General features: G+C 37.9%; 12 protein-coding genes and 1 long non-coding RNA gene across 18 annotated transcripts; 7 read left to right on the forward strand and 6 right to left on the reverse strand.

Annotated features, from left to right (window-relative positions):
• Positions 1 to 8,614: 8,614 nt before the first annotated feature.
• On the forward strand, positions 8,615 to 56,140 carry septin7a (septin 7a). Of its 2 annotated transcripts, XM_065293404.1 has the most exons (13): positions 8,615 to 8,727; positions 17,309 to 17,415; positions 40,342 to 40,442; positions 40,559 to 40,693; positions 43,320 to 43,437; positions 44,998 to 45,090; positions 45,848 to 45,944; positions 48,550 to 48,601; positions 50,054 to 50,179; positions 50,559 to 50,579; positions 53,272 to 53,407; positions 53,812 to 53,957; positions 55,049 to 56,140. In XM_065293404.1, the coding sequence occupies exons 1-13, from the start codon at positions 8,718 to 8,720 to the stop codon at positions 55,083 to 55,085; spliced, it is 1,179 nt and encodes a 392-aa protein (XP_065149476.1). In that variant the 5' UTR covers positions 8,615 to 8,717; the 3' UTR covers positions 55,086 to 56,140. The 2 variants fall into 2 exon arrangements, with proteins under 2 accessions (XP_065149476.1, XP_065149486.1); XM_065293414.1 differs by lacking the exon at positions 50,559 to 50,579.
• A 3,522-nt stretch (positions 56,141 to 59,662) lies between these two features.
• eepd1 (endonuclease/exonuclease/phosphatase family domain containing 1) lies at positions 59,663 to 100,457 on the forward strand. The gene is made up of 7 exons (XM_065293438.1): positions 59,663 to 60,753; positions 85,358 to 85,409; positions 95,715 to 95,825; positions 98,458 to 98,592; positions 98,921 to 99,059; positions 99,421 to 99,615; positions 99,979 to 100,457. Exons 1-7 carry the CDS (start codon positions 59,921 to 59,923, stop codon positions 100,173 to 100,175), a joined length of 1,662 nt encoding a protein of 553 aa, XP_065149510.1. The 5' UTR covers positions 59,663 to 59,920; the 3' UTR covers positions 100,176 to 100,457.
• Positions 100,458 to 103,602: 3,145 nt separating this feature from the next.
• matcap2 (microtubule associated tyrosine carboxypeptidase 2) lies at positions 103,603 to 116,347 on the reverse strand. The gene is made up of 8 exons (XM_065293445.2): positions 116,144 to 116,347; positions 113,393 to 113,605; positions 112,368 to 113,017; positions 111,085 to 111,228; positions 109,355 to 109,487; positions 108,773 to 109,078; positions 107,919 to 108,016; positions 103,603 to 106,594 (listed from the first exon to the last, which is right to left on the reverse strand). The coding sequence occupies exons 3-8, from the start codon at positions 112,965 to 112,967 to the stop codon at positions 106,436 to 106,438; spliced, it is 1,440 nt and encodes a 479-aa protein (XP_065149517.1). The 5' UTR covers positions 112,968 to 113,017; positions 113,393 to 113,605; positions 116,144 to 116,347; the 3' UTR covers positions 103,603 to 106,435.
• Positions 116,348 to 117,034: 687 nt separating this feature from the next.
• On the reverse strand, positions 117,035 to 121,533 carry chtopa (chromatin target of PRMT1a). The gene is made up of 6 exons (XM_065293457.1): positions 121,252 to 121,533; positions 120,727 to 120,818; positions 119,525 to 119,675; positions 119,211 to 119,388; positions 118,345 to 118,479; positions 117,035 to 117,915 (listed from the first exon to the last, which is right to left on the reverse strand). Exons 2-6 carry the CDS (start codon positions 120,789 to 120,791, stop codon positions 117,716 to 117,718), a joined length of 729 nt encoding a protein of 242 aa, XP_065149529.1. The 5' UTR covers positions 120,792 to 120,818; positions 121,252 to 121,533; the 3' UTR covers positions 117,035 to 117,715.
• A 776-nt stretch (positions 121,534 to 122,309) lies between these two features.
• snapin (SNAP associated protein) lies at positions 122,310 to 124,005 on the forward strand. Its single transcript, XM_065282357.2, has 4 exons — positions 122,310 to 122,560; positions 122,772 to 122,818; positions 123,188 to 123,306; positions 123,402 to 124,005. Exons 1-4 carry the CDS (start codon positions 122,445 to 122,447, stop codon positions 123,507 to 123,509), a joined length of 390 nt encoding a protein of 129 aa, XP_065138429.1. The 5' UTR covers positions 122,310 to 122,444; the 3' UTR covers positions 123,510 to 124,005.
• Positions 124,006 to 127,001: 2,996 nt separating this feature from the next.
• smad10a (SMAD family member 10a) lies at positions 127,002 to 153,380 on the forward strand. 3 transcript variants are annotated; one of them, XM_065293465.1, is made up of 12 exons: positions 127,002 to 127,386; positions 130,801 to 131,046; positions 141,269 to 141,443; positions 141,639 to 141,662; positions 141,989 to 142,207; positions 142,302 to 142,502; positions 142,844 to 142,939; positions 143,047 to 143,100; positions 143,175 to 143,385; positions 144,938 to 145,106; positions 145,350 to 145,488; positions 145,599 to 153,380. In XM_065293465.1, exons 2-12 carry the CDS (start codon positions 130,810 to 130,812, stop codon positions 145,808 to 145,810), a joined length of 1,737 nt encoding a protein of 578 aa, XP_065149537.1. In that variant the 5' UTR covers positions 127,002 to 127,386; positions 130,801 to 130,809; the 3' UTR covers positions 145,811 to 153,380. The 3 variants fall into 3 exon arrangements, with proteins under 3 accessions (XP_065149537.1, XP_065149556.1, XP_065149546.1); XM_065293484.1 differs by having other exon boundaries at positions 143,202 to 143,385; XM_065293474.1 differs by having other exon boundaries at positions 130,806 to 131,046.
• A 561-nt stretch (positions 153,381 to 153,941) lies between these two features.
• Positions 153,942 to 184,658, forward strand: syt11a (synaptotagmin XIa). The gene is made up of 4 exons (XM_065293495.1): positions 153,942 to 154,162; positions 170,648 to 171,549; positions 180,173 to 180,293; positions 180,404 to 184,658. The coding sequence occupies exons 1-4, from the start codon at positions 154,129 to 154,131 to the stop codon at positions 180,712 to 180,714; spliced, it is 1,368 nt and encodes a 455-aa protein (XP_065149567.1). The 5' UTR covers positions 153,942 to 154,128; the 3' UTR covers positions 180,715 to 184,658.
• A 630-nt stretch (positions 184,659 to 185,288) lies between these two features.
• rit1 (Ras-like without CAAX 1) lies at positions 185,289 to 194,669 on the forward strand. Of its 2 annotated transcripts, XM_065293507.1 has the most exons (6): positions 185,289 to 185,447; positions 188,504 to 188,593; positions 189,324 to 189,380; positions 190,962 to 191,035; positions 191,820 to 192,011; positions 193,606 to 194,669. In XM_065293507.1, exons 1-6 carry the CDS (start codon positions 185,342 to 185,344, stop codon positions 193,834 to 193,836), a joined length of 750 nt encoding a protein of 249 aa, XP_065149579.1. In that variant the 5' UTR covers positions 185,289 to 185,341; the 3' UTR covers positions 193,837 to 194,669. The 2 variants fall into 2 exon arrangements, with proteins under 2 accessions (XP_065149579.1, XP_065149588.1); XM_065293516.2 differs by lacking the exon at positions 188,504 to 188,593 and having other exon boundaries at positions 185,299 to 185,447.
• A 4,966-nt stretch (positions 194,670 to 199,635) lies between these two features.
• pex11b (peroxisomal biogenesis factor 11 beta) lies at positions 199,636 to 202,435 on the forward strand. The gene is made up of 4 exons (XM_065293529.1): positions 199,636 to 199,923; positions 200,834 to 200,949; positions 201,063 to 201,264; positions 201,574 to 202,435. Exons 1-4 carry the CDS (start codon positions 199,865 to 199,867, stop codon positions 201,998 to 202,000), a joined length of 804 nt encoding a protein of 267 aa, XP_065149601.1. The 5' UTR covers positions 199,636 to 199,864; the 3' UTR covers positions 202,001 to 202,435.
• A 21,510-nt stretch (positions 202,436 to 223,945) lies between these two features.
• On the reverse strand, positions 223,946 to 225,619 carry LOC135772829 (ras-related and estrogen-regulated growth inhibitor-like protein). Its single transcript, XM_065282370.2, has 4 exons — positions 225,455 to 225,619; positions 225,294 to 225,347; positions 225,129 to 225,205; positions 223,946 to 225,035 (listed from the first exon to the last, which is right to left on the reverse strand). Exons 1-4 carry the CDS (start codon positions 225,567 to 225,569, stop codon positions 224,619 to 224,621), a joined length of 663 nt encoding a protein of 220 aa, XP_065138442.1. The 5' UTR covers positions 225,570 to 225,619; the 3' UTR covers positions 223,946 to 224,618.
• A 2,730-nt stretch (positions 225,620 to 228,349) lies between these two features.
• On the reverse strand, positions 228,350 to 242,711 carry thap7 (THAP domain containing 7). Of its 2 annotated transcripts, none has more exons than XM_065293925.2 (5): positions 242,541 to 242,711; positions 234,993 to 235,072; positions 230,369 to 230,524; positions 230,075 to 230,203; positions 228,350 to 229,917 (listed from the first exon to the last, which is right to left on the reverse strand). In XM_065293925.2, the coding sequence occupies exons 2-5, from the start codon at positions 235,070 to 235,072 to the stop codon at positions 228,573 to 228,575; spliced, it is 1,710 nt and encodes a 569-aa protein (XP_065149997.1). In that variant the 5' UTR covers positions 242,541 to 242,711; the 3' UTR covers positions 228,350 to 228,572. The 2 variants fall into 2 exon arrangements, with proteins under 2 accessions (XP_065149997.1, XP_065149988.1); XM_065293916.2 differs by lacking the exon at positions 242,541 to 242,711 and adding an exon at positions 235,517 to 235,587.
• Positions 242,712 to 242,919: 208 nt separating this feature from the next.
• LOC135772843 (uncharacterized) lies at positions 242,920 to 243,862 on the reverse strand. Its single transcript, XR_010543278.1, has 3 exons — positions 243,587 to 243,862; positions 243,326 to 243,347; positions 242,920 to 243,086 (listed from the first exon to the last, which is right to left on the reverse strand). It is a non-coding gene; the product is annotated as an uncharacterized lncRNA (long non-coding RNA).
• A 24,903-nt stretch (positions 243,863 to 268,765) lies between these two features.
• On the reverse strand, positions 268,766 to 270,833 carry LOC135772839 (perforin-1-like). The gene is made up of 3 exons (XM_065282379.1): positions 270,759 to 270,833; positions 270,151 to 270,668; positions 268,766 to 270,048 (listed from the first exon to the last, which is right to left on the reverse strand). Exons 1-3 carry the CDS (start codon positions 270,759 to 270,761, stop codon positions 268,842 to 268,844), a joined length of 1,728 nt encoding a protein of 575 aa, XP_065138451.1. The 5' UTR covers positions 270,762 to 270,833; the 3' UTR covers positions 268,766 to 268,841.
• Between the last annotated feature and the right edge of the window lie 17,525 nt (positions 270,834 to 288,358).

A 288,358-nucleotide genomic window follows, 5' to 3' on the forward strand; every position in this document is an offset into this window, starting at 1 on the left:
CCAAATGCCAGCAGTTTCTTCAGCTAAGCGCTTTGGATGCTGTGATACTTCTGCTTTGTTTATCGGTCGTTGTACGATGCGCCGGTAGGTTGTTGTGATATTTGTCCCGCCCCTCCTCCACTGTGATTGGATCGCCGTATGAGAACTGACATTGACCAGCTCAGCTTTTCACCCAAAGTTAAATATTTTTCAGCGCTGAGCGTGAAAAAAAGCGCAGAGTGCCGGCTTTCAGCGCAGAAGAAACGCTAGCTGCTGGCTTTTTTGAAAAATGCAGAGCTTCCATTGATAACAATTGAAAACATACGCAGCCGCGGAGGTAAAAGCTTTGGTGTGCATGCCCCCTTAGAAGCAGAAGTCTTTGCACCTGTAAAAAAAACCTACATTTTGTGCATGTAGCTTTAGGGGACAAATCATGAAAATCTGACTTTTTGCATGTTTAAGTGCTAAAATTGGGTTCCCGGTGCTTCTATCAACCTAGAAAATTTGAGAAAGAACAACCCAGTAACTTAGTTTTGGTAAACCATTCTCTGCAAGCACATGAAAAAATAGGTCATTAAAGTTTGGCTCCCCTTGTGATGTCAGAAAGGGATCTTATTATAACAATACTGCACTGTCTAACCACAGCACTGCCATTTAGTACAGAGATCATTTTGCATTTTAAAAGGCACACCCAAAAATGGCACATTTTGCTCACTCCTACAAAGTGTCATTTTTAACATGCTGTAATAAATTATCTATGTGGAATTTGAGCTAGAACTTCACAAATGTACTCTGGAGACACCAAAGATTTATTTGACATCTTAAAGTCTTGTGAAATGTTCCCTTTAAAGTTTATTGTTTATTCAATAGTCCCTGAATAAATAACACAGTTAATGTTGTTTCCAATTAAGTGATAAAAGCAGTTGCAGATGTTTTACAAAATGCATAACAATGTTTGCACCAATGAAATGTGCAAAACTTTCCGGTTTACTACTAAAATATGTACCGGTAATATAAATGTATTAACTTACAATTACAAGTTCCTGCGACATCTCGCAAGGTTTGGGCAAAAGTCTTATGATTTACATCCAGAACATGATGCATGATGGGATACACTTAGCGTTGAATTCCGCTCTGAAGCGTTTTTTTGAGATCGTGTGGTTTAAGGGCACTGCATTTGACCAGTTTTAGTACATGGGACAGTCTTGCGCACTTCCTGTCGTGTACACGCGCTCATGAGTGGCCAAGACTGCAGGTGTGGGTATTTGGACGCAGCCACAGTCACCATTTACTTTAAATGAGCATGCAATGTAATATAGTTAAGAGAGCGTAAGGGATATTTATGGCTGCAGTGTATTCATGGCAAAAAGATAATTTTGGCCGTGTCTGGCACTTCTCAGCCAGTCACATCCTGTAAAGCTCAGGCCTTTTCTTAAAAGGGATTTCAAAGCAGCTCAAACCATTTTTTTCAATCTGAATGCTTTCTCTCACACCTTTACTGTTTGAATGTTAGGCTACCACATCTCTTCCGTCTGTTAAGCCGCACACAAAAACATGTCACTGTTTCAGGATTGACACTGCAACAATACTCTAAGTTTCCCCTGCAGCTTTAGATCTCTACAAGGTAATGATTTTGGTTAGGTCCCATTTAAAAAGTTCCTTTAAAGGGTTAGTTCACCAAAAAAAGATTTTTTTTTTTACTGTTACTTGAATAAGATTTGAAGGTTATGTCATTGGGAAAGATATTCAGTGAATGACATTTTTATTTGTGTAGAAAAAAACAGGAGGATGAGCAAAGATGACAGAAGTTTCATTTTGAGGTTGAGTTTAACTATTATGGTTGTGGGTTGTATGAATTGAGCTCTGCTCCTGGGACGGTGCTAATGGACGGCATCCATTTATTTCATAATTACTACTTCAATGACCCTTAATCAATGTATATCACGTATTATAACACATTGTGATTTTAGTGTTGACGTGGCAAGGATTTCACACAACCAAAAATAAATGGGGAAATCCAATGTATCTTTGGGTTATTTCTTTGCTGGTGTGATGTAGTTTTACCAAGTATGTGGTTTTTCCAAATTTGTCTTTAGTTTTGTTTGCATGGGTCATTTAGAGTACTGTTTAAATTTGATGTTCCCCTTTAAGCATGCTGAGAGTCTTGAAGAAGGAACATTTGTGTCCTCCCAGTTTAGCCTGAATCAGAACAGACTTCCTCTGTATGTCCTCGACGGTTCTCATCTCACACCTGCCTTCTTGAAGAACAGCCAGCGGTAACATTAGCAGGAAGTGGTGAAGGATATTTGTAACAGACCTTCATTGGTAGTTTGAGAGCTTATTCTGTGAGGTTGGAGAAAATAGCTTTCTGACTTTCAGTTTTGACACACAAAGAATGATGCTTAATGTTAATATCCCCGTCTGGTGAAAATCAAGTTTTGTGGTGTTTTTAATATGCTTTAGGAGAAACCATGTGCATATTCAACACCATTACTGAGTATTGTCTCCATAAAATTGGAGTTTTCTAAGGTTTTCTCATTCCCGCAGTTTGAAATCGCATTGGTTTCATTATGTCACAAACATGTATCCAATCACATCATCGCAGTAGAATGAGCGGCTCAGTAATTTGAGCCATAGATATTTTTTATGGATGCCGCATAGGCTCGGCACTGAAACGATTGCAGCACAGTTGCTTTAGCTTTACATCTGTGATGTTCACACTTGCTTCTTACACATGCAGAGTGAGTGCTGTAACCTGTTAAGATCAGCGCTAAAAAATTTGTGATGCAAATGCGCAGTTCATGTGTGCATTGTAAAACCTTTTTTTGCAGTTATGTGTCTGAAACTGACGAATGTAGCATCTATTTACATATAGACCATTGTGCAAGATGTAAACAACACTGGTCACTGGAAGTGCTTCTGGACCAGTGTTGTTTACATCTTGCAAAATGGTCTATAGATCTATGGCCTAGTCCTAGCTTAATCTAAACCCTGTCTAGGAAATCGCCTCTATAGGGCTGGGCATTATGATGGTATATATTTTGTTACCGTGAAATAAAATGTCAGACCAATGTAAATAAGTGGGCGTGGTTAACTCTGCACTCCCACATGTTAGACTGACTTGTTCATTTGTTATGAGTGGATTTTTTTTTTGTGAGTTATTTGTGTACTTTCATAATCAGTCCTTCCAGAAAAAATGTTACGTGCAAAAATCCTTGATCTTGCGACACATTTTCTTAAAAAATGCGATGGGATATTTTTTTATGCGATGAAATTGCTAGAACATGCAAAAATTACGGGAACTTGCAAAAACTGTTTACAGCTTTTTCAGCTTTTCGTTGATGTTCACCTCACGTAATTGTCACTTCATAACGTTCCCATGGCAACAGCTGCGCTTGTGTGAAGTAAATTTTTTAACTTTCTGATAAGATATTAGGGATGCCACGAAATGAAAATTCTTGGCCGAAACCGAAAACCGAAAATGAGGAAACCAAGGCCGAAAAACCGAAAACGAAACACCGAAATAAATTATTATGCCAATTATTAGTACAAATGCATTTATGGCTATCACTGTGTGTTAACTTTACTAGGGGTGTGTGACAGATCACAAAACTCATGGTTCAGATCACATTACAGTTTTTGAGGCACGGATCGGATTATTTTTCAGGGGTGGGGAAAATCTAATAACAAATAAAGAAATTACAAACATTTATAAAAAAGAACAAAGCTGCACATTAATAAGGGCTAACATTAGCATTAGGTATAGAAATCGAATTAAATGAGTCATAACACTGTCTTTATTGTATAAATTAAATATATTATTATTTTTAGAGCTATTTGTCTCTTTGTTAGACTTAAGTAATGGAGGTGTCTCTTTAAATAAACAGAGACTGGTTTCTGACTGTAATCTATACATACACTTAAGACATAAACAAATGTTTTTATTAGAAAAAGAATACTTTGGAGATAATTTTGTTTATATGTGCCCTGTCAATAACAGAAAGATTTTACGTTCGCTTGTTTTGCGTCTCACTAGTGTGTGCACTATTGAGGGCACTTAAACGCACGCGCACACAGAGACCGAGGGCAAATCCTAAACAGCGCAGCATGAAAACGTTACGTTGTTTTTCATTGCTTTATTCAGCACATGTATGTTAATGGACTATACAGTATGAGACACATTTGCGCGACTCTCTCTAAAGTTTACACATCAAGAGTTCTGATCTTTGAAGGGCGTACTCACTGTGATGATCAGGTCTGGACTGGACACAACCGCATGTGCCTCTGTGCGTACTTTAGCGCCTTTTTGCGGTTAAATACATCCACGCCGCATACATGTTGCTTCAGACAAGCACGTGCAGGTCGCGGTTTCTGTTTGCGTCATCACAACATTTCGGCCGTATTGTTTCGGTGATAAAAGTGATAAAAATGCTCTTTTGCTCTTCGGCTCTTTCGAAAATTTTTGTTGGCCGAATATTCGGTGCACTGCATCCCTATAAGATATATGTGACACTTTGCTATGAATATTATGAAATATTATGAAATCATGCAAGCTGGATATTTTGCGCGCAGAAATCTGAAATTTATCCGTCGAAAGTGCAGCGTACTTAAAAAAAATATGCTGACTTTGGGTGATTAATGGAATCATGTAATTGCATAATCATGCTTTTCTGGAGGGACTGCATAATAAGCGCCAGTGAATCCACTGCGTGCCTCTCTTGCCAAATTAAGAAAGTTTTTCTCGCACACAATGCTGCTAATAGTATAATATTTTATATAATACTATGTCACGTGTTATATATTAGTGCTCTGCTGGAGCGATGTAGTTTGACACGCCATTTGCTTATAGTAAAACATCTTTGATCAGAAAGACGTGAAAGAGATGCAAAGGTTAAGGTCTTATAGAAAGTAAAGGGTGTCAAGACCTTAAAACAGACCTTATGGTCATCACCTCATAGCACCTGTCATATTTATAATATCTATATCTAGAGATCCGTCCTCATATACAGGTATTTATCCTGCCTGTAGGTTTGTGTACATATATTTATACCAGTTCATTTTACATATGGCCTATTTGTAATGTACTGTATGCATGCGTTAATAAAAAATACAATGAATGCATACTATATATTATCTTCAATGGTCTATAAAATTTATAACTCATTTAAAAACAAGATTCTGTCTATCAAGGCTTAATGTGTTGTTATCTTCTAAAAAACTAGCTTTAACTCATATTTTAAAACTGTGGTAAACATTTAGTAAAAACCAAATGAGTGGCAAATGTCTGCACATATTTTTATATTCCGAAAACAATATAAACTGAAAAACATGTATATCCTGAAATACACCGCTACCGTGAAATAAAATGGACTCATACGCTCCTATATTTTTCAATTTTATCATCATTAGTGGTTATCCGATATACGGATGAAGCCCGTATATTACAGTTGGGCATTGGTAAATACTTTTTCCACTTAGTCCATTTATGTTAAATAAAAAAATAAAAGTGTAATTTCCGCAAAACACTTCAGTTCATCCAGCTGGATCTAGGTTCCTCTATGCTGTCTTTCCAGTCAAATGAGTTGGGGTTTTACGTTCTGCATTCATAGATCAGCAATGTAGGAGATTTGCTGTTACAGTTAAAAGTATTTAAGGAAAGGCCTGATTTATTCACTAAAATGACTTGCCAAGTTATTAGCTTAACTGGAAGTGTCAGCACTGAAGCCCTATTTTTGACCTTCCTATAATGATGTTTGGAGAAGTGTTTTTGTTCAAGCAGACAATATATAGACAGTACAACTGGTGTTAATCAGGATAAAAATAGACAGAGGTTTTCTTCAGAGCAGATCAGGCACGTGCACACATAGACATCAAAGGGGGCTTGAGCACCTGCCCTTTTTATTCCTGGAGAAAAAGTGCCCTTTTTTCTGGGGTGCTTTAAAAAAAAAAAAATAATATGATCTTTATTCATATAACAACTGATGTCTGTCTGTTTCTTGTGTTTTTTACTTGTTGCTTATTTAATTTAACATGAATTTATTCAGAAATCATTTAAATGAGATTTAAACTCTTATATAAAGAAAAATAGCGCTTGTGGCACACAAACGGTTAAAAGATGAGTCCCGCCTCCAAAATTCAAATCGCTAATATGATTGGCTTTACCTCTCCTTAGTCCCGCCTCTCTAACATACTTCGCTTTATGATTGGTCTGTCTACACTCGTGCTGCATCATTCGCGCTTCAAGCGCCAAAGCTCAGCCTGCCCTGAACGAGACGCGATCATGTGCATGATTATGCAGGCAGCTACCGGTAAGTGTGTGAGGAAGAAAGCATTCTTATATTAACAGTTTTATGCACAAAATATGGGACACGTTGTTACACATAACGATTCAGGGACATTGTTTTCCATGGCAATCCCATATTAACCTGAAGAGTTGTAAACTTGTAACAGTGTAGTGTATGTAGTTTAAATAGACTGCTCATAAAATAATAAAGCACAAACAATAAAATAATTGCTAACTGCTGTTGTTAGCTTTTTTGTTTGCGTTTTTTGTAATGGCTGTTAAATAAGTATAATGTGTTATACTGGAGTGCTGGAGTAGATTGGGAAAAAATCTGATGGTTCAGTATTTTACTTGCCCAGTCTGAATTTTCACTGACATCACAAAAAAGTTAAATATAAAATACAAATAAAATAGGCCTAATCTATATTTGTTGTTTCTGACATGTGTAACCCTAATAAATATGAAACCTAAGATTAAAGGTGCCATAGGATGTGTTGTCATAATATGTTAAATTGTTCTTTGACAATTACATAGAAGGTATGTTGCTTTATTAAGTGCAAAAATTATCCAGAAACGTTTTTACATGTCAATTTACAACCCTAGAATTTGTCATTTGAATGAAATGGTCTATTTTTGCCCTATTTGAAAGGGTCATGAATAATAATGTTGAGCTCTGCTCTGATTGCTCTACTCTGAGGCTCATGCCAGAAGCTCACTTTAGTAAACAGACCTTATATTTTGAGCCCTTATCCGACAAAAATACATTTTGAGTAACAACTAATCAGCTAAACGCTAGCATATGATATAGCATTTATTGGCATGTAGCGCTAACTCAGCAGTCACAACTTTGTTTTTAGCATTTTAACAAATTTGTAATTAATGTGTAATTTAATGTTTTCAAAACATGCACATTGTGTAATGGCTTCCTTTGCTGCTCTATAAACCTAGACTACTAAGGAGACCATGGTGTCTGTGTGAACAACTGATTATTTTGTAGACATCTTTTGAAAATTAAACAATTGCGTGAGTTTGTGGAAGATAAAATTAATTAACCTTTTTTAATATTTTTTTAAAAAGGAAGTCAGAATTGCGTTAATATATATACTTTTTTACATAATTATGAGAAGTGCCCTTTATTTCACTTGAGCCCCTGCCCCTCAAAATGTCTGTGCACGTCCCTGGAGCAGATGTTTCATTCTCAAACACAATGGGTCCTATTTCAACGATTAACCGCAAGTTTACTAAGCACGTGTTCAAATCCACGTTTGCTATTTTAACGGCGGGAAAAATGATCGGCGCAGCCTGCGCATGGTCTAAAAGAATTGTTCCCATTTTCTTAATGTGTAATGGGTGTGGGCGTAACGTCCAGTAAACCAGTGAGAGTCTCATCTACCATCCCCTTTAAAAGCCAATTGCGTACTCAGTTGCTCTGTGTTTTATTTATTGTAATGGTTATTTTTGTAATTAAAGCTTTGGTTCTTTTTTGAAGTCGTCGTTATTTCTGGCATGGTATTTCGTTATTTGCTGATAAAGTATGATGCGTGATTTGGTTAACTTGGGCCAGGGTGCGGAGCACACTGTGTCAATACAAATGGGCTCCTGTGCTGACACAGCACTTTACTTCCTGATTTCTCCAAAACAATTGCATCCCAATGATGACGTGCTCGGATCGAAAAATACAGTGTGAGTGCAAGCATGTGAGGGGGTAACGATTGTGCTCGGGCATGGTTTAAGGCAATGTTGCCAAATGTGAGTGCGCCTTTGGTGGGCTGACTGTTGAATATGCAAAGGTATTTATAATTGGAGCGGTTGTCTCATTGTCTCTCTTTCTCTCTCTGCTTTTGTTTCTGGTTAAATCTGTTCCTGTCTGGTGGAATCTGATCATCTCTTCATCACTGCATCCATTCGTTTATTCATCGATCTGTTGAACAACATCATCTGAATGCTCTCCAAAGTAGCAGTAAGTATGCATGCAGTCATTTTAAACATTGTAAACATTTGTATTTATGTTTAGATTCCTAAAATCTTAAGTCGGATTAGCTAAGCAACCACAGAGCAATGTCTTTGTGTCAACCACACATGACAGCGATGACATTTGCAGTTAAAATATAAAATTGTAGTTTGCTTTCTGTCAATGTTAAAGTAATCTGTGCAGTAAAGTGTCCCCCTCTGGGACTCAAACCTATGACCAATTGAGCTAAGTTCTTTAGTGTAACCAGGTCGCTGAGCGTTCATTTTTAGTTGGGAGAAACCATGTGTAGTCGTGGAGCGCGGCCACTTACACATTCCTCATTTGTAGTGTTATGTTAGAGAGTGCTGCCGGCTGCTAAATCCATTGACTGTGTTTGCTTTCGGTCTACAGCAACAGAAGAACCTTGAGGGGTACGTGGGGTTTGCCAACCTTCCCAACCAAGTGTACAGAAAGTCTGTAAAGAGGGGCTTTGAGTTCACTCTCATGGTCGTCGGTGAGTACCTTCTGTCCTGTTTATGTCATTAATTTTTTTTTTTTTAAGTTATTTACCCTTAAAATGTTATTGGGAATGGAAAATAGGGGGGTCATGACCAAGTATGCAGCGGTATGTTGATCATACCCACTCATGTGTTTAGCAGTATACTGTTTCACGCGGGAAGCTTCATGGCAGCCGCTGGCAACTGTTAGCTGAAATGCATTAGTGATGGATTTCGCAGAACAGAACGAGAGAGCAGGGTTTGAAGAAACTCATTCAAAACAAATGTGCTTCCAATTCTCCGCTAGGGTTTTTCCCCTTCTGTGGAATGTGTGTGTGTGTTGCTAACCTAGTGGGTGGGAAGTTTCCTGTAATCTCATTCATTCGGCCTGGCTTGAAGACTCACATCTACCTTCACATTCACCCCGTGGTCTCCAAACATAACCCAAACCTGCCACTAGCTCCCACCTGGGGTCATCTCATCTAACTGCAGAGGGATTTCAGATCAGAAGTAGCAGTTTAAAGTCCTGGAACATCAGCATTCCAGAATTCCATCTCCACAGGGTTTGGGAGGAGTGTTTTAGTGGAGTTCCCCCTTCTGCTGCACGCTGGGCAGGAAACCGGCTTTTAGATTGCAATTTACTGTACAGCATGTAATTAGAATTGCAGAATAATTGAATAAGTGCAGCCACTGTCAAACCGATCCAACAGAATCTCTCTCATGTGGTGCTTTTGGCTGATAAAAGGAGAGTTCACACTGCTCCGAAAAACGGCAACATACGCCAACATCCAGCGGATGTAAGGTTTCGCTAGATCTGTTTGGTGTTTGTTGTCACCAGTTGAAGTCAAGATTAGCTTTGTTGTCAAGCTGTATGCAGACCAAAGTGTTACACAGGACAAGTGCTGCATAAGGGGACGTTCACATGTCGCGCCTAAAAAAAGATGGAAAACGTGCATATGTTCTTGTCACATGACCTGCGGTGCGCTTGCCGAATTCTAAAAAGTGGAAATGTTTTAACGAAAAAAGAGTGCATTCCATCGCGTGTGCATCTCTTCCATTAAGGGCGCGCATACTGAGCGTGCAAAAGACACGGTTAATCACCCCTAAGAAAACACGACACGTACTTAACCTTTTGTAATAACATTTTCTTACTGGCCTCTCTATCGCCATCTCTGTTTGAAACATAAAATTGTAGTTATAAGTTATTTTAGATACTTTAATTTACTAGGGCTGTGACGATTAATCGTGCAAATGTGCGTTTTCTCAATGAATGAATTTGTATGAATTACAGTGAAATGCTGCCACATCCAAAAGCCAGAGGGCGTTCTCATTGTAGAAATGCCATTTGTGCCACAGAAGAAGTAGCATTACAAACGCTATTCCAGGAAATGTCTAAAGGGATATTTATATCGCTGTTCTTCAGATAGTTTCAGGTATTTTGATGATAACAAAAATATTTTGAATGATTGTGTTTGACGAGTGCTGCTTTTTTAAATTCACATTATAAATGACTCAAACTCATAGTGATTTTAGATTGATAAGGACTTCCTACTGATCACAGAGCCGTAGTACATGCACAAGCTGTACATGAAACATAGAATGGGAGCCTTGCGATTCAGAGTCGATTTCAGGCAGGTATTTTTAATGGGGAAAGCGATGAATCGTCACAGCCTTATTATTTACATGTGTTCAAAAACAGAGCCGTTTTCCTGCAAAAAAAGTCACAATAGACTAGAAAAGTATAAAAAAAAAATGGATTAATACTAGAGCCGTTAAAGTAGTGGTTCAATGGTATTTCAATCATTCTGACTTATTAACACAGTTATAGAGTTGTTTCCTCATGCTAAACGCAGGCAAAGTGTCAAAAAAGCAGTTGGGCGTGTTACAGAGTATTTCTGTGCCGAATGCACCTTGCCAGGGTTCGTACAAGTCTCGGAAAGTTTTTTTTTCGATTACAGGTCCAGCTGACATTTCAGGGGTTTTCTATGCGTATCACTTCTTTATATGGGCACCTCCCCCGGAAAACCCCGCCCACCCATCATTCAGCGGAAGACGCTAGCAAACATCATATCACAGATCACGACACAGCTTTGTTTAATTTCAAAACTCAACAATGGCACGAAAGAAGAAGTGTGTTTTTGGATGTAAGGAGAGGAAAGCCAGCCTTATAAAAACAATGGATATAGTTTATTATCCGGGGTAGCAGCGGAGTTTTGCTTTTGTGTTTGATGCACTGGATTTTCCCAACCGGGTCATAAGTTGCATGCGGTAAGAAAGACGTCTGTTGGAAATAGTCGCGTGCATATTATATAAATGACACGAACATGTAGTGAATCATAAGTTATAAGTGTTGTATAGTGTTGCATGACTCATACTCACGGTAGTAACTCCTCCTTCTTCATTTTTTCATATGTTATCAGAAAGATTTGGTAAAGCTAATCTTTCTTTTATAAATCTGATTAAACTAAAGACTCTTCGGAGATATAAAGGATGTCATACTACTATATAGGTCCTCCAGATTAACATCAGAAATGCAGAAATGGCGTGTGTTACGTGAGCTTTAAATATTATCGTTTTTACAATGCATCGCGATGCTAATGTGAATAAAAACGATGCAAAGTTCTTTAGGATGTAAAGCACGTCACTCAATTAAGAATTTAAAGATGCCACATTGCATCTCAAAGCGATATGTGCCTTATCAATCAGTGCGTTTAAATGCACAGTCTTACTCCGATTATGTTTAAAGGCAGGGTATCTGATTTGATCCAGAAACATTTTTAGATATGCTGGTTGGAAGTCTCCTCACAAGTCATCCTCACATTCTTTTATCGAGGAAAGCCCATAAACGGCATAAGCAAAACGACTATTGAACGACTATATGTACTATAGGCGGTGACACCACTGCCTTGGAGAAACATGAAAAATATCCAAATCCCATGTATACGCAGATTTCTGCATAGCCGGTTTATTGATTTGCATGTAAATGCATAAAAAATAAGTTCCTGTAAGTTATCCGCTTATTCTGTGCAATGACACATTTAATGCGGTGCTTTGACAAGAAAGACAAGAAAGAGATGCAACAGTAAAAGTGTGGGAAAGACAGAGTTACCTGTGCAGTTATTGAGATATCGGATCATTGACACAATAATCGCAATGGAATGAGTTGTGAGACCAGTGGCGATTCACACCTCTAGTAAAATCTAAAACGAGAACTAAACATTATACTAAGCTAAACTAAACATAACACACAGACTTTACAAAACCATATGAACAGTTTACATGTTGATGTTCAGTCAGTATTTGTAAGGACTTGGAGTGTTTAAGCAGTTTACGATTTGTTACTTGTAAACCCGGAAGTAATCTGATTTAATCATGAACCATTATCATGGTGATGAAGAGTCACCTTACCACATCCATTGAAACACATGTGCAACTTGTCATAATTGCATGCCAGGTAAGCTATTAAGTTTTTTTTAATTGAAATTTTTGTGGATAAGACGTAAGTGGACAGGGGAAAGTCAAGTGACTAGTAAAAGTCCTTAATTATTAATAAGTAACTCATAACCCAGAGTTTGTAGGGATTGACTTAACAATGAGAATGCTTTGCCCGCAATAGCACCTGCAGCCGACTATCAAAAAGCAAAGCATTGGGTGCAATATAACTATAGCATGCTGGTCATTTAAATGAAGGGGGGTGCGAGTACATTCATATGTCCCACCTAAAAGTCCTGTTTTAATAGGAAATGCATCGACACAGGAAACTAAACTGTGTTCCCATAAGCAAATTTACAAAACCTGTAACCATTATGCCCATAGGAACCAAGGTGATGTAGCTCGATGTGTGACTGCATGGTGTTTACTGTTATACACCCAGGATTTTGCTTTTAACGTAGCTGTTTATACTGTACTGCTGTAGTTTGTCACGTTAAGCATTTCAATGTACAAATCATCACTGACATCTGTACGCTTAGCAAATAAAACTTGAAACTGAGAAGAGCCACTGTCCTGCGTTCTGCATGTCATCGGATTAGTTGTACGTTCTTTCCCTCCCAGTCCGATCTTTTCCTGCTTCCAAGCTCCCCAATTCCCCCGCCTCATCATGCGACAGGGAGTTCCTCTGGACTAAACCCCCCTGGTTTACACAGCTGTGGGATATTTCCTTTAAAGGAAACGTGCTGGACTCTCACTGATCCACTGCTGAGGTTTGGGCAGAAATGATCTGCCGTGCTGAACTGACAGTGATTCGCACCTAAAACCACTCTGGCTTTTCATGCCATGTAATGCCTCTTTTTCAATCGTAACACTTTACATACATTGCCGTGTTCAGAGCTGTTCTGTGATGACATGCATTTTGAAATAGGAGGTTGTATTGCTGTATTGCTTTTATCTGCTGTAGGCAGACCTGAAAGGATTGGACCACAAGCAATTTCATAATACACAGACAGGGCGGGGTACAGATAACATGGTTTTGCATTTTTTGGCAGCTGACAGGAAATTCACTAGGTATCATCATTGTACTGAAGACTTATAATTTATATCTGATGTTCGTGCACTCTTAATATTGGACCGAACACTCCGATGGGTTTTAAATGACCCAATGCTGGGTTGTTAAACCCAATTGCTGGATTGTTGTTACTCAACCATTGGTTGAAACCAACCAACACAATATTCAGTCATTTGCTCTTCGTCAATGTCATTGTTGTGGACTTACGTGATTTACTTTTCTCTCGAACACAAATGGAGATATTTAACTCTTAGCTGCAAATCCAATACAACAAAAGCATTGTCAAGACTTATCATAAAAGTCTATATAACTCATGCCCTTCTGCAGCCCTATGATAGCTTTGTATGACAACAGACTAACTATTTTATTAGCCGAATATCTATCCTCACGATTCCCACTTCCCCCCAAGTTCTCAAATCTCTTTTTCATATACACGTTTTATTATGCTGCATGAAGACATCAGGTTTGACATCAATGACACCCAACGCTATTGGTTGATGACTAACCATTTGCAATTCAGCATGTGGAAGTAGGAATGAGATTCGAAAGTCTTGAATATCAGCCTTTAATCTGTATCTTCAGATAAATGCAGTTTTTACCACTATCGGACATCAGCCAATTGATTAATAACAGCCGATGATCAGGGCAGATTATATCCTGGCAATCAAAGGGATGGAAAAATACATTAGAATTTAAATTATGAGATTATTTTGTATTTGTTGACAATGTCAACATAGTTGTAGATTGTATGCTCTGCACTTCTAGGATTTCACAGTGTAAATTGAAACAAGGGTTAAAAAGCAAAACTCCTTATGGTTATTCAGCATGGACTTAATTTAGCTTTCTATATAAATGGACTGGATTTATTTATATAGCGCTTTCAACAGACCCATGGCCAGCCAAAGCTCTTTACAAGTTGCCTCACATTCACTCATTCATACATCGACGGCAGTGTCAGCCATGCAAGGCGCTATCCAGCTCGTCTGGGGCAGCTTGGGTTAGGTGTCTTGCTCAAGGACAACTCGACACTTGGTCAGCTGGAGCCGGGGATTGAACCACCGACCTTCCAGTTGTGATAAAGCACTGAAGAATTGTGACTTCCTAAATATATTGCTTAAATTAAATTGCTTTAAAGACCTACCTCCATCCATCAAAGTGCTTATTAACACAGCAGTACAGTGAAAGCTCACACACTCACCTGGAGCAGTGGACAGTGGCTGCAACAGCCCCAGCGGGAGCAACTGGGAAGGCTGCCTTGTTCAAGTTAGCTAAACGATTGCTTGTTGCAGGGTTCCCACGTGTCCTTGAAATCCTTGAAAGTTTGTGAATCTGGGTGAAAAAATCAAGCCCCTGGGAAGTTTTTAAAATATACATACATAGATTATGCAGGTCATTGAAAGTGCTATTTTATGCCAGAAGTTTTCTGGAAATAAAATCCAGATTATTCCCTGTGTAGTGTAGGACAATATAATACAATTTCTAGCCTTTTAAGCACAAAGCTAAACTTTGCTTTAAATGCTTATATCTTTAATATGCCAATGTTGATTCATATGCCTTTTTGCATAGGTGTGTGTAGCACATGAACATGTCTTGGGTTTGGTATGTAACTGTTGTTCCCTGAGAAGGGAACGAGACGCTGCGTCTCCCTTGCCATACTTCCTGCGTTCCTGTAACGCCATCTTTGGCAATATTTCAGATAGCGATATACTTCCTGGCTCTCGCGTCACCCTGTCTTTGTCATTAAGCCTCACCATTGGTTGAATTTGATGTAGACATTCAGACACACTTACCCCTGGAGGCGTCCCCAAAGTGTTACCGCGGTGACGCAGCGCGAGTTCCCTCGAAAGGGAACTGTAACAATGTATCTTAAAAGGTAACACGATGTAACCTTGCTCTCACTAGAAATGTACCCCACATTTAGTGCTTGAATTTGAGGGTATTGGACCTGGAAAGTCCTTGAAAGGTCCTTGAATTTGAAGTTAACCAAGGTGTGGGAACCCTGTGCTAAGTTACATTCATTTTTTTATTGTTTTGCAATTTTTTTTTGTTGCATCGGATGAATTCATATGTGTCAGATACAGTGCAAGTGCAAGGTTTGTGTGCGTGACGAATTTGAAAGATAACGAATATGAAAAAACACATTTTGTGTGTAAAACATAATCTTAATACTGACCTAAATGGACATTTTAAAGGCGGTTTTGTTCTTTTGGGTAAAACATCATAATTTCATGGTATGGTTTACATTTGCGTGGAATGTAAATGCTCATGCAATTGCCATTTTTTTGGGGCTTGCACAAACCCCTTTCAGTTTAGACAATTAATTTCCCAGACATCTGCCATCTACAATGTTATAAAAACCGCATATATCTAGCAATGAAATTCTTTTTCTTTTGACGGACCTGTATTCAGGATCATATGTTTTACCGCATTTACTTGACCATATTGGCCGTTTCTATTGTCTCTACGCCACGCCGGTTCCCCTCCAGAGATGCAGCCAGCATGACTGTGCCTCTCCACTACTCACTGTCTGCTTTTACTGTTGCCCTAATTCAGAATGACATTTTAGAGAAGGCTATATTTCACCCCCTGTTTTCACAAGACCCCGGGCCTGTTTTCAAAGACCACATTTAGTGAGCAGCATAAATCCTGTTTTCTCTCGTTTTGCCGAAAGAAAGCAAATGGTTTTGTATCTCCCCAGGCTTAGAGTGGAAGACGTCTCTGTTGTGACATTGAGGTCAACGTTGCTGTGACCTTACGGAAAATATTTAGGATCTGAAAGAAAGTCGTCTTTGTTGAAAGGTTCCCTCCCAGTTTTAAGTGGCCAGAATCAGGTTCTTTGGTTGGCACTGGGTTGGGCACTTGGTAAAGGTCAGGAGAACAACCCAGCGTTGCTTTGTGCCAGCGTGCTGCCAACTTCTCCTACACTGTCCTCTTTGTTCTTGGCTTTTCAGGAAGCACGTTGCCACGCATCCAGTTGACGGAGCACTTTCGGATGGTTGGGAGAATTGTTCAGTAAAAAAAGTTATTTGTTGATGGAGACATGCATTGTGGGGGAGTGCTGGACATGTGTGGAAATCAAATGTCAGCACTGAATATTACCTTTTTGCAAACGCGTACTTCTTGCTCTCATGCCAGCCAGGCCTATATGTTCGCAAAGGGTGGCTGCTTGCTGTTAAAAGAGCGAAGCTTAAAATCTGTATGAAATTCCCTCATTTTCCCTCTAGTTTGTTCTTTATCCTGATCTGTACTTAAACATATTGAGTCTGAGTTTTGAACTATACGTCCAGCTAAATACTTGGACTCCCCTGTGGTTTATGGAATTCCACAATTTTTCAGATGCAGTCTATGATTCCCAGACACACAGAGCAACACCATATAAGCTTGTCAAAGCTGGTCGCGTTATGCCACTCCTCCAGATTGATTTCCTGTTTTTTAGATAAGCTAACTGAAATATCTCAGGCATTTCAAGCATTGAGAGTTCACAGAGTTTCAGTTGTGGCCTTGTAGATGTTCGGTAATGCTCAATGTCTAGAGTAAGCCAATGCAGAATGTACACCCTTTGGAATAAGTTTGCAAATCTGCAAAAGGTTTTTAAACATGTTAAGATGTGTTATAAAGAGTGCCACACATATTCTGGCAGCTGAACGCCTTGTCAAATTTTATTGAGAAGCATAATTAAGTATGGTAAAATGTGCACTTGTGCAGTATAATTCATTTTTTTTGCCGAATTGGACATGCCTGAATTTAAAGAGTCACCTACTCGCATACTTTGAAGTAAATTGATCAAATTTTTCTTATTTTACAGAAAACTTTGTGCTCCACAACTTATGTATATTTTTTATATTTATTATTATTATTATTATTATTATTTTTTATGATGAGGCAGGACCTGCCAGCGGCTCAGCAGAGTTTAAGTGGTTAAAAAATTGCATGTTTGGTTAGCAAAAATATTTTTAATAACCCATCCCAACATGCAAGGTGTCTATTGAATAAATTCTGGAGATTCCCTGCAGGTTTTGAGTCACAGAAAGAGCTGGTAAGTTTTTCGTGTTGTGAAATCTTTTTGATGTAATCTCTTCATCTCTTTCCTGCAGGGGAATCGGGTTTGGGAAAGTCAACGCTGATCAACTCCTTATTCCTGACAGATCTGTATTCTCCAGAGTATCCTGGACCTTCTCACAGAATCAAGAAGACTGTTCAGGTAAGATCAGCTTAACATATGGATGTTTGATCCCTTCATTATCAGAAGATTGCTTTAAGGCTAACAGCTGGATCACACATGCTTCGTATGAATATCTTGCCAAGTTGGCAGGATTGTAGTTTATCCCTTATATCACACTTGCTCTGAAGACCAGTGAAGATCAAGCTAAAGATTCCCAATTATCCATAGTGTCTGTAGTGACGGGTGGTGTCAGTCACTGTGAGGTGTGGCCCAGAATCCCTCATTAGGCTTTTATGGCATGTGGTTTGTCAAGTACCATAGACAATGTAATGGCCGTACTGGAGGGTTTTCATACAAGCTGCATTATAATTTTAATTTTGCAACAAAACTAATACTAATTTGTTTAGTAAGTGTTATTTTAAAGGTGTAGATTGCGAAATAGCAACCAACCTCAATTTCGAAACGCAATAAGAAGCTGCAGTAGCTGCCAAAGCACAAGCATGTTGTCGTCTGAGAAAACGTAAGGATGAAACGCACTCTGTAGAACAGGTTGTCCTTTTGGGGGTACTGTAGAAACATGACGGCAACTTCCATGTATAAGCAGACCCACAGTATATGTAAATAAAACAGCTCATGCAAGGTAATAAAAACAATACAGTTCATTATGTGAGATCTTTATTCACCACTTAAAATATAGTTATGTATATTATATTGCATTTCTGTCAAGAGATCCTTCTAAAAGTTTCACATTGCACCTTGAAGTCCTTAATACTGGTATTAAAGGGTCCCCTAGACCCTATAATTCCTAAATCTCCTAAAGTTAAACAGATTGAATTAACCAAAGAGTTTCATTTAAAACTTTACTCCTCTGTAGTTACATTGTGTACTAAGACCGACAGAAAATTAAAGTTGTGATTTTCTAGGCAGATATGGCAAGGAACTATACTCTTATTCTGGTGTAATAATCAAGGACTTTGCTGCTGTACCATGGCTGCAGCAGGCGCAGTGATATTACGTAGTGCCCGAAAATATTGTGTTATGCCAGTATGTAACAGTAGTATTAAAAAACATTAAGTAATTGAAAAAAAAACATTAAAATAGAAAACTATTGTATTAAACCATTGTGTTGTTTTCACCGTATAAAGTAAAAAATGTGTTTATACCAATTAACGCTGCTAAAGTTCCTAGACAAGAGCAGTGCTTGCTTTTCTATCTTTCATGTCAATATTGTTGCAATGCTGATTTTAGAACTTTGACATACATTCACCTCATGTGAGTGCTCTTTATATAGCATTCACACTTTGAAAAGCATGTCACTGCTAGTAAGTAGAAAGGTACTGCAGTCTGTCTGTTGGGGTATTCTGTACTTCTGATACTAGAAAGAAACACTGCTATCGTTTTGTTTTGACAAACTTGTCAGCATCTGCCTTTAAACATGCAAACAGTAAACAAAAAAGAACGTGTGTGTCTGTTTGTTTGTTATCATGTTTTTATATGAATAGGTTATTTTCATTGCCATTAAAGTGTAATTACTGAACATAAACAGGAGCTTAATAAAAATGATCATTTTAGAATTTCATATGGAACTTATCTGTGCAAATCAACTCTACATGTATTATAATACATGTTTCTTTAAAATCGAACTTTATTCTTTTATTTTTATTCATTCATTCTTTAGGAAGGATTTAAATAAAATACAATCCCGTTTTTATTTGAATGTATTTTCTACACATTAGTGAGGTGTCCGAATTTGTGTATAAATGCAAGACGTCCTTTCATTATGCTGTTCAGTTTGTTTAGTTGTGGGGAGATGATATGGAAATGAGCAGATGTGAACGTGCTGTTTGTATGGTTTAACTTACACTAGGTTTTGTCATCGCTTGCACAAGAGTGCATATGGCAAAAATAAAAACTCGGACAGTGTGTGAAATGACCAGTGTTCAAATAGACATTACTGACACTTACCACTTCAAGATGGCAGCTCGTTCAACAAATGCATCACATTATGAAACTATTCTTTTTGACCTCTTGGAGTGAAAACATAGACCAAACTTGAAGCCACGCATGATCTGCCTCCGATATCTCGCACAACGCACACGCGCCCTCATCTGCTTCTCCTATCATCTATGCGCGGTCGCGCGCGCTAAAAGGTGGTGCGCGGTAAAGGGTGACGCGGCTTGTCTCGCGAAACTTTCGAACACGCTCTATATATATATATATGAAGAGTTTGGTTCCAAAACGCAATAAACGCCATTTTTGAAAAAAATGAGTTACTGCCAAAATCAGTATTATATCAGGTCAGTAGTTAAAAGTAAATAATTAATTTTACGCAAAATCCAATACCCGCCGTGAAATTCTGTCATCTTTTCTCCCTTTGTTCCCAAAATGCGACAAACGCCACTCCTCCTTTTTTACAGAACGCAATAAATCCATTCCTGATATTACAGCGGACCATTCACGCAATGTAAACAAACATGGCGGCGCGCTGAGTACATGGAATCCTAATTTTCCTCATCTACTTTGTACTTCGTGATCAACAAACAAAACAAAATAATACTTTAATAGCATTGCTAAACCTGTGATGGTTTTCTGTGACGGGAAAGAAACGTAAGCCATCAACATCTAATAATTTCCGCGAGAGGCACTCGGCTGCTTGTTCTCCAGACAGCATCAAGCTTCTCATGCTAAAACATTGACCCCAGAGGATCTTATGAAAACTTTACATTATTTTACTCAAAGTCAACGAAAATCGAGCGGGACCAAAACATTTTACAGCTGATCGCTGTGAAAATGTAAAGAGACGACGTCAAATATAACCGCAGCAATGTGTTCTTAATATAACAAAGTAAGTGTTTTGGTTAATGCCATTAATGTTTATTTTTTAATCATTGTATACCACTAGTCAACTAAATAAATATAAAATGGTAAAGATGAATGCACATTTATACATTGATTTAATAGATTTATAGCATTTTGAAATAAAAAACTGTCATGGATTTATTGCATTTTGTGGAAAAAATAATTAGTTTTTATAATAAATCTTTGAAAATCAAGTTATGGATTTGAATTTCTTATGTTTTTATAACCTAAAGATGCTATGTGAAAGTTTGTAACAGAAAATAGTGGTTTTCATCTTGTCACTTTCTTGGTATAGAAAACACGTTTTTACCGAAATTTGTCAAAATGGATTTATTGCGTTTTGGAACCAAACTCTTCATATATAAGTAAATGTAATTCGTTACTATCTGTCACGTGTGCAGCTCGGTTATTCACGTAACCCTGCTGCGCAGGATTGACCTCTTCACCTTTTGAATCTCGCTCAGGCGCGATTGCGCTCACACCATAGTCTTCTGCACCTGAGCCCAAATGAACCACGCTCCAGCCCACCTCAGCAACCCGGCCGGGACATGATTAACCAACCGCGCCCGGACGCGGTACAGAGCGATCACACTTGTCAAACGAACAAGGCTTTGGGGGTCAAACGCGCCCGAGCGCGGTATGGTTTGGATAGTGTGAGCACACCCTTAGTCGCCTTTTTTCATCATTTGTTTTTGTTGTGTTTTTCAAATGCTCTTATGTTAATAGTCATTAACTCAATGTTTTTGGGACTTTGTAGGATGATTTGATTTATAAATGGACAGAATACATGGTAACAGTTTATAATAAGGGTATATAAATCATTGTTGACTAATACCTAAATTAATTCTTACTTAAATGTGAAGTAATGCTTGGTTAAGGCATGTACTAATCGTAGACTAATTAAGAGTCATCATTAACTACAATATGACTCAACACTGAATTCATTGTTATTTAATGCATTACATGTTCACTCTTTATTAGTTTATGATTGGTACATGCATTAACTCTAAAACGTATTAAAAAGTATGTCTTCGTTTAATATGATTCATTGCCCCTTATTATAAAGTGTAACCAAAAACACAAAACCACTTTAACAAGTTTGGTCGCTCACTACAGTGAAACTGTATTTATCAAATTATTACGTTTTTGCAAAAAACATTATATTTATTAGGGCTGGGTATCGATTCAGATGTTCCAGATTGATTCGATTTCGATTCACAAGCTATCAAATTGATTCGATTCCGATTCTCAATTAAATTTTCGATTCCGGTTCTCAGGTAGGTTTTTATACTCGATTCTCGATTCAACTCAATGAATATAGATTTAATACACATACTATATTAATAAAAAAGAACAGTGAACAGCAGTTTACAAGTGGGTAATTAATAAAAAGAAATTAAAAGCCACAACACGTCTTGCTTGCGAAATCTAAAATGCTTCCATTCCTCCGGTCAATGTTTGTGGAAATAAATATGAAAAAAAAATCGATTCTGCTCTTTGAGAATCGATTTTTAATCGACCACGTTTTAAAAAACGATTAATCGAAAAATCGATTTTTTGCCCAGCCCTAATATTTATATTACTTTATTACATACTTTATATTCGAAATAATCGACCAGTGCAAGAAATCAACTATGCAGATGTGTAGTTGGAGCAGTTTGATAAATGCAGATATCAGATTTATTGGCTTGGCTGATATAATGGTCTGTCACATGTGATGAATGTGCTATCATTTGCTATTTAGCATGAAAAGCAATGTATTGAGTTTACAGGTTGTGATGATGAAATACTTTGGGAATCTGAAGTCATTGCTGTCAGATTAAACCGATCATATCTCACTAGTTTCTGTTCTGTCTTGCACATAAACAATGACCTTGTGTCTGGTTGTCTCAGAGAATTCCGGGTAGGATCGGTTATAGTGGCATTTGTGAGTGAAAATGATAAAAGCGCTTCATCACAGAGATGTGTCAGACTGTGTTTGCATCACTCTTGTGAAACTAAAGATTGAAGGATTTGTTTATGCATGTGGGTTGTTGTTTGCGTAGGAGTGTGTATGTATGGACCGTGTGTGGGTTTATGATATACAGTATGACACATGCCAACCACCCACTCGATGGTCTGGCACCAGTATCTTGACCGTTTCACACTAGTGTGTGTGTGTGTGTGTGTGTGTTTGTGTTCATTCAGTAGTGCTTATTTTAAGTAATTATGCTGTTTATGCGAGTCCTTTGCAGTCGTCCTATAGCAGGTGGGTGATTGAGATATTGTGTATAGAGTATGACAGGTTTATGATAGGGGGGTGTGATTGTCTCTGACTGTCTGTCTTGTAATCCTTGAATACAACAGCTTGTCAGCTTGCATTGAAACTAAAACGGTATACCAATACTGCCAAGTTAGATTTTTCAGTGAATGAATGTGTCTTCGACTATGTTTGGAATTAAATACTAGTGTACTGCTTGCTTACTGCAGTATGCATACTATGCTGTAGACGCCCTTTTCCTAAGTATCACACAAGGCTGGTGAATGTTTTTGTGTGATGTAGGGATTACAGTATGGGGTACAGTAACTGTATTAAGCTTGTGTATACTATACATTTTGGTAATACTTATTACTGTATTTTGCGCTGTATATATCTGCATACAGTAGGAATGTTTCAGCCTGGATTTTCTACTAATCAAGGAACCGGCTTTACTGACCAGATGCGCATGATATCGCATGCAAATTATCGCACATCCCTAATGGCCGACCCAAGAAAAGAGTAGTTAAGGGCTGTGATGAGTCTTCTTGCAAGTCTTGTGAGTTTTTTGTTTTTATCTTCTGGCCTACTCCACCTTTTGACGCATTATTGGAGATGTCCATAGATAACTTAGCGACCTCAGTACTTCAGTCTGGTTTTATGAAACTTCTTGGCACTGTGGTTTGTTGTGTGAGCTCCCAGCAGTTTGTCTGCGTGCCAAGTGCTTGATCAAAAGATTAAAGCGCAAGAGTATTTAAGTTTAGCCTTTTTTACATCCCTAATAAATAATCCTGGTCTTATTGTGTGTTCATCATTGGATTTTACTGTAACATTTTTAAGAGATTAAGAGAAATAATAGATTAAAGATCACAATGAAAAAATCTCTGGTGGCTTTTCTTTCATGCTGATGTAACAAAGATATAGGTGGGGAAATAGTATTAACCTGTTAGATTGTTGTAGAGTTACTAGTGTTTTCTTGTGCAAGCTCCATGCCACAATGCTTTTTGTTGTGGGTTATATACTAAAGTCTTATATACTAAAGAGATTTTAAGTGCTTTGCCACAAGGCTGCTAGGCTGTTGTGGGTGTTTATTAGGACATTGCTGGTGGTCTGGGTCCAAAGAGTCCACCCAAGACTCTTCTCAACCCCAATCATATTGCTTTTCTAGGATTTTTTTGTTTGTTTTGCTTGTTTAGTATCTCTCATGCCAAAACTGTAAATCTGAAGCTTTAGCCTGGAGTATAGTCTGTTTTTTACGTGTATGAGAACGTACACGCACGGTCGAACGTGCAGCCTTGCAAAGCATAGTTTATTTGACTCCTAGGTATACACAGACGTTCATCACATGTGCATTAGGACAAAATGCAATGCATCTCCTGGGCCACATACTAGGGCTGCAACTAACGATTATTTTACTAATCGATTAATCTGTCGATTATTTTTTTCGATTAATCGATGAATCGGATAAAAAACAAGAAAAGCATTCATTTCCAACCCCTTATTAAAAACAGAACTTAAATCTTTAGAAATTGCACAAACATTTTGCTCCTTGAACATACCTGAGCTGTTATAATAAAATAAAATAAAATATGCTTTATGCTTTACATCTGCCAAATATATAGACTTTTTTTTATGATGCATTTCCCATCAAGAAGCCTCTCTTGATGGGATCGAAAAGATAGTTTATGAGTATACTCTCAGAAATAAAGGTACAAAAGTTATCACTGGGACAGTAGTACCCTTTCAAAAAGGTACACCTTTTTACCCAAAAAGGGCATATTAGTACTTCAAAAGTACATATTGGCAGTTCAAAGATACATGTTTGTACCTAAATGGTACATATTAGGACCTAAATGGTACATATTAGGACCTTTTATAAAGGGTACTGGCCCAGTTACAGCTTTGTACCTTTATATTTGACTTCATGTGTTTTCTCTGATTGGATAGCTATCTCATTTGTTAAAACCATTTACATTTGGCCACATAAATGCGTCTTGTGAAAACGGAAAATGTTTCTTCTACTCCCGCGCAAAATGCAAATACACCATTCATAACTTCACCTTAAAAAATTTAAGACAATGTTTATGCAAAAAAGGCGGCACTTACTGTATGTTGAACTGTATGTTGGGCTGGGCACGTGCGTCTCCTTGCTCGCCATGAGCTGGAGCGCGTAGTACAGGGCAGCAGGAGAGTGATGACGTGATGATTTAACGTACAGGTCCATGATGGGGAAAAGCCTTCATACAACTCTCTCTCAAAGTTTTATTTCTTTGTTTAATATAGTTGGAGTTTGTCACTGGATGTTTTTATTGGTTCTAGAAACTTTTTTACCCATTGTCGTCGCTCCAAAGCATAAGCGTGTCGTCTTTGTTTGTTTACATCTTTGCCGGCTAACTTCCAGGTGATGCGCTTACATTTGGGAGGAGCAAAACACTCACATGTGGTTTTCCCCTCCCTCCGGCCTGTCTATGAGGTGCCGAACTCTGCAAGCAACAGTGCGCGAGAGAGACCGAGTGTGTTTACTCCGCTTCGCGCTTAACTGAAGTTTTTCTTTTTTTTATAATTAAATGTCTCTGCGTCACGCGACACGACCAATCGATTATGAAATTCGTTGCCAACTCTTTTAGTAATCGATTTTTATCGATTTAATTGATTCGTGTTGCAGCCCTACCACATACTACATTATCTTATATGCGCATGCAAAACCTACACGTACAATGCGCCAAACAAAAATCCGGCGGTGCGTGTACAGTGCGCACATACTATTCTGATGATTAAAGAGTGCTGATGGTTCCTAATCTTCCCTTTTCAATCATCGGGCCAAAACTGTGGAATAGTCTCCCAGTGTCCCTCCAATTAGTTCCATCAGAATATGAAAAACGTACACAAGTTAAAAGCGTACCTTTTATCCAAAGGCTTATGATCGTCCTTAGTAAAATGGATCTCTTACTTTCAGTGGTTTTATACATCCTCTTTAGTGCATTTGTTGTCGAAACTCTTTATTTGTGTGACTTTTTAGCATGGTTTGTACAGCACAGTGGTCAACTACTGTTGTTTTTATTGTGCTTTATAAATACATTTTTATTTGATTTTGATGATGAAATTTGAATCACGCACAATCGCACATTTTACATGGACTCTCTCGTATGTGTAAAAACTGAACTATACTTAGTTTTAAAGTAACTACACGCCTCTTCTCAAGACACAGGATTTGTCCAAGAGTGCAAACAATGCACAGTCCGTTGCATGCTGAAATTTAAGTTGGGAAACTTAAACCTGAATATCAGCGATGCTTGTGTTATCATCAAGGCTAATATGTAACAGTCCAGTCTGACCTTTCATTTTCTTTTTTGAGTCGTCTACTAAATATGTTGTGAATGCTTTATCACGTCCCGATTAGCAACTTAAGATAACGCTCTGAAGTTGTTTGGCTATATACATTTACAGAGCATTATCTGGCAACCCATCATCTCAGTCATTCTACCAGACCATCTTACCTTTATACAGTGTGTCAGGTATTAACACTGCCAGCCGCTGGGCTATTTTTAGATTGCTGAGCTGTGAACCAGTGTTGATGGAAAAATAGTAACAAACGTATCAAAACCATTGAATCAGAGCTTGCTTTGGGTTCCCACACCACCTGCACCTGGCTCTTGTGTAGCGGGCGGCTGGAATTTACTACGGTTGTAATGCTCAACGGAAAGTGTGTGTTGCGTTGAATGACAGTTGTTGTTTTTATGGTGGTGTGGTTTAATTATCATGATCTCATTGATGTGGAATTGTTTAGTTGGGCGATCACACGCCCCACATTTCTTAATCTCTCATGTTTCGGATATCAGCAAGCCGCTTGTGCATTTGTTATCCCAGAGACTCCTCTGAAACAACAGGCGTCATGAAATGGAAATAAAACAATAGAGCTGAACGTGCTGTCATCCATCACGCAACATCACTCCAACACAAACATTTTGGTGCTTGCTTGAAGAATGGCACGCCAAACTAGTTTAAACTAGTCTAAATACCATTGCACATTGTTTTTGCAAAACAAAAAAAATGAGTATGCAACAGATTTGTTAGTGGTTTTCTGTAAAGCAGCTTTGCAACAATGCACATTGGGAAATTGAAGTAATGGTTGCTCAGGAAAGCTTTACTGTATCTGCTTTTCATTATTGGCCATTTAAACAATGCTCAAGATTGCATTTGATGCCTAAAAGATAATAAAAAAATTAACAATCACATGTAGCCCAAAAGTTGTGGAAATGGAGTTAAGTTATATTGGACATTTTTATAAAATTCCTAGTGAAGTTTGACTCTAAAAGCTTTACTCCAATCAAACCCTGGTTTGTGATGGTACAGTACATCTTCTGTTTTTAGCCGTTTACTAGTTTCTGTTGTTTCAGGCTAGCAGGTCTATAGACAAGCAGCTTTCAGAGGTGTGATAACACCATACACAGGAAGTGTGATAAGGAAGTACCATTGACTGTGCGAGTATTGCGGTTTCATGGCAAAGGCAGGTTATGACATAACATCTATGCAGTTATGTACAGACATTCTCTCTTTTGCTTTCCTAAATGCTGTTCATGTCTGAATTATAGTCACATGCAAACGTTGCGGATGTATAATTAAATCAGACAGCTCATATTTGAATTGTCTCACAGCACCTCGTATACCAGACTGAACGTCAAGCCAAATGTTTCTCAATAGTAGCCTCACTCATCTGTAAGTGGAGGAATCGGCGAGCTGAGGTCTGTCTTTCTGGTTTCTCAGCATACCCGGATAGCAGCGCCGCTTCTTCATTCGCATGTCACTGCATGCTCATATCTCAAGAGCCGTATCTTATACACTCAAAAAATGGGTTTTGTAGCACTGTTCATTATACACAAATATATTTAGTCACATTAACACATACACATTTATTTTTAAGACAAAATACAAGTGTAATGTGTTATGCTAAATCAATTTGTTATTCACTCTGGTTTACCTAACTACCTATCTTTAAACTAAAGTAATTGGTTTACTTTTGCGATAGAGATAGACCTATTATCAGGTTCATATTCCGGAACAGAGGGGGCGGTAATGCTCCATTAAGCTGGTTGCCAACCGCCGGTAAAAAAGAAAGAAGAAGAAGAAGAAGAATTTTTTTCAAACTAAAGGATGTGACGTCATTTTAACGACTTCCACGAAGACGGCGCGCAGGTGATGGTGTGGTAAGTAAACTAAATACGTTTATTCTTCAATCCATCTTAAAACATTGTTGAGGCAACTTTATTTTATGTTTAAGGCGATGGTGTTTGTTTTTGATGGTGATGATTTCACGTCATTTGTGCAGCAGTGAGGTAAATTGTGTGATTTGTGCGTTTCAAATGTAATGGAGTGCTTCACGCGATCTGTCGTGTGACGTGTTTAAACCGTATTAAACGTGATGTACTCGTGTTTAAACGGTATTAAACGTGTTGTTCAATTTCGGGCCATTATTAGTGTTTTATGATAGCAGCAGTGTTGTAAACTGCGTGATTTGTGCGTTTCAAAATGAACGGATTGCTTCACGTGTTCGTGGTGAGTTGAACTTCGATTTTCCGTCGTGTTCCGGTGGTAACGTTAGCCATTGAACTTGTTTTACTGGTGATAATAGTGCTTTTGAAACGTATTTTCCTGTGTTTAGTCAGAGCATTTTCTCAAGGGGTTCTTAAAGTTTATTTTTATTTGTTACTCTGAATGAATACTTAAAGTAAGTTATGTTGAAATGTAAAATTTGTGATCTAAATTACTAAAACATGAAAGACTGCTGCACGTGCGTTGTGGTGGTTATCATAGATATCATAGTACATATTCTAATTGATATATTCAAGACATGATTATATGCTCTACTTGTTCATTTAAGTAGGAATTATGCTACAGATGTAATATTGCATGACGACAAAGGCCCACTTTCACTTGTAATTTGTGTGCATGGCATGCAGTGCACTGTCATCAGAAAAAGAATACTTTGCTGACATAAACAGTCACTTAAAGAAGAGTAAAACGGTATTTTGCATGTTATCAGGTTGTGTTTTCCAATCAAATGTCAATGGGACTTCTATATCACACAAAAACAGAAAACACAACCAGTGAGTGATTTTAAGCCTGGTGTAGTTTCCATTGCTGAAGTATTACAGGAGGTCAAACGTTTTTATGGTGATGAGGCAAGTGATGCTTTTGTTCATGACTGAAGCCAGATGTGTTTTATTAAAACAGATTATTTAAACTAGAGCATATCACAATTTTTTTAGGTAAACTGCATTGTATGTTAAAGTCTGTCAGTGCCTATTTTAGTTAGCTAGCTGATGATTGATTATCCATTGCTTGAGTTATATGGTTGGTGCTTTGTTTGGTGACTTTGAAAAGACAAGTCCACGCATATTGTAAAATATGCTTTTATTTTGTTAAATGGACAATTCATAAGTTAATGTTTTTTTAAACCATACTTACAATTGATTTAAAAAAAATAATTAACTAAATTTTACTTGTTTTCCACAGTCATACCACAATGACTTCTCCAGTCTGGCTAAAAGTTACAAAAGGTGATCCTTCAGTATGCCATTCCTACTTCAGTGAGTCAAAGGACCTGTCAAAGGAAATAGAAAAACAATGTAATCTACAAGGACATTTAAGGCTGCAGTTCATGGATTCTGACTTGGGCAATTAGTTTTTAAATCTCATGTACACATCTGAAATTCAAGACAAAAGTACACTAAAGGTGGTATTCCTGACAACACCAAGTAATTGTGACAACTTGCCCCCACCACAACTGAACAGTTCTCAAAAGGAGTACCTGCTCATAACCAGCTCTTTCACTTTCATCCTGTGACACAGTATTTTGTCAACCCCATCTACATCATTAAGCTCTGACTGTGTTGCAAAAGTGTGTCTTGCCAAATATATAACAAAACTGAGAAAAATTGGCTGTAATGAAGTGAAATTAAATTTACTCAAGCCCAAACCAGCTGGAATTTCCAGTGCTGTTTACCATATATATATATATAAAAAAAACATGCAATGCTGAGGTGAACTACTGCCCTTACCATCCATAAACGGAGACATCCAAAACACTGGAAGAAGTCAGTTTAATACTTCTGTCTGAAATTAAAAAGAACAATGAGAAAACATTATGAATGCTGATGGACAAGACCTTTTCTATCAAGAGACATGAGGTTGTCAAGGAATCGCCTTCAATAGCAGATTTCAAAACTAGATGGCCTGCTCTTTTCAGAAGGGAAGAGGTGAGTGAAAAGTTTTTGAGTCATTTATGTTTAACTTTATTGGTTTTGTGGTAACAATAATTTATTTTGTTTTGTAGATTTGTGCAGAGTTTAAAAGAATCACAACAGCCCCATTGGTGTCTACATACTTGGCGAAGATGAATCCATATTCTGCAAAGCTTATAAGGATCTATGCAAAACGAGGAGTCGTCAATGGACAGAGAATTAAAAACCTGCTGGTCTCCACAACACGGGTATGATGAACTGCACTCATTAAAACCTTATAATAAAACTTCTTTTTGCACTGGTGAAATTGGAATTAGAAAGTTTCTGGAACTTGTAAAAAAGAAACATAGGTACAGTTTAAAGTGTCCCTTTTTGTTGTTGTTTTCCACTTACATGCTTTATTTTGCATAATAATCTAAAAATAAAGGTAAATGTTTACCTGATATTGTGAATGCTACAATTAATAAAATTTTGATATTTACATATTTAGACTGACAACATTGATCAGACTCGGATCTTTCTTTGTCTACCTGAATGAAGACCCGACCAGTCTAATTAAAGAGTATTTGGTAAGTATATGTGCATATATATACTTTGCTGTATTATCAAGGAATTGAAATGTTGTGGTATCCCAGGTGAAAAAGTAGTACACTTCCATATTGTACTTACAGTGCTCTATTTTAAACTAATTTATACTTGGTATACTAAAATTTATTCTTTAGTACTTTTTAAGATGTTCTTAAGATTATCTAAGTGTACTTATTTGTGCTGTTTTGAGACAACATAATTATGAACTAAAATGTGCTTTGAATATACTATCTCTGTATTAAAAATGTATTTAGTTAAAACTTGTAAACTTGAACCCAACTTTCATACAAAGATGGGTTCAAGTTTAGTACGAGTGGTACCTAAATACATTTTTAAAATAGATTTTTAGAACATTTTAGTTCATATTCATGGTGTCTCAATAATAGAACAGGGAAGTACAATTATACCTTGTTCACACTGTCAGTCTAAATATGATTTTGGTGCATATTCGAATCCATCAATTCCAATTCAATCACATTTAGAATGTGTGAACGGCCAAAAACCACATGAAATCAGTGTTTTTTCAAATCTTTTTCGGGCTACATCCATGGGTGGTTTAAAATCCTTTTCAAATCGCATTTCTGGAAATCCAAGTCAGTCTGACCGCTCTGATCGCATTTGTGTAGCTTTTCAGTTATGTCATGCTGTTGCATCACATAAAACGTAAACACGTCAGATGTTGAGGCAGATTGTCGTGCCAACGCAACGTCATTGCCATAGAAACATTGCAGATAATCCAGAAAACGGCAGAACGCTACAGGACGCACAGATGCAAAATGAGTTTGTCAAATCGGATATGCCCTAAAATCTGATTTAGACTGACATTGTGAACAATGTACAAGATGTTTAAGATTATCTTAAGTAGTACAAAAGAAGAATTTTTTGTATACTACGTACAGAATTAGTGCATGAAAATAGAGCACTTTAAGTACATTATGGACGTGTACTTTTTCACCTGGGATAACTTTTTATTTTATCTCATCTCCACTCATGGTATTTCAAACCTAGAAGTTTATTGCTAATGCAGAAAACAAGATATTTTAAATAATGTTGGTAAGCAAACAATACTTGCCCTCTTTGACTTTTTGGCTGTTGTACATTATGGAATATGAGACCGTTCTTAAAATACTTCAGTTTTACAGAATCAAGTGATGTGTTGGTTTTGAATAACATTAAATGGTAAATGAGATTTTTCTGACATTATTAATAAACATAAAATAATTTAATCATTTTCATTCTCACCTGCAGGATACAGATGCACCCAGTACCCAGGAGGCGATCCAGAAGATGGTGATGGGAGTGCTTGTTGTAAAAATGTATGGTTCAGACATCGAAGACAGCCCAGCAGATGTTGGAGTGTTATTAAAGGGATTAAGAGTTCTCGGACCTCAACAACAGTGTGTATGCGACAACCATGCTGATGGGACTGAAATATGAACTGAACTTGAGCTACTTTCCCGAATTCAGGTACACTTTTGAAGTATTGCAGTTGTTGTTTCTGGAGCTAGATGGGAAGTAACTATCTCATAAAGTTCAGACGCTGAAGACCAAGCCTTTTGCAGATGTTTTGAAAGATGAAATATTAAAACATTCCTATGTAAATGCCATGTTTTTGAAATGGCAGTACAATAACATTCAGGAAGTAAGCAGTGTCGTCAATTTATTTTGATAGTTTTGCAGTGTGTTTTTATTTAATTAGATTAATGTAGAGTTGTTTAAAGCTTTGGCTGTACGTAAATGGTCCTGCATCTAATTTGTCATGGAATGTTAACGTTTATAATGTTTTTACAGTACCATTTAACTTAAAATTATACCAAAGTTGTTGAAAAATCTTTGAAAGTCGCATGTGCCAGCTCTCTGAATGGAGAGCAACCTATTTTGTCAGTTAGCATTACAGTTGTGTAATACTGTTGTTTAATTATACGTATCCGGGGGCTTGAAAAAACTGCCTGAATGGTGCTTCGTGCATTTCATTTGTCAGTAAGTGTAAAAAATTGTAATGTTGTTATAAGGTTACATTGTAATATCCAAAGTCCTTGAAAAACTTTGCAAGTTTTTCAAGTTGATGAGTGCATCTCATTTGTCGGTATATCCTTTACGGTATCTGTAGTTTAAGTGCAATAAACATGGCTTGAAGAACTGGTGTCTGAGAATCTTTTATGAATAAAATGAATGTTATATAGAGTTTATTACAAAAAGTATATTTTTGTGTGTGATTTAACTTGAAATAGAAATTGTTGTGTTAAAGTAAATAAAAGTAATTGGATGGAACCACTGTCCACAATGTAAATGAGTTGTATGAATAAACTACTCTTGATTTGGACAAGCAAGAAATATTTGATTAGTTTGTACAAGTTAAACACATGTTCAGAAAACGTAACAATCTTAAGTTATGGATAAGTAACTAAAATAATTTTGTTGAACATTACCACTTCACATTAGTTATTTATTATTCAATTGTGTTGCTGCAACAAAAGAATTTGGCATTGACTGAAAACAACCCTTAAATGTTAATAAAAACTAACTGTGTTGTGTGGAACCACTGTCCACAATAAAATTGTGTTCGTTTAAAGTATCATTTTTTTGAGTGTATTTCAAGGTCTTTATTATTAACAAATTTGCTTTGATTCATCAGAACCCATCTGTAAGTTGCAGACAGAGGTGGAAAGAGTAAGAAAATATTGTACTCAAGTAAAAGTAAAGTTACTTTAATAATATTTTACTTAAGTAAAAGTAAAGTTACTTTGGCTGGTTGCATAAACCTTTTAAGTGTGTTACATAGAAAGGTAGATTGGTTTAATTTAAATACAAATAATAAGACTGATTAGCCCTAACTAATTGCTAGTTAGTCAGACTCAGTCTTTAGACGCAGTCTTAACGTCACTGCTATGTTTATGCAACTGGCCACAGGGGTTAAATCGGGGCAGAACAAACCGGAACGGTGTTCCTGCACCTATCATAGGAGAGGGAAAACAACCCAAAAATATATAATAAAAGGGAAAACCATAATAATGTCCACACGAAGCCGGTGCATTCCCTATCCAATCTTTTTTTTCCTTGCTCTAAAAAAATAATCCGTAAACACGAAACCACTGAAACCGACTGAAAGCGGTGTAGTATATATGCCGGACCAGTATGGGGCGCTGTAATTCTGCCACAGATATACACTATACACGGAGAAGAAGACTTTGAGCATGCGCATAACCAACGTATGGTGTTGTCCATTATCGCTTGTTGGTCACCACCACAATTGCATAGAAGCAATAGATTTTGCTGTAATAAAGCTAGTAGGCTTTAGTAGCTTCTGTAGCACGAACACAATCACGTAGTCCGCCGTTATTGTTGTTGCTGTTACGTGTGACGCTTCCGACACGTGATGTGATGACGTTTTCGCTTCACAAAATATACGGATTGGCTGTACAGACAAAACCGCAAGGGTGTCGGTTTCAGATTTATCCACTTTAGGGCCCGGTTTCAAATAATAGCGGATTCAGTCTCCCAAAACGCCGGATCCGTGTGGATGAAACGCCAATACGATAACAAATTTATACGTATGCAGTGATACGCGTCTCCGTGTGGACAGCCCCTAATACGCATCTTCAAAAAACATAAAGAACATTGTGTGTAAATATAACCTTGATATCTGTAATATTGACTAAGTTAGGCCATTTTAAAGATCGAAATCAATGGATTAGATTAAGACTTTAGCCTGGATTTTATAGAGAGTTTGCTTTTTTACATGGAAAAATAAAAGATGGACAATAATTTGGTTTAGATAACAGCTCATGGTTAGGTTAGTCTGTGGGTAAAATTGTAAGATTTGTAAGTCGTTTAGTAAATGCACCCCCTAGGTGTTTTCTGCCACAGTGCAAGAACGGTGCATGTGCGGTCATTGCTTTAACCAAAATATCAAGCCTCTGATAACATTGAGTCATGGTGCCAAATTGTAATGAGTGGCATGAAACCATTGTTGGAGAAGTGAACCTTTTTCAGAATGATGTACCAGGGGCTATTCAGAACTAAATTCAGGACCACAACTTCTTGTTTAACATTTACCTTTAGTGCTCTGGAAAGTGCATAACAGTACATTATGGCACATACAGAAGACACAGCTTCTGTTAAAGTATCAGTGCTATGAAATTTCACACTGGCAGTTTAATTTGAAATGGGGCACAGTTTGCATGAAAAACTTGAAAGTGGTCAGATACTTCATGAAGGAATTGGTCTAAACTTGGTTGCAATGGAGCTGTGGCATGATTTGTGTAAATGTGACAGTAGTGAACACATTTAATAGCAATTGCAAGCAAACCGTTGCACTTTACAGTCTTGTGGCAATTTTATGATAACCCACATTATTCTTTGCATGCCTCTGTGGAAATGCAAAGGGATTTTAGTTATATATTGTGGTTAATGCATTGCATGTTAGTTCAGGCGAACAGACGGTTGTAATGAAAATGAGTTGGATGTGTCTAGTGGAAACCAGTGTGGTCTGCTGTTCAGACGGAGGAAGTTGCAGAGTGTTTTATGGTTTTGTTACTGGGGTAAGGTGTCTCGTTTGGACCGTTTTGCAGGCAGGTGGTGAGCAGTGAATCATACGTTAAGTGCAGTGTGTATTTGCACTTGCCAATAAAAGCTCCTGTGTTTAAATATGGCAATCCAAACCTTACCCCAAATGTCTTGTGGTGTACCTCTGTGCGGGCCTGGTTTAATGCCTTGTCAGCACTCAAAACGTTTCCACTGTGCCTCTGGGAATTAATGGATGACTTAAATGTCCAGGTTCAGTCTTTACCTCACAGAATTACTCTCTACTTTCAAACAGGTTGGATTTTTCAATGACTGATGTTCTTATATAGACACCAGGATGGGTGATGGCTGATATAATACTGATTTTAAGCAATATAATGTTTCGTGATTACATCACATGTGAATAGGGGTGACCGGGTCACAAACCAACACGGGGTTAATTGTAACACAGCTATATTACATGGTTACACAGGGCCGAGCAATCTGTGGTTTTGATCTTTATCTCTCACTCTCAAAATCTCCTGCGTTTTAACTGTCCGATATAATGCTGATAAAAAGCTGATATTATGCTGACATATACACTACTATTTATTTTCTTGATTCCTTTTTTTTCCACTTGAAAAAGTAAACTCTGTTTATTGTTATTCTATGGAATAACACAAATGTTACGAGCATCCAAAATAAATCAAGCAAACTTTGTAGCATCTTCAAAGTAGTCACTCTTAGAATTTAGAAAATCGTACTGTTTGCTTTTCTCTACCCTAAGATGATTTTGAAACCTTATTAAAGAAGTTTCCATCTAATCTGGGGTGCTTTTTCTTCAGTGTGACCCTGAACCACAAAAACAGTCTTAAGTTGCATGGGTATATTTGTAGCAATAGCCAACAATACAGTGTATGAGTCAAAACTTTTTTTTGCCAAAAATCATTAGGGGATAAAGTAACGACCTTGTTCCATGAAGATATTTTGTAAATTTCCTACAGTAAATATATCAAAAATGTATTTATTATTAGTAATGTGTTGCTAAAGACTTCATTTGAAATGCAATTTTCTCAATATTGTTTCTTTTTTAGGTTTTAAATAGTTATCCTCAAATATTGTCCTATCCTAACAAACCATACATCAACTGAAAGCTTATTTATTTAGTTTTGTGGTCAAGGGACTGGTTTTGTGGTCAAGGGTCACATATTTGGTCCAAGTCATCCATTTAAAAAAAACATTTGCGTTTAGCTAAATAAAAGCTATTAACTCTTTCCCCACCATTGACGAGTTTTCTCATCAAATAAGAGAAAACGTTTCCCTGGCCATGACCAGTTTTTACGGCAATCCATGTTTCCGCTATTATCCACTAGGTGGTGCTCTTACCCAACTTATAAAACTCAGAAGCAACCCCTTAGGACGAACAGTAAAAACTCGGTGTATGTTTTGATCATTGCTCTGAACCTGATCTCTATCAAAAGTCCTTCACAAAAATGCAATTTCCCTCAGCTTTTTGCTCTAAATTATTTGAGAGGTGATAAAAAGAGAACAAATGAAGATAGGGTGAAACATTTTGTTTGTTTGTTTGTTTGTTTGAAGCAGAGGGATCTGTTCTTTCATTTGATATATTGTATATTGAAATTCAAATGAATTTTAATGAACTAGGGTGAAATACCGGCACATCCAAAAGCCAGAGAGCGCTCTTGTGCAGAAACTTCAATTGTGCCACAGAAGTACCAGCATTACAAACACTATTCCAGGAAATGTCTATAAGAATATTTATTTCGCCGTTCTTCAAATAGTTTCAGATATTTTTCATGATAATAAAGAATATTTTGAATGATTTTGTTTAAAGAATGTTGTTTTTTAAATGAATGTTATAAATGACTCCGACTCAAAATGATTTAGATAGATAAGGACTTCTCACTGACCATAACACCGTACTACACGCACAAGCTGCGCTTGAAACACAGAATCGCAGCCTTGCAAATCAGAATCGATTTCAGACAGGTCTTTTTAATGGGACACATGATTTATCGTCAAAGCCATAGCCGTTTATAGATCCTGGAACTGACACAAGTTAACAATTCTGTAAATCAGTCAAAGTGCTGCATGCCAAATATCTCACTGAATGTTGAGATAAAAGGCATTAATTTATGGTCTGTCATTACTTCAAATGGCTTTGTATAACCCAAACAAATCAGTTTGACCCTTATATTGGTCTGATTGAACAAGTGGTCTGCCGTATATATTTATCTTGCAATGTATTTAAAGATTGTAATATTGTATGATCTGTTCTAAGGAGCGGGTCTGTGCAGTATTACCAGTAGTTAATATTACATGTCATCGGTCATCAAAATGATTGATGTGTGATTGTAAATGATCGGAGGTCACAGGGTAACATGAGTGGAATGCTTACCAGAACAGGCAGTCTACGGACCCATAGTCGCCTGCTCAACGCAGACAGTAAAACACCCTGAAAAATCTGACACACCCACCCAGCAACAGGTGTGAGGCAGCAGGCGTCGTCACGCTCGCCTGGAAAACATTCTGTTTGCATTCCAGTGCCGACAGCATCTAGATTGAGCGATTTCTCCTTGTTGCTCCAAAATCATCTAATGCTCGTTTTTTCGCCATGTGTTTTTAGAGTCAGTAATTTGCTGAATGACAGATCTGTGCTTGACCGCACACATTCTTTCATTCGTCTTCTCGCTTGTGTTTCCAAAACATCCCTGTGGCACACCGTGACCACTTCTCGGCTAGTGCTAATGGTTTTGAAAACAACACCTTGTGTGAAAAGAAAGAACTGGAGTGAGAAATGGTTTAGAGTTTCGTTTTTCTTTATTGGGTTACTCTAATGACGTCTCAGAAAGCAAACGTATATCTATGTCAATTACTCACCCACTATACCCATATTATTTTCTTTCTTTCATTCATTCAACTCAAGAGATTATTTGTATCATCTGAACTATTTATTTATAATCAGTCAAACTGCACAAATGAGAAAAAATAAATAAAAGTAGTACTGACAGATTAATTTTGCTCTTCCCCTTATGCTTCTTCATCAAAGCTCTTAAAGGGATAGTTCACCCAAAAATGAAAATTGTATCATCATTTACTCACCTTCAGTTTGCCCTTTATGGGTTTCTTTATTCTGTTAAAGGCGCTCTAAGCGAATTGACACGTTTTAGACCATAAAAATTTTTTGTTACATACCGGAAACATCTCCTTACTGTCTGCTTGCTGCCTGTCCGCTGATCAAACTGTAAAAAACCGCGATCTCTGTAGACAGCCCAGGCTTCACAAACGGCAATATCAACATAGTGGCCAAACCTAGCACCACAAAACAAAACAAAGTGTTCCAGCCAATAAACGACAAAAATGATTTGGGGGTGGGGGTTGGGCGCGTTCATGAAAGCACGGAAGGGAGGGGGAGGAGTTAGCTAAGCTCCATCTGTTTAAAAACAATTCAAACGTCAACAATAACTAACGTCTCGCAGATTCGCTTAGAACGCCTTTAAACACAAAAGAAGATATTTTGATATAAATGATAGTGAGCACATAGTTTACAGTACCCATTTACTTCCATAGTAAAATAATAAAAAAGATCTTTATTGTTCAACAAAATAAATAAAGTCATACAGCTTTACAACGTTAAGGGTGAGTAAATGATGACACAGTTTTCATTTTTGTTTGAACTATCCCTTAAAATCTTAGTCGCTTTTTTGAAGAACTTTTTCCTTTTTCCACAGCAGACATTGAACAGATTTGGAAAGCCATAAATGCCACAAATTAAAATCATCTTGTTTTCTACACAATGACTAAGTCATCATTTTGAACATGCATGCCGTCTACACAGATGTATAAAAGGGGCCGTAGATTCTCCATCCCAGCTGTTTGGAATAAGATGTTGGCCAGATTTTTGGGTCTATTCTGGGCTGTATACTAATATAATGAGCTGGGTTTAGTAGTGTCCGCCTGAGCTGTGGAAAGCTGAGAGATGTTTAGACGGAAATCGTAAAATGCGTCCCGGAACAACCCAAACCCAAAAAAACCACAGTCTCAGACCACAAGTATACAACGCTGCAGTTTAAATGAAAGGTGTCAGCTGTGGTCTGTTTAGCTGAGGTTTTACACAAGAGCTTTTCCCTTAAAATGTAAAACCTCATCGTCAAGCTTCAACTATTAATAGGTGCATGGCATAGATGCACTGCCAGACATTTGTTGGCCATTCGGTCCTTGATGCACATGCATTTTAGTAAAGACCTACAGGGTCCACATAGCTTTCGGTCTCGAAGCAGAGAAGTCCAATTTATAATTCTGGGCATAGACGCATACCCTACACCGTAGAAGTATAATGAGCCCTTAAAGGGACACTCCAATTTTTTGGAAAATGGGCTCATTTTCCAGCTCCCCTGGAGTTAAACATTTTAATTTTTACCTTTTTGGAATCCATTCAGCTGATCTCCGGGTCTGGCGCTTGCACTTTTAGCATAGCTAAGCATAATCAATTGAATCTGATTAGACCATTAGCATCGTGCTAAAATGACCAAAGAGTTTCGATATTTTTCCTATTTAAAACTTGACTCTTCTGTAGTTACATCGTGTACTAAGACCGACAGAAAATTAAAAGTTGTGATTTTCTAGGCAGATATGACTAGGAACTATACTCTCATTCTGGCATAATAATCAAGGACTTTGCTGCCGTACCATAGCTGCAGCAGATGTAGTGATATTACGAAGTGCCCGAAAATAGTCCCATTGGTAACTTTCAATAGCTGGGAACTGTTTTTAGCACTGCGTAATATCATTTGCGCCTGCTGCAGCCATGTTGATTGTTACGCCAGAATGAGAGTATAGTTTCTAGCAATATCGGCCTAAAAAATGGCGAATTTTTTTTCGGTCAGTCTTAGCACATGTTGTAACTACAAAAGAGTCAAATTTTAAATAGGAAGAATATCGAACAATGCTAAGCTATGCTAAAAGTGCTAGCGCCAGACGCGGAGATCAGCTGAATGGATTCCAAAATGGTAAAACTCAAATGTTTAACTCCAGGGTAGCTGAAATGAGCATTTTTTTTATTATTATAAAATTGTATTGCAATAATCTAACGTTTTTCTGTAAGAAGTGGATAAAAGCTTGTCGACCAATAAGATATTAGGTATTAGATATTATCATGTGTCTGGAACTTGCAAGAAACATGTTGATATTGTTGGTCCTTAAAAAAGATAAATGGCTACAAAACTACCACACTTAAAGGTATTGCGGAGGATTTTTTTTTTCCAGGTGGATCATCAAGACTATTGGACCTCCTACTTGTCAATCAGGAGTGTTGCGCAATTGCATTTTTTTTTAAACTTGAGAAGGCGGTTCTTTCCTAAAATTCGAGAAAATCCTCCGCTATACCTTTAATGAAATTAGTTGCAACTGCTTACAATATATACAGTATATGTATGGTGTGAACAGGCCTTGTGTTGTCAATGCAGCTCGTCTTTTTTGCGACCATCTGACTTATTATGCATTGACATGCTTCTTCAGGTGGAGCAGTCCAAGGTACTGATAAAAGAAGGTGGAGTTCAGCTGCTTCTCACCATCGTAGACACGCCGGGGTTCGGAGATGCTGTGGATAACAGTAACTGGTAAGAAGTGCTACATAGTAGTGTTCTCATGAGAGGATTAATAATAAACAACTTGGTTGCTTTTATCATTTTTGCTCTTGCATGCTGACCCTGATTGACGGTTATGTGTTTCACAGCTGGCAGCCCGTCACCGATTACATCGATAGCAAGTTTGAGGATTACCTTAATGCAGAATCGCGCGTCAACAGACGCCAGATGCCCGACAGCAGAGTACAGTGCTGTCTTTACTTCATCGCCCCCTCTGGACACGGGTAAGAAGTGCATTCTCACCATTAAACACACACAAAGCATCTGTACTCCAGACATGGATGATGTTTTGCAGAGAGCTTTTAAGGAAGTTCTGTGAGATGCCAAGTGCATTAGGATTTATCACACCGTCAGCAGTTTTAGTGTAAGATGTCTTCAGATGACTTGCAGTATTGTTGTAAATTAAATCTAAGAGCTATGCTGCATTCTATACTAGAAACAGAGTTTGTATCTTTTGCTGTGTGAGTCTGTTTATGAGTTCCCAGCCCAAACCTCTCTCTTTCTCTCTCATTCATACTTTTTTCTGGCTTGATTTCAAATCTTAGCTGTCTTTATTACATCTAAGAAAGAACACAGATATGTCTGGAAAACATAAGTGTGGTTAGTGGTGTTTGCTAGATGAGGATAATTATACTATTTGTTATGAAACTTTTTAGATGAATTGGTCAAAATATGATACTAAGGACAAAACCAAAACAATTTTTCATTAAGCATTGTATGTACATGTCAGTCTTGTGTGATATGTTTAGGCTTTCGACCTAATGTTTATACTTTTTGGCTGTTTCTTCTTGAAATTTAGGTGCACGCCTAAAAAACCACATATGACAACTACCAAACACTTAATACTACTGTACTGAATTGTACAAAAACATGCAAATCATCTCATGCATAATTATTACGTATCCATCACCAGGTTAAAGGAAAGCAGGTTGTAGCCTGGTTTAATGCTGTGTTAGACATGCAACATTCATAGTTTACTTTGCTGCGCTGGGGTGCCCATAATCACTCATTCATGTCAGGGCAGCAACCATAAGTGAATTAAACCACACTGCAGACTTCTGACCTCTGTTGGACTTGGATTACATTGCATCAAATGAGTCATTTTGGACCAATTCCTAACTCAAACACATTGTGTTTAACATATTTATAAACTGCTTTGCGGGCCGGAAAGATGTGCCAGACGGACGGATGTGGCCTGAGAGTTACATTCAAGCTATTTTATGGCATTTTTAGACACAGGAAATGGTATTGAAATATGTCATTTAAATGATCACATATTTAGGGATAAAATCATAGAGTACAGGACGACCTTAAGGATGGGGTTTAAATGTTGCTTATGGCAAAATCATGAAATCGCAATAGATGTCATCATTATCCTCTCAAAGTGCAGAATTTTTAATGCATGTTCAAAAGTACTCAAAACACCACAGCAACACTTCAAAACCCCTATCAGCAGCATAACAACACAAAGTATTTGTGTATGTATGTGTTTATCAGTATATAAAGCCCTTTTTACACAGACATTCCGGAAAATACACAAAGAAAACCCATCCAGGATTTTTTCGGGAATCGTTTGAGATTTTTTTTGTTCATTCAGACTGCTAATGATTTGCCGGCATTTGCAAGGTCCTGGAAAGACACGTGACCTGTTTAAAGTCCTGCATTATCTTCTACGCAGCATAAGAAGTTTGCAAATAATTTATTATTTCTGTCTCAAGAAACCACTCGTGTGCATTTTTGTTTATGATAAGACTATAAAGGAGCGCGTGAACGCACAGTTCTGTGCTGGTGAATGATCTCAGCGTCAGGTTGGATATTTGACGAGCTTGCTGATTTCTGCTTTGATACAGTTTTCAGACATTTCTCATCCTGATTGTTTATATGCATTAAAAAAACCCGTTTTGCGGAGCTGAACGATATAACTTGTTGGAATGACACGCGTGCATTTTCGTTTATTATAGCTCAAATGAACACGTATCGCGATATTCTTTTATGCTGCTGAATGATCTCCGTTTCAACGCAGCAAGTGACGAGCTAACTTACCTGATATCTGCTTCAGTCCAGTTTGCTGACATTTCTCGTCTTGAATGTTGTATTGCATGTAAATCCCTCATTTTAAAGAGTTGAACTTCATGTTGCAATGACACGCGCATCCTCACTACGGCACGGGCGCTATTGTTTATGCCTCTCATTTATCATTTCCTGATAACTGCTTGTAGCTAGTTTGCGACATGTTGATATACATGCTGAACATAACTTTTGTTGTGATGGCGCGTGCGTCCTGACTATGACACGCCCATTACGGCATTGTTTCGGCTTCTTGTTCACACAGAGGGTTTTCCGTGTATCTTACCAGGTCCTCTTTCCGGCGACGAAACTAGATTCTTTGAAACACATTTGAAACGCATAATAAAACTTAGATTTGTCTTAATCAAGAGACCATAAAATCTTTTTCACCAGCTGATGAGAATTGTGTGTATTGATACCTTTTAGTTTGTGTGTGCTTGACAGCTAAATCACCTTAAACTTACACTTGTCTGTCTGTTAGTGGACACACACGTTTTTAAATTTCCTGCCATTTATTTATTGCTCTTCTTGCGGCACATGTGGCTTTACTACGAGTCGATCTACAGGTTCAGCCAAGCTGCTGTACAGCAGTGTGAACGTGATATCTCACCTCTGGGGTGTTTTTTTGGACTCGCGCTCAATGTTTAGTTTGAAACATTAATCTCTCTCTCTCTCTCTCTCTCTCTCTCTCTCTCTCTCTCTCTCTCTCTCTCTCTCTCTCTCTCTCTCTCTCTCTCTCTCTCTCTCTCTCTCTCTCTCTCTCTCTCTCTCTCTCTCTCTCAGACTCAAACCACTGGATATTGAGTTCATGAAACGGTTACATGAAAAAGTGAACATCATCCCACTCATTGCTAAAGCAGACACACTGACTCCAGAAGAGTGCCAACAGTTCAAGAAGCAGGTGAGATAACATGCCAATGTTGGTTTAAAAGGGCAAATTTGCCAAATAATTAGTCAAATAAATAATTTTTTTGGATTTTGGTACCATTCTTATCATTTTCTGATGGCTTATTTAACTTTAAAGGGCAAATATTATGCAAATGTGCCTTCTGGTCGGAGCCGATGGTGTAGTGGACAGTGCTCTGACATATGTTGCAAACACACTTCCAGCAACCCAAGTTCGATTCCCGACTCGAGGTCCTTTGCCGATTCCATGCCCCTCGCTTTCCTGTCGTCTCTTGATTACTGTCTATCAAATAAAGGCAAAAAAAAATAAAAAAATAAATGTCCCCTCTGGACACCACCACCAGTGTTGGGGAAAGTTACTTTTAAAAGTAATGCATAACAATATTAAGTTACTCACCGGAAAAAGTAACTAACTTAGTTACTTTTCATGGAAATTAATGCTTACGTTACTTTTAAGTTCCTTTTGCGTTATTTTTTTCTTACTTGGCTGAGGCTTCATCTCTTTCAGGCCTTGCAGATGTTTTTTATGACTGAGAAGTTGTGCATTCAGAAATTGCATATTTCCATTGCAAAAATGTCAAGCTGTTGCCTGGCATCTCTTTCTGACTCTGTTTCCCCTCAGGTCCGCACGCATAAAGTGCGTAATTCTACGTGATTCGGTACATAATTTTTTTTTAAATCGAATTAATTAAACTGAATACTAACTCGCATTACTTTTTTTAAAGTAACTCAAATATTAATGTGTACATTAAAAAGTAATGCGTTACTTTACTCGTTACTTCAGCAAAGTAATATTACGTAATGCACGTTACTTATAATGCAATACCCCCAACACTGACCACTACTGTATGTTACTGTGCTCATGGTTGTAGCGCCACTAGCTTAAAGAAACTTGACTCACAGTTGAATCTGAGAAAATTATGGATACTGCTAAGCTGCAGCGCAATAACACAGTCTAGGTTGGTGAACAATCTTAGCGGGCCCAAAGGTCCAGCGGGACCCCACGAAAATGTTTTCTTTTTATTTTTGTTAGGATAAGGGGTCTAGAACAATATACAGTAATTGGGAGCATGCCTATGATATCTAAAAATGATGTTTAAATAGCTAGGTTTCATGGTGTTAAATTCTTTATTTCACAAGAGCAAACAAAATCTGGATCTCATGATAGGACCCCTCGAAGTTAAATTAACTGCAAGTGTGAATGCATTAATAAACTTTTGGTCTGTATTTAATCATTAACATCGCCGATGAAAAGAGTCCTACACAAAGGAGTTGTGTCACACGGCACACCATTGTAAAAGTGTTAAACATCTCCAAAACAGCTGAAGTGACCGTACCACATGTGACGGTGTGAGAATGTTGGTGTAAACACATCATAACAGAGCACATATATCTCTCCACACATACTTTTGTTGCTCCTTTGAGACCTAAACTCAACTTGACATAAAAGCAGCAGACACTGAGAGAGCGCGCTGTGGGAGATACTAAGCTGTTTTATTGGTCTGTTTCATCAGTCAACACTGTATTCACTCTTTATTCTTCATGTCTGCACCAGATTATGAGAGAGATCCAGGAACACAAGATCAAAATCTATGAGTTCCCAGAGACGGATGATGAGGAGGAGAGCAAAATAGTAAAGAGGATTAAGGTTTGTGCGCATAGCTTGGTCACAAGTGAATGATTCACTCAAAATGGGGATTGTACAAAACAACGTCACATTAGACGATTACATCAAATACAGCTAGGTGTGGCACGGAAGAATAGACTGCTTTATCCTTTTAGTCTGAGTATTTGCTTTGAGACCGTGAATATATCAGTGTTTCTCTTAAAGCGATACTCCAACCAAATATGAAAATGACTTCATGATTTACTCACCCTCAAGTAATCAGAGAGACACATGTGCATCATCTTTCAGACAAACACATTTGGAGTTATTTTAGTAAATGTCAATGCTTTTTCAAGCTTATAATGGTAGAAGATTTTTTTTCTTACCCCTTTGGCAGTTTTTATAGCACAAATTCACTTAGATTTGATATTTTTTGTCTTAAAAACTAGACTTATTTTCTGCTCATCAAGAAAGTGTTAGGGTTCGGGAAATTTCCCATATTTTCAAGTCCCAATGTTGACACGTATAACATGGCCGCCTAGCGACACGACTTCCCTAAAGGGACTTTGCTAATGGCTATTGGAGAAACACGCTTGATGGTTTTTCAAAGCAGAAATGATACATTCAGAAAGCTCCAATTACCCAAATAATGGCTTTCTAACTAAATTGGGTCACACAAGAGACTCATTCAAACACAAACTATCATTGAGAGTCAATATCATTTGCATGATTCTGTGTCCTCTCGTTCCTTGTTTCTCTCACGTGTGTGTATACGTTCATGTTTGTTTGTGTTCTTCAGGACCGTTTGCCTCTGGCTGTGGTTGGCAGTAACACCATCATCGAGGTCAACGGGAAGCGGGTTCGGGGGAGGCAGTACCCCTGGGGCGTGGCGGAAGGTAAGGGGTGAAAGGTCAACATCCTTTGATGAACTTTGTGTTTGTAGAGTAGGGCAGACCCTTAGGGCGATGTACCACTTAAGTACGTAACTGATCTTTCCCATAATACACTGCTGCGCGGAGTCTAAGAGACCGTGTGTCAGTACAAAGCTAAAGTTGTTTGTTCAGTTAGTCAGGTGTAGCCCTTACAGAGCTTTAGACAGCTGACCAATGACTGCACACATGTGACATGTGACACATGTGATAACATCTAGCCTCGATTAATTTACATAACTTGACATTTGGATAAGATCTTTAGGCTTTAGCCTCAAATTTGGATTTTAGTCATTGATGAGCATACGATGATTGTCGTCGTGGGGCGCGCTCACGTTATACCAACCAAACCGCTGTATGATGAGTGTGTGCGCCCGTAGGTTGTTTAAAGGATTAGACCATTTTCTTTAAAAAAAATCCATATAATTTACTCACCACCATGTCATCCAAAATGTTGATGTCTTTCTTTGTTTAGTCGAGAAGAAATTATGTTTTTTGAGAAAAACATTTTAGGATTTTTTTCATTTTAATGGACTTTAATGGACCCCAACACTTAACAGTTTTAATGCAGTTTAAAATTGCAGTTTCAACTGAGTTTTAAAGGACTCTAAACGATCCCAAACAAGGCATAAGGGTCTTATCTAGCAAAACGATTGTCATTTTGACATGAAAAATACAACATATGCACTTTTAAACCATAACTTCTCGTCTATCTCCGGTCCTGTGACGTGCCAGCGCGACCTCACGCAATACGTCGTCACGGATGATGTATTGAAACTACGCCCCAGTGTTTACAAGTGTGTTGAAAGAGGACCGTTCAGACGTTGTTGTATGTGGAATGATAATAATTAATGTCTTTGTGTCAGTTTATTGTTTAAAATGGTCCGCAAATGTGCGTTTCATATATGTAACACGTGACCTTTCAATGTCATTACACAATAACGTGAGGTTGCGCTGGCGCATCACAGGACCGGAGATAGACGAGAAGTTGTGGTTTAAAAGTGCATATATTTTATTTTTCTTGGCAAAAATGACAATCATTTTGCTAGATAAGACCCTTATGCCTCGTTTGGGATCGTTTAGAGTCCTTTGAAACTGCAATTTTTACTGCATTAAAACTGTTAAGTGTTGGGGTCCATTAACGTCCATTAAAATGAGAAAATCCTGGAATGTTTTCCTCAAAAAACATAATTTTCTCAAACTTAGAAGTAAATAAAACATATTAAATGATACAGTGTAGTGCTGTTGGATAGTACCCTTAGGTTTAATGTATATTACTGTATTTTAAAAAAATGTCATAAAACTTGGGCCCCTCTGACACCATCTCCCACCGCCCAGTTTAAGAATCACTAGTTTAAGGGTGTGGAGACGGTTGGATGATAAGTGAAAGCCTGCAGATCTGCAAACAGGAAGTGCTGCATATCTTTTGATCTTTCGAAAGCTCCTGCTGGGCCTATCACGTGACACACTGTAAATATGCTGCGTGAGCCATGAAGATAAACATTTACTACGATTTCTAAGATCAGTCACTAGGAATATGAAAAAACTGATCATCAGCAGTTAACTGTGAACCAACAACGTGACAGCATTACAAAAGCCCAAGTCGTTAATAGTTAAACAGTAAAGAATATTATTAATCATTTAGTTACTGTTTTATTAACCCTGATTCCCATTATAGTTAAAGCTCTCAAATCATATTTGGGTGTCCTCTGAATATTGCTTTTGACCCCAGTGGTTTTACGAAACAATTATATGGAACTGATCCCAGGACAGACCTTCCTTTTTTTGTCATCTTCATCTGTACCGATTGATCTGTGTACCTGTGAGTGGTGTTATACAAATCCTCTCAAGTGACTTGAACCCTGCATTCGCTTTATTAGACCGATGTGAACCCAGACAGACAGATGGATAGATAGATAGACACGTCTAGTACAACAGAAAGGACATTGGGTTTGTTACTGTATTTGGATCTGTATTGAGTGGGTGAGTTTTGAATGCCTGGCATACTTTTGGCAACATGTAAGCACACAGATGGGATGTGGTTGGGAAGGAGGGAGAGGTCTCCTTCATTCATCTGATAGGTGACGCATACGCAGCAAGACACACAACCCAGTGCCAGATCTGTTGCCACCTGCTGGTCTGTTTTTGTATTGCAGAGCGAGGCTGAATGCCAATTCGTAGCGTGTACAGGCAATTATGAAATAATCCTGAGAATTAATTAAGCTAGTATTAACATGTACAAATAAAGTCATTGAGTTGCTAATTGAAGTACCATTACAAACTTGTACCATTATCTCAAAAGCAAGCTTGGATGGAGTGCAATACATGCACTTGCTTTGTTCGAAAACCTAACACTGTTTATACAAGATACAGACATGTTATAAAATATAGACATGAATGAGATTTCAAATCAAATATGCATTTGTATTTGAAGCTATTTACAGTGCTATTAAGTTTTGGAGTTACTAGGACCATGCTTTAGTGTATGACAAGTAAACATACAATTTGTTGTTGTTGAGTAAACCTGTGCTTTTGCATATTTCTAAACTTAATACTGTTTTTATTGTTTCAGTTGAGAACGGGGAGCACTGTGACTTTACAATCCTTCGAAACATGCTTATAAGGTAAACCAACTTCATTTCTTCACCAGGACTGGTCAGAATATCACATTAGACAGAGTGTGGTTAACTCTAATTCCGGTCTCTTAAATTATAATGTATTCAGCGACAGAAATATATTTAGTTGAACTATGCCCAGATTCAGAGAACACCTGGTGTGAAAATTACAGTAAGCACAAATATCATACTGAGAAAAGTGTCTTTAGTGTTAGTTTCGGTTTTAGAGTTGGTATACTGGTTTAGCTGTGTTTGAACTGACATACTATACACTGCATTTAAACTATGCAATATGTACTCAACCACCTAGTGAAGTGGTTTGAAATTTAGATGGGTATAATCTATCTCAGTCAGAACCCACCCCAATTTTTTTTATAGAAATATGCAGAAAAAAAAAGAAATTGCATAGAATAGTGCACTTTTTAACAGGCGTACAGAGTGATGCATTACGATAATCACGATTAATTTATAGCAGAATAAAAGTTTTTGTGTTTTATATGTGTGCTTGAACTGTGTATGATAATAATGTATATATAAATATGCACACATGCATGTATAATTTTAAGAAAAATAAAATTATATATTAATGGCACACCGCAGAACTTTTTGGCCACTAGGGGGTGCTAGACATGTATTTTTCAAAAAATAGTGTTCGGGCGGCAGACAGGACTTATATATGCAAGCAATAAAACATTACTTACTAGTCCAAAAGCATGACGGCCAAGTCAGCATCGGTCAGGACCCCCTCCTCCTCCTTTAGTTCAAGCCAGCCCAATATAATTGACCCTCGTCCTTCTTTTTATTCTGTCACTCTCCCATTTTCTCTTTCTGGTTCCTCCGACAAAACCTTGGGTTTCTTTTTCATAGTTTCTGCTTCGGCCATGACAAAAACATCATAAAAAGTTTAAAAGTACGAGTAAAAGCGATACAGACCCCGTCAGGCTAGTACGGTAGTAGTCGATGTACCATCACAAGGATCTTGAAAATATATTATGAAGGTTGAAAAACTACAAAGTGTCAATATAAATTATACATAAATATACAAATGTATATACACATGTAAACATTTCTAAAATATATACATGCTTGTGTGCACATTTATCTATACAAAGTTATTATACACAGTTTACACTCATATATGATGTAAACAAAAACTTTTATTCTGCTTTAGATTAATCCTTATTAATCGTTATGCATCAGAGGTGGGGTGCATGATTTTTGAAAAACACTTTGGAGTCGGGCCGAGTACCAAAAACACTTGTAGCGAATCAGCAGAATCATCATTGCCTGCGTTGTGTATGTATGGGGCGGGTCTATCAAAAGAAGGTCCAGATTCTATTGGGGTAGGGTTGTGTTTGTTTAGGTGATTTTAAATGTCAACATTGGCTTTCAGAGATCATGCACCCCGCCTTTAAATGCATGTCTCATCATATATGAATTTGGTTAATTGTTGGTTTACAGAACTCATATGCAGGACCTGAAGGACGTGACCAACAACGTCCATTACGAGAACTACAGGAGTAGAAAACTGGCTGCTGTCACTTACAATGGTGTGGACAACAACAAGAACAAAGGGCAACTCACAAAGTTAGTGTGCTTCCTGTACATAAACATAACCAGTCGGTTCTTTTCAGATGCAGATCGTACTGTACATTCACTGTGCATGAAGAAGATCAATGTGTTTTGATATGTGTGCTTGTTAATATGGATAATGATCCCTCACAGCAAAACTGAAGAAGAAAAGCCAAGCTTTCTAACAGCACAGAGCTGTCACTAACTTCAGTACACTGTAACACTCGCTTAACCAGCCAATCACGTTCATCCTCTCACATGTAACGCTTTATTTAATGAATCCCCATCTTAACCGGAGTGAAAAAGAATCAAATACATCCAGCTGCTAATGTTGTGTTTTGTCTAACACGTGAAAAAGTGTGAGCATGCTAAGTGTGTTTGTTTTTGATTTTAGATTTGACTCAGGTGACGGCATGTAAGTGTCATGCACACGTTCACATTCGCTTCATTCTTTCATGTGCTGTTGTCCTTCGTTTTCCTTATCTGTCCATGTTTGGAGTCCTGCACAGATTGGTGTCTGTAACTGCTGTTGTGCTGTACATTACCTGAGATGTCCTCCTTTATTTTGCTAATATAAAGAAGATTATCCCTACTCTCTGTTAGCTGCTACTTATTAAAGAGATTCTTAAAGGCGTAGTTCAAGCAAAAATAAAACCCTCATGTTGTTCAGAACCCGATGGCTTTTAAGGTTGTCACACTACAGAAAAATTTGTTATTTACCACCCAGCCTAATTTGATTGATTGAAAAACCAACAAGTGTATAAAATAAGTTATTAAAATCTTGGAAAGAAATGCAGGGAGTACTGCTCCCGAATGCTGGGGGCGTGTCTGCTGTCAGCACTAAAACCACGCCCACTCGTGGGAACGCTGCCATCTCTATTAACTTTTAAATGCTGCTACAATCTGAATGGATGCTTGCGATGTGTTAGGGGCGGGGCCATGCTCAGTGGCTCCAGTCCATCATCGTGCCACCGCTTTAGCCCTCGCTCAAAAAAATGAACTCAAAACTGAAGAAAATCTGTTTAATATTGTGTTTCAGCAATACATTTATTATGTGTTAAGCAGCGATTCTCTAAAATGACTTTACACAGACTTAAAAAAAAAAAATTGTTTTGTGTTCTTGTTTACAATGGGATTGGATTGTGACCACACCCCCCCTTCAAGCTTCAAAAGGATGCAAAAGCTTTATAAAGTAACTACACATGACTTGCACTGTGTGTTTTACTGTAAGTGTCCTGAAGGCATATGAACGAATTTGGTAAAAGCAAACTAAAATATAATCTATTATTTGAGGAATTTCTTGACCTGCTCCTATTTCTCTGTGTTGTTGTTTTTTTACGTACGGGACAACTACGATATCCATAACATAAGAGTTTACATCATAAAAAATTTGAGGCAACCAGGTAACTTACTTATTTAAGTTGAACTAACTTATTTTTAACAATATGTGCTGTTTTAGTACACATTGCACGAAGAGAAGAGGCGCAGGTCCAACTTTCATCAAATGAATATATTTTTGTTTGTTTTAACCGAAGCTGTTTGCATGTCTTCAAACTATATACAGGTCAGTTTCAAAAATACAGGTCAGAAAAATCTTTTTAAAAAAACTTGTTTTAAAAGCCTGCAACAGGTTTATTTCAATTCATATAGTGTATTTATGTTAATTTTTTGCAATTAAAAATTGCATTTGCACCATTTTTATGAAAGTAAAGACTGAATGGACCTGAAACTGGGAAATGGTGTAACCGCCAATTGCGCCAAAGAATGAGAAATATTAAATATTTTATAAACCTTGATGGCATGTAATCATAAAAAAAATCATTTTAAAATATTATTTTACTTCTAAATGTAAATTTTAATGCGTTTTTGTAATATTTGTCCTGACATATGCTAAAAACAGCTCTGTTTTCTAAATAATATTTGACAAATTATGTAAAAAATCATATTACTCTAAACTAGATGATTATATTTTATTCCACATTTTTTATGAATATATTTATATTTTGATTTAAAAAATTCTAGTTACACCAATTGACACAGACGGTTACACCACATTGACATTTTTGCAAAAATCCCCCAAAATATTCTTTCAAAATGAAAAAAACCCCAGAAATTATAGACTTTGTCCTCAAAAAAGAAAATGTATGCAAGTAATCTGCAAATTTATTTAGAAATTTTAACCCTTTTACATTTAATTGAACCATACGACACAAAATATTTAAGGTCACGTCATCGACCCATACAGGAAAGATTTAAGAAAGCTTTTGTGTCCTTTAAAGAAGCAGTCACAGTCCCCCACAAATGTATACAAAACCTACAACACCTTTTTAAAAATCTGTTTTGATTCCGAAAAACAAAGCCATCGGGGGTTTGAATGACATGATGGTGAGTAAATAATGACAAATTGAATATTTTTCCTGAACTATTCCTTTAAGTTGGTTGACGAATGTTATTAACAAGCTAGGAAACTCATATTTATGGGAATCTGAATTGGAGTAAAGGCCTTTTCACACCAAGTTCAAATTACAATGCATTTTGGGAAAATAAATCTCTGTAAATGCTTTCACAAAAGTCTATTTTTTTGCCTCGATATAGGGTTTAGTTGTCTCTTTTTTGCATTATTATTATTTTTTTTGTTTAGATAAGCATCTGTAAAACCTATACATTTATTTGCATACGTTTGCACATTTATTCGTGCTAACCTTGGTGTGTACAGGCGTTCACTCTTCCATAATCCAGTTTCTGGTCCGGTTTCTAGTTATCCATTTATCTTGACTAGTATGTAATCATTTAATCCATGTTCATTACTATATTTGTTGGATAAATCCTGGTTAATGAATCACTTCACAGTTTACGGGGTTGTATTTGAATCAGTGGGTCACTGTGCTATTTGGAGCAGCGTTAATCTTCCACCCGCACACTAACACAGCTGCGGTTCTGCTTACTAACAGTTTCACCTTTCTAAAGCCTTACACGCTAGGGTCCTGTCTTACCTCTCGTCTCTTCTCCTACATCACAGTTGTATTTGTGTTCATAAACCTCAGTCAATTGTCTGATGAAACTGTGTTTGTGCATCGCTTTGCGTTTGTGTACGTCTGGGGAAACAGGAGTCCTCTGGCACAGATGGAGGAGGAGAGGAGAGACCACGTGACTAAGATGAAGAAGATGGAAATGGAGATGGAGCAGGTGTTCGAGATGAAGGTTAAAGAGAAGATCCAGAAACTTAGAGACTCGGAGGCAGAGGTACTACCTCACACACACAACCTGTACCATATAAAACATATTGCAACGTTTGTATACATCTCAGGTTCTCCATTGAAAAGAATGCCACTATTAAACTTGACTAAACTGCAAGCCTTTGTTATCATAAATGGTATCTTAAAAGTATATATTTAGTATCTTTTATTTAGTTTGTGCCATTTCTTAAGGGGGAATTGTATCATTAAGGGACCATAAACTGAATCTGAGATGTTAGATGTTGAGTGTTACTTTTTTTTTACTCTTGTTCATAATTAAAACAGCATCCTGTTATTTGTCTTGGGTTCACAAAGGTCTTCAAGTGTTTCTGTTGGTATCTGTCAGTTCCTTTCGTTGGTCAATTGTAGTTGTATATATGGTTTGAGTTCCTGGTGTGTTTGTCTATCTAGCTCCAGCGACGTCATGAGCAGATGAAGAAGAATCTGGAGGCCCAGCACAAAGAGTTGGAGGAAAAAAGACGTCAGTTTGAGGACGAAAAGGTCAACTGGGAGACCCAACAACGCCTGCTGGAGCAGCAGAAACTGGACGCTTCCAGGTACACACACTTACTTCAGAAACCTCATAGAGTTACACACCAGCGCTCCTTTTCAAAACTCCAGGAATATTCCAGTTTAAGAAAAAAATTCAGATAATTTACTAATTTAACGAATATAGTAATATTAAATTTATAATCCAGGATTTTTCTCATTTTAATGGACTTTAATGGCCCCCAACACTTAACAGTAGTGATGCACCGATGTATCGGCTGCCGATATTAATCAGCCGATTTTTGATGAATTTGAAACCATCGGCATATCGGCAATAGCACGAGAAAGGCTGATACCGATTGTTTATTAATTAACTGCATAAAGAAATCCATTATATGTAAAAAAAATGAGTTAATGTTGTTAATAAAATAAATGCTGAATAGCAAAAACCACCTCTGAAGGTTGTCATGCTGTCTTATTATATTTGTTTTAGCTTAATTTGTGCCTCTCTTATTATGTTGGTCAGTTGAATGTTAATTAGATCCAATCCATGTTCAGTAAAAATAATTTGATGCAGAAATAAACTAGCTAATAGACCAACTGTATAGTATTGTATACAAGTGTTTAATATCGGTATCAACATCGGTATCGGCCAGTAGTTGTTTGTTTAAATCGGTATCGGCCCAAAAAATCCTATCCGTGCATCCCTGCTTAACAGTTTTAATGCAGTTTAAAATTGCAGTTTCAAAGGACTCTAAATTATCCCAAACGAGGCATAAGGGTCTTATCTAGCCAAACGATTGTAATGTTTGACAAGAAAAATAAAACATATGCCCTTTTAAACCACAACTTCTCATCTTCCTCCGTTCGTGTGACACACCAGCGTGACCTCATGTAATATGTTGTCATGTCAGGAGGTCACGGATGTGATTAGAGTCCTTTGAAACTGCAATTTTAAACGGCATTAAAACTGTTAAGGGGTCCAATAAAATGAGAAAAATCCTGGAATGTTTTCCTCAAAAAACGTAATTGTTGTACCAAGCCATACTACATCCATTAGCTACTATAAAATTATTTTACTATTGTATACTAAATCTGTTGACAAGGTTCCCAGTGTTGATTTCATCTAATTTCTCTCTTTATCATTTTATTTATTCAGGACCTTGGAGAAGAACAAAAAGAAAAAGATCTTTTAAACCACCCGGACCATCAACACATCCTAGTTGCCAATTGTACCAGCCTGGACCCTCAGTCGACCAAAAAAATACATTTATATACGTACAACCCCTTGCTTTTCTTTTGTTGTTTTTCACTGCTGGTGTTTGTGGATCAGACCCACTGACCTGGAAACACATCTGCCCATTCTGTTCTCTTTCCACATCTAAAAACATCTGACATTCATGCATCCATTAGGGCCGGACTGCACAGAAACCGAGAGATGTGTAGCTCGCGTAACATATGAATGAAACTTACAAACAACTTCTTGGAGATATGCAATATTGTTTCAAAGAACGTCCACTTAAAAAACTGTACGGTAACTTTTAATTCCCTTTCTGTGTCAGTTGTTTGCTAAATGTTTTTAGTTCCAGAGGTCAGTTCCTCTTAACTGCATATTGATTGACAGCATCAATAAGAACTAAAGGCTGAATCTTACCTCAGGCATTTGTTATCAGACAACTTTGAGGCTTTTTTGCCCTTTTCATAATTGTTAAGCTCTTCCAGTTTTGTGTAATTTAAATTATTTAGCCATTCATGCAACGTTTGACTAGTTACTGTTTTGTCATGTTCATTTTTGTTCTTTCATATATCGGCGCAGCTCTCTGTTAGTTTATATCTTAAGTGGAAGTCATTTACAGAGCCTTTATAAACGTCACATGATATGTTAACGGATCCTCCTGTTGTGTTAGGATTGTAATGTGATGATGCAAATGAGTCTATTCTGAGAGTTGTGTACTGTAGGAGGAGACATGACACATTGTGAGGCTTTAAAGTGATTTGTTAATGTCCAATGACCACTGGTTTGTTTTGTGTTTATTTCTTATATTAATTGATACAGTGAGCTGCCAGTCTTGGCCAGTTTTCCTTTTTTTTTTTTTTGCTCCATATAGGCACTGAGTTTCTTTCCAGAGCTGCTCCCATTTCCAATACCACAACTAGCTTTCTGTCATGTACTTTGCAGGTTCTTTTTTATAATTTGTCTCGCTTCATTTTTTATTAAGTCACAAATAAACTTGTGATGATGCCACTTGAATTGCTGTAGTTTGGCTTTAATGCAAAAATTTTGTCCAGACTGTTGACATTGATGTGGTGGAAATCCAGGGCTAAAGTACAATATACAGGTGCACTTTTAATGTAATCTTGTGAGGTAAACGTTTGAATTTTTTAAGCAACAACATGCCAGGATATCGATTGTCAACATTTGTGGGAAATCTAAACAATCTACTTCAAAACAAGCTGTATACGAGAAAGTTTACTGTTTACTGTATGTATCCCATAATGCAATAGCCTCACCTTTCATTCCTAGTGAAACTTTAATCATGAAATAATTTTGTTGTAATTTTTTTACATTTGCAAATGTAAAAAAGCTTAAACATGCATTTTAATCTGTGCCCTGTCCAGGAAACCGCCCCATTGAGTTCATATTAGTACCTTAAAAGGTACATATTGGTACCAAATTTATACATATCTGTAAACATTATCTAAATTGTACACTGTAAAACCTAAAAGTTAACTCAACTCAAACCATTTAAGTAAACCGGTTGCATTAGTTTTAAAACACAAACATTTGAGTACTGTGAACTTAAACAAATCGAGTCATATGCAGTAATGCACTTATATTTCAGTTCACACTACTTAATATATACATAATTGCACATGACTCAAGTTCACAGTACTTAAATTTATGTGTTTTAAAACTTAAATGGTCTAATGCAACCGGTTTACTTAAATGGTTTGAGTTAAGTTAACTGTTTACAGTGAGGACTTTTTTTCTGACAGTGTAATTTAAACATTATACACTATATAAGGGTCTGTATACATAAAATAACTTTATATTATTCAAACATTAATGTGACAGATTGGTTCCTTTTTATTATTTTTCTGACGGTGAAGCCTTTAAAACATTTTTGTGAAATAATGTCTACTCCTTCACTTAATCATAAAAAACGTGATGCAGTGTGTAATGTGCACAATTTAGGAAGGTTAACTTATGCAGTATGCAGATTTGACCAATAGGGGGCAGTGCATGTATTGTTTATATCCAAAAGCTTCTCAAACTTTGTCAAGTGATATTTGGGAAATTCTTAATCTTTTATTCATTAATATCTTGCAGGATTTTTTTCCCAGCATCTACCATTTAAAATAACTACATCTGTAGTTTTGGTTTATTTACTTGGGGCTTTATGTATTATTAAAGCTCGTATTGAAAGTAGACGATAAATCACTATTGAATAATTCAAACTGGCAAAGTTGAACGGTTCAAGCTAAGGTTTTTGCCAACAGCTGTCTCATAAATATAAAGGAAATACTTACAGTAATCCACTTACAATAAAAGACTTTGACACAAGGCAAAAATAAATAGTGTGCACAAGACTTAAACATGATACATCACATGATTACATAGTGTTATCAGATTTCTTACTATACGTGTCGATTTGTCAACTCTTTTTGATTGACCACATAAAGGAACTGTTTGCCCCCACACCTTCAAAAAAAATTTAATGAATAACCAGAGGTCCCACCGCTAAAATAACTTTAAAAAAAACACACGCACAAGTGCTTTAACAAAATAGGAGCATGATTTGAAGTCATTATAGTAATTTGTTCGGCACACAGAGGGACGAAATTGTTTTCTATGAAAATGTATTAATTCTAAAAAATGTAACAAATAATATTGGGTGGTTTCCCGGACAGGGATTAGACCAGTCCTAGACTAAAATAAATGTAAGAGCTGTCCAAATTGAATGTTTTTAGTAAGGCATGTTTGTTCAAACTAGTTATTTTACTAAGGTCTAATACTGGCTTAAGCTAAACACTCTCCAGAAAACCACCCATGTGAATTTAACTTAATATTTCTTTAGCTATAGCTATTACCCAGCAATGTTTAAAATACTGTCATGCGAAAACTATTGTAAGTTCATGAATGCCTTCTGTAAAAAGCAAATTCAGTGTTTTCTTTATGAGTCTCTGAACTGTGATCAGCTCCACTGATATTTCTGTGTGTTTGGCTTTTCCTATCATGTAACCTTTATCCCCTTTTAAGTTTAGCAAACATAAAAACCTTTAAACTAATAGAGACTTTTAGCAAGCTGTGGAGGGAGTAACATGCACCCACTGACAAAGACCCTTCCCTTATCAGGTGACTACTTGTTTCTGTGATTGGTCCACTGTTACCTCTGATCATCAAGCTAGATTCTGTTTCGGCCAATCAGTGCTAACTTACATTTTTCACATAATAGGGTTCAAACTAAATGTTTGTTGCAGGTATGTGGTAAGGATTTGAAAGGTAAATCAATGTTCCAAGGGTTCACAAAAAAATACTGATGCAGAAAATATATTCTGGAGTGTATAATAAATATCTTGTGAGATCTATATGATGCTTGAAAGGATGCACCAAAGGGACAAGAAATAGAGATGGTTCAGTTCAAAATCCTTTTTGGACCTTAATTTTAAAGAGTAGTCTGGAGATTGTTAATGAGATGTTGTTATTGCAGTCTCATAGCCGTCTGTGGCGTTCTGGCTGTACCCCATCCTGATCAAAGGATACTTTTATGTAACTAACACAAGCCCTTTACTTTATGCATGGGCCTTCTTGGTACCTCCTGCCAAAAACAAGCCTTTACGGTGACATCTTATTGAGGAGGAACAATAGCTTTTGGCTCTCACTGTAGTCTGGCCAGTCTTTCAGACCACTTAATGTCACGCTTTATTGGTGACCTCATTCCCATCAGCCTCTGCTCATGGGACGGGGCAACATAACTGGATGGCAAACAAATCTGCAGACCAATGAATCCTATTTATTTACTTTCTAAAGAAGGCAGGCACCTCCTTGCATGCACTAAAAATGCCAACTTTCAACTAATGAGAATGAAAAGCAGATGATGAGGTTAGTATTTGCATATAAACTCCATTATGCATAATTTCACGCCTACAGTATGTATTTTTAAGTCATTTCAACTTACTTTTATTCATCTTGACTAGAGATGAGATGGTACAACTTATAAAATGAAGTTGACTTCTTTCAACTATTTTATTATACATTTTTAACATCTCTAATCAAGATAAATAATAGTAAGTTAAAATGACTTGTAAATCCGAGTTGATTAAACTAAAAATGTATGAGAGTAATTGTGTGTCTCTGTTCTTTTGTAGCAGACGTGAGCTACAAATATTGACCTATAATGATGAAATCTAAACTTATCAGTCAAACAGACCACGCCCACTCGGCTTCTGAGTTGGATGAGTGGATTAAAAAGCCTTGGACGATTTGATTCATTTTAGAGAATCGGTTCGGTGAAATGATTAATTTTAATATGCTTTTTTCGCATTTTAATAATATTTGTGGTCATGCAGTGCCTGTATTTTTTGTATTAAATTTATGATAAAGTTATATACAGTATATTTATTTGAATTTACATTTTCAATATGCCTATTTGTTTCAGATTTTATTCTGCTGGTGTTGTCTGGTTTATGAATCGGTTCGATCGAATCAATAAAAACTCCGGTTCCACAGAACGACTCTGCGCGAGTCGGACAACATGACATTGAACGAGCTCTAAATTTCACTTCAGACCGCCTGGAGGAGCACCGACATGGACGCAGTTTTCAACGCTTCGAGACCGAGAAAGCGCGGCGAAGTCTACAGAAACTGACAGTTGGAGAGCACGCGTTTCTTCTGTCAAAAAAAAATCGCTGCTAAATAAACATTTTTATATTATGTTCCGCGCGCAGACTAGTTTATGACACCTGGATATTTAACGCTTACATATAGCGGTCTGGACTGGTTTTAGTTTAGGTCAAAATCCAGACACACATGGGTGGAAATCTCGGGTGCCACCGGTCCATCCCCAAGGACCCAACAGATTTGTGCCATGGCACGCGCAAGTTCAGCGCCGCGTGCAACTTCAGCCACATTCTTGTGAACCAGGAGCGGATAAACATAAACACGGCTACCGAGGAGGAGCTCATGACCTTACCGGGTGTGAACCGCGGGGTGGCCCAAAACATCGTGGAGTACCGAGAGTGCATCGGAGGCTTCAAGAAAGTCGAAGACCTCGCGCTGGTCAGCGGAATCGGCGCCACTAAACTCGAGGCTATTAAACTGGAAATCTGCGTGTCGAGCAAGTGCGGCTCGTCCAACCACTCACCGTCATCTCTGCGGAAAGAGCACGAGCACCTGCCGTGCACCGGCGTAAACATCAACACTGCCACGATGCCGCAGCTCATGAGCGTCCGCGGCATCACAGAGAAAATCGCCAAGAATATCGTGGACTTCCGAGCCGTCCACGGCCCGTTTAAAAGCATTGAAGACCTGGTTAAAGTTTCCAGCGTTAATTCATCGCTGTTGGACCGGATCCGGTTCCAGGTGTTCGTGGAGCGCTCCAGAACACCATCGACAAACACGAACGGGGGGTTGACGCACCCGAGCCCCACTTCCTTCAGCGTGTGCAGCGTGGATCTGGACGTTCCTCCTGGTGGACCGGCGTTTATCACTTCTGTCAGACCCTGCGTGGAGCCTCCCGCGGACACGCGCGATGGGAAGCCCGTGGTGCGAGTGGGCACGTGGAACCTGCAGCGCTGCTCAAGTGAGAAAGCCAACAACCCTGGGGTCAAGGAGGTCGTGTGTATGACCTTACTGGAAAACGAGTAAGTTCATTGCAAAGATGACAAAAAGTTTCATGTCACTTCTATGTTTTGATCACCATAGATCAGTCATATGGAAATGCCGTTGCGTGTGAATATGGTAATCTTTATGGTACTGCAGGTGACATGATTTCACAGCATCACTGTATCATGGTACCACCACAGTACTATTGGTAAGGGAATGCTTACCTCAGTGTATTACAACACCATCAGCTTCAACTCATTGTCACAACAGTGCATGTACAGTTTGTTACATTTACTGTAGTGCAGCTTTAAATTATCCTTTATAACCATTATTACAGTGCATTGAAAATGCGCTGTACTGTTCTTACTGGGCTTTTTATTACAGTGCATTGAAAATGCGCTGTACTGTTCTTACTGGGCTTTTTATTATTATTATTATTATTATTATTATTCCAACCAAATTTCGGCAATTAATACGGCTCGAACCGCTTAACTTAGAAACTTCATTCAAACTCTCAAACGTGCGGACTATTCGGGAATAGTGGGCTATGACTTTTATAAGCGATCGGGGGTACGGTCTTCGCCCCAGGGGCGAAAAAGCAGCCGAAAAATCCCATTGACTTAACATGGAGACAAACTTTGACGAGTCGTAGCTCAGACCTAGAATTTCACAGAAACTTGTGACTTGCCACATTTGAAGAGGCTGGCAGGCTCTGTAAGAACATACCTCACAATGGGGTGTAAGTTGTACCCCTGGGGTGTAAGAGGCCCCCAAATTTCCCCATAGACTTATAATGGGGCAGGAATCATGCCCATATAAGGAAATAAAAACGTCCCAGATGGGATATCTTTGCAGCGCAGTGTCGTAGAGACATGGGGGTGGGCTCATTTTACTCAGGCATCCAATCAGTCCCTTAGGATCCTTATTGAGCTATCAAGCCACGCCCCTAGCAACCATTTTGGGCACCCTAGCAACATCTCCCATAGACTGCCATTATAAAATGCCCAGATGGATATCTTTGCAGCACAGTGTCACAGAGACATGGGGGTGGGCTCATTTTACTCAGGCATCCAATCAGTCTCTCACCATCCTTATTGAGGTATTAAGCCACGCCCCTAGCAACCAAATATGAGCAGCCTAGCAACATAATAAACAAAGCCTTATATCTCTGGATCCGGACATCATAGAGACATGGGGGTTGGGTCTTTGGGTCATATTAGCTTCATGCTTGCTTCATGCTAAGTCATGCTAGCTTCGTGCTAGTTTCATGCTAGCTTTATGCTAATTTTATAATAAATCTTGCTAACTTAATGTTAAATCATGCTAGCTTCATGCTAAATCTTGTTAGCTTCATGCTAAATCATGCTAGCTTCATGCTAGTCATGCTAGCATCATCTTAATCATGCTAGCATCATGCTAATAATGCTAGGATCATGCTAATTTCATGCTAAATTCATGCTAACTTCATGGTAATCATGCTAGCATCATGCTAGCTTCATGCAAATTATGCTAGCTTCATGCTAATCATACTAACATCATGTTAGCTTTATGCTAATCATGATAACATCGTGCTAGCTTCATGCTAATCATACTAACATCGTGTTAGCTTCATGCTAATCATGATAACATCGTGCTAGCTTCATGCTAATCATACTAGCATCGTGCTAGCTTCATGCTAATAATGCTAGCATCGTGCTAGCTTCATGCTAATCATGCTAACATCGTGCTAGCTTCATGCTAATCATGCCAACATCGTGCTAGCTTCATGCTAATCATGCTAGCATCGTGCTAGCTTCATGCTAATCATGCTAGCATCGTGCTAGCTTCATGCTAATCATGCTAGCATCGTGCTAGCTTCATGCTAATCATGCTAGCATCGTGCTAGCTTCATGTTAATCATGCTAGCATCGTGCTAGCTTCATGCTAGTCATGCTAACATCGTGCTAGCTTCATGCTAGTCATGCTAGCATCATGCTAGCTTCATGCTAGTCATGCTAGCATCATGCTAGCTTCATGCTAATCATGCTAGCATCATGCTAGCTTCATGCTAGTCATGCTAGCTTCATGCTAGCTTCATGCTAATCATGCTAGCATCATGCTAACGTCATGCTAGCATCATGCTAGCATCATGCTAGCTTAATGCTAGTCATGCTAGCTTCGTGCTAGCTTCATGGTAATCATGCTAGCATCGTGTTATCTTCATGCTAATCATGCTAGCTTCGTGTTTATCATGATAACATTGTGCTAGCTTCATGCTAATCATGCTAGCATCGTGCTAGCTTCATGCTAATCATGCTAGCAACGTTCTAACTTCATGTTAATCATGCTAGCATCGTGCTAGCTTCATGCTAATCATGCTAGCATTGTGCTAGCTTCATGCTAATCATGCTAGCATCCTGCTAGCTTCATGCTAATCATGCTAGCATCCTGCTAGCTTCATGCTAGCATCGTGCTAGCTTCATGCTAGCATCATGCTAATCATGCTAGCAGCATGATAATCATGTTAGCATCATGCTAGCTTCATGCTAATCATGCTAACATCATGCTAGCTTCATGCTAATCATGCTAGCATCATGTTAGCTTCATGCTAATCATGCTAACATCATGTTAGCTTCATGCTAATCATGCTAGCATCATGCTAGCTTCATGCTAATCATGCTATCATCATGCTAGCTTCATGCTAATCATGCTAGCTTTATGCTAGCTTCATGCTAATCATGCTAGCATCATGCTAGCTTCATGCTAGTCATGCTAGCTTCATGCTAGCTTCATGCTAATCATGCTAGCATCATGCTAACATCATGCTGAATCATGCTAATCATGCTAGCATCATATTTCATCATGATAACTTTTTTAAATCATGCTAGCTTCACACTAAAACATGTCAACAGCCAGGTAAACTACTAGACTAAATTTCTTTTACATTTCTGGCAATCAACTTTTTGCATTTTCATGCACTGGTAATTCCTTGGGAATTGCATATCTAGTTATTATTATTAGTGGTGCTTGCATTTATGCAAGGCATCACTATTATTATTGCTCATACTTATTATATCTTATTCTTATGTCTGCACACTTTTTCGGCGCGTAACTCGTCCCGCACGTTTTGTTGTAGATACACTAAAGAGGGCTCAAATTGACCGGTTTATTGAGGAGAGGTGTGCTATGACTTTTATAAGCGATCGGGTGCAGGATTTTCGAAAGGGGGGCGAAAAACCACCCGAAAAATCCCATTGACTTAACATTGGGCCGAACTTTGACGGGTCATAGCTCCGCTTGAGGATTTTGTAGAAACATGTAGGTTACAACATTTGAAGAGGGTGATAGACTCTGTAAGAACATACATCACATTGGGGTGTAAGCTGTACCCCTGGGGTGTAAGAGGCACCCGAAAATTCCCATTGACTTATAATGGGGCAGGAAACATGCCCATATAAGGGAATAAAAAAGTTCCAGATGGGATATCTTCGCTTTACAATATCGTAGAGACATGGGGGTAGGCTCATTTTACTCAGACATCCAATCAATTTACCAGGATAGTCCCAGAGCTATTAAGCCACGCCCCTAGCAACCACTTTTAAGCACCCTAGCAACATAAAATTCAAACAGTTATATCTTGACATTAGAACATCGTAGAATCATGGGGGTTGGACCGTTTTACTCATGACACGGAGGGTAATCACTGGCCGCATCATTGGCCACGCCCAAGCCACGCCCCTAGCAACCAAATTGGAGCACCCTAGCAACAGAATAAACAAATCCTTATTTCTCCGCATCAGAACATCGTAGAGACACGGGGGTTGGACCATTTTACTTGTGACTCAGAGCGTAATAACTTGCGACATCATTGGCCACTCCCAAGCCACGCCCCTAGCAACCAAATTGGAGCACCCTAGTAACCGAATAAACAAATCCTTATTTCTCCGCATCAGAACATCGTAGAGACACGGGGGTTGGACCATTTTACTTGTGACTCAGAGCGTAATAACTTGCGACATCATTGGCCACTCTCAAGCCACGCCCCTAGCAACCAAATATGAGCACCCTAGCAACCGAATAAACAAAGCCTTATATCTCTGCATCAGAACATCATAGAATCACGGGGGTTGGACCGTTTTACTCGTGACTCGGAGGGTAATCACTGGCCGCATCATTGGCCACTCCCAAGCCACGCCCCTAGCAACCAAATTGGAGCACCCTAGCAACCGATAAACAAATCCTTATTTCTCCGCATCAGAACATCGTAGAGACACGGGGGTTGGACCATTTTACTTGTGACTCAGAGCGTAATAACTTGCGACATCATTGGCCACTCCCAAGCCACGCCCCTAGCAACCAAATATAGTACCCTAGCAACAGAGTAAGCAAAGCCTTATATCTCCGCATCAGAACATCGTAGAGACACAGGGTTTGGACCGTTTGACTCGTGACTCGGAGGGTAATCACTAGTGGATGCCATTTTTTTCCCTAGCAACCAAATACAGTACCCTAGCAACAGAGTAAACAAAGCCTTATATCTCAGCATCAGAACATCGTAGAGACACAGGGGTTGGACCATTTTACTTGTGACTCAGAGCGTAATAATTTGCGACATCATTGGCCACTCCCAAGCCACGCCCCTAGCAACTAAATATAGTACCCTAGCAACAGAGTAAACAAAGCCTTATATCTCCGCATCAGAACATCATAGAGACACGGGGTTTGGACCGTTTGACTCGTGACTCGGAGGGTAATCACTAGTGGATGCCATTTTTTTCCCTAGCAACCAAATACAGTACCCTAGCAACAGAGTAAACAAAGCCTTATATCTCTGCTTCAGAACATCGTAGAGACACGGGGGTTGGACCATTTTACTTGTGACTCGGCATGTAATCACTAGTGGGTGCCATTTTTTTCCCTAGCAACCAAATACAGTACCCTAGCAACAGAGTAAACAAAGCCTTATATCTCCACATCAGAACATCATAGAGACACAGGGTTTGGACCGTTTGACTCGTGACTCGGAGGGTAATCACTAGTGGATGCCATTTTTTCCCCTAGCAACCAAATACAGTACCCTAGCAACAGAGTAAACAAATCCTTATATCTCTGCTTCAGAACATCGTAGAGACACGGGGGTTGGACCATTTTACTTTTGGCTTGGAGTATAATCATAAATTGTCCCCTGAAATTTGCCACGGCAAGCACCACTCACATTTTCTTCAGGAAATGTACCTATCTAGTTATTATTATTATTCTTCCAACCAAATTTCGGCAATTAATACGGCTCGAACCGCTTAACTTAGAAACTTCATTCAAACTCTCAAACGTGCGGACTATTCGGGAATAGTGGGCTATGACTTTTATAAGCGATCGGGGGTACGGTCTTCGCCCCAGGGGCGAAAAAGCAGCCGAAAAATCCCATTGACTTAACATGGAGACAAACTTTGACGAGTCGTAGCTCAGACCTAGAATTTCACAGAAACTTGTGACTTGCCACATTTGAAGAGGCTGGCAGGCTCTGTAAGAACATACCTCACAATGGGGTGTAAGTTGTACCCCTGGGGTGTAAGAGGCCCCCAAATTTCCCCATAGACTTATAATGGGGCAGGAATCATGCCCATATAAGGAAATAAAAACGTCCCAGATGGGATATCTTTGCAGCGCAGTGTCGTAGAGACATGGGGGTGGGCTCATTTTACTCAGGCATCCAATCAGTCCCTTAGGATCCTTATTGAGCTATCAAGCCACGCCCCTAGCAACCATTTTGGGCACCCTAGCAACATCTCCCATAGACTGCCATTATAAAATGCCCAGATGGATATCTTTGCAGCACAGTGTCACAGAGACATGGGGGTGGGCTCATTTTACTCAGGCATCCAATCAGTCTCTCACCATCCTTATTGAGGTATTAAGCCACGCCCCTAGCAACCAAATATGAGCAGCCTAGCAACATAATAAACAAAGCCTTATATCTCTGGATCCGGACATCATAGAGACATGGGGGTTGGGTCTTTGGGTCATATTAGCTTCATGCTTGCTTCATGCTAAGTCATGCTAGCTTCGTGCTAGTTTCATGCTAGCTTTATGCTAATTTTATAATAAATCTTGCTAACTTAATGTTAAATCATGCTAGCTTCATGCTAAATCTTGTTAGCTTCATGCTAAATCATGCTAGCTTCATGCTAGTCATGCTAGCATCATCTTAATCATGCTAGCATCATGCTAATAATGCTAGGATCATGCTAATTTCATGCTAAATTCATGCTAACTTCATGGTAATCATGCTAGCATCATGCTAGCTTCATGCAAATTATGCTAGCTTCATGCTAATCATACTAACATCATGTTAGCTTTATGCTAATCATGATAACATCGTGCTAGCTTCATGCTAATCATACTAACATCGTGTTAGCTTCATGCTTATCATGATAACATCGTGCTAGCTTCATGCTAATCATACTAGCATCGTGCTAGCTTCATGCTAATAATGCTAGCATCGTGCTAGCTTCATGCTAATCATGCTAACATCGTGCTAGCTTCATGCTAATCATGCCAACATCGTGCTAGCTTCATGCTAATCATGCTAGCATCGTGCTAGCTTCATGCTAATCATGCTAGCATCGTGCTAGCTTCATGCTAATCATGCTAGCATCGTGCTAGCTTCATGCTAATCATGCTAGCATCGTGCTAGCTTCATGTTAATCATGCTAGCATCGTGCTAGCTTCATGCTAGTCATGCTAACATCGTGCTAGCTTCATGCTAGTCATGCTAGCATCATGCTAGCTTCATGCTAGTCATGCTAGCATCATGCTAGCTTCATGCTAATCATGCTAGCATCATGCTAGCTTCATGCTAGTCATGCTAGCTTCATGCTAGCTTCATGCTAATCATGCTAGCATCATGCTAACGTCATGCTAGCATCATGCTAGCATCATGCTAGCTTAATGCTAGTCATGCTAGCTTCGTGCTAGCTTCATGGTAATCATGCTAGCATCGTGTTATCTTCATGCTAATCATGCTAGCTTCGTGTTTATCATGATAACATTGTGCTAGCTTCATGCTAATCATGCTAGCATCGTGCTAGCTTCATGCTAATCATGCTAGCAACGTTCTAACTTCATGTTAATCATGCTAGCATCGTGCTAGCTTCATGCTAATCATGCTAGCATCGTGCTAGCTTCATGCTAATCATGCTAGCATCGTGCTAGCTTCATGCTAATCATGCTAGCATCCTGCTAGCTTCATGCTAATCATGCTAGCATCCTGCTAGCTTCATGCTAGCATCGTGCTAGCTTCATGCTAGCATCATGCTAATCATGCTAGCAGCATGATAATCATGTTAGCATCATGCTAGCTTCATGCTAATCATGCTAACATCATGCTAGCTTCATGCTAATCATGCTAGCATCATGCTAGCTTCATGTTAATCATGCTAACATCATGTTAGCTTCATGCTAATCATGCTAGCATCATGCTAGCTTCATGCTAATCATGCTATCATCATGCTAGCTTCATGCTAATCATGCTAGCTTTATGCTAGCTTCATGCTAATCATGCTAGCATCATGCTAGCTTCATGCTAGTCATGCTAGCTTCATGCTAGCTTCATGCTAATCATGCTAGCATCATGCTAACGTCATGCTGAATCATGCTAATCATGCTAGCATCATATTTCATCATGATAACTTTTTTAAATCATGCTAGCTTCACACTTAAACATGTCAACAGCCAGGTAAACTACTAGACTAAATTTCTTTTACATTTCTGGCAATCAACTTTTTGCATTTTCATGCACTGGTAATTCCTTGGGAATTGCATATCTAGTTAATCTTAAAATGGTCATTCAGGATTACTGCAATCCAAGACATGATAAAAAAAGTATTTTATTAATTTATAAATATTAAGGGATACTCCAGCCAAATATCAAATTATCCTATTCTCAAGCAATCCGAGATACATATCAATCATCTTATTTTAGTAAATGTCCTTGCTTTTCCAAACTTTTAATGTTCGAAAACAGGGATCAGATAAAAACTGACTTTAGACCTCAAAAAGTGCATCCATCCTGCACAGAAGTAATCCACATGGCTCTAATGGGTTAATAAATGTCTTCTGCGGGTAATCGATGCAATATTGTAAGAAAAATATCCATATTTCAAACTTTATAAACCATAAAAACTAGCTTCTGATAATGGATTGCGTGATTTAAAGATGACATCGTTACCAGACCGCTAGTTATTATAGTTCATAAAGTTTCAAGTATTGATATTTTTCTGAAAATATTGCATTGATTACCCAAAAAAAGACCTTGGAGCCGTGTGGATTACTTCTGTGATGGATGGATGCACTTTTTGGGCTTCAAATTCAGAACTTATTTCCTGATCCCTGTTTTCTCCCATTATAAGCTTGGAAGAGCAAGGACATTTACTAAATAAGATGGTCATTTGTATCTCAGATTGCTCGAGGGTGAGTAAATCATGGGGTAATTTTGATATTTGGCTGCAGTATCGCTTTAACATTTCAATAAAAACTGTAATGTAACAATAACTAATGGCATAAATAACTTTTAATTCTGTTTTTAGAAATGTTTTAACCAGTAGTCTTGCTCATTATTATTTCTTTAGCATTCTTTGGGATATGTTACGTATACATTTAGGCATTTATGTTATGTATTAATGCTATTATATAAAGCAACTTACAAAAGTGAGGGAAAACAGCAAGGCGAATTGTCATAGGGAAGCAATAATTATGAAAGTGTTACACAAAGTTACTTTTTAAGCTTATAGGGGCAGTTTCCCGGACAGTGATTAGACTAGTCCTAGACTAAAATAAATGTAAGAGCTGTCCAAACTGAAAACAAATTGCACTGACATATCTTAAAATACATTGTTTTGCCTCAAAATGCACACCAATAATGTTTTTAGTAAGGCATGTTTGTTAAAACTAGATATATTTCCTAATTAAACAAAGGCCTAGTCCTGGCTTAAGCCAATCCCTGTCTGGGAAACCACCCAATAAAGTTTCAGCACTCTGTAGAGACCTGAAGTTAAGATTTTTTTAATAATGCATTTTATACATGGTCACCACACTTTAATTTATGACTAAATATCTGATTGTATCATTTATTATTTAATCTACTTTTAATTTTTTGCAGTTTGAAAGATAATTTGTCACAATGCTGAACAAGCAAGAACAGACAGATTATATCGTAATGGTTACGGTAGACGTGTGCTTGATCATAGGTCAGAAGTCTATGGTGTTTAGTAGATGTTCATTTGAAAGCGCATTTGACTGTGTTATCTGATATCAGCAGAATTCCTGCCTGCGTTTACTGAGTCTGATTGATTCTGGAAGATAAATGCTTGTACTGTTGGCTGTTTTATGATCCTGAGAAACGCACGCGCACATAGGGACACGCGCACAGATAGACACACCGGCTTATGTAACAAACCTCCCCGAGCCATGATAAGAATGAGGGCACATAGTAGTTAGGCAACACCCCTTGTGTCTGTGTGTTGAAGGGGCTCAAAATAGTAGTAACCACTAACCAGAATCTCTCCATTGACAAAGAGACTATAAAGTAGTTACAAATTATATCAGAAATGAGTGCCATACACAAAACGTAATGTTTTGTGCAGAGTTTCCGCAAACACCTTTGCATATACAGTAAAGATCCCTTAGTAAAACAGACTTTCTCATTGATCATTAGCTCAGGTGTTTGTTTAACTGCTGTACTTGTTTCTGAGAACACACATGGGCTGATAAAGCAAATACATAACAATGTAATTGTTCCTAGCACATATTGAATTTGAACTAATAACAAAAGTTAGAAATCTTCTTGACACCTTAAATCAACTTTCTTCTTAGTTTATTACCTGAAATGGGGGGAAGAGGGGGTGCTGATTTTACAGGGTCATCTAATAGACCAGGGGTGGGCATTCCTGGTCTTGGAGGCCCACTGTCCCTCAAAGTTTAGTAAAAAATCCTGAAAATCCTAATTAAAGGCTACAGGATTACTTGGAAATGACATGCAGATGTGTTTGATTACGTTTGGAGCTAAACTTTGCAGGACAGTGGTCCTCCAGGAACAGAAATGCCCACCCCTGGTCTAATAGATGATTTTACAGGGTTAGCATCCCTCTTCCCCCCATTTCAAGTCCGTAGGTGCTGCAAGACAAAAGAGCAGTGAATAAAAAATCTCAAAGTGCCATTGTCTATTGATATGGACTGACTGACATATGACAAATCTAAACTAGAGAATCTTTTATGATGGTTTGGCCTGTTGGCTAAATAACCATTAAGATCTACTTTAATATTTCGTTAAAATTCAAGGGGGAATTTTTAGGAGGCATGCTAGATCAAGATTTTCAAGGAATCTAACTTAATTTCTAGAGAGTTACTGTTGATAAGAACGGTTTTCCCAAAATAGGCTTTTTGCTGCACCTTATATGAACAAACCAGAAAACAGGTCTTATCGCTTCCGCATGTTGAGAAAACATAAACAACAGCATAAACAGACGACAATATAAACTGTTATGGTATTCAGCTAAACTAGCTAGATGTTTTTATTTATTCTGTTTTAGTATCCAAATATCAGTGAGACGTAAAAAAAGAAACTTTATAATATAAATCTGTATGCAGTGGACATTTGTGCTTATCTTTGGTAGCTTTTTTGAAGGCATCTTGAGTAAAACCATAATGAAGCACATGCAAGACCTGAACCGGAAGAGATGCGAGAATATTAAGCAAAACAGGTCACATTTCTTGAAAGCACATGGATTACTATAGACCAGTGGTTCCCAAACTTTTTCAGCGGGTGGCCCCCCTTATGTACAGTGCATTCCTTCGCGGCCCCCCAAAGAAAATTTGTGACAAAAAACTGTTTTAAAACTCAACATTTTAATAAAAAAAAACAGTAAATTATACAAAAAAGTAGTGCTTTTGGTTAGTAGCCTTATTTTTTTAGGTTTAATTACACAGAATTCATGATAAATTAATGTATTTCATAAAATGTCATAAAACTGGGGCCCCCCTGGCATCATCTCGTGGCCCCCAGTTTGAAAACCACTGCTATAGACAATAATGATGCGTAACTTACGCAAACCCGCTATTGTCTATAATAATCCAGTGCATTGCTGACTAACATGTTTAAACAATAACGAAATCATTGTTAGATTTCAAATGTGCATATCGCAAGAAATAAGCAATTTAATTTTAATTCTTCAAAAAGTAATGCTTGGTCAAAGTTTTAGGTTTTAGTTTTTGTAAAATAACATGTTTTCATGTTTCGTGTGTAAAAAAAATCTGTATTTTCACAAATTTAACTTATCTCTATAGCGCTGTTTTCACTGTCTAAAAAACGGGCTGATGACTTCCTTGTTCTATGAAGTCCCTCCTTCAGAAAAACTTGATTGTGTAGCTTGTTTAGTGTGTTGTGATTCGATAGCAGCTTAGCTTAGCAGAGCCGTTTAAGCTAAAGCTAGCGACTGACGTATTCCTGTGGGCGGAGTTTAGTCAAAAACTTTATAATGACGTCATTCACAGGAAATAGAGAGCTGTAGTCCAAACCAGCGTTCGCTGTAGGCTTTGAAAGGTGACTTCTGTGAACTTTGAGCTTTAGCATTTTACAGGTATTATTTATGCTATTATAGCAACATTACACACTAACTAAAGTTTGAAAATGGGATCCAGAAAAATGGGACCTTTAAAAACTAAAATATTGACATTATTTATCGAGGAAGTAATTTGCTGCCATTTTCTTTGTGTAGTCCGTGAATTCCGTTAAAGAAAATATATTGCTTTGCATTGAACTTTGAGCTTTATAATTTTGCAAGCATTATGTATGCTCTTAACAGCAACATTACACAACCAACTAAAGTTTGAAAAATTATTTTTTTCTAAAAAAAATTCTTTATATTACAGTAACTAAAGTGGTGTGGTAACACCATAGCCATTTCTCAATGTCAAGGAAGGATCATCGGAAGACAGAATTTCGAGGATGCTACGTCATTGACATCCGTTGAAGGACTGTTCCAATGTCGAGGATCCTCGGAATTTCAACCGACGACTGAGTCCTTCATTCGAAAAATATCATATACAGGAAAGGCTATGTGTATCCTTCGCGCTCTTGCCGTGCTGAAATCACCCACAATCCTATGTGCGCGTCGACGAAGCACAACTTTTTATTGACGTAATGACACAGTAACGTGCACTTGCTAGCCTGTTCCATTTACGTGTTCTCCGAATGTTAATTAGGAGCCAGGCCTAGCCTCTGAAGGAAGTGACTTGTAAGGACCAGTTCTGCCAACGAAGTATCCTTGATATTGAGAAACGGCTCCTGTTTTTATTTGAATCAAGTGTGCCACACACGCCCTGAAAAGTGATGTCTTAATCGCCCCCCAATGAATGGTCCCAGTATAGGTCATAAACCCTGCCTCCCCTGTGTTATTCAATGGGACTTGAGACCAACTAAACAATTTAATTACACTTCAACTATCTTTTTTCCGAAGCTGGTTTCTGTCATTTACTGTAGTTTTTATCATGCTTATGTAATTTCAAGTGTTTGTTTTTAAAATAAGTTTGTTTTTAGTTAGTTATTTAATGCTATAAAAATGGTGGTGTGACATTATGATTGACAGCTGTGATATGCGCATTCTGCGAGAGCGGGGCCTTGAGTTCGCGGCTTTACTTCCTGCTCGCTACTGTGCAGGACTGGTTCCGAAATCGCTACTGCGCGGACTCAAGAGTCGAGACCCAAGATGTCCGCGCCGTATCGGGACACTGACGGCTTCACTTTTCACTAATGGGAGAGAGAGAACGGCCGTCGTCCATCTCTTTTTACAGTCTTTGATTTAAATGTTATGTGGTATTACCTGGGTGGCTCAGGGGGTAGTACTGTTACCTCAGTGGTAGCATGGCAAAAAGAAGATCTTTAGTTTCAGCCTTTCTGTGGAGTTTGCATGTTCTCTATGTTTTAGCGTGGAAGTTCTTGCCATGAATTAGATGCTGGAATGGCGTTAAGGAATAAACAACAAACAAACATGGTGGTGTTACGTTATCATTTTATTTTATATGGAAACTCTGTACTATGGTAAATCTAAGTGTAAATCAATCACTTTGTAATATGATACCCACATTACTTTATTATAAGCAACAGACTCCTTAGTTTTGTATCTGCTTGATTCTGAAAAAAAAAAGTTAAATATTGAATGGTTTGTTACTGAATGCAGTGTACACCTCACACTGTTTCCCTCTGGCTCTCATCCAGCAGTGCATGCTGGGAGACACTGCAGGTCATTCGAGTCCTCCTGTGTCCTGTCAGTCAGGAGGAGGCTGCATAACAACAAACTTTAGCTACTGACCTGGGCTCAGCTTTGGGGTATTTTGTAAATCAAACGCAGTCTTGTGGACATCTGATTTTTAATCTGTGTGAAAGACCACAGTGCTCAGGGTGATTGGTGAAAATGGCATAACGAATTTCGAATCTCTGAATTACGCAGGGCAGAGGAAGCACGCAGACGGCTGATCTGAGGTTACTGTGGTTCATTCTGAGTAAGACATGGCCTATAGTAACCTTGCCAAACACACACGCCAAGTCAAACAGCCTGACTCATTTCCATATCTATTAACTAAGATGACTTTCAGTCTTCTGTTGACATGGTACTGTACTGTAATAAAGCAAGTCATCTTAAAAACAAAAAAGTTTGACCTCAATTTCAATCTATTTTTTTCTTGTTTTCCATTAAATATCATAGATTAAAGGCGCCTGAGGTGCTTGTCTATGAAAAAGTCATTACAACTACAAGCATACAAGATGGTTGCTAACGTGTTGTTATATGGTTGCTAAGAAGTTCTGAGTGTTTTTAGCATAGGTTTTAGAGGGTTGTGGGTGGTTGCTGGGATCTGGTCAAGGGTTGTGTTTGTCAGGGTGTTGCTAGGATTTTCTTGGTGGTTGCTATGGTCTTGCTAGTATGTTGTTGTTTGGTTTTTGTTTACTGGCCCAAGTCACAAGAGGCTACCCTTGTGTCCAACAACCTTTATTTACTGATCTGGATTCAGCTTTGTTTTTTTTTTTGCTAAATAAAAAAATTCTAAAAGACATCTGATCTGTATGAGCTCCTGCACTTGAATTCACACAGCCTAAACTCCGCCATTTTGGCAGGCAATTATAGAGCGCATGATAGTGGTTGAGCAATAATTTTGTGGAAAATTCACACTGTCAGTCCATATCCGAATTGGTGCATATCCGAATTGACAGACTCACTGTCCATATTGTGTATCACGACAGTTCAGATCCGATCTGCGCATCCTGTAGCATTCTGCCATGTTCCGGATTATCTGCACTGTTTCTATGGCAATGACGTCACGTTGGCACAACGATATAGACGGTTTCAGTAGTAACAACATAAACGGCTGTCGTGGTCCGCACGTAACTTCCGGTAAACTCCGCTAAGAAAAATAACAACAAAGTTCTTTAAACATAGTTTATTTATATAACAAGCAAAAAAACAACACATAAATTACCTAGGAAACCAAAACATCAGTTTAGCAACTAGTCAGACCATTAAAGCAACACCAAAGAGTTTTTTTTACTTTAAAATAACGTTTCCAAAAAAGTTTCAGTTGTTCATCCACTCGAAACAGGGTGAACAGCATTTTCACATTCGCTTTGCAGCCCTCTATCGGCAAAAAAACGCACTAAAAAAGTTTCCGACCGCCGGGTCGCGGTCCTGTAGTTTGAGTGAAAACTACAAAAACTTGCTTTACGGCAGACCTACAATCCAATCAGAGCCAGCTTTGCTGCAGTATTTACGACAGTGGCTAATGGACAATTATGCTTCTAACCTGTAGGGGGAGCAAAGAGCAAAAACTCTTTAGTGTTGCTTTAAGAAATGAAACCGGAAGTAAAGTTCGAATCCAGACGTGTATTGCGTCAGTGCTAGGGATGTGCACGAGTACTCGATTGCTCGAGTACTCGAACGTAGCATCGATGATCGATCATGAAAACGATGATCATGTGGGTTTATTTATTTATTATAGATATGGCGGCATTTGTATGGCTGGTTAGCATTACACGCGCATCTGATAGTAAAGACTGGGTCTGGATATGCGTGTTTGACGTCGTGTCGAGCTACGCAGACCGGCGTATGACATCAGTTACGTTACCATGCGTGATTCAAAAACAAACGGCGCGGCAGCAACCCGCCGATCCGCGCAATGCGTGGCAGCCCGCCGATCCCGTGAAGCAACCCGCCGATCCCGTGAAGCCGGCCACACCTCACATCACTGAGGCACTATGGTTTAAAAGGATGCCGTGATTTTCGGAAATACTGTCAGTCAGGTGCAAAATGTACAGCGCCGTCAAAAGTTGAATGGGTTATCATCTCATATTTAAACATCAAATATCAAGAGATACCAGAGAGCCATACGAGCATTACATCTTGAACAGGTAAGGGACGACGACACAGCTAATCGCTAAAATGATAGCAAAAGACTTAAAGCTGGTTAATGTTATAAAGCTTGTGCTTTGACTGGACGTGTTTAAAAGCACTGTTTATGATGCACATTCACAAAGAGAGTTAAACTTTCTGTACATAACTTAGTTGAAAAGTTGAAGTCTTGCATTTTATGCAGATAGATGCACGTTGTACATTTATGTTGTATAAACGCCTAATATTATGTAGAGTGCGTCATATAGAAAGCGCTTCGGTTTGTGTTTATTAACTTAACCCTTTAGTTTCACTTCATCACGCAGCTATTCCTGTAAGAGGTTTCTGTTAAAAACATTTAATTCATAAATAATCTAGTATGTGTTCATTGTTCTGTCATAGTTCATAGTTCAAAATTAAGTTTTATTTGAGTGTTTTTAATAAAAATATTTTCATTTTCACTATGACGTGATTGCCCCGCCCCCAGTTAATCGAGTACTCGTTCTTCAGACCTATGGATTAATCGAAATGAAAAAATGACCTAAATGCACATCCCTAGTCAGTGCATTGTATTGCATCCGATGAAACGGTCCATAACTTGACGTCTGACGTTGTAGAAACTATATTCCCTAATACATGGACTCTCCCAAACACCCCTATCTTTTCGTCCGAAATGGACCGTTCCAAAGTTTGCTGGGGTTGCGTTTACATTACCTGACAGCATGACGTAACCAAAAAGCTACACAAATGTGATCAGCGGTCAGACTGAAATGGAAATGCGATTTGAAACAGATTTCAAACCACCTGAAACGGATTCGGGGAAAAAACGTATTTCATGCGATTTTTTTGGCCGTTCGCACAATCTAAATGTGATCGGTTTACAATCGGATATGCACCAAAATCAGATTTGACATGACATTGTGAACAAGGTATATCTGGGCTGATTCACATTAAAAGGCATTAGGGATCTGTTATGTTTCCTCTATTTAAGTTTTGGATGTACATAACTATATCAAGTTTCAAGTTTGTTTATTTTTAGACTGTTTCAGCAGCAACAACATAAACAAGGGGCTTTCGTGGAAAACGCGTAACCTCAGGTAAATTTCACTAAGTATAAATAACAACAAAGTCCTTTTAAAGTAGTTTATTTATATAACAAGCAAAATAAACAACACATAGATTACCTAGGAAACCAAACAATTTGTTATTTTTGACAAGGTATTTGTTCAAGAGTTCAGTTTAGCAACTAATCAGACCATTAAAAAACTGAAACCGGAAATTAAGGTTATGACCAGATGCGTAATCTTGTCACCGCATGTGCGTCCGATGAAAATATCTGAAAAAAACAGTGCATAGGCTGACCAAAGTGCTGTACAATGATGAATAAAAATAAGTTAAAAGAGAAAAGGGATACATAAATAAAAACAGATAATAAAGCAGTAATATTATTAAAATAAAACAATCTGATCAAACTGATCTCCAGATCTAAGAATACGGGATGAATTGTGGTGGTGAAGAAGCTCTGAGAGAGAGAGAGAGGTGCTGGACTATTCAGGGATTTATATAAACGAAGAGCAAGATTTTAAAATTGATCGTGTATTGTACAGGAAGCCCATGTAGTGATCGTAAAATGGGGTGACAGGATCAAATTTGCGCTTTCCCTAGAGGAATTTAACAGCAGCATTTTGAACTAGCTGAAGAAGCGCGACAGATTTCTTTGAGATGCTGCATAGTCCAAGTGGCAAGTAGATAATATGTTTGTGTTTTAGTGGCAAGTAAATATGTTTATCGTAACAGTGAAGAGATAACCCATGCTAAGTGAAAATAAAGCCCATTGGCAGCAGCACATATAAAGAAAAGGGCATGTGCAAGACAAGTATGGACTCTGAGGTACACTGTAGGATAGTTGCGCTATGGAGAATGAGACGTCACCCAAGCGGACACAAAATTGTCTATTTGTCAAGTATGCTTGAGTTGAAACAATTTAAGAACATTTCCCTGCAATCTCTTTTGAATAATTTTTTTAAATTAAGGTGTGCAGTAAACTCTGTTGCCATGATACTCCCGCTGGCGCCATTTATTTCATATTCGCTCCCGGCTGTTCTTGCCTGCCAGTTTGGTGGCCTAAACAAAATGGGTCATGTGATGTCAGAACCCCTATTCTGTGTGAAAGCCGCATTATAGCCCACAGTGTTTGAGGTGATTGGTGATACTAGTGCAGCAAATTTTGACTATGAAATGCTTTGGGCAGTGGAAGCTAGCAGACGGCCTGATCTGAGGTTACTGTAGTTTATTCTGAAGCTGTACTGTTTACATAAGTATGTTTACTCATCATATGACTGTGCTGTAATTCTTCAAAGTTGTTTTTATTATCTGAGTTAATTTTTTTTTGGATTTCCATTGAATATCATAGATGTCTGTGGTGCTTGTCTATGAAAAAAAAAGCTAGCTATCAAACTGTAGGTGTGTTCAAGTTCATGTGGCGCTGCGCAGACCAACCGTCAAGTCGGAAACCTGCTGCTTGCCATAGTGACATGTGCGCCGTGTTTCCTTTTTTTTGCAAATCAGGTGAATTAGATGGTAAATTTTATTAAAACAAACTTTTTGTTAAAAAGGTTGCATCCAGAAAAACTTTATAATCATTATTTTAATTGCTGCTTATACTGTATGCCCGAAAAGAAGCCTACTTTATTAAAATAACAATAGAATTGGGTCTTTCGCTTTTTATTTTATTACATGACACAATATAACATTTTCAGGTATATTAACGAGTTTAACCTGTTATAAAAACATGAATTTATAATGTTTGTTATTGGAACTAAAGGTTGGATTAAACATGAAATGCACGTGAGCGTTGTCATCAGTGAGGCGACCAATCACAAAGAGCTATGTTTGTTGTCGTCAGAACTCTGTTCAGTTGCTCTGGAGAGAAGGCTACTTTCGAAACTCTTTTGTGGTACTCTAAAACCATACGTCACAGTCACATGCCTTCAGCGCCAGCTCAAGTCAGACAAAATGTCTATCTTGCATGCACTGCTTTACACCAAAGCAACACCAAAGAGTTTTTTTACCTTAAAATTACATTTCCAAAAAAGTTTCAGTCCTTCATCCACTCGAAACAGGGTGAACGGCACTTTCACATTCGCTTTGTAGCCCTCTATCGGCCAAAACTGCACTTAAGAAGTTTCCAACCGTCAGGTCCCGGTCCTGTAGTTCGAGTGAAAACTTGCTTTACGGCAGACCTACAATCCAATCAGAGCCAGCTATGCTGCAGTATTTACGACAGTGGGTAATGGACAATTACACTTCTTACCTGTAGGGGGAGCAAAGAGCAAAAACTCTTTAGTGTTGCTTTAAGTCAGCTGTCGATCGGTCTGCGTACGCCTCATGAAGTCGAACACACATAGTAACTTGCGATTGATGGGGCGAATAACTGATGCTAATTCAGTCTATTTAATATAGTGTTAGGGTTGCTCCGGTGCGTCATCGAGCCATGATTTCGAGCCCACCCAAAAAATCCTAAAAAGTCAGAAATTGTGGAAAACTGTTTACAGTATATCACAACAATTCAGAGTCTTTGTAATATATTTCAACAATGCATTTCTAACATTTATAATGTGTTTAAAAACTACTCTGAATTGACTACATGGACTTTAATACTAGGTTTGGGATCTATTGGGTTCAAATCCTTGACGCATGCATCAGCGAAAAACCACTTACACCAGCAGTTGTGCAGTTTTAGGGTAAAGTAAAGGAATCGAAAGATTCATTTCAAGAATTAACTTAGGATCACCTTCAATTCCACATCTTATCTGATGATTACAACTGGCCTTTGCATCACTAATAAATAAGCAAGCAGTGGAGATAGCATAAGGGGACAGTGTGTATTGGTGAGTGTGTCTGTACAGGAATTTCTTGACATTTTTACAATTTGTTCCTCCAATGCATACTCACTGGTTACATTTTAACAGAGACACTTTGTGTTTTTCAAGAGTTTATTGATTTTTCAAGTAAGTTGGTTCACTTGGTGGCCATCTTTGTACAGTCTCTGGGCAGCTTTTGGAAATGAGGTCTTTTAAGTGAAAGGAGGGACTGACTTATTTTTTACTGATTTCACACAATAAATCTTCTACGAGTTGTCTGTCTGTTATTCTGTACTCTCTGCAGGTTTTGATACACTGTAATTGTTTGAGGATAGTTCTTGGTTTGAAGAGTTAAGTTATGTTGTAAAGGTTTTGGGTATGAGTTTTTTACATCATGACTGTAGACTGACAGAAAATTGTGGTGTACAATATGTTGCACAATTAACCCTGTCTGTCTGTGACATGCAAAAATTAGAGGAATAGTAGCCTAGAAATCTAGACGCACCCTAGCGGCCGCAAAATATATTTGCTGCCAGGGTTTAGTCTAGGCACTCACAATACACTTAACAGCTCCAAAAACCAAAATTTGGTCAGGCCAATCACATCGTGTGTAGCGTCTGTGGGGCGGGCTTAACATGATGACGACAGAGCTGCAACGGTTCCTACTTGAAAACAAAGAATGGCGCTGCTGCTGGCGAACAGCTTTCTTTTGAAGCGGCTTTGGCCGCGACTCTGGAGGACTTAGACTTATGTTTTTCTTTGAGAGAAGAGCAAATAACCCTACTGAAGTCCTTTTTAAGCAAGAAAGATGTGTTTGGAGTTTTGCCGACTGGTTACGGTAAAAGTTTGATGTACCAATTAGCTAGCCTGGTTAGCCAGACCTACATCAAGACCTACATCGTTGCTCTGATTGGTCATAGCGCTATCCTATTGCGTGCAGAGGCATTTTGAGGGACAACCTTATATCCCGCCCCTTGCATTGAGCCGTTTGTGTGAAGAGTTGCCAGACCTTACATCTTGATGTAGGTCTGGCTAACCAGGCTAGAGGAATAGTATGCATATGCCTAACTTCATAAAGGTAATAATTCTGTAAAAGCTTATTGGGCTTGTTTGCGGGAATCCTTCAGTTTATGTTTTATGGGTTTGATGGGTTCAAGTATATTGCTCCAAGGGCTGCGTGTTCAGATTTAAATTGTTATGATGAATTTAGGTTTTGTATCAAGTTGTTTTTCTTTTTAAAGCAAGCATCACTACAATTGCTTGACAGATGAGGGATTTAAAGTAAGCCTGAGGATTAAGCAACTTGGCAGGATCTTTGAGTTACTGGGGATGCAACTACCTTGCTGTCACCATAGAACTGCATACCCCACAATGCTTTATGCTGACCTCTGCATGGGCAAGCAAATGTAGAGGCTTTTTTGTTTTGCTTCCAATTGCTCGCATCCACAGATTGTCATTGAAAGATCAGAGTTTCTGTCTATCTTGCACACATTTTATAAATGCATTCATATGAAACGTGCACACAGTGTGTGCTCACCTTAGAGGGAACGGGGTGTTGTCCTGGAGTCTCATGCCTGTCTGTTTGTTCTCAAAACAGGAACTGTGTGATAATCAGCATGCCATTGGGGTGGATGAATAAAGAGACATAGGGAAATCTATTTTACTGAAGTTGTACTCTGCGAATAATTAATGCATGCAAAATACATTATGCATCATACAATATATATTTCTAATAAAGAATGTTGTTCATTTTCTTGGTTGGAAACCTCTGTGGTTAATGTCTTTGTCATCAGTTTCCTGTCACATGAATTTAAGGGACATGTCACTCACATTCCCTGTACACTGCAAAAAATGACATTCTTAGTATTTTTGTCTTGTTTTCAGTGGAAAATCTAAAAATTCTTAAATTGAGATACTTTTTCTTAATGAGCAAAATGACATAAGAAAATAATTCTAGTTTTAAGATAAAAAAAATATACAATTTAAGTGAATTTGTGCTTAAAACATGCAAAAATATCTGCCAATGGGGTGAGAAAAAAATCTTGAAATAAGTTTTCTTTTTCCTTAAACACTATTTTTGCCTGTTTTAAGCACAAATTCACTTAAATTGTATATTTTTTGTCTAAAAACTAGACTTATTTTCTTAAGTCATTTTGCTCATCAAGAAAATGCATCTTGATTTAATAATAATAATAATAATAATAATATTTAAGATTATTTTTTAGATATTTTTACTGAAAACAAGACAAAAATTTGCAGTGTATCAACTACTGTACTTTCATGCATTACAATAGGCATGTGTATGCATACGTGTGTTCGAAACGTCAGTATGCAAAAAGCTGTGTAAGTGATATCATAATGTTTTCCTCTTGGTTACATTACATTACGCTTGTTCTTTTTTTAACAACACCCAAATTAATTATTTTCCTGCTGTTGTTGCGTCATAGGTCCATGAACATATGGGTCACATGCACCAACACATACAGGTACAACAAGAAATCAAGCGATTGTGTCACACAGGTGAATTGTGTTAATGTAAAGGTATCGTCTGATCAAGTCCATTTTTGATATCCAGAGGTCATGATCAGAATACCAATCATCCACAACATCTGCTCATGAATATTGAAGAGCAGTGGGTCAAACAGTACAGTGAAACATACAGGGTTGATAACGTGCATGGTCTTTCTGACAAAAAACTTGTATTGATATAAACAGGAAGGGAAATGTAGCCCAAGGTTTATAATGTAAAGCAATGTTTCTCAGTATTGGAGACAATTTGGAAAATATGGCTTTTTAATTGCTACATAATTACATTTTTATTGCCACTAAAGTAAAACTACTGAATCTAAAGATAAGACCAAGAAAACCTGTCAGACACACACCTTTGACCTTTTTGATCATTTTGTTAATACTGCAATAGTATTGTCCCAGCTATGTCAGTAATAGCCAATCAAAGGTTTAAAATGGGAGGGAAGTGTAACCAGCCAATCCTGTTCTGTTCTTCCTAAAATTGCTGAAACCCTCATTTTTGGCACGTGAGATTTGAGGCACAGTCATCGGGTTCAGGGAATGAGGGGAAAAGTCAAGCTGACTGGCTAATTTTTTTTAGAGAAAGACAAATTCTTTGAACTTGTGGAGACTTGCCTGTGAGAGACACGGCAGTCCTCTGATGGGTCAATGCTGAATAATGTGCATACATGCATGTAGAAGAACACATTCCTTTCATTTATTTTAATGTTGTACCGGTTTCTCTAGTTGGAGATGGTGCTCATACTATTACACAGATATTTTATAGTATCGCACTGCAGCCTATTACTTTATAACTCTGTTCCTGGAGATCTACCCTCCTGTCTACTTTAGATCCAACACCTACCTCTAATTTTTGGGTAGCTGTGAAAAGCTTGATTAGCAGGTTCAGGTGTGTTTGATTTAGGGTTGGAGGTGAATCTCCTGGAACATGGTTGGTGACCACTGCTTTATAGCATTTAATTACTTCTCAGAGCCTTAGTTTTAAAGCAGTAGTTTAAAATTCATAATTTACTTAATCACGTCATCCCAAATGTATGTGACATTCTTTCTTCAGTATACCATACTTTTTTATAAAATTGTTTATTAACTTTTTATATGGCAATTAAAAGAAATTTGTTTTTTTTTACTTTGAGGGCCCTATTTTAACTATCTAAGCGCATTGTCTAAATTTGCTATTTAAACAACTTTTGCTAATTTAACGATGGGAAAAATGGTTTGTGCGTCGAGCGCACGGCCGAAAAGGGTTGTACATATTTTCCTAATGAGTAATGGGTGTGTTTTGGGCGTAACGTGCAATAAACCAGTGAGAGTCTTATGAGATATAAAAGCAAGTTGCGCTTGCGCTGTGCATAATCCCTTTTTAGATGACGAACTTTGTAATTTATTCATGTGATAAGCAAACCCGCGTTGTCGTCCCGTTTATAGGCGCATATTACAAATGCGCTCTTTAAAGGTGACATAGAATGATTGAACGGGGTATTTATCCTTGTTCTGTGATGTGACCTGTAGACAATTTTTTTTGTTTGGGTGTCTAATGCCTTAGAAGCTTCCTAAAAACCTCTCTCAGATAGCTCTATTAGGGTGGGGGATTTTAAACAAGTGGTTTTGCACCTATTTGGCTCCCCCTACTTGCTTAACTTGCAATCTCATTACTTATTGGCTGACTTTGCTGCCACTCAAAAAATGTAGCCAATTATTTTAAAGTGGAGGGGCAGTGACATTTCTAAAAGAGGAATTTCTATGAGACTGAGATGTTTAGCATGTCTAGCACTTTTTGTATGTTTGTGAATGCGGGTAGACTATCATTATTCAACAAAGACAATGTAAAAATGGTTTTTCATTCTCTGTCCCCTTTAAATAACAAAAACATATTGCGCCATTGACTTTAGACTTTAGACCTGGTTTTTGTTGGTCAATTGCGTAGTCTATTTTAGTTGCCACAAAATAGCAACGCGCCAACAATGCAGCTGAACACACCTCGTTTTCAGACCAGAATGCCCATGGGCGCAAAAGGGGGTGCAAATGCATTTGCTATTTAAACAACGTGGCGCTAAACGTGAAAATGATCATTGCGCAGGGTGTATGATAGAGCCCTGAAAACGTTCAAACCATGTAAATGATACTGTACCAGTTTATCTTTTTTTAACAGATGAATAAAGTTGAAATTACATGAGAGATTTTTTTTGATCATCTAGACAGGTCCCAAAATGTCTCAAATGTTTTTCTCCAGGCTACTGTATTTACATTTATGTATTTGCCTGAAGCTTATCCAAAGCGGCTTAATATTTGTCTTCCCTGGGGATTGAACCCATGAGCTTTGTTTTGCTTCAGCCATAGTATTTTTGTTTGGGATCTGAACCGTATCTCATCATGTCTTGTTGAAAACCATGTGTGTACTACATCATCTTAGGCTGAAGGTGATGTAATGTTTAATGCAGCGTGCAATGCAGTTCCCTGCCATTTACTGATGCAGGTTGCAGTTTATTATATTATATTATATTATAAGCACTAACCTGAAATATAACTTTCCAAAGCAAACAGTCCAATTGTTGTTATGGGTGTCCAATTTTTATTTTCTATGTCAACAACACTATCATCATCACTTTGAGGTTTATGTAATGTTTGCAAGCGATATGATTTTATTTTAATCCACTGCACAGGATGTGGAAATGCAGTCAGACTCATTTGATGAGGGCAGTTAAAGATGAGAGTGAATGTGTTATTGATCTGTTTGTATAGTGTGCTCATTTAATTTCTACCTTTTATTTCCTTAATGTTTATAATTAGTGTGGAACTGAGTTATTAAATCTCTCTCTTTCTCTCTCTCTCTCTCTCCCCAGCATTAAGCTGCTAGCGATTCAAGACTTGGCTGACCGGGACGCTCTAGACAAGGTAGCATTAAAATTTTTGAAATGACACACATTTAATTTTGTCACATTCAGGTTTAATTGTTCAGTTTGTGTTTTATCTGTTATTTGGCTGACCGATATTGACTGAAATTTATATCTTTGTAATTTTGGGATGAATTGGGATATACTGGTTGTAAAGCTTATGTCTGTCCTCAGTAGGGTGACCACCTGCTAATAAGCCCAAGGGGGGGACAAGGGGTATGTTTCTGAGGGACAATGTGGGACACTCCCTGGCACAGCGGTGCCCTCAACACACGGACAGACTTATTGATAGTGGTTTACCCATTTCTAGCACATACCACCTTACATGGTATATTTATAATGCCATATTCCCCTAAACATGTGTAATTGCTGATGTATGCTCATGAATAGGCCAACCAATGTGTATTTTTTTCTAAATAAAGATTCATAATATTTTGAACATTCAATGAATTGACAGATGCACTTACACTTACGATTTACTTTAGCTATTTTAATGTCATTTACTTTTCATTACAATTTATTCACTTTAAAAAAATTATATAAAATTATAGGATTACAGTAATTGTATAGTTGCTCAACAACACAGGAACAGTAAAAAAAAAAGATATAGACGGTATTGCCTCGTCTCGGCTGCATCCCGCTGGGAAAAAAATACAGATATTTTAACAAAACTTGATATACCGCCCAACCCTTATCTGTCATAACTGTATTGTTGTAAACCTTGCAAATAAGGACATTTAAAGGGATAGGTCACCCAAAAATGAACATTCTGTCATAATTTACTCACTCTTATGTTGTTACCAACCTGTATTAACTTTGTTTTGATGAACACAAAGGAAGATATTTTGAGCAATGTTTTTAACCAAACCGCTTTTGAGCACAATTGACTTCAATAGTAGTATTTTTTCCTAATATGGACATCAATGGTGCTTTTGTTCCTGCTTCATTACAAATATCTCTCTGTGTGTTCAGCAAAACAAAGAAATGTATACAGGTTTCTGAAAAATGAATGTCTTTAGTATTTTTGTCTAAGAATAATATCTAAAAAAAATTTCAATTGAGATTTACTTACTTGGTACACTGCAAAAAAATGACTTTCTTACTTAGTATTTGTGTCTTGTTTTCAGTAGAAATATCTAAAAATAATTAAATCAAAATGTATTTTCTAGATGAGCAAAATGACCTAAGAAAATAATACTAGTTTTTGACAAAAAAATATACAATTTAAGTGAATGTGTGCTTAAAACAAGCAAAAATATCTGCCAATGGGGTGAGAAAGTTTTACTTGAATTAAGTGTTTACGAAAAAAGAAATCTTATTTCACTATTTTTTTTCTCACCCCATTGGCAGATAATTTTGCTTGTTTTAAGGATAATTTCACTTAAATTGTATATTATTTGTCTTAAAACTAGACTTATTTACTTAGGTCATTTTGCTCATCAAGAAAAAGCATCTTAATTTAAGAATTTTTAGATTTTTTTACTGAAAACAAGACAAAAATACTAAGTAAGAAAGTCATTTTTTTGCAGTGTAAGCAAAGTGGCCTAGGGATTGTTTAATAAAATAAATTATGAAAATCAGTAGGTTTATACTTCAAACAAGTAAAAATATCTGCCAATGGGGTTAGGAAAAATTAACTTAATTCTTGTTTCAACTTAATTCAGTAAACTCAATTTAAGTTTATTTTTCTTACACCACTGGCATATATTTTTACTTGTTTTAAACCTTGACCTCTTAAATATAATCATTTATTTCAGTAAAAAAGACTTAAAGGTTCAGTGTGTAGATTTCAGGCATCTGGTGGTAAGGTTGCGAATAGCAAGCAGCGACTCTGTCCACAGTGTACCCCGCCCTTTCGAAAACACAAAGTAAAGCTACGGTAGCCACCACAGGACAAACATGTCATCATCTGCATATATATGTATAATAAAGGCTAGATGTTGGCCCACACTGCTGGCCAATGGAGGTGGACGTCCGCACCTGGCGGCCATCTTGTCTCAGTCAGCTTGCTCACTCGTAACATTGTTTTAATGGTGCATGTACTTTTAAATATCCATAACTTGCTCAATTTTTCAAATGGTTTGGTTTGTTATAAACGTCAGAGATGTACCTATGACACTGCATACTTATGAATAATGTTCATGAAACATGTCCAGAATTATAGCCATGTTTATAACATTTGTAAGAAACCAAACCATTTGAAAATCTGTAGAAAATTGAGCAAGTTATGGTTATTTAAAAGTACATGCACCATTAAAGCTGACTGAGACAAGATGGCCGCCGGTGATGAGGTTAGAGACTCCGCTATAAGACATCTAGATACATATCTATGATCCTCTGTGACAATCTAGCGACAAACATGCTAGGGCTGCTGTAAATCATGGCGGCACAAAATGGCGACTTCCATGTAAGGGGACCCGCGATGTATGCAGAAAAAAACTGTTCATTCTAAAGTAATCAAAAAACATAACGGTTCATTTTGTACGGTCGTTTTAAATCACTGATAATATAGTTATGTATATTATATTGCATTTCTGTCGAAATATTCTCCTAAAATCTACACACTGTATCTTTAAAACCACTTTGCTAATACAAAAATGCTAAGTAATGCGTACATTTTTGCAGCATACAACATGAGGGTGAGGAAATGACAGGATTAAAATTTTGGGTGAAATATCACTATAACCCAGGGTTTAAAAATGTACAGTGCAGTACAAAAACAACTTTATGTGTGAAAAGCGTTCGTTTTCTGATCCAACCCAGACAAACTGGGAATCTGTGCTATTCTTGGGACGCTATTTTTATGTCATGTTGGCTCTGTTTCTGTGTATGTATAGTGAGTGTGTTCCTCTGTGTTGTGAATAGTATCGGTAAAGGGACTGGTAAAGTAGGTTAACAGAGCAGAAGTTTGTCAGGGGAATCGTGTCCCATATTTCACCTTTTTTCCTCACATCTATGTTTATCCCTCTCTCACTGCAGAAAAGGACACAACTTTTTTTAGACATGTTTACGGTCAGGGCTGGTAACCTGAAGGTTTCTGGTTTAGTCCCCCTAAGCATGTAAGCCATAAACCCGATCACCATTGGGCCCCTGAGGACCAGGGGAATTGTGCCTGCGAATGACGGAGATTTAAAGCAACAGAATTATTTGTAACGAGAGTTTCTGATTCGTGATGATACGAGTGACTGTTGGCCACAGACAACAACATTGAACAGAGCTTTATTCAAATGCGCAGCAATGTGCATCTGCCAAATGACTGCTTACTTTTTCTCTCCTGTTCTTTTCTTCACTTTGCTTTATTACCGTTTCCCCTCGACTCTATTACTGAGAGTCACATGGGGCGTAAATGACTGATTTTAACACCCTTGCTGTCCGTTCTGCCGCAGTGAACCCGTCGGATCGTTCTTCTCTTCTCTAGAAAGCTTTCACAAGTGCTGACTAGATAAACAGAGATGGAAAAGTCAAGCTTCTCTGAATTTTGGCCCAGAATGAAACAGCGTGACTCTGGTTTTCCCAAAGTCTCTCTGGACTCTGATACAATCTGTCCGTTTAGATGGTTCAGGACGATCATTCTTTAATTCCAACCGCATTTTTTTAAGTCCCACTGTGGTCTTTATTGTTGTTTATATGTCCATGTTGTATTTTTAACATGCTTTAAGACAAGCCAAGTCTATTTTTAAATCTTTACTAAGGTTAAAATTATTGAAGACCTTATGAAATGGTTTAACAAATGTGATACACTGTAAAACCTAAAAGTTAACTCAACTCAAATCATTTAAGTAAACCGGTTCATTAGTTTTAAAACACATACATTTGAGTACTGTGAACTTAAACAAGTTGAGTCATATGCAGTAATGCACTTATATTTCAGTTCACACTACTTAATATATACATAATTGCACATGACTCAAGTTCACAGTACTTAAATGTATGTGTTTTAAAACTTAAATGGTCTAATGCAACCGGTTTACTTAAATGGTTTGAGTTAAGTTAACTGTTAAAGTGTAGCTGTGGGACCCCTATAATCTTTGACATAACACTGTACACAAGCATTAGTTTTTGATGTGCATTGATGTCTTGCGACCTCAGTGAAGCAACACATTTGAGCTTTCGGTTTTTTTGGGCTGTTTTGTTTCTAGTTTGTGTTTTGGTTGCTATGGAGTCTAGAGTTTGTGGTTGAACCATCGCTTTGCTATAATGAACATTTCCACAAAACTTCTCGTGACTATTTCAACTTCCCCCAGACCGCAGATGTGCTGTGCGTCATTGTTGAGTTTACTAGCTGGCAAAACGGACACTCTGAGACATTGGCATATGTTCAGACAGCATGATTTGCTTTCTATCGCTCTCTCTCTCCACACGTTTCAGCCTCTTTCTCTTTTTTTTTCGGTTTGACCACAATGTTGCATCACATGCTCTTGTGCAAACCCACACTGACCATCATTCACCAGGTGAAGCGATCTGTGTGTTGGAGTTAGCCACATTTCTGTTTGGTGAGCAACTAAAAATGCTAAAAATGTTGTGTGTGTGTTGTGAGTGGGAACTTTTCAGTATTCAAACAGTAAGCATAAAATACAAATTTCTACAGTAAACACTTCCTTGAAAGTAGGTTTATGGGATTTGGTAGAATATTGATCCTTGTTTCCGGCCTGGTTGTTGGTGGTGTGAGGAAGAAATGACTAACAGGCATGAACAAAGTTTCCATAAACACACTTTTCTGGCAAACCAACCGACTGTCTGAGTAATGCACAAATATTTAGACTTTAGTTATGTAATTGTCCAGTTTTATTATCAGTACCTTTATGCTGAATCACTCGCAAAGGATCTACGTGCCACCTTCACTGCTCCTTCCAGCAACACTTTAACGCTTTCAAACCTACAGAGACTTTTAAAGGTGCCAAAGAATGCGTTGAAATAATTTGTTCATTTGTTAAGTGCAAAAATTATCCAGAAACTGTTTTTACAACCCTAGGATTTGCCTTTAGAATAAAATGGTCTATTATTACCTTATTTGGAAGGGTCATGAATAATAATGTTGAGCTCTGCTCTGATTGGCTGTTTCAGAGCGCAGCTCCTTCAGTAGCTCTTTCTGTGTGTAAACCGAGGGGCAACCTTCTGATCTCTCTAATGAAGCCAATACGGAAGTGACTCAAACTGAAATTCATCGACTGGCCACTAGAGGCTGGCCAAAAGGGAGTCAATTCCCATAGACCACCATGTTAAGAATGCCCAACTTTACAGCAGAAAATAATATGTTTACAGCCTGGTACAAAAAGTGTTTTTGGTCTATATAGCTAATTTTGCCCTTAGTGACAACCGTGAGGGGGGTGAATTTTTTTGTAACTCATCCGTTTAAATTATATTAAGCCTTAAACTTCTGCATAATTAAGGGTGTGGCCGCTTGAGTGACGGTTGAACAGCCACTGCTGTCACTAGACTTGCGCTAGGCGGGCGCGGTTTCACCTCAGCTTCACCCATGTCCCGCCTCTTTACCCATTTTCGGTTTTCCGCGAGTGATTTGCGGTGATGCGCGGCCAAGATGGCGATGACAGGCAACGCCTACTTTAAGCTTCAAAAATGATCTTCACAAACCAATGGATGACGTCACCGACACTACGTTCATATTTTTTCAGAGTCTATGGTGTAAAGAGAAATTATCAGATGAAGATACATAATTTGAGGAATCATTTGTTTGGAGATTGTTATTGGACGTTTCTGAATAGTAAGTTTTAGTTTTTTCAGTATGGACCTTGTTACGGCCACCTCTCCGTGTGTCCTCTTGTGCCGTGTGTTATGCTCCCTCTACAGGTGCGCTGCAGTACTGTGGGGAGTAATCGGGTGTATTCGGTTTACAGGTGCGCCCGTCTATAAAAACACCCTGACTTGTGATGCCAGGAGCTGACACCGATCTCTGGCCAGGACCGAGACGTTATCCGCCGCTGCTGTGAACTTTGTGATGATTCCTTAGAATAAACATATATTTTAAAACTGCCGTTCTCGCTTCCTCTTTCTTCATTGTTTCTCCCTATTGAGGGCGTAACAAGTGGGGGGGCTCGTCGAACCGCTTATATATTTGGATTAATACGGACTGTTTGGTAAGTGCTTCATTTTTGTTTTGAAGGAGGATGGAAAGGTAGATAATTGGATTTAGAGAAAAAAATGGTTTCATGTCTGCCTATTTGTAAATGCGAATTTCGTACACGTGTATATTAGGCTACTGACGCGGAGTTTTGGGAAATATAAAAAGTTTTGTTGTTATTGCTTGGGGTTTGTTTAAGACAAACTTTCCCCGGGTAGTTGTAGTTTGTATTTTCGGGCACGTAGTTTATTATTTTAGATTATTTTTTGGTTGGCTCGGTGCTTAGTAGCAGTTGTCTCGGGAGCACCACCGAGGTTTGGGGGACTACTCGCAAAACGTAACTGTAATGTCAATAGTAGAACTAGCCTAAATGTTAGCATATAGCATTACCTAGCATATAGCGCTAACTCAACAATCACAACTTTCTTTTTAGCATTGTAACGACATGTTAATTAATTTTAATGTGCAATTGTTGGGGGCATACATCATGACTGTAACGTCACAGTTTACATAAGAAGGGGGAAACAATCGTGTTTGAGGCTCCCGATATGTCATTACCATGTACAGAGCACGTATTATTCATCTATGGCTAGATAAATACAATTTTACTTTCTACGGCACCTTTAAGGCATAATAAACTCGCTCACAACATGAAGGCTGTTACATAAGCTCAAGCAATAAATTTATGATGCCTTTGAAAATGTTTTGGCCGCAGCCTTACTTGTATCCTTTACGGGAGTGGTTCTTAATGTGGGGTCCCTGGTGGTCCATAATGCTTAGCCAGGTGGTCCATGAAATAATTTTGTTATGAATTATATAATTGTGTTGTATTATTAAAAAAGGGTTTTTACATATGGGGACCATACAAAAATCATGTCTGTCTTGCTACTGCTAATTGTATGAAAGCTTTTAAGGTCATTTATAAAAGTTTAATAAATCCAAATGTAATTTGAACAAAACAACCCTCTTAAAAACACACAAGCTGCCTGGGAATTAGTTTTCCCTGTAAGGGGTCCCTGGCCGCAAAAGTTTGAGAACCTCTGCTTTATGGGATAGGGCAATCCCACAATGCAGTGCAGTAAACTATGAGGAGGTAAAACAATCTGAGATGGCGTACGAGTTCTAGTATGTGGGTTTTGGCTAGAAAGGGTACAGCAAACGCAGAAATTTCACAAGATTTTGGGTTTAGGGTTAGGTTTGGGGTCAGATAAGGATAAAACAGTGCTCTTCTGGCTTTATCCCTTCTAGCCACAACCCAATATGTGTCTGTGCTGAAGCTGAATACTTATTCGATTATTGAGCTCCTGTTTAATACTACATTTAAATCATGTAGTCGAGTATCCCGTGGCTACATTACGTATTTGCTCGTGCAAAAGGCGGAAAATGTGAATCGTACCTTAGCATAGCACAGAATCGATGCTATTATGGTAGGTATGTGCCTAAGTAGTAGATTGCAAGAATGCTCACTACAGTTGGTATCGGAAAAGAGAAAATCTCTTAAATTCAGGATTAGGTCAAGTTTAGTGCGTGAAAGTGTGTGAAAAATCCACTTTCTTTCTCACTTAAGCTCTTATTTTAAATTAAATTGTGTTTGTCATCTGATTCTCTCAGAAAGGTACAATGCCAAAGCCCTCGTTGACGTCATCAGTTGTATTTAATGGTGAGAACGTACCTTACCTGCGTTGTGGAAACACTCAGTGCCTTTCCATCATTGCCATGTACACAATGTCCTAAACAGACTGACACACAAATTTCCAGCACTGACCCTTTTATCTCCAAGCTACCTAATGCAACAAAATCATAGTCAGCGAATTTTGGTGCTGTGAGCTTTATTATGCAATGGGTTGTACAGTACAGATAAAAATGGTCGTTACATTTATCAGATCTGGTTAGTGAATAAATGCATGAGGAAGCTTTTTATTACATTTACATTAATGCATTTGGTAGATGTGAGTTACTGTGCAGTGCATTCAATACTGTATGTGATTTAAGTATGTAGGGATCAAAGCCATGACCTTTGCACTCCTAATGCAATGCTCTACCAAAGTATCTACAGCAGTGGTTCTCAAACATTTTCAGCGTGCGGCCCCCCTTGTGTAAGGTGCATTCCTTCGTGGCCCCCCAGCTGGGTTTGAGTCTCAGCTGGGTCAGGTGGACATTCTGTGTCAGCTTGAGTTTACTCTGGGTATTCCGGTTTCCTCCCAAAGTCCAAAGACATACAGGTTAACTGAATTAGAGATTTCCCAACTTGTATATTAACTTGTTTAGACTAACTGTGTATAGATAAACATGAATATTGCTATAGATGCTGGAATGGAATTGATAATGAATAAATAAATAAACAAGATGAAAGAGAAGATATAGATTTGGCATAATAATATTTTAAGATTTAGTTTTGTTTCTGCATCAAATATCTCTTTTGGTGGTCTGAAGCATAGACCTGCCCACATTCCTAAGGCGCTGTTTAAAGATCAGCTGATGATATCTCTGGCACTGTTAAACTCTGTGTAGTCGTGACTTTTGGTCCTCCTGCAGGAAGCTCTCCTCTGTCACTGTGGGTTAAATATAGATCATAACTGGAGGGTTTGAGGTAATGGGAATGTCAGATGTGGTTATCAGATTACCCAACTCCTGTAAGCACACTCGGCGTCCTGTGTAGAATAGAGCCAGGTTGTGTAGCCGATATTGAGTTTGACTTATCAAGTATTAATAAAAATGTTATACGTTGTAATGCACTGCAAGTCGCTTTGGATAAAAGCGTCTGCCAAATGCATAAATATGTAATATAAATATAAGTAGAGTAGCATTATTAAGTCAAAGGGAATTTTGTAGTACAGCATCCAGCATCAGAAAGATGCTACATGGATAAAGAAATTGCAGTGCTCTACCAATTGCATAAGCAATGCAATGGTCATGGGTTTGATTCCCAGGAAACACACATGAGGTACAGATAAATAAATGTGTAATTGAATGCACTTTGGAAAAACACATCTGCTAAATTCATGCTGTACATGCTGGCCAGATTAAGTCTGAGTTCATGGGTGTTTATAATATACTTCTTTCTAGAAATTTGTATTTTGTGATATCAGGCATTAAAACATTAATACTTACAGTAGTAAAGACACAACTATACTATTAAAAATGCATTTAAAATAGTGCAATAACAATATGAATGTGGCTATAGGAGGCACTTTATCATTAAATTATTTATATTGTTTTACCCAGTGGCGAGGCTAGGGCCAGGCCGGGTGACACTGGCCCACTCAGATTGACGGCTTGGCCAGAGAGACAAAAAATCTTTTTGTGGGAAAGCAGAAATCACGCATCATTCAGAAATAAATAACTATTTATATAGAAGTTTATCATTTGCATGTGTTTCTAATTTTTCCAAATGTTAACAAATGTAAATCAAGTGATTTGAGCGCAAGATGCTAAATTGTTTTTGTGAGCACAGACACACACACATAATCAAATGGACACACACTCAGAAGCACACACATAGTGTTTCAAAAAGCACGCAACAACAGCTTGACGTGACACACACACACACACACACACACACACACACACACACACACACACACACACACAAAATGATCTCGAAATATCACAGTGTTGGCCATAAGTCTTATAAAAACAGTCAGTAATGTCTTAAAGTGAATGCAAACAGTTCAGAAAGAAATCAGAAATAATATGCCTTTATCTACTCAATAAAATTGTGCAATATCATTAATTAAATTTAACAAATAAAAATTGAGTTAGACTTACTCAATTAATTTTTTTATAGTAACCCATTCAAAAAGATAAACTGCAATTTGCAAATAAAAAATATTGGGTATAATGGACACTATACAATAAATACTACTCAGTTATACTATTTTGATTTAACATCATGATTTAAAATGTAGCTATTAATAATATTGAGTATTATTAATTTATGAACAACTAAAAAATATATATGTTTAACGATCTAAACCGAAATGTCTCAGTTTTTGTGCATACAAAATTCTCATTGGAACTACAAATAATATCAAAAAGATATATAATAAATATTTACAATTAGGAAAAATATTTCTCATCCATTTTTTGCAACTCCTTTGAAGCAATACTTTGAACTGCAATTTTTTTATTGAACTATTTTTGCCACAGCAAGCAAAAATCCAGTTATCTGGAAATGTAATGGATTTTCCCAGCTGATCATCTGTATTTTTTCTGTCTGTTTGTCAGTTTTGTGCAGAGTTGAATCAGCCAACTCTCTCAAGTGTTCGCAAGTGGAAGAACGCCAGAGGTCTGTGGAAATCTGCTGTTTCAGACAAACCTACTGGACAGTGCAATAATGTAAGTTTTTATTTCTTTATGGGATTTTTTTTACCTGTTTAATTGTCTATTAAATATCTGATTGCCTAGCAAAGTCACAGGACACATCTTATGATGCTCTGTTTTTGTAGTACAAACCTTACAAAGGTCAAATTCGGTTATATCTGACGCGTAGTACCATAAATTGTACATGCTGTACCACATTTAGCTTACATTTAAAAAAGTAGGTACTTTTGATACTTGTGTTCAGACTTTTCCCTCTGGTCTTTCTGGTCTTTGTGCTTATAAATGGGGCATCAGTGTAAAACTAACCTGACACACATTTACCCATCAGTGGCATTTAACTAAACACACATTGCACTCATGAACTATTCATAATTCATCCTCTATCTCTGCAAATATTGACTAGTGTCTGGTTGTGCAGCAAGGCCCTGATAAAAACATATACTGTACTCTGTTATAAAAGGTGTTAGTAGCAGTGTTTCAAAGATAGCAGGCCAACACTTCTTTTAAAACCATGATTGATGAAAAATCAGTCTATAAATAAATATCGGCGACCGAAAGGGAAGATCAATTGCTAAATTTTTAACCTGTTGTTTTGCACAAGGTTATTGTGTATTTCTTCACAATATATGCAGTATAGTGAATGGGCTACATTTAAATCATACAGTATGTGACCCAGGAGCACAAAACCAGTCTTAAAGAGATAGTTCACCCAAAAATGAAAATTCTGGCTCTCATGTTATTACAAACCCGCATAAATGTCTTTGTTCTGATGAACACAAAGTAAGATATTTTGAGGAGTGTTTGTAACCAAACCGTTTGTGGACCCCATTCACTTCCATAAAAAAGAAAAGTGAATGGGATCCAAGCAGTTTCATTACAAACATTTCTCAAAATATCTTCCTTTGTGTTCATCAGAACAAAGAAATGTATACAGGTTTATAACAACATGAGGGTGAGTAAATGATGACAGAATTTTCATTTTTGGGTGAACTATTCCTTTAAGTAGCACGAGTATATTTGTAGAAATAGCCAAAAAAGCATGGGTATATAATGGTCAAAATTATCATTTTTTTATGCCACAAATCATTATGATATTATGGAAAGATCATGTTTTATTAAGGTATGTAAATACTGTAGATACAGTGGTGTTCAAAACATAGCAGTCCAACATTTACCTGATAAACCACTGTTGTTAGCAGCAGTAACATTTCTGCATTGGAAAGTAGTTTAATAGAAAAACTATTGAGCTATTGGTAATGACATCCTTCTTCTGGGTTATAGACTCATTCATTGAAAGTGGTGTGATTAAAATAACAGCAGAAGTTTAATAAGAAAATGAGTTAATTTCGTGAAAAAAACTGCTCCTTTTTGTCCTTTATTAATTGTTATAAAATATATCTGCCCCTGAATTTCTAAGTAAAATGGGCTGTTCCAAACATTGCTCGGAGGAACAACACAATTTGATTAAAAAGTTGATTTGAGAGGGGAAAGCTCAGCTAAAATCATCTCAAATGCTTTAAAATGCCAACAAAAACAAGCAGCTACGGTTAATACAGATTAAAGAATAGTCATGATGGCAAAGATTCAGCCTTTCATCACCTTTAGGAAGATCAAAGCTGATCTGTAAGTACTGTGACAGTCAGAAGACATCTGATTTAAGCTAACCTAACCATTGTTGAAAAAAGGCATGTGCAGAACGACATCAACACATCAACTGGCCCAAAGAAAAACGGCGTAACATTTTGTGGCCTGATGAGAGATAAAATCTCTAACTCTAGATAAAATCTAAACGAGAAGTTGTGCTTTAAAAGTGTATATTTGTTATTTTTATTGTCAAAAATGACAATCGTTTTGCTAGATAAGACCCTTATGCCTCGTTTGGGATCATTTATAGTCCTTTGAAACTCGGTTGAAAAAAACTGTTAAGTGTTGAGTAAAGTATTAAATGTTGGGCTCTATTAAAGTCCATTAAAATGAGAAAAATCCTGCAATGTTCTCCTCAAAAAACATAATTTCTTCTCAACTAAACAAAGAAAGACATCAACATTTTGGATGACATGGTGGTGAGTAAATTATCTGGATTTTTCTTTTAAGAAAATGGACTATTCCTTTAAGACATTTCTTAAGTTTCTAAAGGGAAAATGTTGACACTGCTATTTTTTAACAGCTTAATATTCATTTTCATAGCTTCCCTTTAAAAGAAGGGAACAGACTTGTACATTTTTTTAATGCTTTGATTTGGAATTGAATGTGTAATGCTTTCAATACGTTTGAAATGAGGAAATAAACTCTATGTATAACATTTTTGCACTTTATTCACTTTTATTAGTACACTGCTTTTTTAACACCACTGTATATCAAAAATGTGTTTATCATAAGCTATTTGTGACTTCATAGGACTTGAAAGGCGATTTTTTTGCACCCTCAGATTTCAAATTTTCGAATAGTTGTATCTCTGCCAAATGTTGCCCTATCCTTTCAAACCATACACCAATGGAATGCTTTTTTTATTCAGCTGTGATATATAAATCTCATAAAACGGATAACCCAGGGTCACATATGGGCACATATGTTTGTAGTACTTTTTGTGATCTTTCTGTTTGACATCTTTCTAAATGTGTTATTTGGTGGATTATAATTCTTTCAGGGTGCAGAGTACTCGGGTTTCTTATGGGACTGCTCCTCTGGCATTCAAATGAAGGATGTCACTGTCTTGGAAAATTCTCCAACTAATGGAAATGGAAAACAGGCAGATCCACAGCCATACCTGGGCCGGTTTTATGTAAGTATATGAACCAGGAATACAAATAACAAGCTGATGTCTGTATATTTGTCTCGTTTAAAGATTAATTAATCATGTGGGACTTGTCTTACATCAACAAAGTAAAAAACAAGAATGTTTTATCATACCGAAAATCTTATGCTATCAACTCAATGTTCTTGCTATGTAGATGATTACACATAAACAATCATAAATCGAGTCCTCACCCAATTATGTAACAGAAACCGGGGTCTGATCCTCAGGGAAAACACACCTGCTGATAAAATGTGTCTTGAATGCACATTAATAATAAGACTCGTGAACCTCACCAAATGTTATTTTTTATCAGATTGGATCATCGGAGCTCACGCTGGTCAATGTACACTTGACTGCAACATCATCGGCTGGGGAACAGAAGGGGAAAAACAACTGCGCAGATGACCTCAAGACCCACAAACTAAACTCTGGTATCCAGGAAACTCTCAAAGGTATGTGACGCATTGTGTATTATTGCTTATCTCTCACAGGTTACAGAAGAGCACCTTATCTGCTCTGTGCCAGTCTCGGCAAGCACCGTGATGCTTGTGATTAGACAGAAAAGTGCTGGATGGTCACATGTTTCACATGTGTACTCTTGGCATAAATTGTCCAGGGCTCGTTCAGCTTAAGTTTTGATATAAATGAGTTTAAAAAATACCCACACAAACATAAAACACTTCATGTAGTGCAGCATGTCTTCTTCAATTGTCTATTTTATAAAGCTACTGTAAGTGGTAAAAAAATATGTTTGTACGTTATTGTGTTTGAATGTGCAGATGCATTTATTGAGATAAGCTTCTGCTGATTTAGGTGAACGAGAGTTGCTGGTGCTCGGGCACTTTGGCACGGCTCCCGACAGTCCTGGGATGGAGTGCTTGAGAAAAGAAAAACTCACCGCCCTCCTCCCGGCATCTGTCTTTACAAACATCAGCACTCGAACACCGCAAGGTTCCCGCTGCTTGGACAACATCTGGACCAGCCGCTCCCTCAAAAAGATCTACACCGGTGGGTTTGCATAACTTTTTAAATAGTTGCTCAAAGGTTTAGGTTACTGTATATGTGACCCTGTCTATAAGATTTCACTCATTGATTTGAATCTTTGACATGAACTTACTCATTCAATATTAAAGATATCAATGTTATGCAATATTTTTTATTATGTAGGATGATTTTATGTTTATGTTTCACAGACAGGATCTCTTCTAAAGCAAGAGTGGGTCTGTGGTTGTACTACAAGATCCATTTATTGTTTGATATAAATTTTTTTTTAAATAAGATTAGACATTAAACCAAATTACAATCTAAGCAGAGTTGTAATGTAAGCATCATAAAAGCATAATTTTTTGTGTGTTGTGCTGCCTCCTTCAGGTCATTGCTCAGTGGTGCGGGAAGGGCTGACTAATCCCTGGATTCCAGATAATTGGTCATGGGGTGGTGTGGCATCCGAGCATTGTCCCATAGTGGCTGAATTCTACGTAGATATAATCCAGAAGGAGCGTCTGTGCAATGGGAACGGCGTGACAGTGGTGGAGAGAGGAGACACTATGAACAAAAATGAGCGATGACCTTTGACATCAAAAACTATTTGACTATAAATGAATGAATGACAGGTGGAGAAAGACGATGACTGACTGAATATACAGAAGATGAAGAGAAATAATGACTATAATTATTTTCCGTTTTGTCCATGTACAGTAGATTCTTCAGCAGCAAAACAGATTTTAATGTGGAGCGATATATAGAGAGAGATGTTTAAACAAAGATTTATTAAAGATGATGATAAAGAGACAAATTATGTGTGCCAAAACTTTATAAGTCTATACAATAAATCAATATTTAAAACCTGAGTTTGTGTCCTATCAGACATGGTCTTATAAATGTGCACTTCATGTTATTTTTTTAAGATTATTGCATAAAGCTTTATAAAAATAAAATACAATTCAATCATTAGATCTACATGTAGTTTGATCACTTTTTAGTGTGAGATTTGTCTAGCGTTTGGCCAGTTTGTTTACAACTTGTTTAAGAAATAAGAAGTTGCGCAAACTGAACACTTCCCCTTTAATACAATGGCTGCAGTATTTCACCACAATATTTCCTCTACTATAGTGAACTACTGTGTAGCGAATTCATTAGCATTGGTCATAGCATCCTTCAAGATCACTTAATAAGGATTAATCTGATTTACACAGTAAAGACTACCCAGTAGATTACTTTATTCAGTTTCTGTTCTATACATTAAAATTAACCTAAAAAATGAACAGCACTGTTTATTTAATTTGCATGGCTGTTCTATTGTACTTTATTTGCCATTGCTCAATTTATTATTACTGACCATTAACTTGTCTTTAACAATAATTTACATTTTATATGAGTTAGGCTAGTAGTGATTTATAAACGTTACATGGGTAAAAAAATAAATAAGCAGGCATAGTTTATGTATATCATTGTCATCACAAGAGATATGGTGAAGAGAGATAAGTATTGATGACAGCGTGTAGGATGTCTGTGCCATGAATAGTGTGAGTACCAAGCATCTTTATTTTTTTTTTTTTTTATTAAACAATATTCATGTACAAACAATAAGGCAATAATAATAGTTGTAAACATCAAACGTACAAATCAGGTGCAGATGTATAAAACAACAATACACATACATAAAAAATTTTAATAATAATTAAATGCAAAATAATAATAAAAAATTTTTTATAATAATAAAAATAATAATAAGGGGCTAGGGTTTTTCATTTAAATCATATTCACAAATGATGGACAAAAGACTAGTTGCATTTTTTTCCTAATCACTTTAAGGGCTTTTATAAATGAAACAAATTCAGCATGAAATGCAAAAAACCTCGGTATCACCTTTTGGTATTTTGATTTATGTACAAAAAATTTCCCAAGCATGAGGATATTATTAACCAAGAAATTGTCTCTGTTATTTTCCAGTAAAAGTCCATATGTAATGTCCTTTGCAGTGAAGTTTTCGAGGAGAAATATTTTTGGGTAAAGCCAGTCATAAATATCAGTCCATAAGGCCTCCACATACATGCAGTGAAAAAACAAATGCTCTGTGGTTTTAATGTCAGTACCAAGCATCTCCAGGTGCTTCTTTAAGAACCAGGACAAAAAAAGTTATGTGCACCCTATACATTATGATGAACTCTTTCCCTGCCATTGACGAGCTATCTCGTTACTTAAGAGAAAACATTTGCATAAAAAACGTGTTCCTGATACATTTTTATGTTCGTCCTCAATACCTCGATTATTCACTTACCCAATTTATGAAACGACTGAAGCCAAAACGTTATTTACTCATTTTAAACTCTGTGTATGATTTGAAAATCGTTCTGATTCTGATCTCTTAACTAAATTAATTGACAAAAAAAACTATTATTTTCGCTTTTTGTTAAAAAATTTTTTTTAAAGAAAAATACCCTTTTTAAGAATTTATAAGCAGAGAAAAAATATAAGTGTTTCCGCATTTGTTTGTTTATTGTTTGTTTGAAAGCAGACGGTCTGTTCTATCATTTAAAATATTTGTATTTTTCTACATTTTTAAAATAAAATTTTCCTGGTAGGCATTTTGTGAAATTTTTGTGAAAATCACAAAAAAATGCCAGCGGGCAACTTTTCAAAAAATGTCTGGTGGGGAATGAGTTAAAGGATCAAGAAAAAGGACAGGATATGGCATGGTTATTTTGTAAGTCATTGTAATGTTCTGTCATTGTTTAATAAACAATTATGGCACTTTTTTCAAGTTTTAGTTTTTTCCTGTAAATGGCCCAATAAATACCGTACTGTGACCACCACACAGAGGTAGGCTACTACCGCATCATGATTTTTTTTAAATAATTTTTTTATGTTTGAGTCACATCCCTACTCAATTTAGAAAAACTTTTTAAGGTAAAAATTAAATAAATCAAGAGACTCTTGTTTAGGCAGCTGTGTAAACCGTTCTTCGGCCGTTTCTCAATCCGAAGGCTGCAGCCTCCGTTGGTTGTGTTTTATAGGCTACATACGTCATCAAGACTGTCTTATTTTATAATATTAACTATTGTAAAGTTGACTATTTTTTATATTAATCGTAAATTGTTGTATTATTCATATGACTTGCGAATGTTATGCTCAGTTAACTTAAATGAAACAGGTCTGATGACGTATAGAGCCTGCATATGAGACCTCCGCAGGCTGCAGCCTTCGGTTTAACGAAGGGCTTTCATCTCTCACTGGGTCTGTGTCGAGGTCTGTGTGTCCCAGGTGCTGTATGATTTAAACACTTCATCATCTTATTTAAATAAAAGTGTGGACCGAACTTTTGTCATGCTCTGTCAGCTTGTTAAACCATTGTCATATTTTAAATAAATGTATTGTAATGCTAACAAGTAAATGTAACATTGCTGCTGTTTTGCATCTGAAAAAGCTTCTTTGGTCTGTACTGTACTTTAAAAACTACGTTACAAAATGTTAATAGCATTTTATGACAAATCACAACATTCTTTGTGATGATGAATCGGTTTAATCATTTTTACGTACAGGTGAACCAGCCGGTCGCCAGCTGCAGGGGGCGCCAAAGAGCGCATTACTGCTTATTTATCGACTTGAATGAGTGAAAAAATGAGCACAAAACTTAAAACATCAACCCAGAATGTCACGTATTTAACACAGAATAAACAGCAAAATATTTTACCGGGTGATATGTATGATTTGCCATAATAATGCCATCTTTCCTATACAAATAAGTAACAAGAGCCTTGTCTAAAGTTTGGTCTGTCTCGTGTGTGACCTCTAGTGGACACAGAACCAGATTTATAGACGGTTATTGGCAAAATGTCAAATGAATTAAAATAATTAAAAAGTAATGACTTAATACAGTTTTGTAAATGCAATAATGTTAAAAATAAATAATTAATAATTATCAGATTTATTCACATTTTTATTGCTACAGACATAAATTACAATAAACAATTGAGTGGGTTGTGACACTATCATTGCTCACTTGTAAACTGCTGACATGAATTGTTTGAAGGCCAGATGTCTAGTGTCCTGTGGATACATGTACTTATTGTGGCATTAGATTCAATTTTTTTATCACTGCTTTATATCTGACATGAAGCCAATTTATAAAAACAAAGTCAACAAACTTTGAGTGATACTTGTATGGCAGAAAAAAAGGACAAAAAATGGAATCAATGTTTTATTTCATTGGAATTTAACATACTTTCCTATAGACCACTGAATACACCTTATCTGATTGAAAATATTTCATTTTCAAAATGACAATTAAAGGATGGAAAAAACAGGAACAGAGCAGCTCAAATTGCTCATAAAATACAATCACAGCATGTTGTGTCAATGGGCGTGAGAAGTTATTTGGGAAATTTTGACATTGACTCACTCAATTGTCTGTTTTCATAAAGGACACTTCATCTGAAAATAAATGCCTGCATCTTGGCACCCAGAAGATTAAACCAGATTTCAACATTTAATCACCCTGAACTAAGAAAAATTTAAATGTCACAAATACACAAAAACATCCTGAAAATCAAACAGAAATGTTTGTAGACCTGATTTGATGACAGTATAGTTTATCTTCTGTTTAATGGACTTTGTGCTTTGTATCGGCTGAATTATCTGTTCCCAAAGTTGATATTAAAGAACACCATAAATGACTCCTGAATAACTATACTGATTTCTTTTCTGTTCGAAACTGTCAACGAGTGCTAAAATTACAAGTAGATTTAGGTGCAACTGGGTTGTGAAAATTAAAGTGCACAAATATTGAATGTAGACAGGCACAAAGACAAAAAATTGATAGAAAAGTTACAAAGAAAATTACAAAAAAAGAGATGCTTGTTCAGTTATGGGTGTTTGATCACAGCATGTTGGTGAGGTCACTGACTAGGGGTGGGAATCACGACATCACGATACAGTATGGTACTTGCAATCAGTGTTGGGGGTAACGTATTACAAGTCACGTGCATAATGTAATAATATTACTTTTCTGAAGTAACGCATAAAGTAACGCATTACTTTATAAATGTACACATTATTATGTGAGTTACTTTTTTAAAAAAGTAATACAAGTTACTTCTCAGTTTAATTAATTTGTTTGATAAAAAAATGTATTGAATTAAACTGAATGAGTCACGTAGAATTACGCAATCTATGCGTGTGCGCCTGAGCGAGAACAGTTTGAGTCAGAAATGGATATGGCACGCTAGAACTTGATATTTTTGAGATGGAAATATGCAAATGAAAGAGATCAAGTCTTAGCCAAGTAAGAAAAAGTAACGCAAAAGTAACTTAAAAGTATTACTTTCCATGAAAAGTAACTAAGGTGACACAATTAGTTACTTTTTTGGGGGAGTAACTTAATATTGTTATGCATAACTTTTTAAAGTAACTTTCCCCAACACTGCTCGCAATACATATTATAGCTGTATATTGCTAGCAATCATATAATGATACATCATAATATCTGTCTAACTATGAAAACAAAATGGCCGTGAAAATGTTAAAGGGATAGTTCACCCAAAAATAAAAATTCTGTAATCATTTACCCACCATCATGTAGGGCCCTATAAAATCCGTTTTATTTTTTCCCAAATTCCGTTTTATTTTTTCCCAAATTCCGTTTTCTCCGTTTTAATTTTTGCAAATTCCGTTTTATCCGTTTTAATTTTTGGCAAATATATTTTTTACCCTTTACTGTTATTTTAGTCATAAAAAAGTGTGCCTTTAATGTTAATGATTAAAATGTAAATGAAACGACGGGAGGGGCGTGTCGCCCAGATTTACTTCCCCCGGTCTGCATTTCCCCCAGACATACGTTCGTCTCCCACACAAAAACAAAATTTTATTCAAAATATGTAAAATTCCGCAAAATTCCGCGTTAATACTAGAGTCCGTGTTATTTGGCCAATTCCGCGATTCCGTCCGCGATTCCGTGATCGCGGAAATTATAGGGCCCTAATCATGTTGTTACAAACCTGTATAAATATATTTTTTCTGATAAACACGAAGATATTTTAATGGAATGTTTGTAACCTAACCGTTTATGAGCACTATTTACTTCAATCATTTTTATTTTTGGGTGAACTATCCCTTTAAGTGCAGGTTTTCTCTTATCTCTTCTCGCATTTCTCACTCATTATCAATCAAATGGGCTATCAATCAAATGGGCAGTGATTGTCATGTAGGACTCTGTGGCCCATGAAGTCCAACCATCACACGTTTGTGCAACCATCTGTGCACTCTGTGTATTTCATACCTTGGTTCCAGTGTTTTCAGGACTTGGCAAAAACCATTTTCGACCATGCATTATGGGCGAAGGTCCTTGCAAATACATACAACCATTGACTTCACAATACTGGCATCTCTTCTTGGGAATAAGAAATAAAGTTTCACTTTAAACATTGCATTCACGGCTGCTCGTTGACTTGTAACATAAGCATCCTCCATTTTCTCAATAAGATCAGGGTGAATAGGCATTGTATGTTCGTGGTATTGGCCCTGTACTTTACCCAGGCAGTTCTTGCAATACTGTTTGTCCCATCAATGGTATAAAATTAAAAGTGGATCCAGACATTGGACTTTATTGTGGCTGGGGCATTTATTATTTTAATCGCATCCTAACCTCTAATAGTAGCTAACTAATGTTCATGTTTACCTCATTTATGTGTTGAGCGCCACCTCAAGGAGACATAAAGTAGCAGCGCTGGGAGCAGGGATATTTATTCAGAGCACTTTATTAAAAAAAAAATATATATTGATATTTGTCCCAAACCCATCACTGACCTCACTTAGGTCAAAGGTCACATGCTCAGATAAGTGTGCATAGCTCTTCGTCGGTTATCTGGTTGACCTTCATGATTTTGTGGAGCTGTTCTGTGTAGCGTGCTCTGTCCTGAAGGAAGTGAGGAATGCGTACACGCTCCATCAGAGCCAGACCCTTCAGACGATCCACATCCTCATAAGATACCTGCACAATTCACACACAGTTAAAGGCGGGGTGCATGATTTTTTGAAAAACACTTGGGAAAAGGGAGTAGAGACGAGTACCAAAACACACTTGTAGACAATCAGCAGTAAGGGGCGTGTCTACTAAATGACATCGTTGCCTGGGTTGCGTATATGTGAGGCGGGTCTATCAAAAGAAGGTCCAGATTCTATTGGGGTAGGGGCGTGTTTGTTTAGGTGATTTCAAATAGCAACATTGGCTTTCAGAGATCATGAACCCCGCCTTTAAGACAATCTGTTTGAAAATGTTGTGTGAATCGTGAAAAAAACCTATGTTTTGTCCGTATAAAGTAACCCCCCGCAAAAAAATCCAAAATTTTATGTTAAAGTCAGCACAAAGCAATATCAAATATGTGTTCTGAGTTTGTCACATCACAAAAATATGCGTTATTAACCACCCAGCCAAATTTGAATGGTAAAAAAAGACAAGTAAATAAATCGAGTTATCAAAATCTTGGGAAAACAGGCAGGATTCTCTGCTCTCAAATGCTGGGGGTGTGTCTATTGTCTGCGCTAAAACCACACCCACTCATGGGAAAGCTGTCATCTCTCTTAATTTTCAAACCGTGGGTCTTCTTACATGAAAGTCGCCATCATGTTTCTACAGTAGCCCTAAACAGACAAACTGTTTTACAGAACGCGTTTAGTCAATATGTTGGTTCAGACGACGACATGTTTGTCCTGTGGCGCTACCATAGCTTCTCTATGCGTTTTGAAATTGAGGTTGATTGCAATTTGCAATCTCACCACTAGATGCCACTAAAAACTATTGTACCTTTAAAGGTGCAGTGTGTAAATTTTAGCGGTATCTAGTGGTGAGGTTGCGAACTGCAACCAATGGCTCCGTTCACTGCTCACCCCTCGCTTTTGAAATGCATAGAGAAGCTACGGTAGCCACCACCGGACAAACATATAATCTTCGGAGACAACTTAGTAAAAAAGTTTCTCCATTAAGGGCTTCTGTAGAAACATGGTGAGGTCTTCCATGTAAGGGGACCCTTGGTATGTAGATAAAAATGTCTCTTTCTCAGGTAATAAAAACATAACAGTTCATTATGAAAGGTCTTTATACACCCCTGATAATATAGTTTTGTATATTTTTTTGCATTTCTGTCAAGAGATCCTACTAATAATTACACACTGCACCTTTAAAACAACATAGTTAGTACAAGTAAAGCCACTGTTCAGAAAACTGTGGTTATGGAGGCTGAATGAGTCGTGAACGATGCATCAGTGATAACTATAAAAAATGTCAGCAACCAATGCATGAAAAACTTTGAACAAACCTTTCCTAGGGCCATAAGACGATGAAAGTCAATCTTGTCTCTGTATCTGAGGATCTTCAGAATACCATCTAGATAAACCTGGTCCTTACTGAAACAACCTGAACAACAAACATCATACATGATTTACACATATCAATACAATGCTTAAATAAGTTTCAGTCATTTTTGTTTGGCTCAGCTGTACATATGAACCGTATTGTCATACTGGATGGACAGTTAGATAAGGCCAAGCATATCCAGACTGTTACTGCATGGCTCCGTAGTAGTAATAAAACTTTCACGTGTAATATACGCATCACCATCTTTGGTATTTACTTTAGTCACTTTTACAATTGTTATTGCAATGATTGACAGCTATCAAAAAATAAACAAGCTTCTACAAAGAGTCCTGCTTTCATGCTATTTTGCAATATGAACACAACTATTGGAGAGTTTGACTGTGTAAAAGCCATGTTTTTAAAGGAATAGTTCACCCAAAAATGAAAATTCTGTCATAATTTACTCACCCTCATGTTGTTACAAACCTATATACATTTCTTTTTTCTGATGAACAGAAAGGAAGATATGTTGAGAAATGTTAGTAACTAAACCATTCGTGGCCCCATTTACTTCCATAGTATTCTTTCTTCCTACTGTGGAAGTGAATGGGGTCCACGAATGGTTTGGTTACAAACCTTTCTCAAAATATTTTCTTTGTGTTCATCAGAACAACGAAATTTATGCGGATTTGTAACAACCTGAGAGTGAGTAAATGATGACAGAATTTTCATTTTTGGGTGAACTATCCCTTTAAAGAGTCAAATGCAAACAAGTGCGAAATTTGGGTAAGCAGCACCACAAATCAAAGTGATCACCTGGCTGTGCTGTGTCTGTCTGTCCGCGTTTGGCTCTGACACAGTAGTCCCACCTCGTGTTTGGGTCATGGACAAATCGGCCCAGGTCGTGAAACAGCTGTGAGAAGGACATATGGCTGGCTTTGTGTACGGTGTAGTACAATAATGCGGCCCGCCATAGGACTGGGTCCTTGCGGAAGAGCACGCTGTGAATGCTGGCCAGCCCCTCTTCAGTGGGGTTGATGGGTCGTAGGTTGTGTTTTTTTCTGCCCACGCTGCTGCTCCACGGCTGGTGACTGTTGTTGATGCCTCTGAAGTAGTGTGTACCTGATTGGACGCAGTTGAGTCCATGCATCAAATCATAATAATGTAAGGATCATACGCATTAATGTCATAGTACAGCACAATTTATTTCTTCAATGACTTAAAGTATTACATTGCCTAAATGTCGTTGTTTGTGCCATGCTTTTGAAAATGTGTTTTTAACAGTATTGCATTAATATAATGATAATAATATAACGAGTCTGGCAAATGCATAAACGTTAGTGAATGTTTAAGTCAACACAGGCATCATTTATGCAAGGCACTGATAAGCAATCATACCGATCTCATGTCTCAGCATTCCTTCTAGCCACTGCTCTCTGGCAGCACAGATGTTTATGGTAAGGGTAGGCCTGCCATTCACCACAGTCATTGATGCTCTGGACAGCAGATCATCGGTAAGATTAACCACAATCTGCGGAGAATAAATGAAATCATGTCACTCATTTTATTTTTGTGAGTAGGTTTTAATGATGTCACCATCAAATTTTAAATAATGTGATACCTAAATTCAGGAATTAAGGGAAAACGCCTACGTTTTTCAATATTTTACTATGTACCTTAAAGGAGTAGTCCACTTTATAGATGGGGCCCATTGACTTACCATAGTATTTTTTTTCCTACTATAAAAAGTCAATGGACCCCATCTTTTAAGTGGACTACTCCTTTAACTTGGACAAATTAATACATACTTATCTTTTTTCAATGTGTGCACTTAATCTTTGTACAGCATGTCGTGAATGTGTTAGCATTTAGCCTAGCCCCATTCATTCCTTAGGATCCAAACAGGGATGAATTTAGAAGCCACTTAAAGACTGTTACATGAGTAGTTACACAAGTTAAAGGATTAGTCCATTTTTTTTTAGATCCAGATAATTTACTCAACTCCATGTCATCCAAAATGATGATGTCTTTCTTTGTTCAGTCGAGAAGAAATGATGTTTTTTGAAGAAAACATTCCAGGATTTTTCTCATTTTAATGGACTTTAATGGACCCCAACACGTAATAGTTTTAATGCAGTTTCCAAGAACTCTAAATGATCTCAAACGAGGCATAAGGGTCTTATCTAGCGAACCGATTGTTATTTTTGACAAGGAAAATAAAAAAATATGCACTTTTAAACCACAACTTCTCGTCTATCTCCGTTCCTGTGACACGCCAGCGCAACTTCATGCAATACGGCATCACGTCAAGAGGTCACAGATGACGAATGCGAAACTATCCCCAGTTTTTACAAGTATGGAAAAGAGGACCGTTCCGACATTGTTGTATGTCGAATGATACTAATTAATGTCTTTGTGTCAGTTTATTGTTTAAAATGGTCCGAAAATGTGCGTTTCATATATGTCACACAATTACGCAATTACGTGAGGTCGCTCTGGCACGTCAGGACCGGAGATAGACGAGAAGTTTATGGTTTAAAAGTGCATATTTTTTATTTGTCATGTCAATAATGACAATCGTTTCGCTAGATAAGACCCTAATGCCTCATTTGAGATCGTTTAGAGTCCTTTGAAACTCTGTTAAAAATGCAATTTTAAACTGCATTAAATCTGTTACGTGTTGGGGTCCATTAAAGTCCATTAAAATGAGAAAAATCCTGGAATGTTTTCCTCAAAAAATTATTTCTTCTCAACTGAACAAAGAAAGACATCAACATTTTGGATGACATTGTGGTGAGTAAATTATTTGTTTTTTTTAGAAAATGGACTAATCCTTTAAATATGGTGGCACAAAATAAAATGTGGTGATTTTTTTAAGCGGATAAAAAATGAGAACTATATTGTATGGTGGAAGAGCACTTAGTTTGCAGCACTTCGACCCCAGTAATATCATCACTCCTGTGGTTGTGCTCTCTTTAAAATAAAGATTAAAAGATTTTAAAACTGTATGGTACCTTTCCAGTTATGTTTTTTAGGTTGAGTTTGAACTACTGTTATCGTGGTGATGGTCCATATGTTGAATGTGGTTTTAATTGTTTCTTTATCCAGTCTGTATCTCTCACTCTCACCTCTCCCATACATCCTTCCTTTTCCATGTACTTTTTGACATGGTACCAGATGCGGCTCTTGGTGAGGAGGTTTCCTCCTGTAGCTTGCTCAAACTTCTCATATGATCCGTATTTCAGCAAAGCCGACTCCATGATCCGCACAGCCTGAGAACAGCAGACAAACAGACCTCATCCGCTGCATATAGATCATCGACACAGATCAATGTTTAAATGTTATATAATGAATCATTTTAGTAATATACTTTTTATTTGCTAATGTCATTGTTAAGTCATTTTCTAACATGATCTTAAAGGTTATATAGCACAAATATAAGCAGTTCTAAATGTAGGTTTGAGAGGAGCCGAAACATTCAGGCCTGTCAATCATCATTATGGGCGTATATAAGGCAGCCTCAGCGTCCAGCTGCAATTTTTCTGGCATCCCTCCTCCTCCCCTTCTTCTCCTTAACTGCTCTCTTTCTTCCTCTTTGCAGTTCTGTTGCGGGGGGTTGAACTTGGGGCTCGAGCCCCGGCCTCAGGTTAGCTCTCTCTGAAGGTTAAGAGCTCCCTTCGAGGACAGCAAGCCAAGTTCGTTTACCATTATCAATCCTTAAGATCTGAATGCGCAGGCGAACTAATGAAATAATATTAATAATAATAAAACATGCATGTAGTTTCTGGGGTATAACTGCTGTTGGAAAAGATGAACCAATATGAATGTTTACAGCAACATTGTCCTTTAAAGGAAAAGTTAATCCAAAACTGAAAATTCTATCATAATTTACTCCCCCTAATACCATCCCATGCAATTAAGATCATGACGATGTGCTAATCAGAAACATTTTAAGAGATGAGTTTTTAGTATTTTGACAAGGTTGACATACGATTCACCAAACATGATTCAGAAGAAAGGTTAATAGTTTCACACATTTGCTGTATGTGTTAAATAAGTCAAGAAGTCCACAAAACGTAATAAAAGTCAGCTCACTGTATGATGTCATGAATGCATAACTTCAACTGGGTTTGGTGTGTTTTGATTTATGAGTCGTGATTTGTGGTCTATCAGGATAAGCCTGAGGGAAAATCCACAGTGTGGTCAGCACTCTGAGATGATCAGTGTAATAAACTCTGATGTCATTACCAGTGTTGGTTTGGCTCTGCCTTAGAGCTCACAGATGCATAAAAAACTATTAAGCTTAACTATCTAAGAGCAACAACTGTGACATTTAGACCAATGATCCATTGTTTGCCACAGCGCAAAATGCTTTATTAGCCATGCATAGCGCTTCAAGCATAGCCCTTACCTGTGGGATGAAGCGGTCTGAAGTGTTGCTATGCCTTGCCAGAACTTGTGCTGAGACGGGGTTGCTGTACTCAAACTGAGGATTGTAGTTAAAGTCTGATTTAAAAAACCTGGCCCGCTCTTTCTCCACATTAGATGGCTTTATAGCAGTAAGTATGCACAACTTCTTGACTGAGTTCTCCCCATCACGACCAGCAGGGCATCCTCTGTACAGCTGGGGCAGTTTTGTACCACGGAAAGTGGCCGGGCAACTGTTCTTGGGCTTGGGGCAAGGGGACAGGTGGATGATGCTGCCCTGCACAGCAATATTGTTCAATTGTCTGGTACTGCTGGTAGAGAAACAGGAAAAAACTGACTGAGTGTGCCTTGCATCTCTGCAACCAATGCCCAGGCCACTTGTCACGAGTGGTTCAAGGGTTGGCCGGTGTCCACCCTTGTGTGTTGCTGTGGAGACTCTTTGCGCTCTTTTGGGACGCCTCTCTTCCCTATCGGTCTCTTTCTGAAGCAGCGTGCTGTGGCTACTGGTGTTAAACAAGTCCTTTAAAACATTAGAGGATACACGATCCAGACGCACCTGACTGGGGCTCACAGGTTTCTCCATGGGGCCTTGGGTGCACCTAGATGTTTCAAGTTATGGCCAAGAGAGCTGTTCTGAAAAGAAATGGAATAAGAAAGTATACTATAGATATGCTGATACCGAGACTGAACAATCATCAAGTACTTCCAAAAGCTTTCAAATTACAATCCAAAATATATTTCCGCTCTGTGTAAATGTATCTAAAATGGGATTGCTGCGGGAACCGGATGAAATTACAAGGCAAGGAAATACAGCTTGACTTAAACCTGAGACCTAGGACTGCTATTGTCATTGCAGTGCTCATTCCTCAGGAAATAAAATCTCCTTAACCCACAAAAGACAAGAAATAGATCCGAACAACACAGTGAAATGAGGCTTGTTTTAAGTACTGGTGTGTGGATTTCACAAAGTGCATTAATCATGTTTGAAAGAAAAACAAAACTACTTACCAGTCGGTATAAGAGTTCAAACTTTTAGTACTAGAGTCAAATACAGGATATTATAATCACATCCAGTATCTTTTTATTACTGCATCATTTCAGGATGAGTTTCTAAGGATGTGTTATGTCGTGCTTCTCTCTATTGTTCTGCAACACAGCACCAGTCCACGTTCCTCTTTACAATCCCACGCCTCAAAAGAAACAACAGATCTGACAGATGCACTGAAGTAGAAGAACATAGCCTACAGTAAAACTGTCTGTGCATGTTTACATCTATAGGGTTGCATTAGCTGATGTTGTAACTATAGCATCTCTTATAACATTCACAAGGAGAACTAGTCTTTAATGTAAATGCATTATATACAATAGCACAACTAAAAATAATTGACATCTGCAAACAAATCATCACATTAATCACATTAACTATGGGCATTTCCAACAAGGTTTGACAGCCAGAATGTGTAACGATTAAAAAACAATTTGAACAAGCTATTTTATCATTTTAAACAAATAAATTTCTAAACAAAAAAGTGCTTTGCATTAAAAGTGATGTTTTTTCACTGTATTGTTAAATTACGATATGACATTGTTTTTATGCAACCCACTACATGTAGTATACTTTTTTTAGTACAATAATTATGTTGGCTTGAGAAAGCCAACATACTGTTGTTGCACTTAAACTTATTATTATTATTCTTTTTCCGAGACTAAAATTTCTAACTCTAACTCGTCCTAGAGCTTTCAAGCTACAGCCATCAAACTTTGGACAGACCTTCGGTCTGATCTGACTCGAGTTGCTATATCTTTTCTAACTGATGGGACCTTCCGAATTCCTAAACGGGGTGCTGAAACACCCCAAAATTTCCATTGACTTAACATTGAGACAAACTTTGACGGGTCATAGCTGCGAGTGAGAAACTTGTAGAAACTTTTGGCTTACCACATTTAAGGAGGCTGACAGGCTGTGTAAGAACATACCTCACAATGGGGTGTAAGCTGTACTGCTGGGGTGTAAGAGGCCCCCAAAATTTCCCATTGACTTATAATGGGGCAGGAAACATGCCCATAAAAGGGAATAAAAGCGTCCCAGATGGAATATCTTCACTTTAGAGTGTCTTAGAGACATGGGGGTGGGCTCATTTTACTCAAGCATCCAATCAGTCTCTTAGGATCACCCCAGAGCTATTAAGCCACGCCCCTAGCAACAATTTTGGGTACCCTAGCAACATCTCCCATAGACTACCATTATAAAAAGCCCAGATGGATATCTTTGCACCAGAGTGTCATAGAGACATAGGGGTGGGCTCATTTTACTCAGGCATCCAATCAGTCTCTTAGGATTCTTATTGAGGTATTAAGCCACGCCCCTAGCAACAAAATATGAAGACCCTAGCAACATAATAAACAAAGCCTTATATCTCTGGATCTGAACATCGTAGAGACACAGGGGTTGGACCGTTTTACTTGTGGCTTGAAGTGTAATCATTATGGGATGCCAATTTTCTCCCTAGCAACCAAACTTAGTACCCTAGCAACGGAATAAACAAAGCCTTATATCTCCGCTTCAGAACATCATAGAGACACGGGGGTTGGACCGTTTTACTTGTGGCTTGAAGTGTGATCATTATGGGATGCCAATTTTCTCCCTAGCAACCAAACTTAGTACCCTAGTAACGGAATAAACAAAGCCTTATATCTCCGCATCAGAACATTGTAGAGACACGGGGGTTGGACCGTTTTACTTGTGGCTTGAAGGGTGATCATTATGGGATGCCAATTTTCTCCCTAGCAACCAAACTTAGTACCCTAGCAACGCAATAAATGTTAGCTTCATGCTAGCTTCCTGCTAATCATGCTAGCTTCATGCTAGCTTCATGCTAATCATGCTAACATCATGCTAGCTTCATGCTAATCATGCTAGCTTCATGCTAATCATGCTAACTTCATGCTAGCTTCATGCTAATCATGCTAACATCATGCTAGCTTCATGCTAATCATGCTAGCATCATGCTAGCTTCATGCTAATCATGCTAGCATCATGCTAGCTTCATGTTAATCATGCTAGCATCATGCTAGCTTCATGCTAATCATGCTAGCATCATGCTAGCTTCATGCTAATCATGCTAGCATCATGCTAGCTTCATGCTAATCATGCTAGCTTCATGCTAATCATGCTAACATCAAGCTAGCTTCATGCTAATCATGCTAGCATCATGCTAGCTTCATGCTAACATCATGCTAGCTTCATGCTAATCATGCTAGCATCATGCTAGCTTCATGCTAATCATGCTAACTTCATGCTAATCATGCTAGCATCATGCTAGCTTCATGCTAATCATGCTAGCTTCATGCTAATCATGCTAGCAACAAGCTAGCTTCATGCTAATCATGCTAGCATCATGCTAGCTTCATGCTAATCATGCTAACATCATGCTAGCTTCATGGTAAATCATGCTACCTTCATACTTAAACATACTAACAGCCAGATAGCCTACTAAACTAAACTTATGTCAAACCGTTTTAAACATTCAGGCTACGCTTTCTCAAGCCAACATAAAGTTTGTCTTCAAACTTTACTATCTAGTTACCAGATACTATAGTATTTTTGAACATGAATTAATGTTAATAAATAACAGTTTATCAATTCACACTTACAGAATACTATAGTATACATTTAAAAGTGTATATTACAGTATAATACAATGTTCGCCCATCTCTACATAGATATCATTATACTACAGTTTCTTCACACAGACTCACCTGTAACTTGAATAGACTCGAGATCGCTCGCGCTGTGCTACTTTTCACCAGTAAAGTTTATGTTTACATAAAAATGACAATATGAAGATTAAAGATAAAGAGCACAAATAAACCAGACAGGATAAATATCTATTAATGCAGTTAAAGTATATACGTGCAGTTTGCAAATCTCTGTCTGCGAGTTCATAGCGAGCTCACGCGAGCGCGTTGCCATGGTGCGCTGTCAACGTCATCGAGAAAAAGCATCACTTCCGTTTCGTTCCAACTGTACAAATTCGTAATACACTTACAAAAATACTTAAAAGATCATATTTTTCTAGTACTGAGCATGCTGCCAAACGTGTCTATTTCTTTGCTTTATTAAAACTTAATTTTTAAATACTTAAGTATTTCAATCAAACATTAGAAATAGATGCTTGTTGCCATAGTGATGGCACTCATCACTATGGCGTCATCATGTAACTCCATAATAATTCAATAAAATTAGCAATCTTGAACGAGTTCTTGCAAAATAAATTAATAGAACATTCAAAAAATTTATTTTCTGTGACTCTTCCTAAAGGAATCTACATAAATGTAACAAATGGTAGTATTTACATAACATATGTGGAAAAAACTAACAACAAATTCTGTTTAAAGCCATATACGTTTAACCAGTCACACTTGTGCATGAACATAGATTAGGACTCAAGTATTTTACCTCCATATACTGGAGACACTAGGCAAAAACCAAAACAAACATCCTGTGACTTTCTTCATGTTAAAATATCTGGTGAGCTCAGAAAGACAATGTGTGTTGTGTAAACGATACATTGAATTGCAAGAGTAGAAATATTTTTATACACAAATATGCTAGGCCTTAAAGGACTTAAATGCAAACTGAGCAGCTGATCGTGGTTATGGGGAACACACTGCAAGCATGTGCTCTTATTGCTTGAGTTTTATTTGCCAAAAGAAAAACTAAATGAACAGAGTTACAATATAACTTTTGACAACTGAGCAAAAAAAAAAAGTGTGACAATTTAAGACAGTGCAAAGTAACACATTACACATAAAACGGCTAACTTTTAAAACATAAAACCAATACAATAAAAGGTCTACATTAGTAGAACATTAAGATTGCAAACACCTGTTTGTTTATATAAAATAACTTAACCCCAGCTGATCATATTTACTGGGGTTCGAGTTCACAGTTTCTTTTACATTATCAATTTCAGAATTTGTCTTAATTCTTCTGGTTTTACTAAAAGGCAAGAAATATCAAGTACAAGCTCAACAATTTTCCACTTTACTCCTGTTATACAAAACTGTCGTAAGAGATTCATGTCATTTATATTCGTCGGTTGCGGTGAGACTATGTTCAAACAATATTAAGTTCAGTGACACACGCAATGCGAGTTCTGACTGGCAAATGATTAAACATAAATGGGTTAAGATTTATGACTCTGTACCACTTCCAAATGTATATGCCTGTCTGAGAGTGTCCACAAGAAATTGTACTGAATATGTAACTTGTCAATCAGTCTATTATCTGCAGATCTTTGGGCAGCCTGCTGTTTTTCTCAGCACTGGTTACTCCATGCTCTCAGGATCTGCCTGTGCCATATATGCATCAAGCTCTGCATCCAGATGGCCCTTGGTTTTAGACATGTAAGCGTCAAGCTGGTTGTCCAACTGTTCGCGCGTGACGACTGGACGACCTGCTCCTCGGCCTCTGCCGCGTCCACGACCCCTTCCAGCAAACCCTCCACGACCTCTCAGACCCCCACGGCCTATGAGAGAAAAATCAGTAAGAAGTGAATAGACTGCAAAACCGAAAATGGGCAGATTTTTATATTTAAATTTTGATGTGATGTGAAAACATAATAGCAAAATTATTATTATGGGTATTATTGCTTTTGTGTTATGAATTTGCACAGAATTTCTACAAAGTCCTTTTTTGTCATATCAATAACACAAACTTGTATATTTCCCTTTTCTAAGGTAGACAACATAGACTGATATTTTTCTTATTTCTGGAGTTAGGATTAAAAAAATATAAAGATGGTTCAATATATTTGATAAAAAATACATTCTCTAAGAACTTAATTGAAATTTTTTTAATCCACAATGCTGAAATGGCTCAAACTGTACCTCCTTATATCTTAAACACCAACTTTTACATGCAGTAAAGTTACTAAAGGCTGTGGTTTTCATTTCACCTCTTCCTCCAGGTGCTCCACGTGCTGCTCCTCGGCCAATCATAGCTCCTCGTCCCATGGCTCCTCCACGCTGACGCATTCCACGACGAAGACCCATACGACCGGGACCACCCCTGCCTCGCATCTGACCGGAACCTAAACACAAAATTTAAACCTTTATTAAATAAAAATACTTTTCTGATTTAACTTTGCTTTTATTCAAACATTGTAATGCAACTGATCCCATAGCTTGTTGATACAGTTTAAAACTAATTCAACGACCCGTCGTCAATTATTCCTTACTTGTGAAATAATACGAGCAAAAAGACTGAGACAAAAAGCACATGCAAATTTTAGTTTGGCTCCTAAACTGTAAAACAGACCTCAGCTGTCGCTTTCTGTTAGCACACAGAACAGGTGCCATCATTAGAAAGCGAGTAGCACACCAGGGGCTCCCAACGGCCACAATCAAATGCCATAAAATGGTTTACAACAATCAGCACATTTTGAATATCGGTGGGGGCCAGCTGAAAACTCTGGGCTTTAACACTATATATCCCTCAGGAAACTTGTTAAACAAGTTGGTACACAGTTTATAATCCGTGGCAATAGTGTGTGACACTAAAAGTGCAATATTATTATTTATCATAGTTTTTAGATGCTTCATTTGTGTGTGTCCGTCATGAATAAACACACAATGTGGTTAAAAAAGCTTTTAAACAGCTGAAACTCTTCTGTAGTTCCATCTCCATGTTATCGTTTACACAGATGCTGCTGCTGGTCATTATCTTTCAGTAGCAAAAGTAATGTAAACATAAGGCAGAGCAGCAATTCGACTAGCAGACTTAAAAAATAAAGACAAAAACTGCATTAAAGCAAAATGTCACCTCTGAGAGAGAGCGTTCCTCTCATGGCACCACCTCTACCTCTTCCACGCAATCCTCGTCCAGCTCCCCGCAATCCTCCGATAAATCCCCGCCCTCCAGCGCCTCCCCGCATCAGTGGGCCAATGGGTCGACCCAACCTAGCCTGGATGTTGCTTTTCCCGAGTCGCTGCTTTAGGCTCTACAGATAGTGATATCAAGTCAGCTTAAAAGAAAAACTAAAAACCTCTAAAAAGTTTTGGTGAACTATACATTTACTGATGTGCATTTCATCTTCCTCATCCGAGTGTTACATTTTTGTGCATTTATTTTCCTACCTGTTTATGTTGCAGGGCAGCCTGCACAGAGGGCCTGTTCTCCATCTGCTGGGCGAGGCGACGATTCCGGGCGCTGGCCGTGTGCTGCTGTTGCATGGTGGCTCTGATGCTACTCACAGTCGGCTGCTTGTTCTTCAGCATGTTTGTGAAGCTTGTGGGACAGAACAGAAGGAGGGGAGATAGAAAGGCAGAGAAAGCGGGGGAGAGAGACAGGAGGAAAAGAGAAAGAGGGGATACGAGGAAAGGAGGATTCCAAATCAAATCATTTCACACAGCATGGACGCAGCTACAGGGGAACCTGTAGCAATTTAGTGAATGCCCATTTTTAGACCACACAATCTTTTACTCTCTCCCTCTCTTTCTATTTGGAGACACCCCAACACATCGGCTGGTTTGTTTAAACTTAATTGAAGCCTATTATGTGGTTTCAAAAACAAGAAGTAGAAAAAAACAGAACAATAGACAGAGATAGATGGACTTCTATCAGAGTGATTGCCACTTACAGACCATCATCAACCGATTGTGATGTCATCGGTCCGAGACAACACACGGCGAGTTGGTCCAGGGCTAGAGGGGTGTCTGGCTACCCAGCCACTTACAACCAAGACCGTGACTTGGAACGCCACTTCTGTAAGACGCTTCTGATAGGACGAAGGGGACGGGTCACGTCTAGGCACGGACTGGGCACCTTATTCCATTGACAGCCAAAGAGAAAGTCCGAAAATGAGAAAAGATGCAGATAAAAGGTAGTCTAAAAGAGAGAGAGTGTGTTTGTGTGAGAGAGGGCAATAAAAACGGATGACACTCCATCCGGCATACATCAACTCATGTGGTCAACCCATGGCTGAGGATGCGCTTCTGCAGTGAATTCAAGTGCAGTCGGCTTACCTCACCATTACCCTCTCACCTCCGGATGTGCTCCGCTTACGCAACAGGACTGCCACACACCATGCCGAAGTTTGGCTTTTTCATTACTTAGATCCTACATGCAGACTCAACAAAATTATCAAGTAACAGCTGCCACGTTGGGTAAGCGGGGCACATCGCGTGGGCAGTCTAGCGTCCATGTCAGGTCTGATGTCTCCCACTCAATGACCTCCATAGTACATGTGTCTTGAGGCTTGTTGCCTTAGTTATGGTATCTTTGTATGCTTTATCCCCCCGGCCTTGAGATAATGCTGTCAGGATGCGTAGAGCCTCACCGCTCATTCAGGGACACCTTGGTGGTGCTTTTCAGCACGACTTTTTGAGAAGAAGGGACACTCATGTTTCTTCAGGCTGGAAGGGATGTCTCCTGTAAAAGAAATATGTCATTGCATCACAAGATTGTAAAGAGTTAAAAAAATATATAAATTATGAAGGGGAGGTCCAACACATTAGATACGTTTCCAAAATTGGAGGCTATCTTAGCATTTGTGGGATAACAAAACGTGTGAGAGCTAAAAGGGATTATCCCTAAAAATGCTGTCTAGGCAGATCACAGAGTTTGAAACACTTTTGTCTTTACCTCCACGTCGACGCCTGCATTACCATTGGCATTTAAAACGAGTTTCACGGGTTTAAACAAATGCATTTACAACCAGACAAATTCCAGACAAGGTCTTTAGGAGTGCTAACCGTCCAGACTACACTACGATTTAACATCAAAAATGGACACAAAAGTCGTCCGGAAACACAACTTTGAAAGCATATTAATGTACAATAATTTCGTTTGATTTCATTCTTACCTCTATTTTCTTTAAATGACTCCGTGAAGCGAGTTTTGGTTGACTCGGCAGATATATTAGCGGTTTAGCTAACGAGTCGCTGAATAATTTCTCCTCGAAAATTCTCTATTTGACACTCTTAAAAAAAATACAATTATCGTCAGACCACAGATATTTTCTTGAGGACTAAAATAAAGACAATATCCCCCTATAGAGTTAACTATTTTAAAGTCTACTTTAGCATGAGCCTCGACCTATCGTCCCTCCCTCATTCATCACAAAATGGTGCTAACTAAGCGAGCTCAGCTGGGAAAATGGAGCGCTGAAGTGCTAGCGTCACATATCGCGAGATTTTTAAGGCGCATGCGGCAGCGGCGCTGTAAGGAACGACAGGCGAATGACGTCAAAATACCGCGAGAGCAATTCGGGAAATCATACAGAGAAGTTTCATTTCGAATTGCTCGCGCGGTACTTTGACGTCATCTTCTTGTCGTTTACCTACGGCACCGTATGAAGTCGAATTGTGCAAATTTTCTGTATCAAAATATTAATCAAAATGTGTATATTTGGTATATGTGTTCAGAAATTAATATGGTTAATGATGCTAAATATAGTATATTCCAATAAATACACATACATGTATACATTTAGCAGGCACTTTTATTTAAGTGACCAACAAATGAGGAGAAAGGGGACAAATAATATTTTGCATTAAATAGTATATAAAACAGTACGCAAAGTACAACAATAAATGTTGGTATTATGGTTTTTTAGTGCGTTATCCTATAAAATAGGATATAATAAATAGAAAATAAACTTCTTTTCAAAACAGTATTTATTTCTTTTTAAAATGTTTACAGATGTTTTAACCTTTGGAATCCTGATAAAATGAGTCAAGAAAGCAGTATTTCTTTTTCTGATTTTGCTTCTGTTTCATTCTTTACGTTGAAAAGAGAGCTCACATTCTGGTTTATAATCTTGTGTATACTAAACATTTTTCCCAATGTAAAAGCTCATTGAGTAAATACATACAGTACATTTAATACATTTGCATTCTGTGGACAGCATATTGTATGACGTCATCAACATGTGACGCTTATTTACGCGAGTCTGTCTGCACAATCGCCGATTCCCAAACAATCGAGTGGCGCGTTTCTTCAACACACATTACATATAAGTCTTGAAATAACAAAAAGGTTTTGAAATCTGTAAAGATGGCAGCTTTAGCGGTTGTGGAGACTCCATCAGGGAAAGATGCTCTTGCTGAAGGTTTGCTGGATCTCTTGAAACCAGCCGTACAGCAGCTTGACGTACATGTGCATTCCGTAAGGTATGATAAGGCGAACAGTATATTTGTAAACCTTCAAATGATTTAGCATAAACAAAGTGTTTGCTAACGGGCCAATGATTGTCAACATGACAGGTCTCGTGACTCTTGCTGTGTCTGTTTCGTTTCTGCATGCACGGCGAATTGCTTACTTATTTGCATTTTTATAAAACGATTGTTTATTGTTTACTGTATACTTTTATTATCTCCACAGAGAAAGCCAAGTGGAACTTCGAGAACATATTGACAATTTGGCAACCGGTAAGCTAGTTTGACGTATGCAACAATCTAATTATATATAGACCATTTCAAAAGATGTAAACAACACTGGTCCAGAAGCACTTCTGTTTCAGTTTTTTAACACTAGATAAACGTTGGGATAAAATACAACCAACAGAACATATAGAACTGAATCAAAAAGTTAAACAAACATCTTAAAGATAATGATATATGTGAAATAATAAAAAAACAGTCACAAACTGAAACAGGAAGTGTTTCTGGACCAGTAGTGTTTGCATCTTTTTAAATGGTCTATTGTCAAGTGTATTGTCAAATGATTCCATGTCTAATTATAAGGTGTTAAGTAAAACGATGATTTGTACTGTGTCTTCCCTGTACACTTTATTTCAGAATTGTGTAGGATTAATGAACACCAGAAGGTGGCGCTTGATTTAGACCCATATGTTAAAAAACTTCTAAATGCCAGGCGAAGAGTGGTGCTGGTAAACAATATACTTCAAAATGCACAGGTAATTAATTAACTGCTGAAACTGTATTGTATGTAGTCAACTAAACCACATGGCTCACTTTCCTCTTTTTCTGTTTTGTCGTCTTGTCACATCAGGAACGCTTGCGAAGGTTGAATCATAATGTTGCAAAAGAGACAGCACGCAGGAAGACCATGCTTGAGGCATCTGGAGCTTTTACCCCACGGTCTCCCAGTAAACCATGATGTCTTTAATTTTATAAACTGGTCATGCAGCATTGCTCTGTGCAGTGGACCTTCACTGTAAATTTGCTGAATTGATTGCATATCATTAAAAGGCCCTGAGCCTACAGCATCACCCTGCATTAATGTATTCTGGGTTACTTATGTAGTCCTGGAGATAGCGTTGTAAATATGCACCCCTTTGTGGAAATATGATATTTATGAACTATAGATTTAGGGTTAAAATGTTTATGTTTTTCATCATTTGCTGGGTCTCCTCGTGTCATACTTGAGATTAAAGCAACAAAGCAAAAAATATGCTTATTTTCTTTACAGATTTTTTGATGTCTGCACCTTAGTTCAGTTATTGTCTGTCCCCAATGTATTGGATGTATTTCAGTATTCCTTTACAGAAATATTAAGCAAGACTTCAAAACTTTATTATGTTTGACTTGTGTTCTTTTACTGACTTTTGAATTCATTTTGGTTAAACTTACTATTAAACATTAATAATCATTGAGACGTTGCAAGTAATCAATCAATGCAAAGGAATTATATAAATATACCATATTTAGAAAAAAAATAAACTTCTTTAAGCACTTATGACATTCCACTGCATTATAATTGAATCAGCAGTAAAATCTTAGGTATGCACATTTCTTATGTAAATAGTGAAGGCTTTGTAACAGGAGAGGAGAGGGGGCATATAAAGGTGACCTCTTGTTTTAGCTGAAAGGGAGAGGGTTAGGCAAAGATTTTAGGACAGGTGAAAGGTCAAGAGGGGGAATCTATCTAATAGGAAGTTGGAATCATATGAGGGGCCTCTTAAAAGTCACTTTGTTGATGAAAGATTAAAGACAGATTTCTGGAAACCACTTCACTTCAAAGAAGTTGTTTGCTGTCGTTTATCACATTAACAAAGCATAAGTTTGCAATTGTGACTTATCCCATTATTTAGAATATGGAGACAATCATAAGCCTCCATACTAGTGGCCATACATGTTTTGCTCCTGTGTTAATCACTGTAAGGTCAATTTGGGGAAGTTATAATTTATTTTTATCATTCAAAATGTGTGTTTCCATGGGCGTAGATTTAGGGTGGGACGCTAGGGACATGTCCCTACCAATATTTAGGGAAGACTGAATTGTCCCTATAATTTCGACCAAACATTAATCTGTATTTATATATGACCACTGATGTCCGTCTTATTCTTGTGTTTTCTATTTTATACTTATTATATAGTTTTTCAGGAATCATTTAAATTAGATTAGAAATCTTGCAATCCCGTTCTGTAAAAATAACGCTCTATGTGGTACACAAACGGTTAACAGCTTTCGTACTCTGCAAAGTATTATTATATCCACTTTAACTGTTTCATGCACAAAAAAGTTGTGTCACATAACGATTCAAGGACAGTGTTTTCACCAATACACGACAATCCCATGTTAACCTGAGGAGTTGCAAACTTGTGTCAACCTTTTATAAATGGGGTGGCAAGGTTATTTAGGGGGTCCCTAATCCATGAAATAAAATAACCCCAACATGGTAAAAACATGAATTCATGTCATGATTGCTGAATACTTTACATTACTGCACTGTGATCATTACTTGCACAGATGTAGACATAATGTAAGGTTGCATTTTAAACTTAAACAATTTTTTTTTATTAACTGTCTGTTAATGAAAAGAAGATTTAATGTGAACTACAGAAACGTTAATAAATGTTGTTCAGGAAACAGCATGATATACATACCTACTTCAACACTGGGATTTTTTTGGCAAAATTAAATTAAGAATTAAATATTAATTGCATATTCTTCAATGTTATAAAGTTAATATGAATTCATATATGTTACAATGTGATTTTCTTTTTTTTTTGACAAAGACTTAAACAGTTACTGTTTATTAGGCTCTAGGACATAAATTAGGAATTGTTTATTATAGTAAATTAAATTTGGGATGGCACCGGGGGTGGCGAGTCAGATTTCACTGAGTAAAGTGCATACTGAGTTATATGTCAAGTAAACGGTGATAAACAGTTTTTGCAATCCGACCATTTTATTTATGTCCCCACCAATGCCAGAATCAAACCTACGCCCTTGTGTGTTTCTATAACAAAAAAGAATTTCGATGCATGTTCAAATTTCTCAGTATTTGGTATGTTCCTGTTGCATCAATAAAGCATGCACTCAAACCAGCATAGAAGTTTATGAAATCTAAACATTTGCACAAAGGTTCACAGTAAGGATATAAATTAGATTCGTGATCTAAAGGATGCTCATCATCAGGGGCGTCAGTTTGTGTTGAAACGTGGTGGGGACAAAAGATCATTACAGCAGGATGGGAAAAATATTGAATAACGTCGCATCAAAAATGGCCATAACATAGGCCAGTCAACAACACACAAATACTCAGCATAAAACCCTCAACAATGTCGACTTTTGTCTTGTTTTCAGTAAAAATATAAAAAAATCTTAAATTAAGATAAATTAAGTCTAGTTTTTAGACCAAAAATATCAAATTTAAGTGATTTTGTGCATAAAACAAGTAAAAAAAATCTGCCAGTGGGGTAAGCAAAAAAAATCTTGAACATTTTTCTAAAACACTAAAATCAAGAAAAATTTTTGATTTTCAGATATTTTGCTTGTTTATGCTCAAAATCACTTTAATTTGATATTTTTGGTCTAAAAACTAGACTTAATTTATCTTAATGTAAAAAATTGATATTTTTACTGAAAACAAGACAAAAGTGCTAAGAATTTTTTTTCTTGAAAATTATTTTTTGATTATTACTTTCTGACTCATTATTTTTGTCTTGTTTTCAGTAGAAATATCTAAAAATTCTTAAATCAAGATATTTTTTCTTGATGAGCAAAATGATGTAAGAAAATAAGTCTAGTTAAAACAAGCAAAATTATCTGCCAATGGGGTGAGAAATTTTTGCTTAAATTAAGTGTTTAAGAAAAAAAGAAATCTTATTTTAAGATTTTTTTTCTCACCCCATTGGCAGATAGTTTTGCTTGTTTTAATCACAAATTCACTTAAATTGTATATTTTCTTGTCTAAAAACTAGAATTATTTTCTTAGGTCATTTTGCTCATCAAGAAAAAGCATCTTAATTTAAGAATTTTTATATATTTCTACTGAAAACAAGACAAAAATAGCAGTGAAAGTCGCTTGATTTTTCAGAACATTTTAACCAAATGCTTTTAAAAAGTGGTGGGAACAAAATCAGCCATTTCAAAAAGTGGTGGGGACATGTCCCCAGCGTCCCCAGTGTAAATGACACCTATGCTCATCATAAATATTCCTATATTTTATGCCACTACTGTAATTTGTTTAAACTCGTTTTCAAGACCCTGAAGCACACATACATACTGCACTGTGATACTAATCTAAAAGTAGCCTTTACTGCCTGTTGTAAATTTCAATCATCGATGGAAACTGAGCAGGCATGAAAGGGGCGTGGCGAGCGACTCGAGTGGGCTGATACGGGGCGGAGTAATCAAGGCGGCGCCACCTTAAAAAAACAGTCGCGCCGATATGTCAATCCAGACGCGACCCAGACAGACCTCGGCCTGGGGGCCCAGCCGTGAGAGCCGTGCGCTGATTGGCTAAGTCCCGCCGTTCTTTTGAGACTCGAATCCCTATTGGTTGGAGCCGGGCGAGACGCTCACGCGCACAATGTCTACCCGCTTTTGTTATTGTACCGAGAGCGAGGCGAGAGGCTTCGGGGGAGCGTGCAGGATGCACGGACGGAGACAGCGAGCCTGTTAGCCCCGTATCGACTCCGATAGACTCATATTAGATGTTGGAGGGGGAAGGGGACTCCCATTTCTACCTCTCCGTCCTTGTCTAGGAACCAGTCTTCTGAATTCTCTAATATAACCCGACTGATGTGTGAGTATTTGACATTTTTATTTGTTAATTTTCAATCATTTTAATTGCACGTTGCATCAGTCGAGACCTTACACGAAACTGGCCGGGGGTTCAGCGTTAGGTCTGGGCTGTTAGATATACAATATGAGCTTGCTCCTAAACATCATATTACGTCAAAGGTGTGTCTGTCTGTGTCGTAATAACTCTCATCTTTGCCCTTGTCTGAGCTTTGAAATATTTCATAAGTGTCTGCCGTTTGAATACTGTCTCGAGGCATTGACATTTTGCACCCCCAAAAATCCAAGTTCATGATCAAGACGCTATTAGTTGCACCTTTCACCTTGATGGTATCGATCAGACTAGTTAGTCGGACCGCACAAACGTTTTGCGGGTCATTTTGACCATGCTCATATTCAGCGCGAGCTCGTGAAATGTTTAGACGGTGGAGCTGATGACGTCATGTGACCATATATGGGCTCGCCGCTGCATTCGTTCGCCCGCAGCGCAGTCAACAGTTTGATTTGGCTTTAACTTTGTGTGACATTTATGTCATTGCATGTACGTTAACAGCATTGATGTTATTGGACAGTACGTAGGGAATGTCTTGGATTGGTTTCTGTACAGTTTAAACATTAGCACGCAGTTTTTCCTTATTTAGTCTTGTTGGATTAAGCGCACTACCATTGTTATTACTTGCATTTTAGAGATTCTGATGTTTAAATATTTAGCTTTTGTGTCTTAATACCCTACAGTGTACGGTTTCATCATCCTGGGATATCTTAAGATGGGTTTGGGTCTGGATGTCTTGAAAAATCAGGCCATGCTTTTCTCTAGTACACGACATGATGTAATAACAAGTAATACACCCAGTGGGTTTTTTTGTATCTGAAGAAGTGAATAATGCATGCTTCACTTAAGACTTTTTAAATACACGCTGAAAGAAAAAAACACTCATGGCGTTTCTATATGCCTTTTAATAGCCTAAATTTAGATTTTTCTTTATTTAATATCATTGTACATTTTGTCTTTTTAATATAACGTTGTTACTCTACTGCCCTGTGTATTAAATGTGGATGCAGACAGGCACTTGGACGGACATGGAGAGCATCTCTGAGTCTTATTCATAAGGGTCTCAGAGAGACTCCCCCCAGATTAGAGTTGATGATGCTGGGAGATCTGAAGTGCCACAATCCGTCAGTCCTCAATTACCAATTCACTCTAAAAAAAAAGTTAACTTTTGCACACTTGCAGTAGCCTATGTCATGCATGAACTCCCATGGGCTTTTTTGTGACCAGCGGGATAAAGTTCTGCCCAGTTTATGGGTAAATTGGGGAGCTAATTAATGTTCAGAGACAATTCCCTGCAAGCCATTCATAGAACATGTCTACTTGGTCAGACATTGGTGTGACTTTAAGGTGGGAGAATCTGTTTTTCACAACCTTTCTCCTTTGCATTTCTGAAAAAAATACATATTATAATGTTGTCAAAAAGATCTGTTTAAACAAATCTGTGAAAACAACAAAAATGCTGTATTATGTATGAATCGTGCATGCCAGGCCAGTAAATGGGTAAAGAAACACATGCTGCCTGCGCAGTGCGCACATATGCTTTCTTCTACAGACCAATAAATACAAACAATCAAAACGGCAAAAGCATTGTTTTGTTTATGGATGATGAGAAAGGTTTTTACTACAAGTGACTTCAAAGAGTCAAAATTTAGTTAACTTTGTTGGATGTGCTAATAAACTCAGTATCTTGAGCAGCACAAACAGTCCTGTAGGCCGTCATTGTTGATTTGGTTATACTTGCACGTACATGCCTATAAGTCTGAATTAACACATGTGTACGACGTCACAGATTCATGTTTTCGTAGTATGAAGACGACAGTCCATAGTTTTCAAAAACGTTGAAACTGAAATCTATTTATAAATGTTTAGGGCCTCAAGACGTTTTGTAGTGTAATTGAACAGCTAAAAGGCATCAAACTTTGTACAGTATATACAGTAACACTTACTAGCAAATGAAAATAAATAGAAATTTGTCATAATTTTCACACCCTCAGGTTGTTATGTTTTTATTTTGTTTATGAAACTCCAACAAAATGTTTGTATTTAAAGAATCTTTTCTTCCATGGTCATAATCATCAAGGGCTCCAAGAAAGGACAAAAAACAATATAAAGCTCCATAAAATTAGACTTTTTTTTACACATTTTTAGAAGCAATATGAATAATTGAAAGTCTTAAAGAGCACCTTGTTGCGCACACAATGCTAATAGTTGTAAAGTTCAAGCAAGCTAAGGCAGAACTCGCGTTTATATCAGTGACACGTTCGCTGCTGAAGCGATGTAGTTTGACACGCCATTTGCTTAACATCTTTGATCAGAAAGGCGAGAAAGAGATGCAGTTAAGGTCTAATCTTATAGAAAATAAAGGGCGTCAAGACCTTAAAACAGACTTCATGGTCATCACCTCATAGCAGCTGTCATATTTATAACATCTATATAGAGCTCCGTCTCTCATATACAGGTATTTATTCTGCCTGTAGGTTTCTGCATATATTAATACCATTTTATATATTGTCTATTTCTAATGTACTGTATGCATAAATACAAAATATATTGAATGCATACTATATTTTCAGTAGTCTATAAAATTAATAACACTGTCTATCAAGACTTAATCTGTTGTTATCTTCTGGGTATTTTCACTGTAACACTAACTTTAACTTGCCCATATTTTAAAACTGTGGTGAGCATTAAGTTAAAAGCTATAGTGAGTGGCAAATGTCTACAAATGTCTATATTCCAATAATAATATAAACTGAAAAACATGTTGTATACCATGGAATATACCGCTACTGTGAAATTGGATTTATGGTAATACCGCCCACCCCAGTACATTTTATGTACATTTTAATGTACAGATTAGCTGGCCAATCAGGGACACAGAGCTTTTCAAATGGATGAGCTTTGTACAAAATCAGTATGTTTCAGAAAGACAGGGATATCTGGAGCTACAAAGATGTACGGTATGTGGAAAAAAGTTTTTTTGAACCATAAATCACGCAAACACATTGCATTTTACCAAATACAAAAAAAAACATATTTTTTTAGCAATGAAATGGGTGCCCTTTAACTATCACTCCATCTTTCATTGATAGCAAGACGTCACGAACATATTTTAAACATAATGGTTTCATGAGTGTCACGTAAACCAACATCATGACATCAAAACTTTGCCAGGACTTGAAATGATGTGAGACTGAGTAAATAATGGCAACATTTACATTTCTGAGAGCAACTGTTTTCCTTTCTCCTGCAAATTTACATGAAGGACGAGTACAGTATACCATACTGTGTGTTAGCATACCGCGTGTGTTAAGCGTGACTGAGACGTGTGCATTGATGCTGCTGTTCTGTTTTCCCATCTGTCAGAGCAGCAGGATGTCCGTGAACCCTCCCAACAGTAACGACGCCTGCCTTAGCATCGTGCACAGTCTCATGTGCCACAGGCAGGGTGGTGAAAACGAGGGCTTCGCCAAACGCGCCATCGAGAGCCTGGTGAAGAAACTAAAGGAGAAGAAGGATGAGCTAGACTCCCTCATCACAGCAATCACCACCAATGGAGTCCATCCCAGCAAGTGTGTGACCATCCAGAGGACGCTAGATGGACGCCTACAGGTGAATTTAAAGATGCAGTGATTGACACTGAAGAGTTAACTTTGGTTTTTTATGCTTGAAGCAATGAATTGCAAGCAATATTTGTGGATATGTACTAGGGCTGCACGATATTTCGGTTTAGCATCGACAATGTTTGCATCTGCAATAGTCACATCACAGACCTTGTAGAGCATTTTTAGCAGAGCTATTTCAAATGCCTTTGCCAGTGTTATTCCACACTGTTGTCACTGGGGCAGTACACATTAAAAAATCCTAATACAGTATGTACCGTGAGATACAGATATGTATACATTAGGTACCTTTGAGATACTAATACGCTCTCTGTGGTACCAATATGTACCTCTGAGAGGTACTAATATGAACTCTTTAGGTGCAAAGCTATACTTTTTAAAAGGGTACAGCCTAAATGACAACTGGGGTACATATATTGACAATTTGTTTCTAACAGTGTTTATGAGAACCGTTTAATTCGGCAGAGAGAAATCACAGATTCAGTAACATTTCACCAAGGGAAACACATGGTAGTAACAATTTATAAGATTTAGTAACACAATCTAGTGGCCTTACAAGAGGTATGTTATACCATCACACAACTATTTCCCTCATGTTTCCAAAGCTATAAAAGAAACACAAGACATAAGTGAATTCCTCTCAAACAGAGCTTTCCAGGTCATTTGGCAAGGGCATTCAGTAGTGCAAATAAAGCAATATTCACGCCCGGGAACACAAACAAACAAACAAAAACCCCATTATACCGCGATATAGGTCCCAATCCCTCTTGTGTGTTTTAATGCTTTACTTAAAGGTGGGGTGCAAGATTTTTGAGAAATACTTCGAGTTAGGTCGAGTACCAAAACACACTTGTAGCCAATCAGCAGTAAGGGGCGTGTCTACTAATCAACATTGTTGCCTGGGTTGCTTATGTGTGGGTTGGGTCTATCAAAACAAGGTCCCAATTCTATTGGGGTAGGGGCGTTTTTGTTTAGGTGATTCCAAATATCAACATTGGCTTTCAGAGATCGTGCACCACGCTTTTAAAGGGGACATCTCACAAGACAAGGTGGGGTGCAAGATGTAAAACATGTCCCCAGAGTACACATGTGAAGTTTTAGCTCAAATACTATGTAGATAATTTATTATAACATGTAAAAAATGCCACTTTGTAGGTGTGAGCAAAAATGTGCTGCTTTTGGTGTGTCCTTTTAAATGCAAATGAGGTGATAAAATGTAAACACTGATTGGCATGATGGTGGCCAATTATTTTCTCTCTTTCTCTTTCTCTCTGTACTAAATGGCAGTGCCGTTTAGGTAGGATAGTGCGGTTGGATAGTGCAGATTAAGTGGCAGTATTATTATAATATCCCCTTCTGACATCACAAGGGGAGCCAAATTTCAATGACCTATTTTTTCCACATGCTTGCACAGAATGGTTTACCAAAACTAAGTTACTGGGTTGATGTTTTTCACATTTTCTAGGTTGATAGAAGCACTGGGACGCAATTATAGCTCTTTAACATGGAAAAAGTCAGATTTTCATAATATGTCCCCTTTAAAGTAAAGTTTACATTTTTTATTTAAGATTTTAAGAGAATATAGGAGTCCACACCTCAAATATAACAATAATGATACAGTTGACCTACTGTTTATCAATGGAATCACTTTCAGAGTCATTTTTTCCAACTGATGATGAATAAAAAGAAAATTGACAGGCAAACAAAATCCTTTCGAATTTAAACAGTGCACATAATGTTATCATCTCTTGATGTGGACACAAATGTAGTTATTGTTACAGTCATCTTTAAAGTTATCATTGTTGATGTGAATGGGCCTGCAGGATTGTAGATTTTAAGTTGTGATTCATCAGGTTTGATAGACATAAAACAATGGCAGAGGCATTTAAATGGTTTCATGAGTTTGTTCTGCGAGCATGCATCAGCATCTTTGCAGCTTCGACCGTATGAGGAAAAATGTCTGTGATAAGTTGACTTGTCGTCCGATATATGACCAGTTTGAGATGATTGGCACTGGCCGCTGATTACCGTGACATTTTGGCTAATAAAAAACAGAAGTGGTACTTCTGTTTCCCCTTTCTGTCTGACAGCTTTGCCAGTAAATAATACACATTTTCTGTGTATTCTGTTGATGAAATGTTGTTATAAAAGTATTCTTTTAATTTTCTCAGTTTCTGTAAAAGTTGCTTTATTTAATTGCTTGTATTGGCTTTATGATCACTCATTCACAGGCCCTGTAGAACTTAGTTGTATTAAACCTAATGAAATATATTGGTGCAGAAAATGCGAAAATCGTCTGCATGTTTCATCAGGGCCAAGTAATCAACCATCCTGCTCTCTACATTAATAACTTTGGATGTAACAATGCATCAATTCTACGCAAACCGCAAGCACTGTGATTGGTCAACTAGAACTTCTCCATCTGGTAAAAGCAAAGATGGACCAAGTTGAAGGAATAGTCCATTTTCTTAAAAGAAAAAATCCAGATAATTTACTCACCACCATGTCATCCAAAACGTTGATGTCTTTCTTTGTTCAGTCGAGAAGAAATTATGTTTTTTGAGGAAAACATTGCAGGATTTTTCTCATTTTAATGGACTTTAATGGACACCAACAATTAACATTTAAATCAACACGTAACAGTTTTTTTTCAACGGAGTTTCAAAGGACTATAAACGATCCCAAACGAGGCATAAGGGTCTTATCTAGCGAAACGATTTTCATTTTTGACAAGAAAAATAACAAATATACACCTTTAAACCACAATTTCTCGTCTAGATCTAGTCCTGAAAGCAACAGCGTGACCTCACGCAATACGTCATGACGTCAAGAGGTCACAGAGGACGAACGCGAAACTCCGCCCCAGTGTTTACAAGTGTGTTGAAAGAGGAGCGTTCCTACGTTGTTGTATGTGGAATGATACTAATTAATGTCTTTGTGTCAGTTTATTGTTTAAAATGGTCCGCAAATGGGCGTTTCATATATGTAACACGTGACCTCCCTACGTCACTACGCATTTACGTTAGGTCACGCTGGACCGGATCTAGATGAGAAATTGTGGTTTAAAAAATTGTGTTGTTATTTTTCTTGTCAAAAATTTAAATCGTTTCGCTAGATAAGACCCTTATGCCTCGTTTGGGATCATTTAGAGTCCTTTGAAACTCCGTTGAAAAAAAACTGTTAAGTGTTGATTTAAGTGTTAATTGTTTGTGTCCATTAAAGTCCATTAAAATGAGAAAAATCCTGCAATGTTTTCCTAAAAAAACATAATTTCTTCTCGACTGAACAAAGAAAGACATCAACATTTTGGATGACATGGTGGTGAGTAAATTATCTGGATTTTTCTTTTAAGAAAATGGACTATTCCCTTAAGTAGCCATATTTAAAAACTCAAGCTGCAACAAAAGTCCCTGTCTATTTACCTCATTGTTGATGCTTCTCCAACAACGTACACTCAAGCTGCTTCTTCTATGGCTTTAGCCTTAATTTTGTAACATGCCCATGGCCTACTAGAGATCTGCATGTGTAACTGCACATTGACCCAAACAACGACGAATAAATAAAAACTGCTGCGTAGCCTACGGTGTTGATGCTACGGCGGAGGTCCGACGCAAATCTATAAATCACCCTTAAGGCAAACTTTGTAATTGTGTTTCTAAAAAGCCTAATCACATCCACTTCACACACAGCTTTCATGTGGCAAAATGCGATGCTATTGAAGTTTCAGCCAATTCTAATAACTTCCTGTCCTCAGCATCGGTATCCATGGATACAAGATGATTGACAGCGGCTACAAAGAGGGCCATTCATCAGAAAGCTTTTAACTGTAAACCTCAATAGCCTCAAAGTAAAAGTGGTGGTTTTACACGGAGGGTGTGCAGTTTCTCCACCCTTTCTTATGAGCAGATTTAGAGGGGAGGGGTAAAGGGGTGGAGAAGATGCCGTGAAGGTTGTTTTGTCTAAAAATCAGGAAAGGGGGCGGGTTAACTTAAGGACGTCTATTTTTTCCTCCCTGTGTGTAGAAGGACCGGCTGTTGATAGTACATTGTATTCTTTACACACAAGATGTAGTGATATTATTCAGTTCACAGAAATATAAGTGTGCAGAAACAAGGGAATAAAGGCGAATAAAACTGAACTTTGTCGACTTAGGGGCTCTGTTCAAAAATCAAGTGAGCGGTATACTGTCCATGTACCGTAATCAGCATCATTTGCAGTATCCTAATTAAATGGAAACTCATAAATGAGTCATTTAAAGATTGCATAAAAATGTACCTAGTTCTTAAACAATAAATCAGTGCATTCCATGTAGTATACATGGTTGAAGTACATACATTTCAGATATACTACTTCCGGCATATCTTCATTGTCATGTCACAAGTATGTTAATTTTTTACAACTAGTAAGGACATACTAACAACAACTGCGGAAATGTTTTACTCGGGTGTTGTTAAACAAGTAAGCGGTGTGATTGGTCTGCTAAAACCCCTCTCTAAGGTCTAAAAAATCTGTCGCTTTTCATCATATGATTTTCAACTTGGATCAAGATGGACTAAGTTGAAGAGCGATATTTAACTCATAGCACGCAGTGTGAAAAGTCGTGTAATACATACGGCAGTCCTTCTCGTTCACTTAATACGGCGCATCTTTTCATGTTGTTTTATGTATTGGTTTCTTTTTTTACCAGTCACTTGGGTTTGGGGTTAGATTTGGGATTTGCTTTAGGATGTCATTTAATATAAAGGTTTCTCCATGTTTTTGTCTATTTTTAAACCATGGTTTCTAGGAGTTGGAGTTAAAATTGGGGTTTGAATGTCATTTTATGTAACAAAAAGCTGTTCTAACCCCAATCCCAAGTAGCAATGGTAAAAAACTGAAAAAAATTAAGAAACCAATACATAAAACGACAGGAAAAGATGCGTCGTTTTAAAGGAGCATTTCACCCGTAGAAACATTCATCTTTATTGAAAGTGTGTCATATTTGTAGTCTAAATGTAACATACATTTTGAATTTGGTGCCTATTTGACTGAGAAAAGGGGTGTTTGTAGTCTCACCCCCTCAACAAAGATATTGGACTTCCTTCTTTCAATGATGCAAAATGATGATTTTTACATCATTGAAAGAAGGAAGTGCAACACTGAAATCTGTATTTCTTCTGTCTCAGTGGCAACTGAGGAAATGATGCACGACCATTCAAAAACATGACTGGAGTTCTAACTATACAAAGCTTAATGCAAATGGATGAAGTGTCCCTTATTGCACACGTTTTCACACTGCGTGCTATTTATATGCACTTCATGAGACTGGGCTCGGTAATTTAACTTTAACTCAACAAAGTTGTTGTTTATTTACCGTCCTCACTGCTGATGCTTCTCCAACAACGAACACAACAATCTGATTCTTCTTCGGCTTTGCGTTGATACTGTGTATACACCTGTACATGCCCGTGGACTCTCCCTACTAGGGGCCTGCGTATGTAATTGCACGTCGCTGCGAACCACGATGCAGAAGTATAAATAAAACCTAACATGTAGCCTATGGCGTAGGCCCTACGCAGAATTCACAGAACTGAACATTCCCCAGTACCATTTTCGCACCACCAGCCTGGACTCTGAAGTGACATACTCAGTAACGTATCATTTGTACTGATGGCTGATCTTAAATCAGCGCAAATGGAAGCAGAAATCACACAGTGATGGGACACAGAAAGCATCCAGAAAGCAATCTGGCCCAAGCAATAAGATTTTGTCCCTATAATACACATTTGCAATTACATCCCAGATAGCATGCAACCATTGAAACAATGTTAAAAATCGTTGATTTGTCAATGTTAATACCATTGAATCAATATCACGTTTGCACCCTCCATTAATATTGAAAAAATATTGAAATTTCAACAAATCACCATTATCGTGATCAGTGTTTGCTTTAGTTGGGCCCTTTACTCTTGCGTTTTAATGGTAAGTTTTCTTTGGCTGCTGAAGCAGTGTTTTAAAATACATCTGCTATTGCAAAGAAAACAAAGATCTAATGTTATCAAGTAGTTTTTAAGTTCTTGTAGATATACCTAAATAATATTAATGAAATACTGTTAAAGTTATGCAAAAAAAATTATTTTACAGTACTAGTTGGAAACAGTGTCAGGTCTGTTATTTTGAGGATTACAAAAACACATTTAAAAAAGCTAAACTACTGAATCTATCTCGGTCTATGAATCTCATCAATGGTGACGATTAACAAAAGAAAGCTTCATGCCGCAATGCATGCTGGGTATCATCGTAGTACTAAACTAATTTATAACTCCCAGCATGCATTGCAGTTGATTGTTTTATATGAATTTGTTTGATGATTGTCACCATTATCGAGATTTGTAGGATGAGTAATGATGTCTGAATGTGTTAGTAATTTCTCTGTTTGTCTTGTCACAGTGTATTTACAAACCAAAACAATTATAAATGTCAAAAATGGATCAACATAATCATGTAAAGCAGCTAAATTTTATATAATCTTGAATTCTTTATAAAAAGCAATCAGTTTCAAGTTCAACTTAACTTTGAAACACATCTTTTTTTCCTATGCAGATGTGTTTCTACATAAACACAAACAAACACTAAAAAAAAAGAAGATTTAACTTCGTGAATAACAAGAGTCAAGGACCCAACTAAAGCAAACACTGATCACAATAATGGTGATTTGTTGAAATCTCAATATTTTTTCAATATTAATGGAGGGTGCAAACCTGATATTGATTCAATGAAGTTAACATTGACAAATCAACTGTTTTTAACATTGTTTCAATGGTTTGCATGCTATCTGGGATACTATGGCCACATTGTCATGCAAATTGTCACCACAGAAAGATGATAGCTAGGCAGTACTGGATTAGTGGCTGAAATGTGCACAAAGATGACTCGATGCAAAATAACAAGTTGTAGAGTAAACTTATCACAAAACCAGTCATAAGGGTTAATTTGTTTTTAAATTAAGATTTATACATAATCTAAAATGTTTTCTATTGATGTATGGTTTGTTAGGATGGGACAATATTTTGGGCGAAATATAATGATTTGAAAATCTGGAATCTGAGTGTGCAAAAAATGTAAATATTGAGAAAATTGCAAAAAAAGTCCAAATGAAGTCCTTAGTAGCACATAATACTATTGATAAATATATTTATTATATATTTATGGTGGAAATTTACAAAATATCTTCATGTAACATGATCTTTTTTTAATAAAATCTATAATATTGACCATACAGTTTATTTTTGGCTATTGCTACAAATAATGTGCAACTTATAACTGGTTTTGTGATCTAGGGTCACGTTTTAGGCAGGAGGTTCTCTATGAATTGAAACTTACTGATTTTCTAACTCACTTTGTTGTAACTATTTTACCAAGTGGGTAATGACCTTGTACAATCTCATTTGTAGTTTTTAGTATGATCTGCTTTCGTTACATGGGTGGACTTCATTATTGCTTTTTACGATTTACATCGTATGAATGAATACAAATGATCCACCTTTTAAAAGTGTCATTTTTGTGAGATCAGGCTGGATTTTGCATACTGTATATAGTAGGGAAGTATATGATTTCTGTCTGATGCAGGAAAAGGTGTGCACAAGAGCTTGTCACAGTGCATTTTGGGATTGCCTTCAGCATGTGAAGGATACGTGCTGTGCTACCTTAGAATTTGGCTGTAATGAGCTATTTTAGGAGGCAGTGTAGTGTTGCTGCCTATCTTTTGACATGGCATTCGTGTTTTAAAGGTTACTTTAACTCTAAGTGTGCCTATGATGGGAGAGAGCTATTTGTCACAGTTTTGACCTTATCAGAGATTGTAAGAGCTGTGAAGGAATAGGCTGAGAGAAAGAAAACCTGAAAGCGATGCAGTGTGAATGCAAAAATTATGATTTAATGTCATTCATGCACTTAAAAAAAACGATTCATTGAATTTGCTCAATTTGTTAAGGTAAGTGGTTGCATGCAATTAAATTACAGGGTTCCCACGGGTCGTGGAATTTTTGGAATATTATGGAATGTCTTGGTAATCCCCGCTAAAGGAAGTATTGAAAAATAAGACAGAAGATGGAGAAAGATTGAATAAGAAATTGTGAGGATCATGGTCTTTACGGTGCCACATACAGTACACACTGTACTTTACAGTATATATTTCTCACTAAGCACATACAGTAAGTGACCAGCCCAGATCTTTAACCACCTCACTACCGCAACATTTCTATGTTTCGGTTAGTCTGGCTGCTTAAATGGCAAAGACAGCTGGATTCATCCCTTCACTGAACTCTTGCGTTGTGTTAATCTATGAAGGATTATCATATCGCACACACGTCCTCCCTGTTGCACTACACAAGCAGCTGTGATATGGACTCAAAAGTCACCACATGACCTTATGTTCACTCATACTACTGCATTCCTGATACATAACCAAACTATTTTGTCTGTTTGACATAATTTTAGCAGATTTGACTGATATTGCATTGAGGCTTGTGTCAGTTCTTGAGCCCGTTCTCCATTTCCCATATCTCTGTCCTGCCAAAAAACAATGCATTATGGAATTTAAAGGGCCCCTAACCTAGGTGTTTTCAGCAATATTAAAGTAGTCTCTGGTATCCCCAGAATGTATCTGTAAGGTTTCAGCTCAAAATACACCACAGATCTAGTTGAATATGGCCATTTGGGGCTGCAATGAAAACGTGCCGTTTTTGTGTGTGTTTCTTTAAATGCAAAGAAAGCTTCTGTTCCCCTTCCCGTATACAACGTAAGGGGAAGAGCGTCTACACATGTGCTATAGCTTACATTAAAACGTGTCTCTGGCAAAAGGTTGAACTATGCGCTCATAAGGCGAAGTCTGTAAGCTGTTATGGTTGGGCGTAATCAATGTGACATCACATTGCCAGGGGATCCCCAACAGCCTGTTTTGTTGGACTGTTTGCGGTTTAAAGGAGATTACACAAAGAAGAATAGATGGATTTGTATAATAACAGGATGTTTCTGCACACTGATTTTTTGATAGAAACACATTTAAAAGTCCCGTTTTTCCTGTGTTTCTGAAGCTCTGATTGTGTTTATGGTGCGCAATATAACATGTTTTGATGGTTTGTGTGTAAATAACGCAGTATTTTTTTACACAATTTTCTTATCTCTATAGCGCTGTTTTCACTGTCCTAAAAACGGGGTGATGTCTTCCTTGCTCTAAGAAGTAACGTATTTCTAAAGGAGGGACGAGTTCTGATTGTGTAGTTTGTTTAGTGTGTTGTGATTCGACAGCAGCTTAGCTTAGCCGGCGACTGACGTATTCCTGTGGGCGGAGCTTAGTCAAAAACCCTTGCTTTGCCATAATCCATTGGAAGTAGAGGGCTGTAGTCCATGCAGGCCGTTCGCTGTAGGCTTTGAAAGGGGAATTATGTTAAAGAAAATATATCGCTTGGCATTGAATTTTAAGCTGTATAATTTTGCAGGTATTATTTATGCTCTTACAGCAACATTACACACTAACTAAAGTTTGAAAAATGGGATGAGGAAAAACCTTTGAAAGTGATTTTTTTATTTAATAATTGATTATAATAATAAGAGGTGCATTCAAAAGCATATGCTTGAACAACTCCTAAATCTATTCAAATTGGCATGTATCTTGCCACGTAGGTTTGTTCTTCGGACGTAAATTATGTCTTATAATTGTGTGGCTTGTTAAAGGAAAACACCACTGTTTTTCAGTATTTTACTATGTTCTTACCTCAACTTAGACAAATGAATACATACCTATCTTTTTTCAATGCGTGCACTTAATCTTTGTACAGTGTGGTGAATGCGTTAGCATTTAGCTTAGCCCCATTCATTCCTATGGCTCCAAACAGGGATGAATTTAGAAGCCACAAAACACTTCCATTTCTTTTATAAAGATCGGTATGTATTAATTAGTCTAAGTTGAGGTAGGAACATAGAAAAATATTAAAAAACGGTGGTGTTTTCCTTTAAGGAAAGATGTGCCTTACTAAGCTGATCAGACAATAGACAGACAATAAATAATTGACTTTTTGGACATTTTTATGTTACTGTAATAATGCCAAATGTAGCACCCAATGTTTGTTTATTTTCCAAAATATAATACTTGATAGATTTTGTTTTATGTAATTCATTAATTCTGTTATTTTAACTTTCCTTTCCCTCTATTCTGTTCTAATTTTTTGTAGGTTGCGGGCCGTAAAGGTTTTCCTCATGTAATCTACGCACGGTTGTGGCGCTGGCCAGACCTGCACAAGAATGAGCTAAAACATGTGAAATTCTGCCAGTACGCATTTGACCTCAAATATGATAATGTCTGTGTCAACCCCTACCATTATGAGAGAGTGGTGTCACCCGGGATAGGTGAGTCTGCTGCACCTTTAGTGAATGAACAGTGTGATATTAAATGTGCAGTTCATTTTAAATCATGTGCACTCTTGCAGTGTTGTCCAGTTTGGCTTGTCTCGTTGAACCAAAAATTTTCATATATGCATAGATTTTGCAAATTCATAACATGTTTTTCTTTCTGATCTTTTTAAATGATTGACACACCTGCAGTTGGTCTTAGTCTTCAAAACACGGGTGAGTTCTGTATGCAGCTTTATCTTAGCATGATATTTACAATACACATTTTGTCATTTAGCAGACGCAATACTTTATACCACGGGCTGTTGAATGCTTTTTTCTGATTGGTTGAGAAATGTTTCAGGGGTATGCATTATTTGTGTATTAACACACACCTAACCTGTCAAATAATCACCAGAGTAATGTTTGTGGTAACTGTGGTATAAGCAGAATAATTGGCTAACTTTATAACTTAATAACTTTGGTGTGAAATGTAACCCAGACATGTTTGCTGTGAGATTCGCTGATTCAAATTCATGATTCATCATTTCTCTGGTGTCTAGGTCCCTCCGGCAGACTGATAAAAGAAGAGTACAGCCATGACTGCATTCAGATGGACGTTCCTCCAGGTCTGCCTCCTCAGCAGGACCACCAGGGGGCGATGAAGCTCCCCCCTCCAGACCACTACGGCCAGCCACTGCCCCCTCTCCAAATGCCTTCAGAGCCCACGCGCGCCCCTCCGCCAGTCGCCCTTTACTCTAATATGCCCCTCTCACCCACTGGTAAGCAGAGTCGTCTGGCCGCATGGGATTGTGGGGTGTTAAGATGTTCAGCTCTGGGCATCCCAGCTGATTGCTTAACTTTTATGCTTTTCAGCATCAGGCTCTATGATGCCAATGCAGGGAGGTCATGGTGAAGGCCTGCTACAGATTGCGTCTCCTCAGAGTCAGGTCATGACCCCAACACCTCCTCCCTCAACCCCTACCCACGGACCTTCGCAGACCCCCGTCCCACCCCAGCCACCGCCCAACCAGAATGGTTACAACAGCTCCAAACACGCGCAGGGTTCATTTCACAGTAAGTGTTATGTAGCCATGTCCTAATCTAACCAAGCGTGACTCGACAGGCGATAAATGCTTTCCGTGTTATTCTGATGTTTTGTTCAAACAAGCTGCAACACATTTTGTTGTTCATTTGGTTCCTTCTTCGCTAGCATTGCACTGGGTAACTCCATCCATCATGAAATCTCATTGGCTTCACATACTTGTACATTAAACATGAAATATATTTTGAATGGTTGAGATTTGGTCACGCTGTACCTCATTTTGACTTTCATAGATTTGCCACTGAAAGCATGTGGTATAGGGTTAGGTGTCAAGCCATTGCCTCATATACAAAATATCTCTTAATTGTTGCAGCAACCTGGACAGGCAGCAGTACAGCCTCCTACACGCCTGTAGGACCCCAGCAAAATGGCCGTGGCCATCAGCCGCCTCTTCATCACCCCCACTTTTGTATGTTTGCTATAAACACAATCACAATATTGCAGTCAAATATACATTAATTTAATACAATACCCATTTAATTATTTAAATAATATCATTTTAATTGGACTTTTCAGGGTCTCAGCATCACAGCTCAGCATCTTTCCCCCCTCCAGTCTCCAACCATCCAGGTTTCTACGTTAAATAACTCCACTTAAAACAAACACACTGCGTATTTAAACTTTTATTTATGTGTATCTTATAGTTTCGTATACCTATGACGCATCTGTAGGTCCTGAATTCTGGTGTTCGATCTCATACTTTGAGATGGATGTTCAAGTGGGCGAGATGTTTAAAGTTTTGTCCAGCTGTCCGGTGGTGACGATTGATGGGTATGTGGACCCCTCAGGAGGTGACCGCTTTTGCCTGGGTCAGCTTAGTAATGTGCACCGCACCGACGCCAGTGAGCGAGCCAGGTATGTGCCAGGCTGTTTCAGTCAGCAGGGGATTAGTATTATTATCTATGTATAGTTGTTATAGCTATGCAATATATTGTATTATTTACAATATATTGTGGTAATATTCAAAATTATTTTTATAGCATTTGTTTTTATTTTAATGTGCTTTATGTGTGTTTTCCTCATTTCTGAAGCTTGTGAGGTAGAATAGTTATGTGTTGTGTATATGTATATGTATATATATATATATATATATATACAACACAGCACAACACACATATATATATATACAACACAGAACTATTCTACCTCACAAGCTCAAACATGCAGTACATAAGTTGTTTGATATTGTACGTTGTGGTATTAGTGCAAATTAATAACATTATTATATTTAATTCTTTGTGTTGACAGGCCTTCATAATTCTTAAAGGAAAACACCATCGTTTTTCAATATTTTACTATATTCTTACCTCAACTTCGATGAATTAATACATACCTATAATTTTTCAATGCGTACACTTAATCTTTGTACATCGCGTCATTCCTTAAGATCCAAACAGGGATGAATTTAGAAGCCACCAAACACTTCCACGTTTTTCCTATTTATAGACATTACATGTTACATGAGTAGTTACACGAGGAGTGATGATGTTACTGGGCGCTGAGGTCGCCGTAGGGCAAACTAAGTGCTCTTCCGCCAAATTCATCCCTGTTTGGATCCTAAAGAATGAATGGGGCTAGGCTAAATGCTAACACATTCACGACACACTGTACAAAGATTAAGTTCACGCATTGAAAAAAGATAGGTATGTATTAATTCATCTAAGTTGAGGGAACAACATAGAAAAATATTGAAAAACTGTGGTGTTTTCCCTTAATGTTTTAGTATTTTGTCTTTTAAAAGAAAATATGGGGATACAAATTGTTTTAGGGCTGTTAAAAGATTAATAGCAATTAATAGCATACAAAATAAAAGTTGTTTTTGCTTAATATAAACAGTAGGTGTGCACTGTGTAATTATTTTAAATATATATATATATACATAAATAAATGTTTCTTTAATTTCTATATGTATGTGTAGATTTATATATACATAATAATTACACACGATACACACACAAATGTATTATTATGCAAACAAAAACTTTTATTTTGCATGCGATTAATCTTTTGGCAGCCCTAGAAAAGATATTTGCGATTTTGTGAATTGCTGTATTCCCCACTACTACTGTTGTATGTGTGTGTGTGAGAATCCTTTACATCCTTAGATGTAAATGATTTTCACAGGTTTTATATTTGCTTTAGCACACATCACAACAATAAATACACAACATGCCAGAATGTTTCTTGACACCATGGTAAACAATAATAAACAAACAAACAAACAAACAAACAGATTGTGTAATTCTGATGCAAAGTGTCATAACGGCCTTATGTAAGTGATTTCATCCAATCAGAACCTGATATGTCAAAGACGATTGAACAAAATGTTTTGAAAAGGCTGCATTTCCATAAGGTCTACAACAGTTACAGTTCTGATCTGTCATGTTTTCTTTCTCCCCGTCTTCAGGTTGCATATAGGCAAAGGCGTGCAGCTGGAGTGCCGTGGAGAGGGCGACGTGTGGATGCGTTGCATGAGTGATCACGCTGTCTTTGTGCAGAGCTACTACCTGGACAGAGAGGCGGGCAGAGCCCCTGGAGATGCAGTGCACAAAATTTATCCAGGGGCGTACATCAAGGTTAGCGACACAAGCTCCGCCTCCAGCCTGCATCTTAATAGGCAGTAAATAGCATTGTGCACTTTGGAGCTGTGTGTGTATTTTAGTTTCCTGGCTGTCACATTAGATTTGCTTCGCCCAGAGCCAGAGTTTTTTTGTGTGTGTGTGTGTGTGTGTGTGTGTTTGAGCAACTTCTCCATTGTTAGGGTATTGACGCCTATTGCATCAGATGCAAAAAGTGAATGTGTCGTTTTGTTTCTGCAGGTGTTTGACCTCAGGCAGTGCCACAGGCAGATGCAACAGCAGGCGGCCACTGCGCAGGCAGCTGCAGCAGCACAGGCTGCAGCGGTTGCAGGGAATATTCCCGGACCGGGAAGCGTTGGTGGAATTGCCCCTGCAGTCAGTGAGTGTCTCCCTTTAAACATGAACCATTTATCGGTTGCATTGCATTTTACATTTTTAATGTCATGTGTTTTTCAATGTTTTGTAAATCTGTGACTCTTAATTACCCAGGTCTCTCAGCAGCAGCAGGGATTGGTGTGGATGATCTCAGGAGGCTGTGTATCCTCCGTCTGAGTTTCGTGAAAGGCTGGGGACCAGACTACCCACGGCAGAGTATAAAGCACACCCCCTGTTGGGTGGAGGTCCATCTGCACCGTGCACTGCAATTGCTGGATGAGGTGCTGCACACTATGCCACTAGCAGACCCTGGACCAGCTAACTGAAGCCAGTGAGAGGAAACAGTACACACCTCAGCATACACTCATAACACAGATACTGTACTCACTTACAGTAAGCGTGCAAACCAGTGTGCTCACTTGGATGAATCGGTCTGCACTTTTATCAGTCATTCAGTCGGACAGAATTCACTAATTCAATTCACTAATTGTTATATAGTTAGATAAATTATACTTTTTGTTTTTGGTGAATCTCATAAATGTCCAGGGGTGCGTCTCCCGATAGCTTTGTTAGCCAACTATGGTGGAAAGCTAAGGCATAGTTCATGGCATAGATGGTGTTTCCCGAAACCATCGTTTCATTTGCAAACTGCATCACGAACTCTCCAGCTGGGAATTTAGCTGTGGTTAAAAGCATAGTTTTTTTGACATTGTAGAGCAAAATAAGCAAGCCACATGCAGTGCATTTTATATCCATCATTCTAAATATATATAAATTTTACATCTTTTACTTAGTAAACAGAATTATAGTGCTGTCTTTGAAGACTACTGGAGGAAATCCCTGGGAGGAGTGACGTAAGAGGAATGTTAATAATATTAATGAATATCTTGAAATAAAACAACAGAGAACTAAAACACGATAACAAAAACGTCTTCAGATGCAATTTACATTATTTACAGCAATAATCTGACATTAAAGGGCATATATTATGCAAAATCCACTTTTACAAGGACATGAATGTGTGTGAACACAACAACCCTGCCACTGTAAGCCCATACAGGTTGATTGAACTTAAAACATTTATGGAAACTCGTTGCCCTAAAAAAGTTGATTTTGCCTGGTTGAAATAACAATTAATTTTAAGTTTAATGTACTTAATGTTTTAATTTCTTCCAATATTCCTGCACTCTTAACCCAGTTTAGTTGACATTACTAGAAATGTGTGAGGAAACCTGTTGCATATAACTTTAGTTTTTATCACTTTGTATTACTTTTGATGTTATAAATGGTATTATAACAAAAATGAATGACTGATTTTAAGTCAATCATTGAATAAACGTGATTCTCCACAGAAACACACAAAAATGTGTTTTAACATACATTGTACAGTGGAGAGAAATACAATAAAATGTTTTGAACAGCGTTCATGTACGGAAACACTGATCACCTGAACGGTGACTTCACAAAATTATAATTTACAACAAAACAACATCAATAATATAAGAGCTTGAACCTATATGACATTTTATTAACAAATATTTGAATAGAGAAAGTTCTTATCAGTTTTTAATTTGTGAAAAAGCAGAAAATAATCAAAATATTCAAGCGCAAAGGATTATGGGTATTCCTCACAACATGAACTAATAATTTTAAGTTCATTTTACTTGAATGTTTTAGTTTAATAGATTTTGTAAGGTTAACAGTTAAATCAACAAATCAATTTAAGCCTTTGCTTAAAAACAGAAAATATTAATGATGTTTCCTTGATTGTTTGAGTAAAGACAATTTCTGGGTTAACAGTGAATTAAAAATTGCTTTTTTATCCTCATTTAACCAAAGCAATCGCATTGGACATGCTGTATTGATTCTCTTGTTATTGTGATATCACACTGATAAAGCTCCACCCACAGGCAATGACAGACTGGTTAATTTAACCCAAAAGCTATTCTGAGAGGCGGTTCACATTTTGCACCTTATGGAAAACGTGACCGCACCACTACCGCAAAAAGTTGACGTAGCTGCGAAACCGACGCAACTGGAAAAAGAGCGTGTCACTTTCTATTTGAGGGCACTTGCTGTGCGTCTACATTCAAAACGACGTATTTGCGCGTGCAAAAGAAGTGAAATGTGAACACCCGCTCAAAAAAATTTTTGTTAGTACGTTGTAGCGCCAATGCGAGTAAAGATACTATTGTCTCAGACGTTATTCACAGAAATCAGATCTATTTTTAACCAAAAGCGCTCACTGTCTGTTGGTAAGGGAGTGAGGAACTGTGGCTCATTTGCATTTAAAGGTACAGACATGAAAACAGCGTTTTTTAATCCCACCCAAATAGAGGCATGCTATTACAAATGATCTGTGGGGTATTTGAGGCTGAAACACAGACACATTCTCTGAGACTCATCTTATGTCTTGTAAAAATAGGCATAATATGTGCCCTTTAAATCAATCTGAAAAGATTAATGAGGAATCCACCTCCTGCGTGACATCATCAATTATATTGTTGAACCAATATTGTTCAAACGATGGATGTGCGACAAAGTTACTATGTTTTCGGGAAACAGTCGTGACTAGCTAGTTAGTTTCTCCCAACTATGCATCGTACCATGGTGGTTCAGGAGAGAGTTACATTATTATTATTCGGGAAATGCAATCCAGGTCATATATCTTCCGGAAATCTAAAGAAAAAAGTTACATTTTGAGATTTAAGGGAAGTACATCTAAACTACTGTAATGTATTCAAACATTACCTTTGTTTGTTTTGTAACACTTAATGATCGTTTTACAATTTATTTTAGTGTATTTGAAAAAATAGACTACTGTAATACATTAAATCTGTATAAATTAAATTCAACATTATTATAATGTACAAATACTTTAAATTATACATAACACATCACAATATTTTTCACATTAGCAATGGGAATACAATGTCATGTAACTAAATCCAAATACAAAATATAGACGTAATTTTCATTATGAATATAATATACTTTTTTCTTTTAATTATGGGGTAAAAAAAGTACAACCTGCACATGTTCTTGACGTTTTGTGAGATTCACCATCTCAGATTAAATGTATATACGTTAGCGCTACAGGTCTAATAATGAATGCAAGTTTACACAGGGTTGATTAAAAATTATGTTCAGGGAAATAGCTTTATTGTTCATATGCCTTTCTAGCTTTGCACATCAAGTAGTTATGATGAAAATATTAGAGCCTAATAGTTTCGCAATACTGGTAGAAGATGCTTACAATCTGTCCTGTGAGAAATTTATAAATGGGGTCAGTATCTGATCTCGTGATAAAGCGCAACAATGACTGCTCACTTTTTCTGCGCTTGGGATCTGGAAGTATTTGTCCTTAAATGATTTGGTTATCAGTAAAAAGGTAAAAGACTGTATACATAACATCTGTTATGAGGCAATGAACTACTCGTCCAATGAAGCATTGCAAATAATAAAATCAAAACCAATGTAAGTTACACGCTACGGGTTTGTTTAAAATTCCATGCATTTTTACGAATTTATGAGAACATTTTAAAAAAATTGTTGCTTCTACAATCACGAAACAACCTCAGGCCTATATGTTATCACTAAAAATAATCTTCTCCTAGAAGACAATAAATTGGATTTTTACTTCCAGAACCCTTCTGTTATTTTACACTCTGGTATCTCTCTCACACACACACACACACGTCGAAGATGACTTATGTTCAGGTGAGGAAGAGACTGTTCATCCTACACCAAGTCAGAAATCCACGGGTCTGGTAGCACCAAATGCCTCAGAGCAAATGTGCGCCAATATGTCGGCGCCGCCCACTTCAGGAAACGTTTGAGAGGACCGTTAATGTAAACGTTCAACGTTTTGGATCAAACCCTGCCTCTGAGGGACGGAGCTGAACCAGATTTCTCCTAAAGCTGGTTACACGGATAAAAACTGGCAAACTGTTTAAACAAAATCCTCATCTCTTGTGCTTGTGATGTGCTTCTATAGATGTGGACCTCAACTCGGCTATCGCTGCCTGCTGTAAACGTGGCTTACTATCCAAGCTTCTTGTTAGTCATACAGTAGCCTTCCAGCTCCTTTATTTTCATACCAAAATGAAATTGTTCAGCTTTAAAATGGTATTAGTATTTGTGATGACGCAGTTTGGTGTCTGTAACCAAAATCATTTGCCATGCGGTGTAACTCACCAAAGCCAGAATACCTCATGATAATCTAACACGAACCCAGTGGATTTTTCTTTATGCCAAAATGCCATTGGAGTCTGCTGTTTTCTGGACCTCATGTTCACCTCATACTTTAACCGAAACCAAAAGGAGGCGTGGCTTGAAGAAGACCGAATGTCTTGATGCAACCAATGGTTTGTTTGACAGTTACTCAGATTTTGCGTTTAGGTTAACTTGGAAAGCGACTCGTTTTTCGACTGTTGTAGCAACATTTGCCTGTCATTGTGTAGATTGTGACCAACATTCATTGTCAGGCAGTCCCATTTGCAAACGGGTAGAAGAATACTTCTATTTTTTTGCTGCCATCCCAGGTTACAAATGTGTATGTTTTACTGCACATGTATGCATAAATCAAAACACTCTTTATATTGGTTTATTTAACATGTACATCCGAAAACAAATGCAAATATTTAACCGAAATGTCTGATAGTAAACATTGAAGCCCATTATGCTACGTTCACGTCATGTCATGGTTACCGTAATTACGAGATGACAAACTGTAATGTTCTGCTCACACTGAAATGTTCACATTAATTTTGTTTTAAAAGAATAGTTCACCCAAACAATTTTGTTTTGTAATTTTTTACTCACCCTTATGTCATTTGAATCCCCAGTGTTTTTTTCCTCTCTTTCAGTGCACATTCTTTGTGTGTGAACTGATATTTAGGCAGTTTAAGGATGTTCACTTTTAAATAATGTGTGACAACTGCAACAACTGCGAAATCCACAACAAGAAGGAAAAAAGTAAATTTCTTCAGGACACTTAAGGTGTATCCAAAATATCCATCTATCCAAATACGAACACATTATTTTCTATGAATGTGACTCTGGACGCTGCTTAAATCCCTACCGTACCAAAGGGTGCCACTCACATAGTATAACATTAAAGGGGACATAGAATAAAAAAAGCATTTTTACCTTGTCTTTGTTGAATAATGGTAGTCTACCCGCATTCACGAACATGCAAAAAGTGCTAGACATGCTTAACATCTCAGTCTCATAGAAATTCCTCTTTTAGAAATGTCTGCCAGAAAACGACCCAATCTGAAAAACTGATGCTTATGACATCACAGGCATCTCACTGCCCCTCCACTTTAAAATAATTGGCTAAATTTTTTTTGAGTGGCAGCAAAGTCAGCCAATCAGTAATGAGATTGCAAGTTAAGCCAGTAGGGGGAGACAAATAGGTGCAAAACCACTTGTTTAAAATCCCCCACCATAATAGAGCTATCTGAGAGAGGTTTTTAGAAAGCTTCTAAGGCATTACAGACCCAAACAAAAACAAATTTTGTCTTCATGTCACATCACAGAACAAGGATAAATACCCCCTTCAATCATTCTATGTCACCTTTAAATAACATTATATTTGACTAAAATCATTTAACATACCTGTAGGCTGCTAATGCATATTTTGCATTTAAGTAGACTCTTTCTGACTAAGCTGGCGCTATTAAATGTGCACCTCCGGTGTCCGATACCTGCGAGTTGTCCTACATGTGACGCAGCGCTGCGCATCTCACACGGTTTGGAACCTCTTTTAAAATACACGATAAGTCGAGTTGAGTTATTTATTTAATACTTTGGGTCATTTTAAAGCTTGAAGGGTTTCCTGGTTACTATGGGAGGTATTTGGTGACTGAGGAAAACCCCAGACAACACTTTAAAAGAACAATCTGTGTTTGGGTTACTAAGAAAAACAAAAGACATTGGGAAGTTTAAATAACATGAGGGTGAGTAAATAATGACTATTCTTTTAATTTTTGGGGCGAACTATCCCTTTAAAGCAATAGTCCACTACATGAATTATACAAATTTTAATATTTTATAAAATAACTACATGACAACATTTTACTCATGATTTCGAGTGTTGACATTGCAGCGTTCAGGCGGAAGACTACTATTTGGAGCTCTGAAAAAAATTAAAGTTATTACTTATTATTTTGAATTACAATTTAGATTTTTAAGCATGTGAAGGCTTTTTACAGGTCATAATTCCTAACTACAGTAATTTGACATGATGTGAATGCACCTATAGTTTCTTGAAGTCAACATGAAATTAAAATGGACACATTTCTGGTCTTATTGTGCACTATTGTTTAGCACATTTTATTCCAAACAAATGAGTGTTGGTCTTTTTAACAAATTTCCTTGACTTATGTCCCAAAGGTCATGTAAGCTTGAGCTTACAGCAATAATAATAACTAACAAAAGCTTTAGGAACCACATTGTGCTGAAAAATGGTCTAAATTCTCCTCAGAGGTCTGTGAAGTGACATCCTCCACAATTCTTTGATGGTTTCACTCGGACAAATATCACATTACTGAAGTAGAAATTATTGTTTCATGTTGACTTCAATTACATGTACATTCTTACTACTTATAATGTGTTGAGTATAAGCGGTCAGAACTATTTAATAGAGGGATTTAGGGTGTCCTTATTTTTTGTTCTCACAGTAAAAGTATTTGTGCCTTTCCTGTTGTGCTCATTTATTTGTAGAAAAAAGGCCTTCCCATTTATTTTGAATATAATGTAAACCTTTTATTGAAATCTGTAAATGCGGTTTTAAGCAATGAAGCATGGCAGGGATGTTTAAGTCCTCTTCCATTCACAGAGTGTTTTCAGGTTATGACCCTGTCATCACCTGCGATGCAAGTGATGCGAAATTCATCTGCAGGGTATAGTTCATGTAGGCTCAGGTCATGTTGAAAAAAAATGAGGCTTTCTGTAAATTTATTTTAAGGCCTTTTTATGAACGTTAGTTGCTTTAAAACATGTCAGGTATAGGCCTACTCATTGTTTTGATGTGTGCCTTTGTGGTGTATTTCATTGGAGATGTGACGCATACAGTGACAGTAGAAATTACAATGAAACGCTTTGGCTTTAATACAGATTTCAAAGGCACTTTGCAATGTATGCCTAAATTCATCTGTTGAATCAGTGTTATCTTCAAATCTTGAGGTCGTTTTAGGTGAGAAATACTCTCATACACTTTGGTGGTATAACAACGTGTTGTAATTTAAGCCGAAAAATGTTTATAATAAAAAGACATGAACTGCTATGTCATTAGCATCTTCATTGCATATAGTTTGTTTAGAATCACAGATATGGCATGATTATAAACGTTTGGTTGGTTTAAACCATTTGCCAGTGATGTTGCATAATCTTTCAATTTTATTTAGCCTTAAATGCTGAAAGAGTAAAGTGTTATGATCAAGTCCAAATGTCATTCAGACATAGAAAATATTAAGAGTCACTTAACTGTACGTTCTTTTCACTGCCTACTCTGTTCTGCACTGTAATTTAGTTTTTCTTTTAAAGGATAAAAACTCATTTGTCCAAAGGACGGCTTTATCCAAAAAAACCTTCACACTTTAAAATACAGAACCTGTGTGTTTTCACTGGTGGGACATACTGTTATTGTGTAGACATGATGAAAACAATAACATGACAATCACCCAACTGGAAGTCAAATGAACAGCATTCCATGTATAAGCCTATTTCTTACAAGTATTTATCAGTATGCTATCCAGTGTGAATATATTTGAACTGACTATTTTATTGATATTGTCATTTCAATTCTTGTTGTTATAATTATTATTGTTAAAGGACATTCTGTTCTTGTATGTTGACTGTACACCAAAGTAAAAAAGTCATTTTGATACAGATGCTTTTGTAATGTGTTTTTTTTTTGGAGGGGGGCATATACTATGATTTATGTGTTTGTAATATAAATGTAAAGCGAACATGAAATTAGTTTTAAAAGTAGATTTAAATTTCAATATAAATATATATATTTTATTTACTATAAATATATTAGCCTCAATGATATATAGCATAATATAACCTAAAGAGCTTCAAAACATTGACCAAATTCAAGATAAGATACATCAATCATTTTAGGGCATTGTGCAACATTTTCATATAATTATTTTAGATTAATTTCAATTCGTTTTAAATGTGAAAGTGAATTTAACTAATATTATAAAATGATAATAATTTCATATAGTATCATTTAGTATATATAACAATGCAGCAAAATGTGTTTTTCAAAATAAGTATTTCTAGTGGTCGTGGAAAAGTTGTAGTTTGCTTTGCATGTCATGGGATTTTTGGTCTATAGGCGGTGCTGAAGGGCTTGTAGATAAATCTGTGCTCTTGACGCGCCGCATCCGCCCTGGCCTGAGCATCACTCGCATGCATCTGGAGCGGAGGAGGAGACGGGAACGCGGGCGCGTCACCGATCGCATCCTTGAGGAGCGCGCAGACACAGAAGAAAACATCCCTACCGCGCGGCCGCCCATTCAGCTGGAGGAACGGGCTGAAGAAATTCATGGAAATAAAATAGAAAACGCACTTTCTTTGCTTCTTATTTTTTGTTTTCTGACCACAGCCAAACCATTGGAATTTCAGAATGGCTGAGATCGCTGATTTAAAACCAACCTACGGTAAGTAATGTGTTATTATATGGCTACGCGTTTTTTTTTTTTTGCGTAATGGTCGGGACTTATACAAGGCTAAAGCTGTGTTGTTGATCTTTAATATATGTCTCGACAACATTTTAATAACATCTTTGTCCTTAAATTTATTTAGAATAACCAGAACAGTTATATTACGTGGGTTATTTTGTTTTTAGTCAGTGCCCTGAGTAACATTCTTCATAACAGTGGATTATTTTTATATTATTTTATTGTATATGATAGAATATTATGTTACAGAAAAAAGTTGTTTTGGAAATAGTGTCTTAATAAATAGTAAATATTACATAAAGGCGAACCAATCAAGTATAACAAGTGCACCACCGGAAGTACGCACCTCATGCCTGGTTATGATTTATTTGAACACACACAAAAAGTACGTCAGTTTTAGATGACGTGGTTGTTTTATAAATACATATATGTGTAAGTAATAGCGAATGAGATTTGAAGTATTTGTGGGAGGCACAGATGGGCAGATAAACCGCTGTCTTTGGCTGTGAGGCCTCACATCCCTGATGACACTGCGTGCATGACGTCATGTCTGTTCACTGCGCGAGCTGTCAACAGGATCAATTCATATCCCAATGGTTTAGACAGCTTTTATTTTGTGATATATATCTATTTATTTTTGGATTTCCAAATAGTACATGTTATGTCCTGTAACTAACTAATACATTGATATGATTTGGCATCATAGCCAGCTGAGTTTGACTAAGTAGGATAGTAGTTGATAACTTTTATTAAAAATATATGTATCATGTCACACTGCAGAACGTTTTCTGTCTTCAATTTAGTGTCAGCTGTCCTACACTTAATACTGTACATCCCAAAATGTATTTATGATTATAATAGGAGTGACTACTAAAACTGTCTTAATCCTCAAAAAAGACAATTTTAGAAACTAAATGTAATTGAAATTCAATGTCAGAAATTAACTAGGACTCTGGGTAAAAGTTTAATATTTTGACATAGATTGACATTGGTCTCTAAATTTGATCGTTGTGATGTCGCTTTTCACAACAGAGGATTGTATAATCTAAGATAGAGCCTAAAATTACAAAATAAAATGTATTAAGGTTCAAATATAAATTCTTAATTTACGCTTTAATATTTTGTTTTGATTTGGTTATTCATAATATGCCCCTGAAATTCAATTGCAGGAGGTCCATTTTTATCAAACTTGCTAACCTGTAGGTTTTCAAGAAAGTGATTATGTCACGAGACAGGCGGATCATTTTGACGCACTTCCTTTTAAATGCGTGTGATGTAGATTGGGTCAAGTATTTTAAGAACGAGTCTGAAGCTCACAGCCTGCAGCGTGGGAGTTGCCAGCAGACTGAATCAATAGCAAGATCCAGGCGGATAAACAGGCTTTAGAGTTTTTATATCCACAAATGTATAAATGTGCTGTTTAATATATAACAATAAACCTAAATATCTGCATAAAAGTAAAACAATTATTCAGACACCAAACAAAAGTATACATTTCTGTAAAAGCTATACCATTCAAATGATGACATTCAGTGCCTTCATTGACTGAACAGAAAGTCAATTGACCTTGCAGAACATCGTTTTCATTAAACAAAACTGAATAAAATAAAATGCTTTTAGGAAGGAAGGTGACCAGGTCAAATAGACATCAATAGGATTGTTTATTGGTTGACATATTGAGATTTACAGTCTGCTTTGATTTATTCATTTTGGCAGAGGCGTAGTAGCAGTAGCTTGTCTGATGTCAGGCGTTTAAATTATTCAGATTTCGGAAATAATAAAAGGGTGTATTTTATGGCAGATACACTTTTGGCAGATTTCGGCATTTAAATGTGAATTGTTGAATATGTTATGTGGGCAGATCCAATCATTGTGTGTGTGTGTGTGTGTGTGTGTGTGTGTGTGTGTGTGTGTGTGTGTGTGTGTGTGTGTGTGTGTGTGTGTGTGTGTGTGTGTGTGTGTGTGTGTGTGTGTGTGTGTGTGTGTGTGTGTAGGATGATTGTTTTTTTTAATAACAATTTGCAAATTACACATAAACAAATAATAATAATTAAAAAAAAATTTAACACACCTGCCTTTCTGTAAAGTGTATAAGTGTGTGTGTGTTTGTGTAGAGAGAGTATGTGAGACTGAACAATGCTTTGATTTATGTATGTGTCTGGTGTCAGAATGACAAGCCCTTCTCTGTTCACGCTGTGAAATCCTGCACACACTGACTCTCAACGACACGACCGCTGACTGTATCGCTCATTTGCTCTCAGCTGCAACTGATATATTCCCATTGACATTAGGGCTTTTGAACAGAAAGAAACCAAAGACAATATAAGAAAGAGATAGGACTCTAGCAGTGCTTATCATCATTGTTCACATCGGTTTGCTCTGTGATCAACTCATAATCCCTCTTTATTTTTGCACCTTATCATTTTCAGATGTTACTTTCTGCTCATCATGAACTTCACCCTGCTGTACAGCTCACCAGCGACTGCAGACAATGGGATCATTTCTCATTTGTGGGCAATTTAGCAGAACTTATTAATCATGTGCGCCCACACACATACACACTTGCACGTGTATGGCTATACGTGTTTACATGAGCAATGGACCGTGTCATAATCATTGGTGTGTTCAGTGCAGATAATGTATTGGTTTTTTTGAAGAATAAATTGTGGTGAGGTTTAATAACATCTGTAAGATTGCCACCACCTCTGGAAGATAAAAATAAAAGTAACTGCAAACATAACATATTACAGAAGTAGGCAGTGTTTGTCTTTGCAAAATGTCACCACCACTAGTTTGTGGCTGGACAAAACTTGGCAATGCAGTTGTTGTGTTCTGAGCTAGGATGTTGCTAGGAGGTTAAAGGGTGGTTCCTATGGTGTTTTGGTTGATTCATAGCCCAAGTGAAAAGGACACCATACTCACGTCTCTATGATATTCTACTCTTGAGATCAGCCTTGAGTCCCTCTTTTAATATAAGTCTATAGTCTTGTTATAGTCTTGCATACTATATGACAGAAAGTCTCCATTCCCTAATAAAGTTAAAGGTGCTACAAAAGATTCTTCACAACAATGCCATAAAGGAACCATTTTGGTTCCCCATAAAACCGTTCGGTCAATGGAAAAGGTATTGGATATAACAAGATTGAGCACTGCTATAGGGTAACATTGCAACACTTAATATGGATGCTATGGTGACGCAAGTCCCGCATTCCAGTTAAAAGAACCAATCAACAATCAATAAATACTAACGATTCTGTAGAGGAGGGGCTCTATACTGGGTCGAGTGAGATGCTTGCTCAGTAGCTGAAACAAGATGTTTTTTAACGGTGTTTAAGCTTAAAAAACAAACGTTATTTTACAGTTGATGTCAGGTGCAATTGTAGGTAAAAATATGTTGTTTATTATGATTTTGGCATGCAATTATAAAGATATCTGTCAAGTAGATAGAACTTAATAACTGCCTAAAGGCGTTGCAAACATGATCGCCTAGTGGCGCAACTTCCCTAAAGATACTTTGGTCAACGGTTTTTAAAAAAAATAAATAAGGCTACTTACCAACAGCACTACATTGTATAAGTTAATATGTTTTATTTAATTAAAATGTTAAGTTTTATAACAAATTTGTCGTAAATTTTCTTTTGGGGGCTGCAAAAGAATGCACCGTACACAAGGGGGGCTGCACGCTGAAAAAGTTTGAGAACCACTGATATAAATAAACTACTTTAAAAGGACTTTTGTTGTTATTTATTCTTAGCGGAGTTTACGGGAAGTTACGCTTGTTCCACGAAAGCCACTTGTGTATGTTGTTACTTCTGAAACCGTCTATACATCAGACCCATAGACTGTCAAAAAATATGGACGTAGTGTCTGTGACATCACCCATATGTTTGTGAAGAGCTTTTTTCTTTTGAACCCAATAGTTGGCAGGGCCTGGCATTGCCATCTTGGCAGCGCGTCACCACACATCACTCGCAGATCATGGAAAAGGGGTACAGAGGGTAGAGCTGAGGTGCCTGGTTTCTGAAACCATGCCCGTCTAGCTCGACTGCAGTGAAAGCAGTGACAGTTCACCCGTCACTCAAGTGACCACGCCCTTAATTATGCAGAACTTTAAAGTGATTTGACCTTCACCCGGCAGTTTTTGGCCTTGACGTCTGACACTATTCATGTTATGACCGGCAGGTAAAAAAATAAAGTTCGCAAAATAGCACACATCTCCTCAACATGCCACACAGTTTGAGAAAACTGCATGTGTTTGTGATATATGTTCATACTCCTAACTGTAAGCAGTAGTATTGGTAATATTGTTGCCAAACACCACTAATAGTGCTACATTTATGGTCATTTTAATGTGTGGCTTATTAACATAACATTTCAGCCAGATCAGTAAAAGATATCATTTATCAATTTTTACTGTGATAGCTAAGAATATCGCCAGAATGATTTTTCCCATTTGGTTCCTCTCTCAGAGGGGTCGTCTCTAAGCAACAGATCCAGCTGGATTTTAAACATAAAGCCAAAAGTGACATCATCATGTTCAGAGTCTCTCTGGGGGTCATAATGTCCAGTGGAATAGAGGAGGGCTTGAGTCTTTGTGTGGACGAAACAGGGCGTGGCCGAGAGACCCTGCTGTGCTGTTTCATGTGCAAACCACGTTATGCATTTCCTATAGGCATGTCCTAGAGTAGACAACCGACAGATTCATTTTGAGCTCTATATTTCAGATGTTCAATTAGACTTTTTAAACAATTTATGTCTCCCTGCTTTGTCTCTGTTGCCCTTTTTTTCTTTGGCTGTCACACATTATCTTTATTTATACAATGGGGCTGTTGAATGCTTTATACTGATTGGCTGAGAAATGTTCCATGGGTGTCTATTATTTGTCTGTAAACCGCACACCTTACCTGTTAAATGTCTTAAAAAGAGGCACCAGAGCAATGTTCGTGGTAACCGTGGTATATGCTTAATAATTGACTCCGGTCCTTTGTGTTGTGCCGCATTACCACCTTGGGTGTGCATTATTTTCTTATAATTCAGCGTCCGTCGTCAATTATTCCTTACATACTCTTTTCTTTCACCCTTGTTTGTTCCATTCTGTGTTTCTTATGACTTGCAGTTTATTCCACATAATGTTTGATGTTTCTTCAGTAATGTGAGACCCAGCTAGCATAGGACCTTCCTTATAGGTTTATGATACCTGGCATTAACTTTAAAGTTACTTAAGGTTAGGGGTTTGTTTAAATCTTGGACTCTAAATATTACATTTACAGTAAAGGATTGAACCGTTGTCAAAAAGCCACATTTTGAGATCAGAATGGTTGGGCTCCTGGGTCAGTAAGCAACTGCTTAGCAACATGCTAAACAACTTGCTAACACTCAGAACAGCCATTGTGCTACCGAGCATCAGTTTGTAAGCCTTGAAAAGTGAAGCCTCTGGCTCTTTGATCGCCCCCCGGTGGCTGGCTGCAGTACAAGTCGTAAACCCCGCCCTCTCAATTGAAACGAATGGGACTCTGCTTTAAATAAAAAAATTATTTACACTTCCAATAAAAGTTTGCGAAAGATGGTTTTAGTTGTTATCACGCTGATATATGTTCAATTGTTCATTTTTGTGATAAGTTTCATTTTAGCTAGTAATTTAATGCTATAGAAATGGGGCGTGTCGTTATGATTGGCGAGGTTGAATTGGTCGCGCGAGCGTTTGGGCGGAAGTTTGGTACCGCGGCTCCTCCTCTGGCTCCACGGACGATTCCTTCTGCGCATGCCTTGGCTCCAAACTGATGTTTTTACGTAACATGGCGGCGACCGTGGTCGGACATTTTTGGCTTCAATTCATTACAATGGTGGGAGGCGACGTCGCGTCGTCCATCTTTTTTAAACAGTCTATGCTTTGTACAGGCAAGCCCCAACATTAACCTTACAAAAATATACTTTTTTAAAGTAACCATGTTTTTTGCGCATTGATATTAGCAAAACCATGATTTTACTGCAGTAAACACACTGTAATTTTTTTTTGAATGGTTTGAAGTTAAAACCACTTGGTTTTGCAAGTCAATTCAACATACTATTTTAGGTTTTGTCTTGAAGGGTTTCGTTGCAAAATGTTTCAGAAATCTCGTTTTTTATATCAATTCAACTGCAGTTGGTTTGTTTTGATTTAAACCTTCATAACTTAAAAAATACCGCTAAGTAGCACCATGAAACAAAATAATAACATAATAATAAACATGTTTTGACAAAAGTGTTAAAAACGGATTTATCTCGTTTTGCAACGAAACTCTTCACTTAGAAAATCAAGTTATTAAAAAACAAACTATGACTTAGACTTAAACCTTGAGTATATGTCAGCAGGTTCCCTGGAGGGTCTTGAATGTCACTCTTGAGTGGTCAGAAAGTTGCTGTAATAGACAAAATCCTTGATAATAAACCTTAACACCTACTACCCAGATTGAGCCCAGTAGAGCATCAGTGATATTTTTATATTAAAAGCAGTAAAATGTGTTGTTGGTAATCCCACCAGAAACGTAGCAGTCGTAAAGGCTGTGTGGATGTGTGTGAAGTGCATGTATGTTTAGGTCTAGCATGTTTTATAAACTAAAAAAGGGAAAGTATCATAAATCTATATAGAGGTGATTGTTACTCCACATTTAAAAAGACCACTTTTGGTCAATCAGCATTCTCATATCAAGCAATTAGAAAATGGAATGTAATCCCACTCCATATCAGAGATTCTTTGAGTTTTAAAAGTTTTAAAAAGTCTCTGAAGATATGGCTGAAAATTAATCAAGTTTGTGATCATTAATTGATTTTTGTTTTTCTTTTTAGTCTTTTTCTTATACTTGTAATGTTAATTTTGTTGGCTTTTTATCCTGTTTGTGTTTTTAATTGTGCATGAACATCTTGCCCAGGGACTACAGGTGCAAATTAGCTATTTAGCTAACCCTGGTATAGAAGCTATTTTATGCATGGTCCCTGTCAAACAAAACCAATAAACTAAACTAAACTATATAATTATTAAAAATGTACATATTTAATACATCTACAAAATTATTTAAAATATAGAATAACAGATCTTTAGGTTCATCATGATTTCTAGCCTTACTTTACCATATTATGTACGATTTCACCGTGGTAAGACTTTTGTTCCCTTTCGGTATTATTAAATACAATGCATTACCATGATGTTTCTTAAACACACTATGTATTTTACAACATTTTGTAGTAGGAAGTGTTATTGCTGGCTTGTCCCTTTTTATTTTGTTGCTCATGCATGTGGTTTGTTTCTGTGTTCCCATTGGCTGGGATTTCTTTAAGGAGGCCGTCTTATGGGGGTTCTAGGGCACATCCTGTTCTCATCAGCTCATTGAACCCAAACCCAACTCAGAATTCCAATCAGCTCCAACCAGCATGACGAAAGAAAAAGACCTGTTGTTGCCACGGCGACCTGACCATTTCACAACCCCCAAGCCTTGGAGTTTAGAATTTGGCAAGAGGAGATGAAAGAAGTGCAGGGGAAGAAAGAGGGTACAGTGTGAAACTAATATAACAGGAGTATAGGGAAGCAATGAGGAGCATGAGACATGCTTAGATACTGCAGACAACATGCCAAATAAAATAGAGTTGGTGGCAGCAAATCTATTATAAGAAAATGCTTTAACCAGTGAGATTTTTATTATGTCAACATAAAGCCTCTTGTTTATATTCATAGCAAACATTTTAATCTTTGTCATCAAACTTGTATGGGATTACTTTTGTGCCAATAAAAATGAATACAACCTTTCAAGAAATGAACAAAGATATCAAATGAGAACAAAGAAAAACACTCTGAAAATGAAAATAATAAGCTCAAATGCAAAAAAACATGGATATTTTTTTCCCACGCCGACATTGGACATACCCCCTTGTGCTTGGTGTCACAAGAAACACATTTAATATTGGACTTTACACAGACTTTAAGCATCTTCAGCAAATCAAGGTGTAGTGAATTACTGAGTTTTTGTTTTCACTTCACAAGTTTACGTTCGCCATTCTGGCACAACCCTCTTGTGTGGAAGGGACTTAACCATGCTTTACTCTCATTGGCTTGTGAGGTTTGGATTAACATCTCCCTGATCAAGAAGTTTAGCTTTCAGTGGATTGGATTTTGGCGAGCGATCTGGATGCAGTTATATGTATAGTTTTAGTGTTTGTACTTTTTGTATAAATTACTTAGTAAGTATATTAGCAGGGTTGCCAACTTTTACACAAATGGTGTGTGACTGTCAGGGTTTTGTTATGTGTTCTTGTCTTGTTATGTTCATGTCTTTTATTTTGAAGTTTCAGGTTCATGTCTTTATTATGTTCTCATTGGTTCCCTTGTCTATGTTTCTATTGGTTCCATGCCTCTTTATAAGCCCGCTTGTCTCCATTTTTTAGTGTTGGTTTTGTATGTATTTGAGGTAGTTGTTAAGTGTAGTTGCCTTGTCTTGTTTCGTCATGTCATGTCATATAATGTTATGCCACCCTATGCCATGCCAAGTCATGCCACCCCATGGTTTCTTGTTCATGTTTATATTTTTGTTTATTTACTTAAAGGCAGGGTGCATGATCACTGAAGGCCAATGTTGACATTTGAAATCACCTAAACAAACACGCCCCTACCCCATTAGAATCTGGAACTTCTTTTGATAGACCCGCCCCACACATACACAACCCAGGCAACGATGTCTGATAGTAGACACGCCCGTTACTGCTGATTGTCTACAAGTGTGTTTTGGTACTCAACCCAACTCCCTTTTCCAAAGCATTTTTCAAAAATTGTGCATCCCGCCTTTAATTAAATCCTGCATATAGACCCAGAGCTTCATCTCATGCTTGGATTACTACACAACACACCTGTTATTTACAGGAACATGCTTTTTTGGCACAAAAGTATAGATTATTTGAAATGGAGGTGTTTCAGGAAGAGGCAGTTGTCCAAGATCCACAGCAAACTAATCTATTCCTGATCCAGTAGTACAGATTGTTTTTGTTTGAATACCTTATTTATTATAAATGTTTTAAAATTATGAATATGTAACATTACGGAGGTAAAACTGACTGCGGATGTCATTTCACATAGACTTTAAATAATCCACTTTGCCCTCCATACTAGGGCTGGGTATCGATTCAGATTTTCCAGATTGATTCGATTTCGATTCACAAGCTACCAAGTCGATTCGATTTCGATTCTCGATTCAATTTTCGATTCTGGTTCTCGGACCGGCTTTTATACTGTATTCAACTCAACGAATATAGATTTAATACAAATACTATATTAATAAAAAGAACAGTGAACAGCAGGTTACAAGTAGGTAATTAATAAAAAATCGACGAAGCACCTGAAACCGCCATTTTAAGCACTGAATGAATGAATGACAGGCTTGCCTCTTGCTCCTTGGTAACATGCGCTGGACAAAAAAGAGGGTGACATCTAGTGAAGAATACTAGTAATTCGATTAATGTTAATCTTTTGTTCAATGTTTGCAGAAATAAATATGAAAGAAAAAAATTGATTCTGCTCTTTGAGAATCGATTCTGAATCGACCACGTTTTAAAAAACGATTAATCGAAAAATCGATTTTTTTGCCCAGCCCTACTCCATACCCTCTTTAACAACATGTATCAACTTCTTTTATAAAAAGATGTTTCGCCAGAGGGAAGCCGCTGTGGGATGTTTTTTAAAGAAAATGGCACCTTTCAGTTCTAGTTAAGCTTGTTTTTGATTTTAGCTGACATTTTAGGGTTTCTTGTTTGTATTAATAAATCAGATACAGTATGTCAGCAATATAAACAATCAGATTGTGTCTGTAGTGTCTTATTTAGTGAAGTAATAGAGAAGCGTGTATTGTGATTCAAGTAACAGTAAATGCTTTACTCAGATGAATATTACCACTGGATACACTTATAGTCTGTAATAAAGAATCCATGTCATAAATATAACCGCTTTGCTCAGCATCTGCACCATTATGCAATGCATTTAATGTCTGTGAAACATTTAAGAAACAAACTGGACAGAAAATAATCAGAAGTATTAAGTGATCCTTTACATTTCATTTACTGCTTTTTGCGTACTATGTTGCAGAAACGTGTGCTGTTTAAAAAGCTTGTTTCTAGTCTACATGTAGTACTTATATTCCTCTTTTGCTTTCTTTAAACTGACCCTATATTCACTTCTGCCCTTCTGTGTTTTCCAACAGGGTTATTATATCAACATTTTGTCTTAGTTGTTGTGCTAAAATATAGTTAGCTCATAGAGACATTATTCAAACATAGCTCTGGATGAATGTGGGTCAGAATGTCTCCATTGGACTATAATGAGTTGATATGAAGTTATGAAAAATGATTTGTGCTCTGTACGGTAGATTTAATTACAGTCCTGCAGAAGAAAATATGCTCGAAGGAACTGCAGTTTAAAACTAATTTTAGTTTCTTTGTTATTATCACTGTCGGGAAAAAATTCGTGAGACAACATGACAAAACGAAAGATGTCTATACCGGAAATGTTTAAATTAAACAAGGCACAGTATGTGATAAGCTACACCAGGATATATGTGACATGCACACATCACATTTTTCAAACACATAAAAATAACATTGGCCCATTCTGTAACTTGATCGCTTGGAGTATAAAAGACTATTTTGCTCTGTTTCTGGAACCGCTGACATCTTAAAGGTGACATAGAATGATAGAACAGGGTATTTATCATTTACATTTACAATCCAATGTGAAATTTCAAGTCTTTTAAGGCCGGGTCTAAGTCAAGTCTCAAATCTTTTATCATGACCTTAAGTCAAAGCTAAAACAGTTAAGGTGTAGGGATCACACTTAGACATTTGTCAGATCCTTTTCTCCAAATGATCTACATTTTATCAAACCCACGACCACTGTCTGTCATTTCAAGCACCATGCTCTACCAGTTGAGCTAAAGGAACACTGGAGAAGGGGTTTTAACATTAAGTGGCATGGCATCTTACGCATAGAAGCCAGTGGCACGTGCCACTACGTTTTGTGGCACTTCCGGTTTCCATTGGCTCGTACCAGTGGCTTGTCGAGTGGCACTTCCAGTGTCCAGTGGCTCATACCACTTTTTAGTGGCTCGTCGAGTGGCACTTCCGATGTCCAGTGGCTCATACCACTCCGTTTAGTGGCTTGTCTACTGACACATGTCAGTAAAACTTAGGTTTGTTGGATTGAGGCATGTGGCACTGATAGTCACCGATCGATCATTACAGATCCGAGAGTAACTTACTCGTGCTGCTGCTATGTTCATTTAATTGTGACACAATGATTTTGTGTGTCCTTTTTGACTCTGTTGTTTCGGGTAACCGAATGCGTGAAATGCATCGAGAGCTAAATAGGACATCTTGATCGTTCAACAAGGGATTGTATGATGATCATTATTCACAATTTAAGTATTAAAAAATGTAAATATTTAAAATGGGAATGCAAATATTTTATATATTTAATAAAGCACAGCATTTGATTTTGATTGCATCTGAGCAATATTGTATATTATAATACTGTTAGTTTTTAATATAATTTTTCTAAATGTATTAATTGTGAAAATCTAGTCTGTGAGTGGCATGTTTTTTAACCAGTGCCAATGTGTTGTATTTAATAAAAAGTGTCATTTATAAGAATCTTGCAGAATATTATAATATTTTTCTGCAAAGTACCGCATTTACACAAATGCACGCCAAAACAGAAGGTGTCAGTCCAACCATGTTGGTAGTTTACATCCTATGTTTAAAAGCAATGTCCTATTACATATTTTACAACATGATATTTACACGGTGTTGACAGTGCAGATACGTCACGTGCCCTTCAAAATTACATTTTATATAGATTGTTATCCATAAGAAATAAGGGTTGTTAATTTGAACAAATTATTATTTCACAATATTTATAAGAATTAGTAATTATTTTAAATACATTTTAAAATTATTTCAAAGCAAAACAGATTTTAAATAAGCTCCGACAGAAACACTTTACAAATGATTAAATCAAACACAGTTATTTTATGCATTTCAATATATAAATGTTGCCTACAGTATGCTTTAAGAAAAGGGGCAGGTTTTTTTACTTCGATCTCGTCTTTCATTTAAGGGTGTGAATATCTAGTAGACTCACTTAAATTAGGCCTATACTATACTACAGATTAATATAAAGAAAATGCACAATGTTCACACGACCATGGCTCAGACAAATACTGTGCTTTATTAAATTAAAACACTCAAAATATTATGCATTTCCATTTAAAATTTAAATATTGTGATCATACAATCCCTTATGAACGAGCGTCAAGATGATATATATAGCTCTCGATTCATTTTACGCATTCGGTTACCTGAAACACCAGAGTCAAAAAGGACACACAAAATCATTGTGTCACAATTAAATGAACATAGCAGCAGAACGAGTAAGTTACGCTCAGATCTGTAATGATCGATCGGTGACTTCAGTGCCACATGCCTCAATCCAACAGACCTAAGTTTTACTGACATGTGTCAGTGTACGAGCAACTAAATGGAGTGGTATGAGCCACTGGACACCGGAAGTGCCAGTGTGCCACTCGATGAGCCACTGGTACGGGCCAATGGAAACCGGAAGTGCCACTAAACATAGTGGCACGTGCCAGTGGCTTCTTTGCGTAAGATGCCATGCCACTTTATGTTAAAACTGCTACTGGAACACTGGATGAATTGTTTTTACTAACACTAAACCATGACATCATTATACTCCTGACTGTTTTCATGCATTTTACATTAATACACAAGGAGTTCAGGTGCAAACCCCTCATGTTTTCTTTTTAATAAGGAATTAATCAGGCTCTTATGTTTAAGTTCGATTTTATTTTGGCGATGAAAATTGTATTAGTCAGTAATTGAAATGTCTTATTTTTACAAACATCACTTTAGTCATTTCATTGGGGTTAAGTGCATGCAAAAGTTTTTGGCAGAAACCTCCACTTCTAATAAAAAATCCACTTCTTAGGAGTCATTGTAAACAGTTGCAGAATCACTAAACATGTAACTTTACATTCATACACGAGGATTAATACCATAGACTGTAAAAAAATATGGACGTAGTGTACGTGACGTCACCCATTGGTTTGTGAAGATTGTTTTTGAAGCTTAAATTAGGCGTTGCCTTCCGTCGCCATCTTGGCCGCGCGTGACCACAAATCACTCTTCGAAAACCGAAAATGGGTGAAGCTGAGGTGACTGGTTGCTGAAACCACGCCCGCCTAGCTCGATTCTAGTGACTACAGGGGCTGTTCAGCCGTCACTCACGCGGCCACGCCCTTAATTATGCAGAAGTTAAAGGCTTAATATAATTAAAACGGATGAGTTACAAAAAATTCACCCCCTCACAGTTGTCATGAAGGGCAAAATTAGCTATATAGACCAAAAGCACTTTTTGTACCAGGCTGTAAACATTATTTTCAACTGCAAAGTTGGGCATTTTTAACATGGTGGTCTATGGGAATTGACTCCCTTTTGGAGCCAGCCTCAAGCGGCCAGTCGGTGAATTGCAGTTTAAGTCACTTCCTTATTGGCTTCATCAGAGAGATCGGAAGGTTGCCCCTCGATTAATACACATTGCAAATGATGAAAGTCACAAATACTGATTGGAAGTCCATATTTGTTCATGAACCAGTAACCTTTCAGACAGTTCTTTTCAAAGAAACAGATCCAACCGTGCTCAAATAATGACGCCATTCATATCTAATTTATATGTTTTAAACGATTCAGTCTGATTTGGTGTACTGATTCAATTCGTTTACTGTTCATGACATCACTAGTCAGAATGTAAAATTGATGAAACTGAACCACACATTAGGGGGCGCTGTGATCCATGTGATTGCCAGATTTAGGATGTATTCAGCTTCAAGCACTCACAAGGGACCCAAGTTTGAATGTGATCCACAATAGTTTGGCACACCATTGTTCATCCAATTCATCTTTCATGCACTTAGAGGAGTTTGCTAAAAATAAAATCATTGTGCCGTTTAGTGGATTCTGCCAACAAAGAGGTATTTCTGAATGGCCTGAGGTCAGGATTAAGCAGATTTGAAGCCAAGGTATTTGATGAATATATAATACGTGCCGAGTGCATTCATCAATTAATGTCATTATCTCATCTTTGACTGAGGTGGTGTTTAGTGGCTTTTGCATCTGAGCTCTTCAAATGTTCCTGTATTTCATGCACACTTTTGTAATTGATGTTAAAGGAATATTCCATTTTCTTAAGAGAAAAATCCAGATAATTTACTCACCACCATGTCATCCAAAATGTTGATGTCTTTCTTTGTTCAGTCGAAAAGAAATTATGTTTTTTGAGGAAAACATTGCAGGGTGTTTCTCATTTTAATGGACTTTAATAGAGCCCAACATTTAATACTTAACTCAACACTTAACAGTTTTTTTCAACGGAGTTTCAAAGGACTATAAACGATCCCAAACGAGGCATAAGGGTCTTATCTAGCGAAATGATTGTCATTTTTTACAAGAAAAATAAAAAATATTCACTTTTAAAGCACGACTTTTCGTCTAGGTCCGGTCCAGCGTGACCTAACATAAATGCGTAGTGACGTAGGGAGGTCACGTGTTACATATATAAAACGTACATTTGCAGACCATTGTAAACAATAAACTGACACAAAGACATTAATTAGTATCAGTTGACATACAACAATGTAGGAACGGTCCTCTTTCAACACACTTGTAAACACTGGGGCGGAGTTTCGCGTTCGTCCTCTGTGACCTCTTGACGTCATGACGTATTGCGTGGGGTCACGCTGGTGCATCACGACCGAATCTAGACGAGAAGTTGTGGTTTAAAAGTGTATATTTTTTATTTTTCTTGTCAAAAATGACAATCGTTTTGCTAGATAAGACCCTTATGCCTCGTTTGGGATCATTTATAGTCCTTTTAAACTCTTGTTAAAAAAAAAACTGTTAAGTGTTGAGTTAAGTATTAAATGTTGGGCTCTATTAAATTCCATGTAAATGAGAAAAATCCTGCAATGTTTTCCTTTAAAGCGTAACTAAACCCCTGGTCAGAGCCTGACTCCGCCCACTGGCAATATTTGAAAAATGCAAGAAAAGTGGGCAGATCCCAACGGAGATAGAGGGGACGAACTAAGCTCGTATCAAGTGTGTGGTGAGATCGTAACAAGGGCGTGGTGATCTTAAACCTGCTTACGTCACGAGTCATTTTTTGGACCCAATACCCAATAGGAAAATTCAACTGCAGTAGCCACCGTTCAACCTGAAGAGGGCAGCACTCAGACGTTTTTACACCATATATTGCGGTATTGAAACACTTTATATCCAAATGGCAAAAAAGTTACTAAAATCAATGAACAGCACTAATAAAGCATCATTCTTACAGATCATTAACTAAAAAAAGTTGGTTTAGGGTTTAGTTACTCTTTAAAAAAACATAATTTCTTCTCGACTGAACAAAGAAAGACATCAACATTTTGGATGACATGGTGGTGAGTAAATTATCTGGATTTTTCTTTTAAGAAAATTGAATATTCCTTTAAACTAGCTGTTGTCATCATGTTAAAGAGTTGCTTATAAATTAAGGAGCAAATTACTGGAATTTTTCACAGGAAAATGAGTGAGAGACAAAGTGCGAGAAAGGTTAAAAACTCAGAGAATATGTGAGGCAGTGTGTGAAATTTTTTTTTTTGTGATTTACTTTTTTTGTACATAAGATCATCCTACATAATGTAAAGAACACGAAAATATAACATTGATATTTTTAAAATTGACTGAGTAATGTCATGTCAAAGATTAAAATCAAGAGTGAAATCAAACTTTGATGCTCTGAATCTCACACTTTCTGACTTTCTTACTTAGTATTTTTGTCTTGTTTTCAGTACAAATGTCAAAACATTCTTAAAATCAAAATGTTTTTTCTTGATGAAAAAATTGACCTTAACTTTTAGTTATGTTCGGCACAAATAAACATCTCTATTACGGTACATTCACACGGGGCGTAAGCATTATTGCTTGACGGAAGGCTTGTCTGAAGCGTGGCCAACAGCCAATCACAGTGGCCGCAACACATGCTCCACTCTCCCATAAACGTAATTGGCTGACTCTGCCTATGTTATTTGTATAAGGCGATCTGATTGGCTAACGCACACGTTGCCGCTTGAAAAGTTGAGAAATGTTCAACTTCTGATGCGAGCTTTGGCAGTGACGCGGCGCCAACGGATCCACAATTCAGCCGTTAAAAGTGAATGAGAAGCGTTAACGCTTACGCCCCGTTTGAATGTACCGTCAGTGTACTGAGAACGGAGTACTAAGGTACAAGATGCGTCAAAAGTACTGGTAATTTAGTACCATATTAACACTGTGAAAAACGTACCAATACCTTCTTTCTTCTCTAAAGACATAAATTTATTTCTTTGTCTCTTTTTTCAGATGTGTCCCCAGTGCTTGCGGGTTTTCTTGGTGCGGGTGTCTTGGTGGTCTCCGTTACGGTGTCCGTTTTCCTGTGGACGTGCTGCCAGCGACGTTACCGTCAAATGACAGGCGCTTACAAGTTGACTAGCGGCCCCTATGACCCACCTGTTGACCCCCCTTACAAATTCATCCACATGCTGAAAGGCATCAGCATCTACCCCGAGACCCTCAGCAACAGCAAGAAGATTGTGCGGGTGGGCCGGCGCTCAGGATCAGGATCCTTATTAAAAGAATGGGGTCGTGGGTCCAGAAATGGCAACGTTCTCCTTGTGGATGGGGATCCTGAAGGTGGACTGCTGAATGGTACCCCGCACCTTCAGATGAACCATCTGGTACCGCCCGTGGGTCCTCCCAAACTGGAGAGGTCGCTGCCCATCCGTGCAGACTACTGCTGTATGGAGAGCAGCTCAGGAAGCAGCAGCGAAGCCCCCAGTAAAACGGCAACACCCTACAGTCTCACCTCACCCTCCCTGGGCACGCTCAGCCTGACTATTGACTACAACTTTCCCAAGAAAGCGCTCGTCGTCACGATCGTTGGAGCTCAAGGGCTCCCCGCTGTGGATGAACAGGCAGGCAGCTCTGACCCATACGTGAAGATGACCATCCTGCCGGAAAAGAAGCACCGGGTGAAGACGCGCGTGCTGAGGAAGACCCTGGAGCCAGTTTTCGACGAGACATTTACCTTCTACGGCATCCAGTACAGTTTGCTGCCCGAACTTGCGCTGCACTTTCTAGTGCTCAGTTTCGATCGATTCGCACGGGATGATGTCATCGGGGAGGCAGTCGTGCCAATGGCGGGCGTGGACCCCAGCACAGGCAAAGTGCACATCACCCAGCAGATCAGCAAGAGGAACACACAGGTGGGACAGCATTATCATTCATTGTCAATTTAGGTCTCACTGATATGAGATACCCATTTTAGGGCTTTGTACAGAACTGAAGAGAGATGCATTGCTTTGTCCTTGTTCATGCTAACAGTAATTTAGCAGACACAAACGTTATTAATAAAAAATAGGGCCAGGCATGTCTTAGGGCCAGCAACATTAAACATTGTAAAATCGCTGAATTTGATAACAACTTATTTTCACATTGAGCCAACATGGATAACATGATATCAATATTTTTACATCTTAAAAAAGTATTGCAAAATATCACATTTAAGATCTGAAATGATTTGATAGCAATCTGATTACTCAGACCACAGGAATTGCATTGAAGAAGTGCGTCGGACAATACAAATGCATGTTTATTCAAGGCACGTGTATTCAAATGTTATTATGCAAGTTTAGACTCCATCATGAATGAGACACGTAAAAGAAACAAACACAAATCCTAAACACTATAGCTGCCATACAGGGCGAAGAAAGCACAGAAACTCCAAGCAAGATTTTGCTAGCTGGCATTAGCATCATCATGGAAGTGAATTTAAAATGTAAAAATTAATTTAATGCTTCATCAGATGCTATTTGTATTTGTTAAGCCACCTACCAACCTAACAATCTGAAGTACACAGTGTAGATGAACCAGCATCTGTTCAATAAATTTTGAATACATCTGTATGTCTTGTTTTATATGAAAACATGCATTTTGTAAGTAAAACCTAACCATGAAGGGGTGAAGCCCCACCACTAAACTCCAACCATCAGTGTGCTGTTTGCAGAATGCCCAAAAACGTACAAATGAGATTGTATGGACGCATATGTATTTAAACCACTATTTTACTGAATCATAAAATAGGTACAAATTGTTAAAAAAGTGTTGGGAGGGCCATCTGTGAGGCTTGTATAAAAGATGAAAATTACCACTGAACAGTGCATTAAATAATAGAGACAGAGAACTGGGACCAGTAATGGGGTAAGAGAGATAAATATCGACTCAGCAAGCAACAGTGCTGGGGAGCAGCTAAGTAAAATTATGCTACTAATTTAACCTTAACCTAATGTTGCATTTTGGGAAATTATAAATAACACAATACTGTACATTATTTTGACTATATATATATATATATCAGAAAGTTAGTCTGCCTGTACTTTATTACAAAGTACTTTTCACATTTTAAATGGCTTGAAGCTATGCTCATATAACAGTGTAGAGCTGAATTATCCTGAAATATGGCAACATTATAAGGGAGCAATAGAGTGCACCTGACCCTGTACATCATCATATTTCTTAGCTGTTATTTGATCATGCACAGCAATAACTAGATTTAATAAATTTTCATGAGATTAGAGATCCCCAAGTCAGTGTTGGCGTTTCTAGACATAAACTTGGTATAGGGAATATAGTGAAGGAAACAATTTTGAGGGTTTTGCCTCAGGTTAAGCACCTCTGTGATTGATACAAGTGCTCTCCAAATGGCAGCAACACCATCAGTTCAGTAAAGCTATTATCCCGCGTCTCTTCAGACTGGCACTGATTTTTCCTGTGGGGATTTTAGATGCTATACGTTTTGCCGTATAAGGTGTTGAGGAGGGATATTGACCATTTATTCTTTCTCATCAAATGAGCTTTTGCTGCTGCATCCAGACCTTCAATTTAGATTAAACTCTTCGGGGCAGTTTCCTGATCAGGTCTTAGAATAATCCAGGACTAGGCCTTAGTTATATTGGGATATTTAAGTAGTTTTACAAACAAACCTTACAAAAACCGGTGTGCATCTTGAGACAAAACAATGTAACTGATATATGTTACGATATGTCAGTGCAAGGTTTTTTCAAATTAAGTCTGCATTTTAGTCTGGGACTGGAATAAGCCCTGATCGGGAAACCGCCCCTTTATGTTTCATCCTGGTTAGACATGTATTTTAAAAAAAACAAACATGTACGTGTAACACGTCCAGCACATTAGGGACAATAAGCAACCAGACAGCAACAGACTAACAGCTATTCAGGACACCTTTTCCCGTACATAACACCACCATTCCTGGCTAGTTTCAATAAAAAAAAGTTGTTTGCTATCATGGTATATTCTTTAGTATAAATGCGTTTTGTATTATAACTATAATGTAACTATATGGGCTGGGCTGTATGGGGTGTGGAAGCGCCTATTGATCCATGACCCATTAAAGTGTTGTTATTGCAGACACAGTGTAGCCATAAAGGCCACTAACTGCAGGGGAACATCCATCACAAAAGCCATCTGGAAACCAGCACTTAGGCTCGCATCATTAGCAATGATACCCCCATACAACCACAATAAACAGCAGTTTATACAAATTATTAGATTTCTATAGGCTATTCCACACTCTTAGTAAACAAAAAGAGAAAGAAACAGTTGCACTAGACCTTTAACATGGGTGAAAGTTTCAGGCAGACCCCTGCGTATGTGGGCAACAAATGGATATGATATCACATGCTTAGAGGGACACTCCACTTTTTTGAAAATATGCTAATTCTCCAGCTCTCCTAGAGTTAAACATTTTATTTTTACAGTTTTGGAATCCATTCAGCCGATCTCCAGGTCTGGCGGTGCCACTTTTAGCATAGCTTAGCAAAATCCGTTAAATCTGATTAGACCATTAGCATCGCGCTCAGAAATAACTAAAGAGTTTCAATATTTTTCCTATTTAAAACTTGATTCTTCTGTAGTTATATTGGGTACTAAGACTGACGGAAAATGAAAAGTTGCCATTTTATTTTTTTACAAAATGGCATTGCACCAATTAAAAAAATAAAAACAGAAACAATTGTATTTTTAAGCTGTTTTATCTTAACAAAGAGATTTGGAACATTTTAGCAATTAGGATAGGAACTTTTATTTAAGGCCTTGATCAGACAGGAAGGCATTTTTAACGTTTGAAAATGCGAGGTGCACTGCACTTCTTCTATTTGGTTGACATTTTTTAATTTAGAAAATAGCTGTGCGCTGCAGTGTTTTTATGTTGCTAGGCAACTACCACAGTTGACTTCTGTGTTGTGACCAGTGGCGGCGGGTGACTTCTCTTCCGAGGGGCGCGAATTCAAAATATGTCTTTGGAGTGTCATGTGTGTTGCTCGTCATTTCAAAATATGTGTTTGTTGTGTCATGTGAACCATGTGCATCAGGCGTCTTGTCAAAATAAGTGCCTGCTGCACACTCGTTAAAAGGGTTTATGTTAAAAGAGACGCTCATGTTCACAAAATACTCGCAGGAAACTAACTTAACAGTAAACTCAGATTATACATGAGATTAGGAGTATCTGGCAAACACTCAGTTTTAATCATAAACCCTAGACGCGTCTGCAGCAGGAGCGTATTTTTACAAGACACACTGGTTGTGACGTAATTCCGAGTGAAACTGAATATCACACGTGGAAAACAGTGGGCGTGGCTTATGTTTTCCACTGTCCTTTGATTGGATTTTAAAAAGTAGGTGTTTAATTCAGAAATGGAGCTGGCAGCAGACTGACAGTCGGAGGGGCGGAGTAAATGGATGCTCCCACTAGAGGTCTTCTCGGGTCCAAAGAAATGTACCCGACCCGAAATTACCCGAATCACTTTTTACCCGAACCCGACATGCATAAATAATTTTCTTAAAGAAAGACCCGAAAAATGATACCGAAGTCCGACCCGAAAATTGGCCTCGCAACCAATTTGTCCTGCTGCTCTATTTCTTTGTTATCTGACGACGTCACGAAGGTAACCCCTTAAATGTACATTTAAAATTGATTGACAGGTGTGTCTCAATGAAAATTAACCTACCGCATGCCACACAATGTCACAAGCTCTCTCATATCAAAAAGAGGAGGGGTTAGAAAAGGACTCGACACACACACGCAAGAAAGTTTGGGTCCGAAGCACACGTGAAACCTTTAGACCCGAAACTTTTGGGACTTTTAAAGCACGAGCACTCTTGAAACTTTGGTTTGCTGTTAACTGTCACATTAGCGGTAACTTATAAAAAATTTACAAACAGAGGGTGCTTGCTCCGACCTTGATCAAGGGTAAGGAGGTGTACAAACACCTGCATTCTGTCTAATCGGAGCCTAAGCCCTCTGTTTCTTAGATTTATCTCTTGAGAGCCAGACCATAGGATTTGCATGTTTCTACTAGAGTTTGAAAATAGAGATCAGATGTGATTCCTTAGATACCTAATTCTGCAATTAAAAGTCATAATTTTTTTTGAGATTTTAATATAAACATTTAAAATAAGTGTCTTCAAAGACCAAACATTTTGAGCAATATTTAAGAAGAAAAATCAGAGACAGTTTATGTTGCATAACAAGTACGCACAGCTTAATGCACACTGTTCCATTAAACAGGAAGAATAGCATTACACATTATTCTTATTATCTTTAGCAGCAGGGAAAAAATCTGGAATAACAGTGTTGTTTAAATTCAGTTTTATAAATTAGTACAAATAATATTCACAGTAACCTCAATTCAGAGAACTTCCTGTCTGCATGCTGTACTCTTATATATCTTAAATTGAATCAGTTGCTATACTACGCTTAGAAGATAGAAAAGCATTAGAGTGTTGGCTGGGAGGGTGGCAGCGATGTACAATCGATCTTGGAGAGAGAGAGAGAGAGAGAGAGAGAGAGAGAGAGAGAGAGAGAGACGGAGAGAGAGAGGATTATGGGTGAGATGGAGAGAAAGGAAAAGCTCAGGAAACAGATGGAGTGCAGTTAGTGGCGTGAGAGGTAGAGAGAGATGGGTGTACATTAAATTTGACTGACATTATGCGGCAACAGCATGTTCTTTATGTTTAAAAGCTTGTACCTTCTCTTAAACATTTTTGCATTTGGCAAACACAGTACATTAAAGCTGTAAGTATGCGTGTTCCTGGGAATCAAAATCACATCCTTTTGTGCAATGCTTTATCAAGTGAGCTACAGGAACAATGCCAAAAATGCAGAAAGCATGTGATGAAAATTGTTACAATGCAAAAAATATATATATTTTAAATATTCAATGGTCCTAAAATACTTCCTAGCACAAAATACACTTTCTTTACTTTTGATTTGTGAAATTGACGTGTTTACATGTGTGAAACTAACACACTAATATAGCAACGTAAACACAAAAGTCTTTTGGAAAAATTACGGATGGTGTCGATGAATTTAAACTAACAGGAAATTAAAGAAACATAAGATTCGGTAGTGCAGTATGCAGACACAGTAGACAAACTGTACAGCTGTAGACATTGCACACATTAGACACTAAAATATAGGCTGTTTTAAGTTCACGCTTAGCTCCAGGATGACTTACAATGCTGGTTACCATGGTGATAACCAGCAGTAAGACTAGAATCATCCTGTTTTAAGAGAGAAAGAAGCACAGAGCGGAAAAGTACAAGGTTGGTAGTGTTTAGATCTAGAAACAAAGTGTTTGCATTCACAGTACTGTACATGCATTTGTTTAACAGACAGATTTTATTCAAGGAAAAATACACAATACTTTAAAACTTTCAAAATCTGAAATACTTAAACATTTTAAGAATAAAACAAAAAAGTAAAGAACATTGCATTTAAAGCATTAATGCATCTTTTGCTGTTGTATGACAATTGTCTTAGTAGTTAGGTAGAACTTAATCTTTTAAATCTGATTTATGTGTTTCATACTTGGGTTATTCATTAATCCTGACTGGTCAGATTTTAAACTTTCACACTACATTGCTTGACCCTGGTTTAATGTTCTTATTTGCATATTTATGAGATCAATAACTTTAAATGGACAAGTACAGCATGCAATGAGGATGCCACCTGTTTTAATAATTGCCTGCCCATCTGTGTATACTTTATATAGCCACATAAATCCACCCTTGTTAAGTCCTCTGGCACAAACAATAAAGCAGGATAAAACAGTCCTGAAAATGTCCTAAAGGGAACTGAGATGCCAACACTCCTAATGTCCTCTTATGTGATGGATGGGTGTCTTACCCACCTGATCATGTGATCATCATTGCCCAAGCAGAACTGACAGGTGCACAGATGGCTCTGCATTACAGTTTTTCCCCATCTTGTCCATCTGGACAATAAGTGGCAAATTAATGTCCTGGGCATGCACGATAAATGCTCTCTCAGTCCATTTTACAGAACTTGCGCAGATCTATACAATGGTTTCTGCTCTGTAAAAGGACAAAATATTCTGCCAACTACATGAGATTTATTTTCTGACAAAAGTAATTACTTTGTCACCTCTACCTTTTTGGCTATCTAGTATTTGCTAGTACTTTTTAGTACAAGAGGGTGTACCCGTATAGGTCATGGGTTCGAACTCAGAGAACACACATACTGATAAAAAATGTGTACCTTGTAAATCGCTTTGGATTAAAGCATCTGCCAAATGCATAAATGCAATGTTGCTCTCCTGTCTGCGCAAAGCAAATGCAGTAACTAAAAACTGAACTGCAATATAAAAAATTGCTTCAAAGTTACATTGCTTTAATGTGGATATATGTTAAAGCAATTTCTCACTCTTTGGTAGACAGAGGAATCCAAAAGATGTGGGAGATTAAATAAATTTTTACCAAAACTGTGATGATTGACACAAAGGTAACCATAGCAACGTTCAAATATTTTGACCAAAATAGTATTACAGCAACAAAGGACACGTTATGTAATTTTAAAACCACCATCTGCAGAGACATTATGTGTTATATTTGTTTGTAAAGCTGCTTCTCTTATATAGTGTTGCCATGTCTCATGTATTTAAAACGTTTTTGAGCTTGTTTCGGCTAGGCTCATAAAGAGATAAAGTTTATTGATTAATGTTTTTAAAGTGTGTATCATGATTTTTTTATATAAAGCATAGAGAATTATTGCAGTTTATGGGCTTGTTCACTTTTTGTTTCTTAAAGGATCTGGCAACATGAGTAAGTAAATGCTTGTACTTCTTTCTCTGTGATTTTGCATTCAGAAGAGAAACATGTCTCTGATGCACATTTGAAATACGGTCTTGTGTGGGTTAACCATAGACTGTAAAAAAGATGGAGGACACATCTCCATAGACTTCCACTGTAAAAAAATAAAAAATGTACGCTGGTATCTTGTACCAATGACGTCATTTGGAGCCAGACCCTGCATCCCAATCTGCATACGATCCATTCTAAATATTTAAAATTAGAATTAGTATGTCCCAAATCATTGTATATTAAAATGAGTATCAAAAGAACCCGGGTGGTCTGTTGAATGTAAAAATTCAAGTGTAGACCCATAGGCACCCAAACGGATGATATTACCCACAACTCACAGCGAAAGGGTGGGTTTTAGTTGCGCCACCCAGAACTAACAAATTAAATAAATGATCCATCACTAAATCAATAAATAAATTAAATTACTGAGTTATTACATGACATGACAAATAATGACAAATAATGACAAATAATGAATGGAAAAATGCTTGAATGCAAAGATGAGTTGTATTCTGATGTTTGAATTTCTTAAGGATCACAGCGTCGTCGAGGCCCAGGCGTCAATTCTGTTTCACGTTAGTATTTCCCAGTGTGAGTGTACGCTTTCGTTTTGCACTCAAAAGTAGGTACTTTTCCAACAAAAATGCAGTACATACACTGACCTAAAGGATTATTAGGAACACCAGTTTAATTTCTCATTAATGCAATGGTGTAATGGTGTGGGGGATGTTTACTTGGCACACTTTAGGCCCCTTAGTGCCAATTGAGCATCGTTTAAATGCCATGGCCTACCTGAGCATTGTTTCTGACCATGTCCATCCCTTTATGACCACAATGTACCCATCCTCTGATGGCTACTTCCAGCAGGAAAATGCACCATGTCACAAAGCTCGAATCATTTCAAATTGGTTTCTTGAACATGACAATGAGTTCACTGCACTAAAATGGCCCCCACAGTCACCAGATCTCAACCCAATAGAGCATCTTTGGGATGTGGTGGAACAGGAGCTTCGTGCCTTGGATGTGCATCCCACAAATCTCCATCAACTTCAAGATGCTATCCTATCAATATGGGCTAACATTTCTAAAGAATGCTTTCAGCACCTTGTTGAATCAATGCCACGTAGAATAAAGGCAGTTCTAAAGGCGAAAGGGGGTCAAACACTGTATAGTATGGTGTTCCTAATAAACCTTTAGGTGAGTGTACTATTAAGGCTAAGTATTACTAGGCGAATTGGGTCGTAGATCTAGTCTGCGACATAGTGATCGTGAGGTGGAGCCACAGTAAAGGCCCCTCCCATTTTTCGTTTACAAACACCCATTTTAAAAATCATCCTGTAACAAACCTAAACCACACCGATTAGGAGCCAGACACCAAAATGTTTTGGCTTGTTTCAGGACATGTTTCACACATGGGGTAAACATTATAAGAGTTCTATAATCGGCAGAAATTATCAGACGTATTTATATCGGATCAAATCATAGCCTGAAGGCAGAAAATCAGTGTTCATCATAGAGTACAGGATTTTCAGTTAAATCTTTCATTGGGACCGGCCAGGAGGACTGGAGACATTCTATTTCAATTGTTGAATCATCCAAACAAAAACATCCAAAATTTGTGTATTCAATGTCTGTTCTGTTTCTCTGCAGTGTGAAAGTCGTGGGGAATTGCTGGTCTCTCTGTCCTACCAGCCTGTTACTCACAGGCTTAATGTGGTGGTGCTGAAGGCCAAACATCTGCCAACCATGGACATCACTGGGTTCTCAGGCAGTAAGCACACACCAATATTGACATGTAGCCACCTGTCAAGTTTTTGTCTCATAAAAGTCTATACACCAGAATATCTCATTTTCCTAATAATGTCTTTTCTTTACTCACAGACCCATACGTTAAAGTCAACGTCTTCTACGGTCAAAAGCGCATAGCTAAGAAGAAGACACATGTGAAGAAATGCACACTTAATCCCGTTTTCAACGAATCGTTCATCTACGATGTTCCCGCAGAGTTAATGCCGGACATCTCTGTGGAATTCCTGGTCATCGATTTTGACCGCACCACGAAAAACGAGGTCGTAGGTCGCTTGGTTTTGGGTGGTCAGAGTCCCGTGCCATCGGGGGTCACTCACTGGAGGGAAGTTTGCGATAACCCACGGAGGCAGATCGCCAAGTGGCATAACCTTATAGAGTACTAGCGTTCGGCTAACACACAGGAAAGCGTATTATACCGCTCCCTTCCTGTCACCTCTTCTATAGAAAGAAACCCATTTAACAACCACCCTCTTTCCCCACATAGGCAGGTGTATGTGTGGATTAGTATGTGTGTCAATAGTAAAGAGGACCATAGGCTCTACTAAACCTGAAAGACATTGAGCAGTTTAACAGAACCACATGTTCTCTAATAAACCAATAGCAATTGAATAATTGAACAAAAAGAAAAAAAATTACATAAATGAGGTTTTTCGCTTTGATTAGATGAGAATTATACCCATATGAAAGATAAACCACAGCATCCGCAGAGCCGTTTCCAGTTTAAAAACATATTGAGGATATACATACAGTACTGTCAATTAGCTGCATGCTACATATAATAAAACAAGCCTTTATTATAGTTTTTTTAAAGGAGGGTTGAATGAGAAGTATGATATGTCTTTAATAAAGTAATAAGACAATGTTTCCATGAAATTAGAAAAGTTTGTAATAATTTGAACATCAAGGGTTTCTTTAACTCTTTCACCGCCAGCGTTTTTAAAAAAAGTTGCCAGCCAGCGCCAGCGTTTTTCATGATTTTCACCAAAGTTTAATGCCTTCCAGAAAATGTTCTTCTTTAAATATATAAACATACAATATACCAAATGAAAGAACAGACCCTCTGCTTTCAAACAAAAAAAAACCGTTTCATCATACCTTTAGTGGTTCTTTTACAATCAGCTTTTGAATATGGGTAGGTTTTTGCAAAAACACCATATTTTGAGCAAAAAGCAAAAATAATTCCATTTTTGTGACGGACTTTTCATAGAGATCCCATTCAGAGCGATCTTTAAAACAGACACGGACATGCAGCAGCTTGCCATAGGACAATACTTCCGGGTTTAAAAAGTTGCGGAAGGGCGCCACCTGGTGGATAATAGCGGTATTGCGGAAAGACGGAAAATCTCGTCATTGGCGGGGAAGCGTTTTCTCTTAATTGACGAGATATCTCGTCAATGGCGGGGAAAGAGTTAAGGATATTAGCTAACAGGCTAATATTTAGCACAACCAAACCATTTAAAACCATACAAGGTTGAAATATGAATATCATACAGAATTCTTTTTTAAAAATATTTTTATTGTTTATATTAATTATTATTTAAATATTATTATTTTTCTGAAATGTGAAATCCTTGGGGCAAATTCAAACTTTAAGTTACATCATAGCTTATATTATGACAGATCTTTCAGCCATTAAGCAAATTAAAAGTTGTGACCATCGGCTCTATACTACAATGATTTGTGTAAAAAAACTGTTATTTTTAGTAAAGTTAGCCTCTTGCTATTTTGACACTGTAGCTACTTCATTTATTTGTAGCTGTAGTCATTATACGTTCTTGGTTATCTCATTGTGGATGATTTGGACAAAGCACTTCCATGATCTGTTTGTTATGCATTTATCTTAACATATGATCATCTTATTATACAACCGTTTGTGACCGAAATCAACATGTATTTTTATTATTGTATTTAGGGATGCATAACGATTAATCGCGATTAATCCATAGCAGAATAAAAGTGTTTACTGTGTATAATAGTTACGTATATATAAATATAATATATATATATGTATAATTATATATATAATATAAATTATACATAAATATACAAATGTATATACACATGTAAACATTTCTTAAATATAAACATGCATGTGTCTATTTATCTATACAAACTTATTATACACAGTTCACACACACACATATACAGTATGATGTAGACAAAAACTTTTATTCTGCTATAGATTAATTGCGATTAATCGTTATGTATCCCTAATTGTATTAGTTTGCCATATCTATGCACATTTCTATTTAACTGCATAAAACCTATCCAGCTGCTGTATTACCATAGCACTGAGATCGAAAAATTAAGATCATATGGCAATGAGAGAAAAATTGCAGTCAAAGCCAAATGTGACAGATATTAGTATGTTTGTGACTGTCAGCAAATTTGTACGTTTACGTGTACCTAGCACCACTGTTTCTATCATCACTGAACGTGTGTGTTTTTGAAGGTCGCACAACTAATTCTTAATAATGTCTGGTCAAGATGTACATAATGTATAATAGGACGTCACATTGCTATTCTACCATTTCTCTTTTTCATACTGAAATTGAATTTCACCAAATATACGTGATCTTTTGGCATACAAATGCTGCCATGCAAATGAAAGGACAGTGATGTTTTAGCCTGATGTTTAACCCAACTTGTTTGGTTTAAGGCCAATCTATTCGGATCTTATAATTATTGAATGATAAAGTTGAAAAAATATGCAGATTCAAATCAATATTTGCACTTTCGTAGAGTACTGTATTTATTTTTATGATTTGCGCCCAACAAAATATATATGTAAATGTGTATTAAAAACAACTATAATGAGACTATTAACTAACCATATGAAAGTTAGGCTTTTGGCTATTAACCATTACACTGCACGTGTCAAAAATAACCAAAGTGGATATTATAGACCAATGAACAATTTGTGCATAACTTAGTAAATTGGTCTGCAAAACCATTGGACTCAATGTAAATTTGGTGTTGGGATCACAATGAAGCAGCCAGACATTGACAGACCCAAGTGCATGCAATGTGTGTGTGGATGTGTTCCCAATTATCTGATTTAATGCCCATAGCCCCCTAAGGCAGATTGATTTACATGCTCTGTTCCTAGTGTAAATGAGCACATACATTGCTAAAAGCAGGAGGGTAAGATAAAAAATATTGATTGGATGATTAAAGGCATATCATATTTAAAATGTGAAATTAATTTAGCAGTAACTTAAGCCCAGTGTTGTTTTTGTGTAGTCAAAAATTTAATTTTGCAATTGTAAGTCATTAAGACAACTTAAAGAGATTACCTATTGCACAAAGCAACATTAAGATGTCATTGCGTCCACCCGAGTCCAAGCTTGCAGATACGTTCAAGACCAAAAAAAGTGAATCCTTTCATTCTCTAACCCTGCATGCACAGTATCAAATTTCTGCTTCAAAACTTGTGTATATATTAAAGTTTTTAGTGGTTTATATGACAGTAAAATACTTTTTTGTAAAAATGGTAACCTGGATAACAATGCAACTTATGTGAAATAATTCATGCCTTCCTTTTTATTTTGAGCCCCAGCTCCATGTGCTCCCCAGACTTTTTTGACACAAAAACGCTTGTTTTATAAAATTAAATAACTATAGGCATTAAAATAAATATAACCAATTGTAAATGAGTGTTTGTTTCAATGCACTGGTGGGTAGTGGTACTTTCCGCTCCTCTCGTAAGTGTTTTAGCTGGAATGGAAATGGTTTCGTTTTGTGCAAACCTCTTTTGAAGAGCTACTGTAGCTGCATTTATTTTTCTGTCTGCAACTGGTCTAACAATCCTATGGTTTTTGCTGTTGTGTGATGTATGAATAAATTGAAAGGCAAACAAAGATCTGACAAGAAACTGACTGTAGTAAATATATTAGTCCATTTGGATACTGCTATGTTGATATGGTTAAGGTGGAGTAAACATAGTGACTCACCTTTATTTTAGGTGTCCCTAAACCCACTAGACCTAGATGATAGTTCACCAAAACAGTAGTGTGATTTCATGTTGTTACCTGGCTTTTCAATATTTGTAAGTACAAGCAAGTTATCTATGTATAATGTAAGTACAGTGGTATAATAACATACTTAAAAATACATCTTTGCATTGCTGGCTTATTACTGCATATTTCACTACATTATATTCAGGGACATCTAATATAAAGTGTGACCTGTAATGCTTTCCAATGCAGGTTATTTGCATACTGCTACTGAGTTTATGCTAAATACAGTTACACTAATGCTGACTTGTACTGTATGTTGAATTTGTTAACACAATGAACGTGCAAATAAAATTAAAACTGATAAACTAGATCTGATCTGATCTCTTTTTTATATTTTCACAATTGCATTCTTTTATATATCTAATTCTATATTTTCCTGCAAAATGTTACTCAGATTAATGCAACTGTTAAATGGCTAAAAGTTTCAAACTCAGTCCACAGCTCACCCCTCCATTTCGAATAGCATAGAGAAGCTACGGTAGCTGCCCCAGGACAAACATGTCAACGATGTGACAAAATGCACTCTATAAAAAAAGTTTGTCCATTTAGGGCTACTGTAGAAACATGGCGGCGCTAAATGGCGACTTCTATGTAAGGGGCCCTGCAGTGTATGTCGAAAAAATGGCTCATTCTAAGGTAATAAAAACAAAACATTTAATTTTGTAAGGTTCAGGTTATGTATATTATATTGCATTTCTATCAAGAGATCCTTCTAAAATGTACACAATACACCTTTAAATTGCCATATGAAGTGGTGGCTCATACCAAGTTACCACAATACCAGGTAATGTTGTGGTAGTACCATGAGACAGTGATGATATCAGACGGTAAAACGTTTAGTTTGATTTGTTTTTATCTATTTTAGTGACATTCACATATTTTTAGGGTAGCTAAATTGGCCAATCTGCTGGTCACGTTTGGCATTGCGTGTAAGCCTGCGGGCTTTAGGACCCATCCGCGCGACTCTCCTCCTGACGTCCATGGGCTCTTTATGTTTACAGCGAGAATTGTATGGCAGGATTTTTCAACATCAAATATTTATACATCATTTGCATCGATACAAACGTTACAATGGAGACCGAGATCCTGTGACACAGGTAAGACACCAAACAATTCAGTCGGTATATAACCGTAGTTTTAGCAGCTAATGTTACATAGCAAAACACTGTAACGAAACCTACCCAGTTTTACAATTTTGTTAAAAGACTCGTGTGTTTGTTTTAAAGTGTCAAGGGAGCAACATAAACAAACTTACTCGTTATAACTTCAAGCAACACCGCGGGTTCATTTCATTGACTTAAAAAGGACTGTTAAAAACTTGCGCGGCGTTTTCGGTCAATCTTAAAAGTTTTAAATAAGAACTTGTATATATTTATGACCAAACGAGTATATATTTTGTATCTGCTGTCCGATGTTAACCTTATTGCGTGTGGTCAAGACATTAGTCTTACAAATATCAAACAACCCATTGTGTCATTACAGTTTACACAGTCTGTCAGGCTTTTCACCTCAGCTTCGGTCAGTTAATAATACCGTAATTAAGGTCAGCTGTTAGTTTTCTGCTGATTTAAAATACTTTTCTCGTGATCATATTTTTAAGTCACCAGATGTCTTTTATCTTAAGGGAAGTTTTAAACAAGTATCTGGTTTAATGAACATTGTTACCCTTAATGAGATAAGGCCCTAATAATAAACGTTCAGTAAATGTATATGGTAACCATAATTTACTATATACAACATGTACTGTATACAATAGTTTCTACAGTGAATGCTATAAGAAATATACGGTGCTAACTTGCTCAATAAAAACTATAATGGCAAAACATGCTAACACACTACTGAAAAATCCAGCAAAGACCAGCATTAGCTGGTTTAAGGTGGCAGTATCTGGTCTAAACTGGTCCTCCCAGCCTGGCAAAGCTGTTGGGCAGCTGGTCATCCAGCCTGACTAGCTAAGTCCAGCTAGACCAGCTTAAAAAGTGACCAAAACACAGCTAGACCAGCTTGGTACACAAGCAATACCAGCTTGAACCAGCTCACCAGCTTATGCCAGTTTTAGCTGGATTGTTCAGTAGGGCACTAACTGATGTTACCTTGTTGCATTATTAAATAAACAGTTATGACCTCACATACACACTTATTTTTATAATAGTACGTTCAAACAATGCCTTAATCTTTTAACACAGGGTTTTAACTGGAATAAGCAATGTTTTAAACTTGTAACTTAAATAGGATTCACATTGCTTGCATCTAAATGGGTCTTAAAGAGCACCAATTATACGATTCACGATTTTACATTTCCTTTGGTGTGTATGTGTGTATAAGTACATGTTAACGATATGCAAAAGGTACAAATCCCAAGGTAAACAATGACGCGAGTTATTGTCTCCAACTTAAATCTCTTTTCTTGGACTACAACAAACACACGGATTGTAGGCAACAGTTTACTTTCTCAGCCTGTTAACGTAGACACGACAGTCATTATCATAAAGCTACCTGTTTCTGACTCACAGCCTGTAAGTAGACTATGTTTATATTATATTATATAAGAATTTACTACTGACTAAATCATAATTCAAACAAAAGTTTTGTGCAGTGCAGAGTAGGGCTGGGTATCGATTCAGATGTTACAGATCGATTCAATTTCGATTCACAAGCAAGTGATTTCGATCCGAATTTCGATTCCGATTCTCGACAAAATTTTTATACTCGATTCTCGATTCAACTCAATGAATATAGATTATATTATATATTAGAATATAGATTGAATGAATGAATGACAGTCTGGCCTCTCGCTCCTTGGTAACATCGCGCAAGGCAAAAAAAGGGTGACATCTAGTGGAGAAGAGTAATTAGATTTATGTTAATCTTACGTTCAATGTTTGCTGAAATAAAATTGGAAAAAAATCGATTCGTGGCCTGTGAGAATCGATTTTAAATCAACCACGAAAAAAACCCAGATTAATCGAAAAATCTATTTTTTTGCCCAACCCTAGTGCAGAGTAGCGCTTGTTGTTTTTTCGTTTCTACGATTATAAATAAAGACATCATTTTAAAGTTTTTGTAATCTTACCTTACCAATCCGTTATGTCCTGCTCAAGCCGGGCTGGCAAAGCTGATCGATCAGCTTGGTCATCTGCATTTTCTGTATCAGATTCGGCTCGTATTGATAAGGTAGTAAATACGATATTAACTCCTGTCAGTATTTCATTGAGAGTTAATCTTACAAACATGGTAAGGAGCGTCACATTTCCGGCTCCGATGTTCACAACGTTCTGGTTAGCTGGCCAGTCGGAGGACTTTTCAGAATGATAAGCTTTTTACAAAATCAACGCATTTCAGGATATAAAGGAGCAACAATAATGTACGGTATGTGGAAAATAATGAACCATAATAACACATTGCATTACACAATTAACACAAAATAATGTTGTTTTTAGCAAAGTAGGTATTCTGAAACTTTAGGAAAAAGCCATTAGTTTAGCACAGCAAACTTTTTTTCATAACTTATGAGGTTGCTAACCCCCTTCCTACATAATCAGAAAAAATTAAATGGTCCCTAAATGGTCACGTCGCCCCTTTAGGTGCAAAAGTTTCCTGGGGAAAAGAGTTTATAAAAGTACCTCAGAGATACATATTGGTGCCAAATCTGTACCCAAATGGTACATATTAGAACCTTTTAAAACGATACCACCCCAGTGACAGCTATGGACCATTTTTTTGTGTAAAATGTAACTGTAAAATGTTGCCTAATCCAGGCTTAAAATACTAGTATTTAGTAGTTGACCAATATTTCCGATAACTGATACTACTCTGATCTGATAATACTGATCGTTTCAATTGTTGTAAAATGTGAAAAAAATCTAATCAGACAATGGAAAATACATCATGCGAAGTACAGTGTGGTACATATTCTAATATTGACCGTGGTTAATGTAACACCCACCCAGTGGATGCTTCACTTTGTCACATGAATAGCTCAACAAAATGACTCACTTCCTCTTCTCCATCAAACTGAAGCTCTGGTGTCAAACACAGCATGCATGCAACAAAGAGCATTTTCTGTAATGGACATGCATGCAACAGTGGACCTTTGGAAACAGATACTGACACTTGCTTACTACATTTGTTTTGCACCGTGCATGTGTTTCAGTTTTTTGGATGGAGTCCTCGCAGGGCACAGGGGGTCACTCCCGCGAGTACAAATTGGTGATGTTAGGAGAGGGGGGTGTGGGCAAAAGTGGTGAGTAATGTTGTCATTTATTCTGCTTCTCTCTCTCTCTCTCGTGTTCAAATAAAGCATGCAGTGCATTAAGTTGTACTTAGCAAGCATAAAATAACATTATAGGAAGTACAATAAACACTAATAAATGCTACAATTCAAATTTGTGTATGCCTGTAATTAGAATTTAAAGGGATAGCGTGCTTAATGTAATTAAAATGATACCTTTACGGCCCTAAAATCTTATGATTGTTGTATTTTCCTCATGATCAGATTGCCGTAGCCAAGTCTCTTTTACTAAAGTTCATTATTGTGGTCAGACGGTGGGCTGGTGCCACAGTCTTGCATGTACAGTCACAAGCACTCAGACAATAAAAGTGTGGGTGTTGGCTCAGCCCTTCAGTCTGGTCGCTATGAAGGTGCACTGCAGGTGCCTAGCAACTTCCATCCCCTCCTGGAGTCTGTTGCCAAGGAGATAAGCAGAGGTCACCTGGTGAAGATGGTGAAGAGGTCTCATTGTTTAAGAGTGCACTGTATGAGGTTCTTTAGGGTGACTGATGTTCTCTCTTCATGTCGCTGTCTCCATGGGAACGCACAGAGCGGAGAGCAAATACATGCCGACAGCAGGGCGTGTTTGCTTAACATTAAAGGGAGGGGGGTTATATACGGTCAGGCGATGTTTACAGTTCTCTTGTTGAATTTCATAATCCAAGAATTATGTAAGAGCTGTGTTTTTCTCTTTGTCTCATAGCCATCATCATGCAGTTTATAAGTCACAGATTTCCAGAGGATCACGATCCTACTATCGGTAAGACAGTGAGGAGAATATCGATTGATATTGACCCAGAGGATCTTTGCCAGGGTAGAAACAGTATTTATTGTTATGCACATTCACCGATTTAATGTGCAGAGAAACTATAAGTAATTCTTTCATGAGTTTATTTCCAGCCTGACATATCAGCAACCCATTTGAGTTTGGGGTAGGACAATATGTTAGTCCGACCAATGGCAGACAGACACTGTGGGGAGATTTGTTTTTAACTGTTATTGTATTTTTTATTATGATATGAAGAGTTTGGTTCCAAAATGCGATAAACCCCATAAAAAAACGAGTTACAACCAAAATCAGTATTGTATCAGGTCAGTATTAAAAAGTAAATTCTTAATTTTATGCAAAATCGAATATCCGCTGTGTTATTCTATCATCTTTTCTCCCTTTTTCCCCAAAATGCGATAAACGCCAGTCTTCCTTCTCTGCAGAATGCAATAAATCTGCTCCACAAATCACAGCGTACCATTCCACACATTGTAAACATTAATGGCGGAGCGTTGAATACACACACAATCCTAGTTTTCTTCATCTACTTTGTACTTCGTGATCAACAAACAAACAAAAACAAAATAATACTTTTGATGGCATCGATAAACCTGTGGTGGTTTTCTGTTGTGGGGAAGAAAAACATAAGATTTCAAAATCGAATAATTTATGTGAGAGGCACTCGGGGCGAAGGAAAAATGCCAGCTGTTGCTTGTTCTCACACAACAGCATCAAGCTTCTGACCCAAGGGGATCTTATGAAAAACTTTCCATTATTTTACTCGAACCCAACGAAAATTGAGCAGGACCAAAACATTTTACAGCTGATCGCTGTCAAAAAAGTTCAGCAACGACGTCCCAAGGATGACAGCAGCAATGACATAACATGACAAAGATGAATGCACATTTATATATTGATTCAAGATTTATAGCATTTTGAAAAAAAAATGTCATGGATTTATTGCATTTTGTGGGAAAAAATAAATATTTTTTATAATAAATCTTTGAAAATCTAATTATGGATTTGAATTTTTTATGTTTTTAATAACCTAAAGATGCTATGTGAAAGTTTGTAACAGAAAATAGTGGTTTTCATCTTGTCACTTTCTTGGTATAAAAAACAAGTTTTTACCGAAATTAGTCCAAATGGATTTATTGCATTTTGGAACCAAACTCTTCATATTATTCTTATTCTTCCTAATTCATAGTCGCTTAAAATTTGTTTAAACAATACAAAAACGTAGGTTATCACAAGCCATGTTTTTCCATCTACTTTGGAAAGACGAATTTTGCTTTTATTGTTGCTGTTTTTAATTCCATCAAAATTTAATATCAATATACTAAGGTCCATTTACCTGAATTCAGTTTTGCTAAGTTTAATTAATTTTCATTCGTTTTGCTCACTCACTGTTATGTTGGGCTGTTTTTCTACATAGCATAGCTACAAACCACAGACTGTGTTTTTAGTGAATATACTCCTTACTGTTGTCACTTCCCAATTTAGGGTTTCTCAGTTTGACTGTCTGATGTTGTTGCTATCTCTGCTCAGACTTTGTGTCTTTACTGTTCCTAGAGGATGCTTATAAAACGCAGATCCGCATAGACGATGAGCCAGCAAACCTTGACATCTTGGACACAGCAGGACAGGTAGGTGCAGTCATGGTGTGAAAACATAGACAAAGGGGTCTAAACAAACAGATAACGACTGCGTTAACTCAAGGTTTGGTTCTGAGTTGTATAAGGACATTGTCCTCAAATAGTATGTTCACTTCCTCTTTTCTGTCCATCTTTGTTGTCTTAAACCAAACACATATTTTTTTCCTCTGCGTCAGCTATTTTTTTACATGGTTTGAATCTTTCCATAACACGAGTACTGTTATACATTTTAAATAAACTTTTGTGCTGGTTAAGATGTTTTGAATGGTTCTTGACAATTGGGAATTATTGTCCTCTATTGTACTCTTTCCCCGCCAGCGTTTAAAAAAAAGTTGCCAGCCAGCACCAGCATTTTCCATGATTTCACAAAAGGTCAGTGCCTTCCAGAAAATGTTCTTCTTTAAATATATAAACATACAATATATCAACTGAAAGAACAGGCCCTGGTAGGTTTCTACAAAACCCCCAAATTTTGAGCAAAAAGCTGAGATAATTCAGTTTTTGTGAAGGACTTTTGATAGAGATCAGATTCAGAGCGATCCTCAAAACATACACGGACATACAGCTATTTGCCCTCGAGCAATACTTCAAGGTTTTATAAGTTGCGGAAGACTGCCACCTGGTGGATAATAGCGGTATTACGGATTGCCAGAAATACTCGTCATTGGCATTTTTTCTTAATTGACATGTTAACTCGTCAATGGCGTGGAAAGAGTTAAGTTGTGCTGCATTCATGACATGAACTAAAATAACTGATCTGTTTGTTTTAACCTAGGCAGAGTTCACAGCGATGCGTGATCAGTATATGCGAGCAGGTGAAGGTTTCATCATCTCTTACTCCATCACGGACCGCCGCAGTTTCCAAGAGGCTCGGCACTTTAAGCAGCTGATCTACCGCGTTCGACGCACCGTGGACACGCCGGTCGTACTGGTGGGAAACAAGTCTGACCTGACCCATCTCAGACAGGTGAGTAGTTTACCTGTTAAAGGAGGGGTAAGCGTTATTTGAAAAAAAAAACACTTTGGAGTGAAGTGAACGGGGATGAGTACCAAAAAAAACACTTGTAGCTAATCAGCAGTATGGGGCGTGTCTACTAATGATGGGGAGGATAGGGCGCTAAAAAAAATGTAGTCAATGAAGGACACTTGCTTGCGCTACTGCAAGTTTTTGAGCCTGCAACATGCGTTTGTCTCTGCCGCTTTCTCTTATGCTGTCGGCTTTCGCATAAAACGGAGCAAAACCATTCACATGTTCATACGCTCAGCGTAATAAATGCATAGCCTGGGTTGCGTACTTATTTGTGGGGCGGGGCTATCAAAAGAACGTCCAGATATTTTGGGGGGTAGGTCCATGTTTGTTTTGGTAATTTTTAAATATCAGCAACGTGTACCAGAAATGCTTACCCCAACTTTAATATGCATACAAGCATCAAAATAAATATTAAGCCCTTCCGTCACACTAAATAATGCATAAAGTCTGTATTTAAATCAATATAGTTATCATTTTCATGTTATGTTGTATCTGACAGATATCTTAAGTAGCAGTTATTGGAGGGAGGTGTTTTGTCAACAGTACAGCCCTTGACACTATAATTTGTCAAACAATATTTGTCAACTATAACTTGTCAAAATTTCTTAACACGTTGGAGAGCTACCATTTATAGGAAGCAATTTAAAACCACTCCAGAACAGCTGAATTAGATTGAAGTGTGGACTTTGACTAGGACTATATGTTTGAAGGTCATTGCCATGTTAGAAAATGAATTGTCTTTGAAGTCTCCGCGGTCTCGCAGATTGTAGCATTTTTCACACACCGTTTTTTTTTTATCTCAGCTCCATAATTCTTCCCCAGATATATGAGCTTTGAGTCCCTTTTATAGTAAAGAATCCTCAATGCCTGATTCTGCCACATTCTTCTTACTGAAACTACTGTAGGTTTTTTTGGACACATTGTCTTTAAAGGTGGGCCAACTCTGTTTACAGTTGGTTCTCAGATTTTTAATGATGAACTACAGTGTGTGGAAAATTTGTGGGGTGTTTTTCAAATACCACTCCTTGTTTGGCTTTAAAGGTACAGTATGGGTTTTAGTGACATCTAGTGGCGAGATTGCGAATTGCAACCATTCTCAATTTCAAAACTCAACAAGAAGAGACAACGTAGTGACAAAATGTAAGACAGTTTTCCTTTTAGGGCTACTGTACAAACATGATGGTGATCTCCATGTAAGGAGACCCGCAATGTATGTTATTGAAAGGTAATAAAAACAATACAATTCGTTATGTAAATTATATTGCATTTCTGTCAAGAGATCCTTCTAAAAGTAACACATTGTACCTTTAAACTTTTGGATTTCAAAGTGTATGATTCCTATTTGAAATACTTTAGGGATGCTTTTAAACACAAGTTTATATATTATGAAATCAATGAGCATACGGACCTTCTCCTTTTTTAGTTATTGAAGTTATTATGATTTAAAAGTAGTGTCTGTACTGTATAAACTGTACGTGACATGAGCCACATGCTGTACTTTTAAAACATAAACCATATTTTTAACTCACAGGTGTCAGTAGAGGAGGGCAAACAGCTGGCAAGAGAGTTCCAGTGCCCGTTTTTTGAGACCTCCGCGGCTTTCCGTTATTACATTGACGAAGTGTTTGCCGCACTCGTCCGTCAGATCCGCCAGCACGAGATGGAGATGGTGCGGGGGAGCGAGAGGAAAACTCGACGCAGCCGTTCCTTATGGAATCGCCTTAAAGCACCCTTCCTCAAGACACATCGGTCCAAGCACTGAGAAGAGCATCATGGGATATGACACCCTTCCACGGGCCGCAGCTGTATTAGATCAACCTCCTCGTGGTGGTTTGAACTGTTAGAATAATTTATATTTGATTTCTCGAAATGAAGCACTCCTAATCATTTTATAAGTCAGATAGACTACAACCCTCAATGTGCAGGGCAACACACTCACGGTCATCATACGGGACATGGGCTTATTTACTTTAGCACTTAGGAAAGAAATAGTTGTGTCTTTTTATAAACAGCATTATACTTTGTAAAAGTAAATGTCTGGGGGATTGTTGTACCTCATAACTGATGGAAAGGCAGGTCAGAATAATGATATGTATAATGGATTGATAGACTGAAGTAAGGTGGAATGGTAAGGTCATGTCAGGTGCAGGGTTAAAATGTTGGGGGAAATGAAGGTTGAATGAGCTTTAACTGAAAGTTTAAGGTATGTTGTGAAGAGAATAGAGGAAACAGTGTGGGTGCAGAGATGAATTGTAGGGAAATAGGATAGTTTTATGAAAAAATATGAACTTTATTTGCAGGTAAAATGAGTACTGTAAACAATTCATTTAACCTTGCTGTAGTTTTTGATACATTTTTAAAAAACTGGCAGTAGTTTTTATTTTAAAATGAGGTCCAGGTTATAGTTGATTTACAGCTTTGTTTAGTAGCTTCTTTCAGAAATATGGGGAAAAAATCACAAAACCATGTTTTGGTCACATTTCACCCTATCCAAAAGAATTCCTTACTTGCATCCAGAAGATAATAAACTTTTAAGATCATTAAAATTGTTTGCATAGTGATATTATTGTCATAAGAAGTAGGAAGATGTTCCCTTTAAAAAAAAAAAAATGTTAACAATGTACCCAAATATTTAAATATTTTACTCATTTTCATTGATCTTAAGAGTTATTTTCATTCTTAATGACTCTGTGTATTTCATTATATAGTAGTACAAACAAAATCAGTAATGCAATGTTACGTTTTGACAGAAATTAAATGAATACAACACATACTATGCTGTTTTAATATTTTACAATTATATAAATAATATATTTTTTTCATGAGGGTAAGGATATATGCATTAAAATGCAAAAAGAAACTTTTTTTGTCTTTGAACGGGTTACTTATTTCTTTTTGTTTCAAGGGTGAAATATGAGCATGACATATTCAGGTTTCGTGAGATTGACCCAACAGGAATGTTTTTAGTTGAAACTTTATTAAAGCTGTATGAAGTATAGTTGCAAACTACACTGTATGAATGACTTTGTGAAAACTTGCTGAGCAATATTCAGGTTCATTTAAGTGAACATTAACAGATTGACAGACCTGATTATGAAGGAAAACTAAATAGTTTTCTTTTCACACAGGGTATTTTTTTAACTCCACTGGTTTCTGTAGTCAGTCTCTACTAGGTTAGACAGTTCTGTACCTCTTTAATATGGCTTTGAAGATGAATCCTTATGTATATTTACTCTGTACACTTACTACCCATCAAAACTGAATGGAATGTGTGTTTATTTTGACATTTCATGCAAATCTATGTCATTACTTTTATTTTGTGTGATAGATTTTATTTTTAACCAGAATGGTTTTACTATATTGCCCTTTATTTATTGTCAACAGAGATTCTCAAATAAAATTCACTTTACCAATCTATCCGTGTGTCTCAATTCGTTCCCTAGCTCCCGAGGTCGTGAATCAGTATATCGTGTACACAGGTTCGGGCACTGGTAAGGACCCTAGCTCACTTCACATTGGGACAATGTTCACTTATTTTTCTGTCACGTGGCTGCTTAAGCGCGTTGTGATTATTCACAGCTGTTACTCATCAACAACCGGCAAAACCAACATCTCTCTGACTTAATTTTAAAAAACAGTACATTGTGGAAAATGCTGTCATTATTTTCTTACATATCTGTGCATAAAATTGGAGGCATATAATTACATTTTAAATGTAATAAATATATTTACAATTTTAAATAAATATTATTATTTTAAATATTGATTAGATTGTGGTCCCTTACTGTGTAGCAATGTGTGTTTATATTTACAACTAAAACAAACGTTTGTCTTTATAAAAGTTCTGTTACATTTCATAAAGTTTATTGAGTTGGATCACGTGATGTTCGGGTGGCGAGCGTCAGAAAAGGTCACGTGATTTCCGGTTAGGGAACATAGGGAACATCGATGCTCACTGGTTTTTGCGTTGCATTGTGGGAATTTTTAGGGAACGAACGTTCCAGTGCACTGAACGGATTTTGCGATTGAGACAGCCCTTAAAATGGCCGACTCCCTGATCAGTGCCCTGACTACTGAACAAGGGAGCTGATTGAGACACACGAGCTGTGTCTGAAACCGCTCCCTATCCACTATATAGTGCACTATATCGGGTGTCGGCCATTTTGTAGTGGTGTCCGAAACCTGAGTGAACAACTTCATTCCCTACATTCATTCACTACTTTTTACCCACAATGCACTCTGATTTTGAGGGTACATTCGATGTACACTCGTTCACTCATATTTCCCATGATGCAACGGGAGACGAACACGTAACTTGAATCAGCTGAAGGATAGGGATGGGCAATATAAACGATATGCAATATAAACAATACAAAATTGGCATACGATAGAGATTTAAATTCTATTGCACTATCGCGATAATGCATGTTGATGACGCTATCTACCCGTGAAATTTAGAGCCACGAGCTGCAGCCGGCTGCAACGCATAATCATATTCGTCATTTTGAATAAACATGGCTAAAAGCATCAACGAAACAGAGGAGCTCGTGAAAAAGACCGGTGCAACATCTATTATTTGGACTTGGTTTGGATTTAAGCCGTCCAACAAGCAGCAGGAAAATATACTCTGTAGAGCAGGGGTGTCCAATACATCGATGGCAATGCCGGTAGATCGCACATAAGTTAACTGCTGTTTCACGTGCAAAATTGGCATTATGGACTTAGAATAAACACTTTTTCTAAGGGTTTTTATAACGTGTTCTGAAACGAGTCTATTAAAAGCATTATACCGCAATACATATCGCTATCGCAAGAGACTGCAATGTATATCGCAAAATGGATTTTAGGCCATATCGCCCATCCCTACTGAAGGATACTGACAGTAAACACCAAACATTTTCTTGTTGTCAGTTATTTTCTACTTTTTGAAAATAAACAAATGAAAAAAAATTGCGTTATCTTTTATTTTAAATCTAATACACATTTTTATTAAACAATAAACAAACAGCAGTAAATAAATATTATAAGCAGTTGTTTTGTTCTCTTTATTATCAACTAATACAATAAACATGACAAATGTGAAAAACAGTAAGAAAGTAAACTTTACCATTTCACAGCACAATCAATAAAGCCACACAGGTGTTTTTGATGAATCTCTGCGACAGCTCTCTGACGCATGATATTTGCGTCAGTGTCCGAAATCGCTCACTCATTTTCATTTGCTTCATCCCCATATAGTGGACTCAACTGTCATTCCCCATATAGGGAATAGTGAATGAGTGAACGAGGGAACGGTTTCAGACACAGCTACGGTATCTCATGATCAGATTATTATTGTATCGCATACATTTTAGTTTATTGGCGACCCCTTGTGGTCATTAACATTAGCAGCAAAAACGCACAAATCTTGTACTTTTTGCAATATTTTGTCGTTATTCGTCAGAAACCCATTTGGATGGTATTTAACGTCAGCATGACATAATTTATATTTACCAAACGCGAACAGTTTGTCCCTCGACCTCAGGGAAGTGTTAGTAGTCCAATTCTGTTTAACATTATGATAAACGACATCTTTACAAAGGTTGATACAGGAATTGGAAGATCTTTATATGCAGACGATGGTGCGCTGTGGAAAAGAGGGCGTAATGTTAAATATGTGGAAAGATGTTTGCAGAATGCTGTTAATCTAGTTGAAGATTGGGCAAAGGAATGGGGTTTTCGGTTTTCAGTAGACAAAACTCAGGTAATTTGTTTTACAAAAAAGAAAAGTAACCCTATCATTAGTATTAAATTGTATGGACAAGAAGTGAAGCAAACAGCAGTTGTGCGGTTTTTAGGTGTATGGATGGATGTTAAACTGAATTTTATAATACATATCCAGAAGCTTGTGGACAAATGCAAAAAAACTTTAAATGTCATGAGGTGCTTAGCAGGAATTGATTGGGGAGCATGTCGTCAGTCCCTTAAGACAGTTTATTGTGCCACAATAAGATCAGCAATAGATTACGGCAGTATGGTATATTGTACTGCATCTAAAGCTCAACTTGTAAAGCTAGAGACAATTCAGTCGCAAGCTTTGCGAATTTGTTGTGGAGCTTTTAGATCCTCTCCAATACCAGCAGTGCAAGTAGAGATGGGGGAAATGCCTCAAAAAATTCGTAGACTTAAGTTAAAAATGAGATATTGGATAAGTATTAAGGGACATTCGGATCGTCATCCAATTAAAATGGTGTTGCAGGAATGTTGGGAACATGGAATTAAAAAGATATCGAGTTTTGGATGGACGGCCAGTGAGGAGGCTCGGAAGATGGGGTTAAGAGAATTAAACGTTGCATCCACTGTAAATAGTTCAGCAATCCCCCCTTGGCTTTTCCCAATGCCTTTAATAGACACTCAATTGAGTAAAGAAAGGCAGAATGATGGCTTAAATAGTCTAGATATACAGCAATACATTGACCAAACGTATTATAGTGCAGTACAAATATATACTGATGGTTCAAAAGATCCAGAATCTGGGAAAACAGCAGTAGCAGTATATATACCACTCTTTAATATCAGAATATCAAAAAGAACCTCAGATCATATTTCTGTATTCACAGCAGAAATAATAGCAATATGTCTAGCACTACAGTGGATAGAAGAAGTACAACCAACAAGGGCAGTGATTTGTACAGATTCTCTTTCAGTTTTGTATAGCTTGGCAAGTGGAACATCATCAGCAAGGCAAGACATGATTTATGAAGTAATGCAGAGTCTTTACAGATCAAGACAGTATGGATTATTGGTAAATTTTGTATGGATTCCCTCGCATATGGGGGTGGAAGGAAATGAAGAAGCTGACAATTTGGCCAAGCAGGCATTAAATCATCCACAAAATGATATTGAAGTGGCTTTAAGTAAGACAGAAATTAAAGTGATAATAGCGAAACAAATACAGGATATTTGGCAGAAGGAATGGAATGAAGAAATAAAAGGTAGACATTTTTACGGTATTCAAGGAGAAGTTGGTTCAGTGAGAAGAAGATTCGGAAATAGGAAAGAGGACGTTTTAGTCACAAGAATGCGTTTAGGACACTGTTTATTAAATAAATGTCTTCAAAGAATTGGTAAGCATGATAATGGAAATTGTGATAAATGTGGATTAGCTGAAACTGTAGGACATGTGCTCATAGAATGTGCAGCTTTTGAAAGAGAGCGTTTCAAGTTAAAACAAGCTTTAAGAAGTATTGAGATTAATGAGATGACACTTCAAGTTCTCCTAGGGAAAGGTAATAAGCAATCAAAAATATATCACGAGTTAATTATATTTTTAAAGGAGACAGGATTATTTAATAGGATGTAAAATTCACTTCTGTGTAAATTCTTAAATTATATATATATATATATATATATTTTTTTTTTTCTTTTGTTTTTTTTTTTTTTTTTTTTTTTTTTACAGAGTAGGTTAAGTTTAAATGTTCCTTTCAAATATGCGCTTCACACTCCTTTCCAGTAGGTGGCGGGAATGCACCTTTTAAGTTGGTTTGCCAACCGCCATAAAACCCTAGAAGAAGAAGAAGAAGAAGTTTGTCCCTCGTAAGCTGCCGTTGATTGTGAAAATATCAGTGCTATAGAAACGCAGCAGCTACAGGGCGAAAATGAGAAATTATTCAATCGTCAGAATGCAGTCAACTGTATAAATTTCCTGACAACTTAAAATAACAATTGTCAGTCAGTTTACCTTCTGTGTAAAGGCGCGAGCAGCGGTAAATCCACGTGCAAAGGACACACGGGCCCTCTGGTTGTGCTGTATGATGGAGTCATGGGTGAGATTCAGCGCGCAGAGTCAAGCCAAAGAGCGCGTGTTCAGGTACACAAATCACCACATAAAGTTTGTTTACTTGACTGCATGATTTTTCTTATTTTAGCGACATAAGTCTGCATTTAAGAAGATGGAGTTATAGCTAATCTTCCTTTTACCACTTTGAAGTACCATGGTATTACGTCTTTAGGGCTCTCAGGTCTTACGCATTCACCGTGAGACACATGCATTTAAGCCAGGTCACACACCACACCTAGTACTTCTCACGCTGAGGAGTAAGAAATTACTTTTCCTCCTATATACAAGTAATGGATGAGTTTACATAGCGCTGCAAGAACCGAGACACACATGACATCAAAGTACCGCGAGAACTATTTGAGCAATTATACGGAGGGCTGATTTCAAATCGCTCTCGCGCTACTCTGATGTCACACACGCGGCAAGTTATGCTTATATGTGTACAGTGTCGTTCAGTTGTCTTGTTTAGGGACAGATTTAATTTTAATTTGGATACATTTGTATTTTTTTAAACGGGATATATATAAAATATTTTATCTGGATTATTTGTCTGTCTTTTATTATTTGGTCTTATCAGTTATGAACAATAGGTCAAATTGAATTGCTAGTCCAATTTTGAAAGAATTTGGTGGGGCTGATAAAAAACTTCTGATAAAACTTGAGAGCCGTGGTATTTACTGGATATTTTATAGAAATTACACACATTTTTTTTAACATGGTAACAGTTAACGTTACCTACGTAATTGGTCATTGTGCATTCATTGGAGTGCCATGTTAATACCATAATAAATTACTATGATCATATACTGTGGTAAATCCAAAGTAATTGCTCAGAAACTATTTGTTTAAAAAAAAATCTCTAAACTTTCTTTGCAAATGCCACTTTTTTGAAATTAGTTTTTTTTTTTTTATAAATGGATTGGTGGTTGTGTTTAAACAGGGCTGCCCAGTATGCATGCACGCTTCTGGGATATACGCTGCAGAAAGGAGGCGCGAGTGCAGAACTGCTCAACACTATTAAACATCTCGAGTCGCACATGAGCTTGACCAGAAAACGTAAGTTTATATCAGACCTGTTTTACCAGAGCAATCTGGCCCACAAAAACTGAATAATAAAATAATATCTCTTCCCTGATTTTAATGGATGAAATGTATCTGTGTGTTTTCAGTGATGCGGTTAGGGAACTCTGCAGAAGCTCTGGAGGCCGCCAAACGCTCTGTGCACCTGTCAGACTGTGTGCTGCGTCTTTGCATCACGGTGACCCATTTAAACAAAGCCATGTATTTTGCCTGTGATAATGTACTGTGGGCTGGTAAAACAGGATTGCTTCCTGAGCTGGACCAAAACAAATGGAGTCAGAGGTCATTTAGGTGTGTTATAGCTGCATGTGTATCAATTTGCTAACTGTTAATGTGTGCCATTGTAATTTATTAAGTGTATTTGACTTTAAACACTTCAAAAACCCTTTAAGTGCATCTGACATGTTTTTTTTGTTTTGTAAATAAGCATTTTTTATCAGGTTCTTATGTTTAGGTTCAGTTATTTCACGTTCATGGCAATAGAAAGGTTATAAGTCAGAAATAAAATGCTTTACAAATGTCACTTTAGTCAGTCCAAAAATTTGACTGTCTTCCTCTGTCACTTTCTAATAACTTTCTTGTCTCGCTTCCTTTGAACAGATACTACTTATTCGCCCTCATCCTCAGCCTGACCCGAGACGCATATGAAATCCATCTGCTGATGGAGAGAGAGTCCCGCAGCAGTTCGGCTAAAAGCTTTAACTCCAGTTCTTCCCCCCTCACTCCCACCCCAGAGAACGGAGATTTTTCTCTGACCGTCTCTCCATCCTCAGCCCAGTCTCCACTGCCTCCTCTTCCCCTGATATCAGCCAGACTCAACAAGCAGCTGCACCTGCTGATCACGGTCCTGCGAAACAACCCTCCACTGTTCCTGGACCTGCTGAAGAACCTCTGTGACGTTTTCATTCCACTTGACCGCCTCGGTCTGTACCCTACTGGGCCGGGCATCGTGGGTGCCTGCGGCCTTACGTCCTCTATCCTGTCCATCCTCATCATAGTTCACCCCTGGCTTAAACTCAAGCCCTGAGAGACTCGTCTAGGACTACATACTTTGTTAATGTAGATCAAAAACTTGCGTGAAGTTTTGTAGATAGTGGAAAGAAGAAGGTCTTCATTCCGGTTTAATTGCATGTTTGGCAGCACATTAGTTTCTGTATGTGTGGAACAAACTAAAAATAATAGACGCTGTCGACTTGGTTAACAAAAAGCGAACAATAATGGCTTGTTTAATGAAAGCTTTTAAAGTAATTGATGTCTGAGAACGGCCTAATTTTGAGTGAAACTGTTTTCATGTTACCCCAGAATTCGTTGCAGAAGCCATTTAGGCTCAATTCAGCTCAGAAATACAAGTGACACACTTGTCTCCATATACAAATTACAACTTTCATCTCTTTGAATCTCACACAGAAATGAGTATTACTTTACCCAAATTCTGAAAAGAAACAACTTACTTTTTTTTATTTATAAAAACAAAGCCTATTTATTTGACTTAAGTTTTTCTGTGGTTGGCTTTGTTTTGTTATTTTTATGATTAAAATATTAATGCAGGCTCCTGGAAATAAGTGTTTACTGTTAATGCAAAACTCTTAATGTTTGTAATAATAAAATTATTAAATAACCCAAATTTTTAAAATTTTTGTGAAATTCACCTTGAAATATTTCACTGATCTTAAACATCATTACCAAATTTCTAATTTGTGTTATAATCTTAAGCAAACTGAATTATACAAGGACACTGCTCAATTCATACATGTCACCGGAAAGTTTAAGGACCCTTAATATGTATGTGTTAGAAAATGTGCTACAATGAACGTCTACAATTTGTTTTCAAACTAGTTTTTAAACGGGCAACTTAACTTTAGAATAAAAAATAAAATAAAGATCAACCGCAAAGGTTCTGGGAAAAGTAACAAGCTAAATGTACTAGCATAAGTATTGAAAAATGTTTTTGAAATGATCTGAAACAGAATCACTGACGTCTATTGACATCTAAATTATGTTGTTATTCAAATTGTATTATAAGCTATATGGGGATTTCCTGAATGTTAATGCTATGCATCACTGAGGTACTGAATGTTAACCTGCTGCAAATGTACATTTTGAAAAAAATAATATCTACAAATTTATTGTAACCCTTATCTTGTTAACTTTTGTTATTAAAGGAGTAGTTAACCAAAATTATCATATGAGGTTTTCTTTCTTTCATTAGTGTATTAGACTCTATGACAATTTCATTTATAAATGCAAAATATCTCCCCTAAACTGGGAATCTTAGCCATTATTAGACATACAGTGCGAAAGTCTTAGGCCACCACCACCAGACTTGTTGTTTTAGACGTTTTATTGTACATCTATATTTATTTTTCTATATATTTGATTAAGATACAAACAGAAAATACAGGAAATGTGTACAAAAAATAAAAAATTTCAGGACTAAATGTCTTCTTAAGGCATTGTCAGTGCTTAGTGTGACCTCTCTTGGCACTAAACACATCTTCAGCGTTTTTAAGCAGAATAAGGTAAAAGGACAATTTGTTAAAAATTTGAATTTAATTTTATTTAGATTTAAGAGATCCTGCAGTTTCCTACTATGGCTCAAGTGGAAGGAGAGTTTACCCTAAAAACTTGACACTTCAGTTTACATTTTTATATACACATTTCCTGTATTTTCTGGATGTGCTATATTAAAGAGACTGAAAAAAAACCCCCAATTAAATATGATCACTATAACATAATCTTATTGTGGCATGGTTTTATGAAAGTGTTGTCACTTTAGTGTTGACATTATAAACCTAATTTGCTACTTGTTAGCCTAACATTTTATCATGGATTCATATTCTTTATGACAGCAATATTTTGGCATAACTGTGATTGACATTATTATGTTCAAAAACGGGATTTGTATTTTGTAACCAAACCATTTGTGGACCCAGGGTCAACGACTGGTTTGCTTACAATTTTTTTTTCCAAAAAATCTTCCTTTGTGTTCATCAGAACAAAGACATTTATACAGGTTGTAACAACACGAGGGTGAGTAAAGGATGACAGAATTTTTATTTTTGGGTGAACTATCCCTTTAAAACATTTGCTCGTTGCATTTATAGTGTAATGTATTACATTGCCACTAGGGGGAGACAGCACTTAACATTCACCAACCGGAAACAAATCATATCATACCAATGGACAGAAGCTTTTATATAAACGTGACGTTTTAGGAGACGAGCTGATGTAAAGTAATAAAATAAACACTAGTCATAGTTGTTAAAGGAAATATGTTTTCCCTCTGAAATCACGATCTATTAAAGAGTTGCATACGGTATTGACAACAGCTAATACAAAAATGTAGTACACTAAATTTCATATCATTATATCTTTCATTTTCTAAATGTATGGGCATTTTATGTTTATTTTATGATGCAATGTACTCGTGTGTTTTTTTTTACATTTTGAAGGCATTTTCACTCTTGTTGAATTGTGAATGAGCACAGATGGGACGTCTGTCCTCCCACTGTCTGATTATTGATTCAGATTCATTACTAGAGTGATTCAGATACTGTGTAACACTCCCACACTGATCAGCTTGTTTATTTGACCCACATCCTCTCTCTCAATGGTGTAAAAGATCAGAATGGCTTATAACTAAGCAGTTCAGATGTAATGACAGATTGTACTGTGCTACATCTGCAGCAAGGATAACAGGCAGGTGCAGATCATAGCACTTGTTGCAGGTGTTACAGCACACATTTTGACAAATGTCTCCGTCTGTGGATTAAAGTATTATCTTATTCAGAATATTAAGCTTTTCCATAAACATCGTAACACAGTACATCACAATTTTCATTACGGATACTGAATTAAAGGAATGTAGGAGTCATCATTCTTTTATCATAAGAATAATTTCTCAAACATTCTCTATACCAAAGATCATTTTGTTGATATGCTTCTTTGAATGGACTTCTTTCCTGTCATACTTTATATTGTACTGTAAAGTAATGATATCTATCTCTCTTTAACAAAATTGTACCCTATAAAGGTTTACGGATTATCTTTTGTCAACAGTTGATTCATACAGAAATTGTTTCAATGTCTGGATGTTTCTTTATAATGCACACAATACTATCAGATCCACATGGTGATTAGGATCAGCCCTCATGTCCTGTGTCTGCAAATGAGCCAGAGACATGCGGCAGGGCTGAGTGGGATAAGGGAGGAGAGGTTGACAATGTCCTCGCTAAAGGTTGATGCGCTGTGACATTTATCTTAATGGTGCATTGTGCAAAACCTGCATAGAGGAGATATTAGGTGAGGTGGGATTACACACTGTAAACATCAAGGTAATGGGTTTTCTGAGAACAGTGTTATTAAGAAGTAACAATACCACAAAGACATGAAAAAATGAAAAGTAAATGCCCCTATAATCCAACATCCCAAGTTTGCCAAAATCCCTATTATAGTCCTGGGAAGTGGGATGTCCAGAAGGCTTCAAGGCAAGTACCGTATAAATCCAGTGTTTACATTAACATGCTGTCTGAAAACATGCTTATATTGTGTTTTTGATATTCAACACTCAGAAAAAAGGTACAAATGCTGTCAATAGGATGGTACCCTTTCACAAATTTTATAGTCACAAATTTTTTTATGAATTGAATCAAAATTCAACTTTTTCCGTGCCTTGTGCACAAATTTATTTCTTTAAATAGTTTTTCGTGTCCGTGGTACAATTTTCTTTTTCGTGTCATTTTATGTATTGTTTTCTCGTTTTATTTTCCTATTTTTAAATCATTGTCACTTGGGGTTGGGGTTAAATTTGGGGTTTGGGTTAGGATGTGCTTTTATGTTTTGGTTTCTACATGTTTTTCTTTCACTTTTAAAACAATTCTCGGCTAAAGTTGGGGTTTGGGTTAGGATGTCTAAAAATGTGACATAAAGTGATTCTAACCCCAACTCCAAGCAATGTACAATGGTTGGAAAACAGGAAAAACAATTAGAAAACAATACATAAAATGAAAACGAAATAAGAGGGTCATGCCACAGACATGAAAAACTATGCATAGAAATTCGTGCGAGTGACATGAAAAAGACATTCGTGCACAAGACATGAAAAAAAGCAGAATTTTGTGCCATGGACACGAATAACTTAATCAAATTTTTCATGACTATAACACGACTTTCCGTGAGATCAGTCTGTTTCAAAGAGTACACCTTTGTACCTAAATAGTGCATATTAGTACCTCAAAAGACATACATACCTCAGAGGTATATATCTGTACCTAAATGATACAAACATGATCTTATGGAAAGTCGTGTTATTGTTACACAAAATCTGATTAATTTATTTTTGTCCATGGCTTTTTTCATGCCTTGAGCACGAATGACTTTTCATGTCACTCGCACAAATTTCTAAAAATAGTTTTTTGTGTCCATGGCATGACTTTCTTTTTCGTGTCATTTTATGTATTGTTTTCTATTTTTTTTCCTATTTTTAAATAGGATTGGGGTTAGATTTGGAGTTAAGATGTATTTTTATGTATTGGTTTCTACAGTTTTTTAAAACTATTCTCGTCTGGAGTTGGGGTTTGGGTTAAGATGTCTAAAAATGTAACAGAAAGTGATTCTAACCCCAAGCAACAATGGTAAGAAAATAGGAAAAAACAATACATGAAATTAAGCGAAAAAGAAAGTCATGCAACACACACGAGAAACTATTTATAGAAATTTGTGTTTTTGGTACCACACTGTTCTTTTAAATACCCTGTACCATAATAAAAAGTATATCAATGATATGCATCAAAGTACTATGGTATTACCATCACTGTACCATGGTATCATCACAGTAGGTTAAAGCATTTCACATGCTATATCTTTCTACTATATCTTTTGTCGATCACATTTTCTTTATTTTATTGTTTCTTTAACTCACAAGCTGCATCTCTATACATTTTTTTGATAGATGAACAAGAGGTAATTTGGGTGCATGAAGATGTCTTGTGAGATATCCATGGCACAAGGTGACAACACATTCCTAAAATGTTCAATGTATTTGAGTTGCATAATGAGGAGGATGATCTGTGTTTACGTTAAAACAAAATTCATTTCCCAAGCTGTTTCCTGTTATAACGATTTTAACAGCTAATGGTTTAAACTGATGCTTTTATTACCATGGCAAGTGTTTAGCTTAATCAGAGCAAGTATGCTAAAAATTAAATTTTTCCATTTCCCCCACCATGAATAAATTGCAACAGAGGAATTCAATTACTAACAACGCTGTTCTTGGCCATTGGGTTTATGAGGAAAGCGGTTTGGTATGAGTCTGAATCTGTAGCACAAATCTCTCAGGGCCTGCAGAAAGGGAGTGACAACCAATCCTGTTTGTCCTCCTGTCACCGGGGAGTAAAAATACGGCAGCTACGTGCTGCAGATCAAGCCTCCTGCTTCAATGTATCCCAGAATCCTCTGGGAGTCTCTGTGTGTGGCTTGGCGTAGTGCCTATGGGCATAACAAATCATAGATATAAAAAATAAATAAATCTTTAGTAGTTTACAATGAAATCATTTTCAGCACATTTAAACAAAGTGTTCTGCCCTTTTATAGCATTCTGTTCATAATAAGAAGATAAAACTTACCGTAAAGTAAAACATAGGCGTGTAACTTGGCTGCGGCTGAATTTTATAAGCTGCAGTGGCGGCCGGTGACTTCTCTTTCGAGGGGCGCAAATTCAAAATATGTTTTCAGTGGTCTTGTGAAGCTATGTGTATCATGCATCTTATCAAAATACATACCTGCTGCAAACGCTTCAAAGGGGTTAACTTAATCTCATATCAGAGTTTAGTGTTAATTTAGTGTCTTTTATCATAAACCCTTTCAACATGTGTTGAATGCACCAAGGGTGCATGATGGGCTGTATTTGTGCCCCCTCAAAAAAGAAGTCACTGGTCGCAACTGATGAGCAGTCAGAAATCGGATTTTGATAGGTGGACAATAACAGTAAAAAAAACTTGATTTAAAATTAAAAACAAATAAATGAAATTGAAAAGGGGACTGCGTCATATGAGATGTTGCATTTAAAATCTACCATCCAAACACAGCACAGAAGTCTATGCTAAAACATTTTAAATTAAATTAAATTAAATTAAATTAAATTAAATTAAATTAAATTAAATTAAATTAAATTAAATTAAATTAAATTAAATTAAATTAAATTAAATTAAATTAAATTACTAAATTTACCAATTACATTATCAAAAATAAATTAATAATAATATAAAAAAATCTAATGAAACCAAACATATTCACTGTTTATTTTGCGTACATGATGGAATATCATACATCTCACTATAGTTATTTTGGCAAAAACTACATGTAACCAAATAGTTTATTTAGGCTCTATTGGGTCTAGTTAACCTAAATGGTGCAATAATAGCTATTGCTTGCTGGGGAATATTACAAAGACTAATTCAGCAAACACAAAGACCACCATAGCAATAACCACCCAGAGCATCCTAGTAACTGCACATCAACATCTTAGTATTCATGCAGCAGGTTACTCCCATGCGTACACTACTCCCATGTTCCTCACAAAATCATTTTTTGCATGCTTCGCTGCTTTTAAAAAGTGAGATTTTCAACAGATGCTTTGGTGTCATGTTCATCCAGCCTCTATAGCTGTGTCTGTGATCTTGATAAACAGCAGAGGTTTGTTTGGGGTGAAGAGTGATCTGCTGTTCCAGCTTTGCCTACGTGAGGTCTGTGGCTCACTGCGGCTGAGCTGAGATAAAGCAGAGATGTGAAGATAACACTTCCAGTGACAGCCGCCTGCTGTTTCCAATGGTGCCACTGAGCTGGAACTTTACAGACTGTTTACTCTTCACTGGCTGTTGATGTAACACAAGATGTCCTCTGCAATAAAAATGTAGCAATACTTCTGAATACAACAGAAAAATGTTATAGGGATGATGTGATTTTGAAGATTTTTTGGTTTTGAACTGTCCGTTCTGGCCTAGTTTTGTACATTTGCTTATCTAGGTAAAAATAAAGTATATTTGAATACTAAAATATACTTAAAGGTGCAATGTGGGAATTTTAGAAGGATCTATTGACAGAAAAGCAACATAACTATATTATCAGTGGTGTATAAAGATCTTACATAATGAACTGTATTGTTTTTATTACCTTAGAATGAGACATTTTGATCTACATACACCTCCGGTCTTTTTACATGGAAGTCTCCATCATGTTTCTACAGTAGATTGGCCTGAATACCTCTGACGTCAACCCGGAAATGTGACGCTGAAAGATTCGGTTGCTAACAGGAGTTAGCTTACAGTCTGTAAATCAAAGCGGGAGGAATTATGATAATGTCGGTCTTAAGACATCACCAATCCCAGGAAGTAAACTGTTGCCTACAATCCGTGTGTTTGTTGTAGTCCAAGAAAAGAGATTTACGGTGGAAACAATAACTTGCGTCATCGTTTACTTTGCGGTTTGTACCTTTTGCATATTGTTAACATGTACTAATACACACTTACACACCAAAGGAAATGTAAAAATGGGAATCGGACAATAGGTGCTCTATAAGGAGTGAAAATGATATACATGTTTCATGTTCTTTCTGATTGGTTAATCAACTTCCACATGTCAGAACACACATAGGCACTAACATTCATGTGCGGCCTATTTTCTAGAATATAACCTTTTGTTGTGTTTACGTATTAAAATAATTCCGCTATTTTCAAACTATTGCAATATGCACATTTGCGATATTTAGCTAATTTGTGATACAGTATATTGTAGAGCTGCATATGTCAATGGACTCACACAGATACAGAAAATCTGTCTCGTTCTCTTTCCTTCATCTCTTGTACCATGCTTGCTTTTAGTCTGCTTGACAAAACTGCTCAGCGTTCAGCCTCACCACCCCCGGATGAACAGATACTGTGGCATAGCTGGGCATAAAGCCCTATGAGACCAACAGCGAAGAGGTCTGAGTCTGGCCATTAGGATTTCAGTAACACACACATGCACACACACAGTAAAGAATCAAAGATCTCATGCAATCTGAGAATGTGCTGTTGTCTGGTGTGCTCTATGTTACATGGGGACACAGAAAAAGCCATTATTGTCTCGCTTTGCAGAGCTTATAGAAAGCAAGAACGGCAGCCACTGGACACCTGGGAGAGGTAATGAAAACTATGAAAAGCAGCCAAGAGATGCAGGTCAGGAGGCTGGAGGCTCTAATGAGGATCTGTGATTACATTTTACAGAAGCGCTAAGATCAGGGTGGTCCAGCTATGGTGGTCATCTCACGCAAAGAAACTCAAGACAATGTATGACTGGGAGGTATGCTCACTATGGGGTGCGTTCACCAAACGAATGAAATGTTTAATTGCATTTATGCATTATCATGCTGCAAAATCTTTCAACTGCTCTTTTTTGCACTAGAAAAAACATAACTAGAAAAAAAATCGAATTTGCTTTCTGTGCACTTGAATATATTCGGATGACAACATGTGGCACTACTTGATCAATGAAAAACAAATGAAATCATTGACCTTTAACTGCTTAGCAGCTTACAATCAGAAGAAATTGAGTTACGTTTGGTATCAAGACATAGACAATAACAATAATATTCTCTAATATAAATTCCAGCCCATCTCCGTACATTCTTTCCGATAACTGCTCATGTCCACCGGCAGCAACATGGCACGTACAATACAGTATGCAAACATCACTGGCATCCCTATTATATTTAGTACGGACATTTCTGTCTGCCATGACGTGCCTTTTTCCACTGTTCCATGCTCATGTACCCAAACCTTGAATAATATTTTAAGAGCCAGTGTAAACCTGCTTTCTGATCACACCACAGGGTGACCTCAAACAATCTCTTCCTTTCCCATGATCCAACACACCCTTCTTTCCTGTGCCCCAAAATACCCCTTTAATGTCACGGCTGGCAGTGTTTTCTGGAAAGTTGGTAAGTGGGTCGGTGCAGTGAAATCTTTGCTTTTGTGTGGCTTTTTAGAAAATTGCACAGTGGACCTCACTGTACATTGTGGTCATGTGCAGAGACTAAAGTGATTAAAAGTGTTTAAAACCCTTGATGTTTTTGTTAAATTATGCCTTTGATATCAGAATGCTAATTGAAAGTATTAGTCACTATTAATGTAAAGGTTATGTGCCATAAAATGGTCCATACAATGGTCCTAAACTGTCACTGGGGCAGTACCCTTTAAAAAAGTCCTACGTACCATCAGCTATGTATACATTTGGTACCAATTTGTACCTTTGATGTAGCTCTTTAGGTGCAAAGTTGTAGCCTACTTTTTGAAAGGGTACCGCCCAGCAACAGCTAGGGATCATTTTTTGAACACTTTTTTCTGACAGCGTAACCTTTAAAATAAGACTACAAAGTCTTAGAAAGTCACATTAAATTGAACTTATTACTATCCTGTTTTCTGTTCAACTTCACTCTTAATAACCTACATCTGAATGACAGACGTGAATATATATGGTCATACATACTGCATATATAATCTCATTGCTCATGTGCTTGCTTATGGCTTCAGAATATTTCCATCTGATTTCAATACCTGCACTTTGCACAAATGATATTGTTTAATTTTTTAACCCTTTCCCCAGTACAAAGGTTCTGAGCTTTGGATTTTCCTCTTAAGGAGATTTGTCAAATCTCCAGGAACATGAGGGACATAAATGTAATCTTTGGATCACAGTCACGTTTCTTCAAGATTAAGTGCAAACATGAGTCTCTTGTTCAAATATTTTAACACTACTGTACTTTACAAGGACTTTCATTTGATGGCCCACAAGGCTTAGCTACATCAGATTTAATAAAAAACTAAATAAGAGGCATGGTAATCACTTTACTAAACTGTTCCGCCATTGGATTAGCAGGCAAAGATAAGAGGAAATAACTGAAAGGTTTTAAATGTCAGGCTTGATTTAGTGAGTGTTTTGTGTTTTCATGCCCGTTCAGACTAAGCTATTCTTTGTAGATATAATGTTTATGCTGGATTGCTTTCAAAACTTTTTTTGCCCTATGAAAGTTAATTCTAGTAGGAAAGTTCATTAAAGCCAACATATTTAGATTTTCACCACTAAAGGTCGCCAGGGGTTAAATTGGGATTTGTTATGTGTGTGTGTGTGTGTGTGTGTGGGGGGGCTCTGCGGGGAGGGGTACTTCAAGGGGTAACATGTTTAATACTGATGATAGCAAAGCCACTGGTGTGTTTCAATGACATTCTGGACCTCTGATAGGATTTGATAAGTTTCAGCTTTAAAGCTGTGCCACAGGTTGACCCAAAATATTTTCAAAAGAGCTTCTGAATTTTAAATGATGCAAATCTATGAGTTTGACACCCTATATCCATATATTAATTGATTTTTTTTTAAATTATGAACTGAATTAAACTGAACAATTTGAGTCAGAAACGGATATGGAAGGCCAGAGCTTGACATTTTTGCGAAGGAAATATGCAAAAAGACCCTTATGCCTCGTTTGGGATCGTTTAGAGCAGTGGTTCCCAAACTTTTTCAGCGTGCGGCCCCTCTTGTGTACGGTGCATTCCTTCGCTGACAAAAAACTGTTCTAAAACTCAACATTTTAATAAAAAAAAAAACATTAAATTATACAAAAAAGTAGTGCTTTTGGTTAGTAGCCTTATTTTTTTTAGGTTTAATTACACAGAATTCATGATAAATTAATGTATTTCATAAAATGTCATAAAACTGGGGCCCCCATGGCACCATCTCGCGACCCCCCTGGGGGCCACGGCCCCCTGTTTGAAAACCACTGGTTTAGAGCGCTATGAAGCTGCATTGAAACTGTAAACTGTTGGGCTCCAATAAAGTCTATTTAATTGAGAAAAGTCCTAGAATGTTTTTCTTAAAAGTTTTATTTCTTTTCGACTGAACAAAGAAAGACATCAACATTTGGATGACATGGGGGTAAGTAAATTATCGCGTTTTTTAAGCAATTGAAGTAATACTTTAAGCAGAAAATGGATGACAATAACGAGGAAGACAAATTTACAAATTCTTTGGGAAATCTTTGCATAATGTAAGTACAAGACTGGATTAAATATATCACAACGTGTAAGTGGTTTTTGGTAATTTTATTACAAAAATCTTACATATTGTACAGCTTTAACAGCAATATCAACAGAAGATTAAACTTGTTTCAAAAATACCTCAAAGGATGACAAAGGAACAGAAAGCCAGGGTTGGTGATTTGAGATGATATTTGAGAAAACACAGGGATGTGACAAGCAGAGCTCGACTTTTGCAGATGTGCAGTGACACATTGTTGCTAACATAAGTGCACACTGCATATGGTTGCTACCTTCCTTCATATATAAAGCTTTCACACTGAACATCTCACACGTGTTGAACGTGCTAAGAAAACCAATGACGGTAATCGGATCTGGACAGAAAATGAGGTTGATAAATTCTGCATCCACTGCCTTTCAACCCTGTTATCTCTTTTGTTCAGTCAATTTCACATGCAGAGATACAGTACAACCCAGTGATCAGTCACGACTCTTGACATCATCCATCACACACCTTAAAGTTAAAGAGGTCATGTGATGCTAATTTTGTATTTTCAACTGAAACTGCAGACTGTGTTTATAGTCTCTTTCTCATGTGCATTTTTTTTTACCGTAACCCGCTTGTTGTTTATAAGTCTGCTAGTACGACATGCTGCACATTAAGCTTCACTGCTTGGACAATATGTTAAATCATTGAAGCATAAGAGTGATTAACTTCACTTGTCAACCTCTCCGCACAGTTAATATTGGCCCTACTGTTTATGAGACCCTACAGACTCAGCTGTTACAGGCCACTCATCGTCAAATTAAAAACAGACAGCGGGTAGATACCTGGCACGTGAGTTTAATTTAGCCGTCAGCAGCAGCGATCAGCAGCACAGGTGCATCGTGGGGTGAGCCGTCATGCCGAACAGGTGCGCAGGTTGGTGAGAAGCCAGCTCTGTGCTGCACTGCCTCGCCCTCTCCTGCGTTTGGGATAAAATGAAGGGAATTTTGGATTGGAGAGGCTGAGGTGCCCACTGGAATGCCAGGAATGCCCGTCTCAAATACCATCTTTACACACACCTGCCTCTGCACACACACCTATGCCTGGGGTGTGTATTTATGTGCCATAAAATGACTGCTCGGTTTCAGCAGAAATTGTGAGGTCAGCGCCCACAGTAAAAAAACTTTGCTAATGAGAAGGGTTCTTAACCGTTTCTTTTGAAGGCAAAAAATATGAATTTTTATTATATTTTTGTTTTTGTTCTTGCATTATTTTAAAGGTTTTTGAGCAGTATTCAAAGACTTTTTTTATTTTTTTATTTCTTCCTCACTCAACCCCCCTGATGTGGGTCAAAGTTATGAGCTGCTGTTAATGTTTACTGTACTCTCTGATTTCAAAGCTCCTCAAAAGGGAGTTAAGTGTGCTGTGTACTTGGCGGAAAGACTCAAGTTAATAATATAGAGGACATTGGGTGCTATTCCCAGTCAGGGGTCTGTTGAGTTAAACCTTGACTGAGAGTCTGTTTTGGTTGGTTATTAATCCCTTTGTCAAACCCATGACGCTAAATGTTTTGAACCCCCTGCTGGGCTTGATGGGGCCAAAGTTTAACACAGCAAATCCTTGGCCAATTTTCAGTAAAGGGGAGGATGAACAACAGATTGGAATTTTGTCGCTGCATTGCAGCACTTAAAGGAATGTAGGGAATGTGTCCTATTTTAAGGCACATCATTATGACCTCATACTAGCAAACAAAGTCATTCCTTAACGAAACACTGAGAACCGGTCAAGTAGAGCTTATCTAGAACAAAGACAAAAGATGCCAAGAGAGGGCACCCATGAATAAGCTGAATACGGGACGGAAATGTTTATTATGAGTGCATGTATGAAAATATAACCGCCCCAAAATAAGTTCAGCTTAAGTTAAGAAAAGTCGATGCATAGATCCTGCTACACTGTAGAAAAGCCTATTAAATAGATATCCACTGATACCAATTGCCAATTATTCAGACTGATGTCTGCCGATACCTGCTGATAGTTTGGTAGTTATTAACTTGCATTAACTAAATTCTGAAGATTCATTTTCTGTCTGTTATTCAATGAGCATATTGAACATTAAACTAGTGATGTTTCTTCACATTTTCATTGCATTTTCCCGTTCTCTTTTGAATGACAGGTTTTATCGGCCTTGACTATCGGCTGTATTCAAATTTTTATTGGTCAATAGCCGATGTGTGAAAAATTTCTTTTATCGTCCGATACCAATTATTGGCCGATACATAGTTGCATCTAGTAAACCAACTTTTCCAGAGAGGCTCCATCTTAACATGCTATATGAGTTCAGGAAATTTGAATCACATACTTACATACTATTTACACATTACACTCTAAAACAATTGGTGGACCTATATAGCACCTATGAAATACCAGAAGTGGTGATGTAGCACCATAGCACAACTTATGGTTCTAAACAGGTTCTGCATAGGTGCCATAGCACTTAAAGTGGTTCCCTTATGATTACAAGCAAGTGAACCACTTTAAGTGCACCAATTTGTAGTAGTATGCAAAAATCCACATTTTCTGTATGCATAACTTAATAACATGAATGATATTCTACAGTACATATTTACTGTAAGTATGTAAAAGTTCATACACCATCTGGAATGACATTGCTCAGATTTGTTGATTCTTCTGGCTTTCTTTCATACGAATTTGACACATGTATTTGTGTTGTGTTTCATTCCTGAGGATTTATAATGGAGTTTAATCATTAGCTTACACTGCTTGGGGTCCATTAGACTTACAGGGAGGCAAGATTTATTGCCGAATCAACATTAACCATGATTTTGAGATCTCTGATACAAAGACATTTTATAGTCGAAAACACTATTAATCCTTATGTGTTGTAAGGGCCATTTTTGTTTTCTTAATTTGGCCACAACTTTCTATGTGTTTCAGCAAATGGAATGATTTTTGGTGACAAATCTTATATTTACACAAATTTTAAGAAAATGCTTTGAAATTTTTTCCAAAAACTTAACAATATACCGTGGGCAATTTTTCTACCCTTTTGTGTTGTTAGTGGCCAAAAAGGCCACTAAATTAAACTGCTGTAAAATGTATCAGATGAATATTTTTTTTCATTTTTTTTTTTTTTTGCATAAATCTGTTAATCGACCTCAGTATTGATCAAAACTACCAAATGTTTACAAAATTCAATGATTTTAACTCTTTAATTGATAAGTTCATAAGTGGTGTCACTGATTTGGGGAAAAATAAAAATGACCGATTTTCAATATAAATTGTGGACTGGACTTTGGGCATGTCAAAGATTAGTAAAAACATTGACTTTGATGCATTTTTAGTTTTTTTTGTGCAGCATCATATTTAATTTTTTTCTCCATCATTTATTGTTCATGGCTGTTTTTGCCCCATTGACTTCCATTATAATGACATGACACCTTATTATCATGCATTCTTAATTGTTGGTGGTTTTTCCTTTTGCAAAGAGGTAAAATTTGTCATTTTTACTGTTGATCACCATGTGGCACCATTAACCCTTTAGTAATAACATTGCTTTAACATAAATGATACAAAAGAACACACAGGTTGTGCTGTATGTATCCCACAATGCAATGTGCACATTGCAAAACTGGATGTTAATTACAGTGTGATAAATGAACCAGAAATAATATTAATCTGAATCTCCTCATGTCTTTAATTCATATCTTGCTCAAAATTAAAGATGGAAAATAACTTCCACCTAGTGTAAATAGCCGCTGCCAACATTTTATTGTGTACTGGTTGTATTTTGTTTCTTTATTTTAAGTATCAACTAGTCTAAAATAGTTTTTTTTTATTGTTTAGGTGAAATAAAAATAGAAAAAACCGAGGCAAGAACAATGGACCTGTAAATTTAAATAATGAAGATGTGTAGCTAAAATAATCTGAGTTTGGGTACATTTTATGAGAAATGTTTGAGTTCATATTGAAATTTTTAATGATATTACATTTTGATTGTAGACTAAGCAAATCTGAGCTCTGTTTGTGACATTGTTGAGATCTCTTCTGAAGCTAATGGAGACATTTGTGAGATTTAGGTCTTTTTTCTCACAAGAAATATCTGAAATGCTGGAGACCTTAGTACATTTTAAACATTTTATTTACTCTCCATTTAATCTCATTGATGGCTAGGAGACATAATTGTGATATTAAAGAGATCTCATCAGTGATTTTCCTATCCATTGACATTAATGACAACCATGTAAGCATATTAATGTGTGAAGTACTTTTTTAATGACATATAAAATTAAGTCATCATAAGCGTCAATCAAGGTCATCTCAGTTTATTCTCAGACAATTCACAGAAGGTGTTTCAGCAGGTCAGCCGTGATCAGATGTGCTTGTGTCTCTTCATGTTCTTGGACAAGATATTATAGGATATATATTTAATATTGAAAGCTTAAAGACACCAAATCCCTCTTTTCATTCAGATGGCCTGCCTCATTTCCCAGTGCTGAAGGTAAAGGGACACCCCACTGATACCTTGAGGATGAACAAAATAGATGCCTGAGGTTTATGAGGACATCATACGACCCTGTGACGAGGACACTGTAGTTATGTTTTAGTAATATATGCTAAATTTGTATTTATTTAATGACACTCATGTAAAGATTCATTTTTTATACTGAAAACTGTAATTATTACCGTGTAGACATTACTGTAAACAGCACTGTTTACTGTAAAATTAATAAAAATAAGATATTAGAAATTAGAAAAAAGGTAATTTACTTAAAATATGTGCAAGTTCATACACCATCTGGAATGACATTACTCATTATTATTTGTTAATTCTTCTGGCTTTCTCTCATACGCATTTGACACATGTGCTTGTATTTGGGTGTTCCTACATTCCTGAGGATTTATAATGGAGTTTAATCATTAGCTTACACTGCTTGGGGTCCATCAGACTCACAGGGGGGGCAAGATTTATTGCTGAATCAACATTAACCATGACTTTGAGATCCCTGATACAAAGACGTTTTACAGTCAAAAACACTATTAAATGACCTTTAACATACATTTACTTTCTGTTGACCAAGTGTTTGCTCCAAAATGTTTTGAATGAGCTAGAAATGTAGAACATTATAAGGTATTGAACAAGGTTAATATCATAGCAGATTTTAAATTGACCATCATTAATGATCTCCAACTCAACTTAAAACTCAATTCTTTATCGATTGTTATTCCATTGTTTTAATGCATTCATAAGCAATCCATTGCACACTCCCTGATGTTAATGAATTACACAGATTTTTTACCGGAATTTTCCACTACAAAGTAAAAAAAATACCTTGCTTGAGTACATCTTGTTAAAAGCAGTTCATTGATGTGACTCATAACAAAGGGTAGCACCCATCTATGATGTCAAATTCCTGTCACATTCCCAATGAGTAGTCAATCTAGACCACCATTTGAGCTTAGGTGACAAAGGTTTCCTTGTAAATACCTCCCACTTGGGGTCAAGAGTCATGGCTAAATTATTATTGTACCTTAGAGAGAAGAATAAGGATCAAGTTTCGACCCCCTAAACATTTATCTGAATGACATGCATACCTAGTACTACAAAAATAACTGATCTAGTAACAATGCACTGCAAGATATTAAATGCTTTTACAATTGCCTTGACTCTGCTTGATCCTTAACCCCATTGCTATAGCTTTCAGAATGCAAGGCTGAACCCAGCATCAGAAAGCTGTTTTTGTCAGAGGTCATGGGTCTAACACCAGGATGCTGACCCTATAGCCAGAAAAACAGACAGGAATGGTTGAAAACAAATCAATAGAGTGCTCTGATGCAAGCAATGAGTGTGGATACCCGGATACATACCCTATTGGATATCAATAGACAGGCCTTCAAAGCTGAGAAAACTGCAAGAACAAGTGCAAAGTCCCAGTAAATAGATGGCTACAGAAAACAATTACAGTAGTACTATACAAAATATAAAACATGTAAACTAAATTTCAATATAGTTTATTGTCTATTTTAAGACTTTGATGAGAAAATAAAAGCTAGGATTCACAATGATTCAGAATCTACATGTGGATACCGACAAACATGCATAATTTCAACTTGTTCCAGAAGAAATTAAATCTAATTTTATGTCTCTCCTTCCGGTTAATATTTAATGCACATTCTCATTTGCTTTTTCATTATCTCTTTAGATCTAGATCAGCCTGGATCTTTCTCTTCTCAGCAAGACATGTTAAAGCACAATGTCCAATAATCAATCCTTATTCCCTCACCTACAATAAACTATTCTCCTGTCACATCCATCGGCAGCTTAAATCTAATTTCATCCACAGCGCACATCTTTTCCGCATGCTTTCTCTGTAGTGCAAAACCCTGTTTCTTTAGCAAATCATCCCTAAAATTCCCTGTATTAAGCTTATTGTATAAATCCACTGAGGTCCATTCTGCATTTTCTGTTGAAGATGTTCAAAGGTCTTTTAAGCATCTTAATGTGGTTTAGTGTCTATGTTCATGCAAGCCTTTGTATATTCATGCAATCATGTTTATTCAGCTTGTTTATTTCATAAACGGCGTAGCACTATGTAACTTTACATGAGCCGTATTGATGCTTGATTCAAGCACTCTTGAACTGAAGAGTCCTTGACATGCAGAGACTCTCTGTTCCACATCTGTACGTGCAGGATCGCACACGTCGTTCAGAGCCTGTCTGTTCTCTCAATCCCTATTGTCCTCGATTTACCTCACACACATCCACCATATGCCGAATTACCAGACCACCTTTCGCCAGAAGGCGGTCTTTATCTTAAGAAAATGAAATTAGGAAAAGCAGCACAAGGACAAAGAGAGAGAAAGAGAAATCGGATGACACATCTCATCTTCATTGTTCTCCTGCCTACACAGACCTTGTAATGCTGTTATCTCACATAAAGGTAAATTGAGATGGAAACTTGGATTTGCAATTCAAAATAACATTTAAAATGATCATCAAGCCATAGAAAACTCTGCCGTTTTTCCTCTTTTGTAAATGCACTATGAATATGGTGGTACCCCGTGGTCCACTAAATATACTACGCATGCTTGTGTGTAAACGTTAGCGTAAACACAGTTGTAGGAGGAATTCAGTCTGGTGTGTCGCTGAGGCATTCTGTGGATGGGCACACGTCTGCGTCAGTGATGTCATTACGTGGTGACGAGGGTTATTGTGATGTGCATAGCAACAGCTCCACAGTCTCAGCCAGCTCCCACGCTACATGCACCCACTCGATCGCCTGAAGGGGGGCGCTGTCAGCGGGACCCTCTCTCTAAAACACGCAAGTGTGGCCACAGTATGATGTAAGTGACATAAACAGAATATGCATGAATTGGTATCCATAGTTATTTTTCTTTCTGAAACAGCAAGGCCATTCAGACAAGCCCCACACAACAGCCAGAAGCAGGTCGTACATGTGATGGTATTCGCTCTGAGCCTGCTAATACTGTATGTGAATGAATGAACATGTGATGCTCAGCTTGCTGCGACACATTAGCTTTAATGCTATTATGTGCAAGAAAGTTGCACTTTATTTCTTGTAACTCCTGTTAAAGGGAGACTTCAACGATTTGCATTAAGCTTTGTATCGTTAGAACCCCAGTCATGTTTTTGAATGGTCGTGCATCATTCCCTCAGTTTCCCCTTAGATGGGAGCAATAAAGATTTCAGTGTTGCACTTCCTTCATTCAATGATGTAAAAATCGTCATTTTGCGTAATTGAAAGAAGGAAGTGCTATATCTTTGTCACGGGTGTAAGACTACAAACACTCATTCCTCTTTTTTCCAAGGTGGGGGCTATGAGTGGGACCCACTCACGCTACAGACCTATTACAGATCATCGGGTGGGACTTAAGAAAATATACAAACACAGACAGAAAAAAAACAATCAGCCACCATCTTTATGCTAAGCTAAGTTAAAGGGATAGTTCGGCAAAAAACGATATTAAACCCATGATTTACTCACACCCAAGCTGTCCGAGTTGCATATGTCCATCGGTTTTCAGACAAACACATTTTCGGATATTTTAGATCTTTCAGTTGATTAAATGTAATGTTACGGGGTCCACCCATAGTCCACGACCTTCAAGTCCAAAAAAAGTGCATCCATCCTTCACAAATTAAATCCAAACGGCTCCAGGATGAGGGTAATCCGCGCTGTGTTGTTGTAGAAATATCCATATTTAAAACTTTATTAACGAAAATAAATACCTTCCGGTAACGCCGCAATCTTAGTTGCGTCCGCATTCAGGATGAGAGCTTATGCAGCCTACGGAGGCTACTCTGCTGCTGCTCTGTGCCCCCGCCCTCCGAATTTGTCATACGTCACTAAGAAAAGTGCGTACACTACGCTAATACTCTCTCCTGAATACAGAGAAGTCTAAGATGGCGGCGCTACCGGAAGGTATTTATTTTCGTTAATAAAGTTTTAAATATGGATATTTCTACAACAACACCGCGCGGATTACCCTCAGAAGACCTTTGTTTATCATCCTGGAGCCGTTTGGATTTAATTTGTGAAGGATGGACGCACTTTTTTTGGACTTGAAGGTCGTGGACTATGGGTGGACCCCGTAACATTCCATTTAATCAACTGAAAGATCTAAAATATTTTCTAAAATATCCGAAAATGTGTTTGTCTGAAAACCGATGGACATATGCAACTCGGACAGCTTGGGGGTGAGTAAATCATGGGTTTAATATTGTTTTTGGCCGAACTATCGCTTTAACCAACCCTATATCACGAAATTGCGTGACTATTTCACGCATGGACCAGCGTGACAATGTCACGCTTTGCCGCGTTTGAGCGTGAGCATGTCACGCTTTCTGTTTGTGTCACTGTCACGTATTGGTTACTCAACTTTTTTTTCCTATTTTCAAACCATTGTCGCTTCGGTTTAGGGTTAGATTTGGTGCTTGTGTTATATGTCACTTTAAGTATTTGTCACTTTAAGTATTGGTTTATAAAAAAAAAAGATATATACTTATTCTTTTATATTTTCTAAACTTTAACCAATTGTCACCTGACGTTGGGGTTAGAGTTTGTTTAGGTAAGGGTGTCATTTTATGTAAATCTAACCCTAAACCGAAGCGACAATGGTAAGAAATTAGGACAAAAAAGTTGAGTAACCAATACGTGACAGTGACACAAACAGAAAGCGTGACATGCTCACGCTCAAACGCGGCAAAGCGTGACATTGTCACGCTGGTCCATGCGTGAAATAGTCACGCAATTTCGTGATACTGGGTTGCTTTAACAGAAGTTGTGGAGCAAACCAGACTGTCACAATAATAGCGGAAGGTAATTTATATTATATGGAAGAGGGTGATTTCGCAAGCGTGATGCTCTAATCCGCTGTTCATGGCACCTTTATGAGCCACAATACAGCAAAGAACTGAGGCAGATGGAGAAACAGAAGCCCGAGGAGTAGGGCGGAGCCTGGGCTTGCAGAGCTGTGCATTGTGGGAGTTGTGGTTTTCCATACAAATGCGCCCTAAAGTCACATTCTGTCTTTTCTCGATCAAATAGGCACAAAATTCTAAATTTCTTACATTACATTTTGACTACAAATACGACCCACTTTCAATAAAGATTAATGTTTCTATCGGTGAGATGGCCCTTTAAGGAGTTGAGTTTAAAAGGATGAAAGGAAATGAAACTAATATAGATTCAGGGACACAAAACAAACACACAAATCTGGTAAAAAATATAGAGTTGAATTTACTGTAAAGGCATAGTCATTTAAGGCCCTGTCCCAAATGGCACACTCCAGACTTGTGGACTTCCTCAGAGTCCACACTTTGATGACATCATGTAGTGCAGACTGTAGGGACCCTTGACGCGAGCCACAAGGGTGCACCGAAGCCATATTTTGGGACAGACTCGAGCGTCATGCCAGAAATAGGAAGAGAAGTTGCCCATCATTGTGAACTCCTCCCACCTGTCGTCTGATTGCACTGATTTGTCTCTTTTGCAAGGAGTTCTGGGTTTGTAAAGTGTGTGGAGCCTGCAGCAGTGCGGGCTTTGCCGAAGACCACATAAAGCGTGCAAAGGGGGCGCTGATGAGCACACTTTGGAGCATAAAAATGACAGATGGGACACCATACAGACTCAGACTAAGCGAGCATGCACAATTTAAGGCCACAAGACTGAAAGTTCACTTGAAGTGTCCCATTTGGAACACGGCCGAAGTAATTAGCTTGTTGGTTAAAAATGTCTTGTTATCATTCTTATCCAATGCTATGTGAATTGTATTTGTTAAGACGATGGATCATGCATACTGATTACTGATAGAGCAGTGTGACTTTTTAAAATGCGTATTAATAAAATAATTTCCTGTAGAAGTTACAGAACAATAAAGTTTATCTCATTATAGTTCAGATGTGAAATTACAACTTTAACGAAGATACCTGAAAACTGCTGCTCTTCAAGATGTGAATGCAGAAGGTTTAAAATATGCATGGTTTTTAGTATTTGAATCCTGATTGAATACATTTTTGATGACTTGAACTTTGACTAATGTCAGATCTGTTTGCTTGAGAAGAGTAACCGGACAGAGCCCAATTCTGAGACACATTACACTTTTAGAGATGTTCAACAAATGGTCCTTAGCTGTCACTTGGGCAGTACCCTTTAAACAGGTCCTAATTTGTAAAATGTAGGTATACATTTGGTACCAATATATACTTCTGAGATAGCAATATGAACTCTTTAGGTGCAAAGGTGTTCTTTTTGAAGGGGTATACCCCAGCTGGGACCATTTTATGGTAGTGTAATAATTGTAAAATATAATGTTTTGTGAAAATGCTACGCACTATAAAGAGTATGAACTGTATACAATCAAAAGGAAACAAATTCAAATTTATTTCATGTTTTATTATAAAACAATATTACCATAAGCTTTTGCACTTACAATACAACAATTTGTGTTTGGCAGTCTGGAAACATCACCAATGTATCAAAGGTTGTATAATAAAACACAGTTAGGACTTAAAATACATTATACTCAGCAAAATCCAATAGGGTGAAAGTGGACATCTCCAACTTTAAGCATTTTATATGACCACTATAATGACAACACAATTTAAATAATCCGAAACATTTTCTTCAAGAAAAGCTACAATGTTGTCACAATATTATGTATCGCGCTAATGGCAACATTTTACAACGTGTTGAACCAATGGATTGCATAGACAAAAATGCTAAAAATGACAATTGCAGTTATCTGCAACAATAAAACGAAAATGTTCAAATAGATGATTGACTGTTTGCAATATTTCTGAGCAATGATACCAAATCCAATCCCGTCTCGTTTGAATTGCCTTCATAAACAGGACAACTGGTGTTTATATTAACCACGTTTACGTGATAAACGCGCCTCCAGTCCGTTTTAACGCAAGAACGCGTTCAGCGCAACAACTAAAGTTTGTCAACTTGCAAAATCCAGTTGAAATCAACAATCAGTTTATCCTTCCAATATGGACTCTTAATGGGTTTATCCCTAAATGATCCTCCGCTGTAAGGGGGAATAAGAAACTACTCGGTCCGCTTTCGTCCAAACACCGCCGACATGCTCCGTACGATACCCTTGAACCCCGCGGTGCCCTTCTTCAATGCCCTCGCCTCTCGGATGAGCTCCAACAGTTCATGAAACACCATCAGCACACCATGGTAGGTCTCAGCAGCTGACACCTCAAAAAAGCCACAGTCCGCCGAGAGCGCGAGCAGTCGACCTTCCTCGCTGGAGACGGTACGCCGGTGTTGGAGATCGCGCTTATTCCCCACGATAATGATCGGAGCTGCGCTTGACGCTTTCTGCTTGAGTTGCCGTATACACTTAACTTGTCGCTGGACCAAATTGAAGCTGGCGCGGTCACAGATGCTGTAAACCAGAATAAAGCCGTCTGCCCACTGTAGCTGTCTGTCGTTTATATGCCCAGACTTTTCCTCATCCTGAAATGAGACATTCACACGTTAGTTATTAAAGCACTCATGATCAGGCGTTATCTTTTTATCGGAACTGCGCGTGCACGATTGTTAGCCTACCTGCGGGCAAAGCGAGTCCCAGATGTTGAAACAAATATCACGGCCGTCGATCTTGTCAGTATGGCTGTATATTGATTCTGTGGGGAAAACAAAGCGTTAAGCAACGTCAACGCTATTTTCATGCAACTTACAATGTGTGATGATGAGTAGCCTAATGTGGCTTACCTATATCTCCATATTCTCCAATAAACCGCCTCGTAAGAAAGCGCACGGTTAGAGCTGTGGGATAAAGGTAAATGTTGTTATTGCTCTGCTTCATACTTAAATGTATCTTGTACATAGTGAACAACGTTAAAGCACTGGATTAAGAAAGGCTGTGAACTCACCAGACTTTCCAACGTCCTCAGCTCCCAATAACAAAATATTGGCTTCCACTTTTTGTTGGTTGCCCTCCATGGTTTTGCTGCTGTAGCGAATGCGTGATTTCACTTGAACAACCATTGGTGAGTTGTGTCAGTAGAGTGCTAAATCCAGCAGGTGTTTAACTAAGACACCAGAGTTTAGTGGGTTTTAATATCTTCAGTCTGTGGGCGGGGCCTCCTCTGGAATGACCAATCATAGCCAAGTGCGTCTGTTTTGCGCTGTAATGTACTTGGTGTTTTCTCGGCCTACGTAAAATATTATTGTTTGTTGTTCTTGTAAAAAGTTTTTATGTGTAGTTTTGCGACTTTTATGCTATAGTACTTCCAAATCAATCGTTATTCTGTTAGACTATTTATATTTATATTATGTACTGTAAGGTACATTCGGATGAATTGGGACACGTTTTACACTCAGTTTGTACAAATCACCCTAATTTGTATTTTAATAAATGCATGTAGCATATATAATTTAATCGCTTAAATAATTAAAATAGCAGTATTTAGGGTAATTAACCAAAAAGGTAATTTTTATTCAAATTTATCTAATTGAATCAATTTTTTTGTTATTACGTTTCCCCAGGGATCAAGTCCAGTTACTATTTCATTAGGGCTTTTGCCAAGACATGTTTACAGCTACTGTATGAAATGCAAATTATTTGAAGTTGTCTTTAGCAACTACTTACGATGTTAAATTAGCAATGCAACACACAGATAGCTCGTCCTAATCTGGTACAGCAAACACATTTTCATGACAATAGTCCGATGCAACTCTCCATTATCCAGCGCAAAATACCTCTCCATTAGTCTAGATTAGCATGTGTGACCACTGTGTGTTCTTCAGAAATTAGGACACCAAATCCTCCTCTAAATTTTAATGAACTGCGATTATTTTCAAACTCCATTATTTTGATATAAAATATTCATTAATGATTTTTAACATGTACTGTAAAGGCAATATGTGAGTTTTCGAATAAATCTTACAAACTTCTATCTATCTATCTATCTATCTATCTATCTATCTATCTATCTATCTATCTATCTATCTATCTATCGCTCCCTCCCTCCATCCATCCATCCATTCATCCATCAGCTCGTGCTTCATTCTCTGTCCACGCGCTCCCCCTGTGGGCCACATAAAAACGACGGGGAAAACTTTTGTGTTAAGAATTATTAGAAAAAGGAGACTTTTTCTTTTTTTCTTTTTAAAATGGATCAATTATTTTTTATAAATATAAAAATACGGCGTGGGTACATATACAGACAAGAGTTTTTCGGATGCAATGAAAATACATGCACATTATATGGTCCATGGTACATACATGCACATTATAGGATCGTTATGGTAATATGCACGCACCATTGTCACTTTTAAATCACCATTACAGGCATTCGTACATGCAATGTGCACTTCTAATTACATAAAAATGTTTAATCTCATACTTTTAGTTAAAGCACTGACTTACTGTCTAGATGTATACATTACTTTTACATAATCACAAATATATCTGAAAGAAAACAGAATCAAAATCCTGATGCAGGTAAATGCATCAGCATCCTTGTAAGATACTTGACTTTCATTTTTTAAAGTCTGGAAAATGCATACAATTTTAAAATTATATGTATTCAATCCAAATGTGTAAATGTGAGCCTTTATTTTGCAAGAAAAAAAGCATGCCCTCACAATACTAAAGTGCTTTGGTACCGCATAAGTAAGTCATTTGCAATAGTGGCAAGGAAAAACTCCCTAATATATTTAGATAATCTACAGGAGCAGCCTCAGATGAAGGTACATGAGGGGAAAACCTTAAAGTATAAAAACACCACCGTTTTTCAATATTTTACTATGTTCTTACCTCAACTTAGACGAATTAATACATACCTATCTTTTTTTCAATGTGTGCACTTAATCTTTGTACAGCGCGTCGTGAATGTGTTAGCATTTAACCTAGGCCATTCATTCCTTAGGATCCAAACAGGGATGAATTTAGAAGCCACCAAACACTTCCATATTTTCCCTATTTAAAGACTGTTACAGGAGTAAGTATGGTGGCACAAAATAAAACGTGGCGATTTTTTAAGCTGATAAAAAATGAGAACTATATTTTATTGCGGAAGAGCACTTAGTTTGCACCACTTCAAGTAAAATTGACAGAAGTTTGAGCGAGAGGGGGTGTATAGGAGTTATGATGTTACTGTGCTCAGAGGTCGAAGTGTTTAAAATTATCCCTGTTTGGATCCTAAGGAATGAATGGGGCTAGGCTAAATGCTAACACATTCATGTCGCTCTGTACAAAGATTAAGTGTACGCATTAAAAAAGATAGATATGTATTAATTCATCTAAGTTGACATAAGAACATAGTATAATATTGAAAAAATGGTGGTGTTTTCCTTTAAGACAAACCTTTGGCAAGACTTGGCCACGTGGCCTTCCTTTGGCAATACACCAATTTAAACCAATGTGAATACTATTTATGAATAATTTTTAAATAAGCATATGCCATGTGTAGACTAGAGGCATATGCTTATTTAAAAATTATAAAATTGTGTAATGTGCAAGTGTTATTTTAGCAAGATAATGTTTACATTGCAGAGACAGTGATTAAATTGTATGATTTGATCTAAAAAAACATAAATTATATTAATATTGTTATATCAATGAATATTGGATAAGATATTAAGGTAATATTTTCATGGAATGTTCTTTACAGTATATAGGATGATTTTCTAAAAAAAATATTAAATAAAAAACAGGCTGGGTATTCACAGGCATGGTCACAAAATCCTTATCCAATTAATACTGTATAAAAACTGTGCCCAATCTCCATTTTCATTGTCATCAATCTCAACACATAACTAGGGAATTAATAATGCATTTAATTTGAATTTGTTGATTCAGCACCCGCATACACATTTTAGCATCTCAATATAACACTTGAATAGTATTTTTTACTCACAATCAACATAAAAAAAAACATTTACAGAGTTCTTTGTATAAACATGCGTTAAAAGTGTCAAATGAAAAAAGCTGTAACGAAACAACAACAGACAAGACAACGTTATAACTGCTTTATGCAGGGCAGTTTAGTCAATAAACTCATTGCTAAGCTGTAACTGAAACACCTCGAGGTGTTCCTTCAGTCTCTCCCTGACATCTCCAGCCACCACTGTGGTCCTCAGGTTGGACTGATGAATGACCTGACCGTTTTCATGATCATTTGTTCTTTCCTGTACCCAGTAAAACTGCTGTCCTCCTTCATGATCATTGTCTGATTCGCTTTTATCTTTCGTTTCCAATTCTGGAAGAAACAGTCCTTGATGTGGCTGCAGAACCTGCAGCTGGAATGGGACAGAAGTATCATGTAGTGTTGTTGAGTATTGTACAGGTACAGTATGCATTTGTGGGTGCGTTTCAGTTTGTGAATGCAAAACAGCAAGTTGCTGGATTGTTTCCCCGTCATCTTGAAGTTCAAGAGAAGTTTCATCTTCTGTGTTAAGCTGGTGAGGTTGCAATTCCATGGTGACCACCTGCATCGTGTCCTCATTTTCGGCACTTTCACAGTAATACAAGTAGTAGCTCTGTTGTTCAACAGGTGGCACATCTGTCCTTGTGTTCTCCAAACATTGATTTTTGAGTACTTTGGTTACATTTGGGACTTCTTTAGGCCTGCACTTTACTGGGAACCCTTGAACGTCATTAGGTTCAACGGTCGCCTCTTTGTAGCCAAATACTTTGTTTCCTTCATTGCCTCTTCCACAATAAAAACAACATCCTTCCTCATCTTCCACCGTAACCTTTGACCTTGTCTGTGCCTGGCTGTTCCAACCATCGGTGAGAAGACTGATATCATCAGCTGCACCTTCATTCAGATTCTCATCCAATGCATCTAGACTACCAGCACGTTCCCCTTTTGTTGCTTGTGCTTTTTTAACAGCCCTGCTTGAAAACCTACCTCCCCTGACCTCCTTTCCTTTCATCCCGTCTCGGACACGACTGAGGGTACTCCTAAGCCGGTTCTCTCTGAGGCGCATCAGCGCACTACGCAACCGGTTCTCCCGACGTCGGGTAGCACTAAGAAGCAGCATTGCTTTTTCTAAGCTATCGATGGCTTTGTCATAACGTTTACGCCACACTAGAGGGCACAGCTGAGCATAATTGTGCTCTTTCGCCAGGTAGAAGCCAGGAGGTGGAGGGAGACGCCTCATGTAGCAGGATGGAGAAGGCGGACGAGGGGACGGTTGAGGTGAAGAGGCTTCAGGCGGTTGATCCTCTACAGGAGCAGCCTCAGATGAAGATTCCTTGTGATTTTCATCTCCTTTTTCTTGTTCAAAACCCTTAACACCCTCATCTTCTGCTACATTCTGCATCTTCCTCTCGCTGTTGAAGATCTCCTGGCTTTCTGAGCACTCGTTATTGGAATCCTCAACACTAAAGTGAATGGTATAACTTTGTTAATTTGGTAAACAATTTCCACACTAAAAATAAAAAATAAAGATCAGTAACTTTTGTTGAGAATATCATAGGCTTGGAGAAAATATTTTTTCATACATTAACTGCCTTTACATTAGAGTTCAATGCTCGATACCTGATATGTTTGTCCACATTTCGTGGTCTGCCCCTTCTCTTCGTAGTGCCTTTCTTTGCATTGCGTCTTTCATGAGGCTGATTTTCAAATACAGTGGGAATTGCATCGTCCTTAAGCCTGCGATAGCCACTAAAACAGCAGCGGTATAATATAAATATACTTATTCTCTTACCCTCCAATATATTGCTTTTTATTTAGGAAGACTTTAAACAAGCAATGAAACATATTAATTTATCTGAAGGGAAAGAAGTGGCTCAGGTAAGATGTTAATAAAAATTCTAATAAGCTACACACCTGACTCCAGAGAGTTCAAAGCTGTCAGGGGTGAAATGTTTGGAGCAGAAATAGATAAAACCACTCTGTGGGTCCCACTGTCCTTTACCCTCAGGACCTTTGCGACAGGAGTTGATAATCCAAGTTGTGCGGCGAGGGTTTCCCTTCTTTGGCAACCTTAAGAAACATAACAAGGTAGACATAATAAAATGTGTGTAAAATATAGAAAAAAGGCTTTCCTGTAGCTCAACTGGTACAGAATGAAGTAGGGCTGTCACAATGAATAAATAATTGTCTCATCGCGATTGTTTGACCTCATCGTGATGATTTCAGATCACTGCATTGATTGCATATCTCTCTAAAAAAACACAAGGGGGAGCTGCAGTGCCTGTTTAAACGAGACCGTATCTAATGGCGCTCGGATACATTGCAAAACCATTTAATACAGTGGAAAAACAGCAATAAAAAAAAATGAAGCAAAACTTTGATAAGAAGTATGAATTGCAAGGTAAAACAAACATTTCCAAAACAGCAATTCCAAATTTAGGGAAGTGAAGGATGCTATTCTTAAGGTTCTGTAAGGAATTGATTTTTTTGCAGCCACTACAAACATGTGGTCCAGTACTAATATAACCTTAGTATACTGTAAAAAATTATTCAGGGGCTTTGTAAATATCACTAAAATATACTAGTCAACATTTGAAGTGGATCAAAAAAGTTTATCAAAGTTGTCCTAAGACAAGAATGGGTATTAGGGATTGGTTTTATGTTACATTTTTTGAATGGTTTTGATCCACTTCGAATGTTGACTAGTGTAAATGATTAAAATAACTTAATGAAATCTCTTTATGTCACTAAGTTGATTTTTTGAGTTGGACAAACCAAAATAATTGATTAAAAAATAAACAGATATTTTTGTGTAAAATGTACAGATATTATTTAGTTGTATACATCAAATAAAATAGGTATTTAACTTACAGATTATTTCTAATAGATATCCTTAATATTTGTTGTAAATTTGAATCAATATATTTGAGAATGTCACACTTATATATTTTAGCTTTCAAAACTATTATAATTGCTCATTTCAAGTTAACATAGGTATTTAACATCAACAAAAAAATTAGTAAATTTCATGCATAACTTTAACTATAATTTACTCAATATTTTTGGTGAAACATTTATTACATTGTATTATTTGAGTAAATGTAGGCAAAAAAATTAAGTAAATCAGATGTTCATTTAAAAATCACAAAGCCAACGGTTTTTTAATCAGCAGCAGAAGAAACTGCGCCTCTTGCAGGAAGACAAACAACCCCAAAACTCCTTAAAAATCCTGGTAAGTGTTGAGTTTATTAATATTTACACTTGTTTTTAATGAAATATTTGATGTGTCCTTGCGTAAACAACTTAAGGTGTATTTATCTGAATACTTTCGGAACCATACTGTAAACTGGGTACAATAACAGCTTTCTGTGCACATACTGCTAGATTAATCAAGAATATTTTTATTTTACGTATTTATTCAGGTCACCAAAGTGTTAATACAGCTGTGCTACTTGAAATGTGTGTAAAATAATCATTTCTGATTGTTTTATTACTGCATAATGCAGTTGTAGACAAACACGTGTAAATCTGTATGGGTGATAGTCAGGCGATCCGAAATCCGGACCTCAGTTTCGCTCCACCCGGACTTATTTGACCTTTCATATGGCAGCGGAACAACACAACAGAGCTTTTATGTATAATTCTATACGTTTATATTAATTATCTCTCGACTTCATATGCCTATGCTTTATTTTCCTTTTTGTGTTAAGGGTGTCGCACACCGGTGGAGAAGCGCCGCGTCTCGGACAACTCACAATTTCTGACACCACAGCGGACGTTCGCATTAAATAGCGCGAGTTTAGTCAGACAAAGTTTACTTCCAGATGTCAAATATGCATTCGCAGCCTATGTTAATCGTTAAAGATTTGAGACAAATATGTTATTTTAATGTTAAACTAAGTGGCGCTCTGTGGCAGCGTCCAGAGTCACAGCGGACAGCCGTTTAAATAAAGATATCTTTGTTGCAGGTGCTGGTGGTCCACCTGTCTGGGTTCAAGAGGTGTTGATTCTGCATGCTGTGAATTTGAGAGACCTCTCAGAGTTTATTCAGCTGATTGTTTTTGTAACATGTACAATGTTTGCTATTTTCAATAAAATAACCTGTACAAATTGCTTTGTTTATTATTGATAATTGATGGTTCAGTATGAAATAAATTTATAACATTAAGTAAATAAAACTAATTTATTTTAGTTAAATAATATTCACAAAATTGTCAGCTACATCTAAGTAACATTTTTAATGATATAAACTCAATTTTTTAATAGACTTCACTGGGATTTTTTATTGATTTGCTTTTATATTTTTGATTCCCTCTACTCAATTTAATTTGTGATAGGAAATTAATGTAATTATTGAAATCTTCTCGATTTCATCGCTTTCAAATTTACTCAAATTTTTTAAGTGTAAAAATGCTTCACCAAAAATATTGAGTAGATAATAGTAATAGTTTTTACAGTGTAGGATTGGCTACTATTTAAGGCCTGTTCTGGTATAGTCAGTTTATTTTGATTGCAGTTTTATTTTTCAGACACTTTATTGTGTTCATTACTTTTTTGAGGATAAATACATTAAATAATTACTTTAAAATATGTATTATGAATGATGTCACATATTGGTGGAGTCTAAATTATTATGGCCGGAGAATGGTTGGCGTGACAGGGTTGAGTTTAGACTGAGGGGTGTAACTTCATAAGTTGTTTTTTTTTAATCAAATATCTTGCATTTTTTACAATTTCTTCCTTAAAATAATTATTTGTATTCATTATAAAGGACATACTAAAGTATTGTAAAAAGCTCTTAACATTTAATTTTGGTAAACCACCACTTTCAAAAATCTAGGGGACTAAAATATTACCGAATCCCAGGAATGTGCTAAAACACCTTTAATTAAAGTCATTTCAGGTCCTGTGCATACGAACAGGATAACAAGCTCCTCACATGACTCAGTACTGAGCCACTTTTAACTAGAAGACGGGACTTCTGTCGCCAGAGCGGCCATATTAAACTTTGCACAGTCCCCTATTTGTAGTAATAGAAGTGCTTAATCGTGTTATATCCAATATCTTTGTTAACAGTCTGAGGTTTATTTAGTATACTTCAGGTCACTAAACTAGGAGTTGGAGGCAAACTTTTTTATTTATTTATTCTGAGTTATGTCATTTTAATGAAAGTTAAATTGGACAGTTACATGCATGGTATTCCTCATTGTTCAGTAAATAAAACCCTGTTTAAACCAAATTTAATGTGAATTTGTATTTCCTGTTTAAAAAGGAATTTGGGTGTGACATGTGAAAGGGCCCCTTAAATGTTTAAATAATAAAATGGCTTTGATTATGTCACAACCATGAGTATGTACTTGCTTGTCTTTTGTACAGGTGGTGTTATTATATACAAAAATCAGTGTAGTACATGATTAATTATTTTTATCTGCCTTTCCAGGAATAAATATAATATCTGATAAAAATTGATTTTTTCAATATTAAGGATCAGGGTAACATTAGGGTTGCCAACTGTCCCAGTTTTACCGGGACTGTCCTTCTTTTTAAAAACCTGTCCCGGGAAATTTATTAACTCTCCCGGGACACTGAATGTCCCGGTTTTCGAAAAGCTATTTGACCTTGCATCTGTGTGTGTGTGTTTGCCTCATTTAGCGCATGTAAGACAGAGAGTATCCTGATTGGCCTCTTTCAGGACATCAACCAATCAATTGTCAGTGTGGGCGGGCTTTTATCTCTTCTCCCGAACCGAATTAATCAGTGTATCTAGAAACAGGAGCGCCATGGCAGAGGGAGAGTGCCACAAAAGCGAAAATATAAGTCACATTTACACCAGACTACACGAAAGTGTATCCCTGTCTTAAAAGAGTTAAAATCTTGCATGGTGTAGAGTTTGTAATAGTGACTTCAGCTTTACCCATGGCGGGTTAAATGATTGTAAAATACATGTTCAGGTGAGTTAAACAAGTTTAATTTCATGTGCATATTTTTCAGGCCGGCTAGTTGCTATTTAGACCTGTTTAAGGTTGCAATGGAATATAAATAAAAACAGTTTACATAAATAGTATAAGCAGCTTATATAAATTGTAAAAAGTGATTTACATATTTTAATATAATTAACAAATAATTGGGTAACACTTTACAATAAGTTTCATTAGTTAACACATGAACTAATAATAAACTGCACTTATAGCCTAAATAAAACATGAACAGCTGTATTTTTATTAACTAACGTTAACAAAGACTAACAAATACAGTAACAAATGTACTGCTCACGGTTAGTTCATGTTAGTTAATACATTAACTAATGTTAACAAATAAGAATTGAAAAAAAGAATATTTCTATAGGCCTATAGAAATATTAAGCTATGGGGGGGTTTGTGAGCAAACCACGTGATCGGGTCATCGATATGTCGAGGTTTTTTATCACACATGGGTGGCAACCCTAGGTAACATAAAGCTAAGCAACGAAAGTGAATGGACTAAAACTATATTATAAACTTAACCACCTAGATACCTACACACACACACACACACACACCTGTGAAAAGTGATTCCAGATTTCCGAAGTCCTTTTGTGTCCCGTGACTTACAGCCAACAGCAGAACAGTGTCTAGGCATCTGGGAAAAGATGAGAATACCGTGTCACTTTACAGGTGTCCACCTACACTTTTATATGCCTCTCAACGTTTTATTAACATATGCACAATAATTATAATAATAATTCTAATCAATTGAGTTTAAATGTAGATATTACATGGGATAGTTCGCATTTTATCTGATCATGCTTTCCTATGCTGATATTAAAATGCATGTCATGGCAGTTCATATTCTACATTAAGTCACCACGTCAATCATCGGCAATAGACCGTACTGTATGTCAGCGCTCGTGTTTGTTTGGTGTTTGATAGTAGACAGCAAGCGGTTTAAACAGATCTTACTACTGGCGGTAGCTCACTCGCCCATATCAATTTAAACAAATATAACATCAGTCTGTTAAATAAAAAGACACCGCTTCGCCGAATACTTTCGATCCATGTCTTTAAAATTGTCCTTTAAACTCACCACAAAAGCCTGTGACCTCACGAAAATGGCCGTCCTCCTCTTCCTCTGTTCTCTAGACGAAACCCCGCCTTCCTATAACAGCCTATCACAGCGCTGAACTAATGTGACGTTTCTAGTTAACCTGTTTGCTGCTGTGGGGATATTTTAGCTAGTCGATGTCATTCCTTTTATCGATCTTTTTTGTATAATATTTGTGTAAAACATCTCAGAAGAGATGATGATTTGTATTTAGTTGTATATATATAAATACAAATAATGTTGACAAAGGTAGTATTAATTTACATTTATATGTAGCGCCTTTCCCCCAAACATCCCAGCTACTTTTGTTGCTTGCTGGGATAACTTGTCAAAGCTGCTTTGTGATTGAACTTTAAACTTCTTCAACATCTAGAATAATGACATTTATTCAGTAGTTCTTAAGATGGGGGCCGACAGGTGTTTATGACATGTTATGGAATTTCCATAATTCTGTGTCAAACATCAGAGAAATAAGGCAAGCAACAATATAAATAATGTGTTACATTTTTTTTTTTATAAATTAAAATTCCAGGCACAAAGGGAAGAGAACCAACTAGGGATGAGTTTGAGATTATCTGTTTAATACTTATGTCTTTCAGTTTTCTTTGACTGACCGTGACTGATTCAAATAATATTTTACTGACTTATAGAAATGTATATATGGTTTATATGGAGTAAAAATGTTTTTAATCATAAACTACATGGTCAGTTATGAACAATGTTTCCAGTTAACAACTATGTCATTGTCCACAAACAGTTTCTGTGAACTGTTCTACAAATAAAAACACTTAAAATAAATAACTCAGAATAATAATGAAACTTTACTGATAAATATCTGTTAATGTGAAAACAGGAAACAATTGAGTATGTGTGATAAAGGAAATTGCTTGTTAAACCACTCTGATCATATCAATGGGGAGAGCGGGGGCAAAAGTACCATTTATCAGAAAAATTTAATTTTAAAAGATAATGTTTAAGACAGGGAAATATTTTTTGCTGTGGTCAATAACTCACAAGTGTGGTGTATCAATACCAGGTGGAATTTTGAACAAATGTAAATTACTTCAGTATAATTTTACTTTGAACATAAGTAGCACATTATTACTTTTGACCCTGTCAGCTGGGACGAAAATAACACCGATGGGTCCAAAGTAACACAACAGAACAAGATAGATTTTTGTGTTACACTTGTTATTAGTATATATGACTATGACCTTGTTAATATGTAATTGCAAACATATTTTATCGTTTAACTAGTTTTAATAGAAACCTGACAGTACAAACTTGAAATGTTGAATGAGTAAAACATTTAACAGTATAAACACTATGAAAAATAAATTAAATCAAATTAGAATAATATACAACCTTATGCAACAGTATTAGCAGGAACTTCTGACATTTAAACCTAATTTACTTAAATTTGGAAAAACTCTGGCAGGCAAACTTTAGCATGTGTTACAGCACTAAATAACCTGTAGATTGATCAGTACTGTGACACATGAAACGAGAAACGTGTTATAATTTTTATATTTATACCCTGTTTTCTCCATTAGTCTTTATCCGTTATTGTCTAATGTTACCTGTGTTTGTGAGTATCTTGTAATCATTGTCTTTAGTGTTAATAAATCTATTTTTTTATATATAATCATCATCCTCGTCTTCCTCACCAGCATAACTGTAACAAAATAATTGACCCATAGAGATTGTTAAGTTTTTTGTACTGTTCGTTGATAGACCATACCCGGTACTTTTTAGATCGGAACAGCACACTCATTATGTTATAGCAGAACAGCACACGAGTAGAATGTCACCCTTCTTATCTATAATTTCAAAGAAATATTATAGGAATGATCATAGGATCAAATTTAGGAGACTTTCTCCACAGCATTTTATACAGCCATCCCAGTCAACACTTATCTCTCAGTGAAGTCCCCATTAACTTACAAGATCCTCAAAATGTTGTCACAATGTGTGCATCACAGTGAGCTGAAATTGTAACCACACAGCGCACTCACAGTATGCTCATATATTAAGGTCACCATATGAGGTGACTGCACTCAATGTAACCCCACGGTTTAGTTTGGGTCGAGTCAGCTAACTTTTGGGAGCTTTTCCACTGGGGGCAGTACTGTATGTAGTACCCAATACTTTTTTTTAGTAAGTACCACCTAGGTTGGGGTTCCAAGCGATCCGCGCTGATACCAAACGTGACAAGAAAACACCGTAGATCACTGATTGGTCGGGGAGAATCGTCACTACCAGCGTCATCACTATAATGTAAAAGATTAGCTTTACCTTAGTACTAGCTTGCCCTGTCTCGAGCAAACATGTTGGAATTTGAGCACTGCTATAAGTTCCCAAACTCCCTTTTAGCGATGAAAAACATCCACAGGTTGAGAACCAGGAAAACCATTCCAGGTTTTTTCCAGACTTGCAGTTTGTTTATGCAACTTAAATGAGGCTCAGTGGAGCGCGCCGACTGATGCCACCGGTGTTTGTACAGAAACTGTCATGTGATACAGAGGTAGTGATAAACACAATGTGCAAACATCTATTTGTGGTGGTCAAATGTGGTGGTTATACGTTGGTATGCTGCCTGTAATTTTTTAATGTAAAAAATGTTTTATGTGTAGTGTTATTGGATCATTTATTTCTTTGTATCTATCTGTCTATCTGTCTGTATGTCTGTCTGTCTACATGCATTTAAGATCAATACATTGTCTGATTAAAATGCATTGAAATGCTTTTACTGATTACAAATTCAACATACAACTATGAAAGAGAAAATTTATTTTGAGATTTCACATTCTACCTTAATGCATTTAAATCTTTTTGAAAGGGAAACACATCAGCTCTTGAAGAACTGTAAACATGGAATTTAGATGTGATTAAAGTTGACTTCGGTATGCTATGCACGCCAAAACTCAATTTGGCATATATATATTCTACGAGATTACACACACACCTGCTATTGATGCACATCTCATGTAATCGTGTTGGAACTGATCGCGCACGTGAGAGAGCGCTTCTGTTGTGTGTCATTCAGCGTGATTCCGCCGAACCCGCCTTCACTAAATGCAAGTTAATTGATAATGAATTGTGATCGGATTGTAAAATTTTGATACGACAAGCTTGGCTACCTTTTATTTGGGTGTAGGCAGAAATTATATTTGACCCACCAAAGTGGCTGGTGGAAGTGGATGTCAGAGTCCTGCACGGGTCCATGTTTGGAGACCCTTCCATACTAGTACTACGTGTAGCGCCAAATAGGGCTGCAAGCCGACAAAAGCCGGTGCTCAGTGTTTCACCGGTTTGAGGAGAGCACACGAGAGGAAACCGGCTCGACACGTACACTATAGAATCTAGTGAATGTGTTAGGTGTCGCCCAACCAGCAGCTCTGCAAATGTCTGTAGCGAGGGACCACAAGCGAGTGCCCAAAATGAGGCAACACTCCTGCTAGAGTGTGCTCTTAAATTAAAGGGGCAAGGGGTTCCCTGCAGATTAAAAGCCAGGGTGATAATGTCTACTATCCAATGGGACATCCTCTGCTTGGTGACAGCTTTCCCTCTTTGCTGACCACCCTAATAGACAAATGCTGGTCTGAGGTCTTAAAACTTTGCGTCTGGTCCATGTAGAGGTGCAGAGCACGTACGGGACATAACAAAGCCATGGTTGGGTCTGCCTCCGTGACATAGCACGACCAACGTGACCTACCTCATGCAGGGGTGAGGGCTAAAAATTGTTTGAGAAGAGAACAAGGTTCTCCATGACCTAGCCGGCTCATCATTGGCCTCGGGGAAGAAAGGTACTGGAGGTGAGTGTTAAGATGCACAAGCAGCTCCAATGACTAATCGTGAAGGCAGGACAGTTCGGGTGGGGGAGGTTGAGTCCACTCCACTTTACCGCCGCCGCCCGAGGGAGCATGGCCGTCATCTCAGGTTCAAACTCGAACTGCGCTACCCAGCCTGAAGGGAGGAGCGGTTCCGAGTCAGCTTCAGAGACAGATGGCCCACCTCCAATGCAGCAACAGGCATGGGGGAAACCTACAGATACCGGAGGCGTCATAGAACATGAGCCAACCGTCTCCATCCGAACTACTGCTTGTTGCGGATCAGTGCTGAGAGTCGGAGGAAGTGCCTGCTGACCATTTCAGTACCGTGATTCAGAGAGCATCTTTCCGGAATTTTGCCACCACACCTTTAACAGAGCTCAGCAACAGAAAGGGGGGGGGCATAATCCGTCTCCGCAGATCTGAGAGGGTCATGCTCTCGCAGTGAGAACATGAACCCCCACAAAGGCCACCTCAGCATGCTGAATGCCAAACATGAGAGACGGAGATTGTGACCATCCTTAGGACCCATTAATTTGCCACATCCAGAACTGCACAGACAAAATCTTTAAAAGATGCACTCCGCCGTGACACGAGAGGATGGCTGTCTTTAAAAAGACACAAATTCTACCCGTCCTGCTCTTTTAAAGGAAAAACACTCTTTAGCTGTGCTGAATTGATGAAGCACGAAGGGGAGAGGCAACGCACACACTCAGACTCAAGTTCAAAACTGAGAAAAAAGAGAGGTGAAAATCATGAGCTTCCATTGCAAATGCTGGATTAACTACAAGCCAGCATCTGCCTGTGTGTGTAAGTGCCATCAGTAATGCATATATGGAGAGATCTCACATTATTCTTTTTATAATAAAAACATTTGTTTATGTCTCAAGTAAATTATAGAGTCAGAAACCTGTGCTTATTTGTTCTTAAAGAGACAGTAACCTCAATTAACCTACTTAAGTCTGTGTCATTAATGTTAATCAAATAACCCAAGACAAAGAGAAAATCACTTCTGTGGCTCTAAAAAAAATATATTTAATTTGTACAATAAAGACAGGGTTATTATCCATTTAATTCGATTTCTGTACCTTATGCTAATTTTAGACCTTACTTAATGTACAACTTTGTTCTTTTTTATAAATGTTTGTAATTTCTTTATTTGTTATTAGATTTTTCCCACCCTTTTTTTTGCTGATCCGAAAAATTATCTGTTCCGTGCCTCAAAAACCGCATTGTGATCGGAACCATGAGTTTTGTGGTCTGTCACTTCCCTAGCTTTGGGTTTAAAAACTTCCCAAACGATGGCTCAAACAAAAGAAGTGCTCAATGCAAAATATGCGGCCTCAAGCTAAAAGATTCTGGCTCAACCACATCTAATTTTATCAGGCATCACAAAACGCATCCTGACAGGTCAGTAAACATGTTTAACATTAGCGCAGCATTGGCCATCTAATGTTACCGTTAGCTTGCTTCTTGGTTTAGCTACGAGCTAACTCCGACTGTCTTCCTTATGAAATATAAATTAGGGTTTGTTTAAGCCTTGTATGGTGTTTTAAAAAAGTGTGGAAAAAAGTTTTTAAAATGTGGAAATTTTAGGTCCTGTATACCTTTACTCTGTCCTCATCCTGTCAGGGCCTGCTGTTTTTGTGTGTGTGTTCTTGTGTATGGTTTATGAGAACACAAATGTGTATAACATGGGTATTACAACGAGACTTGAGACTTGACTTGGACTCTAGGCCTGAGACATGAGACTTGACTTGGACTCTATGCCTGAGACTTGACCTGGACTTGAGCTCAAATACTTGAGACTTGACTTGGACTCTAGCTCAAAGACTTGAGACTTGACTTGGATTCTAGCTCAAAGACTTGAGACTTGACTTGGACTCAAGCTCAAAGTCTTGAGACTTGACTTGGACTCTAGCTCAGAGACTTGTGAGCATCTCTGAGTCTGCCAAGCAATAACCAACCACTTCCCTTAACTTGTAATTTTTTTTTTTAGATATTTTAATTCCCACAAAATTTTATAATATATCTAATATATAATATATCCTTCAAAGGATCAGCCATGTCTGGGTTTTTCTCAAGGATTTTTTTCTCCAAAGTACTTTTTTTTTTTTTTGCAAAAATAGGACTTTAAAGCTTCTTTAACATCCCAGAATGATGACCTCCGTAGTTCTTTAAGCGACAGTTTACCCAAAAATGAAAGTTTACCCCACTGGCGCTACCTATTGGCCCCTGGCTTGAAGGGACACCCAAAAATGAAAATTCTCTCATCATTTACTCACTCTCATGTTGTTACAAACCTGTGTCACACGGTGACGATTATGCGGGGCGGAACCAAGATTCTGAAGAATTGGTTCCGCCCGGAAATGGTCCCCACCCGGAGGGTGAAGCGGAAACACCGGAACTTCTGGGAAAACGCCGTGGGTGAAATCAAGCGAACGAGATGCAGGTGTGACAAATAAACACAGCGGTCCGTGATTGGAGGAGCGAAGGAATCGAAGGAGGATAAAGAGGACCTGAAAACGGAAGGTTAGTGTTGTAGTTGCAGTTTGACTTTGGTTGCGTAGAGTGGCGGTGCAGTCAGAACGTTGTGTTGGAGCAGTGAAGCGAATATTTGGACCTGAAGACGGAGACAGAACGAAACAGTGGCTGACAACGAAGACGAAGGATATTTGGCTTGGCTGAGTATGTTTGGAAACCTCTGTTAAATTTGGAAATATTGACTTACCTGTCCCATAGATGTGTGTGTGCAACAATTTGACGATAGCGGTTGGATTCTGTGCTACCCGAAAGGAAACCAGCTAGTGGGGGAGCCGAAGAGAGGAAGTGTGATCATTCACCGTGAGTACAGAGAATATTCAGATGGGATATGCATACTAAGAGTGAAATACTTAACGTGTGTGTAAGTCCTCAGTTAAACTGAAATAGCGGCCCCATCACGGAGTCGAGTAGTGGGTGAGCCGGGAATATAGCACCATTTGGAGGAAAGAGTATCGCAGCAGCTGCATTTAAATCCCTGGCCTTCATTATTACAGCGCCCCGCAGACCCTCCGGCCGATTCCATGAAGACCTTGGCCTAACCTTATTGTTCACTTGAAGTGTGTCGTGGGTGAGTCTGGACTGTATAGAGTGAGTGTGTAAACGTGATTGTATTGCAGTGAAGTGCTGTGTACCTGTTGTCAGGAGCCATTACAGGTCGGGGTTCTGGCCGTGAAAGAAGGGAGAAGACGCCGTGCGGTGGGTGAAGTGCCTGTCCATTATATGCTGTTTAGCGATTGAGTGTGGAGGTCGGCGAGACAATAAAAGGCTTTAGGCTTAACATCGTGTAACCTGGTGGTGAGAGTGGAGCAGGGTATAGGAAACCCAGGTCATCTGTGAGTACAATTCAGAGTGCTGGTTCATATGAGAGTGAAGCTACTGTATTGCTGAAGTGTGGACGTGTACTAACTTGCCTGCCACTGAACCTCTTCAAAGGTGCGCCCCTGTCCAGAGTTCATATGAGAGTGAAGCTACTGTATTGCTGAAGTGTGGACGTGTATTAACTTGCCTGCCACTGAGCCTCTTCAAAGGTACGCTCCTGTCCAGAGTCCCGACATCCTACGTGTGGGAAGGAGAGGGCAGCGTTCGGCTCATAGTGACAGCCTCGTACCCTCTGAAGGAGGAGGACTACGAACCAGTTACCTGTAAAAGTACTCACCGTATCCACTGTTACCAGCCACCTGCAAGTAAGAGAAAGTCACAGTTAAAGGTGAAGTGTGATCTTGTGTTACAGCCCGAGCCCTCTAAAGGAGGAAGACTACGAACCAGTTACCTGTAAAAGTACTTACCATATCCACTGTTACCAGCCACCTGCAAGTAGGAGAAAGTCACAGTTAAAGGTGAAGTGTGATCTTGTGTTACAGCCCCAAGCCCTCTAAAGGAGGAAGACTACGAACCAGTTACCTGTAAAAGTACTTACCGTATCCACTGTTACCAGCCACCTGCAAGTAAGAGAAAGTCACAGTTAAAGGTGAAGTGTGATCTTGTGTTACAGCCCGAGCCCTCTAAAGGAGGAAGACTACGAACCAGTTACCTGTAGAAGTACTTACCGTATCCACTGCTACCAGCCACCTGCAAGTAAGAGAAAGTCACAGTTAAAGGTGAAGTGTGATCTTGCGTTATAGCCCCGAGCCCTCTAAAGGAGGAAGACTACGAACCAGTTACCTGTAGAAGTACTTACCGTATCCACTGCTACCAGCCACCTGCAAGTAAGAGAAAGTCACAGTTAAAGGTGAAGTGTAATCTTGTGTTACAGACTCGAGCCCTCTTAAGGAGGAAAACTATGAACCAGTTACCGAAAAGTACTTACCGTATCCACTGCTACCAGCTGACCGCAAGCAAGGAAGTCACAGTTAAAGGTGAACTGTGATCTTGTGTTGCAGCTCTGAGCCCTCTAAAGGAGGAAGACTACGAACTAGTTACCTGAGGAGTACTTACCGTATCCACTGCTACCAGCCACCTGCAAGTAAGAGAAAGTTACAGTTAAAGGTGAAGTGTGATCTTGTGTTGCAGTCCTGAGCCCGCTAAAGGAGGAAAACACCGAACTAGTTACCTGAAATGTACTTACCATATCCACTGCTACCAGCTACCTGCAAGTAAGAAAGACCACAGTGAAAAGTGAAGTGTGATCCTGTGTTACAGCCCCGAGCCCGCTAAAGGAGGAAAACCGCGAACTAGATACCTGTGCAAGCACTTACTGCATCTATTGCTGTCAGCCACCTGTAAGTAAGAGAGGGAGAGAAACAGAGTCACAGTCATTTACAAATTAACAACACTGTGTTGCAGAAGTGAACAAGCCATCGAAAGGTACTGACCGTAGCTGCAGTTTGTTCCCCCCCTGAAGTTCTGCCTCCAGGATAAGCGGAGGACGCCACAGGATCAAGGAGGAGACCCCAACAAGTCCCATCCCCTCCCCTTTAAGAGAGTTTTAGGTCAGAAGAGGCCCTTATTTTTAAATCCCCTTTCCCTTCCCTGATTATCATTTTAAATAATTTAAATAAAGCTTATTTTAATTTTACCTGTACCTCGTGTGTCTGGTCATTGGGGTGGCTTTGGGAACCTCCTCGAGGTGGAAACTAGGAAGGGGCGTGACCCTTTAGCTATCTCGGGTCCGCTCCGACCAGCTGTGACATCTGTACAAATGTCTTTGTTCTGATGAACACAAAGGAAGATTTTTTAACTTAATGTTTGTAACCAAACCGATCATGAGCCCCATTCACTTCCATATTAGGATAAAAGAATACTATGGCAGTGAATGGGGCTCATGAACGGTTTATTTACAAACTTTTCTCAAAATATCTTCCTCAGAACAAAACATTTATACAGGTTTATAACAACATGAGAGTGAGTAAATGATGAAATAATTTTCATTTTTGGGTGTCCCTTCAAGCCAGGGGCCAACAGGTAGCGCCAGTGGGGACACAAAAGGTTATGAAACTGTATTTTATGATATGTTCTTAATTCTGTGTCAAACATCAGGGAAATAAGGCAAGCAACAATATAAATATAATAAGCCAGGCACAAGGGGATGAAAAACAACCAGGGATGAATTTGAGATCATCCATTTTATACTTATGTCTTTCAGTTTTCTTTGACTGGGCTTGACTGATTCAAATAATATTTCACTGACTTCCTATATAAAATGTATATATGGTTTATATGGAATAAAAACATTTTTAATCATGACCTACATGGTGAATTATGAACAATGTTTCCAGTTCACAACTATGTCACTCACCACAAATAGTTTCTGTGAACTGTTCTACCAATAAAACACAACTTAATATAAACAAGTCAGAATAATAATAATTAAACTTTACTGATGAATTTCTGTTCTTGTGAAAAACAGGAAACAATTAAGTATGTGCGATAAAGGAAATTGCTAACTTGCTTGGTAAACCACTCTGATCAAGATAATGTTTTAGAAAGAGATATATTTTTGCTGTGGTCAAAAACTCATGACCACCTGGTATTAATAGACCACCAGAATACCAGGTGGAATTTTGAACAAATATAAAACGACTTGTATAATTTTACTTTAAACATAAGTAGCACATTGTTACTTTTGATCAGCTTGATCAGCTGGGACGAAAGTAACACACAAGTGGTGGGTCAAAGGTAACACAACAGAACAAATTACATTTTTGCCTAACACTTGTTTTTAGTAAATATACATGACTATGACCTTGTTTATATGTAGCTGCAAACATTTATTGTGTATCTTTGCAAAAAAAAATTCAATTACGTTTTCATTTTATAATTCAGTTTCATAAAATGTTTCAAAAACAACCTGATAGTACAAACTTGAACTGTTGAGAATAAACATTTTATGTTTAACAGTATGTTTAACATTTTAACAGTATGAACAATTTGAAAATGATATTAAATTAAAATAATATACATTTTCAACCTAATGCAATAGTATTAGCAGCGGGACAAACAGTGCTTTAAGTGGGCCGGAACGTGCCGGTACTCAGTACCGCCACTTCTATTCTAAATATAGCTCTTGAGCGTACCACCACCTCTCCGTGTGCCCAGAACGTGCTTTTAGCGTACCGGAACGCTCCTTTGCACATCTGTTTAAAAATCAGAGGTTTAATTTAATCCTTTGGCTGCGCTGCCGCTTTTCAGAGCGCCCTTCACAATGTAAGCTTCCTAATTCGTCCCACCGAGAGCAGAGACTACATTACCCATACAACCTTGCGTTTACAAGTTAAAAGCGCATGCGTAGCTTTTGCCGCTGACTGTCAGTCAGTGTGGTCTGGACTTGAGAGGTGTGTGTTTGTGTGTGAAACGCGCAACCATAGCTGCTTGGTTAAAATGAAAGTACAATGAACACTTAATATGCCCTCCTTGTTTTAGACTCTGAGTAGTAAAAGAACAAGGTCAGAATCAGAGGACTCGCTGGCTGACATCCCACCAAGCCAGAATGACAGCTAAGCTTTATCCGCAAGCTTTATCCAATACCCTTTTGCAGGTATGTGACAATCTCCGCTGTGTCACGGCTGTCAGTTTGGTTCAAGCACCTTCGGATTTCCTCAGGCAATGTGCAGAGTAAAAACATTCTTGAAATTTTAATAGACATTTGGTTTAATTGCTAAACTACAAGTGAACGAAATTTCAATTAATTTGAACGACGACGACCACGGGAGTTTTAACACCCGCAAAATGGAAAACAATGGGACAAAATAAAGTGATGACTTTCTAGTTTCAAATGGCCCGTATTTTGTTATTCTTGAACCCATGGACATAGTCTTGGTGTCATTTTAAAGTTTTTTTCAAACTCTTTCTATCTTTAACCATGCTAAAAATTTTACTCACATATCTACCTTTTGCACATTTTATTTATGTTCAGTAGATATTTCCAGCTCAAGCAAATCCACAAACTTATAAAAGGATTTATTATTTTTTACAAGGTCGTCTGTTGACTGCTGAATATAAAACCCCTTCAATATAGGAGTCGAGTCAGAAAAAAAAATTGAGTACCGGCACCTCTTTTGGGCCACTTAAAGCACTGGGGACAAAAGTGTTACTTTTATCCTGACAAGAACTCCTGACATTTAAACCCGATTTACTTAATTTTGAAAAACTCTGAGAAGGCAAACTTCAGGATGTGTTACTGCACTAAATAACCTGTAGATTGATCAGTAGTTTAACACAAGAAACGAAAAACACAATGCGTTATAAGAAAAAAATACTGCTTTAGGAATTTACTTAGGTAGAAAACAGCTTTCAGGACCTAGATGTGCGAAACGATGACGAAATAACGTGATATTTGTCATCTCTGTCAAGGGTTGCGTGCTAAAGATTCTGTCAAAGTTTGGAATGCAAATGTAATCAGGGATCAAAGAAAATCACTTTGTTACTTTCTTCCTGCATTACTTTCGCACCAGTTCCCCCCTTCCTGTTATTGGACCTTCATTTTGCCTGAGTTCTCAGTTTTCTAATATACTGTAATGTTGTGTAATGGTTACATGACATACATTTACATTTAGTCATTTAGCAGACGCTTTTGTCCAAAGCGACTTACAAATGAGGTAAACAATAGAAGCAATTATAGCAACACAAGAACAGCAATACATAAGTGCACTGGAAATAGTCTCATCAAGTCCAACATACATAGCCAAGAGTTGGTTAGTGTTTTTTTTTTTAAGAAAGAAAAAGGAAAAATAGAGAAAGATAGTAAGTCATATAATAGGAAGTGAGAAAATGGCGGAAGAGATGGTGTTTTATCCGATTCTTTAAAACAGCTACAGAGTCAGCAGTTCGTATCGCGACCGGCAGATCATTCCACAGTTGTGGAACAGCTCCTGAGAAGGTACGCTCTAATGTTTTTTTCCCTTTTTGAGATGGCACCACAAGCCGTCACTCTGTGACAGAGTGCAGGGATCAAGAGGGTACATAAGCTGTATAAGCAATAGTGAAGGTAAGAGGGTGGTGACCCAGTTTTGGTTTTAAAGACCAGGAGCAGAGCTTTAAATTTGATGCGAGCTGCTATAGGAAGCCAGTGTAACTTGACAAAGAGAGGAGTGACCTGCACCCTCTTTGGCTCGTTGAAGACCACACTTGCTGCTGTGTTCTGATTCATCTGCAGGGTTTTGTTGTGCAGGCTGGAAGTCCAGCCAGCAGCTCATTGCAGTAGTCCAGCCTGGACAGGACAAGAGCTTGGACTAGGACCTGCGTAGCATGCTCTTTTTGGGAAGGTCTAATTTTCCTAATATTGTAGATGAATCTACAAGAGTGAGCGGTGCTGGCAACCTGCTCCGTAAAGCTAAGCTGATCAGGCGTGATGGTCGAGGAACCTAGCCGAATGGAAAGGTTGTGTTGAATCTTTGGTTCAGATAATATGTATTCGCAAGGTTAAGCTGAAGATGGTGATCCTTTTTCCAGAGTGAGATGTCCCTCAGGCACGCTGAGATGCGGGCAAAAACCGTGGGATGATCAGGGTGGAACGAAAAGTGAAGTTGAGTGTTGTTGTTGGGGTTCGGACACCTCTCCAGGATACCCGAAATGAGGGTCAACAGGAGGATGTGGGGATTGACCGTGTCAAAGGCGGCAGATAGATCCAGTAAAATCAGCACAGAAGATTTGGAGGCTGCTCTTGCCTGTCTTAGGGCTTTAATGACTGAGAGCAGCGCAGTCTCAGTGGAGTGACCGCATTTGAAACCAGACTGATTGCTATTCAGGAGGTTATTTTGTGTGAAGAAAGAGGAGAGCTGGTCAAACACCACACGTTCAATAGTCTTGGCAATGAAGGGAAGAAGAGAAACAGGTCTGTAGTTCTCTAGCATAGCAGGATTGAGTGTAGGTTTCTTCAGCAGTGGGGTTATCCGGGCCTATTTAAATGCTGCAGGGAAGGTACCATTGGAAAGAGATGAATTGTTAATGTGGGTGAGAGCAGGGATAACCGACGGAGAGATGGCCTGAAGGAGATGGGTGGGTATGGGATCTAGGGGGCGGGTAGTCGGATGGTTAGAAGCAAAGACCTTGGAAATGTCCGCTTCAGACAGGAGAGAGAAGGAGGGAAGCGAGCATGCCTCAGAGGTTTGAGCATGCGTAAGAAGCACTGACTGCTGATAGTAATCGCTTTCTTCACAAAGAAGGAAGCAAAATCATCAGCCATTAAGTCTGATGAAGGTGGGGGGGCATGCGGACAAAGAAGAGTAGAGAAGGTCTTAATAAAAGTGTGAGAGTCAGGTGAGCTGCTGATTTTAGAGTGATAGTATAAGGTCTTAGCAGAAGAGACATCCACGGAGAAGGAGGCAAGAAGAGACTGATAGAAACAGAGGTCAGCAGGATCTTTCGATTTGTGCCACTTCCTCTCTGTAGCCCTAAGTCTGGAGCGATGCTCACGGAGAACCTCAGATAGCCAAGGGGCAGATGGCGTGGACCGGTCCAGATGTCAGAGGGCATAAACTATCTAAGCAGGATGTAAGAGTGGAGCATATAGTGTCTGTTGTGTTATTTGTATCTAACAAAGACAGTTGGTTGGGAGGGGAGAGCATGGAAGAGACCACAGAGGATAAGCGGGAGGGAGTAGAACAGCAGCGTGTGTAGATAAGATCTAATAGATTGTCTGACCTGTGGGTAGGTGAAGTTGGGACTCACTTGAGGTCAAACGACGCAGTCAGGGTGTTGAAGTCAGCTGCCTGTGGTTTTTCAAGGTGGATGTTGAAGTCCCCAAGTACTACTAAAGGAGTACCGTCCTCTGGGAATGAAGACAGAAGTACATCCAACTCCTCCAAGAAGTGTCCAAGTTGACCAGGTAGAGTCGATGGTCTTTACACTCTCCATCTTCACACGACGAGGGCTGCACGTGATGAGACAGCCATGGCCACGCCCGACAACAATCAACAACTACTGGCCGAAACTGACACACGCAAGGATGCACAGGACACAACGCGATTGCAGCACGTGATACAAAGGTAAACAAGAGAGCGTTTCTTGGCAACAAAACTGCGCTAAAACTTTACAAGTCTATAAACAAATACTTACACGTTACTGTAGACTCCTGTTGATAACTGCTTTACCTCAACACTGAGCTGTTTACTGCTACATACAGAGTTTATGATTTCATAAATGTTATGTGATTTTTCATCAACTCACAAACCCTTTGGGATTCCCCCGCAAACCACCAGGGGTTTGCGAACCAAAATATGGGAAACCCTGCACTAATGAATCACAAATTTATGGAATGATTTAGCCTGCAAATTAGAAACACACTGCTATCCTAGTGTGGCAGTAATGTACTGCCCTTCCTTAGCACCTAATCAGTGGCAGTCCTGGCTAGATTTACGCCCTGGGCGAACCATCCCTGGACCGCCCCAGAAAAAAAAGAATTACCCCCAAACCCCGCCACCAACATGTATTATTTTATTATATATAATCTTAAATACAAAAAGGTAACAAGAACAGAGAAAAACATGTAATACAGTATAAACACCCACTCATGCACACACACGCACACACACACACACACACACACATGCATGCACACACACATGTGCGCACACAGACACACACCTGTGAAATCCTGCAAGGATCATGTGGCTGAGGAGGTAGATGGCTCCAGGACCATCCCTGAAGAGGGCTGTGTGGCTGCAGATGTAGATGGCTCCTCATCAGACTCCACAACCATGTCTGTTGCTGCTGTGGAAGTATCTGACTCCTCTTTTTGGCCAGTGGGTGCTCTAGCTCAAAAATATTTCAGAAGTGCACCTGAATTTACAATTAAGATACAACATGTAAGTTAGATACACTTATTTCACACATGCATCAGTTACCCAATTAAAATGACCATAACACACATTTTATTAGCATTTGTTAACATCCTAAAAACTAAGCATAACAGACTTCAAATTATTTAAAAAGCTATATCACTGTGTAGCTTACAAAATGCCATGTCAATGTATATTAGAAGTTATTTAAGTTAACATATAGCGTAAAGCAATAAAAAATTACAAAGTCAGGAGGTCTGTGTGAATTTGCACTTTTTGTGTTGCACACACAAACTGTTGCCTATGGGTGAATTTAGTTGCATGACATGATGCCTCAATTCTAATAGTTGCTAGTTCAGCAAAACAAAAACCAAATACAGTCGTATTCTGTGGCTAATAGCAACAAATTAGCAAGAGACCGAGGCTAATATAAATAGCCTATTTTACTACTGTCACTCACGTTGTCACTCATAGAAATCGGCATACCTTTATCTTTTGGCCGTTTCTCCTCATCTTCTTGTCTTCTTTTTCTGAACTGGGCAACTGATGGCTTATTTGGTCTTTTAATTTGATCCATGATGATGAAGACTCGACATCATTAACTTTGCATTACATTTTGCCAACAACAACGTCCGTTCGCAGGTCAATCAACCGGAGTCACGTGACGTGAGTCACGTAGATGACTATACTTTTTTTTCCACATAACCCAATTAATTACATGTTCGTAGGTATATGGGTCTATGTTAATTTTAGGAATGAAAAATGCAATTTATTTGGAAGCAGACGCAGCAGTTTGTGTCGTGTGGCCTCTGGCCTCGGATCAGTCAATACCTACGCCCCCCTTAAGGCGAGAAAGGGACTTGCAGTCGCAAGTTGAATCCCCGCCCCCCTCCCCCGTGCCTCTTCTGACACGCACACAACTTGTGTATCTCAGCACGAACTTGACATGGAAATGAGCGGTAGTCTAGAAAACTGTTTTGATATAATTTTTTTTTTATGGCGCTCATGCGCCCTCACAGAGATTGCGCCCTGGACATTCGCCCACATTACCCATAGCAAAAACCGGCCCTGCACCTAATGATCCACTGAACCCAGCTGGATCCCAGCAGCTGACTGCTTAGGTGAAGCGGGAATAAGCTCACAGAATGTGCATGGCAGGCCACAGCAATCATCTTTTGAATCCAATGCAAAAGCCTCTGCTGTATAAAGACAGGCTGCCCACAGCCACTCTCTGTAGCATAAAGAGTTGCTCTTACAGCAATAAGTGCTCAGATAAACATATAACACACATACCAGGCACAGCTCACATCAACTAGATGGGAAAGCAGAATGCAACCGCCTACGCTCTAACTGCGCTAAGCAGGGACGTGCACAGGAATTTTTAGGGGCAGTTGCTCTGACCTAAATAAAGGGCACCCCCCCCCTAAATATTTTTTTAAACACGGCCTATATGAAGGATTGAGAATAACAGGGTCTTTATTAAAATCAGCATGCCTAATGCCTACCAAAAAAATTGTAGCCTAGGCTGCTTGTCTGCAAGCTGTAGCTAGCTGCTATCTGTCTGATTATTTAGGCTTAAACGTGGCAAACTCAGCCTAGATTCATGAAGATTTTAACAGAGGTGGAAAGAGTAGCTGTTACGTTCCCATGAAACGTATATTTTTGTGTTATTCTTGTTTATTGGTTTTATAGTTGTTTTGTGCATAGAGTTGTACTTTTTGTTACTTGCCTGTCCTTTTCTCCAGTGACTCCCATTAGGAGGAAGAAAAGTAAGAGCAAGAGAGAATAGGTGTGTTCGAGATCATCCGGCGCTGCGCAGACCGATCGGCGAGGTTTGCCGCTTGCAGTCGAGGGAGGAACTGAAGACGGAGCCGTCAAGCCGGACACCTGCTGCTTGCCGTAGTGACGTGTGCGCCGTGTTTCCTTGTTTTTAATCGCAAATGAAGTGAATTAGATGCTGAATTTGATAAAACAAACCTTTTAATAAAAAGTTGCAACTAGAAACATTTTATATCGAATATTTTAATTGCTGTTCATACTGTATACCCGAAAATAACGGGAAACAAGCCTATTATTAAAATACCAATAGAGTTTGTTATTTTCATTTTTATTTTATTACACGACACAATACAACATATTTAAGCATATTAAAGTGTTTTTTCCTGTTTTAAAACATGAATTTATAATGTTTATTAGTGGAGCTAAAGGTTGGATTAAACTTGAAACGCACGTGATAGTTGTCATCAGTGAGGCAACCAATCACGTAAAGCTGTTACGTCATCACAACTCCGTGCAGCCGCTCTGGAGAAGCTGCACCGACTGAGCTAGCCGGCTACTCTCGAAAGACTCTCGCGGTACTTAAAAACCATATGACACAGTCACGTGCATGCAGCGCCAGCTGAAGTCGGACAAAAATACTAACCGGAATGCACTGCTTCAAGTCAGCCGCCGATCGGTCTGCGCAGCGCCGCATGAAGTCGAACACACCTAATGCGTTCTCCTACGGCCTGATTGCGCACACCACCTGATTGCTCACATCACCTGCAGCTCATCACAACACTACAAGCTGCCTATAAAAGACTGTGTTCGAGTCCAGAGGAGAGAGTGAGCTTGTTGGAGACCTGTGTTGCTGCTTATTGTTAAACTGTTGGCTTTGAATATAATTTTGGGTGTTAAGCAACTAAAGTTGTAAGAGTTGCAGAAAGGCTAGTTGAAGCCTAAATTGAAACCTTATTTTGTTTGCTGAACTTTCTCTTTGTGTTCCTGGAAGCCTGTAGGGAGGTGGGTGCCCACTTTTTACTTTTTGTATCATATTTTCTCCTGTTTTTCAATAGGTAGGGAGGAAGGGTATTTTTGATGTCTTTTATTTTGACCTTTTTGTCTGGCAGTTAAGTAGATTTAATACCCCTAGGTAGAGGGCTTTTTGTTTGTTATTTTGGGCACATACCACTCCTGATGCTTTTTGTTCGCTTCCACTATTTCTGTTACCCCTTTTTGACTTGAAAAGAGCAGAGTTTAAACTCTAAATAAAATGCTCATTTTCTTTTCCAACTGGTTGTTCGTCTTAATTATTTTATTTTAACTCTTTAGTTTACTCATTCAAGTTTTTGGCTACTGTTACATTAAACATCCCTTAGACTTAAAGCCTAACGTTAAGGAAGAACGTAACAGTAGCCAAAAACTTTACTCAAGTAAAAGTACAAGTAACTAAATAAATAATTACTCAAGTAGAAGTAAAAAGTATGCAATGAAAATAATACTCAAGTAGCGAGTTACTAGTTACTCATGAAAAAATAAATCTAGATATACACGCGCAAACACACACACACACACACACACACACACACACACACACACACACACACACACACACAATACAGTGCCCTCCATAAGTATCAGAACTGTAAAGACAAGATTTTTCTGTTTGCTGTGGAGACCAGAAATTGGTAAGATAAGTATCAGTATGTCAGAAGTTTAGAATGTCACATTTTATTAACCTTTGTTTATGTTTCAACACATACGTATGCTTTAACAACAAAGAACAACAGCATTAAATGCTGACTTATGTTGTTGTACACAAATGCACATAAGTGAATCAAACTGATCCTACACATTTTATGCTTTTCATGTGTAAAAAATCAGGACACAGCTAAGTGACCATTAAAAAAAAATAATGTGACAGATTCTGTACTTTTGTCTCATCTTCATCTTTTAATGTTTAGACATTTCTTGACTCCACAACAAACAGAAGAATACTTATGAAGGGTACAGTATGTGTAAAACTGCAACATACACAAACAGTACAGAAAAAAGAATACAAACACAGAATAGACAAGCATTTCAAATTAACAAATTAACTCTAGTCTCAATGACGATGTAGCTTATAGCTGAAATATCAGACAAGTAAACTGACAACAGTTTTGCATATGTATAAAGTTAGAAATCTCCTAAGATGGTCTGAGGACATTGACAGTTTACACTTACATAAAAATGATTTTAGACAAAACTCATGTTTTCTTACGTTGTCATGTCACGTGTGTTTTGTGAGAATCACTTACATCATATACAGTACAGTATACAGCGAATCAGATGTCAATCATCGATGGATTTTCTTCAATCTGTGCTACAATGCTTCTGGAGGTTGCACGCGTTTAACTGTGTCTGACGACGAACAGGTCGCGTGGGTACATGTGTGAAGTTTTGCTTTTAGTTAAAATATTGGTAAATTCATTTCCACGTCACCCAAAAATAGTTATATTCTGCGTGTTTCTACATAGGTTACGAGTAAAACAGCTTCGGACGATTCCGTTTTTGCAGCGATCTGAACAATTCATTCAAACTGATTCGCGAACCAATTTAAACGTTTGGCCCATTCGCTTTGTAAAGAATCGATTCAAAAGACTCGTTTATTTGCAAAACTTTGTAAGGAATCGACTCAAACGAGTCATTAATTCGCGAATGCGCCAGAAACACAAGTAAGCAATTTAAAAATAAAATACAAATTTCGTAATTAATTAAAATACAGTAACGAAGGAACGCTGCATAGTGTAAACAAAGTAAAAGTAAAAAAAAAATTTCCACCTCGGAAGGGCAACTTGAGTCGAGAAGGGCATATGGGCAGTTGCCCGGGCAACCTGAGCAACCCCCCTGTGCACGTCCCTGGCGCTAAGGGGTGGTTTAGGCATATAATCCCTCAAGGGCACATACAGTCCATGACGGCACAATAATAGGTGAGTGTTTCGGCTGCTTCTCCTACTTAAAAGAAGAAATTGCCACTGCGCCCAAGGCACAAGCGTGAAATGTAGCGATAGCTGTGTGTAAACCCTTGGGGTAGTTTTTTTTTTCAATTCAATTTTATTTATATAGCGCTTTTCACAAAAGTCAATTGTTTCAAAGCAGCTTTACATAAATAGAAGCAGTGAAAAGCACAGAAAAACGACAGATAGCACAACAAAATACATGATAGCATGAGCAGTTAAATTTGCTACGGCTTTGACTCAATATTATAAGTGCACGTATTACTAAAGCAACGTCTAGAAGAGGAAGCTAAGTAAAGCCCAAAAAGGCTGCCTCCCCGGGGTGAAAAACCCCCTAGGAGAAAAAAAAAGAATGCTGTGCGGCAGACGTTGGCGATATGACTATCAAAGGATAAGTTGCTGTCGAACATCACACCCAAGTTCCTAACCGTGGAAGATGGCACCACAGTACAGCCATCTATGTGCAATTTACAATCTGACATATTATGTTTGTAGCGATTTGGTTCAATAATAAGTATCTCTGTCTTATTGGAGTTGAGCTTAAGAAAGTTATGTGCCATCCAGTCACTAACATCGCAAATGCAGTCTTTTAGCTTAGAAAACGTGTGTGTTTCGCTGGGATGCGAGGAGATGTAAAGCTGGGTATCATCCGCATAGCAGTGAAAACTTATGTTATGTTTCCTGATAATGTCCCCTAGGGGTAACATGTATAACGAGAACAGGATAGGACCTAAAACTGATCCCTGCGGTACACCGTATTTAACCAGGGAGTGATATGACTCTTCCTCATTTACATAAACAAAGTGATAGCGATTGGTTAGATATGACCTAAACCAGGCTAGCGCCTGACCACTGATACCAACATAGTTTTCTAGTCTATTGAGTAAGATTCTGTGATCTATTGTGTCAAAGGCTGCACTAAGGTCTAGTAATATAAGAATTGAGATTTCACCACGATCGGATGTTAATAGGAGGTCATTTGTAACTCTAAGCAACGCTGTCTCTGTGCTATGGTGGGGCCTGAATCCTGATTGGAACTTTTCATATGTACTATTATTTGTCAAGAATGTGCGTAACTGGCTTGCCACTACTTTTTCTAATATTTTCGAAAGAAAAGGGAGATTTGAGATTGGTCTAAAGTTATTAAGATCTCCTTGGTCAAGCTGTGGTTTTTTAATCAGCGGTTTAATAACTGCTAGTTTGAAAGCTGTTGGAACGTATCCTATTTCTAGCGATGAGTTAAAGATATTTAGAACCGGGGTTGACACTACAGGGAATACCTCTTTAAGTAGTTTTGTGGGAACGGGGTCTAATATACAGGACGATGATTTGGATGATGTGACTAGTTTAGAGAGCTCATCTATTGTAGTAGGTTTAAATGAATCAAGATGTTCGTATGGTAGTCTAGTGTTAAGTTAACTAATGGGTAGAGTGGTGGCTGCCTGGTTAGCTACGATGTTTTCCCTAATAGCCGAAATTTTGTTAGAAAAGAAGTTCATGAAGTCGTTACTATTGTGTTGAAGTTTACTATTGGTTTCTGTTTGTTCTTTGTTTCTAGTCAGTTTCGCAACTGTGCTAAAGAGGAAACGAGGGTTATTATGATTCTCATTTATAAGCTTGCTAAGATATGTAGATCTGGCGGTTTTAATAGCCTGTCTGTAGTGTTTAACACTCTGTTTCCATGCTGCACGCCATACTTCTAACTTTGTGCTTCTATAATTTCTTTCCATTTTTCTAGCTGCCTTTTTAAGGGCTGCGGTGTGATGGTCATACCATGGAGCTGGCGGTTTTTCTTTGAATCTCTTTTTTCGAATGGGAGCAACGGCATCCAATGTGTTAGAACAGACATTGTTTAGGTTTTCTATTACAATATCTAGATCGTCACAGTCAGTGGCGTGTTTACCCACCACGCAAACCACGCAATTGCGTGGGGCCTCGCGGGCTTGGGGGGCCCCCTACTGGCCACAAGGTGTGGGAAAGTATGTCACGTTTATTCAGACCCGAATCTAAGGTACGGATAAAGCACGCGCGAGCGAGAGATGTGGGAGTATGCACGTAGAATAATATTTGCGCTCATCCTCGCGAGGGCACATATAGGCTACTTCATGAGTGAAACTCTACGGGAAAGCGCACCTCTGCTCAGTGCGCATAAATGCAGCCACACAAGTGCTGGAATGAGCGCTCGCTCGACTCTCTCTGTGCTCTCGTAACTGCACAACATTCACTCGATGGTCAAGTTTACTTTAAAGACTTTGGGCTTCACACCTGTGATTGGTGGTTCGGTTTGATGACACACATCTTTTGTTCCACACTCGTACAGGTATAAACATGATAAAGACACCACGCAGGGGTTTTAATCACGTCGAAAATAGACGACAAATCATATTCTGTATCTCATCATTGTCATTAAAATATCATCTTTAGTGTATTTCTATGCTTGTTGTATCTCACAGTAAGTTTGTTTTTGCAATATGAACATAAGAGTTTTATGTGATTCCCATCCATAAATTCAAGCAATAACCAACTTATAATGTTGTTTGCTGGTGTTAATTAGTTCAGTTTGTTAGATCAGTATGAATCTTAATCTAATGCTTCCTCTTTTTCCTCATTTAATTTTTTTTTTAGTAAGACTTCAGACACTGAAGTTGCAGTTTTAATTACATTGTTTTAAATACATCCTATAATACATTTGCAAGCAAAATATATATCTGAGAGGGGCGTGAAACATTTTTTTAAACCAAAAATTTTTGTCATACCAAACTAACAATTTAGTGTTATTTCAAGCAGTGTAAAACAAAATAAACCCGGTTTTTATATCTCACTTAAGTCTATATACTGAATATTATTGTTGTGCAATTCAAATGAAAAACCTTGGGCAATGCTGGGGCATGGGGGCCCCGGTTCTTGGACTTTGCAAAGGGCCACCAAAATGGTAAACACGCCACTGGTCACAGTTATCTGCTACATGTTTCATTTGGGACAGGTCTGGAAGAGTGCTAATAAAGCTATCTTTAGTGGTGGAAATTATTGTTCTGGCTAGTCGGTAGCATGTTGTGGATTGAGTGATCCTATCTAGAAGTACAGTGTATGACACAAGGTAATGGTCAGAAACTGCATCACTCTGAGGTGATATTTCGACGTCATTAATATTGAGTCCGAGTGACAGAATTAAGTCTAATGTGTGCTTACGAGTATGCGTTGGCCCTGTCACGTTTTGTCTAATATTGAGAGAATTTAGAACATCCATAAACGTACGTCCTAATGCGTCTTTTGGGTTATCCACATGGACATTAAAATCAACAACAATAATCACCAACAATAAGAGCTTTATCTACAGTGACTACAAGCTCAGATCTGCTATTTCTTTAAGGAAATCTGCATGGTGGCCCGGTGGTCTATAGATTGTCGCTAAGGCAAAAGAAAGCTGTTTGTGGTTACAATCAGTTATTTCCATATTTAACAACATTAGTTCAAATGATTTAAATTTTAGCTCAGATTTTGGTTTACTTTAAAAATTGTGTTGTATATTGTAGCTACACCACCCCCTCTCCCCTTTAATCGAGGTTCGTGTTTATAATAATAGTCTTGTGGGGTGGATTCATTTAAACTAATGTAGTCATCTGCTTTAAGCCAGGTTTCTGTTAAACAGAGTGCATCTAAGTTTTGGTCTGTGATTATTTCAATGACAATAGGTTCTTTATTGGTAAGTGATCTAATGTTAAGAAGGCCGAATTTTAACATTTGAGATTTATCTGTTAATGTATTGTTTTCAAATTTTATATTAATCAGGGCCCGGTTCCCCAAAAGGTTCTTATCGCTAAGTAGTTCTTAAACTATTCCTTAACCTCTCTCTTAACTCTATGGCATGATTCCCAAAACGTTCGTACGCTAAGTATATCATCTGTAAGTCACACTTTCGTAAGGTTGGTCTGGACCATTCGTAAGCTCTCTCTTAGCGTTGTTTGAGCGCAAAACGCTTCGTCGCAGTCTTTAGAAATCAGCGCAGCGCAGTGCAAGTCAAACTATGGTATGCTGACAATGATTTTATGTTATGGACATTTTTAAGACTTGTAATAAAATATGTTTGCAATGGATACAGGACTATTTATGCAGTTGACTTTATTTGGTATCAGAACTAATGAATCAAAGACGGCGCCGGTGTTTGTTCCTCATTGAAGTCTGTTCCCTCTATGTTTATAGCGTTTTCATCACATTACATTTATAATTTATTTAGAAAGATTAAAGATTTCAATTGGTTATACTAAAAAGCAATAATATCATGTATTCTATTATACAATTTATTAAATATTTCATATGTGACAGTTTTATGTCTTTTAACATAGCCTGTCTTTTTCTTTTCTTTTTTTCTCTACTGTTTGTTTTAAAACTGTTATGTTTCCAAACATAATAAATATATATTATACATATAATATGATTCATACTGTAAAAATAAATGACTTAAAATCAAGAACAGTCAAGATACATTACATAAATGCACACATATACACCTCAGTAGCCATTAAAACTTTCAATGTATATAAATAATAAACGTATAATGTGATAAAAATGCTATAAAAACACTACACTAAAGGGAAACATAGGGGAAACAGACTTCCACACAACACCGGCCGCGTAACTGTTAAGTCCATGCCAATTTATTTATTCGTCAACCCTTAAACCTTTTGACATTTTGCCTGGCGAGGCTAAATAAAAAAATCGCCTTCCAAGACAACTCATTATGGAGCTGCTTTAAACAGAAATACTGCAATCAATTCTGATTGTTAAGTACCTTAACAGTCGTATAAAAGTGTATTACATATTTTTTTAAAGTCAAAACCTATGTCAAGAAGCGGCACAAGTGGCACAACGGGATAAGGAGGGTGGATAAAGAGCGAGGGATACCCGGTTCGTCTACCCGTATTACTGACCGGATTACTTGATCATTTAATTAATAGTCTATATTTTACGGATAACTTAAACTATGTTAAAATAAATGTGACTGGAATAATTTGAGTAATGTTCCATTTGTATATAACATGTTGTCTTTCTTAACGTCGTAATGCACCTTCGCGTGAAGTGGAAAATCGATCCCTGAGTGATCGATCTTAAATAATTCAGCACCTTCACTTGGGACAGCGCCATTGTACGTCGTTCTTAGAGGCAGCGTGTTAAGAAGCTTCTTAAGAGACACTTCGGGGAACACACTTAGGAACATCAACAACTTTGGTAAGATATATCTTTTTGAGTCTTCTTAGCACGCTAAGAGTGAACGTTATCGGGGAACCGGGCCAAGATTTGTACCAGATGTAACAAGCGGTGCCCTGTATTTACTTGTTCGGGGAACAGATACAGTTGAAATGTGCTGATATTTCGGTAAGATTGACTCGAAGTGCTGGGATATAAGTGGTCTTGACATATCACGGCAGCTAACAGATGGATGGTTAAGCCGATCCGTCTGTTTCCTGACCTGGGCCCTGGATAGTCAGCCTATATCAGAATTAAGACTATTGATCAGATTTCTAGTGAGTATAGCACTTCCATCCGATGACGGATGAAGGCCATCTCGGGTTAGGAGGAATGGTCTTCCCCAGAAATGCTTCCAATTGTCTATAAACCCTACATTATGCTGAGGGCACCACTTTGACATCCATCCATTGAGAGACACTAATCTACTATGTGTTTCACCCCCCGGTAGGCGGGGAGGGGACCAGAGCAAATTACATTGTCTGACATTGTTTTTGCAATTTCACACATCTCCTTAATAGTATCTTTGGTGATTTCTGACTGGCAGAGCCTGGTGTCATTCGTGCCGGCGTGAATAACAATCTTAGAAAACTTCCGCTTAGCATTAGCCAGCACTTTAAGTGGATCTAATGTCAGACGTTCTGGCTCCCGGTATACAGTCGACTATGGTGTTTGGTGCCTCAATGTTAGTGTTCCTGAGTATAGAATCAGGTCTCCAATGACCAGGGCACTTTTAAAAGGTGTTTCAGCTGGTGTACTCCTTAGGGGATCGAATCTGTTAGAAATTACCGTAACGTTATGGGTCTTAGAAGGACGCCTTATATGACTATGCCGCCTGACAGTCACCCAGTTTGACCGCCGACTTGACTCTGATGTCGGAACCGAGCCATGTGTATTTTGATAAACACTATGCGCGCTTGATACAATATTTGTAATATTTACATTAGCATCTGATGTCAGAACCGAGCCATTAGTCTTTTCGCTTGATAGATTATTTGCAACAGTAACATTAGCGGTTTTGCTATCCTCAACTAGCGTTCAGATGCGCGATTCTAGTTCAGCAACCTTCTCAGTTAACCTTAATACTTCAATACACTTAGTGCATGTAAACCCCTCTATGCTAACAGCAGAAGCTAAACTATACATGTGGCAAGTAGTACATGTTACAATAACAAGCGGAGTCTTACCGCTTTCATGCTGGGCGATGGCGTCTTCGTTTACCCGAACGCGGTCCCCGGAGCTGCATCGCGTGGGGTGTTCGGTTGTGACACGCCTCGGTCGACTGCGAATGTCTGGGGCCAGGGTGATATGGGGCTTGCTGAATCTGCGAAGGCCGGGCAGCGGTTCCTCCACAGCTTCCAGATCGCTTTCATGTTGGGCGATGGCGTCTCCGTTCAGTCGTTGACGGTCCGTGAAGCTGCATCGCGTGGAATGCTCGTTTGTTGCACGCCTCGTTCGCTTGTGGACGTCGGAAGGCAGGGTGAAGTGGGCGCTGTACCTCGCGTTGGATCTGCTAAAACCGGGTAACAACTCCTCCACAGCTTCCCGCTCAGGTGAGGACAGGTCAGAAAAGCATATATCAGATGAATCCGCCATTAGATCGGAAAATGGTAGCTTCAGCCTCCACCGTTTGTGGATGCTAGCGGGCTATATGCTAACACTGGGTGTTTATTAGTGATAAATAGTTTCACTTGGTAGTACTGCTCAATAATCGTCACGGTAAAGTATTCCTATGTAAAACTAGTTATATTATATAAATAGGAATAAGATGGTAAAAAAAGGATTTTAGATGATGAACTCGACGAAGCTACGATGCACAATCTGTTCAGTGTGACGTCACAAACCGGATATCATTACAGTGATCAATAGACCATTTACGCAAAAAACGGAAATACGTAAACAACGCGTAAACGCAATTCCGGTATAAGCTTTGTTGTTGGTGGAGAAATGGCAGCTAGAGTGTTTCCGACTTTCCTAACTTGTCTACCGAAGTTCACCAGCGCCGATGTGGTGAAGAGTGTGGGTATACACTCGTCCACTAAAGGGAACAAACTGGATAAGGGATATAAATTCTTCCGCGCGGAGTTTATCCACAATTATCAAGGTAAGCTTTAGCTACAAAACCGGCTATAACTCCGTTTACGTTAATTGTAAATCTAGGGGTTGTGAATTTGTAATATAAGATTTAACACATCGCAGTGAATATGTCGTGTGTAAGTTATGTTTAAGTGAGATGACATGAGGTTAACATAACAACCAGTAATTTGGTGTAGCTGCTGTACTAGGTAAATGTTACTAGCAGTCTGCTGCAAAGTTGTGTATTTCTACATGAGATAACATGCAATGTTTCCTTGCTACATGCGGTTTAAGTAACAAATATACTACAGGGACAGGTAGTAGTGAGAGGTAGATGCTTCAGGTCAATGAGAGAGAGTGAGGAGCCTCACAAACTGAGGTTTTAATATAGACAGAATGCCGGTTGGCAAAAGTTTCCCGTTCTTGCGTGTTCACTCTTCTTGCTGCGGAACTTTTTTTCACTTACTGTTACTATTATATACTATTATAAACTATTATAAAGGTAGGGCTGTTTCTGGTTGGAAGACGAACAGCCTTGAACACTACAGAAACGGCGACTCGTTGACTCTGCTATTTTTCGTATCTGCCGCTACGATAACAGGAAGTTGCCATACACTTTGTTGACGTATTTCCAGTCGAAAAATGCGGAAGTGCGTAAAAGGTCTATTACGAGTGATTTAACGGGGCTGCTTTAAAGAAAGCGATGGAGAGGTAAATCCATGTGCAGGACCTCTTGGCGAAGGCAGGACAGTTCAGAGGAGGTCCTGGGTCATCTGGCCAGGATGGTCCAGGATCATGGGGCAAGCGTGGGCCTGGGTCATGGGGCAAGCATGGGCCTGGGTCATGGGGCAAGCGTGGGCCTTGGTCATGGGGCAAGCGTGGGCCTGGGTCATGGGGCAAGCGTGGGCCTGGGTCATGGGGCAAGCGTGGGCCTGGGTCATGGGGCAGGCTTAGAGCAGGACCAAGGGGCAGATATGGAGCAGGATCAAGGGGCAGACATGGAGCAGGATCAAGAGGCAGACATGAAGCTGGATCAATGGGCAAATATGAAGCTTGGTCATGGGGCAGGAATAGACCTGGATCACAAGGAAAGGAAGGATCAGAGTACACCTCGGCCTCCACCTCTGTGTCCTCTGCCTCCTTCCTGTGTCCGGGTACTACCCCCCCAAAAAAAACCTTAAGAAAGCTTCCACAGACCAGGGTGGCGCTGGTCCTGATAGTGAACCAGACGACTCAGGTGAATCAGGTGAACCAGGTGAATCAGGTGACCGAGACGACTCGGGTGAATCAGATGAACCAGACGAATCAGGTGAACCAGACGAATCAGGCAGATCAGACGAATCAGGCAGATCAGACGAATCAGGTGAGTCGGGTAAATCAGATGAATCAGATGAATCAGACGAATCAGGTGAATCAGATGAATCAGACGAATCAGATGAAGCAGGTGAGTCAGGCGACTCAGGTGAACCCGGCGAATCAGGCGACTCAGGTGAACCCGGCGAATCAGGCGACTCAGGTGAACCCGGCGAATCAGGCGACTCAGGTGACTCAGGTGAACTCGGTGAATCAGGCAACTCAAGTGAACCCGGTGAATCAGGCGACTCAGGTGAACCCGGCGAATCAGGCGACTCAGGTGAGCCAGAGGATTCCGGTGGTTCAGGTAAGTCATGGGATTCAGGGTCTTGAGGAACATAGGGAACAAAAGAGCAGAAGGCAGACCAAACGAACCACAGGGCCATGGCAAATTCAGAAAGTACACAGTCAATGAGACATACCTCTGTGGTGGTCGGTTCAGGCATGACGGCCATCTTGACGGCAGGTGCAGGGTGAACAATGGCCCTCTTAAGTGCAGGTGTGGTGGTGATGATGGCTCTCTGAGATTCAGGTGCAGGAATGATAGTCGCTCTCTCAAAAACAGGTGCAGGTACAGAGACAGACATGGTGGCGGCCATTTTAGGGACAGGCGTGGTGGCGGCCATTTTAGGGACAGGCATGGTTTGGTTAGACTTGGGCAAAACAGGCAAGACTTTAGCTGTTGCTGGTGAGATGGGTGCTGTGGGAGTGTGGAGCTCTTCATTCATGGCTCCCACAGTGAAGGAAGACCCACTCCAGATCAACGCTAAGTCAATGTACTTTTCTAGCTTCCAATGAAACGTATTAACTGGCATCAGGCGGGACACATCATAATCCAAACCAGAATGAAATAAGTCCATGAGAGCCACATCATTATAATCGACTAAATAGCATAAATCCAAAAAATCCTGAACATAATCCTCAATGGGGCGGTTGCCCTGACAAAGACGTAACAGATTTACTGCGGGGTTCATAATGCTGGTGGGAGATTACAACCCTTTGCTGGATTCCGGTTGTGGCTGATTAATCTGTAACAGGGGTGCTTTAATGAAAGCGAAGGAGTGATGAATCTATGTGCAAATGAAGTTATATATTAGTAAATCCCAAAAGGGCCAGCAAACAAATCCAGTAGGGCAATCCACAATCAGAATCCAAATAACAGGCAATATATCAGGGCAGGCAGAGTTCAATCAAAATCCAAATAAACAGGCACGGGTCAAATACAGGCAGATACAGATAACAGGTTCACAGATAAACAGAATACAGGCAAACAGGCTGGACATACATAAGTATAATAATCAGCCGGGAACAGGTGAACAGGAAGTGACTTATATACAAAACAGACAGGAAGTGCTATGTGAAGTATGACATGATGAATTTCAAAATAAAAGCTGGAACAGAACAGAGTATCAAAATAAAAGTCCAAAACACAAAACACAACCAGAACATAGAACAAAACCTTACAGGTAGACAGCTCGCTTTGCTGTCATCTGCTCGTGCTGCAAAACTAGAACGTTTGACACGTGACTGGGTCGTAGTCATTGCTTCACACCATTACAGGCACTGCCTAAAGAGTGGCACCTAGTAGAAAGGGCTCGCTGTCCTCACCGATTCTCGTAAGGTAACTTGCTTAAATACATGTGGATTACATTATATATTGTCAGCTGTGTAACAAGCCTACTGCTAAACATAGGGGTATAGGGTAGGTGCCCCCAATCATACAGAGATTCTATGAACCCATGACAAACCATAATTAGCCACAAGGGTTGCGTGTTCAGACATGCACTGACGGCTGACCAGTCAAACCTGTCATAGCTCACCACTTTGGATGGCCAGATGCAGGATACAAGAGTAAGATTCGACTCCACCCACCTGGGACATTTCTGTAACGGCTCGCAATGCACAGGGTGCCAGTTACATATTGTGTGGCATGAAGCAATAGAGTGTGTTGCACAAAGCCATAGAAGAACATAGCTTGGTTACATAGGCGTACTGTGTGCTGTGAAGCAAGGCTGCTGTGTAATAGAGGAGTGTGTGCAGGATGTGAGGTGCTGTACAGTGATATTGAGATCTCCTAAACTGTACCACACAGTGCTCAACGCAGACGTGTGTGAATAATCTAGCATAGCGATCTGCTGCAGGCCAACGGCTCATGAGCCGCTGGCACACAGAGCCATAGAAAACCAAGTTTGGGTTTGCAGCAACTTACTGCTTTGGGACCGGTCGGATGCAAAACCCGAGCGAGAAGGAGAGACATTTACTTAATAATTAAACACTTAAGGGCGATTTATAGTCGTGCGTAGGTCCTACGGCGTAGCTACAGCGTAGGCTATCCGTAGCCTGTGCGTAGCTCTGCGTAGTCTGACGCGCACCTCACAAAATTTCTAACAGCGCGTCTGCTCTACGCGGACCGTAAGCGCTGTGATTGGTCCACCAAAACCCCTCCCGTCAGGTAAAAAAACTGCGTCATAGGTATTTCCGTTTGAGACGGTGAAAACAAAGATGAGCCAAGTTGAGGAGTGATTTAACTCAAACTGAAACATAAGTCGCTGTTTATTTACTTCCATCATTGCTGGTCTTCTCAAATTATACACAACAAGTTGCTATTTCTTCTTCGTTTGTGGGTTAACATGCTTAGCTTCTTCTTCTGTGACAACTTCTGCTGCTACTGTGGTTACACGCGTGATTACTGCCAACCAGCGGTTTCGCGTGTCTTTGCACGTCGACGCGGACGGCGACGCACAAGTATAAATGAAAACCGACGCGAAACCTACGCCGTCGCTGCTACACCGTAGGACCTACACACGACTATAAATCGCCCTTTAGTAACAGCTTGCCCAGCGCACGCAGGGTGTCAGATACCTTCAGGCCCGGATTGGCCATAGGGAGAACCGGGAGAATTCCTGGTGGGCCGGTCTGTTTTTTTGGCCACAAGGACCGTTGTCATACCACCTGGTTGAAGGTTGCTGCTGTCCCACTGCTAGCACTCACAACAGCCCCACTCGCGTAATTTGCGGTTGACAGATGTCGCCACCGCTTTATGCCAAAGTTGATTGTGTCCCGAGTCCCGACCACTTATTGGAAGAAGTCTTGCATTAAGGTCCATTACAATCTGCATGGAAAACGGAGGACGCGGCGCATCTTCTGCTTTTCAAAGCGCTCGCCTGTGAACACTAGTTGGTTTTGTTTCAGACGCGTCTATATTTGAGTGCGCTTGCCGCGTGTCTAGATTTAAAATAAACTTGAACGCGACTTGATATGAGCGGTTTCTAAAAGGAAAAATGATCTCGTATTTTTTAAAGTCATAGATGTAACAATGAATCGTCTATGAATAGTCATTATTCATCGTCTGTTGCAAGAAACAAAAATATTTTTGATGTAAAACTCATCTCAGTTTATTGGAAAAAAGTAAGTTTTTCTTAAGTAAAAAAACATTTTGAAAGGCCATTATATATTTGTTCTTTTTTGACACAAGGTATGCCTACCTTATGTTATTTGGCAATATACATGATCTAAGTACTAAAAAATTTAGATAATGATTTTTATTCTTCCATCTGTTTCCCCATCCATATCTGATAAATCTTGCTTGTGTTTTGTATATTAGAGGCTTAAAAACTTTTCAACCCAACAGGTAATCTCAAGACCCACCATTTTTAAAAAATAGAAATACAGAAAACACAAACACATTTGTTCCCTTTCAGTAGATTTTGACTAAGTTTAACTGAATAATAATAAAATACATTATGGTAGGGCTGCATGGCAAAAATCATAATTGTTAAGACTGTATTTGCATTGAATTGGAAATTATATATTTGAAAAATACAATGAATTGCAAGGCTTCAGAGAACAATGCACTATTGCAGACTTATATACTACTGAGAATATAAAGATACCTTTGGCCCTGGATACCTTTGTTTGTAGCAAGATATTCCGCTGCTTTTCAGCTTATGAGAATGTTCACACACTGATTAGGCAATGTTGAAAGACCGTTCTTGAAAGGGAACTGTACGAGTACAAATTTGTTTTCTGTCTCACTCTAAAAAATGGTGCTTAATAATACTAAAAGCTCATAATCATAGGGGAACCATTTTTAGCTTAATATAGCGCCATTTGTGGTTCAACATAGCAAAATATGGTTTTGCAGAGATGCAGTTTAGCAATAAAAATAGTTCCCCTATGATAACGAGCCAGTAAACCACTTTTATTGTTATTTACCACATATTTTTTTGAGTGATAAAACAATTGTTTATATACTGTTTTTGCACAAAAATCATTAGTATCACCGGTCTGTTGGCAGATTTGAGTGGATGTACTTTTATGTGGCATCTTTACACAGACTTGCTGCAGACAAACATTTTGTGCCCCTAAGTTGTTGATGAAAAGTGAAGATGCATTGTATGAAATACAATAAAGACACAAGTTTATGCTGGTTAGGTGTGAGTCCTCAAAATGGAGGTCAACAATTTTTAATGGTAGCCTACAAGAATTCAAATGAGACTGCTCTGCAAACACAATAAAAATATTTATGAATTATGCGATACAGTATGTTTTTTCAGTTACAAATTTAGCCGGACTGTTTCTTCTTTGGAAGTTTTAGAAGTTTCAGAATAAAGAGAATACACAGATCTGTCTTTGTGAATGCTTTAATTCAAGAATAGTACAAAGAAAAGCAATTTGAAGGCAAAGTTTCATAACGTTTCTGGATATACTTAAGCAGTTTGAATTGATAAATGATTAGCTGAGCTACATTTTTGTTTAAATGATATGTAAAGGTTTAATGTGAGAGGTTCTACAGCTTTACTTGCTTTCCATGAGGGCTCTTAAAGACAAATTCATTGGAGTTTTTGCGAGCTAATTCTAGCTTCCACAAGTCCTTAACCCGAATACCATTTCTTGAGCTAAAAATGTTAGCAAGATGGGAAGCCATTGGAGAAGGTTTGTAATCATTACACTGAGGGCCCTCTAGACTGGGTGCACATTGCACTTCATAAGTGAAAAAGAAGGTGCCATATTTAAAGACACAGGTGTCGGTAACAACACCACTCCGAAGAGCAAATGAACATTTACCAAGGAGATCGCTGTTCCAGTAGCTGTCTGCATCAAATACTTCAAAGTTTAGTTGATCAGCCATATTGATCTTAATGGGACCAAACTCAAATGTTTCTGGCCAATGTGGATTGTCATTATTATTAATAATCTCAGTGCGCTTAATTTGTTTACCAAATTTGACTAATACAACACCATCTGTTTTAGTACACACATCTCCATATAAATCTTTTGCTTTGAGATTGTAGACTTTCAGTGTGGCAAGTCCTTTTTCAGCTGGACAGCAATTAGACTTTATTATTTGACTGCTATCACAAACACAAACACATCGATCTCTCGCACTGCGCTTCCTGCCGATGGCACAAGATTCTGAGCAAACCTTCTTTAGAGAGTTTTCAATAATGTAGTCCTCAACAGCTTTCTTAAGTCCATTCCTGACAGGATCTGTTTCACTCAGTATTAAATGAAGGGGTTTGAGAGTATAGTGCACAATGTCAGGGAGGGTCTTTAAAGACTCAAGCCAGTTTTTAAGGGAGTTTGGGTGTGACGAACCAGAAAACAGCAAATCTTCTCCATTCATGTTTCCTCCAATAATCTCTGTTTGACGTTCGTTGAAAATGTTGCTGAACTTTTGACCTGTACCCATCTTCTTTTTCTCTTTTTTACAAAAATTTGTTTCTGCTGCCACATTTACTCCTTTGATTATTCCAGAGGCTTCCACATCCAAACAGTCTTTTACTGCAGTATCTGTAAGTCCACTCATTGATGCCTGACAGGTTTTGATGGCTGTTATGGCGTTCATTTTTCCTCCTAACTCCACATCAGTGATATAATGGGTACCATATGTGTTGATCAAGCTATGGTAGGCAGTTGCATTATAGGATGTGGGCAGAGATTTGACTGCTTCAAGAAACTCCTGATGAAGAGGTGGTTTTGGGGCTACCTTGTACCTGCAGAAACAGGTTAACATTCTGTTAGGTTAAATCTTAAAATTAAAAAAAAAAAATTTTTAATGGCATACATGAGGAATAAAGTTCTCATTATTGTATCACCTGTAAAATTTGCATGCAACTTCATGTTTGGTAAAACTGTATTTGTCTTCTTTAGACTTTCTCATTGCAAATGTTGCTTCTCTTGAATTGGTGCCGCCACCTGCTTCTTCAACTAATGTTGCATTTAGACCAACTTTCCAGCCGACTGAAAGTGCTGATGATGAATCATTGACCACTGACTCACTTGATTCAAAGATCTGACTGGAGACTATCATTGAACACTTTGGCAAGGTCCTCCAGTGTACAACTGCTGCTGGTAACTTCTGTTTCACTCCTTTCAGGTATTCATTTCTCTCCAGTTTACAGGTGCCGTTTCCTAAATCCCAGTTTTCCGTGTTGATCACGTAAGAAACTTTTCGCTCCATGGTCACAACATCAAATCCCTTTCCACCAAGATTGTGCCCTGGAACAAAGGGAGCCTCTTCACACTCTTTTGTTGTGCCTAATTCATCTTCTCCAGAAATGGTCAAGAGAAACAAAGCACAGAAAATAAGCTGAGTCCACAACTGCCCCATGATCTGCAAGGAAAAGTACGTTAGGCTTTAACTGACAACTATTATCGTTAAATTATAAAGATTGTAGTATAATGTTTATATAAATTTTCCTACCATTATATTCAGAGCTCAGAAGAGAAAACAGCTTGTCTGACATATACATTGACAGTCTAACCTCGTATTCATGTGGGTTGTGGTTGTAGGTGACAAAGGTCTGTGGTGTATTTATAGGTAAAGAAAAAAAGTGGCTATGACGTGGCTATGCTTGTTATTCTAAACAAAACAACAGATAGATTCTCAGATATGAAATCTCTAAGTAATATCACCTACTACAAAAAGAAGCAGAGCGGGCTCTGTTATAGGGAATACATGGGCTGGTAGTATTAACTAGGGGTGGTTTTTTCTTTTAATCGTTAACACTCCAGAAATTTACTTCAGCATATGATATATAGCGTAATTATCTACAAAATAGGATACAGTATTTACAAAACTGTTAAATCATGTAATCATGCACAAACTGAATTTGACTCTTCTTTAAACACATTATTGGGACCATCTCTGAGGAAAGCTAGGTGAAATTTTGATACGGCAAGAGAGAAGACATTGATAACATGCTTTTCATTTACTTGGCAAAAAAAGGAGAATGTGTCTTGCTATCTCTACAGGAACTTATGTACCTTTTTAGCAAACAAAGATTGAACTTGAAGCACACAAAGATTAAACAGAAAAATTAACTTGCCAACTTCAGTGTAGCTTTAAGCCTTTTTGTTTACTCAATGAGTCCACACAAGCGTGGAGTGCGCGTGGCAAAAATTACGTCAATGCGGAGTGGGCGGTAGTGCTCGTTGAGTACGAGAGACCCCATTTCGCTTGGTGGTAGTCAGTGTTGGGTAAGTTACTAAGTAAAAGTAATTAATTACTAGTTACTACATCTTCAATCATGTAATTAGATTACTTTACAAATTACTCTCTCCAAAAAGTATTTAATTACTTATTTCTAATTACTTTCTAAATCCTATTTAATACATGATACATGGATAGGCTTGAAATGGCTCAAAGAAACAATATATAAAAGTACATCAATTATTCTGGTCCCACTTATGAGTCCAATTCTCTCTATTAACTAACTATTAACTACTTTTGCCTCAATATACTCCAACTACTGCTTATTAATACTAAAGTAGTTATTTATTTTAAGTATTGGTAGAAATGGGGAGGGTTAAGGATGTAGAATAAGGTTTTGCAGAATCAGGCATATATATGTGCTATTTAAGTAGGCCTATTAATAAACAGCCAACATCTCTGTTGGTGCATATTTAAGTTGTTTTGCACACGTGTTATCGACGTACTGTTTCGTCTTGGCTTAAAATAATTAAAGCATGTATAGTAAACTTTAAATGTGTTGTTGGGGATGTTTTCATCCACTACAGAGTTTTTTTTACTCTTAATTTAGCCGTAACCTTCTCTCTGTTTTAGCAAATTGAATGATTTTTGGTGACAAATCTTATATTTACATATATTTTAAGAAAATGCTTTGAAATTTTTTAAAAACTCAACGATATACCGTGGGCAAATTTACTACCCTTTCGTGTTGTTAGTGGATGAAAACATCCACTAAATTCAACGGCTGTAAAAATTTATCAGATGAATATTTTTTCCAAATTTTTTTCATAAATCTGTTAATCAACCTCAGTACTGATCAAAACTACCAAATCTTTACAAAAATTCCATGATTTTAACCCTTTAATTGCCAAGTTTATAAGGTGTGTCACTGATTTGGGGAAAAAACACACACAAAATGACCGATTTTCAATATAAAAAGTGATTGTAAACTGGATTTTTGTTTACCTTTTTCAGAGTCTTGAACATGTATAAGATTGGTAAAAACATTGGCTTTGAAACATTTTTAGTTTTTGTGTAGCATCAGTTTTAATTTTTTTCTCCCTCATTTATTGTTAGTGGCTGTTTTTGCCCCATTGACTTCCATTATAACCACATTTTTTGATTGCAGAGCTATGACACCTTTTTATCATGCATTTTTGAATGTTGGATTTTTTTCCTTTTGCTAAGAGGTCAAATTTGTAATTTTTACTGTTGATCACAATGTGGCACTATTAACCCTTTAGTAGCCCTGTGCAAAAACAAAGCTTAATTTCTGACTTGTACATTGAGTTATATGGAGTATAACTCCATAATAAAAGCATATTATTGTGTGTGTGCATGTGCGCGCGCGTGTGTGTGTGTGTGTGTGTGTGTGTGTGTGTGTACCTGGTAATTATCACGTTGTGGGGACCAATTGTCCCCACAAAGATAGGAATACCAGTGTCTTTGTGACCTTGTGGGGACATTTTGAGGTCCCCATGAGGAAACAAATTTATAAATCAAACAAAATGATGTTTCCTGAAAATGTGAAGTAGGAGAAGGGTTTTTGTGATGGTTGGGGTTAGGGAAATTTTCTGTAAAAATCTTCTCTGCATCGGATTTATGAACATCATTTATTATGAACACAAAAACAACTTCAAATAAATTGAACAATGAAGCAAGAGAAGAGGATGGATGGAGAACTAAACAATCAAACTAACTTTTAGTGTGTATGTGTGCCGGGGGTGTGTTCAGTATTTCCAGCAGGACTTGCAGCATATCACTTGGTGCTCTCTGCAAGTTTGTCCACCACAACAGATGCAAGGGCTGACATGTTTGTTCTTTGCACCAATTGCATGTTCCCCTCTTCACTCCTGAGCTGCTGGTTCCTGCTGGTGTCTGTGGATTTGTGTCTGGACAGACAGCTGCAGGAGACTGAATCTCTCTCACCAGTGCAGTAGCAACTGGTGTGCGAGGGTGATGCTCTCTCCTCAATATTGCAGCAGAGATTTTCCCAGGTCTTCTAGGAAAGCCTTCTCCTAAACAGCTTTTCACCTCCCTCGTGCATGAGTTGCTGTCCCTCCAGACAAACTTGCAGAGAGCACCAAGTGATATGCTGCAAGTGCTGTTGGAATGACTAAACACTTATGTGTTCATAATAATGATGTTCATAAATCTAATGTCTAATGCAGAGAAGATTTTTACAGAATATCTTTTTTTCATGCACATACACACACATACGCACACATACGCATGCACGCACACACACACACACAAACACGCACACATACGCGCACACACACACACACACACACACACACACACACACACACAAATATGCTTTTATTATGGAGTTATACTCCTTAAAACACAATGTACAAGCCAGAAATTAAGCTTTGTTTTTGCACAGGGCTACTAAAGGGTTAATAGTGCCACATGGTGATCAACAGTAAAAATGACTAATTTGACCTCTTAGCAAAAGGAAAAAACACCAACATTCAAAAATGCATGATAAAAAGGTGTCATAGCTCTGCAATCAAAAAATGTGGTTATAATGGAAGTCAATGGGGCAAAAACAGCCACTAACAATAAATGAGGGAGAAAAAAATGTAAACTGATGCTACACAAAAACTAAAAATGCTTCAAAGCCAATGTTTTTACCAATCTTTGGCATGCCCAAGACTGTGAAAAAGGTTTAAAAAAATCCAGTTTACAATCACATTTTATATTGAAAATCGGTCATTTTGTGTGTGTTTTTTCCCCAAATCAGTGACACCACTTATAAACTTGGCAATTAAAGAGTTAAAATCATTGAATTTTTGTGAAGATTTGGTAGTTTTGATCAGTACTGAGGTTGATTAACAGATTTATGTAAAAAAATTTGGAAAAAATATTCATCCGATACATTTTTATAGCCGTTGAATTTAGTGGATGTTTTCATCCACTAACAACACGAAAGGGTAGTAAATTTGAACAATGCACAAGGGTTAAAAACTCCGAAAATAAAGTCGGATATGCCAATCCATTTATTAACTTAAAGAAAAGTAAAACATTTCTCACAATCAACTTAACTCTCAACATAAATCAACTTTAAGTCCCCATAATTTACCTATAGCACGCCGTGTCTCACTGTCAAAAACCATGCACCTCGCTGTGCGCCACACCTGCAGTAATTAGCTCCCATCTTAAGAAGACTTGTGGCAGATCACAGCGCCAACCCATGCCAATACACAGAATGGCTCCAACAATCTCAGTAATATTAATGCTAATAATTAACCAGTTATTAGTGAGAATTGTAAACTAAAACCATGTTAAATCCACTATTTATTATAGTATACATATTTGTTCTACAGTCCATACACAGTATTTAGTGACATCAGAAGTTAGTGTAATTAGATTACAAGAAAAATAAGAGTAATCCCTTACTTTACTTTTTCAAGGGAAAAGTATTTAAATTACAGTAACTAATTACTTAGTAACTAGTTACACCCAACACTGGTGGTAGTGCATGTCGAGTGCGCGAGACCCCATTTCGCTTGGCGGTGCGCACGTCAAATAACTTTGACATCCATGCATGAAACCAAGAAAAGTTGTTCCAGGCGAATCTGGCCGAGCATGACATCTCATCACGTCGGCACCCAGTCTGTGCGTCGAGTATAAACACCTCCCCAAACGTACAAGGTGCACGCGATGGTTTTTCCTTTCTGCTGGCCACCGTAACAGACAAAGAGCTGATCTGAGGTCCCGAAACTTTTGCGTTCTGTCGACTGCAGTTCACGTACGGGACATAACAAAGCCATGGCTGGGTCTGCCTCCTCTGAGGGCAGCGCTTGCAGGTTCACCACCTGATCTCTGAAAGGAGTGGTGGGAACCTTGGGCACGTAGCCAGGCCTGGGTCTTAATGTTATGCTAGAAACAGTAGGTACAAACTTAAGGCACGAATTGTCGACCAAAAATGCATGGATGTCCCCTACCCTCTTAACGGATGCCAAAGCAACCAGGATTAGAGTTTTCATTGTGAGAAACTTAATACTCACGGACTGCTGAGGCTCAAAAGTAACGTCCTGTAAGGCTTTCAACACCACGGACAGGTCCCATGGAGGAATAGAGGGGGTCTGCAAGGGATTTAACAGCGATCATGACAGCGGTCATGACCATCCTTGGGACCCATATATATTGGTCGCATCCAACCACAAATTCTACTCATGCTGCTCTTTTAGGGAAATCACACTTTTATGCTGTGCTGAGTTGATAAGCACACAGGGGAGAGACAATGCACACACTCAAACTCAGTTCAAAACTACAAAAGAAAGAGGTGGAAATCCGTGAGCTTCCCCTGTGGTGCTATCCGTCCAACCAACTTTAGCAAGCTGAGTACTTCCGAGCAGGAAAGGAGAGAGCTTCTCAATAGCAGATATCTGCAAGTTTTCGAAGCATAAAAAGCTGATTTGGTATTGCTCCTGCTGCTCGCTTTATACTTGAGTGGCGGGGCAGCACCAGCAAATACCTGCATGCCAAGATCATTGGCGTTTAAGTAAAAGTAGCTTTTTGAAGTAGATTGGTCCCACGAAGTGCATTCCCAATTTGTTGGTCACGATGTGGCGTCGTAGTGACCAACTGAAAGGGAACTTCATATATATATATATATATATATGTATATATATATATGTATATATATATATATATATATATATATATATATATGTATATGTATATGTATATGTATATGTATATATATATATATATATATATATATATATATATATATATATACATATATATATATATATATATATATATGTATATGTATATTTATATATATATATATATATATATATATATATATATATATATATATATATATATATATATATATATATATATAGATATAGATATAGATATATATATAGATATAGATAGATATACAGGTGCTGGTCATATACAGGGTTCTAAATTAACTTTTTTGATCACCAGCCAATGTGGCTGGTAACTTTCTAAAGTTACCAGCCAATCAGCATTTCCACTAGCCAAATTTTTTCTGGTGAAAAAGAGAAATTATGAATGCATTTGATAATTTTATTAACATTGTGAGTATGAAAAACACACATAAAGTGAGGCTTCTCCAAGCAAGGCTCTCTTCAATACGACCTGTCTTGGCAGTTTTAATTAACGTTAGACTCTCTGATGACTTTGGGCACTCTCATGGTCCTTTAGCCCTACTGCCTCAACTTTAAAATTATTTGTTCCCACCACAAATTGTTCGTTTCGTTTTTTTCTTTCACGTACATGCATATTTTCAACATTATACAATGATAGCAATGATTAATAACTTCGTACAATATTTTAAGAAACCAGTCATTTTATGACTGCTATACTAAAATAATCTCAGTTATAGTTACTGCTAACTGTTTATGTATATCCTAGTCAGGGCCGTGCACAGACCTTTTGAGGGGCATGTGCTGAAACTGAAAAAGGGCACCCCCTCCAAATAAATATCACTTAATAATCATCTTAATAGCTTTATATTTATTCGCTATTAATGATTGAAAAAAATCACTATTAATGAATGAAAAATGACATTTTATGATAGCTTGGCATTATACAGTGCAAACGATATCTGCCCTTTTAAGTTGGCTTTAACAATTTACATCCTGGGTGTTTGTCTGTATTAGGCCTATTTGTAGTCATGTGTTTGTGAAGTGCTCTTGTGAACTCGCTCTTATTTAATTGTAGAATATATAAATTTTAATTTTTTCCTCTGCTTACATAAAGTTACATAAAAATATGTTTGAAGAAAAAAAAGGTATTCTGTTTGTTTTATAAGCTAATTTTTATTATTTGGTTAACATGTTTGTGTGATTGATATGTGATTGAGAAGAGGGGAAATAGGAGATTAAAGATCAAAATAGGTGATTATACTATACTATAGCCATACCATTAGCATATTCAACATGTATCTCTGCCTACCTGGCAAAAACTGTGCTGAGGACCAGGAACCTTGGTCTTTTGAAGGTGCAAATAACTGCATTACTGAAAAATATACTAAATACTAAGTAGACTTAACTCTATGCAGTTGATTTCAGAATAAAAAGTTATGAACCAAATAATCATACAACAATCATACAACTCCCTTGACTAATTCAATGCATAAGATACATGCATATACAATAAATTATATCCAGATTTCATACTATAATGAGTGACAGGGCAAATAATGTACATACTTGTATCCTTTACACGTTTTTCGTCTCTATCCAGTTTTCCCAACTGGGCATCTGATGTCTAAGACCTTTCTAATCTGATATGTTTTTGGTGTTAATGTAGGCTAGACATTTTAACGATTTTAACGATTGAGACGCGTCATGCAAAAAAAGCGGTAAAAACCCGACCGTGCATTCCGTATTGTTGTCACGGGTGCCCTTCACATGGGTGAACACTTGTTTAAAAACAATTTGGTCGCAGTTTGGAGCTCTTAGTGCCCCCTGATTGCCCACTCGACCAATCCCGTCTATGGATAATTCGGCTCTGCTCAAATTTATAAAACATGCGCCGTTATATACATACTAGTGTTTCTTTCGTAATGAGACAGCATTGTACTCAAACAACAAGATACTTATTTACCGTTGCAAGACGTTCAGCTGCCTCTGACTGCTGTGGAACTTCAGCTCGCTGCACTCAGGGGGCGGAGTTAAGATGTTTGACAGACAGTTTGAGCGGATCCAAAAATATTTAGTTTTTTAATAATTTTACTTGATAAATATATTTGTAAAACACACAGACAGAGGTAAATGTTTAACAATAGCATTATACTATTAATAGCATTAATAGTAAACTAAATATTAATTTCATACATGTGTTGATTTTCTCAGCAACAATGCAATTCTATAGACTTGACAAGAGGTTCTCCTGAAATGTTTTCCTCTAATGTTGGGGACCTGACAGGGTGTGAGGATGTAGTTTTCTCTTACCTCCCTTAGTCTCATCATCTTTCCTTTCTGCTTCCCTTTCCCTGGTTTGCAAAAAACATTTCTGACGTCCACAGAAGCCAATAGTAATCGAGTCAAAATAAGATTAACATTATAATTTAGAAACTTACTTTAGTTTCGTCATGTTTTTATAAGCTAACATAATCGCGTGACGTTGAATGCGGTTGTGCGTGGATAAACGCAATGACGCGCCGACATGGCTTTGTGCGTGTATGCATCAGTGCGCCTGCTGCATCGCTTATTCGCTTTTACAAGCGCATATAGATCCGTTTTTGCCGCTATTATCTTTGTAAAGGAATACACTAGTTAACTGCTAAAATCTTAACTTGAGATTTACACCGGGGCACAACAGATTTAGACTATGGCATGTGCCGCCTTCCTTGTGTGTTATTGTGGATGCGCTCCGTTCATTTCCATGGTTTCTCGCGCTGGTTTCACCGCAAACTGCGCGCAGCCAATGGGTGTATGAAACATCATCACGTAGCATTACGGTACAGTGTTCATGGGAAATGTAGGAAGTACTGCCAGAGGAATAAATGTCCGAGAACAGAGCATTATGTATCATGCATGCAATGCCTCATGCATCACCGGCCAAACTGGCTAGTAAGTTTTTATGAACACCCGCCAAAATTAATTTTAACCCGCATTTGGCGGGTTGGCGGGTGTTAATTTAGAACCCTGGTCATATAATTGAAATATCATTAAAAAGTTGATTTATTTTGTAAGGGAAAAATATAATGTATATCCATCCGTTTGGCCCAATGGCGGAAACCAACCGGCATGGCGAAGGGTGCTTACACGTTCTGTCTTTTCCGGCACTTAATTTTCATTATGTAATTTAGGTAGTTTTAGGTTTGAAATTTAATTGGTTTCCGGTTTGTGACGTCACGCTGAACAGATCGTGCATCGTAGCTCCGTCGAGTTCATCATCTAAAAGCTTTTTTTTTTTACCATCTTATTCCTATTTATATAATATAACTTATTAGTTTTACATAGGAATACTTTACCGTGACGATTATTGAGCAGTACTACCACGTGAAACTATTTATCACTAATAAACACCCAGTGTTGTTAGCATATAGCCCGCTAGCATCCACACGGTGGAGGCTGAAGCTAGCATTTTCCGATCTAATGGCGGATTCATCTGATATATGCTTTTCTGACCTATCCTCACCTGAGCGGGAAGCTGTGGAGGAGTTGTTTCCCGGTTTTAGCAGATCCAAGGCGAGGTACAGCGCCCACTTCACCCTGCCTTCCGACGTCCACAAGCGAGCAACAAACATGCATTCCACGCGATGCAGCTTCACGGACCGTGAACGACATGAAAGCGATCGGGAAGCTGTGGAGGAACCGCAGATTCGGCAAGCCAAACATCACCCTGGCCCCAGACGTTCGCAGGCGACCGAGGGGTGTCACAACCGAACACCCCACGCGATGCAGCTCCGGGGACCGCGTTCGGGTAAACGAAGACGCCATCGCCCAGCATGAAAGCGGTAAGACTCCGCTTGTTATTGTAACATGTACTACTTGCCACATGTATAGTTTAGCTTCTGCTGTTAGCATAGAGGGGTTTACATGCACTAAGTGTATTGAAGTATTAAGGTTAACTGAGAAGGTTGCTGAACTAGAATCGCGCATCCGAACGCTAGTTGAGGATAGCAAAACCGCTAATGTTACTGTCGCAAATAATCTATCGAGCGAAAAGACTAATGGCTCGGTTCCGACATCAGATGCTAATATAAATATTACAAATACTGTATCGAGCGCGCATAGTGTTTATCAAAATACACATGGCTCGGTTCCGTCATCAGAGTCAAGTCGGCGGTCAAACTGGGTGACTGTTAGGCGGCATAGTCATATAAGGCGTCCTTCTAAGACCCATAACGTAACGACAATTTCTAACAGATTCGATCCCCTAAGGAGTATACCAGCTGAAACACCTTTTAAAAGTGCCCTGGTCATTGGAGATTCTATACTCAGGAACACTAACATTGAGGCACCAAACACCATAGTCGACTGTATACCGGGAGCCAGAACGTCTGACATTAGATCCAAACTTAAAGTGCTGGCTAATGCTAAGCGGAAGTTTTCTAAGATTGTTATTCACGCCGGCACGAATGACACTAGGCTCCGCCAGTCGGAAATCACCAAAGATAATATTAAGGAGATGTGTGAAATTGCAAAAACAATGTCAGACAATGTAATATGCTCTGGTCCCCTCCCCGCCTACCGGGGAGATGAAACACATAGTAGATTAGTGTCTCTCAATGGATGGATGTCAAAGTGGTGCCCTCAGCATAACGTAGGGTTTATAGACAATTGGAAGCATTTCTGGGGAAGACCATTTCTCCTAACCCGAGATGGCCTTCACCCGTCATCGGAAGGAAGTGCTATACTCACTAAAAATCTGATCAATAGTCTTAATTCTGATATAGTCTGACTATCCAGGGTCCAGGTCAGGAAACAGACGGATCGGCTTAACCGTCCATCTGTTAGCTGCCGTGATATGTCAAGACCACTTATATCCCAGCACTTCGAGTCAATCTTACCGAAATATCAGCACATTTCAACTGTATCTGTTCCCCGAACAAATAAATACAGGGCACCGCTTGTTACATCTGGTACAAATCTATTTCAAATAAAATTAGAAAACAATACATTAACAGATGAATCTCGAATCTTAAAATTCGGCCTTCTTAACATTAGATCGCTTACCAATAAAGAACCTATTGTCAATGAAATAATTACAGACCAAAACTTAGATGTACTCTGTTTAACAGAAACCTGGCTTAAAGCAGACGACTACATTAGTTTAAATGAATCCACCCCACAAGACTATTATTATAAACACGAACCTCGATTAAAGGGGAGAGGGGGTGGTGTAGCTACAATATACAACACAATGTTTAAAGTAAACCAAAAATCTGAGCTAAAATTTAAATCATTTGAAGTAATGTTGTTAAATATGGAAATAACTGATCGTAACCACAAACAGCTTTCTTTTGCTTTAGCGACAATCTATAGACCACCGGGTCACCATGCAGATTTCCTTAATGAAATAGCAGATTTCCTATCTGAGCTTGTAGTCACTGTAGATAAAGCTCTTATTGTTGGTGATTTTAATGTCCATGTGGACAACCCAAAAGACGCATTAGGACGTGCGTTTATAGATGTTCTAAATTCTCTCAATATTAGACAAAACGTGACAGGGCCAACGCATACTCGTAATCACACATTAGACTTAATTCTGTCACTCGGACTCAATATTAATGACGTCGAAATATCACCTCAGAGTGATGCAGTTTCTGACCATTACCTTGTGTCATACACTGTACTTCTAGATAGGATCACTCAATCTACAACATGCTACCGACTAGCCAGAACAATAATTTCCACCACTAAAGATAGCTTTATTAGCACTCTTCCAGACCTGTCCCAAATGAAACATGTAGCAGATAACTGTGACGATCTAGATATTGAAATAGAAAACCTAAACAATGTCTGTTCTAACACATTGGATGCCGTTGCTCCCATTCGAAAAAAGAGATTCAAAGAAAAACCACCAGCTCCATGGTATGACCATCACACAGCAGCCCTTAAAAAGGCAGCTAGAAAAATGGAAAGAAATTATAGAAGCACAAAGTTAGAAGTATGGCGCGCAGCATGGAAACAGAGTGTTAAACACTACAGACAGGCTATTAAAACCGCCAGATCTACATATCTTAGCAAGCTTATAAATGAGAATCATAATAACCCTCGTTTCCTCTTTAGCACAGTTGCGAAACTGACTAGAAACAAAGAACAAACAGAAACCAATAGTAAACTTCAACACAATAGTAACGACTTCATGAACTTCTTTTCTAACAAAATTTCGGCTATTAGGGAAAACATCGTAGCTACCCAGGCAGCCACCACTCTACCCATTAGTTCACTTAACACTAGACTACCATACGAACATCTTGATTCATTTAAACCTACTACAATAGATGAGCTCTCTAAACTAGTCACATCATCCAAATCATCGTCCTGTATATTAGACCCCGTTCCCACAAAACTACTTAAAGAAGTATTCCCTGTAGTGTCAACCCCGGTTCTAAACATCTTTAACTCATCGCTAGAAATAGGATACGTTCCAACAGCTTTCAAACTAGCAGTTATTAAACCGCTGATTAAAAAACCACAGCTTGACCAAGGAGAACTTAATAACTTTAGACCAATCTCAAATCTCCCTTTTCTTTCGAAAATATTAGAAAAGGTAGTGGCAAGCCAGTTACGCACATTCTTGACAAATAATAGTACATATGAAAAGTTCCAATCAGGATTCAGGCCCCACCATAGCACAGAGACAGCGTTGCTTAGAGTTACAAATGACCTCCTATTAACATCCGATCGTGGTGAAATCTCAATTCTTATATTACTAGACCTTAGTGCAGCATTTGACACAATAGACCACAGAATCCTACTCAATAGACTAGAAAAATATGTTGGTATCAGTGGTCAGGCGCTAGCCTGGTTTAGGTCATATCTAACCAATCGCTATCACTTTGTTTATGTAAATGAGGAAGAGTCATATCACTCCCTGGTTAAATACGGTGTACCGCAGGGATCAGTTTTAGGTCCTATCCTCTTCTCGTTATACATGTTACCCCTAGGAGACATTATCAGGAAACACAACATAAGTTTTCACTGCTATGCGGATGATACCCAGCTTTACATCTCCTCGCATCCCAGCGAAACACACACGTTTTCTAAGCTAAAAGACTGCATTAGCGATGTTAGTGACTGGATGGCACATAACTTTCTTAAGCTCAACTCCAATAAGACAGAGGTACTTATTATTGAACCAAATCGCTACAAACATAATATGTCAGATTACAAATTGCACATAGATGGCTGTACTGTGGTGCCATCTTCCACGGTTAGGAACTTAGGTGTGATGTTCGACAGCAACTTATCCTTTGATAGTCATATTGCCAACGTCTGCCGCACAGCATTCTTCCATCTTAGAAATATCTCAAAAATACGCCATATACTGTCTACATCTGACGCAGAGAAGCTTATTCATGCTTTTATGACCTCTAGAATAGACTATTGTAACTCGCTACTCGGGGGATGCCATTCAAATCAGGTCAACAAGCTTCAGCTAGTTCAAAACGCTTCTGCAAGGGTACTTACTCGATCTAAGAAGTATGACCACATAAGCCCAATTCTGGCATCTTTACACTGGCTACCAGTTAAATATCGCATCCAATTTAAAATATCATTAATCACCTACAAAGCTTTAAATGGCTTAGCACCCTCATATCTTAGAGAATTACTATCAGAATACAATCCATCACGCACACTACGGTCGCAAAATTCTGGCCTATTGATTATCCCTAGACTATCAAAAGTGTCTAAAAGTGGAAGATCCTTTTCCTACTTAGCCCCTAAGCTCTGGAATGATTTACCAACCGATGTCCGAGAATCAGACACAGTCGATCATTTTAAATCTAGACTTAAAACTTTTCTCTTCAACAAAGCATTCGCATAATTTGTCTAGTAAAGGTTCTTAACTCGCAATAGTTATTTTCACGGAACAAAGCACTCACGGTCATAACACAGACCAACCAAATAAATAAATAAAAACCTTTTCTGCATGAACACTTAAAATGAATTGCATTAAATAGTTTGCCACCGTTTGCCACTGAACCTGCATTAACGACGACAGTGGGGCTTTCGGCCTTAGTCAAACGGTTTGGCACGTATGGTCGGGTTGCGATTTTGGTGCTTTCGTGTGTCTTGTGAATAGTATGCCATACAGACCCGTTTGCCACTGAACCTGCATTAACGACGACAGTGGGGCCTCCAGCCTTAGTCAAACGGGTTGGTATGTATGGTCGGGTTGCGTTTTTCGCGCTTTCGTGTGTCTTGTGAATAGTATGCCATACATACCCGTTTGCCACTGAACCTGCATTAACGACGACAGTGGGGCCTCCAGCCTTAGTCAAACGGGTTGGCACGTATGGTCGGGTTGCAATTTTGGCGCTATCGTAAGTCTTATGAATAGTATGCCATACAGACCCGTTTGCCACTGAACCTGCATTAACGACGACAGTGGGGCCTCCAGCCTTAGTCAAACGGGTTGGTATGTATGGTCGGGTTGCGTTTTTCGCGCTTTCGTGTGTCTTGTGAATAGTATGCCATACAGACCCGTTTGCCACTGAACCTGCATTAACGACGACAGTGGGGCCTCCAGCCTTAGTCAAACGGGTTGGCACGTATGGTCGGGCTGCGATTTTGGCGCTATCGTAAGTCTTATGAATAGTATGCCATACAGACCCGTTTGCCACTGAACCTGCATTAACGACGACAGTGGAGCTTCCGGCCTTAGTCAAACGGGTTAACACGTATGGTCGGGTTGCTATGTTTTTGGCGTCTTCTCCTGGTCCTGTAAATGGTATACAATATAGACCCGTTTGCCACTGAACCTGCATTAACGACGACAGTGGGGCTTTAGGCCTTAGTCAAACGGGTCGTCAGGTTTCATTTTCTCTTAAAGATCGGAAGGTGACCCTTATTTACCATATATACCCTCGCATTGGGCCCCCAATTTGCTAAATCCTCAACTGTGGATAATATTATTATGCCGCAATATTTAGTCTGTCTGGAACTAAGCTGAGTTAAACCACATCACTGTGTGACACTTCAATACATATGAACGGCTGCTACGCTAATACGATTTTGTTTTTCTCTCCCTGTCTCGTCCTCGACCCGAGGACGAGACAAACAGACCCAGTCCCGGTAGATGTGAAAGTCGGCACACCTCTGATCTACTGGCCGTCCTTCAACGTTATGCCCAGTTGATACCTGACCAACGATCACCGGCAGAACCGCTTAATCTCCGCTAAATCTCCATTTCCGTTCTCCCAAGGGTTTTTCCCTCCTAGGACTTATTTTTTCCTCGGATAAAAGCACGGGGTTTTTTTTTCTCCTAGGGGGTTTTTCACCCCGGGGAGGCAGCCTTTTTGGGCTTTACCTAGCTTCCTCTTCTATACGTTGCTTTAGTAATGCGTCCAATTATAATATTGAGTCATAGCCGCAGCAAATTTAACTGCTCATGCTATCATGTATTCTGTTGTGCTATCTGTCGTTTTCTGTGCTTTTCACTGCTTCTATTTATGTAAAGCTGCTTTGAAACAATTGACTTTTGTGAAAAGCGCTATATAAATAAAATTGAATTGAATTGAATTGAATTTTATCTGGCTCCAAGAGACAAAAATTAATACAAATCTTTTAATACTTTTTAATACTTATAGAATTTGTATGGATGTTTTTTTATTCTGATTCAGCTCTGATCTTACACTTGTTCACTCGATTCTCATAGTCACAGATGATCCTGTTATGGGCCTTATAATTAATATACTGGTCAACGGTCATAAGCGAATCAGTATTGGTCGCTGCCAGAGGTTGGACTATATGCTTAAGCAGCTGCTCTATGGTTGCTCAAATTTAAATGTACTGTATTTAGTTCCCTTAGAGGTGACACTTAATTATTACAATAATTATTTCTAACCAGAGGTCATGAACACTATTAACAGAATGTGATAAAGCGAACACCACCAGTTCGCTTTGAGACGTGTCCCAAAATACCACAATAACGATGGCCCGAACCTTAAGAGTACTTTCTTACAAGGTGAAGTTTATTTACAGTGTATGAGAAGATAACCAAAGGATATATATTAATATTTACAAGTGCAGACAAAACAAAAAAACAAAATACCAAATAAATGAACAAAAAGGCAAAATAATGATGAAAATGTATACACAGGCAAATATCAATAATATATCAAACAACTTTCCTCCACTACCACTCACTCTGGTCGACTTGGTAAACAAGTCCTTTCAGTGAGTCTGGCCTCTCTCTTTACAGGCCAGACTCCTCCCCTAAATCAGTAGCTTAACCCACAGGTAAGTATATATCCATTAAAAACCTCTTTCCATCTTGGAGTTTTAAATAAACACATAGATTCTTAACACATAAATAACATTATCTCTTAAAAGAAAAATACACATATTAACACCTAAATCAAATACAATAAACACTTATATATATAAAATATACATATTTTATATACACAAAAATAAAATATCCCTATTAAAAAACATAAATGGACTTGCCAACCTTCGGGTGTACTGCACCGGCGCAGTAACAAACAAACAAAAACAGCGCGTGTGCAAAGAAAATTTGCATGTATTAAAGGTCCCGGTTATGGATGCTAACAGAGGGGAAGAGTGGTGTGAAAACATGTCCGTGTGCCATCGAAGTGTTCGTGCACTCACAGCTTTGACAACCGGAGGGAAACGGGATGGATTAGGAGAGGTAAGTGAATGCGATATATATATATGTGTGTGTGTGTGTGTGGTTGCCAGTAATTATTGCCCATCAGCGGGGATGGCTATTTCTCCCTTGTTACACAGAACAAACTGATTTCTGACAATAGCTATGTATATCATCATGCCATAGTTTCCTATGTACACTTAGAATAATATTGACAACCTTGCTGGATACCACTCAGGACTGGAAAATGCAGGTTGATCTGGACCAGAAGCTCAGTTTTCCACCTGAGATAATTACAACCAACGTCAGCCCAGACCAGATACTATGGTCAACTGTAAAAGGCTGAAGTACTCTGACCTAGCAGCCGAAGCAGTACATTGGGGCTGGCGAACTCGGTTGCTTCCTGTAGTGGTTGGGTGCAGGGGCTTTAAGCCATGGCAACAACCAGGCTAATAAAGGAATTTGGAGTCAGAGGACAGGCCTTACGACAAACCACTAGGCTGATGCCTGAAGCTACTGAGGGAAGTAACAACTGGCTGTGGCTTAAAAGGAAGGATCCTAAATGGGCTGCAAAATGACCAAGAGGGGTAAAAGCAGAGGGGAGCGCACCTGGGACGCCAGTTGTTGCTGTTGAGCCCTTTGTAGGTGTCATGTACCAATCAAGAAAAACACCAAGGAAGGAGGGTGCCCACCTGATGACCCCAGTGAAGTGATTACCCCCTACTCCCACTCAAGATGTCAACAAAGTGCCAAATTATTCCAAGGGATTGTACTGTCAAGTCCTATACACCCAACTAACTTGAAATAATCAGAGGTTGAAGCTGACCCTATTTAGAGTGATCAGATAACATCTACATGTTACTCTAAACGGAAATACATATTGTTAGCTTCCACGCTCTAAGTACACTTAAACTAACGCCAAGTGCTAGTCGTATCTCTCAAATCCTCAGGTGATGCATTATGTGCTATCTAACTGGGATTTAGGCCGATCCTAGCCTGATTTCAGTCCTTATGGTAACTACGGATACATCGTTATTACTTGCAGTGTCAACATTTACTGAGCAACACAGAATAGAATCAAACATAACAATTTATTAGCCAGGTAGGAAAACATAATTCCGAAGCCAATTCACATATCAATTCAAATGTAAAACATAACAAAATCTAAAACTGTTGCAAACGCAAGAGATGCATACCTGGCGAGAAGACGAAAATCTGGTTACAGATTCCTCAAAATGAAATAAAAATACATGATGCTGTGCCAGGACAGCATCATGGGGGTTAGGGTTGATGTCTCGGGGGTAGATGTGAATTCTTTGAGAGAGGTTTCAGATGTTCATTCAACAATATTTGAATGTTTTTAGAAAATGGTTTTCTCTGGATTCAGCCATTTGGTGCCGGTCTTACAAAAAATTTTTTCAGTGTTTGGCACCACCTTACAATTTCACTAATTCAATTTAAAAAGTGAAACTTCCATATTATATTCATTCATTACACACAGACTGATATATTTCAATAGTTTTTTCTTTTAATCTTGATTATTATAA

This window comes from Paramisgurnus dabryanus, chromosome 19 (assembly GCF_030506205.2).
Source record: "Paramisgurnus dabryanus chromosome 19, PD_genome_1.1, whole genome shotgun sequence".
Classification (NCBI taxonomy): domain Eukaryota; kingdom Metazoa; phylum Chordata; class Actinopteri; order Cypriniformes; family Cobitidae; genus Paramisgurnus; species Paramisgurnus dabryanus.

Bases quoted from the DNA above. Each gene is read 5' to 3' on its own strand.
- smad10a (XM_065293465.1), top strand. From the start codon at position 130,810: ATGTCCGTGAACCCTCCCAACAGTAACGACGCCTGCCTTAGCATCGTG. The intron at 131,047-141,268 runs GTGAATTTAAAG...AATTTTTTGTAG, and splicing joins CGCTAGATGGACGCCTACAG to GTTGCGGGCCGTAAAGGTTT. The intron at 141,663-141,988 runs GTGAGTTCTGTA...TCTGGTGTCTAG, and splicing joins TCTTAGTCTTCAAAACACGG to GTCCCTCCGGCAGACTGATA.
- eepd1 (XM_065293438.1), top strand. From the start codon at position 59,921: ATGGGTGGAAATCTCGGGTGCCACCGGTCCATCCCCAAGGACCCAACA. The intron at 95,826-98,457 runs GTAAGTTTTTAT...TAATTCTTTCAG, and splicing joins CTACTGGACAGTGCAATAAT to GGTGCAGAGTACTCGGGTTT. The intron at 99,616-99,978 runs GTGGGTTTGCAT...TGCCTCCTTCAG, and splicing joins CCTCAAAAAGATCTACACCG to GTCATTGCTCAGTGGTGCGG.
- syt11a (XM_065293495.1), top strand. From the start codon at position 154,129: ATGGCTGAGATCGCTGATTTAAAACCAACCTACG. The intron at 171,550-180,172 runs GTGGGACAGCAT...GTTTCTCTGCAG, and splicing joins TCAGCAAGAGGAACACACAG to TGTGAAAGTCGTGGGGAATT. The intron at 180,294-180,403 runs GTAAGCACACAC...CTTTACTCACAG, and splicing joins CATCACTGGGTTCTCAGGCA to ACCCATACGTTAAAGTCAAC.
- LOC135772829 (XM_065282370.2), bottom strand. From the start codon at position 225,569: ATGGTTGTTCAAGTGAAATCACGCATTCGCTACAGCAGCAAAACCATG. The intron at 225,206-225,293 runs GTAAGCCACATT...TTTTCCCCACAG, and splicing joins TGGAGAATATGGAGATATAG to AATCAATATACAGCCATACT. The intron at 225,036-225,128 runs GTAGGCTAACAA...GTCTCATTTCAG, and splicing joins GGGACTCGCTTTGCCCGCAG to GATGAGGAAAAGTCTGGGCA.
- thap7 (XM_065293925.2), bottom strand. From the start codon at position 235,072: ATGCCTAGACACTGTTCTGCTGTTGGCTGTAAGTCACGGGACACAAAA. The intron at 230,525-234,992 runs GTGTGTGTGTGT...ATGTTTCTTAAG, and splicing joins TCTGGAATCACTTTTCACAG to GTTGCCAAAGAAGGGAAACC. The intron at 230,204-230,368 runs GTGTGTAGCTTA...CTGCTGTTTTAG, and splicing joins TTTGAACTCTCTGGAGTCAG to TGGCTATCGCAGGCTTAAGG.
- pex11b (XM_065293529.1), top strand. From the start codon at position 199,865: ATGATGGAGTCATGGGTGAGATTCAGCGCGCAGAGTCAAGCCAAAGAG. The intron at 200,950-201,062 runs GTAAGTTTATAT...GTGTGTTTTCAG, and splicing joins CATGAGCTTGACCAGAAAAC to TGATGCGGTTAGGGAACTCT. The intron at 201,265-201,573 runs GTGTGTTATAGC...TCCTTTGAACAG, and splicing joins TGGAGTCAGAGGTCATTTAG to ATACTACTTATTCGCCCTCA.
- snapin (XM_065282357.2), top strand. From the start codon at position 122,445: ATGGCAGCTTTAGCGGTTGTGGAGACTCCATCAGGGAAAGATGCTCTT. The intron at 122,561-122,771 runs GTATGATAAGGC...TTATCTCCACAG, and splicing joins GTACATGTGCATTCCGTAAG to AGAAAGCCAAGTGGAACTTC. The intron at 123,307-123,401 runs GTAATTAATTAA...TTGTCACATCAG, and splicing joins ATATACTTCAAAATGCACAG to GAACGCTTGCGAAGGTTGAA.
- septin7a (XM_065293404.1), top strand. The intron at 40,694-43,319 runs GTAAGAAGTGCA...TCTCTCTCTCAG, and splicing joins ATCGCCCCCTCTGGACACGG to ACTCAAACCACTGGATATTG. The intron at 50,180-50,558 runs GTTAGTGTGCTT...TTTTGATTTTAG, and splicing joins AACAAAGGGCAACTCACAAA to ATTTGACTCAGGTGACGGCA.
- chtopa (XM_065293457.1), bottom strand. From the start codon at position 120,791: ATGAGTGTCCCTTCTTCTCAAAAAGTCGTGCTGAAAAGCACCACCAAG. The intron at 118,480-119,210 runs GTGACATTTTGC...TTTTGTGTTTAG, and splicing joins AGGAACGCTCTCTCTCAGAG to GTTCCGGTCAGATGCGAGGC. The intron at 117,916-118,344 runs GTGAAATGAAAA...TTTCTCTCATAG, and splicing joins TGGAGCACCTGGAGGAAGAG to GCCGTGGGGGTCTGAGAGGT.
- matcap2 (XM_065293445.2), bottom strand. From the start codon at position 112,967: ATGGAGAAACCTGTGAGCCCCAGTCAGGTGCGTCTGGATCGTGTATCC. The intron at 109,488-111,084 runs GTGAGAGTGAGA...TATTCTCCGCAG, and splicing joins AGGAAGGATGTATGGGAGAG to ATTGTGGTTAATCTTACCGA. The intron at 108,017-108,772 runs GTGATCACTTTG...TTTGTTGTTCAG, and splicing joins GACAGACACAGCACAGCCAG to GTTGTTTCAGTAAGGACCAG.
- LOC135772839 (XM_065282379.1), bottom strand. The intron at 270,049-270,150 runs GTGATACAATAA...CTGTTTCTGCAG, and splicing joins GTTGCATGCAAATTTTACAG to GTACAAGGTAGCCCCAAAAC.
- rit1 (XM_065293507.1), top strand. From the start codon at position 185,342: ATGTTTACAGCGAGAATTGTATGGCAGGATTTTTCAACATCAAATATT. The intron at 185,448-188,503 runs GTAAGACACCAA...CATGTGTTTCAG, and splicing joins ACCGAGATCCTGTGACACAG to TTTTTTGGATGGAGTCCTCG. The intron at 192,012-193,605 runs GTGAGTAGTTTA...TTTAACTCACAG, and splicing joins ACCTGACCCATCTCAGACAG to GTGTCAGTAGAGGAGGGCAA.